Source organism: Myxocyprinus asiaticus, chromosome 32, assembly GCF_019703515.2.
Source record: "Myxocyprinus asiaticus isolate MX2 ecotype Aquarium Trade chromosome 32, UBuf_Myxa_2, whole genome shotgun sequence".
Taxonomy (NCBI): domain Eukaryota; kingdom Metazoa; phylum Chordata; class Actinopteri; order Cypriniformes; family Catostomidae; genus Myxocyprinus; species Myxocyprinus asiaticus.
The window spans coordinates 20,937,619-21,157,133 of record NC_059375.1 but is presented as its reverse complement, the minus strand read 5'-3'; the positions used below and the strand labels follow the sequence as shown (position 1 = coordinate 21,157,133).

Here is a 219,515-nt window from a genome sequence, read left to right as displayed (position 1 = left end):
AAGTGGTCACACCAAATATTGATTTAGCTTTTTTATGTTTACTGGACTTTGTATGACATTAAGCGATAAATGAAAACTATTTATGTCATTATTTTTTAAGACATCCTCACTATGCAACATTTTTCAAAAGTGCCTCAAACTTTTGTACAGTACTGTATATATATATATATATATATATATATATATATATATATATATATATATATATCATGAATGGGGCATTCTGAATAGAAAATGAACTTCAGATTTCACAAAATAAGAATGTACCAAACCTAACAACCAAATCAACAATAAAAGCGGTGTAAATGAACTTGCAAACAGTGAAACTATGCAAGCTTGTTCATTATTCAAGCCTGGAACACTAGCTTCAAAAAGTTAAGTAAAATGTACTTATTTGTTTTCCTGTGAAATTTACTCAAATTAGCAAATAAATATGACAAGATTTCCTGCTTTAGAATTGGTACATGATAATGCGTGTAAAGATAACAAACAATAATAAATATTTTCAAATATTTCATTTTTACATGTTTGAATTGAGTACAAATGTAGAATTTACTAATTATATTTCCAAGTTCACGCTAAAACTAACGTATTCAGTGTAAAAAATACTTAATTTTTTCTGCTTTATTTACTTAATTATAAAATATTTTTTTCAGTGTAGTTATGATAATCAAAATAACATTATTTACAGCAGCGAGGCATTTATATTTATTTAACGAAGAACAAAAAATTCCAACAGACAAAAACTGTTTTCCATCAAAGGACTTTTCCATGGAAATGTATTAGAAGGTACGATTTAGTTTTGTACTCTATGTTCGTCTGTCACAAGCGTCATAGACGGGTTTACATCTCAGATTGTTTATAGATAAAAACAGATATAAAATGTACTTGCAAAGTATAGTACATTTTTAATTGAAATTAAAAAATGAATAAAATCACACCTTTGACAGCTGTAAAAGATCTATCAAATCTCGAGACAGACCCGCGCGCGCATACAAGTGTCACTCAGCGCGAGATCAGTGGAGTAGATTTTTCCAGCGGTCCTTCGGGTTTAAACGTGAGGTAAAAGGTAATTTATATTCATTTATTTTTGTCAACAAGCGTTATTGAACACCCTTATAACGAGAAACACTAGACTAACTGTTAATTTGATTGGAAGTAAAGATTCGTACAGCCAGTTAACAGGTACCTGGTTAAATTGTAAAAAATAATAATCTAGATACTTACTGACTGATTCAGTTAACTAGCCATCGAAACAATATATATTATTGTAAGCATTCTTTTAACCCATTCATAGTATGAAGGGTGTGATGGACCAAGCTTTGGAGGATGAGGCGGGCTTTCAGGGTGATGAGGTAATTCACATTCATGTTTATATAATACAACCTCTTTTAAAATGAATTTAACCATGTAACTTTATTTTGCAGCTTATTTGCCTTTTACTTGTTTCTGTATAAAATGATGATTTTGTTCTTATAAAAATGCCCACAGGAATCCTTTTTTCAAGACATAGAGCTCTTACAGAAGCAAGTCATTGTAAGTAAAGTGACTTGGGTAGTTAAATAATGTAGTTGTTATGGAAAAATATGAACATTTAATATTGATTCATGTCCCTCTCCATTAAGAACATGGCTGACATTAAGAAGCTGAAGTCCGTGGGGATTTGTACTGAGAAAGGAATCCAGATGACCACACGCCGTGCTCTCTGTAATGTAAATGGACTATCTGAGGCCAAAGTGGACAAAATAAAAGTAGCGGCTGGAAAGTTGCTGGTAATTTGATGTGACCTCATTAAATGTATTAGCGTAATAATTGTCTTTGTGTACCTAATTTGATTATTTTGTCTTTAAAATTCCATGCAGTTTTGTGGATTTCAAACAGCTTCCGAATACAGTGTGAAAAGGAAAGAAGTATTCCACATCTCAACTGGCAGTTTGGAATTTGAGTAAGAAAAAAACCAACCCTTTTATTGCTCTAAAACCAACAAGCAGTCCACATGACACCTGTATTTTCATGCAAGTTTTAAAAAACATGTATCTGAAAAAAATCTTATACCTGCTGCATATGAAAGGAGAATGCCTTTTCATTTAATTTCTTGATTAGTAAACTCCTTGGAGGAGGTGTAGAGAGTATGGCCATTACTGAATCTTTTGGCGGTAGGGTGCTTTTTGATGCTCTGTTATCTTTCATATTCACTTGCATTGTTTAGGAGGCCTGAAATGAAATCCTAAAAGTCTTAAATTCTGTTTTGATGAAGAAAGAAACTCAGATACATCTTGGATGGCCTAAGGGTGAGTAAATTATCAGCAAATTTTCATTTTTGGGTGAACTATCCCTTTAAAACTTTTACAAAGATGTACAAAAGCTTTTTCAGTGTTTTAACAATAAATCATTTTCATTGAACACTAGATCTGTTGAACACAGGACAGTCCAAAATTTTAAAGAGAGCCACAGGGAAAGATACAAGATAAAAAGATATTAAAAAATGACTAAATATGATAACATGATGATTGATATGAAAAAAAAATGTTATGTTGCACTTCTAAAACATTTTTGCACTTCTGTTTTTAAAGTTTAGTAATCGCACAAAGCCATATTGCAATTTCAATCTTAATTCAATCAATCATGCAGCATTAATGGATATCATACCGATATCTCAGAAGTCAAAGTCTGCTGGTTTCAAAGCATTTTGGATGATTTCCCTCATCATGTAGCCTATAGGTAAGATCCGCTTTCACAACGGCCACGTCCATTTATTATGTTTTTTCCATATTAGTGTGAGAACGAGACAGAATAAAAATTAAATATTACATGTTTTTAGGAGTGCCAACCCTTATTGTGCCTATTTATTATTTCTGGATTGTGCATTTGGAATCACAGAGTTTTTACAAAGTGTCTTACTAATTAATTATACATAAACCATTGGTTTTACATATCAGCAATTTCATGTTTATTACCGATATGCCGATGGTTTTAATTTGGTCAAAAACTGGCCGATAAATATCGACAGCCGATATATCTGCGCATCCCTAATTTTTAAATGTAATTTTACTTTTGAGTATAGCAGGCTAGCTGATGAAGTGCCATAGAGTGTTTTGATCTGTCTGTCACCAAATGGAATTATTAGACTTTGTTGCAGCCAAGTTTCATGAGGAGGGAGGTGTCTTCAAGCTACTGGTAAATCCGAGACACTTAATCCTATCAATATAAACTTGCCAAAGTGTTCTCCTGTGTACAATATATATATATATTTACATAATCTTGTGGCCATCAACAATTGGTTTTCCACAGATAATAGACTCAATCATGGCTCTTTTCTGGGTGGACTTCCCTGGAAGAGGTGAGCTGGCTGAGAGAGAGCAGAAGCTTGCACAAATGCTCTCTAGAGTGCAGAAGATCTCTGAAGGTCTGTTTTTCTTTGCAAAAGATATTCACTGCCATTCACACTTACTCCTGACATTGAACTTGATAATGGTCTGTTTTATCGACCGTGAATTAAGCTTATTGTCTTAAAGGAATAGTTCACCCAGAAATGAAAATTCTCTCATCATTTACTCACCCTTATGCCATCCCAGATATGTATGACTTTCTTTCTTCTGCAGAACACAAATGAAGATTTTTAGAAGAATATCTCAGCTCTGTAGGTTCATACAATGCAAGTGAATGGTGACCAAAATTCTGAAGCTCCAAAAAGCACATAAAGACAGCATAAAAGTAATCCAAATGATTCCAGTGGTTAAATCCATATATTCAGAAGAGATAAGATAATTGTGGGTGAGAAACAGATCAATATTTAAGTCCTTTTTTACTATAAATTCTCCTCCCTTCCCAGTAGGTGGTGATATCCACAAAAAATGTGAATCACCAAAAACAAAAGATGAAAGTGAAAGTGGGTATTGATCGTAAAAAAGGACTTAAATATTTATCTGTTTCTCGCCCACACCTATCATATAGCTTCTGAAGATATTTAACCACTGGAGTCATATTAATTATTTTTATGCTGTCTTTATGTGCCTTTTGGACCCTCAAATATCTGGCCACCATTCACTTGCATTGTATGGACCTACAGAGCTGAAATATTGTTGTAAAAATCTTCGTTTGTGTTCAGCATAAGAAAGAAACTCATACATGTCTGGGATGGCACGAGGGTCAGTATATTATGAGAAAATTTTCATTTTCGGGTGAACTATCCCTTTAACTTGTTCGACTGACTACCGCTTGTGCAATAAAATCTGTCATTTGTGGAATATAGAGTACAACGTTGCAGTGTTTGTTACCAATTAAATGACTGCAGATCCAGGAGCTGGAATGACGTAAGTATAGAAACACTGCGGTTACGTACGTAACCTTGGTTCCCTGAGACGAAGGTAACGAGACATTGCGTTTATTAACACATATGGGAGTGCCTTCTTACACGTCCTAGTTGAAACCTCTCTACATTAACGCCAGTATTCTAATATTGGCTATGGTGTTTGAGCCCTACCTGTTTTGGCGTGAAACTGTCCGCTATAAAAACAGGTACACAAACACCATTTCCTCAGAATTTCTGACTGAGAACAGGGAGTGCATCACTCGTGCCTCAAGAACTCTGAGTCTTGTAGTGCGGCTCGCTTTCACAATGTCTTGTTCCCTTCGTCTCAGGGAACCGAGGTAATGTACATAACTGAGACGTTCCCTTAAGACTCAGTACACTTGACATTGCATTTATTAACGCATATGGGGAACTGAATCCCATCACGCTGCACTACACGACATAACCTCCCAGAAAGGAAGCATGATGCCACAGTCTGGTGGGATGGCGACCGACATGAGTATGCTGCAGTGAGTGACCCTCGTGTTGGGCCTGAAGGTGAACCACCTGCGCTCTGAAGGGGCATGGTTAGGACCTTAGGCACATAGCATTTTCTGGGTTTGACAGTGGTTTTTGAAAGACCAGGGCCAAACTCCAGACATGAATTATCAATTGATAGCGCATGCAGGTCACCGACCTGCTTTACTGAGGCCAGAGCCAGCAGTAGTGCAGACTTAATGGAGAGCATGCGCAAATCAACAGAGTCCAAAGGCTTGAAGGGGGGCCCTGCGAGAGCATTTAGGACTAAAGTTAAGTCCCAAGTCGGGACTTAGCCGGGCGAGGTGGGTTTAATTGTCTTGCTCCTTTAAGGAACTTTATGATTAAATCATGCTTGCCTATAGAGGCGCTGGCTTCATGTGCGTGATACGCAGATATAGTTGCCACATACACTTTGAGCATTGCGGCGGGATATAGTGATGCGCATGCGCATGCGCTCTTGGCGCCAAGCATGTCGTGGCACATGGTGCTTCAGCCAGCACTGAAGAGGTCTCATGTGTAAGAGACCTAATGGAATGACGGCAGATGCCGCTGCCATAAATCCCAATGCTTAATGAAACAGCTTCAGTGGAAGTGTTCTCCCCAGTTTGAACTGAGACAGACACTGTTGAATGGCCTGAATGTGCTCGCTCGTGTGGTGCGGGCGCCCGCTCGTGGAGTCGAGGTGGCTGGGGGAGAGCGTGCTCTTCGCCCAGTTCACATTGAGGCCCAAGCTATTTTGGTTTGTTTACCGTATGATATAATGCGTCGCTCACTATAGGGAAGTGGTTGCGCATAATGTGTGTGCTTTGAAGAGGAAAAGGGCTCTTTATTGAGAATGTGTGAGCATTTCGTGCATTTGCAATGAATGCTGTATTCTTTTTTTTGCATTTTATTGCATTTATTTGAGTGCAAGACACAAGAACAACATTTTGAACAACATTATGAACAACAATATTCCTTTCCTGACAAACAGTAGTGGGGAGATGGGGAACAGTGTTTTGTGTCTCCAATCGAGCCTTTTTTGGAGCAGACCCGGAGGGAACCACGGCTCTGCTTTCCGCTTCAAAGGTTGTGCCCATCAGGAGCACTTTTGCTGCGTGTGCTGATACGCAGGTGCTGGTGTGGCAGTAGGTATGGGGCTTTTATTCGGGCACTGGCTTGAAACAGAGCGAGGGCGAACCGGCTGTGATATACTCCGCTTGGGCATAATGTATCTCATCCTGTGACTGCTGCTGAGTCACGCTCAGCAAACTTATTCACAGAGCCGCCAAAGAGGCCGGCTGGAGACACTGGAGCATCCAACAGAGTGGCTTTTTCCTTATCACTCATTTCTGTCAGCCATATATGTCGATCCAGAACTGCCAGGTTGCCCATGGACTTGCCGATGGCCTGCACAGTGACTTTCGTGGCATGCAGCACTAAGTCTGTAGTGGTACGGAGATCTTCTAATTGTCTCTGGATCGAAGCCATGCTTGTCCATTTGCTTGATGAGCTTGGCTTGAAATACCTGGAACACTGCCATTGTGTGGAGTCCTGATCCAGTTTGTCCTGCCGCTGAGTAAGCTTTTCCCACCAGTGTGGACGTTTATCGACACAGTTTGGAAGGATGTATGGGGCGTGATTTCCACGGCCTGTTACTCGTTAGGCAGAGGTGTGCTGCTACCGCCTCCTCCACAGGGGGTAGTTTGGCACAACTGTTTTCTTCCCCATGAACTACATTAAAGAGGATGGCATCACTGCACGAGCACGCCGAGAAGGGCGCGCGCCAGGACAGTTCTTTATGAACTTCGGGGAAGAATGGGGCAGATCTGTGGGACGCTGCCTTTTGACGTCGTTTGGACTGCAGGAATCATTCATCCATTCAGGCGAGACTGTTCAGGTTCCTCTGGGGTAGACCACTCAAGGTGAAGCTCTTCGATCGCCCTTGTAAGGACGTGGAGCATTTCCCTGTTAGTGGCGCGTGCATGTTCCTCGCCCTCGCTGGGGGGAGGGGTGGCAGCATCATCTACTGACCACTCACCTGATGCAGCGAGAGACATAACATCATCATTATTATCCCCAGCGTCAGAACCGCTGAACGAGATGAGGCCACCCGCTCTTTCAGAAGGCCGGAGCTCGTCTTGCACATAGCGTATTGGAAAACATGCGTGTAGCGTGGAGGAGGGCGGGGCCGAGCCGGAATGACACACGCCCGGACCCCAATCAGCCTGATGAGGCGAGCGAGGGATAAAGGCGACTGAAGATGGTCATTCGAGAGAGAGAGAGAGAACTATAGGCAGCTGCCCTGTATGAGTTTATGTTTGTGTGTTTTTGTTTAAGTTTATCATTAAACTTTATTCATATTGTCAAGCCGGTTCTCGCCTCCTCCTTTCCCTTATAACTCCTTTACATTGGTGCCGAAACTGGGAGGGAGGAGGGAAGACCGCCGTCCGCGAGGGGAGGAGGGAATCGACTCCCCGACCGCCTGGGGGTCGGAGGTTTGACTCCGGTCTGCCCGGGGAGGAGCGGCTGTCGTCCGCCTGAGAGGGTGGAGGAGCGATCGAGGACCATGCAACGGCGCATCAGAGAACTGGTTAGTGAGTTTCTTTTTCTCTCTCTCCTCCTTCCTGGGTTTCGGCACCAATGTAAAGGAGTTATAAGGGAAAGGAGGAGACGAGAACCGGCTTGACAATATAAATAAAGTTTAATGATAAACTTAAACAAAAACACACAAACATAAACACATACAGGGCAGCTGCCTGTAGTTCTCTCTCTCTCTCTCGAACGGCCATCTCCGGTCACCTTTATCCCTGCTCGCCTCATCGGGCTGATTGGGGTCCAGACGTGCGTCATTCTGGCCCGGCCCCGCCATCCTCCGCACTACAATGCGCTTCATAGAGTTTGAGGGGCTCGCAGGGCTTGTGCTACCACGAGGACCACCTCAAAGTCATCCTGCTCGACCTCGCAGCCCCGCCGTGCCTCCTTGCGTGAATCCTCGGGTATCACAGAAGAGGCGGGTGGGAGGGCGCATGAGGCTGAATCGTCCCTCAGAACGAGGGTGATTCACGAGCGAAGCGTCTTGAGACTCATGCCCTCACAGTGAGGACAGTCTGTCTCCATGAGAGCTGTCTCTGCATGGGCACGGCCCAGACAGTAAACGCAGATCTCGTGCTGATCTGACGGTGGGTTGTGCCTCTCACACAAGGAACATGTACGGAACGACATCTTAAGAAAGACGTGAACACGTAAGTGACTCTTTTAGATATATACATATATAAATAAATATATATTTATATTTATATCACACAATATACATACAATTGCTTTGTAAGGATACACAAACCCTGCCGAAGCGCTGCGGGGAATCAGGATGCTGAGGCCCGTTCAACAGCGAAGCATTAAGCGGCGAGGCGGTGTGATGTTCGCCGGAGCACTGCAGGGGAGCGGAAAGTCTTCCCGTGAAGATTCCGCCCGCTGACTCGTGTATATCGACGGTGAAGGTAGAGGGTTTCTAGACAAGAGATGATCGCTGTCTTGAAGGAAGAAATTCTGAGGAAATGGTGTTTGTGCACCTGTTTTTATAGTGGACAGTTTTGCGCCAAAACAGGCGGGGCACAAACACCATGGCCAATATTAGTGTATTGGTGTTATTGTAGAGAGGTTTCAACTAGGTCATGTAAGAAGGCACTCCCCATATGCGTTAATAAATGCAATGTCAAGTGTACTGAGTCGTAAGGGAACAATAATTAAAGATAGGAACACGAAACAAGTGCTACACATCCATGAAAAGGGATTAATGGAAAATTTTAAACAGCCTCACTGCTAATCAACCTAACTGGAAAAAATTAACTCTTAGATTTCAAGCAGATCCCAAAAAGCCTATCGGAGGACACATACTGGCGCATGCCTCCACCACGCGTATCAGCTTGAGAAAAGGATGAACTGAATTGAGAATTGCCAAGATATTTGATAGGTAATAAACTTCTCATTTGTTTAATTTGCTCAATTAAGATAAAGAGAACATGATAAGCATAACATAATCTTTTCAAATGATGTCATTTACTGGTGTTTTATAAAATATTTATTCAATATTAATATTTACAGTTAGTAATAATTATAATATTACACATATATGAACATATTTGATTGTTATAATTCAAGCTATTTGGTTAAAATGCTTGCAGCTTAAAACTTCTTGTTTTTTACAGCCCAGACATGCCAGAAAATGAAGCTACCTTTGCCATTACTCCTGGAGGAATGGTATGAAGGTATTTTTGGAGCAAATCAACTGAGCGCCTGTGACAGTGGAATTTGTAGTTGTAGAGATTAGCCATCTACAGACGCACAAATCACTTTTGCTCCATATTTTACACAGATATGTGGTGCAAAAGGGAGAGCGCACGAAACTTGTCATTTGCAAGCGAAAAACAGTGTTTGAGACTCGTAGTATAGTAGATAAATACTAATATAGAATAGCTTTGTGTGTGACTCAGGAGAGGGCATATGAGTTTACTAGAAGTGTGGACTTTGTGTGACCCAGGAGAGGACATATGAGGACTAAAAGTGCTGATGTTACAAGAAACGCTCAGTGCACTAAGCTGTAGCAGAAATGCTGCAAGAAATACTCTTGTGTCCTCAGCTGTAAGCACAGAACAATGGTACTGAGTCATGAGAAAGCTCTGGGAAAGTACAGCAAAGTCAAAAAATTAACACAACCAATAATTAAAGTAACTGAATGTATATTTTCATGATAAATTAATTTAAAATGTTATTTTTGAATTTAAAGCCAGGTTCCCACCACTGAAAAGAGGTTAGAGGCTCTGTGAAATAATGGTGGGAAACAGAATCCATTGGATACAAAAGATATTAAGATGGCGTAGGCATGAGGTAATGCTAGATTACAAACTGTACAAGAACCAAGAGTTTTGACAGAGAGAGTCAGATCTCAGCTGACATCTCGGGTTTGTTGGTATGTTCAATAAACTCTTAACATTTGACACCTGGAACTCCTGACTTTGAGAGTTTTCTTACAGAGAGGGGAAGAAACGTTTTCCACTCTCCACAACAGTAGCAGCAGATTCAAGCAGTTGTAGTTATGTACTTATGTTTGTGCTAGAAAAATATCCAAGAAAAAAATAATTGTGAGAAAATATTCTACAAGTGTGCAACTCTCGTTGGATGATTTCACATACTGATTTGCGGATGAGCAAAAATGTATCCGTGACTTCACGTTTTTTGATGCGGGTGTGTGAATGTGTTTTGCACCATATTCACTGCAGCAACTGTAGAAAAAATGTGAGCATATGAGTTTCTTAATTTGTCATTCATAGAATAGGATTTGTGCACCTGCAATGAAGAATTTGAGAAGGTGTAACTGTTGTGTGTGTTTGTGGGAGAGAGAAAAAAAGCTACAAGTTTGCAACTTAAAACATTTTTCTCTGTGACTTCAAATTTACTGGTACACATGTGTGGCTAATCTCTACAACTACAAATTCCACTGTCACAGGCGCTCAGTTGATTTGCTAAAAAAATACCTTCATAGAATAGCAGATGCCAAAAACTAAAAATCTCCACAGAAAATCAAATGTTACATAAATGTCTGGAATTTTTCAAGATCATACATGATGTAATTGGTTCAGGTTAAAACATAAAACAGTTTTATTTATTTATTTCTGTGTTGAGTTTGTTTATTATGTATTCATAAATTTGGTCCACACTATTTGAAAATGTAATTTTGAAAATTAAAGTATTTTAATTCTAAATAAATATAAATAAAAAATTACGTTAAATAAAAACTGTTATATAAAAAGACTCCCGTCTGTAAGCGAGTCATATACTTTATTATGAATTTTGTTGCTCTACCAAAACAGCCTTAATTTGAAAAACGTTGATGTGTAGCCATAATGGAAAGTCATCATTACACATGGTCGCCGCTTTCACATTCCTCGTTTTTGCTCTGTGTGCGCAATGAAGATCCAGGATCAGCTAGCTAGCTACACGTCGATGGTGTCGCATGAAGACTAGGCATCCCATGCACCATTTTAGCGCATTTACGAGTTTTCCGACCCCTTAATTTACCTGGAATAGATACCGAAAACAGCAGATTTGGTTTCGATAACAACTACGTCGTAGGTTATAGCGCAAGCCGCTAGAAACATCAACTATTCGCGTTAAAGCCACTATGGACTCGGGAGACACAGCCCCTGATTCGTGGGAACAGGAGGACGATGTTGAGGCCACGGCGGATACCGAACTTCAGTCCGCCTTCACCGGGCTTAACGTGAATGCTCCAGAATTCGTACCATCCTTTCTTTCACGGGGTCCACCGGAAAACACCACGTCCGACGGTAAAGTGACAGCGACAATAAACGGGCTGACAGCTTTGATACTGGCCGACCATAAAAGGCTCTTAGCTGAAATGTTTATAGCAAGTTATCCGAAGAGGTGCCAGCGTTTCGTTGAATGTTGTGTTTACGTATCCAGCTAGGTGCTACTTTATAAGATGTGGCTTCAAATCACTGATACACATTTCTTTTTCTGTATAGTTCACGTGAACTCAAACCTGGTTAGTCTTGCGTGGCCGGGTTAGCCGCCGACTTCACACCAAGACGTTTATCTGAACAGTTTCCCCCTCATTCATTTTATGTCAAGTTTATACATGATAGTCTGACATATTCAAAATGCGTACGGTTCATAACACATTGTACAAGAACTGGCAATCTGGTAGAAGGCATTAGGCCAGAGTGGACACTCACATATGTAAAAACAACACAAGTTCTGTAAAGCCCAACTCTGTCACATACTGTATTTATCCTTTAAATGCATGGGAATTTCACCAAACACTTTTACATATTTGGGTCTTTAGAGACACGGCACTTATTTCTATCACAAATTAATCTACAAAATGCTTAGTGTCAAATTTTAAAAATATTTGTAAGACAATTGGAATAAAATACAATAGTAAAATTCAACAGATCAGGACAAAACTAAACTAAAACAGAATTCATTACTTTAACACTGAAATTTCATGAGACACAACTGGCTGTTCAAAAACACATATTAAGATACACATAACACATGATCTACACATAAGGATTTACTCAGGCACTGAGTCTAGATGCACAACTTACATCATTTCAGTAGTATTTGTTGTACTTGCTATAGTTTACTTCCATGTTATTTCTTCATCAAATAGCAATGTCATATGTAAATCAAGTTAGTCACTAACACATCAGTGCCACCTTGAGTAAGAAATAGCATGTATAATATGTATGCAGACACGCATGTGGGATACTGATAATTCAGCATTGTCGCCCAGAAAATCAATGTGATATAATATTTATTTTTACGAATATAGTACAAATTTATCTTGTAATGAACAAAGAAATAGATATCCTGTGAAGATATGAAATAATCATAAAAAATATAATTTATGGAGGTGTGAAAAAACAGCAATACACTCTTACATACCTGGTCTCTTAATGGCACTATACACTTTTGGTACTTAAGCCATTGTAAAGTGTTATTTATTTATTTAGCCTTTTGTGTGTGTGTGTTACACTATTTATGAGAGCCTGAGGAATACTAAAGAGGGGTGGGCATAACTCCAAAAAATGGATGAGGTACAGGGGGTGGAATGAGGTCCCGGGTCACTAAAGACACAAGGTATGCGTTTAAGGGTTAATAGATTCATGACCTGCTAATCTGTCTATATAAATAAGTAATAAAAGAGGTCATATCTGACATCTGTCTTTTTCAGGTTGTTTAGTTGTACACAGGGACATAGATTCCAGGGGTGACATGTCCACCCCAACTTTAAGAAAAGCTTCAAACTATCCATATTAAAGTTAAAAAATATTTATTTTAGAATATATCTCTTCCAGTAATTACAGTAGTTTAACAACTACAACACACAAATGCAAATACTCAAATGCAGTGAGCTGAACAGCCCATGTAAGATTATAGGTAACATAATTGTTTAAACACACTAGCTTTATAACAGTATAATATGATGGTATTCAGTCATTACACCTGTTTCTCTCCACAGGCAGTGATGTAGTGGCCAGCATGGAAATCTCAGAACCAGTGGGTATGTCAGTGTTTTTTTGGATAGCTGTGGCTCAAACTCTGCTTAGGTTTTGTGCTCTGATATAGTGTCGAACTGCCGCTGAGGGCAACTTTGGCTTCTTACATCAGCACACATGTGCTCATATTACAGGCCTTATTTATCCCTTTGCTTACACCTCTTGTTAGAGCAACTGACACAGAGAAGCAGTTAACAGACTTTCCCTGAATGTGCTGATTGATTTAGCCCTGATTCCAGCTGTACAGCTTATATATGATAGGACATGGTATTTTGTATGCAAACTGAGTATATTTGTATTCCCATGAAACATATCAGAGATTTAATTCCAATGTAAGAAACCAGTTGGAAATTCCAATGTGTTCATTTACAAACATAGACATTAAAGGGGTCATGCCATGAGGATTTCCCTGATCTTTTGACATATAAGAGGTATTTGTACTATAAAAACATACTGTAAGTTTCAGAACTCAAAACTTTCTCCTCACTGCAAAAAGAGCATTTGTTGAAACCAAGCTGCCAAAATGACTCGTTCTCTACTTCCTCCACATTGCGATGCCACACTGTGGTAGACATTTGCATCTGACACATCAATGCCTACTTGACCTTTAATCACTTCCGCAGCCCGCCCAGTAGCAGTGAGCAATGAGATGGCAAGTAGAGAGAGCAAGTCAGTCAAGAGAGCCAATCATAATAGTGGGCGTTTACTGTCAAGTCTTAAAGGAGAAGCAGCACCAAAACCTAGTGTTTCTAACAGAGGGTCAGAATGAGGGTGGGAAATAATAATGTTTTAGAAATATAGGACTAGTAATATACTTATTAAAATAATAACAAAGGATTGTTATGACTCCTTTAATTTATTTACCTATCGTTTCATGAGGTCAGTTGTTACCTTGATTCTTCTCCCAAGAAAGGACTGCACTGTATATATTCAGTGAAGTGCCTTGGTGAACAAAGGGACTTGCAGTGGTTCCATGAACTGTTAGTTGGTATAATATTTGTAATAGCATAGAAATCAGTTAATTGAAATTCCTTTTCCTTAATTTGATTACATTTTCCCTTTTTGTGCTCTTTGATTTGTGTTGAGTCCTCAGGAGTTCTTTGTTTTATAAATATTTTATAAATAGTATCACTATCCAAATGTAAATCTGATATTTAAAAATACAAAATATTTAAATTTCTTTATTTACTGAGATGTAGCTAAATGCTTTTCCTGCATGACACAGGAATTTGATTGAAAAGTAATGTTAGATACTGCATAATTTTAAGAAGCGTCTTTCCATATTTTCCAAGAATAGGTGTTTAGGTAAGTTGTCTTAAATTTGCACCTTATGTACTGCATATGTGCAGGAAAGTACTAAAACATTGTGACTGTCCCCACAGCTGCAGTGGAGAATGGAGAGACAGATGCCAGCACAGTGGAAACGTGGGAGCAGAAGGGCGAGCCGGATGTGGAGGAACCAAGGCGTGGAACCCTGGCAGAGATTGGATGCTGTGGGGATGAGGCACAGGATGAAATGATGGAGGAAGATGAGGAGATGCCCACCCCCAAACTGCCTCCTCCCCCACCGGATGCCCCTAAAAAAGAACATGTTAATGTTGTGTTCATTGGACATGTGGGTATGTTTGTTTGGACTATTATGACTCCCACATTGCAGTCCATTTCCTCTGTTTAACATTTTGTAATGATATTGTTATATTGTATTAGGGTTAAGAAAGACAGCACAGTATACTGTATATAAATGATCTTCCTTTGTAACAATGCATGTCAGAATTAACTTGGATGATCTTGCATAAGTATCATTGATTGATATGTTTTTTTACTGGATTTATTTTGTTTTGTACAGATGCAGGCAAGTCAACAATTGGTGGACAGATCATGTGAGTGAGCCATCAGTCTTTATAACAAAGTCATAAACTTTGTAATACATGCAACACTTGTTATAAGAACTGGCAAAATGCTTATTTACTGTTCCATTAAGGTATCTAACTGGTATGGTGGACAAACGAACGCTGGATAAATATGAACGGGAGGCGAAAGAGAAGAACAGAGAGACTTGGTGGGCAGGCTGTGTCATTAATGCTTTCCTTTGCCTTTTCTCATAGTATATTTCACTTTTCAAACATGGGTTTTGGTTAAGTTGTAGAAGTCTGTCTGATATTTTCACATTTTTATCACTAAATAAAAAATGTGTTTAAGTGTAATGTTTGTTCACATAATGCAGTTCAGGTTGACATGTCATCAATCTTACCTGCAGGTATCTTTCCTGGGCTTTAGACACAAACCAAGAGGAAAGAGACAAGGGGAAAACAGTAGAAGTTGGAAGAGCCTACTTTGAAACAGAGAAAAAGCACTTTACTATTCTTGACGCTCCAGGCCATAAAAGCTTTGTACCCAACATGATCGGAGGGGCATCCCAAGCTGATTTGGCAGTGCTGGTGAGACCTTCCTGAAGCGTCTTCTTTGTTTTCTAAACTGTGCCAATGTCATTTTGTAAGCATGGCTTGCTGGATTGAGAGTACTATGTCAGAAAAGTAAAAAGTGTTTGATAATAATTCAGAAGTTGTCAGCTTTAGCATTTCAGAGTAATGCTGTACATTTCACTGTAAAATATTTATAATAGTTCTTGATTTTATTATGCCTAGATTTATTGACAGACATGTTTAGTAAAAAACACTCCATTCTTTTTGTCTTCAGGTCATCTCTGCTAGAAAGGGCGAGTTTGAGACCGGTTTTGAAAAGGGAGGCCAGACAAGGGAGCATGCCATGCTGGCCAAAACAGCTGGAGTCAAACATCTGATAGTCCTCATCAACAAAATGGATGATCCCACTGTGAACTGGAGCTTGGATAGGTACATTCAATTCAATAAAAATTTTTATCTTTGTAATGCAATCTTGTTTTTCTTTGACCGGTTACTACACATTTTCCCCGCAGATATGAGGAATGTAAAGAGAAGTTAGTGCCATTTCTGAAGAAGGTTGGCTTTAATCCAAAGAAAGATATTCACTTCATGCCCTGCTCTGGACTGACAGGAGCTAACTTGAAAGAGCCTTCCGAGTTGTGCCCCTGGTATACGTAAGTGATTATATTCACTGGCTGTGTAACTCAAAATTTGTTAAGCATAATTTTACTGGCTATTATGAACACATATGTTGAGGTAGACTGATATATCAGTTTTACCGATTAATTGGTACCGATAGTTGCTTTTTGGAACGGTTATTGACAAAAAAATGTGTGCAGACGGTTGCCGATTTAATTTTTTTTTTATTATTCTCGATTAACAATCACGTGGGGATTTGCTGTATCTAAATCTTTCATCATTGACTATATTCATCCATATTTTTATCCTGACTTCAGTGCATATTTTGTTATATTGATTAGATAATCAAGTGTTCTAAATTGAAGCAAGGGTATGCAAAGAAAAATTTAACTATATGAAAACGTGCCCCATCAGCACATACATCACGTGTCCAACTACATATCTTCTGAATAATAATTAACCTTATTCCACATTAAACCTCATCTGGTAAAATATCTATAAATACACAAAACTCTTCATCTGGTGAATATATAGGCAATAAAAAGCTTAATTTGGTAAATACTTAAATATAGAGCATTGTAATGGAGCCAAGTCTCCATCATTTTAAAATAATAGTCCCTTGGGTGTTTTGGGATTGTTTATTGTTAAAAGTCCCACTTTATGCACTAAATCTTCGTTTCTTTCTTGTTATTATTTAGTTATTATATAGGTTTCTGGTTATTATAAAGGATTTTGGTTGAACAATAAACTGTATCTGCAAAATACACTATCGGTCGATCTCTACACATATGTTGTGTTGGGTAAAATCAGTGATTCTAATGCATGCTGCAAAGCCACACTGTCTGTGTTTGATCATTTACTCATACCTGCAACTTTTTGTAGGGGATTACCTTTCATTCCACATCTGGACAGCCTTGCAAACTACAACAGATCAAGTGATGGTCCTATCAGATTGCCTATTGTAGACAAATACAAGGTAAAATTGTATTAATATCTTAAAATCTAATGTATAGTTTAATGACTAATGTATAGTTTAATATGGTGTTCATAGATGATCTACTGTATATTCCAGTTTTGCCTGTGTTTAGTCCTACCAAGGACATTTGCATAAGTAGCATGTTCCTCAAAGCAGCATCAATTCAGATTAAATGTTATGCTTAGATGTGAATTTCTATCACGAGTATTTTACTGCTCCAAATACTGCTATTATTTCAGTTTATAATGATGATTCCCAGTTATTTAAATACCGCCATGTGGGTGAGTATTTTGGCAGGAACAAAATCTGTAGTATAATGAAACGAGGAAATTAAGTTCTCAGTGGTTCTTTTCCCAGTGAAACTGAATGAGCCAGGTATTATGAAACCAAGAAGCAAAACTTGGTCCTGTGATCAGCTCATGTAATGGGATTAAGTTCAAGTTAATTCAATTCTTGATTGGTTTTTCAAGAGAGCTGGCACTTACCACCAGATTAATTCAGAAAGTATCCATAACTAATATATATATATATATATAAACATCTTCAAATAAACTTCACAACCAAAACATTTAGTAACCAAAGAAGACAAAATTGATTCCATAATGCATTTTTGTCACCTTTTTTAATCACCTGTGTAGGACATGGGCACCGTGGTGCTTGGGAAGCTGGAGTCGGGAAGTATCGGCAAAGCACAACAACTTATTATGATGCCAAATAGGGTAAGTATGGTGGCTGAGGGGTGCGGAACACAAAATTAGGGTACAAAATTAGCAAAGCAAATAAAAAACAGCAAACACAATTTAAAAACAGCCACAAAATGAAGCCATAACACAACGGAAATAAGGCACAACACAACGATATTAAGCCATAACACAATGGAAAAGCTACAGCACAATGGAAATAAGGTACAACACAATGAAATTAAGCCACAACTTGACAAAACTAATAAGATACAACACAACAGAATTATCCCAAAAAACAAAAAAAAGTTAATAACACATTATTTATTTGTCCTTAAGTGCTCTGGCCAGTACCTGGTTGGGTTTCTTCCAGAACTCTTAATGCACATAACTTACTTCAAATCCTTAACGGGCAGTGATGTGAAAATTATGTCACAGTACCTGCAGCTAGTCTTGCGTACCAGCAGTTCTTATAAGGTGTCCTGCTCCCGCAAAAATGGGCTTTAGTACAGTGCTTAAAAATATTTCACTGTGCTGTGGCTTAATTTAATTGTGTTGTGGCTTATTTCCGATGTGTTTTCAGCTTTTATTTGCTTTGCTAATTTAGTTGTGTGCACTGCTTGGCTACCATAGGTAAGACTGTAATAACCAACATTAAGCACAAGAAAATATGCTTTCCCCTTTAGTTGCAAATACAATATGCTGTTATGGCATTGCTATGCAAGAATGTTTCAGAGAGTAAGCATTAAAAGTGTATCTAAAGCAACTGGTATGAATGCAATGCATTATAATATCATCTTGAATAATCACTGAGAACATCTGAGACATTGCGTTTTCTCTTATTTCCCAGCATACAGTGGAGGTGTTGAGTCTGCTCTCTGATGATGTAGAGACAGATTTTGCCGGACCTGGTGAAAACCTGAAGCTCCGGCTCAAAGGCATTGAGGAGGAAGAGATTCTCCCAGGCTTTATTCTGTGCAATGCTGAGAACCTCTGCCACTCAGGGCGCACTTTTGATGCCCAGGTAATAATTTTAGCATCATTATGATTATTTTCTCTTTTTTTTTTTGCAGTCTAATGCCTTTTTTCTCTGTTCTTGTTCACAGATTGTCATTATTGAACACAAATCTATTATATGCCCTGGTTACAGTGCAGTACTACACATCCATACCTGCATAGAAGAAGTGCAGATAACAGTAAGTTATGGTGTGCGGTTTACAAAAGCACTCACATGTAGTCTAAAACATTCATTCAAAACTCCACAATGGCCCCCATGTTAATGCTTATTCTTCAAAAACCTCCCTAAATAGGCCTTAATCTGTCTGGTGGACAAGAAGACAGGAGAAAAGAGCAAGACTCGCCCGCGCTTTGTCAAACAAGACCAAGTATGCATCGCCCGTCTTAGAGCTGCAGGAACTATCTGCTTAGAGACTTTTAAAGACTTCCCTCAGATGGGGCGGTTCACCCTGAGAGATGAGGGTAAGCGAATAGGACAAATCAGACATCATCCATGTGGGTACACCTGTAGTTTGAAGATTATATTTTTAATGTATTAACAGATATATTGCCTAAAAAGAGGAAAAATGTTATTTGTTTATAGGTAAGACAATCGCAATTGGCAAGGTGCTGAAGTTGGTACCTGAGAAGGACTAAATTTGGACAGAAGTACTGCTCTGGTGCACTCTGGGACTCATGAGGATACAGTGGTGTGCCTGCCAGATGTCCTTCAAACTGTTCCATCTCCCCACTGTGGATCAGTCTAGAAGAAAATTACTTTGGACAAAAGGACCTTTATCAATTTTAGGAAGAACATTAATATAGAAAGACAAGCTCAGTGTGACAGCTTTCTCATATTGAGAGCTCAACTATGCCACTCATGTAGCCCAATTCTTGCCAGTTTCTGGTACACATTTAATCTAAAAATGGATGCAGTTTTCTTTTAAGGCATTGGCTTTTAAATTTTATGTTGAAAATACAGATGTCAGAAGGAGTCTTAGTGTCATCTCATTAAAAGGTTAATGCCATACCTGTGTGCACCTCCCAGCTTTGAAATCATTTACCCTCCAAAAGAATGTAGGGTTTCTGATTGCATATCACTTTGAATTACAGCATTATTGGGGCAGTTAGAGATATTTGACTGTTCATTGTAGTGTGAAATAAGGTCCAACAGGGTCTATGCTTGCCAGTAACCTTGCTCTTTTACCTGGCAAGTCCTGCAAGAGTGGTAATGGTCAAGTTCATATTGTGGGCAGGTCACATCAGAGAGATACCATGACACTTATGGTAGAGATGTAATTATGCACAAGATGACCAGATTAATTTGTTTACAGTAATGTCATTATATAACAAAAGACAAATGCACTAAAGTGGTTAAAAAATAACTCGTCACATCAGCTGGTGTAAATTCTGTACACTCTTGTTGGCGGATGTAAACATCAAACATAAAAAAAATAATAATTAAATTAAACGAAATATGGATAATTTCTCTTAGTTTTTGTCCATATTCTATTCATATTCCTGGAAATCACAACGCAGCTCAGGAATTCCATATTGAAAGAGACTATTTAGTCCAGAGACAGAACACTGGTATTAAAATGAATGGGAGAAATTGGAACGCCTAACGGATGTGGAAAAGGAAGTCCCGCCTTTCAGGCAAAAGAGCCAATCGCCTTTTATATACAGACATCACCTGTCAATCAACTTGAGAACGCGCATGAGCTTTAGCTGAACCAACCTGAAAAATAGCGTTTTTTATAGCGTGATCTGAGATAAAGAATCACAATTTATGATACCATTATTGTATACTTATACTGCTGATTTTACATATATTCTTTATTCGTAATTTTGACCAACCGTTTTGGAGATTTCGGTCTTTGTCCATTTACATAGACAGGAGCAATACTTTTATGCCGTTGCCCACCCTGCATGGGAGCGTTTCAAAGATGGCCTCCGAGAGAACTGACTTGCCTTGAAAATGGACTCTGCTAATGGAAGTTCAGTAGAGCGCAACAGTGACCGCCCACTGGGTTCCGGAAGTATATTTTCCCTATTCATTTCTTCCATAGACTTTTAATAAAAGAGTTGTGAGCCATGAACCAAACCAACCAGCTCTAGAGCGCAACAGTCTGGTTCCGGAGGTAAAAATCCCATTCATTTATTCCATAGACGAATTGATTTTTAAAGATAACTTATAAACCTTTAAAGACAGACCTACCATGAGATCCGAAGTTGTTCATCGATGTTATATGCTTCCGCTTAAGCCATCCGTCTGCGTTATCTCAACTTCATTGTTTAAAAATCGTGTTTGATATCTGAATTCATGGTAAACAACTACATTGCCCATGATACAGCGGAGAAAGATCCACCAATCAGAGAACCGCGTCCAACGAAACCCGCGAAACGTGATTCGGAGCGACCGCGCGCCCACCCCATGACGCACTGTGAATGACGTAATCGAGTCGGTTTCCCTTCACCCTTAAACTACCTAAATATTTGTACATATCGGGATATTTTGCATTAAACGTAAAATATACTGTTTATTTATAATCAGCAAATCAATAGTTTTTTATATATTCCCATCGTTTTTTTATTCAATGACATCATTCGCAATGCTTCATGGGATTGTGCCCTCGTGAAACACGATAAGTACACAACCTTAAAAAGTATTGCCTTAAAACAAAGTTCGTGATGTTGTGATTCACTTCGGAGCTGGTTGGTTTTGTTCATGAATCACAACTCTTTTTATGGAGGTTTTTATAAGTCTATGGAATAAATTAATGGGGAAAATACTTCTTGAACCCAGACGGCTGAAAAAGTGGACGGTCACTGTTGCACTCTATTGAGGCCGGAGGGCGCTAGAGAACGCTAAATAGGCACAACTAAGAACCCCACCCCACCCCCAAAGAGAAAAAAAATGCACCAATGTTTGATTAATTATAGTATTTTATTCCTTGTATTAAGTTACCATCACTTATGTTTAGACAAAAACTGATAATTGCCACGATGATCAGCCGAAAAATACATCCCGGGCATCTGCTCTGAACACATGGCATAATTGTAAACGTATTCAAGAAATCAAAAACGAGGCGAATCTGTTCCCTGACAATAACATTTTATTTAAATACTTATCAGTTTCTGATAAAAGTCCACAACGCTTTCAATTTATTTAAATAAAGAACTAGATTAAAAATAAAATCATATGACGTGTATCAAAATGGTCAAGCTAAAATCTTTTTCAAAATAAAAGTCCTTTGACGGTACATCGGATATGCGCATGCGCTGTCTGCTTTCTTTAAACACGTGCAGCACAATGGAGTCCACACGAGATGAATTGGGTCTCGACCGCTCTCAGGTAAACGAGCAATATTTAATCATGTCCTCCCAAATTTGTCATATTATCTGGGTCTGCATATGTAAGATTGAGCGAGTAACTTGTTTGTTACTTTAAATTTATAAGGCTGCATGTTGGTAAACTGCTTTGCTGGCATAATGCGACTCGGAGAGTAGCATAGACATTAAAAACGTGTATTATGTTTTTGTTTTTTTAATCTCATGTTTATATCCATGACTGATGCAATTGCAGTTCTGCCTCAAATCGCTCATGACTGATTGCTTTGGAAACGCTGTTATTAACGCAGTATTGTGTTAACGCGTATTACAGGTGAAAAAGGCTGTACATGCATTACAGGCCTATTTAAAGAGTACCGCCTCGTCCCAAAAACTATTTATGAATGAGGGTCAGCCCATCTCTCTTCTTTTCACTCTATGGAAAATCCCAAAAAAGGAGCAAACCGTTCGCATGTAAGTTTGTTTTATGGTATCTAAATTTAAAAGTCGTTGATTTTAGGAAATGTCATGATTAAATGTTAAATGTGTTACAACTTTCAACAAGTGTGTTTTGTCCCATAGACCGTTACCCAATGGACTGAGGACCGAGTCAGGAGAGGTCTGTCTCTTCACCAGAGATGAGCCCAATATGACTTCAGAGCAGACAGAGAAGTTCTACAAGAAGTTACTCTCAGAGAGAGCGGTCAAAAATGTTACAGAGGTGTGGAATGCTTTCAGTTAATGCCTTTATTATCACAGTTTCTTGTGTAAAAGATTTACATGCACTTCAGCAAACCCTAACTTTCTGTCTCAGTGCTGGTCATGGGTTAAAAAGTGCTAAAGTAACTCAGAGTGTATCCAGATGAGTCTCTTCCTCTATTGGAGCTTGTCTCTACAAACTTTGAAACAACACTGGCTTTCCAAGCAGGTCTGTTTGATCTGACAAGGGCTTTGTTCATACTGCACACAAATCTGATCTTTAGTACTGACTAGGGCTGCCCCCGACCAAAGATTTTCCTAGTTGACTAGCAGGCGTTAGTTTAAGCCATTAATCGACTAGTTTTCGCACGTTTATGATATTTAATTACTTAAATATATATATTTTGGGGGGCATCAGAAAATGGTTTGAGTTCCGGGGCTCAGAATGTTATAAGTAACATTGCTAACACTGTTCTACATTACAGAGAAATACTAAACTGTAATAATGAGCCTTTAAAATATAAATTTTATAAGCGCACATGAAGCGAGCCGCAGCGACACCGGCAAAAACGGTTATGATTCTGAATGTGTTGGAAAAACCAGCAAGGAGACTGTCTGAACATTTTGTTAATTTAGAGAGAGAAATGCACATTAGGGTTGTGCCGACAGATGATGATCTCGGGGATCGACGATGGTCAGAGTGATCGCCAATAGCTGATGCCTTTGAGATGTCAAGACGATATTTGGCTTGTTTTCCCATTAATGTATTAAATTATTATTATTAGGTTATTATTATTATCAAACTAATTACAAATAATTTGCCCGTAGAGAGACAGACACACACTTGAAGAAACACCTTATTAAGAACAGATGACAGAAAAGCCGCCTATGCGCATGTATGACACGCTGTTTGTACGGAGGCGTGCAGTCTCGTGGCACGTAAAAGGTTCTCACTCTTTGTTTCTGTCTTCTGAATTTTTTTTTTTTGCAAGAACAGTATCATCTATGAGTGCTGCAAATGACTTCAGACATCTCAGCTCAGGAGGTGTCTGAGGAGTTCAGTTCGCTTTATTTCCAAAGAGCAGTTCATTGTGACCACAACTCTATAGCCTACATCTGTGATTAAAACATAAAATAATACAAAAACACATTCACCTCGAACCATGAGTTATATTTCAGTGATTATCATCATTGTAATTATTATTTGTACATTTATAATTGTTTTTATGTCTTCATTTGTGCAAATTTATTCACACACATGATGTATTTTTCCAGATAACGAAATACCTGACCGGTAGAGAATGCACAGATGAAGTAGGTTCTTTGCCAAAGAGATGTTGCCCTTCATAACTTTTGTAAAGCCATCTTTCAAAAAATTGAACAGCACAGATTTTAATTGCACTTAATTCTTTTCCAGTTTCATTAGAATTTTTAGTTAAAATAAATAAAAATTGCTTTATTGTGTAGGCTTAACCTAACCCTGCTTAATGAAAATTACCCCATAATACCACCTAGTGTCCAACCTTTGTAATACCGGTGTTCGTTGGTTTCCAGTGGAGTTTTTTTTTTCTGCGAACAACCGACCAATCAAAACTTGATCGACCAAGACTCTTCTCATCAACTAACATTTGGCTGACTATTAGGGGGCAGCCCTAGACCGTTCACACTGTAATTTTGTAAGTGTCAAGTCATTGGCCAGAAAACTGGAAATTTTGCTTCTGCTCATGTCCATGATGATGAACTCATGAGACATATGAGAGAACATAAACGACAGAGATTTTACCCATTTATGCATATACTGTGTCCAAAACATTTCACAATTCATCACTACATAGTGAATGTCACATAGATCGGTATGTGTGGAAATAGTGAGAAAAAAAGTGTGTTCAGATAAGTGTTCTTTTTATTACATTACAACCACGTTGTGTCCTGTATGAGTAAAAAAAACTACTTGAAATCTAGGGATGTCCCGATACCGGAATTGGTTCCAAAACTACGCTAGTACTCGTGCTCGAAAAAATGCATACGAATGTCATTGCATAAACATTCAGCGCACATCACGCTATGTCCTAGTGGGATTATTTAACTGCAAAAGCTGCGATTTAATGAGATAAATGTATAAAGTAACAGTCCTGTTTCTTTTCCTTTTGTAACTTTCTAGATGAGAACTCGTACGAGGAACGGAACATCCGAGGAGAATTTTCCCCCGTTATATTCGCATTCACGTAGTTACCACCGTAGTGACTTCATCTAGTATCAACCAGTTTTCTTCTGATGTGGTTGGAACGTGCGATTCAATAGCAACAACAGCATTTTCCTGTTTTCGGACGTAGTCTGTGTCTTCCGGTCACAGTTTAACACTGGGAGTGAGTTGTGCGTGTGGAGCTCCATGCTGCTGAAGCCGGAGTGAGAGATAAGCGGTCAGACGAGCACACTGAACTCAGCTGACAACATTTTGAAAATGCACTATAAACCTATTTATCAACATGATCTTTTACAATAAATGCTTTTATGACTCAACATAAATTACTGTGCTGAAATACTCGCTCATTGACTTCAAAAATACGTCTTGATGCAAATTATCATACAGTAACAGGCACACAATACTCCGCTCATGTAAACTAGATTTCATGACGGTTTAGTGTATAATAGAGTTCAATTACCCACTCTCGATAAACATCTTTCATTATTTATAACAGTCATCCCAGGAAAAATTTTATGTAGTAATCCAGAAATCACTTTATTTTGTTTAGTCACACATTACAAACAGTACAAATGTGATGTGTAAAAACTCAAAGCGTGTCTCCCGATGAAGTTACACACACACACAAATGCACACATGTGAAACGGGAGATCCTCTTTGGATACTTTGGTTTTATTTTATTTCTGTTGAGGGAATTGTAAAATCCTCTGAGTAGCATACCAGCAGCTAGTTGTTTACAATGTGGACTCCTCTCCTTTCTCAATGCTTTGTGCATCATAGGTTTTTGACCAATCACAGGCTGCAGCACTTCCCACAGTCTCTCACAGTCCCTATACGCCCCCAAAGTACCTACTCCAGAGGAGGAGCTAAAAATTCCCCCTAAAACGATTCAGAGGAACTATAGTTCCTTAGGTGTGAATGTGAAAAAGTACTAGTCCCGGGGAAAAGTACCTAAAATGGGCTTTAGTACCTGCAATGGGAAAGGGCCTATAGTTTGCATATGCTGCGCATTTTCAAGTAAATAGATCTTGTTTTAAGAATGTATGAATGTAAATGTGAAGACAGCTGCTCATACCAAGGAGCTCTAAAACACAATTATGAGCATCGCACGCTCCGTTTCTAGAAGATGACAGCGAGCTGTGGGCTAATTTACTTTGTATTTATTTCATTTAATAGCATCCTTTTGCAGTTTAATGATGATTGAATTGGTGGGTTTTTGTTAAATGTGAGCCAAAATCATCACAATTAAAAGAACCAAAGACTTAAACTACTTCAGTCTGTGTGCACTGAATTTATTTAATACACGAGTTTAACAATTTGAGTTGAATTACTGAAATAAATGAACTTTTCCACGACATTCTAATTTATTGAGATGCACCTGTATGTATCACTACTGTATGGTTAGTTATATTAATACTACTTTTAATAGTACTATTAATAATAATAAATCAATATTAATTGTATTATATTTAAGCAATATCTCACATCTGTGATGCTCTGTGCAGCTCATTATTCGACAAAAATAACTCCAATGTTGTATTGTGGATTGTGCTGTGAGGTTCTGTATAAAAGCACTTAATTTAATAAAAATAATGCAATATGTTAAATGTTCTATTTTCATTTGATTACAGTTTTAATGAATTTATTTAGACCCCATTTTGATGAGACTGTTGAATATGGAATTCGGGGGCGGCGGGGGGATGGTTATTGGGAAGTATCGGAAAGGGAATATCATTACTCGTACTAGTTCTCCAAACAAAATGGTATCAGGACATCCCTATTGAAATCAGTGCTGACTTATTAGTCTCATTAAAAATGTTTTTAATCTGATTAAATTTAATCGGATGCCAAAATATTAGATTTGTCCTGCCTGTCTGAACAAAGCCCAAATATAGTGAAATATACCTATCTTGAAAAACAATTTTACATTTAGATTTCTCTTTTTAGGTTATTCCCTTCAAAGTGTTGAGGACTGAGTACAAACCGTTTGAAGCCAAGAGGAGACTGCTTGCCAACTTTGATTTATTTCTGGCAGATGCACGAATCCGTCGCAGGCTACCCTCCCACATTGGCAAACACTTCTACGAAAGGAAAAAGTAAGAGAATAGCATTTCTAACTTCAAATACACTTTTGACATGGCACGGTGCAACATATACGTATGACTTTTCACAATTATTGTGAATGACATATTCATAGCCATTCTTTCTGTCTTAGGAGTCCTCTGTCTGTGGATTTAGAGAGTAAACACTTGGCCAGAGACATGGAACGCCTCATTCAGGGCACCACCCTCTGTGTCTCAAAGAAAGGATCCTGCTGGTATGTTTATTCCTTGTTTATTTGCTATGATGCAAAAAGCACTTCAGCAAACCCTTTCAGTCTCCATCACAACTAGAAGTGGTTTAAAATGTGCTAATAGGAACTCATAGTGTATCCAGACGAGTCTCTTCATCTATTGGAACTTGTCTCTACAAACTATGACACATGAGCTTAACATATACAAAAAAATTTTAATTAATTAATTTCAGTTGCCCTGATTATGTGTTTGTTTGATGCAGCATGGCACGCGTAGCACATTCAGGCATGACAGCAGATGAGATAGTTGAGAATGTGGTGACAGCAGTTTCCACCATCTCCACCAAGTTAGAAACGGTGAGTAGATTGGGGCAGTACATGTGTGTAAGTAGTCTTTTTTTCATTAGAATATATTAATAATGAAAAATATATTTATTATTTGATAGGATTTTCATGTTTGTGTTTTTCCCAGAAAGGAAAAAACATAAAAATCATCCATTTGAAAAGTCCGACATCGGTTGCTCTACCCATCTACACCTCTGATCTGAGTCATCTCGCACTGATTGAGGAGGCCCAGAAGAAAGCCAATTTATCAAAGGTTTCGTTGCCCTCAAGGCAAAATATTAATTTTACTGCCAATTATTGTTTGTTTTTTGTAAAATGAAAATTACTGCTGCTTTGCAAAGTCACTGGATTTACCCCTACATTTTCAGCAAGCACAGAAGAGGAAGGTAGAAAATGTGAAAAAAGTAGTATCAGAGAAGATCCCCAAAGAGATGGAGGCAGAGAATAATAGTGAAGAGGAAATTCCACAGCTGGTGCCTATCGAGATGCCAACCAAAAAGCCAAAACAGGAGGTCAGTAGTGAATGCCCATCTCACAAAGGACAATGTCAAACCAGTATTTTATAAACACTTCAAAGGTGTGTTAAACCCAGTTATTTGTGATTTCTGGGCATAAATGATGCAATTATCCTGCATGCATTTTATTTACTAATAGGCAATTTACTTTGGAAATTATAGAAAAATATTAAATTTTTCAGGAGATACCCAGAAAAGGACTACAAGTACCCAAGCCTGCTGCTGGTAAAGTAAAGAAAATTGGAAAAGAAAAGAAAATGGCAAAGAAAACGAAGGTCACAGCACTTGGGATGAAAAGAAAAGCTAAAAACAAATAAATAAAATAAATGTACAATCATAACAAATTATGCACAGCCTCTCCCTCTCAAGTGTTTTCATATGTTGGACATATGTAGAATTGCATGTAAAAAAAAAAAAAAAGTACCATACATGTTTATGTTCCTGAAACTCGTGCCATTTGTTCTGTAAAAGATCAACTCTGAATTAAAGAATTCCTAATCTGATGATTTCTGTAAATGTTTACTTGTTCAAGAATTCAATGTTAAGGGAAAGGCAAACTCTGGGGTTTGTCGTTATTATGGAGTTATTATATTACAAGCCTTTTGTAGAAGCAGACAACACGCCCAACGATGTGTTGGATCAGCTGCTGTTCTTTTTGTGATGACGTTCCTGCTCACACTCTGGTTTAGGTCTATGGGGATTGGATTGAGTTTTTACATGAGGGTCAGTAAAGCTCATCTAGTTACTAGAGAGAAATTGCATGTTTTGGCAAGCAACCCTCTCTGGATTTTGAAAAAGTTGGAAATTTTGAAAGGCCATCTATTATCAAAAGTGTATCTGTAAGCATTGTCTTTTTAGACTTTATTAGGCTTTATTTTCTCACTTACTGTAAATGAGTATGCTTCTTGGAGGTACTTCTTAGGCTGATCACAGCACAAGGAATGGATTATCCTTAGAAACTGAACGGAAAAGGCAAGTAAAAGTCTTTTAAAATGTAATTTATGTATCTCCATTTGCTTTTGATGCAACCAATAAGTCTCAAGGACAAAGTATAACTGCATGCTGTTTCATTTATATGCGGTTTACCCACTTCATGGGTTTAGATTGTTGGTGTAGGCCTACTTCTCGGCAATTAGGATGCTCTCCATGGCTCAAGGTGACTTCAGTGAAGACAAGACTGTGCAGACTGCTTTAACTCCTGTTCAGGACCCTGTACCCAAAGATCCTACTTGTTGGACTTACTACTACAGATCCATATTCATCTTAATCGTTGGTGGAATTGCATTAGGTGCTGGTTTTGTGGTAATCCTCCTTAGTTCTAGTGAGTTATTGACTAGGGAAAACATATCTATGACCAATGCTGGACAAGAAATCGGTCCATTGAGTTTGTCAGTTGGTCTAATGTTTGTTGTGCTTAGTGTGGTCTGGATTTCGATCATAAAAGAAAGACTGAAGTGTAAAAAACGGAGGTTTCCTTTAAGAACTAGAATGGGATGAATAGATTGATAACCAGTGGAATCTTAACTGGTTTTCATGTGAAGTTTGTAAACATTGATGACATAAAATCTGCAAATTTCACATTTATTGTACAGTGTTCAAAGGGATAGATAAAGGGATAGTTCACCCAAAAATGAAAATTCTCATTTACTCACCCTCATGCCATCCCAAATGTGTATGAAGATGCTGAACACAAATGAAGATTTTTAGAAGAATATCTAATTTCTGTAGGTACATACAATGCAAGTAAATGGTGACCAGGCATTTGAAGCTCCAAAAAGCAGATAAAGTCAGCATAAACATAATCCCTAGTGGTTCTCAACACTACACATTTTGTAGAACAACCTTTTCTGACACACCCAGTTCAGGTCTTGGAGTCTCCACTAAAGAGCTGATGAGTTGAATCAGGTGTGTTTGATTAGGGAGATAACCAAAATGTGTAGTGTTGAAGGGGCTCCAGGAACAGAGTTGAGAACCACTGATCCATATGACTCCAGTGGTTTAATCCAGTGGTTCTCAAACCGGTCCTGGAGGCCCCCCAGCACTGTACATTTTGCATGTTGCTCTTTTTTGACACACCCAATTCAGGTCTTGGAGTCTCCACGAAAGAGCTGATGAGTTGAATCAAGTGTGTTTGAGGAGACATCCAAAATGTGTAGTGTTGAGGGGCCTCTGGGACAGGTTTGAGAAACAATGTCTTCTGAAGTGATACAGTTGGGTTTGGGTGAGAACAGACCAAAATGCAACTCCTTTTTCACTGCACATCTTCACAGCAGTCTCCTTGGCAATCATGATTTCAAGCTCGATTGCACTTCCTATAGCGCAATCTAGCACTCTGTACATGCATCAAACTTTAGGAAGTGTAATTGATCTTGAAATCATGATTGTGCCTTGACTGAAATAACAAGATGTACAGTGAAAAAGGAGTTCTATTTTGGTCTGTTCTCACCCAAAACCAACTGGATCGCTTCTGAAGACAATGATTAAATCACTGGAGTAGTATCGTTTTTTTGGAGCTTCAAAGGCCTGATCACCACTTGCATGCATTTTATGGAAAGTCGCACACATTTGGGATGACATGAGGCTGAGTAAATGATTGGAGAAATTTCATTTTTGGGTGAACTATCCCTTTAAATAAAAAATGAAACTGTTGTTACTCAACACTCATGTTGTTCCAAACCTGTTTGACTTCCCTAAAAAAGATGTTGATGACAGCCTCAGTCACCAATCACTTTCATTGAATGGAAAATAGATGCAATGAATGTGAATGGTGACTGAGATTAATATACTGCCTAACATTTCCTTTTGTGTTCCACAGAAGAAGGAAAGCGATACAAATTTGGAGCGACATGATGGTGTGCAAATTTTCATTTTGTGTCAACTATCTCTAAGTATAGATATTTGTAATTTTTACTTGCATATTGCTCACATTGTTATGCTTATCTGCTGTCAGAGCTTTCTGATATGGTATCAGTCAATATAAAAGCAGAATCTCACAGGGCTTATTCACTGCTCTGTACTTTGAACATCTTTACAGATTTATGTCATAATTCTACAACAGCAGCCACTCTTGTTTGTAACTCAGTGCACTTTTACCACTGTAGTCTTCTGATGATGTCCGTGTATTTGTTTAAATAGGCTGGGGGTGGGGGGGGGGACGGAAAAAAAAAAAATTAAGCTTGTCGCTATGGAGAAAAAACATCCAGTTGGTTTGCTGTTTTTCATGGCATCTTTGGACTTTTAATCCTCCTGACTGGGGTGTTTTGGAAAAAAGTTTCCCATGATTTTTTTATTTATGCTGGAGCTGTGTGATCTGGTGGGTATTTTGGTACACTGGTAACATTGAAGTGGCTCCAGAGGAGCTGGACGATGACATTGCTCAGTATAAATGCACAAAGGGAATTTCTGGTGTTAGGGGAAAATCTCCAGCCGTCTCTCCAATGGACTGAGAAATTCATTCAGGAGAAATGGAAGAATCAGTACTCAGGCTGATGACTCTCAGGGAAACTGCACTGCCAGGGCAGACCAACCTGTTGCTATTGCCATGAGTCTTTAGCAGAATGCACAACCACCTGCACTAACTTCATGAACAGAAAACCTCTGCTCAAATAACATACAGGTAACATAAAACGTTCTTTAAAACGGATTAAAAATGATAGAATTAGAGAGTGTGACAATACAGCTGAAATAAGTTCTTTTCCATTTTGTCATTGTAATCTGAGAATTATACTTTTTCTTTTTTATGATCATGCAACATGTAGCCTTGTTTATCATTTATAGAATCTTAAGTCATAACAAGGAATCCAATTGGCCAGGACAGAGAATCAAATAAGACTTGTCACCAAACTTAGCTGGACACTGAGTGTCGGGCTCTGATTTGCCCTGTTGTAATAGGCACCACTATTATTCCCACAGTGCACTGTGAGAGACCCTATTTTTGCCTCAAGAACGTGCCTGTATAAACGTAAGTGTTCTTCAACTACATTTATGTATAACCATATCCATGTTTCAAAATAACATTTTTATAATGTAATCATTTTATACGAATATTCTTAGTATTTTGTAATTATTTCATAATACAAATATTAAAATTGATATTTTAATCAAATTAACGTAAATGTTTTTACTTAATTTGCTGGTTGTGTATTTGTGATGTTTTTACTTATTTGTTGATGCACTACAACTTATAAGATGTTTACTCTTCTATGTTATACATCAAGGAAACATTATTTGTTTATGTAAACAAACAGATTGTCACTATTAAAACAATTTTAGATTAAAAATGAGATTTTTTAGTCTGTTTTTGTTTTATTTGAAATGTAAAATGAATGGTCACTATTCATGCATAAATAGTAATTTGAGAAAATCCTCAATATACATGCATGAAGCAAGCTGTGAAAAGAAGATGGAAATTTGGTTCATCAGGGAAGTCCAATTTTTGGTCATTAGCACATGTGACTAAAATTTAAACTTATCCCAGTGTGAAAAAGAAAAGTGTTGATAGCTCAGGGACATCCCCTTTTTAAAACATATTTACATACTGGGCTTATAAAATGTTGCCATATATGTAAGTTCAGTGAACCCCCAACATGCTTCTGTACATATGGCTGCTGCTTCACATTGTTTTCCATGTTGAGGGAAAATGTGCAAAAAATTATTATTACGATGGACTTCTTGAGGAGTGCCAACCTTGTTCCATTAGGTGCAACTCCCCACCAAATATTTGCTCAGCATATTGTACCTCAAGTAAGTACTGCTTTTTATTTTCTGATTAAAAACTATGTTGTTCCCTTGACTATAACAGTTGAAAAAGGACATTGCATTTACACATTTTACAGATAGCTAAATGTAAGTTATCATGAAGTCCACAATGTATGTGTCTTTCTTATGATTACAATGTCTTATCCAGTCCCTTATTGTGTCATTTTCAGTACCAGTAAATGAAGCTGAAAAGAACCAAAATATAAGTTTCATTTTGATAGTGTTTTTTGTGATCCTGGGAGCTTTCACAGCGCTAACCATAATGCTACAAGTTATACGCAGAAAAACCTGTAAGCCCATCATCATGAACAAAGGTATATTACTGAAGGAATTCATTTTTAGTATTTAAGAATTAGTGGTAACACTTTACAGTAAGGTTCCGTTTGTTACCATTAGTTAATGCATTAAGTATCATGAACATACGATGAACTATCTAATTTTTTACAGCATTTATTCATCTTAGTAAATGTTAGTTAATAAAATACAATTGTTCATTGTTAGTTCATAGTGCATTAACTAATGTAAACATATACAACTTTTGATTTAAAATATGTATTACTATATGTTGAAATTGACATTAACCAAGATGAATAAATGCTATAAAAGTATTGATTATTGTTAGTTCATGTTAAATAATGTTGTTAACTTATGTTTACATATGGAGCCTTATTGTAAAGTGTTACAAATTAAAATAGGGAATGCATTTGCACTTAGTTTACTTGGTTTAATGTATTTATGACATTGTAAAATTTTTAAAACATTTAACATAAAGATGCATTTGTAAATAATTTGGAAATTATTTATACAATGGGGTACAAATGTTTCTGAATCATCTAGTAAAAATGCTTCTATTTTGCACTCTTATAATTTAGTACAAAGAATCATTACAAATTATTTTATCAGGAAACAATCGAAGTAAAAGGTTGACAATATTAGAAACTCTGAAATTCACACAAATGTTTTCATCTTTTATTCAAATTGTTATGCTGATAAAATTACTTGTAATGAGAATATTTTAAATGATTTTTAAAAGAGTTTCAAAATAGAAACCTTTTCTTTAGAGGACTCAGATATTAGCGCCCTACTGTATAACTATTAACCTAAAAAATAATTAAAAAAAATTACAAGTTAAGCTCAACCAACAGCATTGAGTACCACAAAAATGATTTTCGACACTTTAAAAACAAAATCTGGGTTACAGTGAGGCACTTACAATGGAAGTGAATGGGGACCATTTTTGGAGGGTTTAGATACAGAAATGTGAAGCTTATAATTTTATAAAAGCTCTTACATTAATTCTTCTGTTAAAACTCATGTATTATTTGAGCTGTAAAATTGTACAGTGGTTTTAGGGTTTGTTGACATTACATCATCATGGCAAAGAAGTTGTAAAATTGGCTATAACTTTACACAGAAAAGGTTAGCAAGTGATTTAATCACACTACGGATTGGCCCCATTCACTTCCGTTGTAAGTGGCTCACTGCAAACGAGATTTTTTTTTTCTTAAAGAAAAGGAGGGAGGAGTCAAAATTAATTTTTGTGGCAATCAATATAATACCACAAATGCTGTCGATTGAGCATAACTTGTATTGAACCTGAAATATTATTTTAAAATTAATTGTGTGGCAACCAAATCCTCATGAGGTCAATGAAATATCACACACTAATAGGTCAAGAACATAAGACATCTGATTGTGAGAGAGGCTTGGATGTCTCAGAGCAAACTGAAGATGCAGATGAAGCCATGAGTGACCCAAGACCACCTGAGACACAAGATGGATTCAATCAACATCACTACAACTCCAGCCTGCCTCTCCCTTCCACTGAGGAAGGCACCACATTGCTGGTTACCACAAAGACAGTGCAAGCTTTCCACTGCACACCTGTTATGGGAAGAAATCACATATAGGCCCCTAGGGGACTATGGAGAAGTGGCACTGTGTTTTAAGCAGTGTGTAACAGTATTACTCGACACAGACTGCACATTTTATAATCTGTTGAATGGTAATGGTGAGCATCATTTCTAAGAAATCAGTAAAAAATTTGAAATGGATTTCTGGATTCAGTATTATAATGGACACATTTTTGTTGTCTTATTGAACTTGAACACAAGAAGAGAGTGTTTGAATATGAACTGTGAACATCTGCATGATATTTAGATGTATGTGATATTATATGAGTGATATTTGAAGTGTTTGAAACCATTGCCAACAAACTTCACTTTTGTATCTACGCAAATTCAAGAGAAATGCATGATACAAATGTTGACAGAAGTTTATAATTAAAACATGTTACACGTATTGTATATCTATACGTTTAAAACCTTGTGTAAAAACGTATGCAATAAATGTTTTATATAGACTGGACTTTCTAATTTAATTCAACATGATTGAGCCATCCACTGACGTAGCCTACATTTGGTCTCCAACGTTCACTCACTATTTGAGAACACTTGTATTTTAATATAATAACTCAATGTGAATTGTGAATTGTTTGTATTGTCCCCATGTGACACGGTTACTGTCACGTGACACCCGTGAATGTCATGTGACCGAGCGCTTTGCAGTGGCATTAGCGAGCTGTCGTTAGCACATTAATACACTGTAGTAGAAGTCGTCAGAAACAGTTCACTCATGCTGGACAGTAAGCCCTCACGATTGCCAAATTATGATTACCTTATTATAAAGCGACTTCACATTTGTAATGCGTTAATTTTCTTTATAAAAGTGCTAGGCCTCGGTTGTACTGTGACGTCTGACTGGTCTGTCTTAGCAAATGAAAACTATGGAGAGCAACTCAAAATGTAAACAATCTTGTTAAACATCTCCTGGAACTTACTTGAAACTTTTCTGGGGACAGACACAACTGGAATTCATGCCGAATGCTAATTTGCCCTTCCCCTTTTTGTCTGGATTTTCAGAATGAACGGTGAGTTGCAGATCTGACATGATGGTTTCGTGCTGGTATATTATTCATTTGATTTATGTCTCACGCTTGACTCTGTTGTTTGAAAACGTTCATTGTATGGAAGCCAATAGTTTCAAAACATTCAGTCAGTGTCACTGCAATGTGAATATTCAGACCCTTAAAATATTTCACACTTCGTTAAACAACTAAATGATAGTGTGCATTTAAAATGGGAAGAGAGAGAGACTGGCGGCCATAAGTTTGGAATAATGTACAGATTTTGATGTTTCAGAAGGAAATTGGTACTTCAATTCACCAAAGTGGCATTAAACTGATCACAAAGTATAGTCAGGACATTACTGATGTTAAAAACAGCACCATCACTATTTGAAAAAAGTCATTGTTGATCAAATCTAGACAGGCCCCATTTCCAGCAGCCATCACTCTAACACTTTATCCTTGAGTAATCATGCTAAACTGCTCATTTGGTACTTGAAAATCACTTGCCATTATAACAAACACAGTTGAAAGCTATTTGGTTCATTAAATGAAGCTATTTGTTTCATTAAATGAAGCTTAACATTGTCTTTGTGTTTGTTTTTGAGTTGCCACCATGTGCAATAGACTGGCATATCTTAAGGTCAATATTAGGTCAAAAATGGCAAAAAAGAAACAACTTTCTCTAGAAACTCGTCAGTCAATCATTATTTTGAGGAATGAAGGCTATACAATGCTTGAAATTGCCAAAAACAGAAGATTTCACACAAAGGTGTACACTACAGTCTTCAAAGACAAAGGACAACTGACTCTAACAAGGACAGAAAGAGACGTGGAAGGCCAGATGTACAACTAAACAAGAGGATAAGTACATCAGAGTCTCTAGTTTGAGAAAAAGACGCCTCACATGTCCTCAGCTGACAGCTTCATTGAATTCTACCCGCTCAACACCAGTTTCATGTACAACAGTAAAGAGGAGACTCAGGGGTGCAGGCCTTATGGGAAGAATTGCAAAGAAAAAGCCACTTTTGAAACAGAAAAACAAAAAGAAAAGTTTAGAGTGGGCAAAGAAACACAGACATTGGACAACAGATAACTGTAAAAGAGTGTTATGGATCTTAACCCCATTGAGCTTTTGTGGGATCAGCTAGACTGTAAGGTGTGTGAGAATTGCCCGACAAGACAGACACATCTATGGCAAGTGCTACAGGAAGCGTGGGGTGAAATGTCACCTGAGTATCTGAACAAACTAACAGCTAGAATGCCAAGGATCTGCAAAGCTGTCATTGCTGCACGTAGAGGATTTTTTGATGAGAACTCTTTGAAGTAGTTTAAGAAGTTCTGAACATTTTTTTCAAATTTTAATAGTAATTTTTCATGTTATTAATGTCCTGACTATACATTGTGATCAGTTGAATTCCACTTTGGTGAATAAAAGTACCAATTTCTTTCCATAAGAGCAAAATCTGTTCATTATTCCAAACTTTTGGCCACCAGTGTGTGTATATATATATATATATATATATATATATATATATATATATATATGACATTTAAGTGGACTTTATAAGTAAAAAGTGTATATAGTTTGTTTACTGTAGTCTGGCATACATCACTTAGAGTAATCTGTCTTTATGTGCTATTCTTGTGCAGTCAATGTTTTACTACAATGTTAATCATTGGCATTCATTTCATGCAATTAGATTTATTTAAAGATTTATTTATGTGTTTATTTTAAGTGTGTACAGGTAAATTATCCAGTAATATATATCAGGACATTGTACCTTACAGGCACGCAGCAAAATGACCTCAAAAGACAAAATCTGTTAGAGAGACTTCTTGATGCGGTTAAACAGGTAAGGTGACTGTGTTGTTTGATTGATATAACATAATTAATTTGTTTCCATTGTTAACACAAAGCACTCTTAGAGGATGCTGGCTTTGAGCAACAAGTAAAGAAGTAGTGAACGAGTGATGGGGATTTTTCAGTGGCCGATGCTGAAACTGATATCTAGAGATCAGGGTGGCCGATAGCGATATAATGCCTATATATATTCAATATGATCTACCGACAGCAATGGTAATGTACACAATTACAGAAATGAAATGAACATACTTTTCACCATATTTGCTTAAAAAAAAAAAACTTCTATTTTATCAATTGACAAGGCTGTAGGTAGATTTTGAAATTGACACAAGGGGAAGGTAATACTTCTGTTAATCGGCCAAGTGGCAATATATATCCAAATGTCCTCCAATTAATCAACCAATATATATGGCTGCCACTAAAAGGAAATAAAACAGGGTTCCCGTGGATCTTTAAAATGTCTTAAATTCAGTTTTCCAAAATTTAAGGTCCTAAAAAGTCTTAAATATCTTAAACAATACAACAAAATTCTTAATTATCATTTAAAGAGGTCTTACATTTTGGGGTGGAAAGACCTAATGTGATTATCAAACTTCAAAAGAATACGATTTAATTATATAAATGCATGCACTGCGTCCTTTTCTTCAAGCACACAGGGGATTGTGAGTGTTTCCAGCTGTTGCAGTGCAGTTCGCAATCATTAGGACATATTGGAAATTTATGACAAACTATCACTAAAGATCAACTGTTGATGATATAGTGTTGATGAAATATGACAATGTTTATTTTTAATTGTTTATATTGTAATATGTTGTAGATTATTGTTGGAGTGCACATTTTATATCCCATATTTGTTTGAATGAGCAGCTGGAAGCAGTGAAGCGCAAATGTTTCAAAATAAGAGTCCCCGGTGTATTTCAAAGTTTAAGTGCCTTTAAAGTAAAAAATTCAGCGCTATAAATCAAACCTCGCCCCATATTATCGGATCAGCAAAATCCAATATCGTTCGACCTATCGAATATGGTATTTATTTATATAATGGTACATAAACCCATTTTAATGTGATATACGTGGAAAATATGCCTTGAGTATTTTAAATTTGCATATATCCTACCCTGTTTCACTGATAAGCAATGTTAAGGCCATGCTGAGTATGTGCCCCTGCCTGTTTAAGTAAGAGTCAGTGATACATGATTTATTTTGAGATTGTGTTGGTTTGTTTTGGTATGGGGATACGGTATTAATTTTATTAATTTGTTCAGGTCTTAAAAAGTCTTAAATTTCATTTGAAAAACTCTGTATAAACCCTGTATAAAATCATAATGATGGTTTTTTTACTTTAAAATAAAGTATGTGTCACTATGCTTTTCAGTACAACATAATGCCCTGCTGAGCCATGTGCCATTTTATTTTGAGTGTAGAAAATTGTGTATCTTCCTTGCTTTCACCATCTGTTTTATTTAGTTTGATAATGATGGTAGGTAACAACTGGATGCTAAAAGTTAATCTCTTAAGTGATTGTTTATCCCTTTAGTGCCAAATTCGCTTTGGCGGCAGGAAGGAGATTGCCTCAGATTCTGATAGCAGGTGAGAAGAATATACCTAATTACTCATACCGAAATATTACCTTTTTGTTTTATAAATATGAAAATAGTTTGGTCGAATTTTATCCATTATGAAATTGAAGGTAAAGCATTTTCTGAAAATTGTTGGGCCTTATTAAAAATCATTAATCATCGTCAATTACTTGACGCCATTTGTTTATCTGGTTCTATTAGGTTAAATTGAAATATTATGAAATGTTTTTTCAGATTCTGAGTTTAAAGTCATTTTGACATTATTTCTGGGGATTACAGTCAGAAATGTTTAAGTGGTGTAACCATCCGGAGGCAGTAAAAATGAGTAAAGGAATAGCTGAAATTCTTGAAAAAAGAAATGCTGGCATAAGTAGTTTTGAATAATCTTTTTTTATTAATATTTTTTAAAAATGAATTTGTACGGTATCCGCAAACAGTGATTTATTGTCGTAACATCTTAGCGACCTATGGTCAGAATGAGGGTGGAAAATTATCATGTTTTACAAATATTTTTTGTTGAAAAATCTTAAGAAATATTAGAAGTGAACCTTAAGAAACATTTTAAAATAATTAAAAAAGGCATGTCATGACCCCTTTAAGTCATTTTTGTAGAAAATGTTTTTAAATGTAAAAGTTTTTCTTGATACACTTTATATGTGTTTTAAACTAAATTTTTAAAAGATTTCTCATTTTTATCATCTCTGACAACCTTATTGTCAACAACCCTAATACAGCTTAAGGCAAACACTCTAAATATGAATGCATTTTGCTGAGATTGTTGATCAACGATTTGTCTTTTTTGCTTATTTTCTGTGTTCCCATAGGATCATATGCCTGTGTGCCCAGTTTGAAACAGTTCTTCAACACGGCTTGAGGAAAAGTCGAGGGTTAGCCCTCACAGCAGCTGCTATAAAACAAGCTGCTGGACTTAGCAGTAAAACTGAAGCAGGTACTCTTACTGATTCTACCAAATAATGGACATCCAGACCTTATTTTCTGTCATTCAACTTTGGTCAGTTGCCAGCCATGTTACTGATGTGTCATTCTTGGACAGAAGAAGCTGAAAAAGAGGCTGTTTTCTAAACGTTTATCTCAGTGAACTCTTTGCTCTACTTAATGAGTTTGTCTTAGCTGTTCCCCCTGAGACATTGCTTCAGAGATTTCCCTAGTAACAAAGAACGCATGTTGTGTTCTGGGTTGTCCATTGAGGAAACAGATGCTTGTGAGTGCTCATAGAGGAAAACCAGGTGATGATACTGTTTATGAAACCAGATGGTTATGCAACTAGCCCTGTAAAATTGGCAAAAAAGAGAAACATGGCTTTTCTGAGGTCAGTCCCTGCACCTGCTGTGGTTTTGAGTTGTTTAAAATTAACAGCAGGACTAAGAATGATACTATGAATCAGTGCAGAGTAAGTTTTTGTAGAGTAAAAGGTTAGATGATGTCCTCATTTGATTGCCATCCAGAAGGTAGTGGGGTTTTTGAGTGATCTTCATTTACCTTGAGTTTGTCTTTGTAAAAAATGTATTTAATGAACTCTACCCGAAACACCAGTCTTTGACAAACATAAGAGATTTCCACTTTAAATCCTGTTTTATTATGCAGATGTTTTCCCTTCCTTCTATTGTTTGAAGTTTCACAATGTTTTTGATGTCCTGTTTTTTCTCTTGTTTATGAATTTGTATAGATGCTATACTGGAGTGCTGGGCGATTAATCAAATTTTATTTTCAAATACAATTTTGGCTTCCAACGATTATGAAAACAAGATAATCGAGAGAAAACGATTATTGTGCAGCATTCCGTTTCGCAATGAAACACCGGGGTGTCAAAATAATGCGTTATATCTTTGAAGCAGCCTTTATTAAAGTTCAAATAATAAGGAAGCGGGTTATGAAAATAAACTCAGAAACTGGCATTTCTCTGTGCGGTCAGTGCCTCGTCTATGGGTTGCTTGAAGTGACCGGGTAAGTGATTGAATCTTCTCCTAGCTGATGCACTCTCTGGCGCGGGGATGCTCGTCACTTGTGCATATTTGCTGCTGTTAGATTATAACGTGATGGCTCGTGATGTAGTGAATCATAATATATGTGTCACGTTAACTGTGTGTATCTTATCATTAAGAAAATCAGCGATACGCAGCTCTATTAAGTAGAGAGTTTGTTTTTTGTGAGTTAAAGATGGATCGAAGTGAACGTAAATGTGAGAGAGTGTAGTCTTAGCCCATTATACACTGGAACAAAATAAGTTTTTGATTAGTCTTTTTGGCTTGTTTTCCAAAATTATATCTAAAACTCATTTAAAACAATGTACATTTACTTTAGGAGCTATACTGCATAAGAAAAAGTTGTTATCGGAGAATGTTGAATACAATATTTAATCAGGGCTCGACATTAACGCTTGCCCGGGACAAGTGGATTTTTGAAGGGGCAAGTGCAAGAGAATTTTACTTACCCGACTGGACAAGCAGACTGATTAAATGTCATTAACAAAAAATAACCGGATATATTTGTGAAAGTCTAGGCCTGTGTCATTTATTAGAAAGTTAATATTCTTATTCTGCTGTTGAAAATAATACAGAGCACGTAATTTTATAATTCGCGAGCGATCTTGTAACAGCTGCGCCCTGTTTGATTGACAGGCAGCGTATGTGTGTGTGCTGAAAATGCACGCGTGTTCCGAAAATATTCACGCTAATGCGCACCTGAATGGTCAAATACATTTAAAAATTCCGCCAAAATGCCCATCTTGGTGAGGTATTCATGTAAATACAGAGAGTGATGTCTAAAGTGAACGTAAACAGTGGAGAAAAAAAGCAGATTTGTAATAAAATGTTGGACTTGTAAGTATAAATGTAAACTAATAGACCTGCTGCTGTCTAGTGTGTCATTATAATAATCAAACAACCATAACAAGAAAACAAGAAAACACTCACTGCTCTTGACGGAATAACTTTAGTTGCTTTAAAAAGTATTAATATATTACAATCATACAGTAAAGACCAGTAGTAGTTTTATGTTGCATTTCATTCTGAATGTTTACTTGAATACTTGATACTGCTGTTAAAATCTTTTAAAGCTGTTAAAAAAGCACTGAATTTTCTTCATTTGGTTCTATTAGTTTTAATCAATTTCTATGCATTGCTGTTTTTTATTATTATTTTATTACTGAATGTTTATTAGTCTTGAATAATTACTTAAGAACTTGAAACATTTCTTCCATAATTAACATATTAGTTAGTGTTATTATTTGTTGTGGTTTTAAAGCTGGTATTGAGAATTGTCAAATTTCAATACCGACTACTAACATTTTGGTATTGTGATAATGTATAGCCTTTATTGTACATGGTATATCTTGCTGCAATAACATGATGAAAACGTAGATCTCATTCCATAGATGTGTGTGCATCCCTGCTGTAAATGGTGGCAATGGAGGCTTTTCTTTATTTGACTACCATACATAACATAAAATAATTATCATATGACAGTAGCCTCATCCCCTACCCAGTGCAGTTTACATTTCAAGTTCAAGGAAATCCACTGTTAAAAAGACAAAAAACAAAAACAAAACAAAAAGTTCAATAAATGCATGATGTTTCCAAAGTCAATGAGTAATCATGTTATATAATCGTGATCTCAGTATTGACCAAAATAATTGTGATTATGATTTATGCCATAATCGATCAGCCCTACTATACTGTATATAGATTTGAGGATAGCTGGCTTGCAATGCTGTGGATAGAGGTATAGAGATTAGGCTTAAGCTATTTTTACCCATTCTTTTCATTTTTGCAGTGGTGTTTGATTGGCAAATTTTGGGCTTGAGAGCCTTTCTCAAGGACACAATGATAATAGAGTTGTTTATCGAGTCTGAACTCACAGCCTTCTGGTTACAAGCCCATGATCTTTAACCACCCATTTGCCATTAACCCAGACATACATGACTGCTCAATTCTTGAGCAACCACAGTTGGAAAAAGTATTAAAAACAGATGGACAAGGTCTGCGAAAGGCCAGTAAAAAGGACGTTTGTTTCAATCCAATCCGAGAAGAGTAAATGCAGAAACCAGCAACAGACAAAATCCAAGTTGATTCCAATCTGAAATGTCCAGATCAAGAATTTAAAGACAGGAGAAAAAAAAAAAAAAACTTTCTTTATGGACCGTGTTGAGGGTAGATGCCATAATTTTACACAAATGAAAACAAGGTGTTTGGAAAGCTGTACAGTCCATCCAATCCTCTCTAAGAGGTTTTAAAAGGCATAATCTTTTGCCTATTTCTCTCTTACTTTCTGAAGATTAAATATTACTGACCTTTGCTGAAACTCAATAATTACTGTAGTCCACAATTACCTCATTGTGGAAGTTCTGTGATGTTTATAACAACAGGTGCATTATGGGGAACTGAGAACTTTTCCATTTATGTAGTGTTCAAGAGTTGGTTCAAATACACAATTCTTGTGTGTTGCAGAGCTGACGTTCTGGTTTTATGTGAAGGAGCACCTCAACCGTCATGAGTTGCAGCGCTTCTACTCTCTGCGGAATATCACGTCTGAGCTGGGCCGGGGCAGAGCATGGCTTCGCTGTGCCCTGAACGAGCACTCTCTAGAGCGATATCTTCACATGCTGCTGGCTGACCGAGCCCGCCTTAGGTGCATGTTGTCCTTCACTCTTCAATCTTTCAGCACTCTGTTGAGTGTGCTGTTATTTTCCACTTCATGCAAGTGAATGCATGGGCTCTCCTAATGCATGTGAAATTACTTAACGTTCATATTTCATATGCATTCTATAGTGCCTTCTATGAAGACTGGGCTTTTGTCCTTGATGAAGAGAGAGCAAGTATGCTGCCCACAATGGCTGCAGGTGAGTGTGTGTGTGGCATCAGCACTTTCTTTTTTTTTTGTCTAGGGTGTGAATTGAAGGCCACCTGTTGTTATTCTTCTCCATGTAGATCCATCTCCAGTACCATCCAGTATATGTGCAATGTTCATTGTGTGAACGTTGCCATACAATGAAACACTGGTAGCTGAACAGCAATATGTCTGTGGGTTTGGGGGACAACATTAACAATGTCTGTGGCATCAGTTCAGTGCCAAAATATATTCTGTTCTGAGAGTGAGCATATGGAGTGGGTTGTCACTGAAGTAGTGTTAGGTACAATGATTAATTTGGCAAATACACTCACTGAACACTTTATTAGGAACACTATGGTCCTAATAAAGTGCCTGACATGGTCTTCTGCTGTTGTAGCCCATCCGCCTCAAGGTTTTAAGTGTTGTGCATTCTGAGATGCTATTCTGCTCACTACAATTGTAGTTGTTGTCTGAGTTACCGTAGCCTTTCTGTCAGCTCAAACCAGTCTGGCTATTCTCCGTTGACCTCTCTCATCAATAAGGTGTTTCTGTCCGCAGAACTGCCACTCGCTGGGTGTTTTTTGTTTTTGTCACCATTCTGAGTAAACTCTAGAGACTGTTGTGTGTGAAAATCCCAGGAGATCAGCAGTTACAGAAATACTCAAACCAGCCCATCTGGCACCAACAATCATGCCACAGTCGAAATAAATGAGATCACGTTTTTTTTTCCCATTCAGATAGTTGATGTGACCATTAACCGAAGCTTCTGAGCCATATCTGCACGATTTTATGCTTTCCACTGCTGCCACATGATTTGCTGATTAGATAATCGCATGATTAAGTAGGTGTACAGGTGTTCCTAATAAAGTGCTCAGTGAGTTTATGTTCGTTCAGACAGTTCATGAGATGAACTCAATGGCATGTTTTTTTAGTGTATAAAATGACTTAAAAAAAAAAAAAATAAATAAAAATAAAGAATGTGTTGTTTTAACTCATGATGCTTTTTGTCTATGTGTAAACAGGGCTCAATTCCATCCTGTTTGCCATCACAATTGACAACACGGACCTAAACGGGCAGACCCGCAGGGGGTCGTCTGTGTCCGACCTGCTTAAGGAGTCCACACATGGCATGAGCAATCTGTGGAAGGAGTCTGCTCAGGGTGTCAGCACGCTGCTGCGGGAAATTGGTACTGCTACTGCTGTGGTTCCTGGTTTCATCCCACGCTCGGATGCTCTATCAGACCCACTGCCTGTCCTGCCCCGAAGCACTTCTGCAGGTATGGTGGTGCTTTAGTTATAGAAGCATGCAGTAACACAGTGTTTCCTAACCCTTTTTGTCTTCGATCCCCCCACAGCCCAATCAGTAAGGCTCGAGTAACCTTTCATCGACACCAAACCTTTAGCATTAGCGTTAATATTACTAAAGGTGCATCCTAAATCGCACACTTCTGCACTTATCTATGCCATTTTGTAGTGTAAGTAGTGCGAGTAGACCTAAAATGCATCAAAAAGAAGTGTACTACAAATACCCAGATGATGCACTTCAACCGAAATAACAGAGCGTGGAATGTTTGACACTTCATGCACTCAACGGTTGTGGCTTGCCCAGCATTGCAGAAGGGGCGGAGTTACCCGGCTGTGATGCTGGCCTGATAAAACAATCGTAATAAATGGTAAATGTGGCAATTAGTGAAACCTCTGTGAAGACAGCACCTTACAAATTTGAGTTGAATGCTTTACAATCAACCCACGGTGTATGAATATGCTCATTATTTGAGATATCAGTGTTAAACTGAGTTTGGCTAACTGATTAAAGCTAGCCGCAACACATCACATTTGAATCATCACTTCTGCCAGCTGAAAAACGGCGAATGCTTCTTTGTAGTGAAAAACCGTTAGTGTTCCATTTGGGGCACAGCTTAAAATGGCCATTATTGTGATGATTCACTTTAAACTAAAAACAATCTACAGTATGATGTGGTTGAAAAAAAGTCTCAAATCATATCTTCTTTCTGCTCTCCCCTTGACACCTGAGCTTGTCTTTCACAAGTTTTGACAGTTCTTGGGGTAATAATTCAAGAGCACTTTTGTAGAAATGATCTATGTCTGGTTTATTCCTGTATATGCTTACAACACAAACTACCGAACCAAAAACATGCACGTTTTTTGTTTTTTTTTCCTCAAAAAAGGAACTGAAAAAAAAAAAAACTTGAAATCAATTGATTACATTTTTAATCTTAACAGCCCTAATACTATTAAGTCATAATTTCTGTTTTATAGGTTTAACAAAGTACCCTTGGTTGGGAATCACTGTTGTAACAAATAAAAGCCCTCATGTTTTACTTTCTATTGATGCTGCTGTGTCGAGGAGGAGGGCGTGGCCAGCGCTGGCCATGCTCCATCACGGCCCGGCCATGCCCTCCTCCTCATCACACTCCTCCCCCTGATTCAGGCCTTGGTGCCACCGGTCTGACTAACTCTCCCCCTGGTCCAGCCCGGCCACGCCCTCCTCCTGTGAACCTGGGGGAGAGACGAGGGGAGGGAAAGGGCGAGCGGAGACACACAGAGAGAGAGAGAGAGGAGAGAGAGAGAGAGAGAGAGAGAGAGAAGAACTTGCTCACTGGCTTCCGGACACGCTGTCGCCTGGTCCTCAACCGCTCCTCTGCCCTCTGGCGGATGCCAGCTTGCTCCTCCCCCGGCCGACGGCAGCGAGTCCTCCGGCCCCTGGCGGACGGAACCGCTCCTCCCCTTTCCAGCAGACGGCTGGCAGCGACCCCTCTGTCCCCAGGCAGACGGCCGCGGCTGCTCCCCTGGCGGATGGCACATCCCTCCTCTCTCCCGGGTTTCGGCACCACTGTAACAGGTAAAGGACGGACAAGGAGGAGGCGGGAACCGGCTGAACAATCAACTTAAACTTTTAATGCATAAATTAACTTAAACAGACACAGACACACATGCAGCGTGGCCGCATACGTCTCTCTCTCTCTCTCAAACCGGCATCTCCGGCCGCCCCTTATCTCGCTCTCCCACTGATCAGCTGACCGTGCTCCATCACAGCCCGGCCACACCCTCCTCCTCATCACAGCTACTAATGAATATTGTCATATTGTTGTTATATTAGATTCAGTTATGATTAATTTAGCACTTTGTGTTTTAGATTCTGGTTTGAGAAAGGAGCGCAGACGTAAAAAGAAGATTACAAACATCATCTCCTTTGACGATGACTTCGACGTAGGTGCGGAAGATGAGGACGAAGCAGGTGAGGATGTCGTTAGGACTCATAGGAAGAGTGCGGTGGGCCATGTGAATTCTGAAGAGGCTCTAGACCCTCCAAACTCGACCTCTCCCACTCAGAATGGGCTGATCGAGCCAGGGATTGTGGGCTGGGCTGAAACGCCACCACAGAATGGAGTCCTGCATAATAGCAAGAGCATTGATAATGAAGAGGAGGAAGAGGATGATAGTTATGGAAAGAGCAGGCCTGAGCCCCAAGAGGATCATGGGAGTGGAGAGCCGTAAGTTATCTTTGATAAGCTGAACTATGTTACATTAATCTTTTCGACCAGGATGAAGTGGATATAAAGGCAACTAAGATGTACAGACTCGGGCCTTTTTCACGGCGCAATTGTAAGCAATGCATATTTATTTTAGTGGCCATATTAAGCAATGTAACTGCAAGTAAAGGTTCAGCACTCAGCCTATTTGTTTTTGCTGAACTCAGCAGATAATGTATTTAAAATCCACTGTAAACTTATTTGTCAATACAATCTTTTGCAATATAAACTTTTTATGAAGCAATTTAAAATAATGGAGTGAACAACTCACTCGTTTTCTGTGTCAGTTTGGGTACTCTTCTGTGTAGCTTAATTAACAGGCCTAACAAGCTAACAAATAAGAACTCAAGCATTTTGTTAGTGACAATAACTTGTAACATTCTGCTTTTCATAGGATGGTTGTGAGAAGCTTGTCCAGTGTTTCCACTTGGAGCCCAAGGCAGATCATCACTGACAACGACAATGACAACTCACATATTCTCATACCTCTGGCCCCTTCTGAGCCCTTCACCCAACAAGGTCAGACCTTCAGCCACTCATCCAAGAACTTCCTATTAAAATTTTCATGGTCCTGTCAAAAGAGATTGGCAGCTTGTGTTGTCAGACAGGGCCAAATGTATATTTGAAAGCACTTTTATGCATCTTTTTTTTTTCAACACAGACTCTTCAAGTGCTAGAACATACCTGAGTATATTATGTTCGATTTCTGTTGTAGCAAAGAGAAATGTGCTTTATTTAATTTTTATTTTTTTTTGCCATTTCAGCTTGTAGTTCAGTTGAGAATGTAGAGTTTCATGGTCAGAAGGAGAGCTCTAGCCCACCAACTGACAGTGAAAAAGCAAGAAGCCAGCTGCAGTTTAGGTAGGTACCTTTCGAAAGAGACCACATTTTTGTAAGATTACTGTTATTACTCTTTGTGTGAAGGCTGATGCTTATTTTCTGTAATCTATGCTGTATCAGCATGGAGCCCAGCTCACCACCACAGATTGCTCCTGTGTCCAGTGTTCTGCTGACCCCTGGCCTTCCTGAGTCCATGAACATTGGTGAGTTGACTTTACACATCTCGTAATCAGGCGTGACACAAAAAAGTGACAAGCGATAAAATTGTTTCCTTGTAAATCGGAGGTTTTGTCCTAACGAGCCACAAACGTGACAAGTGAGGAACGACACAAAATTTTGCTAATAACAGTGTTGCACTGGGTTACCTCATCCACTGTGAAATCTCATTGATCCAATCTCATGTTCCACATAACTGTTCATTAAACATCAAATATGTTTTGACCGATATATTGGCAAGGCCGATAAATCAGCCGATATTTGGTATTTTTAAATTATCGACATCGGCCGATTAATTTTTCAGGATGGCTAATTAGTTTCTCAAGCCGCCACGGCGAATCACCTGCTAGCATATGAAGGAGCCGTCTGAGATATGTAAATGACCAATCACAGTTCGTTTTGTTGTTGCGCGCCATCGTGTTACAACGGTAATAGACTGGTGTGCAGCACAGTCTCATTTAAATGGACCCGCACATCAGAGCAACAACAGAAGTCTATTAGCTCTTGATGTATAAAGTGCTCACACGTTTCCTTCTCCATCCATAAAATTTCTATCATACTGTATATCATCTGCAAATATGCAGATATCACATTTAAACATTTAATTCACAAACCTCAAAAAACTTGTGCAAATCCATAATTTTCTTCCTGTGGAGTGCTCATATATCTTCCTCTGAAGTGCGTATTATAATGCCTGAAATAAAACTGTCCCTCATGAATGTTGTGCAACAGTCAGTCTGTGACACTTCAAGCAGGCGATCCGGGCCGAGTAAGTTGGAAACAGTCAGGAGATTGCTGTTCTTGCTAGATCCGCATGAGACGATAGAGCAACTTCAAAGTAAAAGTGCTTCACGTGCGCCATAAGTAAATGTCATATTCACTGTGCATGGTATGTGCAATTAGTTTAATTTTAGTTTTATACCACATTTAACTAAATATTTGTGTACCTGAGCATCCTCAAAAGCATGCATGCCCTTTGAGGATTTTTAACGTGGACAGATGGCATCTGTGAGGTAATTTGCTTTGACTACAGCTCTGTCGTCTAGTGAATTGGAGCAGATGTGAGGCAGACATAATTTAAATATTGGCAGTGTGACTTTCCCTTTAAAAAAGGAAATTAAGATAAACACATTAGCACTATTCACAATTGTTTAGCTGTTGAAAATGAGAACTCTACACTTATAGGGACATTTGGTATCATTTAGAACTGCTCCATGGATTCATCCTTTTTCCAGTTGAGGGCACTGTTGGTTCAATGTGAAACACTCATCTTTTTCCTCTTTCTCAACACTCATGGCCTCTCTTTTTCTCCTACACACTGTCTTCTCTTTCTATCTCGCTGTCTCTCTCGTTCTCTCACTCTGCCTTTTGTCTGGACAAAACACAACTTTGAGATGGGGCTGGAGGTGACTGATCTAGTTTTACTTTGGCTTTCAAAACTAAAAAGGAGAGAAGATGAAAAGAGAGAAAATGTTCCATGCTGAGTGCCAAAATCTGCTTGTGCCCACAGAAATGAAATGAGTAAAATTCAATTTCAGATAAAAAGTGTCTTACTCGGTGTGCTTTAATAACCTAATAATTGCTATTTAATTATGGATACAACGAATATTACCTTTGGGTCTTGAAAATAAAATTACAAAATACAATTAAAAATGTGAGGTAGTTTAGTCTTTTATGCACCTCATGGTAGACAGCTTTTTGACTGTAGGTAATCATATTTATGGGCATTACATATGGGCATTTATTCAGTTATTCATGAGTTAAAGAGTTGAGATTTTTATTAACGTAATAATTCAGGACACTTAACCCTTAAGCCTATACTAAATGTGAACTAATGGCCGGCATTTTGCTTTTTTATAGATATTTAAAAAATTTGATGTAAAATTTGATGTATTCAGTTATCGTTTCTTCTGTATCGGGTCTAGAGATAATTTCCTCCATTTGCTGGGTCTCTAAAGAATTGCATTCAGCCATGCCCACGTTTACATGCACTTAAGAAAACGGTTTATTCCAGGGTTTTAGCAGTAAGCGGCGGAGTGATTGATTACAGCAGCGGCCAATCGCATGCTTGGCTACAGCAGCGCGTGCACATCAGTTCTGCATCTGACAGGAGCATGGAAGGCTCTGAGTCTGAAGAAGTGGCACTCATGAAACTTCTCATTTTAAAAATAAGCCACTTTTCAACGGCAAAAGGATGTTATTGATACTCGTAATAATTGTTATTAAGCTATTGTTGTCTTTTCTGATAAAATTCATGCTAAACTGTGTAAATATTGTAGAAAAATTATTGATCTGCAATGTTCTTATAATGCTTAAGCATTCTTTTGAAGTCAGTAGATTTGTAGACATGCAAATTTTAATAAAGCAGAAGGTAAGGACATTATTGAAACTCATTATTGTTATTATTATTAGACTATAATTGTTGTCTTTTTGGATGAGAAGTCATGCTCAGCAGTTTACAAAATGGGGGAAATTATAGATCTGCTTTGTTCTTATAATGCTTAAACACTATAAAATCTCTTGGTAGATTTTGGTCATGAATAACTCAAAATGATGCTTTTAGCTTAAAAAATATCCCCGGAAAACATGTTCATGGACCAGTGATTGTCTCACATTTTTAGCTTCATGAGTTTGCCTTCCTGATTTACACAAGTGTTGCAGGAAAATTACGTTGCTGTGGAGAAAGCAGCTTACTGACCGCATGTACAGTGCATCCGGAAAGTATTCACAGCGCTTCACTTTTTCCACATTTTGTTATGTTACAGCCTTATTCCAAAATTGATTAAATTCATTATTTTCCTCAAAATTCTACAAACAATACCCCATAATGACAACGTGAAAGAAGTTTGTTTGAAATCTTTGCAAATTTATAAAAAAAATAAATAAATAAAAAAAATCACATGTACATAAGTATTCACAGCCTTTGTTCAATACTTTGTTGAAGTACCTTTGGCACCAATTACAGCCTCAAGTCTTTTTTGAGTATGATGCTACAAGCTAGGCACACCTATTTTTGGGCAGTTTCTCCCATTCTTCTTTGCAGGACCTCTCAAGCTCCATCAGGTTGGATGGGGAGCGTCGGTGCACAGCCATTTTCAGATCTCTCCAGAGATGTTCAATCGGGTTCAAGTCTGGGCTTTGGCTGGGCCACTCAAGGACATTCACAGAGTTGTCCCGTAGCCACTCCTTTGTTATATTGGCTGTGTGCTTAGGGTCGTTGTCCTGTTGAAAGATGAACCTTCACCCCAGTCTGAGGTCCAGAGCGCTCTGGAGCAGGTTTTCATCAAGGATGTCTCTGTACATTGCTGCATTAATCTTTACCTCGATCCTGACTAGTCTCCCAGTTCCTGCCGCTGAAAAACATCCCCGCAGCATGATGCTGCCACCACCATGCTTCACTGTAGGGATGGTATTGGCTAGGTGATGAGCGGTGCCTGGTTTCCTCCAGACATGACGCTTGCCATTCAGGCCAAAGAGTTCAATCTTTGTTTCATCAGACCAGAGAATTTTGTTTCTCATGGTCTGAGAATCCTTCAGGTGCCTTTTGGCAAACTCCAGGTGGGCTGTCATGTGCCTTTTACTGAGGAATGGCTTCCATCTGGCCACTCTACCATACAGGCCTGATTGGTGGAGTGCTGCAGAGATGGTTGTTCTTCTGGAAGGTTCTCCTCTCTCCACAGAGATACGCTGGAGCTCTGTCAAATGCTGGAGAACTCTGTCAAGAACCATTGGGTTCTTGGTCACCTCCCTGACTAAGGCCCTTTTCCCCCGATCGCTCAGTTTGACCGGGCGGCCAGCTCTAGGAAGAGTCCTGGTGGTTCCAAACTTCTTCCATTTACGGATGATGGAGGCCACTGTGCTCATTGGGACCTTCAATACTGTAGAAATTTTTCTGTCCCCTTCCCCAGATCTGTGCTTCGATACAATCCTGTCTTGGAGGTCTACAGACAATTCCTTGGACTTCATGGCTTGGTTTGTGCTCTGACATGCACTGTTAACTGTGGGACCTTATATAGACAGGTGTGTGCCTTTCCAAATCATGTCCAATCAACTGAATTTACCACAGGTGGACTCCAATCAAGTTGTAGAAACATCTCAAGGATGATCAGTGGAAACAGGATGCATCTGAGCTCAATTTTGAGTGTCATGGCAAAGGCTGTGAATACTTATGTACATGTGATTTTTGTTTTGTTTTTTATTTTTAATATATTTGCAAATATTTCAAACAAACTTCTTTCACGTTGTCATTATGGGGTATTGTTTGTAGAATTTTGAGGAAAATAAATAATTTAATTCATTTTGGAATAAGGCTGTAACATAACAAAATGTGGAAAAAGTGAAGCGCTGTGAATACTTTCCGGATGTACTGTATATGGGAGTAAAGAGTACGCCACTTACACAGTGCATGTAAATGGGAATGCTGCTTTCTCACAATAAGCTGCTTTCTTGCAGTAAGACTCTTTCTGGTGTTCATGTTAACGTTGTCAATGTCATTAAACTTCTGTGCATTCAACAGGAAAAAACAGTATTCACTATCTTTGCAATTTTTTGTGCAAGAGCAATTCATTCTCAAGTGACATGGCCCAAAATAAAGCCGAAAATACATTTGCAACGAATTAGATCTCAAAACAACATGGCATAAATGTAATGGCATTAACAATAATAGTAATGACAACAACAACAATAGTAACAATAAATGTTCATAATGAATATTATCAAATGAATAGTTCAGACATAAAATTTAATTGGACAAGCCGCGTTCGAAGCTGTTGTAAAATGTCTGTATACCCACACCTGTGACCATATCTTCAATGTTAATGTGCCAAGTTGCTATGTTGCTTAGCAACTGCAAACAGCCTACAGTTACACTAATACATTCTTTCACTTGGCGGAAGAGTTTTCGTTACTTATTAAAAAACTTGCATCGTGCTGAAGAACACCGCTTACCTGTGGTTTTATACCTGTGGCATAGCCTCTCGTTGCTTATTGCTTTAAAATGTTTTATTGTTGTCTGGTGGTTATTAATTATTGTGTCAAATAGTAGAATAAATCGGTTATGTATTTCCGTTACCAGACACTTAAACATAAAAATAATTTGCATCAGTCTGTGGTATCTGTTGTAAGAAATAACGGGCGATCTCTAATCTCAGACTTGTCTCTGAAGCTTACATTCTGGGAAGGAAATCAATGCTTCACCTCCTGTACTTGCTTCTGCCTGCTTCCCTTCAGGATTACAAACATACTTGGACCACCTTACCCTGCTGTGTTGCTTCTCCTCCAGATGAAGGGCTCAGGGAGAGGAAGCAGGCTCTTCAGTTAGAGTTCTCCTCCAAACTGCTCTCCAGCATACACACACACACACCTCCAATGCCCTAATTTAGGATAACCATGCACAGCAAAATAACTCCATAAAACAAGTACTGACCTTTGTAATATCTGTGAACATTTTCTGCCAAATTGATCTCTGGTGGTCTGATAAGCTTTGTACACAGAGAGAGAAAGAGCAATTGAGCCGTATTGCTCTTCAAAGACACAAACGTTGTAGCTCCTCAAGAAAATAACACAGACTTGTAAGGCTTTCTTGTAGCTAAGGTACTTTAAGCTTGCTAAATGTGGATCAGGGCAGCCAGGTATATATAGATGGCTCTGTCCAAGCTCCTCTGAGATTCATTAATTGATAATGGACTGATAGGAATGTTCAGGCTTTGTCTTCAGGAGCTGTGTTGTGAGGGTTATCTGGGTTATCCAGAGCCAGTTATTTAGCTTTGGGAGTGCAAACAAAACAAAGAAGCTGCCTCCCTTCTCTCTGTAAGCCATGAAAGTCTGGATTTTTATAGTCTGCCAAGTGTTTTTCCCTAGTGTCTTGGGATAGCTCTTTGAACCCAGTGCTGTTTCCAGTTTGAAAAGTTGTTTTTTGTATACATACATTTTTGTATGATTTTAAAGATTCTATCAGACCAGTAATGTATTTAAGTGTTAATAAATTGTATTGTGCAAGTTAAAGGGATAGTTCACCCAACAATGGAAATTCTCTCAATATTTACTCACCCTCATGCCTTCCCAGATGTGTATGACTTTCTGTCTTCTACAGAACACAAAGTAACATTTTTAGAAGAATATGTTAGTCGGTCCATACAATGCAACTGAATGGGTGCCAAAATTTTGATGCTCCAAAATGAATGCAAAGGCAGCAAAAAGTAATCCATATGACTCCAGTGGTTAAATCCATATCTTCAGAATGGTTAAATGAGTGGTGTAGGTGAGAAACAGATCAATATTTAAGTCTCCCTGCCCAGTAGGGGGCGTATGCATGAAGATTGTGAATCACAAAAAACACAAGAAGAAGAATGACTGAGCAGGGAGGAGAATTTATAGTAAAAATGTACTAAAATATTTATCTGTTTCTCTCCCACTCCTATCAAATCGCTTCTGAAGACATTGACTTAACCACTGGAGTCATATGATTTACTTTAATGCTGACTGTGGCAGACACGCCTCTTGTTCATTGGAAAGGAGGAAGCGGGAACTGGGTTATCAATCATAAAGACTTTTAATAAACAAAACACAGGCATAAAACTGCTTTTCAGCATATACAAAAACACGTGCGCACACACAAACACTGCTGCGTGCGTTTCTCTGTCTCTCCCTTGCATCTCCGGCTCCTCCTTATCTCTCTCCCGCTGATTGTGGCAACTCAGAGCCAAGCGTGCATCCTCACGGCCACTCCCTCCTCCTTGTCACATACCCACAACGCCCGATTCAGGCTGGGGAACCAACCGGCCTTACCTACTCAACTTACTAAAAGGCTTATGATAAAGAAAAATGAAAAAACTAGAAAATGTCTATATTAATACAAAGTGAAGTTGGCATCAGCTATTCTATATTAAACCATTTTATTAGGATATTATTATTATCAAATTAATATTACAAATAATTTGCCCGTAGAGACACAGACACGTGCTTGAAGAAACACCTTATTATATTATTAAGAACAGATGACAAAAAAGCCGTCTACGCACATGTATGACACGCTGTTTGTACGGAGAGTCTCGTGGCACACACGCACTTAAAAGGTTCTCACTCTTTGTTTCTGTCTTCTGAATTTTTATTTGCAAGAACAGTATCATCTGTGAGTGCTGCAAATGACCTCAGACATCTCAGCTCAGGAGGTGCTTGTGAAGGAGGGAACAAAACAAATTTATTTAGACACATGGTGTATTTTCCCAGACAGCGAAATACCTGACCTGTAGAGAATGCACGGATGAAGTAGGTTCTTTGCCAGAGAGATGTTTCCCTTCACAACTGTTGTAAAGCCATCTTTCAAAAACTTTTAATTGCACCTAATGTTTTTCCAGACTAATTTGAATTTTTTGTTAAAATAAATGAAAAATAAAGTTCAAAGTTTGAAATCAAGGTATCTTGCTTTATTGTGTAGGCTTAACCCTAAACCTGCCTAACGAAAATTACCCCATAGTACCACCTAGCGTCCAACCAGCGGTAATACCGGTGTTCGTCGGTTTCCTGTAGAGTTTTTTTTTTTTTCTGTGACCAACCGACCAATCAAAACTTGGTCAACCAAGACTCTTCTCATCCACTAAAGTTTGGTCGACTATCAGGAGGCAGCCCTATAGAAATGAATTTCGGGCTGGTATTTTAAGTCTTGCATAGTTTTTTTTTTTTATTAGTTCTGTGGTGCCACACAAATTAAAATGTCATCAGTATAAAACAATAACTCTTATTGAAAGAATGAAGACTGGGTTGGATGGGACATCAAATCCCATTGAGAAATTGAATTTTGTTGTTCATAAATTGTGTTTTCTTTTTCTTTTTTCAGGTGAGGACAAAAGCCCTTGTTCATTTTGAGAAGGGTTTGATACCTTTGTAACATTTGATTTTTTTTTTTTGTCCATAGCTGAACTACGGCAAGCCATTGTGGCCATGATGAACAGGAAGGATGAGGTCATGGAGCAGAACACGTAAGAAAAGCCTTTACTGGTTGCTGTGGTCATTAATGAAACAAGAACATTACACATTTTTGCAGAAATATTTTGTAAAATAGTGATGCAATGAAATAAAAATTCTTGGCTAAAACCAAATGTGCTGGACACAATGGGACGAAAACCAAAACCCATAAATGCTCGTTTTAAATAAGTCTTTGTTTGTAATAACTAAATAAATTCTATTAATATTATAATATTTTTTTCTAAGTGTTTTGACTAGTTCTTCCTTTATTTAGCATTACTACAATATCATCCATGCTCCAATTACTTTAAAATATTGTATCAAAATGTGAAAATATGGACCCACTTTATATTAGGGGTCATTAAATATGTACTTAAACATTTCATACAATGTATTTATTATGTACGTACTGTATGTGTTATTGCATTGTACCTGCATTTAATTACATCTGTAGTGCACTGTTACCCTTACCCCCAGTGCTGGGTAGTAACGGATTACATGTAATAAGGATTACATAATCAGATTACAAAAATCAAGTACTTGTAATTGGAATAAATTACATTTTAAAATACTCATAATCAGACTACAGTTACTTTTTTATAGATTACATATTAACAAGGTAATGGCTGTAAATTGTTAATAATTTATTGATCATTTTCATATCGATATCATCATATTCTTACCCCGAAGCACAATATTATCACAGATTAACATTTTGAGCATGTGCTCCTTTTACGTTACAACAATAAGATATACACCTCAGCTAAGGAATAGGTGTTGGACTATTACTAAGTAATAAAGGTTAAAAGTAAGTGTGTCAGAGTTTTGAGCTGTTAGCTGTGGCCTATTGCTGTTGATTTCAGGTTTATTACTGTTTGTTCATGTGATGTTTCTATTGTTTTATGCACTTAAAATGAACTACATTTTTTTTATTTATTTTTTTTATTTCTTAATACCTCACCAATGGTGTGAAGCTCACACATTGAACTTAATTGCTTCAAAGAATCTAGTGGATGCTATCTCTAAGTGTCCTGCCCGCAGGGTACACAATAGTTCAAAGAATGGAATACATTTTCTTCTTCTTTGTACTTTTATGTTAAAATGATTATGCTACTCAAATGCATGTGACATAAAATAAAATAGAATTAGGTTGAAAATAATCCAAAAGTAATCAGATTAGATTACCCCAAAATGTAATCTATTAGATTACGTTACCGATTTAATATTTATCATTCAATTTGTAATCAGTTCTTGTAATCCACCCAGCACTGCTTACCCCTAAACCTAAACCTACCCCAACCCTAATCTAAACCCTAATTTATCCCCTAGCCCTAACCCTACCTAGCCCTAACCCTACCTAACCCTAAACCTAGCCATTCCTCAGTAGCAGCAAATGTGAATCTTGTGAGAATTTTGCAGAATAACAGGAGATATACAGTAAGTACATTGTATTGTATGTATTTACATTTTAGTACATAGTAGTTAAAGACACCTAATATAAAGTGGGACCAAAAATATTGTACTACTTTGGACATTACACAATTACACAACAGTGTAATTACGGGTGTGTTGTTCAATGCAATATTTACTTTACAAACTCTTTTCTGAACAGAATAAATGTTGCTGTTTTGACACATGCCATTATGATGTGCAGAATACAGAATACTAGCAATGATCTCAAAATAAATCTGAAAGTGACTTGGCTAATATATGCACAATTGTACCCGACAACAACAAAGTTCTTAAAATACACAACAAAGGACAAATGCATATTTTCCATGTCTAAAGGAAACATGACAGGTTCTTTAGTAACAGAAGCTCCTCTGCCTTTTCACCTTCTCCTCATGTATTACAAGAAATGTTGCACTGAAAAGCCTCATTGTCAGTGCATGAATCTTAACATTTATTATGTCAGAGCCGTAGCCTTGTGGGCAGTGCTCCGACCTATGAATATGTGCAGTAGCATGACAGGCGACTCAAGTTCATGTCCCAACAATATATATATATATATATATAAAAAATAATTTTTTGTTGTCAGAAATTTGGTGCATCCCTTTTGTAAACTAAATTTATGTAATAACTTTTGTAATAATGGTTTTTACAAACAATTTAACACATAAATTAATTTTACTCTTGTTTCATGAATGAGAACCATTTTGTCTGTAGTCATAATGTGCACAATTATTAATGTGCAGCCAGGTAATTATCATGGGCATTGGTAGTAATTAAAGAAAGGTAAAGAAAAGTGGGTCAGGTGTGTGTGTGTGTGTGTGTGTGTGTGTGTGTGTGTGTCTTACTGTTTAAAAAACATTTGGTACAGGTCTCTGCGCAGTCTCTTGGATGGGGAGATGGAGCACTCTGCTGGGCTCAGGCAGGAGGTGGACAGCTTGAAGAAGAAACTGGCTGAGCTAGAGGAGAGACATGCTGCCAAATTACAGGCCCTCATGAGGTAAAGTCATGCAAATCTGATGAATGCAAAGAGTATTCTCACATAAACAGGTATAAAACCTGGTCCACATTACACAGCAATCTGCCTGAAAACAGCCCACTTAGACATGAAGAAACTGTCTGACTGCACTGTAGTTTTTATAGCGGTGAGAAATTTGGAAATTGATGATGCCACAATTATAGACTGCTGTGCAACAAATGGTTGCTACCTCCAACAAAAATCTGAATGTCTTTCAAACATTTAATGCCATAAACCAAACAAACTTTGGCAAATCCAACAAAGGTATATTCTTCTGTAGAAAATCTAAGCCATTGTAACTTGATTAAAAAAAGAAGAAGAAGAAGAAAAAAAGAATGTTTAATAGCGGAATTCCAGAACTACTGCACTTCCTGTGATCCTGAAGAGAGATCCACCAATCAGTTAAGTTTTCGTTACAATGGAAACAGGAATTGCAACATAGAGAGTTGAGAGTTTTTGGAAGATAGCTAGGTACTACTGAATATTAGTTCATATGGGATGTTGTAGCTTTAGAACATAATAGACAGCAGTGGTATTTTCAGAAAACACATTAAAATAACCAAGAATAATTTAATTACGTAATTTGTGGTCTTTGATTGGATGAGTAGTTAATTCAGTCCCTCATATAAGTACACAGCCTTTCAAAATACCTTTTCATGCTCAGATCAAATGTTCATTCACAGAGCTTGTTGGTTTGGTTCAAGGCGTTTATATATTTTTTTATTTTTTTAAGAATTTTCTGAAATGTCTATGGTGAAAATGAATGGAAAAAATTATTCAGAAAAGTGAGCAGTCAGTGTTGCACTCTGTAAGCCTCAGATGCCATCTTAGGTTGAGACTAACCAACCTCAGACAGTGAGTGACATAAGTTTACATGTTTTATTATCAACAATAAAATCATTAAGTGTTTCAAATATCAGTTAACTTTAAGTATGAGCAACCTGAAATACGCTATCTCTCATAGATCTCCACTGCTTTAGTAAGGCATGTTTTTCTAAGTCTTTCCTCTTGCTTCCTGTCTCAGAGTCTTGCAAACTGAAAGGTTGAGGGTCCAGTTAGTTTGTCTAACTCAAATCTAATCTGTTCCAGTCGATAGGACTAAAAATATAGTGTGGAAATTCTCCTTATGGCTGTGTACTCGGTGGCAGCACCTGTGAGCCGTGCTCATAGGCTTAGCTCCATTGATTCAGCCTGGCTCTGTGGGCAGTATTTAAAAAGTGGGATCCATACAGCAAGGGGCCAAACACTCTCACACTCCTGCCAACACAAAGCTCTCCCACTTAAACAGATACACTAAATAGAACTAAAAAATTAGAATACAAACTAATTTATTAATGAGCCAAAAACATAGTAATGAACAGCAGCATTTTACTAAATCTGTACAAACCGGTTCACTAGAATGAAGGACTTTCCAATTCTATATACGAGAGAGAGAGAGAGAGGATGGTTTAGGATGAACTGATTTACTAGAATTACAGACTTTACAACACAACACTAGGATAGCCAAATAAATGAGCTTATCAACTTTTAAAGTGGAGAAATATTTTCTTTTTGGCCTTTTTTTGGTTTGTTGCTGATGTCAAAGGCTGTGCTTCCAACTTCCATATTTTCTGTTTTTTTTTTTTTTGCAAATTCATCTGTCACTTGTTAGAACTGGCTAAATTAGGTAGATGCCAAAACGACAAAATGTTGTGTGACATCCCCTCATCCTCAAAACCATTAACAAAACTATGCAAGGTTAAAAAAAAAAAACTACAAAAATATGACCCAGACTATATACAAGGTCACTTGTAATGAGAATAAAGATAAAAAGTGCCGACCACAGTGTGTTTTGTGCTGTGAGTTATTAGCACCTTTCACACATACAGCCTTTTCCAGAAAATCTACTGAAATATTCAGGTTAGAGGTCATGTGTGAACACGACCCTTTTGAAAATACTGGTAAATTTTGCTCTGGCAGTTTCCCTGAATGAGGAGTTGTATCATTACCTATACAGTAAATTTCCATATTGAAGGTATGTGTGAACGGAGCCATAAGATAACCGGTTTCAGTTCGTGCAAGGTCAGGACGTGCTGACGTAAGAAAGTTCTGATAGAGATGACAAATTTTACTTCGCGCCATAACATCAGTGAATCGGAAGTAAGAAAAATTTAAACAAATTGGTCAGATAGTGAGACAAAAGCGCTTCTCTTCATCCGCTGACAGGAACAGTAAGTGACTCCATTATATACAATTAAATCACCAGCCTCCTTCGGGAATGCGCAGACCTCTTTGTAGCGATATATGTACACATTACTGTGCTTTTCAAACACTGATAGCATCTCCACCTTCGGATGCTTGCGACAGCATTTTGTTCTCTGTAGTTTAACATCCAGTTTAACAGCTGTGTCCAGAAACCAAACCAGTTGAGAACAACTGGTGTTGTTAATCTGACAGACACACTACTTTACCGAACGCTCCAGTACTGGCGGTGTCTTCCTGAAGTGGTGGTGGATTATTAGGAGAGACATCTTGCTTTTGTGAGCATTTCATCAGCTCTAATGTAGTGGTTCCTCAGGGGAATAATGAGGGGAGTGAATGAACAAATTAATTTAGCTCAGTAGGAGGACAGCAGCTGAGAGCAGGAGGCAGGCTTGTCAGGATGATGCTGTGTCAAAAAGAGGATTATGGGGGAGAAAACCACACTCGGTATCATGCTGTTGACATCTGCACCATGCCTGAATGGTGCATCCCTCCACTTACTCTTCATCAGCCCGTTTAGGCTAACTGACAACGAGCTGACTCGTTTAAAAGTCACTTCAAATACGTGTCTGAAAGTCCTGCCAGCTATTGCGATTTATCCTGACCCTTTTTTGTATTATTGTGTGAGCATTTAATCAAAATGTCACCTGGAGACCGGGCTGTTCTGATTCATATTAAAATGTATTTGACCTCAGATCTGTTCAGAGGTGGCACAGTAATGTTCACCTTGGGGCCCCATTTACACCTTGCATTAACATGCGTTTTCGGGGGTCGGATCACTGTCAGATTGCACTTGACCACATTAAATTCCAGTTGTAAATGCGCCCAAAATGCATTGTGATCGGATCGTTACACTTGGTCTTGTCATGATTGGATAGCAGTCCGATCGGTAAAAATGGATGAAGTGACCAAGTGTTAATATCTCCGTAAAACCCCCTAATTTATTATGTGATGACGATGCGCTATAGTCATTTCATGTTAAAGCTCTGTGTTTTGGATTCTTGCATTTTTTCTGTTTATTCTGCCATTGCAGTGTGTAGAACAACAGACACTGCTGTCTTGAAATCTTGTCACCCAAACAATGAGCAATATCCTATGAATTAATCTATTGGAAAACACTTGGAATATCTCGTCTCTCTCCTGAAATCCCCACTTGCTCGTGTCTCTCTCCTGTTTTCTAATTTTGCGTGGAACTCGCGTGAAATCAGACTTCCTATACGCTTTTCAGATGAGAAGCGCATTTACCACTTACAAAGCTCCAAACGCATGATGAATATCATTAGATTTGCCTTTGCAATTCGGAATTTTGCTTTGGTGGCCTCCAAAAAAATGTTCAGTGAAGGCAAAATCCTGACTGTCAGTTGGTGATACAAAGCATTTGAATTATCCATCAATGTTTTTAAAAATTGCTAAAATAATTTTCATTTACCACAGCCTCTGATGTCAGGGAAGTTTCTGGGGGGGAAAGGGGAGCATATGGGGGCCCTAAGCAAAATCCTACTTGGAGAATCATACATGCATAGTCATGTCTAGGACCAGATGGGCCTAGAATCTGCAAACCTTTTCCAAATTTTCTGTATGGATTTTTGGGAAATTCTGCAGAATGTACTTTACCATGAGAGCTGAGAGTACTACACTGTTATTGGCAGCTGAAAGGATAATCAAATAGCCAAAATATTAAATAAACATGTAGGGGGCAGGGATTTACTGAATTTTATGACCGATGGCATTACAATTCTAGGGAAATCGGTGAGATTTTCTGCACAGTTTTGTGTGCACAAGAGCTGCCAAGTCTACGGTTTCCCAGTAGAATTGGGCTCGTTTTATTCTGGGTTTTAAGGGTTTTACATATCATAATAATTAGATTTGAAAGTAAGTATTTTTGACCAACCAACAACCAATCTTCTACCAGTCAAAACAGGTAATACTATTTTACAAATGGGTACTATTTTGTTTACAATACAGTGAATTTATAGAAATCAGGTAACTATACTGTAGGCAATAGGCCTACAAAGGAAAAAAAAACAAACAAAAAAAACAGTACATGGTACTTTATGTATTTATCATATCCAAGAAACACCTATAACCTGTATAGCCTCAGTTGAAATGCATTGCATTTTGTTACTTTGTAAATAATACAGTACCAATTTCAATAATGATGTTGACTTTGTCAGGGTCGGTTTTTGTCTATGGTTGTGAACTTGACATTTTCTTAAATGTTTAATGCTTCTACTTGCATTATAAAGTAGGCCTACAAATGAAAGAAAATCTGTGTGTATATTAGGAACTCCATAATCTGTGGCATATTTAGAGTTGTGCTATTGGGATGGTTATTGGGCTAGCTTTTTGGTCATTGGGCTGGTTTTGGGATAGTTTTTGTGACTGGTAATTTGATTGTTACTCAGTCCTGCCAACCCTGATGGGCACCCAATCATGTCCATGTATTTTTCTTAACATGTGATCATTTAAATGTGTGGATTCTATATTGTATTCTGAGAACGCATTACATTTGAACTCTTCTCCTGTGGTTAAAGGAATAGTTCACCCAAAAATGAAAATTCTCTCATTATTCACTTTCCCTGATGCCATCCCATATGTGTATGACTGTCTTTCTTCAGCAGAACACAAATGAAGATTTTTAGAAGAATACAGAGCTCTGTCAGGTCCTGATAATTGAAGTACACAATTTGCTTCAGAAGACATTCATTGATCGACTGGAGTTGCATGGACTAATTTTATGCTGCCTAAATTTGAATTTTGGACCGTCAAAGTGCTGGCACCCGTGTACTTCCAGCCTATTGTGGACAGTGTGAGCACTGATGGAGGGATTGTGTGTCCCTGGTGTAACTCGGGCAGTTGTCGTTGCCATCCTGTACCTGTCCTGCAGATGATATTCGGGTGTACCGATCCTGTGCAGGTGTTGTTACACGTGGTCTGCCACTGCGAGCATAATCAGCTTTCCTTCCTGTCTCCCTGTAGCACTGTCTTAGGTGTCTCACAGTACGGACATTGCAATTTATTGCCCTGGCCACATCTGCAGTCTTCATGTCTTCATGCCTCCATGCAGCATGCCTAAGGCACGTTCACGCAGATGAGCAGGGACCCTGGGCATCTTTCTTTTGGTGTTTTTTAGAGTCAATAGAAAGGTCTCTTTAGTGTCCTAAGTTTTTATAACTGTGACCTTAATTGCCTACCCTCTGTAAGCTTTTAGTGTCTTAACTACTGTTCCACAGGTGCATGTTCATTAATTGTTTATGGTTCATTGAACAAGCATGGAAAACATTGTTTTTATAATAAAGATCTGTAAAGTTATTTGGATTTTTACAAAATTATTTTTAAAATACTGTGTCCTCAAAAAGGGACATTTCTTTTTTTGCTGAGTTTATATGTAGGTAAATATTGCTTTTTTACCTGTTGAAAAAATGCATACTAGATTTTTATTTCATTAAACATTTTGAATGTACTTTGCTACAATGGCTGATTGGATGAATTTAAAATTATGATTTAAAATCAATTTGATGTAATTTGTTAAGCAAAAATTTTCAAAATGGGCCCCGGGTTAGTCGGTTGCTTGGGACCTCCGAAACCGTAAACCCGCCCCTGAAGACAATATCTGTCTAGTTGTACTGTGTAGGGTTGCACGCAAGTACAGTACAGTATAACACATGGTTGTTATTCATGTTAGAAATGGCAGGCTTTATCTGCATGTGATCTCAGGCAACTTGAAGCAACAAAGTAAAATGGATAACTTCATATGTACTGAAACTCATATTTTAGATGATAGAATATGTCACTAGGGTGTTCAGTTAAAGGAATAGTTCACCCACCAATGAAAATTCGGACATTATTTACTCATGTTATTCCAAACCTCTATGCTGTTATTTTTTTCTGTGGAACAAGAAGAATTTGAAGAATTTTCACACAGCTATTTTCCATATAATGTAGGGCTGGGTATGGCCTGCCACCTCATGATATGATACATATTGCAATACATCATGATGTCATAATTTGATTCAATTAAGAATCAATTCCAATTTCAATTCCAATTAATTTCGGTATATTTCAGTTATCTGATGAAGAGTATGTAGCTTGAAACATCACGTTTTTGTCTCTTGGTGAGCTCATTAAATTGATTTGTAGGTAACTGTGTGAACTTTGTTGTGTGTTTACATGATATGAATACACATAGTTTAATATACACTACAGGTCAAAAGTTTTGAAACACTTGACTGAAATGTTTCTCATGATCTTAAAAATCTTTTGATCTGAAGGCTTATGCTTAAATGTTTGAAATTAGATTTGTAGACAAAAATATAATTGTGCCACCATATTAATTTATTTCATTATAAAACTAAAATGTAATTAAGAAAAAAGGTTTTGAAATTGATGACTTGGACCAAATAATAAACAAAAGCAGCCAATAAGTGCCCAACATAGATGAGAACTCCTTCAATACTGTTTAAAAAGCATCCCAGGGTGATATTTCAAGAAGTTGGTTGAGAAAATGTCAAGAGTACATTTCTGCAAATTCTAGGCAAAGGGTGACTACTTTGAAGATGCTAAAATATAACACAGTTTTGATTTATTATGGATTTTGTTTAGTCACAACATAATTCCCATAGCTCCTTTTATGTTATTCCATAGTTTTGATGACTTTACTATTATTCTAAAATGTGGAAAAAAAAATTATAATAAAGAATGAGTAAGTGTTTCAAAACTTTTGACCGGTAGTGTAAATATCGATACATGAATCTAAAGTATCAGTACCATATCATGAGAAAAATTATTGCCAAGTCTCTTTGTGTTGGTACAACAAGGCGACGTTCCTTAGCCGACCGCAGGTTTCTAGTGGGCACGTAGCTCTGCAGAAATGATTTTAGGTATGCTGGAGCAGACCCAGTGACTGTTCTGTATGCCAACATCAGAGCCTTGAACTTGATACGTGCATCAGCCGGCAGCCAGTGAAGAGAGACAAGTGGTGTAACATGCGCTCTTTTTGGTTGATTAAAGACCAGATGTGATGCTGCATTCTGGATCATTTGCAGGGGTCTAATTGCACATGCAGGTAGGCCTGCAATGAGAGCGTCCAGTCTAGTTATGACAAGTGACTGAACAAGAAGTTGTGTGGCATGTTCAGAGAGGAAGGCTCTTATCTTCCTGATATTGTAGAGTGTAAATCTACATGATCTTGCAGTCTTTGAGATGTGGTCTGTGAAATTTAGTTTGTTATTGATGATTACCCTTAGATTTATGACCGTTTTGGAAGGTGTTACTGTAGTTGCACCCAGCTGCATGGTGATGTTGTGTTCAACAGCAGGTTGGCTGGAAAGACAAGAGGTTCGGTCTTGGCTGGGTTAAGTTGCAGGTGGTGTTCCTTCATCCAGGCCGAGATGTCTGCCAGGCAGGCAGAGATTCGAGCAGTCACTGTGGTTTCGTTGGTGCTGGAAAGACGAGTAGAGTTGTGTGTCATCAGCATAGCAGTGGTAAGAGAAACCATGTGCCTGAATGATTGGTCCCAGTGATGTTGTGTATATAGAGAAGAGAAGTGGCCCAAGCACTGAACCCTGAGGTACCCCAGTAAGTAGCTGATGTGGCTTGGACACCACCTCTCCAGGCTACCTTGAAGGATCTACCTGAGAGATAGGAATTAAACCAGTTCCTGTGATGCCCAGCAAAGAGAGGGTGGAGAGTAAGATCTGATGGTTGACTGTGTCGAAGGCTGAAGAAAGGTCCAGCAGAATCAGGATGGATGATCTGGATTCAGCTTTCGCCTGTCTCAGTGACACAGTGACAGACAGCAGGGTAGTCTCGGTGGAGTGTCCACTTTTGAAGCCTGACTGATTCACTGACTGACTGCTTGTTCTGTGAGAGATAGTCAGAGATTTGATTGAAAACTGCCCTTTCAAGTGTTTTTGCCATGAATGGGATGAGAGAGACTGGTCTGTAGTGTTCTATTTGTGTGGGGTTAGGTGCGGGTTTCTTCTGCAGTGGGGTTAATGGAGCCTGCTTAAATGTAGTGGGACATTTTATGCATGCACATTCATTCTAGAGTCAAGTGACTATTTAATGTTACTTGGGAGAGAATGATATTACTGTTTGTCCAAGGTGGCACTCATTAAGAAGACCCATTTAAGTCTCAGCCATTTACATCACTACGTGACCCATAAGCCTTCAGAGGAGCACCAGCACTCCCCTTCTTGTGCTGGATGTTGCTATTCAAATATGAATATACTGGCATGTGTGAGCACTGAGGAGTGCTCTGCTGGAGCAGTGGAAAAGATAAATTTGGCACACCTGACTTGCCGAGTCCTCCCCACAGAGAAGCTGTCACTTATTAACTTTAATTAAATCGCTGCGGAATTGTGCACAGCTCGCCGGTGCGAGTAACGACCGAGTCCCCTCCTTTAAGAATCTGCCAAATGCATTTGGATCTCCTTCATTCTCTTTGTCTACTGAAGGGTATGAAATGGGCAGTGATAAGCCAGTTACAAAAGGTGTACTGGAGGAATAGGAAGGGATGTTTTTCACAGTAACACAACCTGGATTGATTCTGATTGATTTTCCCGAACCAGCAGTAACCAGCCACACATACTTCTCATTCCCTAGAAGAGCCTTATTAAACTTAAAGTCTAAAAGAGTTCTTGGAATTGAATTCAGTGGGGTAGGGGGGGTGGGGGTGCTGTGGAAGGCTCACCATGTTCTGCCTTATCATACTGCATGTACATCTCGACTTTGAATGTCAGGATAGTGTCAGATTCTTCTTATGCCTACTAAAGCATTTTTTTAAACTTTTATCTCTTTCACAAAATAAACAAAAAGATTTGTTCATTGGTGCTAATTCTGTTTTGTTATACTTCTGGAATTTAGATGAATTCAGTAATTTTGTAATTAAAAACTAGTTTTGTAATTATAACATATTTGAAAAAAAAACAAAACATACTCAATTTGATTAAATCTCAAATAGTTCTGTATTGTCACTTCTAAAACAAATCAACCATGGTTTAAATTGTTTTACCTTAGTATTTATTAATTTATTTTCCAACCTTTTTGAATATCTAAAGTTGAGCATTACATTGTTGGTCTGTTTTTCAGAGAGAATGAAGTTCTGAAGGTCCAGCTGAAGAAGTATGTTGGTGCTGTCCAAATGCTGAAACGGGAAAGCAGCCAAGGCAATGATGGTAAGCCATTGTTCTTGTGCTGTAGCATAGTGGGAATTGTGATGAGATGTGCCTCTCTTTTGAACTAGTAACATTTTCTTGAACCTTGAAACTTTGTAGCATTTTTAAATGCGTTGAAAGGGAGTGGGAAGTCTTATAGCTCATCGGATATAGCATGGCGCCAAGGTCAAGGGTTCCTTTTCCAGGGAACAAGCACACTGATAAAAGTTTTGCATGTATAAAAACGTGCAAAGTTGATGGCATGCACTAAAAATATCTGAGATGATCTACTAATATAGTGTTCTGAGGATTGTGTCTTTCAGATGTGCGAAATAGCACATCTCATCAATTTTTGCTGACAAACTCAAAAATGTCCAAATGATATATTATTTTACTGTTTTAATTAAAGATTGCTTTTAACTGGAGATTCTCTTCTTCAGCGTCTCTTTCGCATGCATCTCTCCCTCAGAGCGCGCTGCATTCTGCATTGGTATTGAACAGTTTGAAATTCAGATTTCTCTTTGGTATACAGCTTTGGTGAAAATTGCTTAAAGCTGATGTATGTAATTTCTGCGCCACTAGCGCCACCAAACAGAATTGCAAAAATAAACTTTGTTTTCAAAACAGCCCCCAACTCACGCCATTGGTTGAGTAATGTTGTTGGGGCAGGTCTAAGCGGGTCGCTCAAAACAATCAGAGCAATTTTCATAGTGCCACAGAAACGCAATGTTTACAGTTTTCGAGAAAATTAACCAATGAATGGCTTACTAATAGTTGTCTATGCATATTAAGCTAGGATTGGAAAAAGTATTTTAACACAGAGAAAGTTACATTAGCTTTAACATGATGATTGTTAAATCAGGTGATTTTGTGCTCTGCTCCACAATCGTTGAAAAATTACAGTTATTTTGGCTTACTTGCCAATATATAACTTTATGTATGATGATATCATATTATTATATCAATAATATAAGCCTTAGCCTATTCAATAAAAAAATAAAATACATTTTCAACAATTATCACATGCAAAGCCTCCAACATATCTGCATGTGTTGTTATTTGTGCAGTTCTTCCTAGTAAATCAGTGACAATAATCTCACAAAGTGCACACACAATTTAGTAGATTGTACATACAAATTATTACCCTTTACTTGGAATCGTAGTAAATCAAGGACAAAATATATAGCTTGAATGTACAGGAAAAAGTGCCTGCCAAATGCATAAATGTAAACGTAGTTAAAAATGATTTGTATTTTTTCTATAGTAATTCAAACTTTAGACTTTCATTTTAAGTCTCCTAAACTAAGAGGTACCTACTGTTCAACTGGTGCACAGATATCAAAGCCAGACTACTTTAACCTGAAAGATTTTGCAGAGAAAAAGACTGTTCATTATAATTAGTGTAAAAAAGGCAGTTATCTGTGCAGTGATGCGTTGGATCCGCCGACATCCCCAACCCCAAGAGGGTTTAGAAGAGGGCAAGAATTATTTCTGATAAAAAAAAAAGTCCGTTATTGATATTTTGCATTGCATTTGTTCCTTCCTTTTGCAGACTATTAGGATGTGTGTGATGAATGACATGACGTCCCTCTGTGGGATACCGTCATATGTTTGAACAGCCCGTGTCTATAATTTCACACAGATTTCCTGCGATATGGTGGGAATTTCAATCATCTCTACATCGTTTCATCAACAGATTTCTGGAGAAGAGCATTGTAAAATGCTCCTGTGCAAGTTCAATGTGGATGCACGACTCTTATATGCAAGCTAAAAGTGTGTTGTGGTGGCAACTGAAATGCAAAGCATTTATCAAAATTCCTATGTGGGTTTTTTGCGTCTCAACCCTCTGATATATCTGGCTAACTAGGTGATGCAAACCCAGCAACAATTGATTGCAGAGCTTTACAATCGTGCTTTGCATCTCTTTAATGTATTTGACAAACATGAGCATTTCCACAGATCAGCAGTTGCAGCCCTCTCCGGCTCCTCATCATGTTTCAGGATTACAGCATCAGTCAGATCTGTTCATAAAAGTGTGGTCCCACAGGAGACCGAGCCTCAGTGAAACCCCAAACGGATGCCTAATAAAGAGTTTTATGCGGCCCCATCATGCTGTGTATGTCGGGTCTATTATGGCTCCCTGTTGGATGCGGCAGGCGGCTCTTACACAGAGCAGCAGTATTGATGCAAATTTCTCCATTTGCCTTCTTGTTGCCTTTTTCTCCTCATTGATTAAAAAAACTGGAACAATGGAGGCCACCACATCTGAGTCTAAATGATTCCTCTCTCCTTCATGTTTTCTGTGCTAATGATGTGGTGTACTGTACTCTGATGTGGAAAAGCAACTGAAATGCATGGTTGGGACACATCAAATTGACATACAAGTGCACAATACAAGCCTTTCTCGTGTCCTGTCAGACTGTGCGCACATAAGATGAGCTCTTTTGAAAGTTTTTCTTTGATGATAGTGTGCTCCCCATGTGATCTCATGCGGACCCACGCATCTAAGATCGTGGTACATATTGAAAATTCCTTGTGTCTCCCCGAAGTCGGACTACTATCGCGTATTTGCAAGTGTTGGATTAGAGCATGCAATTAGGTAAATGCCTCGCTTTGCCAAAATGGGAAAGTGAAGAACCTCTTTCATTCCCATATCAAATATCCTTTTATTAGGCATTGGAAATATGCAGGAAATGAGGGAGAGTAAGTGTCTCGTCACTTGCAGAGGCAGGAGAACAGGAGCAGCTGGGGTTGGCGTTTTTCTCTCTCTCTTCCTTTCTTTGGATATGTGGGTCAGAGGGAGAGCCATCAGTTGTGTAATAACCCAAGCTGAGAGAACCCTACATTTGCCTCGAAGGATGGATGGTTGTTCTGCAGCCCGTTATAAATCTGTTTCTGTGTGGTGTGAACTGAGAACCTGCTTGATGCATCTCACTACTTCATTTCTTTACTTCCTGAAAAGTATTTGGACACTTAAAGGAATAGTTCACCCAAAAATTAAAATTTGCTGATAATTTTGCTCAACCTCAGGCCATCCAAGATGTTTCTGAGTTTCTTTCTTCATCAAAACAGAATTTAAGATTTTTAGGATTTCATTTCAGGCCTCCTCCTCTAAACAATGCATGTGAATGTCCTCCATTTTGTGACGGTCCAAAATGTATATTTAGGGTGTATCAAAATAATCCACATGACTCCAGTCGACAAATAAAGTTATTCTGAACCCAAACGATTGATTATTTTTAGAAACAAAACAATACTTATATACTTTTTAACTACAAATGTTCGCTTCTGTACATCTCTGTGACGCGTGCTCATGAGAGAGATGACGTAAGCTCGTTGGTAAGGTCACGCATCACGTGGAGGAGGAGGCAGGAAGCGCGTCATTGTTTACAAGAGAAACTTGCACAGACCACAGACCAAGCGCCGTTCACAAACCAAAACAGTCCAAACAATATCAAAACAATATAAAATAATAAAAAATGTTTTTCCAAATAATAATAAAAAACATTACTGCAGTAAATAACCATCCTTTATTTCGGAGCAATGCCGTTGCGTTATCTACTTGTGCTTTTTCTTTAGCAGAAATATATAGGCTATATGACTGTCAGGAATTCAAGCCACACAAGTTGTAGTTAGTGAAACCAAGTGTGAGAGCGTTTACTGAGATTCACAGGATTTACAGGGTTTACACAATGAGATCAATGGTACAGGTGATATCACACAGAAGAGAAGCTTCACAAACTGAAGAAGAGGTAACAGGCGAAACAGCAGGGTAAGCACTAAACCGATATCGACGAAGATAAAGAGCAAACACAGACAGGTTAATAAACACTGCGAGGCCTTTGTGTGAGACTTGACAGTGAAGTGGCGTGAAGGTGAGTTATTTATGCAGGTAGTGATGAGCAAGTGAATTGATTGCAGGTGCGGTGAATTAGAAATCGGGTGATGAGGAGCGGAGTGCTGAGGGAGGTGCAGAGCCCGAGGGAGGCGTGACAGTGACAAAGTTTTCACATATACCTGAGTTCGCTGGAAAAACAGCACGGGCACAGCCGATGAATTCAGATATCGACCTTTTGTTTCTTTCGATGGTCTGAAATCCTCAGGGGTAAAATGTTCACTGCACACCCTCCAATATTTGAGAGAATGTAGGGGTGTACTGAGATCCAGGTTCAGCGTGATAAGCCAGAGCTTCAGTCGCTTCAGTCGCTCATGATCATGTATAGGTAATCGATTAATATAAAAAGTTAATATTTTTCCTGGCGTGCATTTTCATTTGGGGTTTCTGAAGGTTGTTGCATCCAGGATACACACACCAAATGACCATTTTGAACAATACAGCAAAGACAATTAAACTTTTGTACAGCGCTGCTCCTCTTGTAAACAATGACGCTCTTCCTGCCTCCTCCTCCACGTGACCTTACCAACGATCTTACGTAATCCCTCTCATGAGCGTGCACCACAGATACGTACAGAAGCAAACATTTGTAGTTAAAAAGTATATAAGTATTGTTTTGTTTCTAAAAATAATCAATCGTTTGGGTTCAGAAGAACTTTATTTGTCGACTGGAGTCGTGTGGATTATTTTGATGCACCCTAAATATGCATTTTGGACAGTCAAAAAATGGAGTACATGCCTGAAATGAAATCCTAAAAATCTTAAATTATGTTTTGATAAAGAAAGAAATTCAGATATATCTTGGATGGCCTGAGGGTGAGTAAATTATCAGCAAATTTTCATTTTTGTGTGAACTATTTCTTTAAGCCACACTTAAAAATTCATGAATGTTTTTGCATTATATAACAAAATTTCAAACCAAGTGGCATTTATTTTAATTATAGCTCAAACACTCTTTTTAAGCAAAACATTTCACAAAAAGAAGGTAGATACTGTAGGTACAGCCTCTCTAGTCAATGTCTATCATGCTACAAGGTTTCTGAATTGTTCATCTTGTTAAGGATTCATCACCTAATCAGCCATCCTTGACTTGTAATGCATACATTTTCTTTTTTAGCGTCAGACGGGCAAAATGAGTCTTAGTTCAGGAAATGGATCCAGGTGCTATTTAAAAATGAATAAACGTGCCCTGGTTTCACCTCTCTGATGACAGCCATAGTTAATGACTCAATGAAGACCATTTTTCACTAGCGCCATCAGAAAACCGTTAATAATTTCATGTTTCAAATTCATTACATGGTGGATTGTATTTACCCGTCCCTGTCAGGCTCTGGAAGTGAAGCCGTTTTGTTATTCTTGCCTCCAATTTGGTCGAGAGGTGTGGATGAGTGTGCAGCCGTGTGTGGGTAATATGAGTTATTGTGTTTACTTTGACAAATGCAGATCCCTGCCGCGTGTGAGAGAGCTTGGTCTTTATTAAACAGAGGGGGTTTGTTCTCTGCAGAGAGGAGACGAGGCCGCGTAGGTGGGCCAGGTGGTCTCCGGCAAGGGGGATGATATACCTGATCACCTGTTAATCAACAGTGTTAATGAACATTTTAATCATTGCCTGCGGGTTAAACATGGACCTCATAACTCCCTCTCCGGCTGAAGTGGTGTCAGTTATTGCACAGCCGTTCTGCCTGAAGATGGAGAGGGCGGGCAGGTGTACACCAGATACCACAGGGGGAGCACCTGTACAGTGATGCCTTCCATTGCCTGTGGTTATTTTTCATTTACTGTCAAACCATCCTCCAACAGTTCCACAGATGCTACCCTACGGCCACAGAGTGCTCTAGTTTTTGGCTACGATGAACCTCAAGATCTCCACTGACAGTCAGAGTGTGACAGTGGCACTAATTTGTGATTCAGGTCCTGTTGTGGCACCAGAGAAAGAGAGAGAGAAACTGACAGCAGAGTAATAAGGACAGAGGATGGATTACATTTGCCCATCATTACTCAGGGCACTTTGCACCTAGTTCTCTAAATCATGATGCACCAAATGGTGGAATCTCAAATACAAAGCAAAACATCAGCCAGGTAAATGAAGAGATCAAAAAGAAAACTCGTTGCCTGGCAGTAGTGCACATGCTCACAAAACATTGGGTCTCATACACAAACCCTGCATATTTGTGTTTAAAATGTGTGTGGGAACGTTTTCACATATTAATGATGATTCATACGTAAGTTTGCACTTAAATTTTATCTAAATTTAGGATCAATTTAAAACCATTTCAAACCACACGCACGTAAACATCATTGACTCCTGGTGACCTTTGAAACATGGAATAGTTTCTTTATGCATAGTCCACAGGGTAGTTAACCCAAAAATGATAATTTTCTCATCATTTACTCACCCTTGCACCATTCTAAACCCATTTTCTGACTTTCTTCTGTGGATCTCAGATGAAGATTTTTTTTTTTTTTTAAATTAAGAATGTCAGGGCTTGTTTTTTAAGAATTTTTTTTATTTTTTTTAGAAAATTAATTCAGTGGTGATTTTTCTGATTAACATATTTTGATTCATACAGAAGACAAAGAAAAGCTAAACATATATACACAGAATCAATATTTAACCAATCCCCAACCCCACCCTGACCCTCAACAAACATCCCTGTGGTCATTTATAAGTATATATACACACACACAAAATTATAATAATCACACACATTTAAAACTATGCTTCTCTCTCCACTGCCCCTCCCCGAGAGCCCGCCAAAAACGCCAAATAGCTGCCCCATTTCCCATCAAATTAATCCCAGATCCCCAGCATTCTACATGACACCTCCTCGAAAGCCACCACCCTCCCCATCTCCACGCACCACTCCCGAAACGAGGACACTCCAGCCGACTTCCAACCCCTTAAAACAATCTCTCTGCCGATCATAACACTGGGCAGGACCCAATTTTTTATGTGTTTATCCCCTATATTGATGACCGCCCCATCACCTAATATACAGAGTCTGGGGCAAAATGAAATTTGAGTGCCCAATATGTCACACATAATACTATGAACCTTCAACCAAAATTCTTGGATCTTAACACACCACCAAAATACATGAATTGTGTCTCCATCTTCTGATTGGCATCGCCAGCAGGTGGGTGTGTCTTTAAGACCAAGCCTATACAATCTAGAGGGGGTCCAATAGAATATGTTTAAAATCCTGAATTGCATAAGGCGCACCCTTGCATCTCTAGATACAGACTTGGCATTTTTTAGAATCCTAGCCCACACTCCCTCCTCCAATACCAAGTTTAAATCTTTCTCCCATAATCTCTTGATAGAAGTTAAAGCTCCATCCCCCAGACTCTGAATTAGCAGGGAGTAATACACTGATGCCTCATGACCTTTTCCAAAAGCAGTAATCACCACTCCCAGAGGATCTGCCGCTTTAGGGGGGTGTATGCTACTCCCAAAAATAGTACAGAGCAGGTGGCGCAGCTGTAAATACCTAAAGAACTGAGATCTGGGAATCCTAAAATGTTGAACCAAATTTTCAAAGGATCTCAACACTCCACTCTCATATAGTTCACAGAGTGTATTAACCTCCCTCACAATCCACTCTGACCAGCAGAAAGGAGACTTATTAACACATAATTTTGGGTTCAGCCATATGCTCGAGGCAACATTTAAATAAATGTCAGAATTAAACACTCTGGACACTTTTGTCCATACCGAGTGCAAATGTGAGATATCGGGGTGTAACTTAACTTCTCCGAATAGTTTGATAGGCTTTGCAATGGCGAAATAGGGGCAAGAACTTCCTGTTCAATACAGAACCAGGGAGGGGCTCTCTCAGGTGGAAGTGACCAATGAGCCAAATGTCTGAGACCGAATGCATAATAATAAAACAAAATCTTGGGTAGGCCTAGCCCACCTTTGTCAATCGGCCTATGCAACTTACTGAAATGTAATCTGGGACGGTTACCATTCCAAATGAAGGACTTCGCTATGCTATCAAATTGCTTGAAATAAGAGAGGGGAACATCTATAGGGAGAGATTGTAGCAGGTAGTTGAATTTTGGAATACAACTCATTTTAATAACATTAACCTTCCCAATCATAGATAAATGTAATGAAGCCCACCTGCCCACATCGCTCGAAAACCTTTTTATTAAAGGGTCAAAATTAACTCTAACTAAATCACTCAGATTTGCTGGGAATAAAATACCCAAATACTTAATGCCCTGTTTGGGCCACTGGAAGGAGCCCGGCTGAAAAGCCGTTACCGGGCAGTACGCTGTCAGAGCCAAAGCTTCGGATTTAGACCAATTAACTCTGTATCCCGAGAATTTAGAAAAGGAATTAATAATTCTGTGGAGGCAAGGCATAGATCTAGTAGGGTCGGACACAAATAATAAAATATCATCTGTGTAAAGCAAAAGTTTATGCGCCGTGCCACGCCTCCTGCCACCACCCCTGGAAAATCCTCCTCCTTTCGGCTGCTAATTGTTCCAGGGCAAGACAGAACAATAATGGGGAAAGAGGGCAACCCTACCGGGTGTCTATAAAGTAACTTAATCCAACCAATAAAAGTATTCCCGAACCTGTATATTTTCAAAATCTTAAAAAGATAATCCCATTCTACCATATCAAATGCATTTTCGGCGTCAAGTGAGATGGCAGCGACCGGAGTCTGATCATTCGCCACTGACCACATGATATTGATGAAACACCTAATGTTATCAGAAGAGCTACGGCCCCGAATAAACCCCACCTGATCTATATGTATAAGAGATGTCATAACTTTACTTAATCGGTTAGCCAAAACTTTTGACAATATTTTAACGTCTAGCTGGATCAGGGAAATTGGACAGTAACACTTACACTCGCTTGGACTTTTGTCCTTTTTAAGAATCAGTCTGATCCGGGCTAGCGTCATGGTTGGCAGAAGTTTTCCATTCTTTAATGATTCCGTATAATCTTCTAGCAAATGTGGAGCCAATTCTGTAGCATAAGATTTAAAAAAAACTCAGCGGCACAGCCATCTGGCCCCAGAGCCTTGCCTGTAGGCAAGTCCTTAATTACCTTACCAAACTCCCTAATTACCTTACCAAATCTCAGAATCAAGAGAATTATTTTGCTCAGCCGTCACTTTGGTTCCACAAAATTTCTAATATCCTCATCAGTAGACGAAGACGTGGAACTATAAAGATCAAGATAGAATTCTTTAAAAGCATTATTAATATCAATGGCTGAGGTAAATATTTCACCACCAGCAGATTTCAATGAGGGAATGGTAGAAAAAGACTGTCTCTGTTTTATATATCTAGCCAGAAGTTTTCCTGCCTTGTCCCCCGACTCAAAGTATGACTATCTTGCCCTGAATAGCCAAAACTCCACCTTCCGCTACAAAATGGTGTTATATCTGTATTTCAATCGGGTCAATTCTCTGAGGCCATCAGACGACATTTGGCACATCAGCTCTGCCTCAGCACTTTTAATATTCCCTTCCAACTCCACGAGTTCTCGTGCTTTGGATTTTTTGGTGAATGAGGCATACTGTATGATCCGACCCCTAAGAACTGCCTTAAGTGCCTCCCAAGCCATGCCCACAGAGGATACTGAGGACCAGTTGGTCTCCATATAAACATAGATTTCAGCCTTTAACATTTGTTGGAATTCAAGATTTTGCAAAAGGGATACATTAAAGCACCAACTATATGATTTCCTTTTCTCCATATGTGGTAACACCTCTAAACTCACCAGGGTGTGATCTGAGACTAAAATGTTTCCAATTGAGTAATCAACAACAGATGAAATGAGGGACTTAAAAAAATCTATTCTAGAATAAATCTTATGGACTGATGAAAAAAAAAAATTATAGTCCCAACCAGATGGGTTCAAAAGTCTCCAAATATCTGTAAGACCAAGATTTTTACACATCCTGTGAAGCGTCAATGTTGCTCTAGGAGGCTTGCACACTTTTGCTTTACTATGATCAAGGACTGAGTCCATCAAATGATTAAAGTCTCCTCCCAATATTATATCACGAGGGGTGCCAGTGGCTTGTAACATCTCTTCAAGATCTATAAAAAAAGCCCTGATCATCAGCATTAGGTGCGTAAATATTAGCCAAAATCAACCTTTGCCCCTGTATTTCTGCTAAAACTATAATGACTCTTCCTAATTTATCTTTAATCTGTTTGAGACATTTGAATTGTAGATGCTTACTTATCAGTGTAATGACTCCCCTGCTCTTACTTGAGCCAGCACTAAAAAAACCTGTCCACCCCATATCTTCCCAAATTTTTCAGCTTCCTACATGAAAAGATGCGTTTCTTGAAGAAACACTATATCATATTTCTTAAGTTTAAGAAAAGAAATAACCTTCCTTCTTTTTATGGGGTGCCCCAACCCATTCACATTCCACGTGGAAAGAGACAATCCGCCACTCATATTAACACCTTGACATTTTGACATATGAGAAAAAATTAATTGTGTGTCAAAAACAAAATTATAAAGACCACATTACAACATTAGTGCAACAATCAAACCCCGAACTTCCCCCAGAAGCAAACAAACAGAAAAAAGAAAAACTTTTGCATTAACCCCACGCACAACAGTGCCAGCTGGCGTCCATCCCTCTAAACTGAAACAGCCCATGTACGCTTACGAGAGCCCCTGCGACAACTTTGCCGTCGGATTGCTCAAGTCCAGTGGTTGTATACACATTTTGTGAGACAGAGTTACACAACAAGATAATCTATAAAACAAATTCCAGCCAATAGGAGGAATAAACACAAAGAATGTGTAGATTCATCCACATAACTGTCCTGAAGGTGTGCTATTCTACAAAACAAACTTCAGCCGCTAGGCAGAACCAGCACAAAAAGAAAGGAAAAAAAAAAGGGCGCTCAGTTTCCTAAAACAGTCAAACGAATGATCATTGAGCCGGCCCGTTTGGCTGCTACATGAGTGCAACAAATGACCTAATCACTCCAATGTCTTGCAAGAAATACTCCGCAAAACAAACTCCAGCCAATAGGAGGCATATCATGTTCTGTGAGTCGGTCCATTCGGTTATAACATGAGTACCACAAAATAACTTACTCCATTGACTTTATGAAGGACATTGCTTGCTGGGGACATGTGAATGTTTTACGGCCATCCTTAGCATCTATTCTCAATTTGGCTGGGAACATCAGTGCAAAAGCAACCTTCCATTGATGTAAGAGTTTCTTGCATTCCTTGAATCGATCACGTTTCTCTCTTGTCGAATTCGCAAAGTCTGGGAACAAGAAAATGCTGTGGTTCTTCCAAAAAAGCCTTCCTTTACTCCTTGCCTCGCATAACACCAGATCTTTATCAGATGATCTCAGAAATTTTTCGAGAATTGGTTAGGGCCTGTCTCCCTCAGCGGATCGCTGAGCCAGAACCCTGTGAGCTCGCTCGATTTCCAGCTTATGGCATGTTATGTCAAGCAGATTTGGAAAGAGCCCTTCCAGGAATTTCACCATATTCTGACCCTCTTCGGCTTCAGGAATTCCGATGATTCGGATGTTATTCTGCCAGCTACGGTTCTACAAGTCCTCCAACTTCTCCCAGACATGCTCCAAATCCACCTTGGTCACTAGCGGATTAGCAGCTAATTCCCTCTCCGATGACTCCAGACAATCGATCCGTTTCTCGACATCCCCCACTTTTGTAACCAGCTCAGAGAACTTCGTCTCCATGGCAGCGATCGATCGACATATTACAGCAAGATCCTCCAAGTCAGCAACGACCTTCATCAGCGTTGCCGACATGCTCAGCATTTCTCACCAAATTTCCCTCATTTTTCTGACCAAATTGGCTCCCGGGCTCGGGGCCTTCTCAGAGGTATCAGCTTGAGCACATAAGTGTCTTTTAATGTCTCCAGAGCCTGAGGATTTTGAATTCTTTGACATATTGTCCTGCTAGAACAGTTATGGAACAGAGTGTATCGAATCTTACTGAATGTCATTAATAGTGTTAAAACTAGCAAAGTGCGCTCGCCGTTCATACGTCCGGACCTCGCATGGCGTCACGTGACTCCGCATTCAATGGTGATTAAAATTTTTAAGCTCCAAAATGTACATAAAGGTAGCATAAAAGTAACGGTTCTAATAAAAAGTAACGACTTGAGTGGTATTTTCCAAGTCTTCTGAAGAAATTCAATAGGTTTAGATGAGAAAGAGACCAAACTTTAAGTCCTTTTTCACTAAAAATCTTGACAGTCTCCCTAGCGGATAATAATAATAATAATAATAATAATAATAATAATAATAATAATAATAATACCTTACATTTATATAGCGCTTATCTAGGCACTCAAAGCACTTAAATGGGATGAAAGGTTGATCACTCAATTTTGGGTAAACTATTTCTTTGAAATGTATTTAATATATAATTATTAATAATATATTAGTATGATTATTTTTATTATTATTATTATTATTATTATTAGAAATTGAATAACTAATTGACCCTATAATATATAGTACATATTTCAGAGCAACAAAAATAATGCATTTATAGCTTAATTTGGGATAGGGCTATATAAAAGGTGTTTATTGTGTTTTGATTGGTTTTCGAGAGTGGCACACTTGACTTTACTTTGAAATATTGCTACGTCTTCTCTCAGGTGAGAGAACATCTTTAGAGATTGCAAGGATACGTGTGCAGAGAGTCACGAATGGCTTTACAGGAGAGGTTGTTTTGGGCGTGTATTATACTAATCACTCACTTAGAGCATGAGCTTCTTCATTTGAATGGTGAATAAGGCCCAAGGTATCTTTGAGTTTGAGTCCTGCCTACGTCATGTGCTGATACCATGGCCCTTCCCTAATTATTTCCTGCCATCTTATCTAATTTAAACAAGCCCAAATAGCCTTGTTTATGGCTGTCACCCCCTTTGGACCTTTGTCCACCCCCCCCCCATATGATCACTGACCTTGTGTTGTTCTTGCACAACGCAAGCTATAGAATTGAGGTGAAGGTGAGGGCAACAGATTGTATAGGCAGTCCAAGGAACCAATGCAACAAGTGCATTCTGGTGATTACCAGCTGCTTATCTGACGTTATTCAGATGAAACTAGACTTTAGAGACCTGCACCATGCTGAGGCCCTCCAGGAACGCACTGTGCTTCAACAGACCTGCGCTCATCAGAGAAGCAGCCGAGCGCTTATCAAAGCAAGGCCAGCCGCTTTGCCTGTCCCCAGGCCCAGCTTCAAAAAACCAGGAATAGATGAAGAGTAAACGCAGCCACTGCTCTTACCTGGCCAATGCTAATGTGCCTCTCAGCATGGTGACTTAAGCTCTTCAACGGGCATGATGGGTTATCATGGTTTGAGCAGTTTCTTGTTGACCTAGCAACCAGACTGAAGAGGTGAGGGCTGCTGGTGAATTTTTGCATTTGATAAGGTTTTGTGAGCCACAGCTTCTGTGTTTGTTTTTCTTGTTTCGCTTAGCTAAATATATAGTAATAAGCATGACAGATATGTTGCATTCTAGCCATGTCAAACTACATACTTCAAGCAGTTTAAAATAGTCTAAAATGTGCTTTTTGGGTCACCATAACCTGAATTGGAATTTGTTCATTTTATTGAATATAGAATCATCTAAAAACGCTTTGTAGGTCACCATAGCCTGAATTTGAATGTTCATTGTAATGAATATAAAACCATTTAAAAAAGTTCTTTTTGGATCACTATTGCTTGAGTTTTAATTTGTTAATTTTTAAAGGAAAAGTTCACCCAAAAATGAAAATTCTCTCATCATTTACTCACCCTCATTCCATCCCAGATGTGTATGACTTTCTTTCTTCTTCTGAACACAAACAAAGATTTTTAAAAGAAAATCTCTGCTCTGTAGGTCCATACAAACAAGGTCCATACAACTTTGAAGGTCCAAAAAGCACATAAAGGCAACAAAAAAGTATTCCATACAACTCCAGTGGTTAAATCCATGTATTCAGAAGCAACATGATAGGTGTGGGTGAGTAAAGTCCTTTCTTTACTATCAATCCTCACTTTCACTATCACATTCTTTTCTTTTAGGCAATTCGCATTGTTCTCGCATATCGCCACCTACTGTTCACGGACTAATATTTATAGTAAAAAAAGACTTAAATATTGATCTGTTTCTCATCCACACCAATCATTTCGCTTCTGAAGACATGGGTTTAACCACTGGAGTCTTGTGGATAACTATGCTGCCACCATTCACTTGCATTTTATGGACCTAAAGAGCTGAGATATTTTTCTAAAATTCTTCATTTGTGTTCAGCAGAAGAAAGAAAGTCATACACATCTGGAATGGCATGAGGGTGAGTAAATGATGAGAGAGTTTTCATTTTTTGTTGAACTATTCCTTTAATTTGATCAGTTCCATCTTTTTCTCATTATTGTTAATTTAAAAAGAGCAAATGTTCAATGCACTTTTCATGAGTGTAATATTTTGTAACAAAATAATTGCAACTGTAACTTCGTAACTATACTTTTTCAATTCACCACTTCGTAATATTTGTTTTAACACACTTTAACATTCAGGCCATGATTTCATGAGAAATGCTCAATATTGCCAGCCTGTCAATTTAGTGTCCTGCTGGGGCAAGAGAAATCCGACTTTTTTTTATTTTTTTTAATAAAGAGTTTTCATATCTGTGATGAGAATAGTTTGTGTATTTATTTCTAAAGGTGATGTTTAATAAGTTGAATGCAAGATCTGCGTGTCTGTAATATTTACTATACACCGTAAAGAAAGAGATCATGTTTTCTGACAAGAAAGGAGAGAGTGTGTATATTATTTTGCCAAGATGAAACAAGATGCAGTTTTGGTGCAATGAAAGTGGAAGAAGAAATAAAAGTGCACGCTAAGTCTCTTGGTTGTGTAAAGTTTGTGGTAGCTGTGACAGACAGAGCAGAGGACTGTCCGTTTCATCTCTCATTTATTGATAGTTCCCACGGTCTAGCTGTCGTCTGCCTTTGCAACAGTGATGAAATGATGGCAAAGTGTGATAAACAGTAAAACTCCAAAAAAATATGTTTATGAAAATAATAATATGATGACGTATATTGCCAGCCTGCAATATAAAGCTGCATAATTAAGTTTTTATATCGCTAACTGGCTTATACCAGAAGCGGTGCACATTCAAGGTTGAAAAAATGCTGTGCCCTAGTTACTTTGAAAAAAAAAAAAGTAGATACCGTTAATGCGAAAAAATCTTTATAGACTACTTTAAAGGAGCCTGGGTAGCTCAGTGGTAAAGACGCTGGTTACCACCCCTGGAGTTCGCTAGTTCGAATCCCAGGGCGTGCTGAGTGACTCTAGCCGGGTCTCTTAAGCAACCAAATTGGCCCAGTTGCTAGGGAGGGTAGAGTCACACGGGGTAACCTCCTCGTGGTCGCTATAATGTGGTTCGCTCTTGGTGGGGCGCGTGGGGAGTTGTGCGTGGATGCTGCAGAGGGTGGTGTGAAGCCTCCGCGGTAACGCGCTCAACAAGCCACGTGATAAGATGCGCTGATTGACGGTCTCAGATGCAGAGGCAGCTGAGATTCGTCCTCTGCCACTCGGATTGAGGCGAGTCACTGCGCCACCATTAGGACTTAGAGAGGGCATTGGGAATTGGGCATTCCAAATTGGGAGAAAAAAAAAATAAAACATAAATAAATATATATATATATATATATATATATATATATATATATATATATATATATATATATATATACTTTAAATGCATCTGTTTCCGCACCAGTAATGTTGTATTTCTGTATTTTGTATTAGTATTTCTCTATGAAATACATCAAACTCATGTTGGATAACATAACAGAGATAATATTTATTGGGTGGAAATATTTAAATGGGTGGAACTTGATTGAGCCTCTTGTACCCAGAAAATAACATGGTTAAAGGAAGATTTCCTATATTTCCTTCAAACACCAAATATCAAAATCTCACTGATTTAAAAGGACTTTGTTGCATACTTGGTGCAGAGAGATTCTTGGTACATTTTAAAACTGCACTGTTTCTCACCTTGAAGATATAAACAAGAAAGATCAGTGAACTCCTCTTTACTATACTAAAACAAAGGGGTTTGTGCTTGCTTCTAAAAATGCAGTATGGTTCCCCTGCCTTGGGGTTATATAACCTTCCATTTTCAAAGAACTCCTCTTACCCATAACCATAGTGTAGAGCAATGCATACCCTCATATTTTAGGCTCCATAATGGTGTCTATGCATTAATTATGCAAACAGACACTTTAACAATGTTTTTCTATTGACCCCCTGACCTTTAAGCCTTTCAGGATTTTAATGGTCATTTTCTGCTGACACTTTCTGCTTTGACATCTTTTATGCAGTAGATGGCAAGAAGGTAAAATGTTTTCCCTCTTTTTCATCCAGCAAACTGTTTGAACTGATTTACATGATTCCTTGCATCTCTGAGTTCATCAGTGTGACATCCGACATAAATTTAGCCGAAACCAGGATCTATTGGAGCATCTGTTTTTCTCCAGCTGAGCTCGCCTCATAAATGTCTCAAACAACAGCTGCCAACACTATTACTGAGAAAAGGAATTCTTCCAGCATCATTAGACCTCCAGGCTCTTTGAATAGGACTATATTATTTCTGGTTCATACTATTCTCTTTGTGCTCATCTTTTTTATTTATTTTTTGGTCTGTAATGAGTTTTCAAGGGAAACTTTCATGGACTTGCCAAATCAGATCAAAATGTTAGACAGCTTTTGTTGATACTGTGATGCATTGAAATGCATGAGATTAGTTGTGCTCAGGCTCATCACGTATTGGCGTGGTGCTTTTGATGACTAATCATCCAGAGCTCATGTTATACTAATGTACAGATTTATCAGAAATACCATATGACTTTGTGGGAACAGCGATCTAAATTTTGCATCACAATGCTCAATTTATTAACACTTTGCCACTGGTGACTTAATATCTAATGGCAGTTTAATCTGAACAGTAATTAGGTGCCTGGCTGGTTAAATTGGATATCCATGTTGAAGCTTATTTGTGTATTTGCATGCATGCCAGGGGAGGAGACTGCCTAATTTCCTCCAAGAGAATGTCCTACCTTAGCCTTGAAGAGTTTCTAGAAAGTCTGGTGTCCTTCACCATTACAATACTTCATTGTGGAGGTGGCCTTAAAACGTATTTGGACAAGTTGTAACACAAGTTGACACACTTATGTATTTATGAAAGGTATGAATTTCATTGCAATAGAAACTGTGACATCTGCAAACAAATGATGCTAGAACTTTTCTCAGAACTAACTTCGCTTTTCTAAGTCAGGTTTTCAGTGACTTAAAGCTATTGGTTAAATTTTGAAAATGTCTTTTTGTGAAATGTTTTGCTTGAAAAATTTGTTTGTGCTACCTTTAAATGAATGCCACTGTGTTTGATATTTTGTAATACAACGCAATGACATTCAGACATTTTTAAGAGTGTCTTAGGTCTTCAAATCCTTTTTGGGGCCACTGTTTTTAGAGAACTGGAAATGGTATTTGTCAGCCTCTTTGTTCAATAAAAGTTTATTGTTTTGTATTGCAGACATAGCTTTTAGTTGGCAGTGACAGATTCTTACCAGTGACATCAAAGATGCGAACATGGCATATGGAGTAATGATGTCACAGGCCCAGGCCTCGTAATTACTAGGGCCATAGACTTCCCCTAGATGACATTTTCAGATTAGCTGTTCAGTACGGAGGCCCTCTGGATATGGAAATGTATCGCATGAAGATGTTCTGAGAGATGAGCAGCTATGCGTTCACTGCTCATCGTAGTGTGGATGGACCATAATCTGCCCACAGGAGAAGAGGAAATTGCACAGATAAAAATTTTCTCAGGGGTTTCTTTGTGATAACCTTGCAGTTGGTTATTCATAATGATGTTAAGATGTTTCTATAATCTCTCAAGAAATAGTGGATAGTGGAAGATCTATTCTCATTTGTTGGCAATATTTTTCAATGATAGAAGACAGAATGTTTGGTTGACATTAGGGCAGGAGGATATAACTAAAGAAAACTGTCCCTGAATTTTTGAGCCTTTTGACAATTCAATGTGTATCTCAATGTTTATGTATTTTCTATGAAATGGCTAATTTATTATTTTTTTTTAAATCAGAGGAACCATCATTTCAATCAAACAGTCATTGTAGCTAATTGGATGCAAAATGTGTAGTAAAATACAGTTAAAATTTAGTTTTCTATATTGTATCAAGACACTGTTTTCCACACTGTTTTTCACTAAATAAACACAAGGAAGACTGATTTTTATGAGCATTTTTATTTAAATGCTTGCACCAATTTAACAGTACATGGTAATGTTTACTTACAATTTTGAGTGATGTTGCAAACTAATAATTGAATCAGTTATCAATAGGAATATCATAAAATATTGATTACTGATCATTTTATCAATATATTTAAATTAGCCGACATTTAAATTAGAAACCTAATTTGCGTGTTTTCCAGTACACTCAGTTGGCCTCTGTTTAACAGTCTGGTGTAATAGCATTGGGAGACCACAATATACCATTTAATAAAGCACACACACACACACACACACGCACGCACGCACGCACGCACGCACAGGAAGAGTTGAAGTGGCACAGGAGATGGTAGTCCAAAGTTATGAAAGTTTTGGTACTTCTTCAAGAATGAACAATGCGACATTGATGAGTTTTCAGGTTAGTGAAACTGGTGTAACTGCGCAAACTGAACGATTAGAAATGACTATGTTTATTATGCATTTTCTCTGTATGTAGGTCTTTCATTCAAGCTGTCAAATCACAAAACAACATACTTGTAACTGAAAATAAATTTTCATGTAGGCTATATGAAAGATACATATAAACAATATAACATCCAGTGTTGGCTAGAGTAATTAATCTTTGTCCTTTGATAATGATTTGGGCCTACTCTTATGGAAAACTATGCAAGTTGCTCTCCATAGCACAGAATGTTGATGCTGAGCGTTGGCAGTGTGCATACCTTGTGTAGAAAATAAATAGTTGTTTTGAATTTTAGAACGCGCCATGTTGTCCGCCAGATTCGTCCGGTGTGCAGCCCCCTTTAATTTACCCTGCCGCTCACACTTTACCAAAGTTGTCTTGAGAAATATGTCTGAAAAGTCAAATACTATTGTGCAACGAGCAGCCCTATTTACATCTGAAAAAGTCCCGATAAGTATTGATAATCATCGGGAAGATCTTCCGATTATCAATGTGTGAAAAAGGCATTGATCCCAAGCCTAGATATTAATTGAATTGAACATATGAACTAAATCGAATGGATAGTTTGAACTAGGCTTGGGATCGATGCCTTTTTCACGTATCGATAATCGGAAGATTTTTCAGATATAAATAGGGCTGCTCGCTTCTCAAGACAACTTTGGTAAAGTGTGAGCGGCAGGGTAAATTAAAGGGGGTTGCACACCGGACACATCTGCTGGACAACTTAGCTCATTCTAAAATTTGAAACAATTAATTTCAACGAAGATGCACACCGCCATTGCTCTGTGTCAAAATTCTGCAGTGCCACGGAGCACAACTTGCATAGTTTTCCATTAAATTTGACCCAAATCTTTATCAAAGGACAAAGATTATTTACTCTAGCCATCGCTGGATGATAAATTGTGTATATGCATCTTTCATGTAAACTATACAAAGTATTTTCAGTTACAATGTTGTTTTGTGGTTTGACTGTTTGAAGGAAAGACCTATTTAATGCTACATACAGATGAATTGCTTAATAAATGTCTCCATTTCTAATCGATCAATTTGCACAGTTACACCAGTTTCATAAACTAACCTGTAAACTCATTAACGTCACTTTGTTTATTATTCATGAAGTACAAAAACCTGCGTTACTTTGGACTGCCATCTGCTGTGCCGCATCAGCTCGTCCTGTGTGTGTGTGTGATATCTGTGCCTTTCATGACCTCAACCGACTTAAGCAAATGTTATATCACCCTCTTGTGGTCTCCCAACACTATTACGCCAGACTATTAAACCGAGGCCAACTGAGTGAATTGGAAAGCATGCAAATTAGGCTTCTAATTTAAATGTCAGCTTATTTGAATATATTGATGCCTCAAAATATATAGATAAAATAACATGCTGATCAATAATCAATGGCTGAGTCTCGTTTGGAAGGCTGCATCCTCCGAAGGTCGCATTTGTCGGCCGCATACGTCATCAAGGCTGTCTCATTTTAGAAAAGCGAGTAGGACACTTCGAGTGCAGCCTTCGAATGCGACCTTCTTTCATGGGAATTCAGAGGATGCATGAGGTGTATCCTTCGTGTGCACTCACAACCCACAATTCTTAACTTCAACGGAAATGTCAAAAAAAAAAATTACGGCAAATTTGCCTGTAAATATGTTCAAACGCAAGTAATATTAATTCCCAAGTTGAATTACCTCAGGGTGCAGAGTATATTATATGTATAATTATATTAATATATAATTAAAATAAAGTATTAGACTAAAAGTACAACTATACAATCTATTTTATGTTCTCTTTACATCATTATAACTCCCCTAAAATGTACCTCATACATTCCCTTCCAGAGGGACTTTGTTCTCTTCTCACTCAAAGCGCTCCCGCTTGTTAAAGAGTGGTGTGCTGTCATAGCAACCATGTTACGTTATGTTTCTGTTTGTCCTCTGAAGGCCATCCCGTTTAAACGAGTCTTGTTTAAGACCTTCAAAGGACGCGTCCTACCTAGCATGCAGCCTTCCAAACAAGACACAGCAAATATATCGATATTTTCTGACATCCCTAATTTGAACTCATTTCAGTTTCGCAGAAATTATTTGAGCTCACCAACTCTAATGCTCCATACTCACGAGCCACAAGACAAGGATGGTTCGCAGAATTAGTATATTAAAGCATATTAAAATCATGGCAAAATTCACAGTGTTGTTTAATTTATTATTACTAGCAAAATCATGGCAAATATATTTTAAATATTCAATATATCGCCCAGACCTAGTTGACATGTTTTATTAGTTAGATTGAAATTCGTACTAAAGCTGGGGAAAATAATGGCAACATAGCATTTTTTATTGAACTTGGTTGTGAAATTAAAATTCTGAGTTATTGGAAATGAGACACAAGGTGTGAGCTTGGGCAAATATGTTTTTGAGCCTAGATTCAATTAGTGAAGGTGTCATTTTTAGTATGCTGGTTTCTCAGTTCAGGCTGCACCAAGAAAACGCCCACTGGATCATATTGGATGCCTATAGGAAAGGAGAAATGCCTGTTGTTAACTCTGTCCTTGATCATGGGGTCACTTTGATTTATACAGGCCTGTTATTTAATGGCCTTCTTGATCTCTGTTTAACTCCACTAGATGTTCATGGGATTTTTCACTAAGTACACTTTAACACAGCATTGATTTTTAATCAGTGATAGATAGCCCACGTCTTAAAAGGGTTAGTTAACCCAAAAATGAAAATTCTGCTTTCATTTACTCACCCTCATTTTGTTACAAACCTATATGACCTTTATTCTGTGGCACACAAAATTAGATAAAAAGCAGAATGTTATGGAATGACATCCTCAAACACCATTTACTTTAATTGTCTGGTAAAAAGATACAGTGAAAGTGTATGGTGACTGAGGCTAACATTATGCCTTTTATGTTCCATAGAAGAAAGAATATCATACAGGTTTAGTGATTAAATAATATACTATCCCTTTAAACTCTTCAATACTTCTTAGTTCTCCTCAAGTGCTATATCCAGTCACTAAACACCATTTGGATGCTTGTGGGCTGTGATTAATCTCATAACCTGTAGCTAGCCTTCTTCATAAGCCTGGGGGCTGCACTATCGCTGTACTCTGCTCATCGGCAAGAGCCAGTGATATTGCTGTGGGTCAGAGGTGATGAACCAATAGCCTCTCCAGTGAGATTAATTTTCTGCTTTCTATCCCTGCTGATGAGTGCTGGGGTGGGAGGAGACCATTGTACCCAGTGTCAGCCTGCGAGCTCTCATAATAGAGTGTGATAGCATCAGACTAGCACTGGACCCCTCTGCCAGCAAAGATATGGCCTCCTCTGCACTCTATCCAAACCTCAAAATAGGAAATGTCTAAATTACACTTGCTAATGGAATGCAGAGATGGCGATTCCTCCTCCTCTTTTTTTTTTTTTTTTTTCTGCCATCATTTGGATTTTAATTCTCTATTGGGAATAGAGCACATCTCATTTGATATGAAATAAAAGGCTTTCTCTTATCCATTTAAAAAAAGAATAGTGTGAGGGGAGGAGTTTCGCAGGCTGGCTCTCCACAGACTCCCCACCTCTTCCTTCTGTCTTCACTGAGCATCTCATGTCTTTTTAGAAACAGTTGGGGACATCAATACTTAATCTACTCGCAGCCCTCCTTACAACTTGCCATCAGTGAATGTGAACCTGTTCTTTGGCCTTGTCAAAACACATCAACTACAGCAAGTAATTAATGTACTGATCAAATGCAAAGTTTGACTTTTCACTTCATTCTAATTCTTTGAACTTAATATGTGGAAGAAACTTTTACCAGAGTTTTCAAAAGCTTGTCTGTGTAAAAACAATGGCATTTTGTTAGCCAGTGTGTATTTTTATTGTATATAATATATAGATAGACCGATATATCGGCCAAACCAATTAATTGGCTGATATTTGGCCATTTAGACATTGTCCAAAAACCATGCGCTCTGTATTATCCGATTCACAGATATTTTGAAATATAATACACAATATTGGTCAATACATTTTGAGTAACTAAGTGTTTAGTGTAAATTCAGCAATTTTCTGTAAATCTTTGTTTGCTACTAAATTAAATTGTATCGACATAATATCGCCATCAGGCCATTGAAAATTCCATTTCTGTCAACCACTAACAATATATAAATTCCATATTCTATGGTACTCCTTATTATACAGTACTTACAGTTCTGATGACGTGAGAGATACAACTGCAGCTGTTTTCCATATTGTGGTAGCAGATTTCAGAAAGTAAATACAGTATTTCTTTGCTTGAATATTTTTTCTTAACCCTTTAAGCTGTGAGGGTGTTTTTAATAACTTTCTGTTTCAGTGGCATACTCAAAATTAAAGTCTTATAACTTGGAAAAACAAAAAAACAATAAACAAGGAGGGTCAAGTGTTTGGGATAATTTTAAGGAATATTGCTATATTGTAATTATATAGGGTATGATACATTCTGAGACTCTCAGCCTAAAACTGCTGAAAAATCACAAAAGAACTTGAGCCAAACAATTACATTTTTTCCCTTATTATTTCTGATTTTACATTTATATATCTCAGAATGTAAATAAGGTATCTCCAAAAAACTTCATTTGTTTTGTTCCCAATCATATCACCTGTAACTGAGTAAAAGTTTTTGTTGATACGACAAAGCAATCAAAAGTTATAGCATTACAAAAATAATATATCCTAGAGTCCAAAAACATCTCAAAACAAATTAAACATAATAATTATACATAAGAACTAATTACACATGCAAATACAACAATGACTAAAGTTATGCTCTCTCTCCAAAGCATGCAGGCATGAGTAACGAGATTGCGTTCAGTTCCATTCTGTGTCATTTGAGCCGTCATTGAGTCTGTTTCGTGTACTTGGCGCCATCTCCTGGTGACCATATGTAATTACATTAAACAAACCTCTCTGCCCATATTTCGATGACTTCAAATCAAATCAAATCACTTTATTGTCACACAGCCATATACACAAGTGCAATGGTGTGTGAAATTCTTGGGTGCAGTTCCGATCAACATAGCAGTCGTGACAGTGATGAGACATATACCAATTTACAATAACATCAAATTAACACAACACAATTTAAACATCTGTTATACATAATTACACTCAACTTAAAACATCACATTAACACAACACAATTTAAGCATCTGTTATACACATAATTACACTCAACTTAAAACATCAAATTAACACAACACAATTTAAACATCTGTTATACATAATTACACAACTTAAAACATCAAATTAACACAACACAATTTAAACATCTGTTATACACATAATTACACTCAACAATATACAAATAATAACATACACTGTACAGTATACAATATGCTGTTTTTTTTGTTTTTGTTTTTTACTATATAGATACTATATAGATACACATTATTCAATAAAAATTAAAAAATATATAGAAAAAGTATATATATATATATATATATATATAGAGAATGTACAGTATTGTACTGTATTGACATTCAGGCTGTCGGTTGATAGTCAGTTGTTAAGAGAGACATAATATAATAACAGTAATATAATTTATGACAGTCCGGTGTGAGATAAAAGAGTAATAAAGTGCAGGGCTGATGTATTTTGATCGTGGGAGATCAAGAGTTCAGAAGTCTGATTGCTTGGGGGAAGAAGCTGTCATGGAGTCGGTTGGTGCGGGTCCTGATGCTGCGATACCGCCTACCTGATGGTAGCAGTGAGAACAGCCCATGGCTCGGGTGGCTGGAGTCTCTGATGATCCTCCGAGCTTTTTTCACACACCGCCTTGTATATATTTCCTGGAGGGAGGGAAGCTCACCTCCGATGATGTGTTTGGCAGTTCGCACCACCCTTTGCAGTGCTTTGCGGTTGTGGGCGGTGCTATTGCCGTACCAGGCGGAGATACAGCCAGTCAGGATGCTCTCCACAGTGCAGGTGTAGAACCGTGTGAGGATGTGGCGGTTCATTCCAAACTTCCTCAGCCGTCTCAGGAAGAAGAGGCGCTGATGAGCCTTCTTCACAACGACTTCAGTGTGGACGGACCATGTGAGTTCCTCAGTGATGTGGACACCCAGGAACTTGAAGCTGCTGACTCTCTCCACTGGTGCTCCATTGATGGTGATTGGACTGTGTTCTCTGTCTTTTCTTCTGAAGTCCACCACAAGCTCCTTTGTCTTACTGACGTTGAGGGAGAGGTTGTGCTCCTGACACCAGTGTGTCAGAGTGTGCACCTCCTCTCTGTAGGCTGTTTCATCATTGTCAGTGATCAGACCTACCACCGTCGTGTCATCAGCAAACTTAATGATGGCATTGGAGCTATGTGTTGCCACACAGTCATGTGTGTACAGGGAATACAGTAGTGGGCTGAGAACACAGCCCTGTGGGGCTCCAGTGTTGAGGGTCAGTGATGAGGAGATGTTGCTGCCTATTCTAACCACCTGGCGTCTGCTTGACAGGAAGTCCAGGATCCAGCTGCACAGCGAGCTGTTTAAGCCCAGAGCCCGGAGTTTCTCATCTAGCTTGGAGGCTTAAGACTTCCAGCTGTGGTTGCAGCGATCTGAATCCTAATACGATTGGTTTAGCATTTCATGATGCTGGACAACGTACTCCGTCATTTCCAGTGAAGTCATCTGATCCAGGAAAGTGAACTTGTTTTTAGCCAGATAGCACATTATGCTTTGTGTGAATTATCTAATAATCTCTGCATCCGATTACGTTGTGTGTGGACTCGTTTTTAAGATAATCGCCACCTCTAAGTCAAGGGTATTCAACAGGGGCCGTGACCCTCAGGGGCTCCGCGGTGGTACCGCAGGGGGTCCGCAAATTATTGTTCGATCCACCATCGGTGATAATCACTCAAACACGAGCGATAGCTAGAGATAAGTGTATTTTAATCCATCGACATGTTGAAGTTCCTTGCACCTGCATGCCAAAACTTCCTCTTTCTTCTTAAGCCTTGCTCATATTTAAACATCCTGTTGTATTTAGTTATGAACTGATTGAAACGATAAACATTTGTGACGAAACTAAGCTACTAGGCAGAAGCACGCAGCACGGACAAACCATTCACACAACCATTCACACAGCCATGCTCATCACGAGCCACTCAAAGCGCAACACATCAGGTTCAGCAGTGCGTCTGCTTTGCGTTGGTCACGTTGTGTGATTGAGCAGATGACAGCCTACAGTTTCTTTTATTATTAGTTGTGTTTTGCTTTCAGAACAGTAGCCTACTTGCCTGATGTAAATAGTTACCGCTAAGATTATCAAGCTGTTATACACGGTCCTGACACACACACACACACACACAAGATGGACTCTCAAATCAACATAATTAAAGGTGCACTCAGTCATTGTTTTCCTCATAGCAAAGTTTTACTCCAAATGAAATTTTATTTCAAATATATGTATAAAATTGATCACTCACATGAGATGAAGTCTCCTTATAAAAGTAAACATATAAAAAAAAAAATTATTCTGCATGGACAGGTTCTGTCTGTCTGTCTGTGTCTGTCTTTCTGTCTGTCTGTCAATCTGTCTTTATTTTTATTAAGGAGGGGGTATGGAACAGTGATTAACAAGGAAATTGTCACCATGTCAGAAAAGATGCAGACACCATTTAAATCAAAATGCATGCTTAATGTATATAATTTGATTCCGTATTTTCTGTTATGTTTATTTATTTGTGAATGTAATCAATAAAAACTATTAATAATAATAAAAAAAAGCTTTACAAATAAACATCATAAAGTATGTACATACAATAATATGTGGTAAAATAATGGTAAAAATATTAAACATAAAAATAAACAAAAATAATACCAAAAATTTTTATAGGCATAAAACGCAACATAAAACGCTCCATCTCTCTACCCACCAAGGAGTCCTTGGTCCAAAAATTGAAGATCCCTGCTCTAAGTAATGGTATGTGATATTTTATGTTATGATATTTTTTTGAAGTTATAAGTGAAAACGTGGCATATAAGCAACACCTGTTTACATTTAACAAAGACATAAACTTAGCTATTACTCACTTTATTTTTGTCTGTGAGTAAAACAAATAGGCTTTTTGTGTTCTACTCTATAAAAGCTTTCCAACAACATATGACTCATCGCTATTTGATCATTTTAATTTTTTTTAACAATTACAATAAATGTGAAGTGCAAAATTATTAAAAAATTGTCAAAACAGAACACTTCTGATTTTTCTGCAAATTTCAAAGCACTTGTTCACTTTTCAGACATATTTTCAGCCTACATGTATTGTAAAGTACAGCTTCTTAGCTTAAAAACTATACCTATTTTGTGTTGGTCAAGACTGTAGTTATTAATATTTTGATAATTCTTCTTTTTGTTTTCTCAGTGGGCCCATCCGAGCTTAAAGAGTAAACCAGAGAATATTCTAAATGTAATTTTTTGTATATGGTGCCATTATCACTATAAGAGTCAGACTATGATGGGAGCATATTTTGTTTATTTCTCCTGGAAGAATGAAAGCATCTTTCTACATTCTCTCTATGTCATGAGTCTTTAAGGTTGATGGGCTTAGACTAGCTGTCCAGGCAAGAAACCATGATTAGAATTCATGTGTAGAACTCCCCTACCAGATAGAAACTCTAGCCTAATGTTGCCTTGTGAGACTGATGAATGCTGTTTCTGTTTTTTGTTTTTTTTAATGTTTTTGTGTCTGATTAAAATAATTGATTTGACCTACTTTAACATTTGTCATTAGTCATCTGCAAGTTTATCTGCCACGGTGCATTTAATTATGGCAGGGAGGCAAATTAATCATCTGTAGTCCCTGGTCCCTCTCATTGGGAGGGGCATCTCCATTTACCGCTGTCAAGACTATTAACACAATAACGAAAAGCAATTAGATTGACTTTTAGAAATCACAGTCAATTACACTGAAAGGAACTAGTGTGTTGTTTCAGATAAAGTATAGCCCTTCACTTATAACAAGCTCCTACCCCACGCACTTAGAGGATAAGCTAAATAAATAACAAAAAAGCACTGGTTTGGGGGTACTCTGTCCACCTTGAGATGTCTTTAAAGGTAAGGCAACCCTGATCTGACCATTAATATTTGTGATATTCATGGGTTATCAAGGTCACTTAAGGTTAGTTGAAAATGATTTGAATCTTTAATTTGTTTACTTCTAGCCTGTTCCAGTCTTCTGCTGGGATGGTTTCACAATTAATGAGCTACAACAACACTGGTTCCATGTTTTCAGTGCAGATGACATTTTCAGGTCGTATTCTTAAGCTAATGGTTTTAATCCTAATGTGAATAATGAGGAATTAATTTCCAATACACACAGGCACAAACAAAAGGGATACTGTTTAAATGTACTGTAAATAACTGTACAAGTTCACTGTAGAGTGAAGTGAGAAATCGGGTACAGTTTTATCCAGTCTTCTTCGTTTTAGAAGATGTCTACTCAGACTGGACACTGCAGGATGCCAAAGTGGAATGTAAAAAATATAGTCTTGATATGGTTCTTTTCAATGTATGTAACCATTATAAAGGCGTATATGAGATGTATAAATTAAATGGATTTGCAAAACACAGTGCCTTTTCAAATAGGTTTCCTGAACACTTCCCCTGTCTACCATTTGTTTGTCCTCACACACACTCACACAATTCATTAAGCCAATGCTGCTGTGTTAGGCTGGTTGGGCTTACTTATTCTCCTGAGACCCGAGCGTGGCTGCTGTGTGCATTTTCCATTACTCTTTTTGATTTGTAACCAGTAGCATCTAATAAACATGCAAAAATAATTATAATAATTTCTAGAGCAAATAGTTTTCCTAAAAGTTAATGGCAACATATGTGTACAGTTGGACTAAGTTGTGAAATTTTAAATAACACCAAGCTATAGAAAGTCAGATTTTTACAATTAAATTGTTTATTGTGTTTATTGGAGTGTTGGTTATTCATGTTTTGAGACATTACAGACATTACATCAGAAATTAGTATAATTCATTCTGATTCAAAGTAATGGTCAGCATCATTCAATCACTGCCAACCATGTTAAAATAAATTATACATTATAAATTCTGAATCTATGTACTGATTACCATTGTCCCATGTCTGCCAAACATGTTGAGTGGTCCAAACATCATCTGCAGCCTGAAACTAAACTTTTGGTTGAATTTTAGGAGTGAATGCATTTAGCTGCATAGGAAAGCTATAGGATGCTCCCTTGATCCCTTGCTCCCTGTTTAGTGAATGACTTAACCTCCAGTGTGCTGTCTGCACTGGTCTCAGAACAGTTCAAAATGCACCTTATTTTCATTCTAACTCCATATAAAGCCTCTTAATGCAAAAATTTTCAGCTTTTGGATGAACCCATTGATTCTCAGTGTAATCATGCACAGTAAATATAGGAATTCTAAAGGAAAAATGTGCTATTAGTGTACATTTGTGTTTAGCATTGTGGCGTTTCATGATAAATCACTCAAATCTTAAAAATGGCACATCGGATGAAACTAGAGACTCTAATCTTTTGACTCAAACAGGTTTCAATGTAAAAACGTAATTAGGTTTCTTACCAGATGTAGTTTTGTTGGCATTTCTGCCAAAGGCAAACTTCGCTGTGAGCGGCAGCATGTTGTTTTGTCACATGACTCCATCCATTGAAAGTTTAACCCTTTACTGACAGCCCAGAGTCTCCTGAACTGAGATCAGTTGGTTTAAATTAATTGAAATTATGCGTTGCGTATAGTGAAGCCAAAATACAACATCCACTCATGTGTATGTGGGGTCGCACGAGGTTAAAGGATTCTCTGCATATTAACATGGAATAGGAGAAGGTATTTAAAAAATCAGAGGGTGAGGTATACAGTATATCCGCTATAGCCTCAGCATCACCAGGTGCCAGAGAGCCATCTTTGTCCTCTTTCCCATTACTTTTGCTTTATCGCTTCCTGTAAGACATGTGACATTACCATTATCATTGTTTAATCATTCATTGATACATGTTCTTATTTCTGATGTCTCCTCTTTTATTCAAGTACCTGATTACATAACAGATGCCCTTTCTTTGATGCAAGAAAAACCAGCTGGTGATAAAACTGGTTATTTGCTACATTTGTAGATTAAAGGGAAATTGCCCCAAGCATTTAGTTTTTCCTTCTGATGTCGCAGGATGTGATAGAAAAATAGAAAAAGAAAAAGAAGCATGACAAACTCAAAGTTTAACCGGAAAAGATTTACCTAGTGCAGCAATTTGAGTAGTACCTCAACTGAAAAGTGAAGTACACAGGATGAGTTTGCCCATTATTGAGGTCCCTACATCAAAGAGAAAAGTAGAACACCTCAATCTGTGACCGTACTGTTTTTTTGAGTCACCCATTTTTGCTCTCTTCTTGCTTTTTTTGTTGTTGTCTAATCTCTCCCAAGTCAGATTGAGGTCAGATCATGATGATGTTGGCATGGGTTGGTCAAATTTGTAAGTTGGAGCATTATATGCATTGTAAACCCTCAACGGTTATTCCTGAAAACCCACTCTATGTTTCCCCTCTCCACAGTGTATCTCCACAGTATGCAATTTGATACGCGTCAAATTGACTACATCCTGTACTTAGTAGAGATCGTTCACTGATGGAATAATACGCTGTTGTTATCTCTAACGGTCTCGCAGGAAGCGACTGCTGCATGATGGGAAAAGATTACTTTGATCAACACTCTTATTAAGTCCCGCAGTTTTTTCTTTCCTTTTTTTTTTATTCAGCACATCAACAGAGACTAATTTTGCATCTGTCTGTCAATGCTGTGTACATTCACTCCCACAGATGTATTGAGGGTGTGTTTCAATATGTGGCTTGTCTTTATGTATGCATTCATGTCTTTATATGATGTGTATACAGCACCGTCTGCCAAGCTTTTTTTTAATTCCACCTGTCCTATAGCATATTATCATTAACATGATATCATGAATAATCTTGAGATTATAAATGAAACCAAATGCCAGTCCATATTTTCTCTGTTTAATTCAAAATGGTTTATTATCTGGTTCATATTGACATTTTTTTTAAATTCCTTTTTGTATGTTCTCATAACAAAGATCTATAATGCTCAGCAGGATCCTAATTTTCTTCTAATTTCTTCAGATACAAGTTCTCTGAGAACTTCTCTTCTTGACAGAATTCATATATATATATATATATATATATATATATATATATATATATATATATATATATATATATATATATATATATAACAGAGACCCAGCTGATACCTTCTGAACTTCATAACTGAAAATATTAAAATGTAATGATATCCTACACCACAGATCGACTCTCAAGGCTGTCCAGACCAAAGTGATCCATATTTTAATTTGGGGAGCTGTTTTATCTTTAAAGCCATAAAAACTTAATGTTACAGTCATTAAAACTCTCACGGCCAAAAACAAATACATTTTCCCATCATGCACCAATCAATATGAAGGAACAGAAATGAGATCCACTGTTATTAGGTGCCCTCCTGGATGACATTACCATTGTATTTCATTTCTTCTGGCACATATAATACACTTAGATACACACACTGTAAGAAAACCGTAGAATATTAATGTTAAATTTGTAAAAACTATTCAGAATATTCCTGCACACAAAACTAAAACATGCTCGTTCTTGTCCCGCTATTCTTTTCTGGAAAAACTAGAGAGCGAGCTCTTGCCATGTGTTCCAGTGCATTTAGCTAATTCTACACATGTAATTTAACTAAATGATGATGTCCTCTACATTAAAATATGTGTGCACAAAATCAGCCCGAGTATATCATAAAACTTCCTGATAGACTTATGGGGCTTTCACCTATTTGTAGACTATAATTATTATAATTAATTCTCATTTCTTTTAATGTATCTTTTGATATTTAATATTAGCTGCATATTAAATAAAATATTAGTGTGCTTGACATTTCATAATTGCTCGACACCTCATGCCTCCAGAATAATGTTTCCATATATGCACAGATGAAAAACAAAATCGAACATAAACGAAAGTTCTGTTTTAGCAGATATTAATGTCAGGAGAAACCACAGTTAACAACATATTCCACAGTTAATGTAGCCTACATATTCAGCTTCATCTGGTAAGAAAAAAAAATAAATAAAACAATAATATATTTAAATAATAAAAGCCTATTTTTTTTGTCATTAACAATTTTTATTGATTCCACACTCAAAGCAACACAAACAGCACATGAAAACACAGAATCAACTTTCAACAAATATTCCTCCCTCCCTCCCCTCCACCCAACACACATCCCAGTGGTCATACACCGAATAATAACAGACACACATACAAGCAGACAGTCCAGAGAAAATACTCAAACATAAAAAATAAAAAAAAAAAACACAAAAAATTCCCAACAAAAAAGAAAAAGAAAAAGGGTTCCACACATCATTTAATTACATACACACCATTTATACTGTCCCTCTCCACTGTTCCTCCCTCGCAATACTCCAAGAAGGCCAAATAAGTGCCCCACTTCTTCTCAAAGGCACCCAAGCTGTCCAGCTGTCTATGCGACATCTTTTCAAAGGCCGCCACTCTGCCCAATTCGGTGCACCACTCATGAAATGTGGGCGCACCAGCTGACTTCCATCCCCCAAGGATCATTTTCCTGCTGATCATCACACTGGTAAGGACCCAGTTTTTAATGTGTGTATTCCCTAAGTTAACCCCCGCCCCATCACCCAAAATACAACGTCTGGGGCAGAATGAAATCTGAGTGCTCAGGATCTCACAGACATAACTCTGAACCACGACCAAAACTCTTGAATCTTAATACAATACAAAAAACGTGGGCTATGTCCCCATCCTCTGACTGGCATCGCCAACAGGTGGGTGTATCTTTAAGACCAAGCCTATGCAATCTAGAGGGAGTCCAATAAAAACGATGCAGAATCTTAAATTGAATAATGCGCATCCTTGCATCTCTAGACATAGACTTGACTTTTTTTAAATCCTACCCCATTCTTCATCCTCCAATACTAAATTCAAGTCTTTCTCCCATAACTTCTTGAGAGATGTCAAAACCCCATCCCCTAGACTCTGAATTAGCCAGGAATAGTACACTGAAGCCTTGTGACCCTTTTCAAAAGCCGCTAGTACCATCTCAAGAGTGTCTGCAGCTTTAGGGGGCTGTGTACTACACCCAGAGGTGGTACAAAGGAGATGGCGCAGCTGTAAGTACCTGAAGAATTGAGATCTGGGAATCCCAAACCGCTGTATAATATTTTCAAAGGATCTCAACACTCCATTTTCATTCAGGTAAACCAGCGTAGCAACTCCCTTCTCAATCCATTCTGTCCAGCAAAAAGGGGACTTGTTAATACACAATTTAGGGTTTAACCAAATACTTGTGGCAACGTTCAGGTAAATGTCCGAACTGAGCTCGCGGGAAACTTTTGTCCACACTAACTGCATGTATGAGATAATGGGATTTGTCTTTACTTCTCCAGGCAGCTTGGTAGGAAGACATTGCAATGGCAAGATAGGGGCAATGACCTCCTGTTCGATAAAAAGCCAGGGAGGAGCACTTTCAGGTGGAAGCGACCAATGCGCCAAATGTCTGAGACCAAAAGCATAATAGTAAAGCAATATCTTGGGGAGACCTAACCCACCTATATCAATTGGCCTGTGTAACATGTTAGAATGCATTCGAGGATGTTTACCATTCCAGATAAAAGATTTAGCAATACTATCAAATTGTTTAAAATAAAAGAGGGGAACTTCAATGGGGGAGAGACTGTAATAGGTAGTTACATTTTGGAATACAATTCATTTTTATAACATTAACCTTCCCAATCATAGATAATTGTAATGAAGCCCACCTTTCCACATCACTCGAAAACTTTTTTATTAAAGGGTCAAAATTAACTCTGACAAAGTCACATAAATTTGCTGGGAATAAAATACCCAAATACTTAATGCCCTGTTTGGGCCACTGAAAGGCGCCCGGCTGAAAAGCCGTTACCAGGCAGAAAGCAACATCTCTAAACACACCAGGGTGTGATCTGAGACTAAGATGTTTCCAATTGAGCAATCAACAACAGATGAAATGAGAGACTTAGATATAAAAAAAAAAAATCTGTTCTAGAATAAATCTTATGAACTTATGAAAAAAATGTATGGTTCCTACCAGATGGGTTCAAAAGTCTCCAAATATCTGTAAGACCAAGATATTTACACATCTTGTGAAGCATCAGTGTTGCTCTAGGGGGCTTATACACTTTTGCTTCTCTATGATCAAGGACTGAATCCATCAATAAATTAACGTCTCCACCCAATATTATATCATGAGGGGTGCCAGCGGCTTGCAACATCCCCTCAAGATCTATAAAAAAGCCCTGATCATCAGCGTTGGGTGCGTAAATATTTGCCAAAATCAACCTTTGCCCCTGAATGTCTGCTAAAAACAATAATGACTCTTCCTACTTTATCTTTAATCTGTTTGAGAAATTTGAATTGTAGATGTTTATTTATCAGTATAATGACTCCTCTACTCTTACTTAAACCAGCACTAAAGAAAACATGTCCACCCCATATCTTCCCAAATTTTTCAGCTTCCTGCAGGGAAAGATGCGTTTCTTGAAGAAACACTGTATCATATTTCTTATGCTTAAGAAAAGAAATAATCTTCCTTCTTTTTATGGGGTGCCCCAACCCATTCACGTTCCACGTGGAGAGTGATAATCCACTCATATTGACATTTGAAATATTGATATAATGAAAAAAATAAATTGTGTGTCAAAAGCAAGATTATACACACCACATTCCCCATTAATGCAACAATCAAACCCCGAACAAAACAAACAGAAAAAAGAAAAACGTACGCATTAACCCCGCTCATGACAGCACCAACCGGCGTCAATCCCTCTAATCTCAAAGAGTCCACGTACGCATGCGAGAACCCCCGCGACAACTTTGCCATCGGATTGCTCAAGTCCGGTGCTTCTATAAAAATTTTGTGAGGCAAAATTGCATAACAGAGAATACTTTGTAAAACATACCCCAGCCAACAGGCAAAATAAACACAAAGAACATATAGATTCATTCACAGAACTGTCTTGAAGGTGTGTACCTCCACAAAATAAACTCCAGCTGATATAAAGCTGTTCAGTTTCCTTGGGCAGACAAACAAGTATTTCAATTGTTCAGAGAGCCGGCTGTTATGAGTGCAGCAGATGACGTAATCATTCCAATGTCCCGCAAAAATACTGCACATAACAAACTCCAGCCAACAGGAGGCGTTAGCACAAAGAGGAACAGATTCATCCACAACTGATCCGAAGGAGTGTTATTCAACAAAACAAGCTCCAGCCATTTTTTCTTTTTAACTTTATGCAAATTTGAGGAAATATTGCATAAAATACATGTTTGTTTAACTTTAGAAGTTTTGTGTACATTTGATTTGCTGTTGTTAAATTGTATTTTGTTTATCAGCATTTATATCGGCCATCAGCTATCCTGCTCTCTACATATATGTATCGGCCTTGGCCACTGAAAAACCCATATCGGTTGACATTTTAGTAGACTTATTTAGAGGCACTTTCGGTTTAAGCCCCACCCACACCCTGTTCTATCTGAATACACATACAGAAAATTTTGCTGTAGCAACAGATACAGATATTGGCTTAGATGAATTTCGATAAACAGCCAATTTCAGTAGCAGAACTTTCAACCTACTGTCGCCGAATTCACAGTGTGTTAAGTCTGTAAAATCAATGGATTCTCAGTGTTCTCTGATGCATTGTAAACTCTAGTGTGTAGGCACCCTGTTTCCCACAGTGTGAGAAACTTCACACACAAACAAAGCTACATAAGTGCATTTATTATTAATGCTGTCAGGCATGGTGGACTGAAATCAAGGTTGAGCAGCACATTGGCAGTAATTCGAGTCCAGTCGGAGCTCTTGCTGACAGTAGTGGTGTGTGTGTGTGTATGAGTTAGTGGGATGTTTAGACCATTGGCAAAGCACAGATAAGACTCAGCGCTGAAAATAACGTGCAGCTGTGTGCGGGTGATGTGATAATGTTCAGAATTGTTGACTTGCACTCCATAGACTTATTCACTGCTTTACGACAAACTTTTCAGCTAAGCGCCACCTCCTCGTCTTCATCATTTTCCCAGCAGATCTGTGCCCTATTGACTCTTTGTATGCATACAGTATCTTCACCGTGCTGACGATCGTCTTTATTCGGCCACCCCTTGTCAGCCGGTCACTGGTACACTGGCATTTAACAGCCTGGCCTGTCTAATCCACCAATCAATCTCTCCCTCTCCACTTTTGGAAATACGTAGATTTTCTTTCTGTCTTGGGACATAAGAAATGAGAGAGTCTAACAGCTGTTCTGCTGAAAGTCAGCCAGGTCTGGTGGTTGCTTATTGCTTTCTTTGTTTCTGTTGTCCTGTGGTGCCTCAAGCAACATTTGTGTTGTGAAAGTAGCACATTTTAATTGAGTTTTCAATTGGTGAAAGATTCCTTCCTGCTTCTCATGAACCCAGTGGATCTCAGCAGTGACAGGCGGCTCCATCGAAACTAGATTACGCCACATTTAAAGGCTACAGCATGGCAGCATTGTAAGGAGTCCAGAAGTTTGTTGGTGTGAACGACCAGCATGTCAGAGAGATTGAATGTTTTCTCTCATATTATCTTTTACAAGACATAATAATTTAAAGGAAATTACTCAAACTTTGCAGCTAGTCTTAAAGGTGAAGTGTGTAATTTTTGTGTCACTAGTGGCACCAAACTAGGCCTGTTTTGCATTGTTTTCTGTTTCCTAATGCCAGTTAAATTTTGTTCTCTGTTCCACAGCATTAGCTATTCAGAGGAATTGTGATTATCCCCCTCCAGTCCCCCAAAACAGATCTGTGACTGATATAGAGGAACTGGCTGCCAACTATGAGCGTAAACTCATTGAGGTGGGTACTGTCTGTATCTTCTTTAGCCAACTGCACTCAAACTGTTCAGCTGTAACCTCAGCGTTATGATAAACCAACCCCTAGCACTCAAACATTCAGCACTGCATTAAAATAATTTTAATAATGTCAGTGGTGAATATGTAATGACTTTAATATTGGCTCAGTTGTCTTGCAGCATCATGTGTGATGTTCTTTTTATGAAAGCGGAAGCATATAGATTTAAAATGACAATATAGATGTGGTCTAGGTTAATTTTGAAAATGACCATGATTTGAAAAAGGTCTTTTAATAGCGTAAATGTTTGGTGAGCTCACCTTGGCTTTCGAGAGAACATCTACAGAACTGTCTGGACAATAGATTGCAGAGGCTGTTTGAATAATTCATAAACGGCCCTATACATTTGTAATGACTTCAAATTCTGCTTATATTTCATGGGAGTATTCTTTAACTTATTTATGTATTTATTATGTATTTTTGAGCATGTAATTTATTCATGTGCTCATTTGCTTAGTTGTCTCTCTCGATAGGGTTTTCCAAACAATGTACACTACTGGTCTGGTAAAAGTTTTGAAACACTTACTCATTCTTTATTATAATTTTTTTTCACATTTTAGAATAATAGTAAAGTCATCAAAACTAAGGAATAACATAAATGGAACTATGGGAATTATGTTGTGACTAAAAATCCAAAATAATTCATAACTGTGTTATATTTTAGCATCTTCAAAATAGTCTTTGCCTAGAATTTGCAGACATGTACTCTTGACATTTTCTCAACCAACTTCTTGAGGTATCAACCTGAGATGCTTTTTAAACAGTATTAAAGGAGTTCCCATCTATGTTGGGCACTTATTGGTTGCTTTTCTTTATTATTTTGTCCAAGTCATCAATTTCAAAAACTTTTTTTTTTAATTACATTTTAGTTTTATAATGAAATAAATTAATATGGTGGCACAATTATATTTTTGTCTACAAAAATAATTTCAAACATTTAAGCATATGCCTTCAGATCAAAAGATTTTTAAGATCATGAGAAACATTTCAGTCAAGTGTTTCAAAACTTTTGACTGGTAGTGTACGTGAGGGCTGCCTGCTTGTAGTTTTTAAAGTAATATTTCAAGCTCTAAAAGCTTTATTTCATTTTGGTTGGTGAGCGGGCATCACTCTTTTCTCCTGCCTGGATATGTAAAAGACTGTTAACTTGTGATTTGTCTCTGGTGACAAATATAGTATTTTTTCCCACATTTGCACAAGAACAGCAATAAATATGGACTAATTTTAATTTGTATCACATTTGCGGTATATTTATACAGCTTAACTAATTTTTTAAAGCTCTGCTGCTTTAAACCTAAGAACAATGATGGCTCCACATTTGTTGTTGTTTATGGTTTGAAATTATATAAAAGTCTGTATATCTATAAATCTGATTAAATTATTGTTTTAAATATTCTATTCTATTAAATACACAACAAACATTCTGAAGAGTCTGTTTTAAGAAGGGCTTTTCTGGTAAGTTTTTAAGATTAAAATTTTTATTGATTTATGACAAAGAAAAACAAAACATATATACAATGAATCAACATTTAACTCCCACTACTAACCCTCCCCCTCCCCAATCAACAACCCCACCCCGATCCCGACCCCCAAGGAACATTCCCATGGTCTCACATAAATACAAACATACACACACACACAAAAAATAAAAAAATAAATACAATAAAATATATAATTATCAAACACATCTAAAACTATGCCTCTCCACATTCCCTCCCCGAGAGTCCCCCAGAAACGTCAAATAACTGCCCCATTTCCCATCAAATGAATCCCAGATCCCCAGCCTTCTACACAACACTTCCTTGAAGGCTGTCACCCTCCCCATCTCCTTGCACCACTTCCGAATTGAGGGCATTCCAACCAACTTCCATCCCCTTAAAACAATCTGCCTGCCTTTCATAACACTGGTCAGAACCAAATTTTTTATGTATTTATCTCCTATATCGATGACCGCCCCATTGCCCAAAACACAGAGTCTGGGGCAAAACGAAACCCGAGTGCCCAACACGTCACACACAAAACTCTGAACCTTCAACCAAAATTCCTGGATCTTAGCACACCACCAAAAAACATGGGCCGTGTCTCCATCCTCCGATTGGCATCACCAGCAGGTGGGTGTGTCTTTAAGACCAAGCCTATACAATCTAGAGGGGGTCCAGTAGAATCTATGTAAAATCTTGAATTGCATAAGGCGCACCCTTGCATCTCTAGATACAGACTTGACGTTTTTTAGAATCCTAGCCCACACTCCCTCCTCCAATACCAAGTTTAAATCTTTCTCCCATAATCTCTTGATAGAAGTTAAAGCTCCATCCCCCAGACTCTGAATTAGCAGGGAGTAATACACTGATGCCTCATAACCTTTTCCAAAAGCAGTAATCACCACTCCCAGAGTGTCTGCCGCTTTAGGGGGGTGTATGCTACTCCCACAAATAGTACAGAGCAGGTGGCGCAGCTGTAAATACCTAAAAAAACTGAAATCTGGGAATCCCAAAATTTTGAACCAAATTTTCAAAGGATCTCAACACTCCACTCTCATATAGGTCACCGAGTGTAGCAATCCCCCTCACAATCCACTCTGACCAGCAGAAAGGGGACTTATTAATACATAATTTTGGGTTCAGCCATATGCTCGAGGCAGCATTTAAATAAATGTCCGAAATTAAACACTCTGGACACTTTTGTCCATACCGAGTGCAAATGTGGGATAAAGGGGTGTAACTTAACTTCTCCGGTTAGTTTGATAGAAAGGCTTTGCAATGGCAAAATAGGGGCAAGAACTTCCTGTTCAATAAAAAACCAGGGAAAAACCAGGCTCTCTCAGGTGGAATTGACCAATGAGCCAAATATCTGAGACCGAATGCATAATAATAAAACAAAATCTTGGGTAGGCCTAGCCCACCTTTGTCAATTGGCCTATGTAACTTATTGAAATGTATTCTGGGATGCTTACCATTCCAAATGAAGGACTTCGCTATACTATAAAATTGCTTGAAATAAGAGAGGGGGACATCTACAGGGAGAGAGTGTAGCAGGTAGTTGAATTTTGGAATACAATTCATTTTAATAACATTAAACTTCCCAATTATAGATAAATGTAATGAAGTCCAACTTCCCACATCACTCAAAAACCTTTTTATTAAGGGGTCAAAATTAACTCTAAATAAATCACACAAATTTGCTGGGAATAAAATGCCCAAATACTTAATGCCCTGTTTAGGCCACTGGAAGACACCCGGCTGAAAAGCCGTCACTGGGCAGTACGCCGTCAGAGCCAAAGCTTTGGATTTAGACCAACTGACTCTGTATCCTGAGAACTTAGAAAAGGAATGAATAAATCTGTGGAGGCAAGGCATAGATCTAGTGGGGTTGGAGACAAATAATAAAATATCATCTGCATAAAGCAAAAGCTTACGCACCATACCTCCTGCCACCACCCCTGGAAAATCATCTTCCTTTCTTATCGCAGCTGCTAATGGTTCCAGGGCAAGACAGAACATTAATGGGGAAAGAGGGCAACCCTGACGGGTGCCCCTATCCAGAGTAAAATAATCTGAAATTAATCCATTTGTTTGTACCGCCACTACCAGGTGTCTATAAAGTAACTTAATCCATCCAATATAAATATTCCCAAACCCGTATATTTCCAAAATCTTAAAAAGATAATCCCATCTACCATATCAAATGCCTTTTCGGCGTCAAGTGAGATGGCAGTGACCGGAGTCTGATCATTCGTCACTGACCACATAATATTGATGAAACGCCTAATGTTATCAGAAGAGCTGCGGCCCCGAATAAACCCCACCTGATCTATATGTATAAGAGATATCATAACTTTACTTAATCGGTTAGCCAAAATTTTTGACAATATTTTTTACATCTAGCTTGATCAGGGAAATTGGATGATAACTCTTACACTCGCTTGGATCTTTGTCCTTTTAAAGAATCAGACTGATCCGGGCTTGTGTCATGGTTGGTGGAAGCTTTCCATTCTTTAATGATTCCATATAAACTTCTAACAAAAGTGGAGCCAATTCTGTAGCATAAGATCTAAAAAATTTAGTGGCAAAGCCATCTGGCCCCAGACCCTTGCCTGTAGGCAAGGCCTTAATTACCTCGCCAAGCTCCTCCAAGGTTATCTCAGAATCAATATAATTGTTTTGCTCAGTCTTTAGTTTAGGGAGTTCTAATGGTTCCACAAAATTTATAATATCTTCATCAGTAGATGAAGATGTGGAGCTACAGATATCAAGATAGAATTCTTTAAAAGCATTATTAATATCAATGGCTGAGGTAAATAATTCACCACCAGCAGATTTCACTGAGGGAATAGTAGAAAAAGACTCTCTCTGCTTTATATATCTAGCCAGAGTTTTCCTGCTTTGTCCCCTGACTCAAAGTATGACTGTCTTGCCCTGAATAGCCAAAACTCCACCTTTCATGACAAAATGGTGTTATATCTGTATTTCAATCGGGTCAATTCTCTGAGGCCATCACACGACATTTGGCGCTTCGGCTCTGCCTCGGCACTTTTAATATTCCCTTCCAACTCCACGAGTTCTCGTGCTTTGGATTTTTTGATGAATGAGGCATACTCTATGATCCGACCCCTAAGAACCGCCTTCAGTGCCTCCCAAGCCACGCCCACAGAGGATACTGAGAAGCAGTTGGTCTCCATATAAACATTGATTTCAGCCTTTAACATTTGTTGAAATTCAGGATTTTGCAAAAGGGATACATTAAAGCGCCAACCGTATGATTTCTTTTTCTCCGTATGTGACAACACCTCTCACCAGGGTGTGATCTGAGACTAAGATGTTTCCAATTGAGCAATCAACAACAGATGAAAAGATGGACTTAGATAAAAAAAAAAATTATTCTAGAATAAATCTTATGGACTGATGAAAAAAATGTATAGTCCCTACCAAATGGGTTAAAAAAGTCTCCAAATATCTGTAAGACCAAGATTTTTACACATCCTTTGAAGCGTCACTGTTGCTCTAGGGGGCTTACACACTTGTGCTTCACTATGATCAAGGACTGAGTCCATCAAAAGATTAAAGTCTCCTCCCAATATTATATCATGAGGGGTGCCAGCAGCTTGCAACATCCCTTCAAGATCTATAAAAAAGCCCTGATTATCAGCGTTAGGTGCGTAAATATTAGCCAAAATCAACCTTTGCCCCTGAATTTCTGCTAAAACAATAATGACTCTTCCTAATTGATCTTTAATCTGTTTGAGACATTTGAATTATAGAGGCTTACTTATCAATGTAATGACTCCCCTGCTCTTACTTGAGCCAGCACTAAAGAAAACATGTCCACCCCATATCTTCCCAAATTTTTCAGCTTCCTGCAATGAAAGATGCGTTTCTTGAAGAAACACTATATCATATTTCTTACGTTTAAGAAAAGAAATAACCTTCCTTCTTTTTATGGGGTGCCCCAACCCATTCACATTCCCCGTGGAGAGAGACAGTCCATTCATATTAACATTTGACATTTTGACATATTATAAAAAATAGATTGTGTCAAAAATAAAATTGTAACGACCACATTCCAAAATTAGTGCAACAATCAAACCCCGAACATCCCTCAGAAAAAAAAAAGAAAAAAAACAGAAAAAGAAAAACGTGCACATTAACCTTTTCACGACAACGCCAACTAGCGTCCATCCCTTTAAACTCAAACAGTCCATGTATGCCTATGAGAGCCCCCGCGACAACTCTGCCGTTGGATTGCTCAAGTCTGGTGCTTCTATACAAATTCTGTGAGACAGAATTACACAACAGAAAATAATCTATAAAACAAATTCCAGCCAATATGAGGCATAAGCACAAAGAGCATGTCGATTTCATCCACATAACTGTCCCGAAGGTGCGTTCCTCCACAAAACAAGCTCCAGCCGCTAGCGGAACCAGCACAAAAAAAAAAAAAAAGGCACTCAGGTTTCCTCGGACAGTCAAGTGAATGTTCAGTGAGTCAGCTCATTCGGCTGTTACATGAGTGCAGCATATGATTTAATCACTCCAATGTCCTGCAAGAAATATTCCACAAAACAAACTCCAGCCAATATGAGGCATAAGCACAAAGAACGTGCAGATTCATCCACAAACTGTCCTGAAGGAGTGTTATTCCACAAAACAAACTCCAGCCGCTAGGCGGAACCAGCACAAAAAAAAAAAAGAAAGGCACTCAGGTTTCCTCGGACAGTCAAGTGAATGTTCAGTGAGTCAGGCTCACTCGGCTGCAACATGAGAACCACAAAATAACTTACTCTTAATGAAGGACATTGCTTGCAGTGGGCGTGTAAATATTTTGCGGCCATCCTTAGTATCTGTTCTCAATTTGGCCGGGAACATCAGTGCAAAAGCGACCTTCCGTTAATGTAAGAGTTTCTTGCATTCCTTGAATCGATGACGTTTCTCTCTTGTTGAATTCGCAAAGTCTAGGAACAAGAAAATGCTGTGGTTCTTCCAAGAAAGCCTTCCATTACTCCTTGCCTTGCGTAACACGAGATCTTTATCAGATGATCTCAGAAATTTGGCCAGAATTGATCGGGGCCTGTCTCCCTCCGCGAATCTCCGAGCCAGAACTCTGTGAGCTCACTCAATTTCCAGCTTATGACCTGTTATGTCGAGCAGACTCGGGAAGAGCCCGTCTAGGGTGTATCGAATCTCACCCGTTTATGACACAAAAAGTATTAAAACTAGCAAAGTGCGCAGAGCTCACCGTCCACACGTCCAAACCTCGCATGGCTCCACACGACTCCTTTCTGGTATGTTTCACATGTGTGGAAGCATGATAAATGTGTACTTGCATAATTTTAAATACATTTAATATATCTCATGTATCTCTCTCTCTCTCTCTTTGCAACCCACACACTTCCTCTTCCAGTCTACTTTCAAATGGTAACTCTTCTTCTGTCTTGGAAGCTGCCTTAAAGGAATACCAAAAATGAAAATTCTCTCATTATTCAGCTACCCTGATGCCATCCCAGATGTGTATGACTGTCTTTCTTCAGCAGAACACAAACAAATATTTTTAGTCAAGTCCTTATAATGCAAGTAAACAGGTGGCAGCACTTCGACAGTCTAAAAGTCAAATTTAGGCAGCATAAGACTCCAGTCGATCAATGAATGTCTTCTGAAGCAAATCGATACATTTGTGTAAGAAATAAATATATAATTAAAACGTTATTAACTTTTAAAAAGCACTTCCTGCCAGCAGTTGACGCATCACGTAGCTGTCGCGTGATGTTAGTGCGTCGGCGAGTTCACACGAGAATTCGGAAGTGGCGCTTATTTACAACAGAAGAACGAACGTCACGTGAGAGTTTGGCCATTTCAAACAGCATCAGAGCCCTGGACGGTAGGGCCGATTTAAAGTTAAAAACATTTTAATTATCGACTTGTTTCTTACATAAACCTATCAATTTGCTTGAAGACATTCATTGATTCTCTGGAGTCATGCAGATTACTTTTATGCTGCCTAAATGTGCCTTTTGGATTGTCAAAGTGCTGGCACCCGTGTATTTGCATTATAAGGACCTGACAGAGCCCTATCTTCATCCAAAAATCTTTGTTTGTGTTCTGCTGAAAAAAGTCATACACATCTGGGATGACATCAGGGTAAGTGAATAATGAGAGAATTTTCATTTTTTGGTGAACTATTCCTTTAACATTATCCTACCAGTTAATGGCCCTGTAATATTATTGGCCCAGACAGAAGTGTTCAGACTGGCTGTGCAGAGCTGGATTTAGAGGGCTGTGGGACATTCATACTAGGCATCAAACTACATCAAATTGACCAGGATAAATCAATATTTATATAGAAAAGGACCAAACAAAGAGTAAAATTTGCAGACCTAATGCTTTCTGTGGAAAAACAAGCAAAGCTGACCTTATATCCTGTATTTGGTGATGTCCAAGATCAGGCATAAGAATCGGTGTCAAGTCAAAGACAACCAGACTCTCAGGTCAGAAACTGCACTCTAAGTAAAGAAAGCTGCAGTACTGCAGTCAAAACAGCACCAAAAGAGGTGGATGCTGACAAATTGCAACAGAAAAAATTATCATCCATTTAAACAGATGAACAACACATGTGCTTTTTGAAAATCCTGTTTTTTATGGTGATTGCATTGAGTTCAGTTCTACAATACTATGAGACAGGGATGGACAGGCCATAGGAGCACTGGGCTATTTGACATGTGGGCTGTCTGTCGAAACCAAGTATATGTACAACATAAATATACAAAGAAATAAAGTTAAAAAAAAAAGTCTGACATTTGTCAAGCGGAACTGTTTAAACTGCAGTGTAGAATTCTGGTTCGCACTCCACTACTCCCTAGTGTAATCATCACGGTTTCATGGCCGAAGTTCCAGCCACCACTCTCATTAAAAATAAATTGTGTCCTAGCAGGTCACTTGTTCCAATCGGCTTCCTTTGCTTTTCTTTCATCCCTGCCACTGGCCTCCACTTCATCATCTTCTTCCACTGAACATGAGTTTCCTCATCTGCTTCAAGCCAAATGTAGTGTATCCATCCATCCAAATCCCTCATTGATGACCTCAAGTCTTCATTAATGATACGGTGTATGTTTACTCAAACTCCAGTCTTTAGTACTCAGACCTGAGTGTGTTTCTTAAAGCATTATATTTCTATCTTAATGACTTTTTCACCTGGAGGCTGCAGTGTATTGTTCAACATGTTAAAAAAGGCAGTATTTTATGTAAGCATCATAGGCAACATTCGTAGCAGTATTGTAACAGTAAACATACAAGGCAAGGCTGCCCCTCAGAACACTAGAGCAGGGGGGCATTGCCATTTATCAAGCGCTGAAATTTGCTTGGTGCAGAACAATCTGGAATAATGTTAAACAATGTTACAGTCACCTCTTTGCAACCTGAACTTGTTCAGAACGTTAAATGTTTGTGACACCTGTGCTAAAAATGATCAAAATGCAGCACAACGAATGAAACAGAACCCAGGTGTCTTGACATGCGTTTTTGTGACCTGAAGTTATTTTTAACTTAACAGTGTATCTAAAAATATGCCAGTCCTACGTGAGACACTAAAGAAATAGCGAGACGCAGTGCAGCAGTCAAGGAAGTTTATCCAGTGCGTTTACAAAGGAAAACAATGAAAAAACAGAGCAGACGCACGCAAAAACACATTCGGTGTGAACGGCCCCTGACACATCCGTTCACGAGTATGTGAGTGAGAGCGCGTGGGCGAAACAAGTTCGGAAGGACTGTATATTTTTCATAAATTACAAACCCGAACACAAAATCCTACTTGAAACCCCGGCGGACTTCTAACGTGAACTGCTCTGAGAGCGCTGACAACAGCGTATTCGTGCCGCACGTGTACCCAAAACAACATGTCTCAAGCGGTTTTTAATGAGATTTCCTACCGATGTCCGGGGCCCTACGCAATTGTGTGGCGTGTGTGTGGTGGTTAAAACCGCTACTGTATGATATAATCATGATCCTGCTTGTGAATTTTCACAGAGCATCTTTAAGTGCTTTAATGAAAGAAAACCTGTCCTTTTGTACAAAATGAGTTAACACAGTTAATGTCACAACTTTGCTTATTTGATTACTGATAACGAAATCGTGTGGAATCTTAAATATTTCTTATATTATGTCATTGTAATTATGTAATCACTAGCACACGAGAGAGGAGCAGGAGCAGGCTATTTTATTTATATGAAGTTTTTATCACCTGCATTCCAATCTACATCTTGATGTAATCCTTCCTCAGGATCACACAGCGTGTTTTCATCAGCTGAATGGGAGGACAAACACTATTAAAGTGTGACGAGACTAGCGCTGCACGTGCAAGCCATTCGTGCATCATGAGCTGATCAACTATTTAGCCCTTTTCGGTGAATCGCACAGGCAAAATCTTAAAACATTCTTTCCAGGTTTAATTTACTAGACCCATGCAGTGTTCACTGTTCTTTACCAAGAAATTCTGTACAAAACAACTAATGCAGAACAGTTCAATTCTTTATTAGGCTATTTGTCACATTTTGGGTTTGTTTTTTTTGTTTTTGAAAAATTGTCCAGATCAAGAGAAAAATAAGTTGTAATCTCTAGAAAATAGGAAAGAAACATAATGATTACAGTGTCTTTTGGCTTCTGTTTTTTTGTTATTCTGTTTTGCACTGTACTGTAGTGAATTAATCAGCGCTGCATATTTCCACACAAGATTTCACAGCTTTAGTTCCATAGTGAAAATCTATGGAAATAAAGGGTTCTTTGTTATTATTAAATGGATGAGCAGACAGTGAGTGACCAGCATGCAGGGAAGCTTTTTTAATACTGTTTAAAAAGCATCTCATATGTATATGCTATCACATGACTTTGGCTGATAAAATGCCCAGAGAGTGCAGAGCTGCAATCTAGGGCTAGGCAAAGGCTGGCTACTTGAAGTAGCTAAAATGTAAGGTATTTTTCATTTGTTTAACATTTTCTGTCACTACATATTTACTAAATACCATTTGGGTTATTTCATAGTGTCAGTGACTCCACTATTCCACTACTATCTCAAATATGTAATGTTTTATTTAATATGTTGTATGTAATAAATTAATAATAAGGAATGAAAAGGTGTGTCCAAACTGGAAATCTACCGCCATTTCACAATAACTATGTAGCCTATAAAATGGGGTTGATAATCATATATTATACTAATATAAAGCTAGACTTGAGATTCTGGCTTGGTTTGATGTGTTTGTGTAATGAACACCAAAAACAAACTAATCACATGATGATAATGTACCCTATTTTACATAACCGTGTTTGGAACACTGAAACTGTAGCAGGGAAAACTTCTATAGTGGTGAATAAGAGACAACATCGAATATTATTTTTACATTCCCACAACCTTCCAAAATAGGAAAAATAAAGTGTGGTGGATTACTACAGTCAGAAGAGCAAAAGATGCCAAATTTACTGTCACTCCCTCAGCAGCTGTATTAGAAACCCCATGGCAGCTAAGGTAACTATGTTTTTTAATGCCAGGGTAATATAAGACAAAGTAGTAATGTAAATATACATTAAATAATAAATAAAAAAATTAATACGTTTGCAGGGTTTTCCCTGCTAAATTAAGGAGAAAATGCGTGCATGAACATTCTCTGCACTGTCCACAGCAGCAGCATACTTCATTGAGTGTGTTCGGACAGCTCACAATCTTACATACTCGCTATTTTTTTTTTTGGTTTTTTTTTTTTTTTTTTACTCTGCTGATGTCCCTATTGATTTTTTATTTTCCTTTTATCCTGCTGCATTTTTATCCATCAGTTAGGATCTTCTTTGCTAGGCCAAACACTCCTGTCAGTGTTTGCTTGGGGAAGAAAGTGATACCAGCACATTCACTGTCACACTTTCCATCCCTCCTCCATCTCTACCCCCTTTCCTCTTCGCTCTGCCTCTCTGACACTTCAAGTCTGTTTGTGTTTGCTAAGCCTGTCTTCTAAGCTCACTTCTCAAACTTGTTTCACATCCAATTATGGGCATTAGAGCTGCAACGGGCCACGCTCCCCCCCTTCTGCATTGGCCATGTCTTTTTCATTGAGGACACCTAGCTCAGCATGTGTTCCCGTGCACTGACAGCCAAGCAGACTAGCTGTCAGCAGCACCTGCAGCTCAGAGCAGCCGTGCTACAAAATGCTATCAATAGCTTTACCCCAGAAGCCCAAAATACTGTAATAAAACCTGGTCTTAGTTGGATTGTAAGCATTATTTTGATTAACAGGAAACCCCTGGACCACTGACTGGCAAAGCCCCTTGCACACCAAGCAGTGAATGAAAATGTTTAGTACTGTAAGACATCTGTATACCATTATGGGTTGGTTGGTTGGTGGCTTAATGTAATAGTTCACACAAAAATGAATATTTTGTCATCAACCTCAGATTGTTCTGACCACATATTATTTTCTTTTAACTGTGAAATGCAAAACGAGGCAGAATGTTCAAGCTATTCTTTTCAATACAATGAAAGTGAATAGTGATTTATGCTGCTAAGCTCCAAAAAGAGCAAAGAGGCACCATAAAAGTAGTCCATACAGCTTAGGCGCTGTAATCAAAGACTTCTGAAGACATACGACAGCTTTGTCTGAGAAACAGACCAAAATTTTAGCTGTTATGCACTGATAATCTTCACTGAGATATAATATTGTAATATATAAAATATTATATTCACTGAAATCATTTGCGCTTGTCTTGAAAAATGGCCACATCAAACCATATATGAGTGCCATATACACCATTCATTTTATGTCATGTGACAATCGCGATGTGACAAGTTCAAAAAACGCAACCCCAAAATAAATTTGAGAGCTACAGCAGAGAATATTATCAGTGAACAATTAAAAGAATTTTGGTCTGTTCCTTTAAAAAAAAACAATCATATGGCTTCAGGAAACTTGGAGTATAGTGCACCGATCATATGGACTACTTTTATGATACTTTCATGGTGTTTTTTTGTCCTTTATGGAGCTTTGCTGTATAAATCACCATCCACTTCCATTGTATGGAAAAGAACAGCTGAGACACACTGCATTCTGATTAGCTTCACGTAAAAAAGTAGTACGGGATCGTGAGTAAATGATGACAATTAAAATAATGAACAATTGCTTTAAATATATTATAAAAGCTGTTTTTAATCAGTTGGAGTTCATTTTCATTCAAAGGCAGTTCACAAGCTGAAAATCACAAAAACACAGCAGCTAGGAAACTCATAGTTGCAAAATATAATCACTCTGTATCTACAAATCCTTTTGGCATATAGACTGGGAAGAAATAATGAACTATTGAATCCACTCAATTCATAATGCTTCTCTCATTAAACTGCTCCCATCTACTTGTGCTTATTGCATAGTTATGAGCACATTATGAAAATGCACATGCTCTTTTCAGCCTTCTTGACATTTATATGACTTCACCTCAGCTCTGATTTATTTCCGAGATGCTTTGCTTGTGTTTTTTAGGTTTCAACACAATTGTTTTTCTTTATTCATGGAAATAATGACTAGGGCTAATTGTGGAATACGGTGTTCTTGATATCTGCGTCGGAGCACCGGAGCGGCCCATATTTACAATGGGCGAATACAGATACAGGCACACACAGGATTCCTGCCCAATAATGAGATTTGATTTGTCATCTGAAGTGCATGAACCTCGCACCTGTTTAGATGCATTTAAAGTGCTGAAAATTCGCCCAGCAAGCTGGAATGAGCTTATTGCTTACTGAACAACAAACTGATTATCTTGCTTCCTTGTGGAGAATTAATTGGGTTCTTTGACGCTTAAAATTAATTTCCATTTTTTAATGTCCTGTTTCAAAGTTGGGGCACAGATAAATAAATGTGATGAATGAGAATACAACGAGCAGTATGTTAGTGTGTGTGTGCCATGCAGGGCCTCTGTGACTGCTGGAGATGAATGAACCTTGCACACACACTACTCATGAGCCTGTGATCACAGATGAGCTCTGGGTGTGTATCGATCAGCCTGAAATATGGAAGAACTGCCGTGATTTCCCTGTTTCTATCCAGCTTCATTGTTAATTGCTCTTTTGTCACGATGCAGTTGGGTCTGTGTGTATTTTTTTCATTCTTTTAGACAGGTTAGTGTGGTATGTGTTTGTGTTTCACACAGTACTTGCAATCCCTTTAGTTCATGAAAGAAATGTAAATTCAGAATGATTTTGGCCGAACTGCTGATGTAAAATCTGTATTTTGAAGCTAGACACTTATTCTTAATGTTGAAAGGGTCACTATATTTAAAGTTTATTTTGTCACACAAGCTACTGAATAAAGACTGGCAGAAATAAATTTAATACTGTGAAAAAAGCTATTTGTAGTACAATGCATCTAGTAGTGAAGTAGCTAGAAAAAGAAAGCTTTCATTTCATTATTATATATATATATATATATATATATATATATATACAGGTTCTGTTAGGTGGACTCAATTTGTAAAGCATTAATTCTAGGGTACACTTCGGTTTTCCATGTGCCGTTAAGTCAGGCACACGGGCCAAGCACTCTAGCCTTTTTTGGATACTCTTTTGACCGCGAGCCAATATGGACGCATTTGCCGCATGCTGCAACTACATCTGCTTTGTGATACTGTTTTAGTACAGTCAAAGGCAGACACATGTGCAAGCTCATTTGCCGCATGTCTAGAAAAATGCACACGGACAGTATGCACGTACTGTACTGATGACGAAATTGTAGTGGCACGTGGCAAACCGAAGTATACTTTGGCTCTTACATTTTACAAAAAATCTAAAGTCCTGGCAAACTAGCTGCAAACTTGCCACAAATTTGCCACTAATTATTTTCACATGCAAATGAGCTTGTGATTCACCGCAAATGTTTGCCAGAAGTATGCAGCTCTTTACCGGTAGTAGTGAACCTGCAGCAAACCTTTGGCAAGTTTGCTGCAAAGCTCATTTGCATGTGAAAATAGTCAGTGGCAAATTTGCCACGAACTCTAGATTTTTGTAAGGGTAGGGGGCCACAGATCCTGCCCCTTTTGATTTAAAAAAGCTAGATATGAATGTAGGTGTCTCGAGATGTCGACAGCAGTGCTTGTGCGGAAGATGATGAAAAACTATATGCGGTGCGCAACAGCCAAAGATAGTAGTCTTGCCACAATATCAGAATTTTCACACAGGTGTGTTCACGTTCAAACCGACTAACACCGGTATTACCGCTGGTTGGACGCTAAGTGGTACAATGGGGTAATTTTCGTTAAGCAATAACCTACACATAAACGCAAGGCAGCTTGATTTTAAACTTTGAACTTTATTTTTTAATTAATAAATTAAAACAAATAATTGCAATTAAATTGTGTTGTTACATTTTTTAAAGATGGCTTTTCAACAGTTGTGAAGGGCAACTGAATCTCTTTGGCAACAAACCTACTTCATCCGTGCATTCTCTCCATCATGGGCTTCACTTATTTTGGGTTGTTGCATGTTTAATGTTGGTGTTTTATTACCTTTCACCCCAGGACCCAGTTTAGCTGCTTTGGAAGGGTAATGACTTTGAATGTGTGTGAATAAATTAGTTTTGTTCCCTCCTGGGGCTGGGCGATATGCAAGAAATAGGTTTACAATATTTACACTACCGTTCAAAAGTTTAGGGTCACTTACTCACTCTTTATTTATTTATTTATTTATTTATTTTTCTCACATTTTAGAATAATAGTGAAGTCATCACAACTATGGAATAATAGAAATGGAAATATGGGAATTATGTTGTGACTAAAAAAAATCCAAAATAAATCAAAACTATATTTAATATTTTAGCATCTTCAAAGTAGTCACCCTTTGCCTAGATTTTGCAGAAATGTACTCTTGACATTTTCTCAACCAACTTCTTGAGGTATCACCCTGAGATGCTTTTTAAACAGTATTGAAGGAGTTCTCATCTATGTTGGGCACTTATTTGCTGCTTTTCTTAATTATTTGGTCCAAGTCATCCATTTCAAAAACTTTTTTTTTAAATAAAATTTTAGTTTTGTAATTAAATTAATATGTTGGCACAATTATATTTTTTGTCTACAAAAATAATTTCAAACATTTGAGCATACGCCTTCAGATCAAATGGTTTTTAAGATCACGAGGAACTTTTCAGGCAAGTGATCCCAAACTTTTGAACGGTATTGTATATATATACATTTGCAATTGAAATTATTCAACCCCCATGACCAGCAATACATTCTGGTGATGTGAATTAAAACACATCAACTAAAACCTCAGTAAACAGTCAAAGTAAGTTTTTAATACACATTTGAGTGATTTTGAGAACAAAGAGTTCAGTTAACCCAAATTTTAAAATAACAAATAACTAATTCTCTGCACAAATGTCATGTCAAAAATATTCAACCCCCAAAGTCAATCATTTGTGGAGCATCCTTTATCCTTAATAACAGCAAATAAATGTTTCAGGTAAGTGTTCTCAGGCTTCAGACACGTCTCTATTAGAATTTTTACACATTTCTCATGAGCAAAATCTTCCAGCTCATTGACATACTTTGGTTCATGTGCTGCCACTGCTTCCTTGAAATCTCAACAAAGGTTTGCAATGGGATTTTAATGATGGTCTGAAAAAGCCATTTAAGGATGTAGGGCTTTACTGGTTGTTTAGATCAGTGTTACTATCAGAAATAATGATTAATTATTTCTGTAGTTATTAATCAATATTTAAATTAATTAATTGTATCTAACTCCTTAAAACCTCATATGGGACTCCAGTAAATGTAGTGTGCTACGTTTAGGAGCAAGTTTGGTTATTAGCAATAATTAATAATTATCAAAGATAATTATTAATTATTAAAATCAATAGAACATTGATGAGAATCAATGTTAGCTTTTTTAAATCCAATTATCAAAGATAATCGTTAATTGTTAACATCGATGAAACATTAATTAAAATTAACACTAGCTTATTGATCATTCAAATTCAATCAAAGATAATTATCAATTATCAAAAATCAATAGAATATTAATAAGGATTAACATTGACGGGGCACCACCCTGAAATCAGGGACTAATAACCGAATATTAAAACAGTCTCAATATTAGATTGTTTTCTTAGGAAAATCGACATCCGAAAAATATCGATTTTCGGGAAAAAAACAATGAATGAAGGTTTGAATCCGAGCACTGACATCCCGTCAGCATGACACAGGTGTATGCAAAACAAACCAGAACACTTCTCTTTGTAAAATAATCAAAGTTTATTTATGCAGTAATATCAATTAATAATTAATACAATGCAGTCAATAAACTTCAGACTTACAACTACAAACTAAACAGTGATATGATTAGATATGGAAATAAAAATAATTCTATAACACATAAGGTGTGTGTGTGACAGTGTGTGTGTGTGTGTCAGTGTGGTTAGTGAGAGAGAGAGAGAGAGAGATGATTAAGTGACAGCCCGAAAGCTGATTTCGCGATAGCTGGAGATAAAGCAGCCGTGTTCATCACTCAGAGACGCGGTTTTACGAGCGGGGCTCGTAAAAGTCCCTTGTTATTTGACTCTTTAATGGATGAACTCAGTTGCTGTCTCACCCGCGATTGCGAAAATGCACAACAGTCCAATTTGGTTGGACCACAATACAGCAAAACAAATTCGTGATAATTAATACCCTGAGTATTAATAATGAGCGGACATGGTGGTCCGTAAACTGTACAAGCAAAAAACCTTGAAACACAAGAATAACACACTATAATATTCTATCTCTGCCCAGACGTAACCTCTTACTTGAATCGCATGAGGACACAGGTAGAATGTGTTTTCCTCCGTCCTTTAACTCTGACCCGGTTTCTTGAGGCTCGTGTGATGACGAGAGCCGTTTCCTCGCGCTGTCGGCGGCCGGTACGGCTGTTGATTCTCGGCGGGCTGGCGGAGAACTCAGAAATGTCGACTTGATTGAAGATGGAAGAGAAATCTTTAATCTCTTCACTTCTGTAGGCCAACGGATGAAGATGCGAATTGCTCGGCGGTCTCCTTTGGATCCGTTAGAGTGTTCGGTTGAACACCGAGTAATCTCAACTCGTCCAGCGAGATGGAGATTGTATGGCTACAGTTTCAAGTCGGACATTACTTCCTTATGCCACGAGGTTGCACCGGAGAGCAGCAAAAAGCTACGTCCGTATTCGGTGAACGAAGTCGCCGGAAGCCACTTTGGAAGCATTTCAGAATTATTTGAAGTCCTGATGATGTCATGTTTGAGGGACGTTCTGTGGTGTGCCTCATCCAATAGGAGTTGAGAGCTCGATCCTTTAGAGGGCAAGGCTTCATGGATCTGTAGTCTGTTTTGGACTCCCTTTGTTTGATTTTGGCGCGATTTTTATCAGTACAACATCTGACTTAGAAGGAGGGGCTTGAGGAATGTTTTTTTTTTATGACTGTTAGGCCTGCCTTTGTCTTCTATCTGAATACATGAGGCCCAACAAGGACATTCCACGACCTATCCCTGAACCAGATTTTGGACAACTTGGATGTATCCTTGGTGTTATTTTCTTGCTGGAAAGTCCAGTGATCACTGAGCTTCAATTTACACACTGAAGGCATCACATTGTTCATGCCAAAATGGCCTGATACCTGAAAGAATCCATGTTGTCAGTCACATAGTCAGGATAGCTGTTTCCTGCAGCCGCAAAACACCCCCATAACAGGACTGACCCACCTCCATGCTTGACTGTGGGGATGGTGTCGTTCTTGTCATCACCTTGTCATCTTACTCCAGATGTACTGCTGACCCATGGGTCTAAAACTCATTTTCAGTTTAGTGTCATACATTTATAAAACCTTCTTCCAGGACTCCACAGGTCTTTCCTAATTACTTCTTGAATATTCAAGTCAACATTTCCCTTGGTGAAGTTATGCTTTCTTCCACACCCCAAGAAGTTTGCTGTTGTACCATATTTAAAAAATGTATGAATGGTGCTGCCAACTTTGTCTATTGGAAATTGACGTGCCTTGGAAATATACTTTTAGCCATGACCTTTCTTGTGTAATGAAGTAATCTCCTCTATTAGCTTTTGAGACAGCTTATTTTTAATTTCTTTTTTTGCATAGAAATACATTTTTGCTTACAACGCTAAACTTAAATTTTAAAACTTAAATAAGTGCCATTGCAGGTTGACTTAATTTTGTTTTAAAACAATTACTTGTGTAGCCTTACATATTTAAGAAACAGCTACATGCAATAGGGGTTGAATAATTATGACATGGCTGTATTTAAAAAAAAAATCCTGCTATTTAGAAATATTAGGTTATATATTCACACTATGATTTTGAATGTGTCACTCAACTGATATAGATGTAAAGTTTAAAAATTCTGGGTCATCAGAAAAGCTTACCTTTGTAAATCCTTACTGTCTTGGGGGGTTGAATAATTTTGATTGCAACTGTATGCATGTGTGTGTGTGTGTGTGTATATATATATATATATAAAAATCACAATATCCAATTACATCGTCAACCCCACGGCTGAGGGATCGGTGATATTCTTGCTTTAGTGATTTTGCATTGAAAAACTTAAACCAAAGACATTTCTAAATTCAAATTGCACTTCAAACGAAAAGAAAAAGCAAATAAAATAACGAAGTGGTAAAAAAAAAAAATGATAATAATAATTGTGTGTGTATATATATATATATATATATATATATTTATCATCACGCAAGTATCCATCTATGCTAACAGGTGGAAAATTACTAATTCAAATTAAGATCTAAAAACAATTATAAATGTAAACATATTAATTATAATGATGATAATAATCACTGAAATATAAATCATGGTTCGAGGTGAACGTGTTTTTGTATTATTTTCTGATTTAATCACAGATGTATAGGCTATATACAGTATAAAAGGACCCTGCAGAGTTATGGTCACAATGATCTGCTCTTTGGAAATAAAGCGAACGGAACTCAGAGCACCTCCTGAGCTGAGATGGTCTGAAGTCATTTGCAGCATTTTTATAGACAATACTATTCTTGCAAAACATTTTCACTGACTGAAACAAAGAAAGAGTGAGAACACTTTACATATGCATGTTCCACGAGACTGCATGCCTCCGAACAAACAGTGCATCAGACATGCACATAAACAGCTTTTCTGTCATCTGTTCTTAAAAATATAATAAAGTGTATGTTTTCAAGCGCGTGTCTGTGTGTCTAACAGCATTTCTTGTGTCATTCCGAATCTGAGACATCTTACATTTACCCACCATGCGCATTATATTCGCTACCTGCCATTAAACGTCTTCTGTCAGTGTGTGTACTTTGCTGCCTGTGTAATTTAATACGTTGGTCAAGAACATCTGGCTTTCAATGCGTTATTTAGGTTTATATATCATGGGTCGCAATTGCAACTCTTCATTTGGCAACTATTCTTTATTTAAGGCTATTCTATTCGTTAGGCTATTGTATTGATATTGGAAATTCCATTCACAATGTTTCCCCTTTTACCCGGTATAAAATTTCACACCGTGGTTGTCCCTTGTACCGAGTAAAACTGGTAACACCGTATACCACGGCAAACCTACTGTGTGGCGCATATTTAAATAGAAAAACAATTTTTGAAAAAACAGATGCAAAAACATTTTCTGTGTGAATGACCCCTAACACCATGTCCGAACCAGACACAAAACAAAACGTTTCCAGCATCAAGTAATGTGTCTGTCCACACTAAAAGCAAAAATGCTAATATTAAGCGATGTGGAGCAGGATTTTGGACCAGTGAATCTGTGGGGTCTACTCAGTGCGACTCCACAGACACAGAAACCAAATGACCGTCCAAAATTGTCCTGTTGTTTGTCACAGTGGGAGCAAGTTATCACAAAAACTCAGATTTAAATTAAGGATGCACCGATCTAAAATGTTTGTGCTGATATCAATATCTGATTATTTAGAACAGCATCTGCCAATACCGAAAGTTCAGGGGTTCTGCATTTTTTTATGCTCTATCTTGTTTCAAATAACTGATAATTAATTCCACAACTTCAAAAGAAATTTAAATAATTGATTTTCTCTATGTCTCTTCATGTATTCCATCTTTCAGAGTAACTGATCTCAATTATACACAAAAAACAAAAAGCACATTATTCCCCTCTTCAGCTCTGGAGCATTTTGGGGCTGCTGCCTGCAATTTTTCACACTCAAATTTATAAGCTCTCCATTTACAAATACTGTGGACTATTTTTTCTGGAACCCCTCCAAAAAAAAAACAAAAAAAAAAAAGAGAGAGAGAAATTATTCATATTCTATATGTTTGCAATCTTATGATGAATAGAATAAAACAAATTGTTGTCCTAACTTTGTACTCATGTTATTCTGGTTCTGTTCACTCCATCTCCCTCCAAAAAGTCTTGTTTTATTCCACTAGATGGCAGCAAGTACTAGAAAAAAAATGTTGCTCTATCACCTTCCTTCATAAAATGCAGATCTGGAATATAGGTGGTGCACTAACACATTTTATCCCTTACAGATGTGCTTGTCCATAGACATTCAGTCTAATTTTCAGTTTCTGCTCTACCCCCATTGTTTTATCAAATATCTCAGCCTCTGAGTGGACTAGAAGCTTAATCTAGGTGTCATTAGAAAATTCTGAATGATGAAGCTTGTCTCTTTTCAGTTGAAGCAGCTTCCGCTTTAGCTTAGACAAACTCATCATATTCCTTGCTGTGTCGAGCTTTAAGGTGAGTAATTAAATGAGTCGTGTTAAAAGTTCAAACAGTAATTCCACCTCGTGAAATAGCAGTGCAAAGCTTACAAATTGCAACTCTTCAAATCAATAGCAAATCACTTTTATTGTCACACAACCATATACACAAGTGCAACAGTGGGTGAAAGTCTTGGGTGCAGTTCCGAGCAACATAGCAGTCATGACAGTGATGAGACATATACCAATTTACAATAAACATCAGATTACACAACACAATTTACATATCTAATATACACATAATTAAACAACACAATAATAATATACAATGTACAGTATACAGTACACACAATATAGAATACACATAATATAGAATACACAGTATACAATAAAAATATTATATATAAAATATACAGTAGGTTGTATTGTACTGTATTGACATTCAGGCTGTCGGTTGATAGTCAGTTGCCAGTGTGTTGTTAAGAGAATATAATTTATGACAGTCCAGTGTGAGATAATAAGATTAATAAAGTGCAGTGCTGATGTATATTGATCGTGAGATCAATATATTTTGAGATCAACCTGTTATTTGTCACCGAATTCAAAGTATTTCCACACAAGAGGCATTTTCTTACAAACACAGCACAAGCTGTAGGCTATTTTTTTTCACTTTTTATCCGCCTCCTTTTGACAGGAAATAATCAACCCAGATCATCGGCTGTTTTTAAACAATTGGCTGAAGTCCTACAGTGCAGATTATTGCTTTTACTGGCCAATATAGATGCTTGACCGATACATCAGTGCATCTTTAATTTAAATGAAAGAGCTTTTATCTCTTGTTGCTTTAACGTGTCACATCTTGTTAGGACACTGTGTTACAGTTTAATTCAAAAGTTCAATATAATTTTAGGTAAGCATTCTGCATGCATCATTATATGGAAATACAGTGCACTAAAATACTATATTTATTTATTTACAACCTTATTGCATTCATTTTAATTCTTAAGATCCCCATCTGGATTTGTATTACTCTTTTTTTTTTTTTTTTTTTTTACTCATTCATGTCTGTTTGTCTGGCCAGGTGGGGCCCAGCAACCAGGACAAACATGTCAAAAAGTGTCATGATGCATCTGTCAGGCAGACACAGCTAACCTAAATATGCCTTGACATATGATTTCCATAATCAAATGAATGCAACTTCTGTATGGCAGGCAGGAACCTGCTTCCACGTCTGTGTCACTTACTTTATATGACAGCTGATGAGTCACCTGGCAGGTGTGGGACTGGCTTTAACGAGCAGCTTAGTGCTCGTCAGCCGAACACTCCCACACCTGAGATTCAAAACCCAGCAAACTCACATTCAGCAGGCCTTAAAGAAATGTCACTTACTACAACCCATTTTAAGACAGCTGCCTAGCGAAAGGGTTTTTAAAGCAGGCTATCTCAGTGTGAGTTTGGTGCTAGTTTGTCGTTTGTGTGTGTTTTTTCAGGTGGCTGAGATGCACGGGGAGCTGATAGAGTTTAATGAGAGGCTGTACCGCTCTCTCATAGCTAAAGACAACCTGATCGGACAGATGAGACAGGAGCTTATTGACTTGCGTGGCCCAGTAAGTACATGCACGCATACACACACACACACACACACACACACACACACACACACACACACGCACACGCGTTTGTTTTTCTATCACATTGAAGACTTTTCATTTACTTCTTTTGTTTTTATAATGAGCTTCTAAACTTAACCCTCACAGAAACCTTTTTACATTTTTAGCAAAACCTGACCAACACACACGTCCCTGTATGGAGCACCTTTCTGGGTGTGTGTAACTATACCTTCATTGAGTGTCTGTTCTTTCCTCTCTATCTCTGCTGAACAGGCACTCTGGGCAAATCACTGACTGCTTCCATTGGTCTGCCTCCTCTTCCATCATTTACGATCTATCTGTGCCAATACACCATCACCCAGCCATGTCACACACACATAACCATACACTTACCTAACTAGATAAATGCGTACATAACATAGCTGTATTTGAAAAGAAAAATAAATATAAGAAAACATTCAGCATTTTAGAAAAAATAAATAAAAATCACATATATAAACCATATGAGTTTTTGTAAGATTTCTGTGGATATTCTTTTTTTTTTGCTGTTTTGTCCTTAAAGGGATAGTTCACCCAAAAAGGAAAATGATTTCATCATTTACTCACCCTCATGGCATCCCAGATGTGTATGACTGTCTTTCTTCAGCAGAACACAAACAAAGATTTTTAGAAGAATGTTTTCGCTCTGTACAGAATGCAAGTTAATGGTAATTATAACTTTGAAGCTCCAACAAAACACAAAGGTAGTATAAAAGTAATTCATATGAATCCAATGGTTTAATCCATATCTTTAGAAGTGATATGATAGGTGTGGGTGAGAAACAGATGTATATTTTGGTCCATTTTTACTGTCAATCTCCACTTTTACTTTCATGTTCTGTGAAAAAAGGATAATGTATGGCCAAATACACACACTTATAATGCTGCTTATTGGAAGTTGACTCAAAAATGAAAATTCTTTCATCGGTTACTTACCCACGTGTTGTTTCAAACCTGTATGCTGTTATTCTTTCAGAAAAACATAAAAGGAGAATTTTTAAAGAATTATCAGACAGCTCTTTTTCATAGTACCACAGTTAATCGTGATCACAGTTGTCAAGCTTCATAAAAGGCCAACAAACATTTTACAAATATATTCCAAGTCTTCCGAAGTCATTTTTAAGATAGGCCTGAATGAGATTTTTCAGTGCATAATGACTTAAATTTCAGTCAGTACCTCACACAAAGCTATCGTATGGACCATTTTTATGGTGTTCATTTATTTATTTATTTATTTGGAGCTTGACAGCTATAAACTTTTTATGGAAAAGAGCTGTGTAAAGATTCTTAAAATTATTTTCTTGTGTTTTGTTTACAGGTTTGGACACAGTTTACAGGTTTGGAAAGCCATGAGATTGAGTAAATTAAGAAAAAAAAAAAAATTATTTTAATTTACTTTTGCCACAGTGTGTTTCCCTCCTGGTTTCCATTTTTCTCTCTCTTTCCTTTTGACTGCTTATCTGTTGGCCTTTGATTACATTTAGATACATCTCACTGCAGTAGCTTTGAACCATGGCCTTCTGTAATTGTGGTAAATGTGCTTAACTGTATACAGTGGATGGTTTATCTAAACTCCATGGCTCATATTTCTGTTCCTCTCTGGTGCCACTATCTGCCAAGATGCAGCAGCCTGTAACCTCTGTAAATGCTAACATTTCCACACTTTCACCAAGAGATAAGATGCACACTCAGGATTAGAGCATCATTGCTGGTTGGGCTTGAGTGTTTTCAGGAATGAGGGATTCATTTGTAGTTATTGGTATACATTTGGAAATGGGGGATTCTTCAGTTAAAGAACTAGACTTTTTTATGTGAAGATAATTTTGAGGAAAAAAGAACTATTATTCTAAAAACTAATCATTCTAGCTTAAAGGATACATTATACAAGCTTTAAACTTTGTTATAGTATTTCTTTAATTAGTTTTTCCTAATTTGTAAAAGTGTTAATATTTCAAAATACTATTTTGGGCCTGTCCTCTACTCAGACTTTTTTTTAACTTCCCCTCTATAATATATTTATTAAAAGTGTTAATAAGGAAAATTCAGTTCAGCAATTTTTGCCCAAAGTATGCAAACCGTATTTATGTGCACAATTTGTCATTGCCATCACACCAATTATGTAGAGAGCGATTGAGTTTTTCCAAAAAGGTTTCTATTTGTTAATCAAATGAGAATTACATATCTGCCAGGGCAGCAGAGTGACAGTTTGAAGTTCAGAAATGTAAATAATTTTAAAATAATTTTAAAATCTTAAATCATGATCTGAGAGTATCTTTTTTATATATCATTACCAAACAGATTAGAATTTGAGAATTTTAATTCAGAAACAATCAAATGCTAGCTAACTTGTGTAAGCAAGTCCAAGGCTTAGCCTACTTTCCTCCAAAAAGTGAAAAATGACATTACCATCATAGCACTGGCGGCCAAAATTTTGGAATAATGTACAGATTTTGCTGTTTCGGAAGGAAATTGGTATTTCAATTCACCAAAGTGGCATTCAACTGATCACAAAGTATAGTCAGGACATTACTGATGCAAAAAACAGCACCATCACTGTTTGAAAAAAGTCATTTTTGATAAAATCTAGACAGGCCCCATTTCCAGCAGCCATCACTCCAACACCTTATCCTTGAGTAATCATGCAAAATTGCTAATTTGGTACTAGAAAATCACTTGCCATTATATTAAACACAGTTTAAAGCTATTATGTTCGTTAAATGAAGCTTAACATTGTCTTTGTATTTGTTTTTGAGTTGCCACCGTGTGCAATAGACTGGCATGTCTTAAGGTCAATATTAGGTCAAAAATGGCAAAAAAGAAACCGCTTTCTCTAGAAACTCGTCAGTCTATCATTGTTTTGAGGAATGAAGGCTATACAATACTTGAAATTGCCAAAAAACTGAAGATTTCATACAAAGGTATACAGGTGCATCTCAATAAATTAGAATGTTGTGGAAAAGTTCATTTATTTCAGTAATTCAACTCAAATTGTGAAACTCGTGTATTAAATAAATTCAATGCACACAGACTGAAGTAGTTTAAGTCTTTGGTTCTTTTAATTGTGATGATTTTGGCTCACATTTAACAAAAACCCACCAATTCACTATCTCAAAAAATTAGAATATGGTGACATGCCAATCAGCTAATCAACTCAAAACACCTGCAAAGGTTTCCCGAGCCTTCAAAATGGTCTCTCAGTTTGGTTCGCTAGGCTACACAATCATGGGGAAGACTGCTGATCTGACAGTTGTCCAGAAGACAATCATTGACACCCTTCACAAGGAGGGTAAGCCACAAACATTCATTGCCAAAGAAGCTGGCTGTTCACAGAGTGCTGTATCCAAGCATGTAAACAGAAAGTTGAGTGGAAGGAAAAAGTGTGGAAGAAAAAGATGCACAACCAACCAAGAGAACCGCAGCCTTATGAGGATTGTCAAGAAAAATCGATTCAAGAATTTGGGTGAACTTCACAAGGAATGGACTGAGGCTGGGGTCAAGGCATCAAGAGCCACCACACACAGGCGTGTCAAGGAATTTGGCTACAGTTGTCGTATTCCTCTTGTTAAGCCACTCCTGAACCACAGACAATGTCAGAGGCGTCTTACCTGGGCTAAGGAGAAGAAGAACTGGACTGTTGCCCAGTGTTCCAAAGTCCTCTTTTCAGATGAGAGCAAGTTTTGTATTTCATTTGGAAACCAAGGTCCTAGAGTCTGGAGGAAGGGTGGAGAAGCTCATAGCCCAAGTTGCTTGAAGTCCAGTGTTAAGTTTCCACAGTCTGTGATGATTTGGGGTGCAATGTCATCTGTTGGTGTTGGTCCATTGTGTTTTTTGAAAACCAAAGTCACTGCACCCGTTTACCAAGAAATTTTGGAGCACTTCATGCTTCCTTCTGCTGACCAGCTTTTTAAAGATGCTGATTTCATTTTCCAGCAGGATTTGGCACCTGCCCACACTGCCAAAAGCACCAAAAGTTGGTTAAATGACACCAATGGTGTTGGTGTGCTTGACTGGCCAGCAAACTCACCAGACCTGAACCCCATAGAGAATCTATGGGGTATTGTCAAGAGGAAAATGAGAAACAAGAGACCAAAAAATGCAGATGAGCTGAAGGCCACTGTCAAAGAAACCTGGGCTTCCATACCACCTCAGCAGTGCCACAAACTGATCACCTCCATGCCACGCCGAATTGAGGCAGTAATTAAAGCAAAAGGAGCCCCTACTAAGTATTGAGTACATATACAGTAAATGAACATACTTTCCAGAAGGCCAACAATTCACTAAAAATGTTTTTTTTATTGGTCTTATGATGTATTCTAATTTTTTGAGATAGTGAATTGGTAGGTTTTTGTTGAATGTGAGCCAAAATCATCACAATTAACTTTTCCATGACATTCTAATTTATTGAGATGCACCTGTACACTACAGTCTTCAAAGACAAAGGACAACTGGCTCTAACAAGGACAGAAAGAGATGTGGAAGGCCAGATGTACAACTAAACAAGAGGATAAGTACATCAGAGTCTCTAGTTTGAGAAATAGACGCCTCACATGTCCTCAGCTGACAGCTTCATTGAATTCTACCTGCTCAACACCAGTTTCAAGTATAACAGTAAAGAGAAGACTCAGGGGTGCAGGTCTTATGGGGAAGAATTGCAAAGAAAAAGCCACTTTTGAAACAGAAAAACAAAAAGAAATGTTTAGAGTGGGCAAAGAAACACAGACATTAAACAACAGATAATTGTAAAAGAGTGTAATGGATCTTAACCCCATTGAGCTTTTGTGGGATCAGCTAGACTGTAAGGTGCGTGAAAAGTGCCCGACAAGACAGCAACATCTATGGCAAGTGCTACAGGAAGTGTGGGGTGAAATGTCACCTGAGTATCTGGACAAACTGACAGCTAGAATGCCAAGGATCTGCAAAGCTGTCAATGCTGCATGTGGAAGATTTTTGATGAGAACTCTTTGAAGTAGTTTAAGAAGTTCTGAACATTTTTTTCAAATTGTAATAGTAATTTTTCATTTTATTAATGTCCTAACTATACATTGTGTTCAGTTGAATACCACTTTGGTGAATAAAAGTACCAATTTCTTTCCATAAGAGCAAAATCTGTACATTATTCTAAACTTTTGGCCACCAGTGTATATAATATGAAGCATCTACATCACAGTAATTTTCTATTAACAAACCAACATTACAGTACAATACTGGACCTTCAAGCTCTTTAGCTCATAGGAAAGTAAGCCTCACAATGTGTCTGGTTTAAAAGTTTCTAAAAGCATACTGTGCTAATCAGCATACTCAGCTGGAGACAAAGTAAATGCTCACCATGGCCTCCTGCGCTCTGCTTTTGGACAGGTGCCAGGAGACCTGAGCCAGACCTCTGACGATCCCAGCCTATCTGACTTTGAGACGTAAGTGGCCTCCTACTCGCTGTTCTTTTTTTATATATTTGTATGTACTGTATGTGTGTTGGAGGTGGTGTACAGCAGGCCTCTTTTGAGATTCAGATACATGGTATGGAATTGAAGAATGCTCTTAAAATAGAGAGGCTGAATGCAGTTTCTGTTTTTGCATTGGAAGCGCTCACGCACCTTTTTCACACAACAGTAACGTTTGTACATAAGAGGATGTCAGTCATTAAAAACAGTTGAAGGAAATGCATACGATGTTAAACCCATGTGTCGTGTAAAGAGCTGTAGCCTCTTCCGTTGGTTTCACTGATGAAAAGTGGCGTAAATATTTGTCATTTTTCCCTCTGGATATCAAAGAGCTGCTGCCTTTTCAAAACCCTGGGCTGAGAATATGACTGTAGACTACACTGATCTATTGCTAAATGCCTTTTCTGTTGAGGTTATTTTAATTAGATTGTCCCTGTGTGTTTGTCCTTTCCTGTCTCTATAAGAACTCAACGTGCTCTTGTCAACGTGTGGATCCCTTCTGTGTTTCTTCAAGGCCGGGCTGCCAATGCCTATCATGTATATCAGGTAGCTCTTTATACAGAATTCTTACTCTAACATGCAGTCAACAAAAGTACATCTTCTTGTAACCACCCTCTTTAACCCTTCACAGTATATCTATCTTATTGAAATGCTTTCACACAAGAGTTTTTGGTGTGGATCCGAGTCTGACATCAGAGTTCAGAATTAATCCCAATGTATTCTGCACAATAGGCACATTGACATGATGAGTATATGGTTGATATAACGATGTCACCTTTATCTATTTTAGATATCATAATGAGTCACACACGTTCTATAAAAGCATAGATTTTCAAGAGGCCGTACTAAGTAGCAATAGTGCCCCCACATAGTTGATTTTGCTGAGTGAATTTGTTTTGACAGTGTTTTTCGATTTTCTCTTGAGTATTCCCTTGAGTTTGGCCTTGAAATGGATCCCTGTGGGGAAAAAAAAAATTCAAAGCATAACTGATGGATAATACTTTCCATTATTTTAAATTTAACATGTATATCAGGGATTCACATTCCTCGTATGATTGATGACTCCATGCAGTGTGCCTCCCACATGCACACTAATGTCATTGGCATGTTTGTACAGTAAGTATTGGAATATACCTGCATCCATCTCAGCGTTCATGGAAAAAGATGTCCACAAGCAGCTACACACAGCAAACCTGGGTAATATTTGAGAGCCAATCATTATTTTTCTTACTGGCCTGTGAGCATTGTTCAAGAAATCCCCAATTAAAGGGATAGTTCACCCGAAAATTTAAATGATCTTATCATTTACTCTCTCATGCCATTCCAGATGTGTATGACTTTCTTTCTTCTGCTGAACACAAAGATTTTTTGAAAATTATTTCAGCTCTGTAGGTCCATACAATGTGGTATGTGAAAATGGTAATGTGAATGGTGGCCAGAACTTTGAAGGTTCAAAAAGGACATAAAGGCACCATAAAAGTAATCCATATGACTCCAGTGGTTAATTCCATATCTTCAGAAGCGATATAATTGGTGTGGGTGAGAAACAGATCAATATTTAAATCCTTTTTTACTATAAATCTCCACTTTCACTTTCACATTCTTTTGTTGATTTGCATTCTTTGTGCATATCGCCACCTACTGGGCAGGGAGGAGAATTTAGAGTAAAAAAGGACTTTCTAACCCACACCTATCATTTTGCTTCTGAAGATATGGATTAAACCACTGGATGGATTACTTTTACGCTGCCTTTATGTTCTTTTTAGTGCCTACAGTAAATCAATCTTTAGGAAACATTTAGTGCACCGCTAAGAAGTGTATATCTTTTGCATTGTCCTCGCTTGAATCAACAACGAACAAAGCATGTCCTGTGTTGTCTCATTCGTGAACAAGAACCTTTGTGAGCCACTGAACTGCGATTCATGTTCGGTTATGTCCAACTCCAGAACTGTTCCTGTGATGTGTACTTTAGGTTTGTGAGACTTAAATCAGTTTAAAACTGACTCGTTATTGACAACATGCAGTTAAATGCACACATTCACAACAATTTTGCTGTAATAAATAGTATTATAATTAAAAAGCATTCCAATACATTACAAAAATAGTATTGATTATTGTTTAGCATTGGGTAATGTTAGAACTACAATCAAAGCAACAATGTCTGACAATGTCAATCTATGTTCAAACCAGCAGAAATACTCTCACATACATTAATGTGATTAATGTAATTGGTGGTAGTACTGCAGCACAAATACAACCAAGATTACTATAGGGAGATCAAATTTCAAATTTGAACAAATTTATACCAAATACAACTAGAAAACATCCTAGTTTAAATAATTGACAAGAATAAAAGTGATAAAGGACAGTATTTCACTTAATTTTGATGTCACTACAAATACAACATTTACTGTATTGCTTGGTCAGACATTTGGGAAGACTTTTGAGTGTTAACACAAATGATGGGTGTGTCCCTTAATCACAACCTATAGCAGTGACTGTTGCTAAAAAGGAAGAAAATTAAGAAGCAATGAACTCAATGAACTGAGGTGCATATTATGTTCTTATGTATGCACTAGTACTACACTATACACTGATGAGCCAAAACATTATGACCACTCACAAGATAAGCGAATAACGTTGATCATCTCCTAACAACGCCACATGTCAAGGTCTTGGTAGATTAGATGGTAAGCGAACAATCAGTTATCGTAGTCAACATGTTGACTGCAGGAGAAATGGGCAGGAGTAAAGACCTGAGCGACTTTGACAAGGGCCAAATTGTTATGGACAGACGACTGAGTCAGAGCATCTCTGAAACAGCAAGGCTTGTGTGGTGCTCACGGTCAGCAGTGGTGAGTACCTACTGACAGTGGTCCGAGGATGGACAAACCACAAACCTGCGACAGGGTGTTGGGAGCCCAAGGCTCATCGATGTGCTATCACGTCTGGTCTGAACCGACAGAAGGTCTACTGTGGCACAAGTCACAGAAAATTTAAATGATGGTAACGGGAGGAATGTGTCACAACACACAAAGCATTGCACCCTGCTGATTATGGGGCTGCATAGCTGCAGACTGGTCAGAGTGTCCATGATGACCACTGTCCACCGTCAAAAGGGCCTACAATGGGCACTTGAACGTCAGAACTGGACCTTGGAGCAGTGGAAGAAGGTCGCCTGGTCCGATGAGTCCCGTTTTCTTTTACATTACGTGGACGGCCATGTACATATGCGCCGTTTACATGAGGAAGTGATGGCACCAGGACGCACAGTGGGAAGACGACAAGCCGGTGGAGTGAGTGTGATGCTCTGGGCAATGTTCTGTTAGGAAATCCTGGGTCCGACCATTCATGTGGACATCAATTTGACATGTGCCACCTACCTAAACATCAATGCAGACCAGGTACATCCCTTCATGGCAATGGTATTCCCTGATTGCAGTGGTCTCTTTCAGCAGGATAATGCGCCCTGCCACACTGCACACATCATTCGGGAATGGTTTGAGGAACATGTTGAAGAGTTCAAGGTGTTTCCCTGGCCTCCAAATTACCCAGATCTCATTCCGATTGAGCTTCTGATCCTATGCGGCTCCACCTCACAACTTAAAGGACTTGAAGGTTCGGAGGTCACATGACACCATGCAAGGTTCGGACATGTGAACGGCGAGCTTGGCGCACTTTGCTAGTTTTAACACTTTTTATGACAAACCGGTGAGATTCAATACACTCTGTTCCATAACTGTTCTAGGAGGACAATATGTCAAAGAATTCAAAAACCTTGGTCTCTGGAGACATTAAAAGACACTTACGTGCTCATGCTGACACCCCTCTGGAGGCCTCGAGCCAGGGAGCCATGGATCGATTATCTGGAGTCATCGGAGAGGGAACTAGCTGCTAATCCGCTAGCGACCAAGGTGGATTTGGAGTGCGTCTGGGAGAACTGTAACCAGTGGAATAACGTCCAAATCGTCGGAATTCCTGAAGACAAAGAGGGTCAGGATATGGTGAAATTCCTGGACGGGCTTTTTCCAAATCTGCTTGACATAACAGGCCATAAGCTGGAAATCGAGCGAGCTCACAGGGTTCCAGCTTGGCGATCCGCTGAGGGAGACAGGCCCCGATCAATTTTGGCCAAATTTCTGAGATCATCCGATAAAGATCTTGTGTTGCGTGAGGCGAGGAGTAAAGGAAGGCTTTCTTGGAAGAACCACAACATTTTCTTGTTCCCAGACTTTGCAAATTCGACAAGAGAGAAACATGATCGATTCAAGGAATGCAACAAACTCTTACATCAACGGAAGGTTGCTTTTGCACTGATGTTCCCGGCCAAATTCAGAATAGATGCTAAGGATGGCCACAAAACAATTACATGCTCACAGCAAGCGATGTCCTTCATAAAGTCAATGGAGTGAGCAAGTTAACTTGCGGTACTCACGTTGCAGCCGAGTGGACCAACTCACTGAACATTCACTTGACTGTTCGAGGAACTGAGCGCCTTTTTTGTTTCTTTTTGTGCTAGCAGCTGGAGTTTGTTTTATGAAGTAACACTCCTTTGGGACTGTTGAGTGGATGAATCTGCACATTCTTTGTGCTTATGCCTCCTATTGGCTGGAGTTTGTTTTGTGGATTATTTCTTGCAAGACATTGGAGTGATTAGGTCATTTGTTGTACACATGTAGCAGCCGAATGTGCCAGTTCACTGAACATTAATTTGAATTAAATTTAAAACTGAGCGCCCCTTTTGTGTGTGTGTTTTTTTTTTTTTTTTTTTTTTTTTTTTTTTGGTGCTGGTTCCGCCTAGTGGCTGGAGTTTGTTTTGTGGAATAGTACACCTTCGGGACAGTTATGTGGATGAATCTACATGTTCTTTTTTTTGGTGCTGGTTCCGCCTAGTGGCTGGAGTTTGTTTTGTGGAATAGTACACCTTCGGGACAGTTATGTGGATGAATCTACATGTTCTTTGTGTTTATTCCACCTATTGGCTTGAGTTTGTTTTATAGATTATCTGTTATTGAGTAACTGTCTCACAACATTTTTATAGAAACACTGTACTTGAGCAATCCGACGGCTGTTGTCACAGGGGCTCTCATAGGCGTGCATGGACTGTTTGAGTTTAGAGGGATGGATGCAAGTTGGCGCTTTCATGCGCGGGGTTAATGCACACGTTTTTCTTTTTTCTGTTTGTTTGCTTCTGGGGGAGGTTCGGGGTTTGATTGTTGCACTAATGTTGGAATGTGGTTTTTATAATTTTGTTTTTGTCACACAATCTGTTTTTTTCTCATATGTCAAAATGTCAAATGTTAATATGAGTGGATTGTCTCTCTGCATGTGGAATGTAAAGGGGTTGGGGCACCCCATAAAAAGAAGGAAGGTTATTTCTTTTCTAAGCGTAAGAAATATGATATAGTGTTTCTTCAAGAAATGCATCTTTCCCCGCAGAAAGCTGAAAAATTTGGGAAGATATGGGGTGGACATTTTTTCTTTAGTGCTGGCTCAAGTAAGAGCAGGGGAGTCATTACACTGATAAGTAAGCATCAACAATTCAAATTTCTGAAACAGATTAAAGATATATTTGGAAGAATCATTATTGTTTTAGCAGAAATCCAGGGGAAAAGTCTTATTTTGGCTAATATAATATCACCTGACGTTGATGATCAGGGCATTTTTATAGATCTTGAAGGGATGTTGCATGCTGCTGGCACCCCTCATGATATAAGATTGGGAGGAGACTTTAATCTTTTGATGGACTCAGTCCTTAATCATAGTGAAGCAAAAGTGTGTAAGCCCCCTAGAGCAACATTGACGCTTCACAGGATGTGTAAAATCTTGGTCTTACAGATATTTGGAGACTTTTGAACCCATGTTGTAGGGACTATACGTTTTCTTCATCAGTACATAAGATTTACTCTAGAATAGATTTATATATATATATATATATATATATATATATATATATATATATATATATATATATATATATATGTCCATCATTTCATCTGTTGTTGATTGCTCAATTGGAAACATTTTAGTCTCAGATCACACCCTGGTGAATTTAGAGGTGTTGCCACATATGGAGAAAATGAAATCATATAGTTGGTGCCTTAATGTATCCTTTTTGCAAAATCCTGAATTCCAACAAATGTTAAAGGTTGAAATCAATGTTTATATGGAGACAAACTGATCCTCAGTGTCCTCTGTGGGCGTGGCTTGGGAGGTACTTAAGGTGGTTCTTAGGGGCCGGATCATACAGTATGCCTCATTCACCAAAAAATCCAAAGCACGAGAACTCGTGGAGTTGGAAGGGAATACTAAAAATGCTGAGACAGAGCTGAAGCGCCGAATGTCATCTGATGGCCTCAGAGAATTGACCCGATTGAAATACAGATATAATACTATTTTGTCGTGGAAGGTGGAGTTTTGGCTATTCAGGGCAAGACAGTCATACTTTGAGTCAGGGGACAAGGCAGGAAAACTTCTGGCTAGATATATAAAACAGAGAGAGTCTTTTTCTACCATTCCCTCAGTGAAATCTGCTGGTGGTGAATTATTTACCTCAGCCACTGATATTAATAATGCTTTTAAAGAATTTATCTCTATCTTGATCTCTATAGTTCCACATATTTGTCTACTGATAAGGATATTAGAAAATTTGTGGAACCATTAGAACTTCCTAAACTGATGGCTGAGCAAAACAATTCTTTTGATTCTGAGATAACCTTGGAGGAGCTTGGCGAGGTAATTAAGGCCTTGCCTAAAGGTAAGGCTCCGGGGCCAGATGGCTTTGCCGCTGAGTTTTTTAGATCTTATGCTACAGAATTGGCTCCACTTTTGATAGAAATTTGTACGGAATCATTAAAGAATGGAAAAAGATCCAAGCGAATGTAAGAGTTACCATCCAATTTCCCTGATCCAGCTAGACATTAAAATATTTTCAAAAATTTTGGCTAACCGATTAAGTTATGACATCTCTTATACATATAGATCAGATGGGGTTTATTCAGGGCCATAGCTCTTCTGATAACATTAGGCATTTCATCAATATCATGTGGTCAGTGGCGAATGATCAGACTCCGGTCGCTGCCATCTCACTTGATGCCGAAAAGGCATTTGATATAGTAGAGTGGGATTATCTTTTTAAGATTTTGGAAATGTTCTGGTTCGGGAATACTTTTATTGGTTGGATTAAGTTACTTTATAGATACCTGGTAGTGGCAGTACAAACAAATTGATTAATTTCAGATTATTTTACTCTGGATAGGGGCACCCGTCAGGGTTGCCCTCTTTCCCCATTATTGTTCTGTCTTGCCTTGGAACCATTAGCAGCCACGATAAGAAAGGATGATGATTTTCCAGGGGTGATGGCGGGAGGTGTGGCGCATAAGCTTTTGCATTATGCAGATGATATTTTATTATTTGTGTCCAACCCTACTAGATCTATGCCTTGCTGCCACAGAATTATTCATTCCTTTTCTAAGTTCTCAAGATACAGAGTTAATTGGTCTAAATCCAAAGCTTTGCTCTGACATCGTACTTGCCTGGTAACGGCTTTTCAGCCGGGCGCCTTCCAGTGGCCCAAACAGGGCATTAAGTATTTGGGTATTTTGTTCCCAGCAAATTTGTGTTAATTTTGACCCTTTAATAAAAATGTTTTCGAGCGATGTGGGCAGGTGGGCTTCATTACATTTATCTATGATTGTGAAGGTTAATGCTATTAAAATGAATTTTATTCCAAAATTCAGCTACTTGCTACAGTCTCTCCCTATATGTCCCCCTCTCTTATTTCAAGCAATTTGATAGCATAGTGAAGTCCTTCATTTGGAATGGTAAACGTCTCAGATTACATTTCAGTAAATTGCATAGGCCAATTGACAAAGGTCAATTTTTAATTTTTAAATTATTATTAAGCATACGGTCTCAGACATTTGACTCATTGGTCACTTCCACCTGAGAGAGCCCCTGCCTGGTTTTGTATTAAACAGGAAGTTCTTGCCCCTGTTTCGCCATTGCAAAGCCTTTCTATCAAACTAATTGGAGAAGTTAAGTTACACTCCGTTTTCTCGCATTTGCACTCGGTATGGACAAAAGTGTCTAGAGTGTTTAATTCGGACATTTATTTAAATGTTGCCTGGAGCATATGGCTGAACCCAAAATTATGTATTAATATGTCCCCTTCTGCTGGTCAGAGTGGATTGCGAGGGAGGTTAATACACTCGGTGACCTATATGAGAGTGGAGTGTTGAGATCCTTTGAAAATTTGGTTCAACATTTTGCGATTCCCAGATCTCAGTTCTTTAGGTATTTACAGCTGCACTACCTGCTCTGTACTATTTTTGGGAGTAGCATACACCCCCCTTAAGTGGCAGATATTCTGGGAGTGGTGATTACTGCTTTTGGAAAAGGTCTTGAGGCATCAGTGTATTACTCCCTGCTAATTCAGAGTCTGGGGGACTGAGCTTCAACTTCTCTGAAGAGATTATGGGAGAAAGATTTAAACTTGGCATTGGAGGAGGGAGTGTGGGCTAGGATTCTAAAAAATGTCAAGTTTGCATCTAGAGATGCAAGGGTGCGCCTTATGCAATTCAAGATTTTACATCGATTCTATTGGACTCCCTATAGATTGTACAGGCTTGGTCTTAAAGACACACCCACCTGCTGGCGATGCCAATCAGAAGACACAATGTATATTTTTTGGTGGTTTGTTAAAATCCAAGAATTTTGGGCACTCAGATTTCATTTTGCCCCAGACTCTGTATTTTAGGCGATGGGGCGGTCATCAATATTGGGAATAAACGCATAAAAAATTGGGTTCTAATCAGTGTTATGATCACCAGACAAGTCGTTTTAAGGGGATGGAAGTCAGCTGGAGTGCCCTCATTTCAGGAGTGGTACATGGAGATGGGGATGGTGGTGGCTTTCGAGGAAGCATCATCTAGAAGTCTGGGGAACTTGGGAACTTGGGATGCATTTGTTGGGAAATGGGGCAGCTATTTAGCGTTCTTGGAGGGTTCTCGGGGAGGAGCAGTGGAGAGAGAGGTATAGTTATAAATGTGTGTGATTTTATATATATAAGACCACAGGATTGTTTGTTGGGGGTCAGGGTGGGTTCGGGGATTGGGAGGGGTGGGGTTTAAATATTGATTCTGTGTATATATGTTTTGCTTTTCTTTGTTTATTGTATAAATCAATAGAAATGTTAATCACAAAAAAAAAAAAAAAGGACTTGAAGGATCTGCTGCTAATGTCCTGGTGTCATGATACCACAGGACACCTTCAGGGGTCTTGTAGAGTCCATGCCTCGGCGGATTGATGCTGTTTTGGCGGCATGCTGAGGAGCAACAACATATTAGGCAGGTGATCATAATGTTTTGGCTCAACGGTGTATACTAAACAATCTTCTGCAATCGCTCTACACATTAGCTTAACTTATAACAATGGCAAAGCATTACACAGAGTTTGATATATCTCCATGTGAATCTTCAAACTTTGCGATAGACCCTCATAGTTCATCCACAAAACTGAAAATGAGCATGGACAACAGTGTTTCTGAATTGCATCTCAAGATCTACAGTGCCTTTTACAAATTTTCATAACAAATTGTATTATCAGCATAACAATTTGAATGGGAAGTTGAATTAAAACTTAAACATGAATTTCGAAGTATATTGAAAAACCTGATTATGTTATCCCAACATGATTTGAGATTACTTCAAAGAGCATCTTGTGTGCTGCAGTGGAAGTTTGGGAGGCAATGAAATTTTGAATAAAGGAGTTAACATGGACAGTCAACAATTTACTTGTTTGATTAGTGACCTAGAATCAGTGCAGAATCTTAAATGTTTCTTATTAATATCAAATAACGTTTCATTGTTAAAAAAAATTTCAGAGTACTAAATGTTTATTTCCAGGTTTAAACTTTTGTTTTTAATGTGGACATATTGAGCGATTCTGTAATTTGGCAACAAAAAAACAAGTCATTTGGCTCCTAAATATTTCTTTTCATGAGCTGGTGGCTCCCGAGTCAGTTTAGTCTGATGTCCTGTGCAAGCCATCTCCTGGAAGCAGATTATGGGACATTACCACTACCACCCAAAATTGCAGCTACTCCATTCCCCACTTTCATGTTTCTGCCTCTCCTCTGTGCTACGAAATTACCCTCTATAAAATAAATCAGGGTGCCACTGAAATCCAAAGAAAAAATGCAATTGATCTTCACTAATATTACCAGCGCTTTGTTTTGCTGTGAAGAATTCTACCTCCACCATTTCATGTCACATAATGAAAAAATATAACAGCTCTCTAAAACAACTATTTACACTTACACAATTTTGCTGAAAAAGTGTTATTAAAAAGAGAGTGTAATGACCCTATGAAAAGAAATATACATTATAATGTGGCTTTGCAGATGCTGTTTTTCTGCTGTTTTCTTGGTGATATCTCGCAGAAATGGCCCGTGTTCTGTGCACAGCACTGTGCCCGTTGATGTATGTGTGAGCCACGGCCTCATTCTCAAGTGATAATGGTGCTGCTCTGCCTTTTGTAAATGTCCCCTGTAAATCAGAGTTGCTGCACTGATGAGCAGTGTCAAATTAAGGGGTTTTCTACGGTACCAGGCAGGAATCGCAACTCTTATCAGGGGTCATTAGGGGCAGCCTAGAGAATACACCTTTCCCCTCTTCGTTCTTTTCTCCTTACATCAAAGACATCAGAAGTGAATGCAACCTTATATCCCTCTGTGCATATCATAGACCTGTCAGTGTTACATACTCTGATATACCCTGCAGAGCAGTGCTTTTGCCTTTTACACTTTGTTCAGACTTTCAGCAAACATTACCGCAAAATCCGATGTGTACAAACCCGATCCAGACCACATCTATATGTGATTTGAAATTGATCAAATTAAAAATGTACCGTATGTAATGTCTTACAACATTCATGTTACAGTAAATGTGTGAATAGGGAATGAGTAAAGGGATCAGAGGTTTTGGACAAAGTATATGCATGAAGACACAAAATGCCCTTGTCACTTACTGTATGTTTCCTTAGGCACCTCTTAAGATTTTTTACCAGCCTGTCCTCAATGACAGCTACAGTTTTATTTCTCTTGCCATTGCCTTGATGCTAATTATTATGGAAACCGATGTAGATGCACACAGTATTGACAATGCTATCTGAATAAACATACCAGATTTCATCACTTTCAAAATGATAAAAGCGGTAAAGCCGAAACACAACCTCATACGAAGACACATTCATATTTATTAATTTTGATATATCATTTATTCAAAACAGAAGCCCTAGAGCGTGACATCATATCCTTCATTGCAGGATCTAAAATAATTTAGAATACTCGTAAGTTTAGTGAGACCACAAGTTAAAGGAATACTGTAGTTAACCCAAAAATAAAATTCTGTCATCCTTAACTCATCCTTATGTCGTTCCAAACCCGTATGACTTTCTTTCTTATGCGGAACAAAAAATAAGTTGTTTTAATGAATACTTCTGCCCCTCTTTTCACTAGAATTGTCATAAAAGTAGTCAATGTGACTCATGCTTAATAATGCAAATCTTCTTAAAGGGATAGTTCACCCAAAAATGAAAATTCTCTCATTTACTTACCTTCATGCCATCCCAGATGTGTATGACCTTCTTTCTTCTACTGAACACAAAAGAAGATTTTCAGCTCTGTAGGTCCATACAATGCAAGTGAATCGTGACCAAAACTCCAAAAGCTCCAGACTGTAAACTCGAATAAGTTAGCAGAGCATGTTGATTTTTTTGTTAACTTGAAATATTGAATAACTATAAACTCATGCATTTTAATGGTACTTAACTTTAAATATAACTCTTTGGCTGAACTTAAAATCACCATGTGGGCTCAATTTTAATTTGTCAAGTAGAGGGAACCTAGCTAGCTAGTACTAGCTAAAACAAGTTCTAGTACAGTGAATGTTAGCATGCTGAATGCATGCTACTTGGATAAACCATGCTTTGATTAGAATAGCAATTGCTCAACAAGTATATCAATATACCGTAGAACGATTTAATACTGTACCTGTCCTCAAGCTAATCTCAAGCTCCATTATTCACCATAACGGTAACCCCCCCAAAAACTTTAACATGACAGAAACTCTTCAAAACAACACCACAAAACATTAAACACTAACAGGTATCTCCCTTTACATTCATCTTGCACGAAGACACACTATATAACACTTAATTTTAATATTTACTCTCCCTGTCGAGTGCCATGTAAAGCATGCTGGGAAATAAAAATCCCCTTCCAAGTTTCAGAGAAAAGAGAATTAAAGTTAATTAAACTCAAAACATTAAACAATTCAGGTTACTTAAAAGGTGTAAGTTTTGTGAACTCATAAGAAAGAGAAAGTTCTAAATACTCATCGAGGTTAATTTATTTGAACTAATTTGTATGATTAAATTTTTCCCTACTCAAAACAATTAATTATTTTGAGCATTAGGGATTGTTTATGTTGACTTTATCTCCTTTTTGGAGCTTTTGGAGTTCTGTTCACCATTCACTTGCATTGTATGGACCTACAGAGCTGCGATATTTAGCGATATGTGTTAAGCAGAGTGTAGCAAAGGTTTGTATTTGGATCAAAGGAGGAAGCGGGAGCCGGGTTAACAATCCAAATTAAGTCACTTTTAATCGCAACACTTTTCATTGTACACAAACTTTGCTTTTCAGCAGAATAATATAAACACACAAAGATATGCTTTTCAGGGGGCCTGGGCAGCTCAGCAAGTATTGACGCTGACTACCACACCTGTAGTCACGAGTTCGAATCCAGGGTGTGCTGAGTGACTCAGCCAGATCTTCTAAGCAACCAAATTGGCCCAGTAGCTAGGGATGGTAGAGTCACATGGAGTAACCTTCTCGTGGTTGCGATTAGTGGTTCTCGCTCTCAGTGGGGCGTGTGGTAAGTTGTACGTGGATCGCAGAGAATAGCATGAGCCTCCACGTGCTGGGAGTCTCCGCGGTGTCATGCACAACGAGCTACGTGATAAGATGCGCAGATTGACTGTCTCAGAAGCGGAGGCAACTGAGACTTTTCCTCAGCCACCCGGATTGAGGTGAGTAACTGCGCCACCATAAGGACCTACTAAGTAGTGGGAATTTGGCATTCCAAAATTGGGAGAAAAGGTAATAATAAAAAAAAAAGATTTGCTTTTCAGCAGTCACTTTCCCACAGACTCGGCTTCATCCTCCCTATCTGGACTGGGGATGTCTTTTATGTCACCCGACTCTTACTGTGAATATAGAAATGGTAATTAGTCACAATTCATCTCAGGTGGATGTCCTTACTGCTTTCTCTCTCCCCAGACGGGCACACAACCACGCCCTCATCTCCACCTCCACATGCCCCCACCGCCCAACTCAGGCCTTTTCTGGAGAGGAAATCCGTGACAGCCATCTGTGCCCCTGGTCTGTGGACCACCTCGAACTTAAATGGCTGGAGTACCAGATACCAACGGGTGATCCAGGCATTGGCATCCTTCATGTGATGGAGCCATTGGAGCGGGGCGTGGTCCAAACAGAGAATGAATGCTCGTCCCAACAAATAAAAGCGGAGAATGAGGACCGGCTTATTTAGGTACAATAATGAGGTACAAAACTTCGATAATAGCCAGCCAGCCCCAAGAACTGTCTCACCTCTTTTTTGGTCTTAGGACTCGAGTAGGTCACAATTGCTGCGGTTTTATCAATTTGGGGTCGCACCTGCCCATGCCCCAAGTGGAACCCCAGATACTGTACCTCCACCCATCCAATTGCACACTTCTTCGGGTTTGCCGTGAGTCCCGCTCGTCGCAGCGACCTTAGAACGGCCCCCAGATGCTGCACGTGACGCAGTCAATCATTACTGTAAATAATGATATCATCCAAATAAGCAGCGGCATACGCAGCATGCAGCCTGAGGACTCTGTCCATAAGACGCTGAAACGTAGCTGGGGCCCCAAACAAACCAAACGGAAGAGTCACAAATTGTTGTAATCCAAACGTTGTGGAGAAGGCCGTTTTCTCATGGGACATCGCCGTTAAGGGGATCTGCCAATAACCCTTTGTTAAATCTAGTGTCAAGTAAAAGCGAGCCGTGTCCAACCAATCAAGCAGTTTGTCAATATGAGGCATTGGATTTGCATCAAATTTCGACACTGCGTTGACTTTTCTATAATCCACACAGAATCGGACTGAGCCATCACTCTTAGGTACCAGGACCACCGGGCTGGCCCAATCACTGTGGGATTCTTCTGTTACTCCCATATTGAGCATGGCCTTTAATTCTTCCCGTACTACCTGTTTCTTGTGTTCGGGTAAGCGGTAGGGCTGACTACATACCACAACCCCGGGGGCTGTCTCGATGTGCAACCTCTGTACATTGTGATGGCGAGAGGTGGTCTCCACAAGGATCGGGAGTGAACTGATTGGCTTTTAGACTCACCTCCGGACTGAGCTCCTCCCTCTCTGGAACTACTGTCGCCAGGGATACGGGGACCACCTCTCTCCATGGTTTTAGTAGGTTGAGGTGGCAAATTTGACGAGCCCTGCTCCTATCCATACGCCCTACCTCATAGTCAACTTCTCCAACTCACTGTGTTACCTCAAAGGGCCCTTGCCACTTTGCAAGTAATTTCGAGCTCAATGTGGGCAGCAATACAAGTACTTTATCTCCCTGTGCAAACTCCTGTAGCGGAGCTCCCCTCTTATACATCCGGGACTGACGTTCTTGAGCCTGTCGCAAATTCTCCTGTGATAGACGCCCCAGTGTGTGTAGTTTTGCTCTCAGGTCAAGAACGTATTGAATTTCATTTTTGCTTTGTGAAGGGCCCTCCTCCCAGTTTTCCTTCATGACATTTTACATGCCACGGGGCTTACGTCTATCTAATAATTCAAATGGGGAAAATCCTGTAGAGGCTTGCGGGACCTCTTGCACTGCAAATAACAGGGGTTCGAGCCACTTATCCCAATTCCGAGCATCTTCGTGCATGAACTTACGAATCATATTTTTCAAGTTTTTTTTTAATTGTTCGACCAAGCTGTCTGTTTGTGGATGGTACACACTTGTCCGAATCAATTTAATACCTAATAATTCATACAGCTTTCTTAGTGTACGTGACATGGAAGTAGTTACCTGATCAGTGAGGATTTCTTTTGGAATCCCCACTCAGAAGATGATTCTGAAAAGTGCCTCCGCAACACTGCATGCTGAGATGCTGCGAAGAGGCACTGCTTCTGGGTATTGTGTTGCGTAGTCCACCAGAACCAACGCAAGGCGTTGCCTGTGTCCTGACCGTTCTAATGGCACTTTTGGAGTAACTGGCGGATTCGCCAGCTGACATTCGCGGCATTTCGCACACCACCGGCTAACATCCCCGTGAATGCCTGGCCAATAGAAATGGGCCATGAGATGGTTTAGTGTTTTCCAATGTCCCAAATGACCCGCTATTGGACTGATGAGCCACCTGGAACAACATTTCCCGACGGCTCCTTGGTACTAACAGCTGGGTTGTATCTTCTTTTGTCTGAGCATCCTGCGTCACTCGATACAACCGATCGCTTATAATTGAGAAATACGGATATGTGAGTGCAATGCGCGGCTGAAGGCGTTGACCATCAGTTACATTCACTTGGTCAAACACGTGCTTAAGAGTCTCGTCTCGCGTCTGCTCCAGAAAAAAATCCCCAGCAGAAATTCCCCTAAGGGCTGGGGAAGTCGAGGCTTCCCCCTCTCTTACGTCATCCTGATGCAGAGCTGATGTAGATGGCCCCGTCTCCGCCTTCCCCATCAGCACATTGCACACCCCACACCATCCCACTGTATTACAGGTGAGGCGGGAACTAACCACAGCCTCAATGTTATACTTTTGACCCTGAAATAGAGTAGTTATGGTCACTGCAGGATAATCGTAAATATCCCCATGCACACACTTCACCTTCACCCGGTTATTTGTATGCAGTGCTCCATTTTGAACTAAGCATTGATGAATAGATGTTTGGTTACAACCTGAATCCACCAGTGGATTGATATGTCGGAAGGAAGGGGAGGGGGAGGGATCACAGAGAGAGAGAGAGAGCGGGTCCCTGGGTCCACCAACTGAACTGCTTCATCCAGCAACGCTGGCCGGTGGCACCAGACCCACTCCGCTGATCCTTTCGGTAGTCAGGAGATGAATTGCTCCAGCACCATGAGATCGATGACACGCTCAATGTCGCTGAGCTCCTCAGCCAGCACCCACCGCCGACAGGTGATCGAAGGCAAACGGGCAGCCGACTTCACTCAGCGTCAGGGATCCTCTGCACTGCGGCTGACCCGCTGCAGGATGGCTTTCTTCAGCTCTGGGTACCTCAGGATGTTGTCGACCGGGAGCTGTTGGGCCATGAGTTGGGCCTCCCTGGTCAGCAGCGGTAAGAGGTGGACTGCCCATTGCGCCCATGGCCATTCCAGAGCTTGGCCGTGAGCTCGAAGAGCTCCAGAAAGGCCTCCGGATTGTCTTGCGCCCCGATCTTTGAAAGCAACACATAGGAGTTCGCTGCTGCCGGGGTCGTGGCGTGCGCCCCCTCCCGAGGCACCAAGATCCGCAACGCCCGCTGGTCCTCCTCTTGGCCTTGAAGGAGCGCCTCAAAGCACTGTTGTTGCTCTGCCCGCAGATCCATGAAGGCCTGGTGTTGAGCCTGGTGGATGCTGGCGAGGGATCGGAACACTTCCTCCAGTGGCAAAGATGACTCCATAGCAGCGTACTCTTCCTGCTTGTCCTGGGTTTCGGCACCAGTGTAGCAAAGGTTTGTATTTGGATCAAAGGAGGAAGCAGGAGCAGGGTGAACAATTTCACGTCACATTTAATTGCAACACTTTTCAGTGTACACAAACATTGCTTTTCAGCATAATAAAATAAACACACAAAGATATGCTTTTCAGCAGTCACTTTAAAGATTTGCTTTTCAGCAGTCACTTTCCCACGGACTCCGCTTCATCCTCTCTCTCTGGACTGGGCCGTCTTTTATCTCCCCCGACTCTCACTGTGAACATAGAAATGGTAATTAGTCACAGTTTATCTCAGGTGGATGTCCTTACCGCTTTCTCTCTCCCCAGACAGGCGCTTGACCACGCCCTCACCTCTACACAGAGGCACTATCCAGGACTGACCGGACTGAGATATCATGAAATGCTCTTTTTTTTAAATAGTTTTATTATGTTCCTTGAGGTCCACTGATACTTTGAGTAAAGTTTGGTTTTTTTTTGCATTAAAAAAGTCATAATTTAGGAATAAATGATCATTTTCCACCCTGTTTTTGGCCATCGGTCTGAAATGCTCTGTTTTGGCATAAGCGACTCAAAACTTCAATGTAAACTCCCACTGTTATGTTTGGCTAACATTGTGCAGCCCCTCAAATAGAGCCATTTTTGAAACTCAATCGGAAGAGAATGAACCAGCTTAACAACATTATAAAACTAAATGTCAGGGTTTACACATAATGCACATCCAATACATTGCATCTGAATATATTAAACTGTTCATCTCCAGCACAACAGTTAACACTCACACTCTGTCTGCACCGGACGCGAGAGTTGCGTCAAAAGCAATAGAACCCATTATAATCAATGATGCTCTCTTCCATGGAAGCGTCCGTTGCGACGTGTCACATTGCGACAGTAAACAGATGTCTCGTTCCATTTTGCGCTGCATTCGGTGGTGCTAATAATGCCAACAACACAAATAAATGGTTTAAAAAGTTTGTGTCGATGTGCCCGGTGTAGACAGCCCCTCAAGCCGTTGTCGCATCAATGGACTCGCCCAGTGTAAACAGGATGTCAGTACTATAAATTATCACACAGTCATGACATATGAAATATTCATGAATTAAACTGTTTACTCATGGTTTTTGTGATTGCATCCAAGTGTTTTAACTGCCCCATCCTTCAATAACAGTTCCTTTGCAAAGATTGAATCATATTGGTATGAGCCAAACATGAAGACCACACCCAGTTTCCAGTATCATTCCTTCATGTTTTCATACACCAGCAACTAAAAATAGTGCAGTTGGTCAAAAGAACACATCCATGACAGCGAGCTTCTCCTCTTCAGAGTTGTAACTTGACACTGCGTCTTTTAAAAGTGGCCTGAGATATGTATCAAGTGGTCAAAGACATCTGTCTGTGCATGTTTATGTAGAAAAACATTTAAATCCAGACAGGCACATGAAGGTGTCCTGTGTAAGTCAATTTAGGATGAATCTCCCATGACAGGCCCCATCTTAACTGTGTGACTGACTGTGAACCAGTGGGTGGGGCCAAAGGTACAATGACGGAAAAATAGGCGTTGCATATGCAGATGTATTTGGTCCTTGTGACGTCACAAGTTCCATGAATTCCAAACGAGCCATTTTTGCAGCTTGGTTTAAATACTGTAAATGCTCTTTTCCTATTAAGGAGAAAGTTTTTAGTTCTGAAACTTACAATATGTATTTATAGACCTCTTATATGTCAAAATATCAAGGAAAATTTGATTCCTCATGTCATGACCCCTTTAAAAAAATCTCCTTTTGTGTTCTGCGTAAAACAAAGTCATACGGTTTTGGAATGACATAAGTGTGAGTAAATTAAGACAGAATGTTAATTTTTTGGTGAATTGTTCCTTTAAGGAAGGAGGTTGTGAAGTGACTGTAGAGGCAGCCTGGCTTTCCCTGGTGCTGCTGAACTGATTCCTCTTCCAGTACTCGGGGTTTGCTTGTAGCGTTCTGAAGTGAATATATATAGAAGCACTGAACTACTCCATCAGAATTCAGAGTAATGAGTTATTCCCTTTCATCAGCAAAACTAGCTGAGCCCTGTGCCTCCCAACTCTGCAAAGTTCTTATTTTTATGAGCTAATTAGAATTGATAACTCTTGTTTTTTTTTTTTGCTCCTTCACCCCATTTATTTAAATTCTGAATATTTTCTATAGCTAATGAATAGGATGGGAAGGCAACCGAACAAGCTTCTAACATGAATGCGCATCTCTGTTGGGTGGAGGAAGTGGATGAGTGCAAAACTATGATGCTCTAACACGGATTTGGAACATAGACATTATTTAAGTTTATCTTTAATGACTTAGTGTAGTGACTGTAATGATCTAATCGAAAATGTGCATATGAAGGACTTCTAATTAATTAGTAAAACCTGTATGAAAGTGGACATCTCCATAATTTGTCATCGTCTCCCCAGAGAGGATTCTGCAGGATGTAGCGAAGCCTGTAATATCAGTATCATAGCCTCCAGTCGCCTGCCCATTAAAAGAGTCTCATTTAAACTGAATTTTGCTTGGCTTAGTGCACAAAAAGGAAAATGACAGATGCTGCATGCAAGCCGAACCATGCATATGTATTTTGAAGGGTATTATGCTGATTATAGTGTAATGATGATCAGCATGGTGAAGCCGGTGATTATGATTATAATGAGAATCATGATGACGGTTAGTTAGATAATGATTCTCATTGCAGTCAAATTATTGCCGGGCTGTTATTAATTGCAAAGCACTTTGCACATCAACATAAAAAAGTTCCTGCCGCTATTGTGCCGCTCCATTTGATTGAAATCTGGCAGTGAGGGTACTCCTGAGTAATGGATCATTGCACATTTTCCTTGCTCGTATCATCTTGTTAGACATCTAAATTTAGTTTCTTAGACATTATGAAAAGTTTGATCAGCATCCAGCCATTCTGACTCTTGTTTGTTTTATAAAACAGTTCATCAATCATACATAGGGGTTTCCTGGAATTTGTCATGGGTTATGGCAGGTCATTCCTTGCCTTGATATTTGCACTTGTCTGAATAGTTGATTATTAGGTTAACACTTAGAGAAGGATGAAGCTGTGAGTGTGTATGTTTAACCTTTAGAACGGTGCCTGTTACACAGCAGAACTGATCTCATACTCATCCTCATTATGGTGGCTGTGGAACCTGAACTCATGACTAATTCATAGGTAGGAGACCACTGGAGCTCATCAGGGCCAAAACCTTACTGAACGCTGTGTAGACTCAATGACTTTATCATAGATGTCTGAGGAGAAAAGATGGCTGGCCCTTTGTTTCCTAAAGCTCCCTTTTCTCTGATTTCCCTGCTTCTTCCTTTTTTACTCTTTGCTGTCAGGCAGTTTCAAATCTTTAATATATTAAATTTTGGTAATATTGTGGCCATCAATTTTTCATGATGATACTTGATTTCGTCCCTGAGCAATATGTATCATGTTTTTTTAAATTTATTTACAAAATAGAGACACAGTTTTTTAAATTCTTTTTTAAACAGACTGTATTTTATTGTTTTATACTTTCTCCAAGAGTTGCATGCACCTGTTTATGAATCTTTTTAAATGTCTGGTTTTATTTAAAGGTGAACTGTAATTTCTGTGTCACTAATAGCACCAAACTGAATTAAAAATATATTATAGAATGACTGTTTTCTTGAACACTTCCCCTGTTTGTCATAGTTCAAACAAAAAGACAGTCCCACCTCAAACTGACAAGCAGTCGGGATGCTCAAACAAACAGAAAAGGCAATGTTTTGATAACAGCACAGAGCCATGGTTTTTACACTTTTCAGGAAAATGAACATTCAGATGGTTTACTTATAGTTGTCTCTGCATATTAACACATTGTTTATGTCTTGTGGCTCTACTTTTGAAATAGTGAGTATTTTAACGTTTACGGATTGACCCCATTCACTTCCATTGTAAGTGCCTCACTGTAACCCAGATTTTTGATTATTTTTTTATTTTTTTAAAGAAAAGGAGGTACAAGCCAAAGTTAATTTTTGTGATAATCAACATTATTACACAAATGTTGTCGACTGAGCTTAACTTGTATTGAACCCAGAATATTCCTTTAAGCTGGAATAAGAAAAAATGTCACACACACACACAAAAAAACTATACATTTCACTTTTAATTTTCTATAAATCTTGGAAGTATTTACACCTCAAGTAAATCATGTCAATAGGTGCAAGCACTGTCCATCAGACCTGTGGCGCCCTGTAGATCTGGGGATTTAAGAGGATATTTTGCCAAAGTTAAATGGACAAGAATCTAAATGTTTGTTTGTGCTGTACTTGAGTAGAGTTTGATAGTTCAGACTCAGGTGGGCCTGAGCCCCTCCTAGTTCTGATTGCAGCTTTATGGCTAGCACATACTATTAATCATCCAAGACAATGTTAGGCAAAATTGCCTATAAACTGGATGGGGCTTGGGAAATTGAGAGATCTATATGAGACGTATAGTAAAGTATAAGGAGCAAACTAATTAAGGTAATCATAAAAAGCAATATCTACAGGTGAAATGGCCTGTCTGCATTTCTTCAGTGGATTACTGATGAATCTGGGTTTGCTCAGTGCTGGTCCAGATCTTTGACAGCGGTAAAATGTTCAGCTGTTATGTACTGTTAATGTAACCCTGTCCTTTATTTCACCTCATCTCTCAACCTATATTTTTCCTATTGAGGCCTTTTTCATCTCCCTCTAAATTCAGCTGCCATCAGCTGCAGTCACACCTCTGATAAACATCTTATTGGAGCCCAAGCACTAATTGCGCTCCTAACATGCCGCCATGTGCTTGCACAATCTCAGACTAACAGTATTTATGGGTCCATCTGCTGCAGTCTCCTCACCCCTGCCTGCATCGTTCCTTCACTCCCACACTGGCTCTCTGCATTGTTTGACTTGACCCACTGTGGTCAAAACTTTAGAGGGCATCAGACTTCAAGTCTAACAGCAAATGAGATCGATGCTTGTTGGACAGAATCGTCAGGCTGAGTGTGGCTCACCAACTACATGGCTGGATTATTTTTTTGTCTTTTTTATTCTGTTATTTTAGCAGCTTTCACTGTCATTGATTGTTGCTGCTATTTTGTTTGGTTAAATTCAACCTGGTCTCAGAGAATCACATTACTTCACCTACATTTTTGCAAAATGATTTTTACGTGGCTTGTACGTATCATGGCAGGTTTTTTTTTTTTGTTGTTGAAATGAACACTAGAGGCCCTACAACAAAAATGACTTTTATTCACTTTCAAAAAAATAAGTAAAAGGGCAGATTATCAGTTCATAAACACATACTTTTCACCCTGTTCCTCACGCAATGATATTTGAAGACATCTAAACACTTTAACTACAGTACATTTTAACAGGCATTGTAACCAACTGCTTTTACTAGCTTGTTCAAACTGTGCAATAGCTCAACTGACCGGACAAAACCCGGAATACAAGTACTGAAGAGCATGTGAGTCGATGCGTGAGCCGAAATTGTCATAGAAGAACTACAAAATTACATGGTTGCTTCAGCAATTGTGTTTTTCATCTCACATTTGCTTCTATGGTGTTATCGGTTAGGTTTAGGGTAGGGAGGTAAATATTGTTGATTTGAAATTTTATAGAGCATTAAGCTTAAACACCTCATCTGTTTTTCATCTCACATTTGCTTTTCATGACACAATTGGTTAGGATTAAGGTTTAGGTTAAATTGCATTTAGCACAGCGCTTGTGTCTGTAAATGCAGCTGGGCACGTGAACAGACAAATGTGCTTCTTGGTCACGTAATATTATGGTATACACAAACGTTAATGTAAAGTATTGTGAAAGTGTAAACAGATGGGACAAAATCTGTCATCGATGCGATATTAATGTTAACACAACTGTTAATGTACTACGTAATACAGACAGGACAAAAATCTAACCTCAAAATATATGATCTGTGCTTTGAGTAAATGCAGCCTAATAGACCTTAATTTTATTCAAATAGCAATATTGACAAGAAAAAGAGAAAAGAACTAACTGTCCTTGGCTGGATAACTTTTGTAGCTGTAAACCCAACAAATTTTAATGACAGGTCTACTTCTCAGTCAAACTCTAACTGCATTGAATCAGAATTAATGTATATCTAATAATCACACTGTAAAGATTGTTAATAATTTAATTTGTTTTATTTTGCATTAGATTACTTTTTTAATGTTTTATATTACAGTTTTTTTTTAAATGTTTAATTGCTGCTGTTACTAAAAAACCTGAAGTGCACTGTTTGCTCCGTTCTCTGTTTTATTACTGGCTCTTGAATAATTACATTAAAAGCTTGAAGAAATGTTTGCTTAAGAAACACTTCAAGGCTACATTGTTTGTATATAATTTGTTAATATTAATATTATTATTTTTAAAATAAAGGAGTGTTTTCAATGGCATATTTGTTTATTTTTTAGTGGTTGGGTTGCCATGGGGGGAAAGACATAATAAAGTGGTACCTTAGTTTATACATTATTATCCAGAGAAAGCACACTGTTAAAAACAAGCAACTTAAAAAACATAATGAAAACATGATGCCTTTCTTGACAGCAGTTTATTAAAAAAATCTGTAACACCAAGGTCATGTGTTTGATTCTCAGGGAAAAGACATACTAATAAAATATGCAGTATAGTTAGATGAACTGTAAGTCACTTTGGATAAAATTATCTATCAAATGCATAAATGTAAAAAAATCAGACAGACTATAAGATATTTCTGGTCGCTAATATCGCTTTATAAAAATAGTGGATACCAAACAAGTTAAACTGTTGCTATCAGTATTTCTTGTTTACAGCCATAAGACAGCAAATTATTGCTATGGTTATCACCATGTAAACCATCACAATTTTGGGAGAGACTTTTTGTTGAATTGAGCTTTCCTATCATTTGTCTATGTGGTTGTGTATTTTCAGATTCGTTAAAAGCAAGAGGTTAGTAGAGGGAATGAATGTCATCTGGAAGGATACTGGTTAACCTTTGAACATGACACGCACACCTGCTCCACTCTGCACACAGGTGACAGATGTTGCAGCTGAATGTTTCAAATGAAATACTCTCTTCTCACTCCTACTTATTGCTCCCTCTCCTCCTTTCCTTCCTCTCTTCACTTCTCTCTCTGGCTCTGTCACTCTCTTACACCATGACTCTGGCACAGCAATCTTCCAAATGGATTCTATTTTCTGCCTAATTTGGCAAATGTTTTGTCTCGGTAGAGCTGGAGAGGAGAAAGTGAACTTGGGTGGGTGTCAAATTGTAAGGTTGTGAACTATGATGACTGTGTTTCCCAAAGTCAGTACTCAAAACTGTATGATTAGATTTTTGCTAGTGAGTGGAGTTATTTAAGATGCACTGCTTAGTGTAACCTTATCCATTTTGGACATGCAAAATCAGCCTTATCAGTTAGATGGAATATTTAGGGGTGTTATATTAGTTAGGGGTGCTTTGTAAGGCAAGCATTACTGTTATATTTGATCAAACTTTGGGTTAGGGATTTGAACAAACCCATAAAGGAAATTTAATTCTCTTCTGTCCTTTCTTAATTTGAATTTTTCTAATTTTGTTATTTGGTCTTGCATTTTACTTTCTTTTATTTATTTTTTTGTATATTATTTTTAGCCTGTAGATTTTGTTGTTTTTTGTATCTCCATACAAAAGTGACATACACTCACCGACCAATTTATTAGGTACACCTGTACATGTTTTTTTTTTTTTTGGCACCATTCTGAGTAAACTCTAGAGCAGGGGTCGGCACTCTATGGCATGCGTGCCAGCATTGGCACATGGAGGGGTAATCACTGGCACGAGAGAGGAGTAGACTGTTTTATTTATATCAATTTGCACCTGCATTCCAATCTACATCTTGATGTAATCCTTTCTCACGATCAGGCAGTGTGTTTTCATGAGCTGAATGGGAGACTAAACAAAAAGTTAAAATGTGGCGAGTCTGCAGTATACCCAACAGAATCGTGCAGTGCGTGCAAGCCATTCGCGCATCACGAGCCGGCAGAGCTTCACTTTCGGTTAATCGTGCGAGTAAACGTGCTGCTTTGATTCGGTCAGTCTGCGCGGATGACAGCCTGTATTCCGTGTTTCATTTGTTTGTTTTTTTGCTTTCAGAACAGCACGTGATGTAATAAGGAAAACACCACTATTAATCCTTGAGATTTCCAACCCAGCATACAGGTACACTCTCCTTAAACCATAGTCACACTTAAAATGACATTCAACGATTAAAAGAGAAAACATAAACCCACATTGTGTGGTTCAAAAAACACACTTGGCAAAATCTAAATTATTCCAAATATAAATTAAACCTGGAAAGAATGTTTTAAGATTTTGCCTGTGCGATTCACCGAAAAGGGCTAAATAGCTGATAAGCTCATGATGCACGAATGGCTTGCACATGCAGCGCTAGTCTCATCACACTTTAATAGTGTTTGTCCTCCCATTCAGCTGATGAAAACACACTGCGTGATCATGAGGAAGGATTACATCAAGATGTAGATTGGAATGCAGGTGCGAAAAACGTAATATAAATAAAATAGCCTGCTCCTCTCTCGCTGTTGCTTGCGTGCTATGATTACACCTCTGTGTGATTTTGAAAAATATACATTCATAATATAAGAAATATTTAAGATTCCACACAGTTTCGTGATCAGTAATCAAATAAGAATATTTGTGACATTAACTGTGTTAACTCATTTTGTACAAAAGGACAGGTTTTCTTTCATTAAAGAACTTTGAAAAGATGCTTTGTGAAAATTCACATGCAGGATCATGATTATATCATAATCATCAGGTTTTGCACAAATTTTCACTTAAACTGTTATGCTGATAATATCATTTGAAATGAAAAATAAACGATTAAATTAGAAAAATGCTAAATAGAAAATTTTCACAAGGGTGGGGCATTGGCACAGCCATTGACCAGGAAAAATGGCACTCAGTGTCAAAAAGGTTGCCGACCCCTACTCTAGAGACCGTTCAGCAGTTACAGAAATACTCAAACCAGCCCGTTTGGCACCAACATTCATGCCATGGTTGAAATCACTGAGATCAAATTGTTTCCCCATTCTGACCTGTATCTGCATGATTTTATGCATTGCACTGCTGCCACACCATTGGCTGTTTAGATAATTGCATGAATAAGTAGGTGTACAGGTGTTCTTAATAAAGTGGTCGGATGTGTATGTATGTAAATCATTATGTACATACGGTATATATGTTTTCTGTCAAGCACTTTGTAAACACTGTTTTTAAAGGTGCTACTGTATATACTCTAAATATAGTTTTACATACTTTTCTCAGCGATAAGGTTGAATGGAGTTCAGATATGCTACTTAGGGTAACTTGGTCTGGTTGTGATAGACAGACTATTGGATTTATTTTCAGCAGTATCAATTAGTTGTGGAGTCCAGTTAGATGAGCATGAGAGACAGTAAAATTGAAGGTTGTTGACGTGAATGAGTGAAATGAACTCTGTGGGAGTCTGTGCAAACAAAATATCACTCACTGGGCAAATTGGAATAATGCGCATAATTAATAAATAGGATTGACTGAATGGGAAATCTCTCCAGGGAGCTCTCAGTAGTAAGAGACCTCGGCACGCTGGCAGACAGTGATTTCTTACTGACAGCAATATTTAAGTTGAATGATTCAGTAGAGAGTATGTGAGGAGTAGGGTTGCTCCGATACCAAAATTTTGGCTTTGGTACGATACCATCCCTGGTACCTCGGTATCAGTACTAACTCGATACTTAGGCAACAAATTAAAAAACCTCAGATTTTTTATGAAATTACACAGAAAATTATTGACAAAAAGAACTGCATAAAGTCTTATAGATAAAAATTATGCCTTTTCTGTTAAAATTTTTCTGGATTCCATGTTAAATGTTTAAATTAAATGTTATGATCAAATTGTGTTTAATCAAATACATACTGTACAGCTTTGATCAAATTAAAATATAATAATTTATAAATCATTATTTCTGGTAAAAAAAAAAGAGCTACAGTATTAATGAAAACCTTAAATGAAAACAATCTGATTACCTGAGGCTGCCATGGCTGAATCACAACATGCTGATATTCAGTACTGGTATTCAGCTTTTGTGATATTGCTTACAGATAATAATACTAATAATATAACCATTAAATATTATATTATTGTTATTATGAGTATTATTTCTGCTACTTTGAATATTATACTTTTATACAGTAGTAATATTTTTGTCGTAATGTCAATAGATAAAAATAATATTTTTGTCGTAATGTCTTCAATTTCACGCATCCAGTTAAATAAAGCTCTCATTTCAGCAGGACTTTTATTTTGAAAGAACTTTGTTCTTCCTATTTCTGAAGGGTTTATTATATCAAACTTCCCGTGACTCGCGAGCTGAAATCTCCAGTGAAAAAGGTCATTTGAGAGTTCACAGCCGATTTGACACTAAACACTGCTCTGCGGCTCTGCAGATGGATAGTGTTGGACACACTGCATGAAAATCGAGCAGTAGTTGCGTGTGTGTACGTGTGTGTTCGTGTGCATGCCTGTGTGTGTGTGAAGGAGATGACAGAGCAGAGTGGAGCATCTCATTCATTCTGTGGCATGCATGTGACTGTATATTATTTAATTAAATTACCTTCTTCTGCTGTTTAATGATCACACTTGGACATATTGAGACTTTATTATTATTATTTTCAAATAGGTTTTGATTTAATCTCAAAACTCTCACATTACATTACATTTTGCTAATGGCAGCATACTTTAATATGATATTGAAATGAACAACAAGATGATATTGTACCATTTAAAAATTTTAAGTATCGTGATATTTCGTTAGAACCGGTATACTGCACTACCCTAGTGTGGAGTCGGTAGGTAGAAAGAGGGTGCCGTTCCCTCTGTGAGATGAGGAGGAGGCCTCCCATATGATTTCACCGGAAATGGACGGCGTTTTACCACAGCTGGGCACCTCCAATTAGACATGCTGCCAAACTGACATTAACGCCCTGCATTTCATCTGCAGACAGTTATAACTCTGACAATTGTAGTGTAGGTTTTCTGAGCTGGAAAAAAGGGCAGGTGTTTATGCGTGTGTGTGTGTATGTGTGTGAGAGTGGTAAATCTCTGCAAAATGTCGTTTTGCCGCATCTCATGATATCTTTGTAAGGAACACTTTCTCTCTCAATATGGATATAATGAGATCGTAAATGCCTTCATAGCTGGGCAAAATATTAGCATCCTCCTCCAGGCTGACATTTGCTTTTAGTATGAATCATACACTGGCTGCTCTTTTATTTCTTCTATCATTGTTTCTCAAAAAATATTAATGGCTTTTCCTCAATATTGTCTATAGTGGAACAAATATAAGTCTGCAAATGTACAATCAAAAGTCATTCGCACTTTTCCTCCATATTACAGTAATGCCACACTGCTATTACAGTACTGTATTAATTATACCAGATTAATCTTGTCATATTTTTCAAATTTTTCATTTTCTTGCTATTTATTTGAGTCAAGTAAAAAGCAAACTAAAAGGCAAAGGATAAAAATACCTAATGTATATCAGGTTTTTTTTTTTTTTGACTGTTGTAAACAATAGCAAAATTAGGAACAAACCTCTAACCCCAAGTATTAACCTGGGTGCAAAACTTGTCCAGCACTATTTTGTACTATGGTTATGAAGGCTACCTCAAATTGTGCGGCTTTTTGAAGAGAGGTGTGCTGTCACATTTCTAAGCAATCAGACTCATTATTTTTTGAAAAATCTTACAAGACTTACAAGGAAGGTCCTGAGCCATATCTAGAGATCAGAATATCATATGTGTATTTTTATGCAAATTGTAGGATATCGCATAAAAATTGCTGGATGGAAACACGAGATGTAAATAAAGTTTCCAGAATGCGCATAAAAACTTAAACGCTCATTAAAGGTGCTGTAAGTGAATTTTTTCATGGAAAAGTATGCAAAAAATTTTTGTTACTCCCTGAAAGATATCACTGAAATAAGTGTCACCAGTCTCTGGTAAACAGCAAACAATATTGTGTCCGTTGGCCGCTGTCTCTGACGCTTTCTGCCTGTCAATAATTTTGCACGTTCTCATAATGTTGTCGTTGCAGCGAATTATTGAGGCTTAATGCCATATTCCGATTTATAATTTGCCAGTTGAGGGCACTATTTCAGTTCTGTTGTGTTGTCTGCTTTGTGTTGGTTTCAAAGACATCGGTGAGTTTTGGAAAGAGATGGCGTGGCTAAATCAACGGCTCAGTCTCGTGGAAGTTAGAACTAGGGGTGGGCACAAGTACTCGGACGTGGCAGCATTGATTGATCATGAAAACGATGATCGATGGTGATCATGCATGATGTGACTTCACTTAATTCTAAATTCAGTGACAATTACCTGACAACTAAACACAAACGTGTCAAAAAGGGAGCTTATTGTTCATTTTGAGTTTGATTACGTTGTGGTTTTGATGGGTACATTGATTGTCAGAGACGTCTCATAACAACCAAACTGATATGTGATGCTGCAATGCTGTCGTTATGATAATTAAAAGAGAGTGTAATTAACCGTGTTTTGAACACCTGTCTCTGCAAAAAGTTTGCTAAACATGTTTTATTATCATTTACTATAAGAACTTTGACTCGTTAATGGATATTATTTAATAAAAGTTAATGTTTGTCACTGACTGTAAACCTCCCTGCCCTGGGTGCTGAAATGTTTGCACGACGTAACACACACCTGCATCTCGACAGAATGGGAGTTGAAGATTTCCGCATGAGATTCCAAGTTAGAAGTCCTACATAATGTGGCATTCCGTTGCACTTTCCCCAGTTGAAAGGTGGAAATTCCGACTCTCCAAGTTGAATAGAACGCTTCATGAATGATCGCAGCAATAACAATATGGAGCATTGCGGCTTTCCCCACTGGAGCGAACACTTGGTGAGACACACACACGCACACACACAAGGCGGGTGGCAGTGGATTCAACAAATATACAGCAAGCGAGTGTTTTAACAGCTAGATAGAGTGCAGCTAAATGGAACAGAATGCAGTGTCTTCAAAACTGAACTTCAACTTAACACGCATATTAAAAACATGATGGTTATGGTGTTTCCTGTTAAGCCAATCGCAATTTGAAAATAGATAGTTCAGACAGTCACTAAAAAAGCTGGTGCGCGATTACTAAGATTACTACGATAACCTGAAGGAAGAACAGACAGACGAGCATTGTGCACATTCTTTCATTGAGTTGGGCAGCGAATCTTCACATAATGACAAAATATTATACATTATATTTTGATAATGCAATCTTTTGTACATTTTGTAACAGATTATTTATAACAACCTATAATAATGAATAGACGATACACTGGAACAACAAGACACAATGCAGCATCCAAAGACTTTTGTCAGACATGTTAATATATATACAGTTATGTACATGTCATTGCCCCTCAAGTACTCGTCGAGTATTAGTCCGAGTACTCGAGTAGACAAAATGACCAAAATGCCCATCTCTAGTTAGAACGGCTAAATCGCTTATGGCACCTTTAAGGTGGATACATTTTTTATTCGGGAACAAGACATGGGCATAAATTGTGATGGAAACACATTTACCAAATATATCCCAATAGAATTTATATAGGAATATAGCTGTGAATCAAAATGTCATGTGACTGCCTCAACAAGCCATGTGAATACAAAATTCACTCAGAAATTATCAGCAATATCATCACATAGCATCTCAAATGTTCCTCTGGTATTTCTGAAATACTGCCAGCAAAGCTTTTCATCAAAATGATTGGCTACAATTACTTCCCAAAACTGTTCGTCATGCTTTCAATCCCAGACATATGGCATCTGCCGCTGAACACTAACAAACATAAAGTTTATCAGAGCATTTTGTCTACATGCTCTAAACTGCAAGTAATTTGTTACATATGATAAAAGAGCCACTGTGGCTTTAACTTCCATTTTCATTACTATTTCGTACCAATTTCCCCAGAACTGACAACTTTGTTCTCTGAACCACATGGGTTGGAAACACTACTTTATTCACAGATTGTTTTTGCGACATTCTGATTTTTTTGCAAAAACAAAAACAAACATCCCGAGTTGGATGGACTTTGGGGTAGGTGCTTTTCACATAGGTCAGTAAGTAACAACCCAGAACATCCTAGCAACCACCCTGCAATTGCAAGTGATATGAACCACAATGTGCTAAAAACACCTGACTTACATTTAAAGAGGGACCCAAGCCATATTTAGTGTACAGAACATCATAGACACATGGGGATGGGCTATTTTGACTTATGCCAATAATCAACCATTTAGCAACCACCCAGAATTTTGCATTGGCAAGCACCACTTATATTTTCATCACGAAATGTAAAAATCTAGTAATTGTTGGATAAGTATCAGCTGTTGAGAGTGAACTGATGGAGTTCCACAACGCTTGCCACTTTTTTGAGGATGTTGCTCGTTTGTTTTGCTTGACAATGCTAATTCCAAAATTCCATGTCATGTTGCCATGAGCTTTTATTTTACTTGAGAAAGGTTTTATTTTTGTCAACAAAGAGATGGTTTTCATTGGCACAGTTAGAGCTGGATATCCTCAAACACTTTCCGTAGAATTAAATTGTGATTATTGAGGGGGAAGTGATTGCTCTTTAGAGAATGATTTGTTGCCATAAATATGTATGCTAATGTGACCGCCTCTATGGGATTATGATAGCTTTAATACACCGCCAGTTTGTCATTTTGATTTCCTTTAGTTAAGGCAATAAAATCTCTCGTGTGTGTGGTTTAGTGTGTATGTTCCTCATTTTGTGTGTCTGAATATGGTTGTGGCGGCTTCTTTAAAATATCCCTCTGATTAATATGTTTAGAGAATTTCAAGGTTTAATCATAAATAAGATTTGCATAAAGCAGCTGCTATAAAGCTAATTTGTGAAGAGAATTTCATTAAACATTTTAAAGCATCAATATCATATATTCATGATAGCACCAATCCAGGCTGAACTGAAATCGAGCATAAGCTATTAAAGATAATGGTTATGAGTAAATCTAATAGCCTGCTGGTTGTGACTAAGCCCTATTTGGTATTCTGATCCCTCTCATCTTTGGCCTTGCTTGTGCCAAAACAAGCACATTGATCAGAGACCATGTCAAGCGTTGGCTCCAGTTTGATTGAACATGATTCTCATTGTTAGTGGGATTTTGTTGTTGAATATTTTTATGTAGATTATGTGTGATTTTTACAGACAATCCTGTTTCCACATGTCTGTTCTCCCAGTGCACTTTGGGAAAAAGCTTTCATGTGTCCTTTAGTTATTGATATAGATTATAGATCTGAGAGATGTTTTACATCAGCCTCTTTGATCACTTTGCGCCTTGACGAAATATTTATTTAATGTGATTTAATGTAGTGTCAAATTATCGGATCAGTGTAGTAAGACTTGCAATGTAAAGGAGGGGCCGTTCAGACCTTATGCGTTCTTGTGCTAAAAAAGCTAGACACTGGAAAGTTGGACCATCTTTATCTTTAATTACGGCATGCATTCATCGTGGCATTGTTTCAACAACCTTATGCAACGTCACAACATATATTTCCGTCCAGTGTTGCATTAATTTTCAGTGTTGGGCAAGCTACTCAAAAAATTTAGCAAGCTAAGCTACAAACAACTCAACAGAAAAAATTTGTTAAGCTAAGCTAAAAGCTACATTTCAGAGAAAGTAGCAAGATACAAGCTACATGCCAAAAGTAGCTTGTTACATTTAAGCTACTTCATATTTTTTTTTCAATCACAGATGCATGGAGCATACCGTCATAGACAAAGCATCTAAAAGACTTATTCGCATGATGTTTATCAAAAAGTATATTACAGTTTAGTGCAATAAACTATACAGTATGTTGCTATATGTGCATGTAAAAAAAAAAAAAAGTAAATTCATATTTAGACATGCTACTTATACAAACCCATGTGTTCAGCATTTAAATTCACTAATTTTACATTTTACATTCTACAATCCCATACCCATTTTAACATAATTTCATTTGTGTATAAAATTTCTGTATAAAAACTCTGCATATATACAGTATACTGTTCATCTACAGTTGAAGTCAGAAGTTTACATTCACTTAGGTTGAAGTCATTAAAACTCATTTTTTAACCACTCCACAAATTTCATATTAGCAAACTATAGTTTTGGCAAGTCGTTTAGGACATCTACTTTGTGCATGACATGAGTAATTTTTGCAACAATTGTTTACAGACAGATTTTTTCACTTTTAATTGATTATATCACAATTCCAGTAGGTCAGAAGTTTACATACACTAAGTTAACTGTGCCTTTAAGCAGCTTGGAAAATTCCAGAAAATTATGTCAAGCCTAATTTAGCTTCTGATATGCTACTTGGAGTCAATTGGAGGTGTACCTGTGGATGTATTTTAAGGCCTACCTTCAAACTCAGTGCCTCTTTGCTTGACATCATGGGAAAATCAAAAGAAATCAGCCAAGACCTCAGAAAAAAAAAATTGTGGACCTCCACATGTCTAGTTCATCCTTGGGAGCAATTTCCAAACACCTGAATGTACCACGTTCATCTGTACAAACAATAGTACGCAAGTATAAACACCATGTGACCACACAGCCATCATACCACTCAGGAAGGAGACACATTCTGTCTCCTAGAAATGAACGTCCCAGAACAGCAGCAAAGGAACTTGTGAAGATGCTGGAGGAAACAGGTAGACAAGTATCTATATCCACAGTAAAACGAGTCCTATATCGACATTACCTGAAAGGCTGCTCAGCAAAGAAGAAGCCACTGCTCCAAATCCGCCGTAAAAAAGCCAGACTACAGTTTGCAAGTGCACATGGTGACAAAGATCTTACTCTTTGTAGAAAAGTCCTCTGGTCTGTTAAAACAAAAATCGAACTGTTTGGCCATAATGACCATCGTTATGTTTGGTGGAAAAAGGGTGAGGCTTGCAATCCAAAGAACAACATCCCAACCATGAAGCATGGGGGTGGCAGCATCATGTTGTGGGGGTGCTTTGCTGCAGGAGGGACTGGTGCACTTCACAAAATGGATGGCATCATGAGGAAGGAAAATTATGTGGATATATTGAAGCAACATCTCAAGACATCAGCCAGAAAGTTAAAGCTCAGTCGCAAATGGGTCTTCCAAATGGACAATGACCCCAATCATACCTCCAAAGTTGTGGCAAAATGGCTTAAGGACAACAAACTCAAGGTACTGGAGTGGCCATCACAAAGCCCTGACCTCAATACGATAAAACATTTGTGGGCAGAACTGAAAAAGTGTGTGCAAGCAAGGAGGCCAACAAACCTGACTCAGTTACACCAGTTCTGTCTGGAGCAAAATTCCAGCAACTTATTGTGAGAAGCTTGTGGAAGGCTGCCCAAAACATTTGACCCAAGTTACACAATTTAAAGGCAATGCTACCAAATACTAACAAAGTGTATGTAAACTTCTGATCCACTGGGAATGTGATGAAAGAAATAAAAGATGAAATAAATAATTCTCTCTACTATTATTCTGACATTTCACATTCTTAAAATAAAGTAGTGATCCTAACTGACCTAAGACAGGGAATGTTTTCTATAATTAAATGTCAAGAATTCTGAAAAACTGAGTTTAAATGTATTTGGCTAAGGTATATGTAAACTTCTGACTTCAACTGTATATATTCATCAATACAATACAGAAATACAGCAGCTAGACACAGAGTTACAGGATATATCATCAGAGGCCAAATTCCGTGAGAGTGTGTGTATGTGTGTGTGTGTGTGTGTGTGTGTGAGAGAGAGCACATCTGGGCAATAACAATGTGATTTCTGATGTATCAGATGATAATACCATGGTACTTTGATATACAATTATCATATTTATGTACCATTCAGTATTTGCATGTTGCTTCAAAGAATACCATGTTACTACCATGGTAAATTGATATATGATTACCATATTCATATACTATTGTATTTACAAGGTGCTTCAAGGTAATTAAAAAAAACACTTCGCTATATGAGTACCATATTCATATAGCCTTCCATTGTATTAACGTAGTGTGTCCAGGTAATGGTACATGTCCAAAAAACATGGTAATGCCATGGCACTTTTTTATGTGTTTTCTTGTAGGCTAATACTTGTTTTGATACTCTTTTCGTTGGAAAATGTATTTACCTGCAGAAGTCGTTTACAAGCTGCAAACGTGTTGAACTTTATAAAGACCTTTTATAAACAATAGGGAAACAATAGGACACATTTGCAGGTTTCATTTCCATTGATTGTAGATCCACTGCAACCAGCGTTATCTTTATTTTCTGTGTTATAAAATACTCCGTGAGCTTATTGGCAAGTGAGAGCGCGCACAAATGATTCAGCAGCACTCGCGCAAGCTTTCTGAGGCATTCAGATTGAATCGCGAATCGATTCAGACTGCTTTCCTATCACGTGTGACCAATTCATTGTAAAGAACTGACTCAAATGAGCAATTAATTTGTGATCGGACATCTTTAGTTTTGATTCAAAACTGGCATTAGTAAACACCGGGTACAAGGCATGATGTAGCGGTGTAGCTTTTCTCAAAGCTACGCGTAACCTAGTCAAAAATATAGATTCGTTACTGAAAAGGTACTTGATTTAAAAACTAGCAAAGCTACCACCTCGCAACTCAGAAATGTAGTTAAGCTAATAGCTTCGCTATTTATAGCGAGCTACTGCCCATCACTGTTAATTTTTGTATTGATGACGGGAGAGTCGAACCACTCCATAAAGTCTTCTCCAGCACATCCCAAAGACTTTCAGTGGGGTTAAGGTCAGGATTCTGTGGTGGCCAATTCATGTGTGAAAATGATTCCTCATGCTCCCTGAACCACTCTTTCACAATTTGAGCCCGATGAATCTTGGCATTGTCGTCCTGGAATATGCCTGTGCCGTCAGGGAAGAAAAAATCCATTAATGCGATAACCTGGTCATTCAGTACATTCAGGTAGTCAGCTGACTTCATTTTATTGCTGCATAACGTTGCTCAGCCTAGACCTGACCAATTGAAGCAACCCCAGATCATAATACTGCCTCCAGAGGCTTGTACAGTGGGCACTATGCATGATGGGTGCATCACTTCATGTGCTTCCCTTGTAACCCTGATGCGCCCATGGCTTTGGAATAGGGTAAATCTGGACTCAGACCACATGACCTTTCTCCATTGCTCTACAGTCCAATCTTTATGCTCTCTAGCAAATTGAAGTCGTGAATACGATGTGACCACCAAGCATTTTAGTGATCACAATCATTCAAGATTTTCTTCCATGAAGCTGACAGTTCACCACTATCCTTCCAGGTTTTAATGATGCTTTGGACAGTTCTTAACCCAATTCAAGTGATTTCAGCAATCTCTTTAGTTGTTTTCTTTGCTTGATGCAGGCCAATAAGTTTCCCCTTCTGAAACACAGTAACATCTTTTCCACGACCACGGGATACGTCTTCCGGCATGGTTGTTTAAGAAATGAGAGGCTACACACTGCATCAGTTAGGGTTTAAAGAATTGTTGCCAGCTGAAACATATTAATCACTGCAATAATGTTCCAGTCATAGGCTCTTAAGTATGTGCTTATTTAAATACAAATGGCCAGGCAGTGTATCTATATTAATATTTAAGTAAGAGTAAAGTCATGTTTTCAATAGTATATTTATTTTTGCTTTGGTATCAAAATTGGTGTTTACATAGAAATGCAATTAATAAAACAACGCAGATGGGCGCAAAAACGCATTCGGTGTTACAGCCCCTAATAGACAATCCGCTGTATAGTATGTCATTAATATTAATCAAACAACAATACTGACAAGTTTAAGAGAAAACCACACACTGTTCTTAATTCATTTCTTTGTTCTTAATATCATTAATGAGTGTTTACTTAAATATTAAAATGAAAAACTTGCAGTGTTTAATTAAGAAATACTTGATAGCTACTTGTCATTGTTTTAATATAATTTGTTAATATTTATAATAAACATAAAACATATTCTCTGTTTTTTGTGTTGACTTTTATGTTGAAATTCTTTAGTTCCCACGTTTCTGTTTCCTGTTAGTTTGTAGTCCTTTTGTAGTTTCATTTTATGAATGGTTTTCCCCTGATTGTTTCCACAGATGTTCCTCGTTCCCTTGTTTGCCCCTGTGTATTTAAGCCCTTGTTTTCCCTGTTTCCTTTGTCAGTCTTTTCGTGTATTACTCTGTACGTTTGTTCCCTTTGTTTTGTTTTAGTTACCTGGTTTACTTTTGTTTTATTAAAGACGATGCATTTAGATCCTCCATTATCTCCTGACTCATTACAATAAAATTTAACTTTGAATGAAGTAATGTTTTCAATAGCATATTAGTTTTTGCTTTGGTGTTGAAAAATTGGTATCGACTACTGATATTTTTTTATCGTGAAAACCTGATCGTTAACAATAAAGTAAAACTTTTTAAGGCTGTTTGAGTTATTTTGGTGCCAGTTTAAGTTTGCATGCATGAATTTTCAGATGGTGATTGCACTGACGCTCTGACACTAGAAGTCTCAGAACAGCCTGTGTTTTACACTGTCAGCCTAGCTTCACAGGTGCCAACATGCTGTCAAGAGTCTAACCTATCAAGAGATTTTTACTAAAGCCAGACACAGACACACATACACACACTGCTCTGCATCCCCGGTGGACTCACTGCTGCCTGTTCCTGTTCAAGACACTAAGTGTGCTGCTTCTCTGTGATCAGAGGTTTTGCTTGGTTAATTTGAGCCAGGCTCCTCTGTCTTGCTCTTGGGTATGAAGGAGAAAGTGATGCATGAAAAAAGCATCCCTCTCTCCCTCCTCTTTATGTAATTGTCCCTGTAATGCACTTTTTTACAGTCTCTTGTGGCTGTCTCACTGTAGCACTATGGGAAACCAGGTTTAACCTCAGATATATCACATGCAAATCATAGGGGACCTAACGAGAGCAAAAATGACCTGTCTCAGATGCACATCCTTCCTATCAGTGACATTTCATGCTTTTTGTTGTTTCAGGTGTACATTAGAATCCTGGACAATGAGTGGAATGTGTACCGGCGCTACACTGAGTTCAGGGCCCTGCACAATTACCTGCGCTCGCAATTCCCACAGGTCGACACCTTCAGTTTCCCACCTAAAAAAGCCATTGGCAACAAGGTATGTTCAGCTGTTTCTCTCTATAATGGCTGGGTTCTGTTTCTCCAGCTAATGCCTCATGCTTCTGTTGCCATGGCTCACCTCACTTACAGGATACTAACAGGATAAAAATTCATTTTGATTGCACAGTCATACACAGAAAGCAACATTTAAACAAATAAAATGTTCAGTCATGATACATTGTTTTCTGCTACTGTTATTCCAGAATACACGTATTGATGCTGCATTGACGTCTGGTTAAATGTGCCTTTTTTAATTATTTATTTATTTATTTATTTATTTCATATAGGGTACTATTTACTCCATGTCCTTCAGATGTATGCTGCCTTTGTATAAGTGGCAGAAGTGCCCAGAGGACATGGGTTCATATCATGTGTTTAAGAATTTGTGCCTGTTAAAGGCACAAAATCGGTTAATACACCTATTATTGCTCATTTTAAAAGTTTTTCAACTTTAAAAAAGTCATTTGTTTTGTAAAATTGCTTTGTAAAGAAATATTGTTTCATTAAAATATATACACACTGGCGGCCAAAAGTTTGGAATCATTTACAGATTTTGCTGGTTCCGAAGGAAATTGGTACTTTCATTTGCCAAAGTGGCATTCAGCTGATCACAAAGTATAGTCAGGACATTACTGATGTTAAAAACAGCACCATCACTATTTGAAAAAAGTCATTTTTGATCAAATCTAGACAGGCCCCATTTCCAGCAGCCATCACTCCAACACCTTATCCTTGAGTAAACATGCTAAATTGATAATTTGTTACTAGAAAATCACTTGCCATTATATTAAAACACAGTTTAAAGCTGTTTGGTTCGTTAAATGAAGCTTAACATTGTCTTTGTGTTTGTTTTTGAGTTGCCACCGTGTGCAATAGACTGGCATGTCTTAAGGTCAATATTAGGTCAAGAATCATTTCAATGCTTGAAATTGCCAAAAAACTGAAGATTTCATACAAAGGTGTACACTACAGTCTTCAAAGACAAAGGACAACTGGCTCTAACAAGGACAGAAAGAGATGTGGAAGACCAGATGTACAACTAAATGAGAGGATAAGTTCATCAGAGTCTCTGGTTTGAGAAATAGACGCCTCACATGTCCTCAGCTGACAGCTTCATTGAATTCTACCCGCTCAACACCAGTTTCATGTACAACAGTAAAGAGAAGACTCAGGGGTGCAGGCCTTATGGGAAGAATTGCAAAGAAAAGGTTAGAGTGGGCAAAGAAACACAGACATTGGACAACAGATAACTGTAAAAGAGTGTTATTGATCTTAACCCCATTGAGCTTTTGTGGGATCAGCTAGCCTGTAAGGTGTGTGAGAAGTGCCCGACAAGACAGCCACATCTATGGTAAGTGCTACAGGAAGTGTGGGGTGAAATGTCAACTGAGTATCTGGACAAACTAACAGCTAGAATGCCAAGGATCTGCAAAGCTGTCAATGCTGCATGTGGAGGATTTTTTGATGAGAACTCTTTGAAGTCGTTTAAGAAGTTCTGTAAAAAAAATAAAAATCAAATTGTAATAGTAATTTTTCACGTTATTAATGTCCTGACTATACATTGTGATCAGTTGAATGCCACTTTGGTGAATAAAAGTTCCAATTTCTTTCCATAAGAGCAAAATCTGTACATTATTCCAAACTTTTGGCTGCCAGTATATATTTCTACAGGGCTCAATGCTAAGGATTTTCTCTACTTGCCCTTCCAAACTTTTCACTAGCTAGTTTTTACCATCATGACTTTAAAAAATGTGTCTGAAGCTAAATATTTTTTATATATAAATATTAAATTTTTAAGACAATTTCCCTCAATATTGTATCACATTTATAATTTGCAAGATAGCTGTAAATTACAGCTTTATGCCTCATGTAACCCCATATAAGGGCTTAACAGATATAAATTTATAAATACATGATATTAACCTCAACCATCCTGCCGCTTACACATGTTTTTCAGCGAACAGTTCAGTGGAGCAGATGACAAGTTAGTCAGTCACCCGTTTAACTTTTGGGCAATATGTAGTGTTTACACAAGCAGGATCATATATTTAGTCACTGAGTTAAAGATTTGATTGTTTGCTGAATGTAATATGAATTCCTGAGAGAGGAGACCATGATACTAAATCGGTTGTGACATGTAATATACAGTAGGTAGATATTAGGCCTAATCAGTGAATTAAGAATGTGGATTAAAAATAAGAAATTAGAAAACCCAAATAAAACCAACACTGACATACACAAAGCACATAAAGAAAATACCTGTACAGTTCAGAAATGATAAATTAATCTCTAAAGGCAAAAAAGTAGCTTTTTTTTAATGTAAGAACAATACTTGCACTCTGTCCCTTTGCAAGTGCGCACGCACGCTAAACAGCATCTACGCTGCACGGAGAGAGATAATGAGAGAGATGCAAGGAGAGAGATGGATTTACAGTCCAATAGAAATAAACTATTGATTTCTTGTGTTCCTATGTGTGGATTAGAAAACTGTGTTTGCTTCTTGTAATTTTTGTGCTCTCTTGCTTGTCTGCTTGCAGTAACGTTATAAATGCGGCACTGGCCAGATCAGCCAAGTAAAAGTTCTAGAAAGTGGCCCAAATCTCTCTCAAACTGGCCCCTGGCCATTGGACAGTCCTTATTGTCGAGTCCTGTTCTAGTTGTAAATATGAATGAAAATGCTCCTGACACTTAATTTAAAAATATGTTGCTAAAAAATGGCCTACTGGTCCAGCTGGGGAAAAAAAAAAATATCACTATCATCACTTTACTGTAACTTGTCTGTTTATTTTCATGTTCATTTCCATTCATTTTCAGTGTATATTATTTTTATGTGTTTTTGCCTGTAGTTATTTTATTTTTATTTCATTATGCCTTGAAGTCATGCACACTGCCGTATGGGACACCCCCATGTAGGGCCCCCTCACAGTGTTATAAGCCAATGAAATATGCAGTATAAACTGTATACCACGACTAAGTGCATTTACACAGACTTTTTAATTATGACATAAAATTATTTACAACGGAATCATAATTCAGGAATCTCAATCACGCATAGCAATATATCACATGCTGGAAATTATTGATTCTAATGCAAAGCCAGCAGAAAACATGGCAAGTTCATATTGACAATGGCAGCAGAGCACAAAAAGGCAAAATACATCAATGCCACTCAGCCATCACTACACACTTGTATGCATGCCATTACTGCTTATGGACAGGGCTATTTTCAGATTGATTATGTCATGTTTTTCGGCATTACCTTGTGGTCCCAGGTGAGTTCTTCCTTTCAAACTGCTAGACAGGGTTCAGCTGAATGGAACAGAACCCAAGCTTCAAAACTATTCATAGCTTATTTCCACAGCGTATTAAAAACGTGGTTTTGGCATCTCTGGTCAAGCCAACTGCAAATCCGTGCAAATACACGGTTCAGCCAAGAGTCCTGCACATGTGGGTACCCAATGGGTGAACTGCTAATATTTTATGTAACAGGTGGAAAAATATTTACATTGTCATTTACGGTGCGGGTCGGGAATCAATAGGCATGGGCGAACTGTGGGTCATATAGCCATATATTTTTTTTTTTTTATGTCAAATAATGTTCATCTTTCTCATCTTTTTTCTGTTAATTGTCACCTCAACGTTAGGCTACGTGTCTATTTTTCTTAAATGCTCCAACTGAGAGTGCCTAATGTTAGTGTGATTGCTTGTGTGACTTGAGAAAATAAAAAAAAATGTGTCTGCCTGATGTAGTAGATTTATTTTTATGCGGGTTCGGATCGGTTAAACGGGTCGGGTCGGGTACGGTATTAAATTAGTGGTGCTGTCAGATAACGGGTCTGTTAAGTATTGTGGGTGTAGGGTTGCAACGGTATGAGATTTTCACATTACGATAATCGTCTCGGAAAATATCACGTTTTCACGGTATACAGTATTACACAATTATTATTATCAGTTACAATGACCCTTAAAGGAGTGAAAACAGAAGGGTTTTTTTATTTTAGATATTTTTTTTGGTTGAACAAACGCTTTATTATAATTGAAACTTGAAAGTATGTGTAAAAAAGTCTCCCTTTTGAAAATAAATACAATAAATAGAATAAATAAGAAAGCTAACAGAATTATAATAATAAACCAATTTATAAACATGATTAAAAAAATAGCATGTAACTACAACATGTTATATATCTAAAGCATGTTAGTTTACATGTTAGCATTGCATGTTAAATTAACTACTAAATGAAAAATAACATCAGCTGTGTGAGCTTTTAAAGTAATGTCCTATGATTATTAATAATTAACATATACTGTAGGTGTGCGAGAGCGCAGCCAGACTGCTCCTGTCTGTACCTTTAACTCAGTGGTTCTCAACTAGTTTTGCTTCAGGACCCAAAGTTTACATTAGAAATCAAGTGGCGACCCACCATAGTAAAAACATAACCTGTATTTAATGTATCCTGGGTCACATTTCCTTTTATGTTGCATAGTTTTGTTCATGGTTTTCAAGTACAAGGATATGCATCAAGTGACATTATTTTTGTTGTTGACGTCAATAACAAAAGCGACTGGAAGTTTTCTCTCTCCCCTTTTAAAAACTGAAGAGCATATTTACTTATATGAGCCCATTATTATCCCATTTGTTTCCTAATTTCAAACATAATTCAAACAGAGCATACTGTACATATTACACAGGAGGAAAGGCTCCTCATTACCATGGTTAGGTCAGTGTAGCTAGTCTTAAATAATAGTAATAATAATAACAAATTATAGTATTTATGAAAAAATAAGTACTAGATGAAACACATCTTGAAACTTTAACTACAACTGCCACTGTTGATATAAAATGAGGTCTAACAGATTCTACCTTTAGATTATTTCATATGAATCTATACATTTTTTTCAAAATATAACGGTTACTTTTACTCATGTAAAATCATGAAACAATTTTGTAAAGATAATAATAATAATAATTAGCACATAGCACAGTGTTGCTCTTTTCCTCAGTGCTCTTTGGCATGTCAGGGCTGCCTACTGTTTGAGAGGTTCGACTTGACTTCCTCCTAAACCCTTTAAACTAGAAAAGTCTCACTAGAATTGAAATTGGTCACATCAGTTTTGAGGTCTGCACTCCGCAATATCGAGGGAAGCCCGGTTGTTGCACGCGTGCGACAGAGAGAAGAGCAGATTATGATCGCGAGCTGGTTCCGTTACACTCGTGCGAAAGTGCAGATGAGAAGCCTTTAGCTGATTGCGAGATTATCATTAAATCTGCCTTGGCGGGGTCACGTGACACCATGCAAGGGGCAGACGTGTGAGTGACGAGCTCTGCGCACTTTGCTAAATTTTTAATTATTTTCATGTTATAATCTGGTGAATTTTGATACACCCAGTTACACATTTGCTCTTTGATGCAAAACATGGCAAAGAAGTCAAAATCCTCGGGCTCTGGAGACATTAAAAGACACTTACGTGTTCAGGATGAAAGCCCCGACAGGCCTACAGACCGGGGACTCGATTTGGACGGCGCGGCGGGAGAGGAGATCCAGCGTCAGTTGTCCAACATGTCGGTGATGTTGATGAAGATTCTTGCTGACTTGGTGGATCTCGCTGTAATACGTCGATCAATTACGGCGATGGAAATAAAATTCTCTAAGCTAGTTACAAGAGTGACTGATGTTGAGAGACGAATCGATTTTTTGGAATCTTCGGAGAGGGAATTAACCGCTAATCCACCCGCAACCAAATTTGATTCTCCTTGAAAAGCTTGAAGATCTTGAGAATAGAAGCCGCAGGAATAACGTTCGAATTGTTGGAATTCCTGAGCATGAGGAGGGCAGAGATATGGTGAAATTCCTAGACGAGTTTTTCCCGAGTCTGCTCGACATAACATGCCACAAGCTGGAAAATCGAGCGAGCTCACAGAGTCCCAGCTCACAGATTTGCTGAGGGAGACAGGCCCTGATCGATTCTGGCCAGATTTCTGAGATCATCCGATAAAGATCTTGTGTTGCGCCAGGCAAGGAGCAAAGGGAAGCTTTCTTGGAAGAACCATAATATTTTCTTGTTACCGGACTTTGCGAACTCGACGAGAGAAACGCGATCAGTTCAAGGAATGTAAGAAACTCTTACATCGGCGAAAAATCACTTTTGCTCTGATGTTTCCGGCCAAACTGAGAATAGAAACGAAGGACGGTCGCAAAGTATTTACATGTCACAATCAGGCAAAGTCTTTTATTGAATCAATGGGTGAGTAAACCATTGAGTGTTTCTCATGTGAGTGGGCCTGACTCGCTGTACTTACTCTTGAGGAAGCTGGGTGACATTTTGTTTTCTTTTTTCTTTTTGTGTTGGCTCCACCTTGTGGCTGGAGCTTGTTTTGTGAATAACACTTTTCCTTAAAGAAACTTTTGCATTGACGAAAGATTACTTTTGCATTGAAGTTCCCGGCCAGTTTGAGAGTGGACACTACGGATTACCGCAAAATATCCACATGCTCACACAAAGGATGTCTTTTATAAAGTTGACGGATTGTGTAAGTCATGGTATATACTTTTATGCGGCCTCCTAGTGAATTGACTTGACCACCCGGTGAACCGGGATGCCGGTTTTGTGAGGCAAAATTGTGCAATCCGATGGCAAAGTTGTCGTGGGTCTCATTGACCTCATTGAACAGGGATTGGCGCTTTCGTGCGTGGTGTTAATGCGCACGTTTTTTTTTTTTTTTTTTCTGTTTGTTTTGTTCGGGGGGAAGTTCGGGGTTTGATTGTTTCACTAATGGGGAATGTGGTCTGTATAATTTTGTTTTTGACACAATTTATTTTTTCTACTATATCAAAATGTCAAATGTTAATATGAGTGTACTATCTCCACATGGAATGTGAATGGGTTGGGGCACCCCATAAAAAGAAGGAAGGTTATTACTTTTCTTAAACGTAAGAAATATGATATAGTGTTTCTTCAAGAAACATATCTGCCCGCAGGAAGCTGAAAAATTTGGGAAGATATGGGATGGACATGTTGTTTTTAGTGCTGGCTCAAGTAAGAGCAAGGGAGTCATTATATTGATTAATAAACATCTACAATTCAAATGTCTCAACAGATTAAAGATAAATTAGGAAGAGTCATTATTGTTTTAGCTGAAATTCAAGGGCAAAGGTTGATTTCGGCTAATATTTACGCACCTAACGCTGATGATCAGGGCTTTTTTATAGATCTTGAAGGGAAGTTGCAAACCGATGACACCCCTCATGATATAATATTGGGAGGAGACTTCAGTCTTTTGATGGACTCAGTCCTTGATCATAGTGAAGCAAAAGTGCGTAAGCTCCCTAGAGCAACATTGACGCTTCACAGGATGTGTAAAAATCTTGGTCTTACGGATATTTGGAGACTTTTGAACCCATCTGGTAGGGACTATACATTTTTTTTCATCAGTCCATAAGATTTATTCTAGAATAGATTTTTTTTTTAATATCCAAATCCCTCATTTCCTCTGTTGTGGATTGCTCAATTGGAAACATTTTAGTCTCAGATCACACCCTGGTGAATTTAGAGGTGATGCCACATATAGAGAAAAAGAAATCATATAGTTGGCACCTTAATGTATCCCTTTTGCAAAATCCTGATTTCCAACAAATGTTAAAGACTGAAATCAATGTTTATATGGAGACCAACTGGTCCTCAGTATCCTCTGTGGGCGTGGCTTGGGAGGCACTTAAAGCGGTTCTTAGGGGCCGGATACAGTATGCCTCATTCATCAAAAAATCCAAAGCACGAGAACTCGTGGAGTTGGAAGGAAATATTAAAAGTGCAGAGGCAGAGCTGAAGTGCTGTATGTCAGCTGATGGCCTCAGAGAATTGACCCGATTGAAATATAGATATAATACTATTTTGTCACGGAAAGTGGAGTTTTGGTTATTCACGGCAAGTCGGGTGACAAAGCAGGGAAGCTTTTGGCTAAATATATAAAGCAGAGAGAGTCTCTTTCTATCATCCCCTCAGTGAAATCTGCTGGTGGTGAAATTTTTACCTCAGCCATTGATATTAATAATGCCTTTAAAGTATTCTATATTGATCTTTATAGTTCCACGTCTTCGTCTACTGATGAAGATATTAGAAACTTTGTGGAACCATTAGATCTTCCTAAACTGACGTTTGAGCAAAAAAACTCTCTTGATTCTGAGATAACCTTGGAGGAGCTTGACAAGGTAATTAAATCCCTACCTATTGGCAAGGCTCCGGGGACAGATGGTTTTGTCGCAGAATTGTTTAGATCTTATGCTCCACTTTTGTTAGAAGTTTATACTGAATCATTAAAGAATGGAAAGCTTCCTCCAACTATGACACAAACTCGGATCAGTCTGATTCTTAAAAAGGACAAAGATCCAAGCGAGTGTAAAAGTTACTGTCCAATTTCCCTGATCTAGCTAGAAGTAAAAATATTGTCAAAAATTTTGGCTAACCGATTAAGTAAGGTTATGACATCTCTTATACATATAGATCAGGTGGGATTTATTCGGGGCAGTAACTCTTCTGATAACATAAGGCATTTCATCAATATCATGCGGTCAGTAGCGAATGATCAATCTCCGATCGCTGCCATCTCACTTGATGCCGAAAAGGCGTTTGATATGGTAGAATAGGATTATCTTTTTAAGATTTTGGAAATGTATGGGTTCAGGAGTACATTTATTGGTTGGAATAAGTTACTTTATAGACACCCTGTAGCAGCGGTTAAAACAAATGGATTAATTTTAGATTATTTTACTCTGAATAGGGACACTCGGCAGGGCCGCCCTCTTTCCCCATTATTGTTCTGTCTTGCCATGGAACCATTAGCAGCCGCGATAAGAAAGGAGGATGATTTTCCAGGGGTGGTTGCGGGAGGTGTGGTGCATAAGCTTCTGCTTTACGCAGATGATATTTTATTATTTGTCTCTGAACCTACTAGATCTATGTCTTGCCTCCACAGAATTATTAATTCTCAAGATACAAAGTCAGTTGGTCTAAATCCGAAGCTTTGGCTCTGACAGCGTACTGTCCAGTAACGGCTTTCCAGCCGGGCGCCTTCCATCAAACTAATTGGAAAAGATAAGTTACACCCCATTATTTCGCATTTACACTCGGTATGGACTAAAGTGTCCAGATTGTTTAAATTGGACACTTATTTAAATGTTGCCTCGAGCATATGGCAGAACCCAAGATTGTGTATTGGCAAGTCCCCTTTCTGCTGGCCAGAGTGGATTGTGAGAGGGGTTGCTACACTCGGTGACCTATATGAAAGTGGTGTGTTGAGATCGTTTGAAAACTTGGTCCAACATTTTGGGATCCACAGACCTCAGTTTTATAGGTATTTACAACTGCGCCACCTGCTTTGTACTATTTTTGGGAGTAGCACACACCCCCCTAAGGAGGCAGATGCTTTGGGAGAGGTGATTGTGGCTTTTGGAAAAGGTCATGAGGCATCAGTGTACTACTCCCTGTTAATTCAGAGTCTGGGGGACAGAGCCTTAACTTCTCTCGAGAGTATGGGAGAAAGATTTCAACTTGGCATTGGAGGAAGGAGTGTGGGCTAAGATTCTTAATAACATTAAGTCTGCATCTAGAGATGCAAGGGTGCATCTTATACAATTCAAAATTTTGCATAGATTTTATTGGACCCCCTTTAGGCTGTATAGGCTTGGTCTTAAAGACACACCCACCTGCTGGAGATGTCAGTCGGAGGATGGAGACATGGCCCATGTTTTTTGGTGGTGTGTCGAGATCCAGAAATTCTGGTCGAAGGTTTGGAATTTTGTGTGCGACATGATGGGCACTCGGGTTTCGTTTTGCCCCAGACTTTGTGTTCTGGGTGATGGGGCGGTCATCGATGTGGGGGATGGCCATATAGAGAACTGGGTTCTGACCTGTGTGATGATTGCCAGGCAGGTTATTTTGAGGGGTTGGAGGTCAGCTGGTGTGCTCCCATATCCGGAGTGGTGCACGGAGATGGGGAGGGTGGCAGCTTATGAGGAGGTGTCATCGGGAAGATGGGGTGGTTTGGATACGTTTATACGGTAATGGGGCATGTATTTTGAGTTTTTGGAGGGCTCTTGGGTGGGGTGTGGAGAGAGTAGTGTAATATAGTTAGTATGATTATTATGTGTGTGTATGTATGCATGTATGTGTATATATATATATGTGTATGTATTTATGTTTGTATATGTATGTATGTGTGTGTATATATATATATATATATATATATATATATATATATATATATATCTGTATATGTGTATATATATACATATATATATATATATATATATATATATATATATATATATATATATGTATATATGTATATTTTTTTATATCTGTATATATGTGTGTCTGTTTGATTTTTATTTCTATATATTTACTTATGTTTGACCACAGGGTTGTTTTTTGGGGGTGCGGGGTCGGGGAGGGGGTTTGTGGGGTTTAAATGTTGATTTTTATATATATATATATATATATATATATATATATATATATATATATATGTTTACATTTCATTGTTATTGTATGATTTAATAAAAAAATGTAATTACAAATCTGCCTTTGGCAGTCCTAAATAGGCTATCACTTGGGCGGCCGCCCAAATATCTTCAATGGGAGAACCATGGCATTGTTCTTTCCCTGCTGTCCGCGACCCAGTCCGAATAGACCTGCGTCCCACCAGTTGAGAAACACTGCTTTAACTCACACACACACTCACTTATGTCAGACCTCCTCGCCTCGCTTCTCTCTGACATTTTCTCTGCTGAATGTGTGTGTGTGGTGCAAGTTGACGAGTCTGATAGACAGTCGAGGAGGAAAGGAGATGTGCACGCGCAGTTGAGATTCTCTGTCCGGTTGCATTTTTTTTCTCAATACTATAGATAAGCAAATGTACATGGTATGATAACCATCAATTTTCATACCGCGGTATACCACTGAAACCCTATGTGGGTACTGTAAAAGATATTTACAGCAACCTGGAGGAAGAGCAGAGAGACGTGTTTTCTTAGCATTTTTTCATTGAGTTGGCTAGCGTGTCTTCATGTAACAAAATCTGAGAAATGTAATATTTGTGTGCTTTTTGGAACAGACTACATTATAACAACCTACGGCCTGTAATGAAGGTGCGAGGGACTGGAACAACGAGATGCCATGCAGCACCCAAAGACGTCCGTCTGACATATATGTGCACAGATGTGCAAATGTCTATATACATGCCTTTGTGCACAGAACATACAGGAGAATCTACATTCCTGTTCTTTGACTGACATAACTCCACCACAAGATTACGCAATATTAATATTACATTTTGGCAGCCACTTTTTTATCTAAAGTCCAATACACCACATCACCATCAATCTTGCCATTTGGCAGTGTTGACAAATTTCCTAGCACTCATCTGTAAATCTGCTGTGCTGTCTGATTGCTGAGTGTTGTGAGGAAGGGCTAGATTGCTCTTACTGTGGTACTATTTCATGTGGTCTTGCCCTCTGCTCCAGTGCCTATCAACATCATCAGCAGGGCAGCTCTTTATGCGCTAATGATGATGGGCCACTCTGAAAGGAACCTGGTACTTTCTCATCCTTTCATTTTCCTCCTTGTTTTTGCTTCTGTTTACCCAGTGCCAGGTAATTAGCCTGTGGTACTGCATCCTCTCACTGCCTGTGATTTTGGGAGAATGCCAGGCAGAGCCAGTGGAATCAGCGTAGCCCTTCAAAAGTAGACTTTTTAGAGCGTGAAAGTCAGACCGAGACCCAGACAGGCACTGCCAGCTTGCCTCCCGCTTCAAGGAAAGCCAATCAAAAGAGTTCATCAACCCCAGGGCTGGTGTGAAGTCAGAATGCTTTGTACCTGCTCTGTGCACATTAGTTTTGCAGTTTTGCACTACCAACAGTCAATGTGTTTCATTCAAGCTGTCAAACCATAAAAAGACATACTTGTAACTGAAAATACATTGTGTAGGGTATATGAAAGGTACATATACACAGTATATCATCTAATGATGGCTAGAGTAAACTTTATCCTTTGTTAATAAGCTATGCGAGTTGAGCTCCTTGATGCTTCAGAATTTTGAGTGTAAGCGCCGATGCGTACATTCCTTCATATAAAATAATTGTTTCGAATTTTAGAACTTACCATGTCATCCGTCAGACACGTCCGGTGTGTTACTCCCTTTAAGATACCCTATTGATCACGCTTTACCAAAGATGTGTTGAGAAATATGCTTGAAGAGACGAAGACCATTTTGCAACAAGCTGCCCTATTTATATCTGGAAAAAATGCTGATATATATCGATAATCCTCTGGAAAATTTTCGGATTATTAATGCGTGGAAAAGACCCCAAGCCTAGTTGCCAGAACTGTTGTCCTGTTCTGAGTACAGTTAGCTTAATCATGCTGAGAAATCCATACCAGTAATGGTTTTTCATCATACCACACTGAACCATGCTCAAGTGGAAATGTACTGGAACTTCTACTCACCGTGCTCAGAAGCGCTTAAAGATATGCTGTCATACATTCGATATAATATTCATAGTCATTTCTTTTGGATTTAATACACAATATAAAAGCCAATCATTTAATTTTCCAAACAAAATGTTCACACTTAAAATCACACTCGCTCAGTATAAATTATTTTTTATATATGAAAATATATAGCTGCCTTGATATTTTAGGAATGGAGTCCCTCTGTGGGGGTTCATAATTTTTTGGGGTCCTTGGCACCGAAAAGTTTGAAAACCCCTGAATTAAGAGATGACACTATGGACAGTAAAGCTACTGTGTCTGTCCCAGAGTAACTCACTACACTCCATGAAGAGAAGTTCCTGACCTCTCAGGAAAGTGCATGATCCAGATACTGTTTTTGCTTTGCTGATGTGCTGTAGCCATGCACCTACCCAGAGCACAACATTCAGAAATTATCTGTTCTCATTTTTTCAGAGCCGAAAGCTGTTCACTGCTTTCCATTAAAGTTTTAGCAGGAGCTTTGACATGCAAATTCAACTTGAGTGTGGAAGCCCTGAGGGCTCCATTAGAACAAGAAAGCTGTGAAAAAAGGATGTGCGAAGAGCAGGCTTTTTAAGTGAAATGGCAGCAGTTGTAGAGGTTTGATGACGACTGGGCTTTTGTTGGTAATCATCAGGCCATTGAGATTAGCTGTCATGTAGTCGTTAATTCAGTTATTATTTTGCGAGAGCTCTGTGGCGGTTTGTAAAAATGGGGCTCAGCTCTCTTCCCTCAGTACACACCATTATGCACAAAAGCTTTCTGACGCTATCTGATCCCCCTCAGTCCATAACGAGTTTTGAGCAAAGTCTTTGAGTGTACTCAGACAGTTAGAATCATTCCGTTTGGAGCCATTTGTGTGGATGAATGAAAGGTTATCTGGCTACTTTAGATTTGTTGAGTGGCTTTTTCATACACAGCTTTTGTGATGATGTACTGTTGGTCAGATTCACACAATATAGGTGCAGAATATGTTTTATTCCAAATTCATATGTGCATTTGTACTGAGAATTTCACTGAATGGAAAAGCACTCCATTGATAAAAGAAGTAGCAATTATTTATTTTATTTTATTTTTTTCAAAAAGAGCATACATTAGCTTTAGTATATTGCACAGCATATTCAGTTTCTGGCTCAAATGTTCCCTCCTTGTTTTGATTAAACCATGTTTCTTGATGTCTCTTGTTGGTGATAGTCCATCCTGTAATTATGCCTGAACCAAAAGCTGTGTAAAAGAACTCTGTTCTCTCTAGGCCTAACTCTGTGGCACAGGAAATGCAATTAGTGCCTTGGTTGGGAAAACCCTTCTGTACCCTTTGAAAATGTGTCCTCCTGATCATCTGTACTTGGGAGGATAAAAATGGAGGACTTGCTTTGTGTAATCTGCATCTAAATGTCTCTTGTAGCTTGTCATATCATTCTGCTTGAAACAGCAGCTTCTGTAATTACCCTTCTCCAGGCCTCTCATGTGTCTGTCTGAAACCATTACAACACCAGGCCTGTATCTGCATCTGCTCTGACATTGCAGAAGCTGTGCAGGATAAGTGAAACGGCAAAGATTAGTAGTTTGGTTAGGGCTTTGTCAAAAAAAATAACAAATTAAACAATAATAAATGCCTTTGTACCACTAACAGTAACAAAGCCAGAATTGTTGTTGTTTTAGTCACTCATTCACATTAGTAACATTCTATAATAACATTGTTGTATGTTCGGTTCTTTTGGGGCTATGGAGGAGTCAGGAGACAACAAAGCAGTGCAGGCAAGTCTTTTATTTTCTGCATTCAGCATCTTGTATTTTTAATGCATTCAATTCACATAGATTCTTCACAACACTCAATAAGATAACACATTTTTAATACACTCAATACACGTCGAGATCGTGCTCTCGGGTCACTCTCTCTCTCCCCAAACTGATGCGCTGGTGCGGCTTTTAAGTCTCCCTCTGCCATCACTATAACAAGAGACAGGCGTTAGAGATAATTACAACACAGGTGACGAGCCTTACTACTCTCTCCCGCCGACAGACACACGACCACGCCCCCATCACCACAAACAGATAATAAGGAATAATTGATGACGGACTGTTGAATTATTGAAAAATAATGCACACCCGAGGTGGTAATGCAGTCATGACGCGAACCTCGGGTGTGCATTATTTTTCAATAATTCAATGGGAAAACGTCATTTTAGAACTAGAAACAGAGGATTGCGATGCTTGCACTGCTTTAATGGAGCACTTACTGGAGTAACAAAGTAGAGTGTGTGTGTGTGTGGGTGGGTTTGGGTGGTTTACGAAGAAATTTTTGTAGGTTACAAACTGGTATTATGCTATAAATGTGGTAGACATTTCTAGTGTCCCCATAATTCAAATCGCTTAAACATACTAAATGATATTTTTTTGAAAATGTAAAAATGCAGAAAGTTTTTTGTGAGGGTTAGGTTTAGGGGTAGGGTTAGGGGATAGAATCTATAGTTTGTACAGTATAAAAAGCACAGGGCTGAATACAATGAAACACTTGCACATACTAAAAGTTATTTTGGATAATTTAGAAACTGTTGTATTGATCAAGTCGCGGAGTTGCGGCTCTGTTTGTTGGTCGCGACTCAAGTCTCTGTGCGTGTGTGTGTACTTTTAATAAAAACTTAAAGTATAAATTCAAAAGATATGAATTCAGTAAAAAATATTAAGTAAAAAATATAAATTAAAAAGATTTCTCAGTGTTCCACACATTACATTGTTATGCAGGTGTACTGTATACATTATCCTACGGTGTCTGAGACAATAACGTGTATTTGCCTATATTATTGTAGCATTATCTTGTGTTTTGGGATCTTGGAATATGACTTGTCTTGTTGTTGGCTGTGTCCATGACTCCATGTGCTTGGGCGATGTCAGACCCTTGGTGCTCAGCCAGCTTGACAGCTCCTAAACAGCTGATCTGTCAGAGGCTCGCAGGGCAAACACTAAACGTTCCCCAGCCTGCCCATCAAATGTGCCCTGAATACCAAGCAGAGGTACGCTGAACTGAGCCAGCCACAGAAAGAATGATGACTTCAAAGAGTGGCGACTGTCAGCACTCCTGTCAAACCGTCACCGCATAAGCTCCTCAGCTGTGTTTTTATTTTTTATAGCTGCAGATTTTTTTTTTTTTTTTTATCGGGATCAAATTTACAGGCTCCATTTTTCCATTTTCCATTTCCCATTTGCATTTTCTTGTTGTCACTTCAAGATTTTAAAGGGGAATAAATCTTAAGGGTGCTGATCATTGAAACTAGCCAGTGTTATCCTGTTAAAAACACTGGGTTTTAGTCTTCCTGTCTGTGCATTTTTGTTTGGTTTCATATTGTCCTTTTCACTTTTTCGAGTGTTTTTCCAAAGGTGCATCCAAAATCGCATGTCTCTGCACTATTCTACGGCATTTTTTAGTGTGAGTAGTAAGGTCAAACTGGAATGCTTTTTTTCACGTGCCGTTCTGTCTCACGGACAGTCAAGCACTTAACCTTTCAAACTATTCTCTTTTGACTGTGAAATATTATGGAAGCATTTGAGGCATGCACACTGCAACTGCTTTGTAATACTCTTTTAACACAGTCAACGGCAGGCACGTGTGACTATGCACGGACACGGACTGTCCGTGTATCTAGAAAAACTAGACTGTACACGTACAGTCTGGGCAGACTGTGCTGATAATAAAATTTGTGTCACGTGTACTATGCAGTACGTGGATAACGAAGTATACTTTGGCCTTAAGGCAGCATCTTAAACATGATAGGACCTTATAAGTGACTGATTTCACTTTACAAAGGCTGTAACTCCACATACCACACAAATAGAGCTTCACACAGAGATTGGACTCGCAACAGATTCCAAAAGAGTTTGACATTAGCATGTTGCTTGGTAATGATGCAATATTCTAATAAGCATAAAACATACAAATATTGGGCTATGTAGTTAGTTTTTAATCAGATTGAACATTTGATTCATTAATTCAATGCCAGGTTTGCCAACTGACTCTAATTAGCTTTTGTTGACATCATTAGCCTAGGGGTTCACGTATTTTTTTTTTTTTTCAACCAATACTGTGAATGTTTGATGTATTCAATATGCACAAGAACAATACAATAATTTATTTGTTATCAGTTAAAACAGATTTTGTTTGTTCATTATTGTAACTTAGATGATCACACCAGATTTTAAAACAAATACATAAATGCAGGTAATTCCAAAGGGTTCAGCTACTTTTTCTTGCCACTGTATATGAGTAATTGATTGATATATTAAGATTTTTTATTAGATAGCTAGCGTAATCACCTCCCTGGCGAAAAAAGGCTTTAGAAAAATAATGTACTATACTAGTTAAACCATAAAATCATAAAATGACACTAAACATACACTAATTTTTATGAACTTTTTATTAACTTCACCCAAATATTAACAAACTTGGCCAGCTACCTAGAAACAACTGAGTTACCTTAGCATATTGTAGAAAGCGATGTGCTGAAATGTTTACTCCTGTTGGTCTGGCTTTTAATTCACTTGAACTTTGCACTTTTTCACCATGCCAATGTAAAAGTTAATAAATAATGTATTTTTGCTAGACCTTTTTCCTAGTCTGTTTCAGTGTGCGGACAGCAATTTTTTTATTTTTTACCTTGGTGTTGGTAAATTGACAATCATGAGTGGCAACATACTAAAGCCCTTCCACCAGCGCGGTTTAGCACAGTTTGCTAACTGTGATGAGAAATCCAGGCCAAGAATGGTTTGTAATCGTACTGTGCTGAACCATGCTCGAGAGAATGCTACTAGAACCCTTTCTCACCATTCTCAGAACCATTCAGCCCAATGGTGGAAAAGTGCTTTTGGATTAATTTTCTTTTCATTGAGCTCGACAAAATACATTCTGGAATTGCCTTCTCCACAAATTATACATCTGATGCTGACTTAAGATTTGGCCAAAATGCTGCCTACTTTTTGGAACAGCCTTAACGTCAGTATTGTGCATTTGATGAGGCAGCTCACTAGGTTTTATAACAGAGTGCAAGTATTTGTGCCTTTTTATGTGCATGTATGTTTGTGCAGTAGGTTTATTTCCTCCACTTATAGGTTGAGTGGCTGATGGAGGTATTTTGTGAGTTAAGAGTGCAAAAATGGTCCAATGAGGTCAGGGGACTGGCTGTGTTGAGGGTGTCAGCACAGATTGGATGTGCATTCCCTCCCCAGGCGCTGGGCTCACTGTCCCTGTTCTCAGCTGATAGCCTCACTGCGAAATAGGACAGTGGCAATGTGTAATACCTGCACAATGCCCAGCACCCACATATATAAACAGATAAGTGTATGCACTTCTGCCTGGGTGTTTCCAAGTAAGGGGATTTGATTATGTTGTGTATCTTTGTAATAATATACTTTCTTGACACAGTTTTACCTAGCTTTGTGTATTAGGAACACAGTGCTGGAGACTGTATAATTGCTGAATCATTCATTTATTAAACATTTATGACTCATTGGTATTTAAGACACCTTGTCAGAAAGTGGCAGAGGTGATTTCTACAACAGTGGTAAGTAGTCATTAAGCTGACACTTTTATCCAAAGTGATTTACACTACACATTTGTTATAAGGACAGTTATTATGTATAAAGCAGCTTGCTCAAGGGCACAATGGTGTTAGTTGTTGGATTGCCTCTTTCTGGATTCCAGTTTACTGCCCAGATCTATAACCACTACACCACATCAACCCCCCAGTGGTCCAAAATCAGTTGTCAAGGTGGTTTGATTCATTCCTAACAGGCTCTGATTAATGTCTAAACTATGACCATCATAATACTTTAGGTAACTCATTATAGGGTTTAAGACCACTGTGATTTACTGAGCTGCACCATAGTAGCACAGCAGTTTACTGTAAATTGTTTATTTGGGCCAAAAAACCTTCACTGCCCATCCATGCCCTCTTCCACATCACACAGAGTTTTTGTCCTAAGCAGCTGTGAGGAGCGACAGGACATTCTGTAGATTGCTTGGTTTCTATATTTGGCATCGCGCCGGTTAACCCTGTCCACTATGAACTTGCACCAGTCCAAAATCATTCTGACAACATTATATCGAAGCCAGCATCTCACTTGCCGGTTAAAACTACTTGATTTTGGCAGAGAATGTTACACCTACCGACTGTTTTCGCGGACGTCTCTTCAGGCGGAGGTGTGACACACACACACACACACACACACACACACACAAACACATAGGTTCAGAATAGAAAAGGGGTGACAGACATTCCCGCTCCCACCGCCTTTCTCTCTGGTTCTCCTATTTCACTTTCGGTAAGCGAAACCTCCCAAGAACTGCGGTTTCCTGTACTCTGATTGTAGAATCTGGGCGTATGTAGCTACCTTCAGCCTCCTCCTCCATCTCTCTGCTTGATTAAAGATTTCGGTTCAAACAAATAAGGCTGGGCATAGAAATGCATCTATTTTTTGACTACAAACGCTTCAGACATGTTTTGTGAGTTCTGTTCTCTGGTTTGTGTGCAGCTATGTTGTGTTTTCTGATGTTAATATCGCTGGTGGTCCTGTTAAAGCGAAACAAAACCAGATTTCGCGTGAACACCCCACCTCGTGAGCAGCAGCGTAACTACTGTTGCTCTCATGCAAGGAGCTCTATAGCTCGCATGCAGTCTGTCTCATGAATGCACACAGGAGGACAATGGTCGGTCAAGAGTTTCACTTAATAATACATTAGATTTCAGTTGTTTCTCACCTAACTTTATTGTATCCCTTCAGAACAAGACTTGAGTCTTATGGAATAATTTATTAGACTTCTGAATTATACTTTTGCGTCCTTTTGAAGCTTGAAGAGGTGGTCACGATAAACCGCCATTGTATGACATCACTGAGCACAACATTGTCTCACAATTTCTCTCTTTGTGTTAAGAAAAAGAAAGAAAGTCATATGGTGTTAGAACAACACAGGGGTGAGTAATCAATGACTGAATTTTCATTTTTGGGAGAACTATCCCTTTAATGAGGCCCCTGGTGTTTAAACTTCATATATTATCTAGATCTTACAAAAAAAATAATCCACACTCATTTTTTTATCATATTGTTCATCACATTTCTTTTCTCCAGGGGGAACAATCACTGACCATCTTCATGACCCACATTCACAGAGAATTTATTACAATGGTTAAAACGAGCAAATGTTCATGTTTTTCATGCTTTAGAGCACTTGGTATAGGATCCTCACAGCAGCTGGGATTCACAGATGTAGAGAGAGATGATACTGTACTACATTGCCACAGGCCTGAATCTGAGTAGAGAATCTGAGGTACTTTGAGAGAATACTTAGACGTGGAACAGTGTTAAGGTGACAGGGAGACTTTGACTGATGCTTTGCTGCTGGTGCTCGTTTAGGGACAAAAGTCTTCATAAATTGTTCCTCATCACGTCTTGTGCTTTTAATAATTTGACTCTCCTCATCTGAATTTGAGCACTTCCCTGCTGCACAGTATATAAAAAGCAGTATGTCAGATGAGTGGGATGCCCAAAAACCCAGAAGTAATGATACATAAGGCAAACAATACGTAAATGACATACTACATCTGTCGAGATTCGGAAGTGTGCAAAAAGTGGACACTTTGTTATCCCATAAGACCATGGGAGCTGAGGAGCTGCCAGATTAGAAAAGTTGAAATATAAAAAAAATGGCAGACACCTTAATTTGAGTGGAACTAGGGTTGTCACGTTTATTAAATTTGGCTGACAATAAATTGTCAAACAAATAATTGCGATTTTCACGATTAATTGTCTGTTTCAGGGCTCTCGCAATAATGACGATTATGATGATTAAATGTCCATTTTAGGGCTTTAATGATTATGATGCTCGTTATGTAAATAACTAGAAGGATAATATTATCAGAATTTAGTGATATGGGCTTACTTGATGTTCAGCATAATAATGTCCTAATGTCGGGTAATTTTCTAACGTCAGCATTTATAGTAAAAAGCAAATCATTCACTTGTTGCTGTGTGTTGTATCGATCAGACGATAATAATACCTGCTTTTTATTTTACCGAGATCGTGACAGTGCAGTATTTCTTGTCTCCATGTAAACCTCCATTCACATGTACCTGCATAACCTCAGATAACCTTTATTTATTTATTTATTTCCAAAGGCAATGTTTCAGAAGCCATACTGAATGCATATCTGCGTGTCTGTTTACTATGCACTGCTAAGAAAAGAGAATGCTCTCTGACAAGAATGGAGAGAATAATGCGTTTATTATTTTGTCAAGATGAAACAAGAAGCAGTTTTGGTGGAAAGAAAGTTAAAGCAGCATTTTACCAGCGGCTTTCTGTTCTCTTCTGGTTGTGTAAAGTTTGCGGAGGCATGTCAGACAGCGTGGAGGACTGTCCTGTCAGTGCCTGATTTCATTCATTCTGTGTGTGATGAAACAACGGCAAAATGTGATAAACGGTAAAACTATACGCACTCCGAACCAATGTGTTTTTGAAAATAGTAATTCATGATAATAATATGACGACATATATTGCCAGCCTGTAATATGAAGCAGCATAATCTAGTATTTTTGTATCACTAAAATAGCTGGAAGTGGCTGATATCGAAAGTGGTCCACATTCAAAGTTGTAATGGCGGCGCCCTAGTTACGCTGAAAAATAAGGTGTATTATATTATATTATATTATGCAGTAGTGAAATATTTCTATTCAAAAAATTTTACTTTCACACGTTACTTTAAGAGTCTCCGATTAAACCACAAGCCCTTTTTTACATAAAGAAAGACCTTTTAGATTCTGTGTTTCTTCAGTCTATCATCTCGGCCTTTCTATCAACCCACAATGACAAATAACATTTGCCATTCTACAATTGTTAAATTTAAGTGAAACCACGCTTTGCATTCACTAAAATCCTTGTTTATATTTTCGCTCGAGTTTAGCACGAACCTCCGCAGGCGGCGCATGCATCACAGCGCTTCAAGTCCGGTTCTTAAGCAGTTAATCTATTATTTGATAATTGCGACAGGCCTAAGTGGAACATTTCTTTTCAAGTGTAAGTGCTATAGGTACCAAGAAAATTGTTCATGTTTAATTGTACTTGTTTAACCCTGTAAAGCCTGACTTATGAAACAATAGTGTGAAAACACACTTGGTACTGTTTATTAAACCTTTACACAAATACAAAATTAAAAATAATCTGCAAATGTTTGTTTTTTAACCACATTTAATACATCAGCCTTTTGTAGTAATTTATTAATCATATATATATCTTAGTAAATTACTATTATTTTGTGTTGTTTAATTTATTTAATTGAATTAAATTAATTGAATGATCCAAACTCTGTATTTTTGTTGTGGTGGGCATAATACGTGGTGAAATGCAATACAATGATGTATAAAATGTGCAAAATATTAAGCAAGCATAAGCTCTAATTAATATTCATTTTGAAATATCAGTAACAATAAATGTTATTCTGGTCTATTACAAACAGCTGTTTTATTTAAGCAAATTATTGATCATTTTGATGATGTAGAGGCTTTAGAAATTCATATATCTATGTATATATATGATCAGTATTTGTAAAATAGGTCAAAGAACATTTGGGTCCAAGGACAATGCCAACGTGCAATAACCATACAGTCATACTGTACATACTATGAAAATATGGGAATTCGGATGCAGTCTTTGATTCTAGCACAAGACTTTAAGTGGAGGTTGAGACTGCCACTTTTGACCAGCTGCTTGCTGTGTACTGAATTATTCACAGAGCCTCTGCAGGTCGGCATACATTTACTGACCCTTTTGTTCTCTACCATTGGCCTTTTCAACACCTGGTTTGAGACATTAGTAACCATATTTTCTTGTGTGCAAAAGTCTGGAAGTTCTTTATGGTTCACATTGCATGGTCATTATAGTACTGGCTACCTGCATCATACATTATTGATTCTCCACCATTTGACTTAAACAAAAGGTTGAGGGAGGCACAGAAATAGAAAACAGTCTGTTGTCTCTTCAGGCTTCTTGTGCTCAGCTTTAATTGAACTCCGCATTATCTTTGCATTAAAGATGACAGCCCCAGGAGGATCTGCCTTGTTCTTATTAATGCAGTGTTTGCCATTTCTGCTTTCAAAAGTCAAAGTGAATAAATTAATACTCCTGGATTTTGTATGCATATGCAACATGCCTGGTGTGTGTATGCATGTTTTTTTTCTTGTGCAGACAGCAGGAGAAATGTGCAAGAAAACATGTATGAAATATGTTTGATCTCTCATGCTTTGCTTGGCAGGTGGTTCCTGCTGACTGATGAAAATGTATTATTAAGATTATAAGTTTATAATCTTGCAATTGTTTAAGTGTCTTGTAGTGTTAGCCCAACTTTGCCTTTGAGTATATGACTGTATTGATGTGTTTTTGGTATGGCTGTCAATGTGTGTGTTCAAAGCAGTGATCAGTTAAATATGTTTAACACCATATTATAACACTGGTAACACATTTCTATTATATTATTTATGTCATTTGACATAACTGCTTTATTCTGTCTGTGTGGTTACTAAAAACTGATCAAAAATTTGAAGCTGATTGGTCCTGATCAGAGCCACAGCGCAGGTGTCACACATAAAGACACACACACACACACACACACACACACAATGCATGTATTTTGCACAAGTAAGAGTACAGACGTAAAGAGTGGGAATGTTGTTTTATTGTTGAAATATATTGCATTTCCATGTTTTCATTTCCCTGCATTTTTGCTTAAACTCCTGAGACCTGAGCGTGACTGCTGTGTTCATTTTCCATTTCTCTTTTTGATTTGTAACTAGTAGCACCTAATAAACATGCAAAAAACAAACAAAAAAAAAAAAAAAAGAAAAATGTAAAAACATTTGTTTGAGAGCAAATACTTTTCCTAAAAATGGATGTCCACATATGTGGAAAGCGGGACTAAGTTATAAAATCTTAAATAATACCAAGCTATAGAAAGTCTGATTTTTTTCTTAACAAATTGTTTATAATGTTTCCAGGAGTGCTGGCTATTCATGTTTTTGAGATGTTACAGACATCACAGCTGATTTTCTGTAAAGCTGCTTTGGAACAATGTGTAATGGGAAAAGCACAAATAAAAAACTATACAAATGAAAAATATCTGACTTGATTTGAATTTTTTACAGTATTTTTTCTGTTTTGGCAACAAAATCTCAATGTTCTCTCTTTGCACTGTCAAACAAACAAGTGATAGCCAGTGCTGAAGCATTTTACCACTGTAATCAAATCTCCGCCAGAGCATGTGAGCGAAGCGGTGTGACACTCCGCTCAATAACCCGCTCCATGCGTGTGTGCTCCACTCAACAGCTCACAGCCCAAGCGGACGCTCTGCTCAAGTGCCGCTCACGCTCACCGGTAAAAAAGCACTCACTCAAATCCCGCTCCAACATAAAATTTCTCTATAGTATACTTGGTTCCAAGCACACACACAGGGGGTAGCTACAGTGGCCCGAGCAACTGCCCCTTTGCCCACATGGGCTGAGGTGCCCCTCTGGGTGAAATATAGACTATAGGCCGACATTTATTAAATTATCAAATGATTAGTAATGTACGCATCTGAAATTATGTGATTGAATTGTGTTTTTGTATATAAAATCTCGCTGTTTATTTTGGACTGGTTTACAACTGCTGTTAGATAATCGGGTCTACCAGACCTTCCTTATCATTTGTAATCAGTCAAATATTTCTCTGTTTGCACGTCATTGAACATCTTCAAATAAAGCCTTAAATTTCTGTTCTAAATTACCTTTATTTACTTTAAACAAGTCATCAAACATGCCTCTAAAAGTGATAAAACGTGCGGTGGTGCAGAACTCTCATAGGCGCAAATTTGTGCTTTTCAGTTTAAACTGGACCTGAGTGATACAACCGACCCAGACATCCACAATCTTTTCAACTTTAAAGTTTGTTTGAGTCATTTGTGGCAATAATGAAAACATGGACTGGTACCAGGAAAAATATTGCAGGTAAAAGTGAAATTCATAATTGTTTTTCACTTGTCTTCACGAAATGATTATACTGTAGATTTGATACATTAATATGTTTCTGATTTAATGCTATCAGACTTTGGGTTTGTAAATTAAAATGAGCAATTTCTCATCCTAAATTTGTGTTCAGTTTTAAAGGGTGTATTAATTTATCCAGAAAAGAGCAGTGAATGTTTTTCTCTTTTTCAGTGTTGTTGCTTTATTAATATTCCCTACAATTTTAAATGTACGAATCATATGCAATCTAAAGGATTGTGGTTATTTATATAATTATTATATTAGTAGATACCATGTGCCCCCTTTGTTTTTCCTTGATATTTTAAAGCATTATAAAGTGAATCTGGACATTATATGCATCAAAAGATCATGTCTTGTGCATGTGCTCTTTATATGTACAGCAAGGTTTAACCATGGATTTAACAAATAAAAAATATTTGTCCTGCATAAAGTGAGATTTTGTATAATATATATATTAGATTAAATCATGTTTAATGATCCTAAAACAAATAGTTATTTAGTTCACAAATTACTCTGCGCATGAATGCAGCAAGCAATGTCGAAGATGTTATCTGCAACCACTAATCTAGAGTCATTTTTTCTTTTCATTTCACTTATTGTTAAGGTATGGATTTGGCTTTGGGAAACTGACCAGCAGCTATGTGCCACTTTATCCCGAAGCAGAAATCGAAAGCAACAGGCGGTCGATTAAGTGAAATAATTCTGCTATGAAATTCTCAACGCAAGAGCGGAAATCTTTACCAATCAAATGCTCAATTGTACAAAAAAGGCATGAAAGCAGAATGCTCCACCTGCAAATTAGGACACACTGATCTGTAAGATCATACATGTTTATTGGTTTTGATACATGTTTTTTTTTTTCAAGGAAAAATGCTTTGCCAATATACAGTATTATTAAGCTTACATATTCAATTGAGGGTGCTGTAACATTCGCAACCCTGCAGAACCGGGCCTGCATCTAGCTGGCAGCTGCACTGACATGATTGCAAAACAATAAGATACATTACTTATCTATTAATTCATTATCGAATAGTAGTGTAGCCTACTAGCTCACCTTTTGCTGTACTACCATGTTCGTGTAGCACATCCTCTTGCTTTCTGGCAATGTGACACGTACAATTCCAAAAGGAATATTTGCTAACCCTCACGGTCTCTCCACACTCCCTTTCGATTTCCTCATTCTTAACTTTGATTTATACTTTGCATTTATTTAGCCTATAAGGTTTGCAACTTCACTAAAACAATGTTAGAGCTCCATAACCTCAGGCCTATTGCTTATTTCGCAGATTCCCAAACCAGCATATCACGAAGCGCATTCTGGGTTGAGCAAGCGGCACTAAGCGGTCTGAGCGAGTGGAATCTTCAGAAAGGCGCTCACCACTCCACTCACATGCTCTGATCTCTGCCAACCATGTTAAAATAAATTATGCATTATAAATTAAGAATCTATGTACTGATTACCATTGTCCCATGTCTGCCAAGCATGTTGAGTGGTCCAAACATCATCTGCAGCCTGAAACTGAACTTTTGATAGGAAGTTTGGATTGAATGCACTTGGCTTCATAGGAAAGCTTTAGGATGCTCCCTGTTTAGTGAATGACTTTACCTCCAGTGTGCTGTCTGTCTACACTGGTCACAGAACAGTTCGAAATGCAGCATATTTTCATCACAACTCCATATAAAGCCTCTGAAAGCAAATATTTTTTTCTCTCAATATGAAAATGCACAGTAAATATAGGATGTCTAATGAAAACCTTGTGCTATTGTACACTGTGTTTAGCAGCATGACGTTTCTCAATAAATTGCTCAAATTTAAAAAAATGGCATATCGGATAAAACTAGACTCAAACAGGTTTCAATGTAAAAATTAATTTGGTTTCTTACCAGATGTAGTTTTGTTGCCGTTTCTCCCAAAGACAAACTCTGCTGTGATTGGCGCCATGTTGTTTTGTCACATGACTCCATCCATCAAAATTTTAACCCTTTACTGACAACCCAGAGATCAGTCTGTTTAAATAAAATGTAATTATGCATTAACAACCCTTAACAACCTTTAGTGCAGTGATCAGCATGATAAGTCACCTCTTGCTCTCCTCTTTCAGTCATAACCAATTCATTCTCATGAAGATTATGATGGGTTGTGTTGTGCTTCACTTTAACAGCTTGAACCACACTCATGCTTTGTCATCTTCAGACATTGTGTCCCTTTCATTTAAGTCTGCACACGTGTCCATACATGTTGCACATGTGATTCTACAAGAGAAAACACAATTCTCTGTGTACAACCAGCTGGCTAAAGCCATCTCCTTGTCCAGACAATAGCATGTGAAGATGGAGAGGCACTCCAGCAAGTGTTTTTTGGCAGTAATGGCAGCGTCTGGCAGTGATTTCTGTCTCATCGCCTGTTGCTCTCGAAGAGCGATCAGGCAGAACTTCGAGGAATTTGGCCACTGCCTGGACAAAGATAAGTCGCCGTTTTGATTTAAATGAGCAGATACTTAAGAGCCTATGATTGGATCATTATTGCAGTGATTAATGTTTCATGTTTAATGTGGTTCGACTCTCTCTTCATCAATACAAGATCTCGGCCAAAAACGAATGCAACTCTGGATGGAAATAAATGTTGTGAAGTTACATATGGTTGTCGAAACAATGCTACAACGAATGCGCACCGTAATCGAAGCTGAAGGCAGTCCACCAAAATAATATTGTATGCAACTTTTCTTTGGGCCAGGCAGTGTACTTTGTTGGTTTTGTCTCAAGTTGTGTGCGTGAATTGCAGGCAAGTGTTTGTTTTAACAACTCGTCAGAAAATCTTTATTATTTGCACTTGCAATAAGACTGTGTGTGTGTGTGTGTGTGTGTGTGTGTGTGTGTGTGTGTGTGTGTGTGTGTGTGTGTGCTTGTTTATTGAGGTGTCTGGCCCATGGTGGTCCCTCAGTGAAAAGATGTTTTAGTATCTTGTTATCCTAACAGAATCCAATTAGGAACACAGTACCATCCTCAGACTAGGAATGTGTTAGAAGTAAGCCTTTTACTAAGAAAACCAAATAGAACATGTGTTTTTTGAAACTGTCATGGTTTCTTTTTTTGTCCGTGTCACATAGCAAATCTCCTTTAGAATGGTTTTGTATCATTTTTTGCACCAATTCACATTAGGTATAGTTTAGTGCAATGGAGGGCAACAGTGCCTACCCACATTTTCAGCCATCTTGGTTCCAGAAGTATTTTTCCCATTCATTTTTCCCATTGGGATTTCATAAAGTCATTCATAAAAGAGTTCTAAGCCATGAACCAAACCAAGCAGTACTGATGTGAATCACGCCGTTACAAACTTTGATTGAAGCAATAAAATGTATTTGACCATCAAACAAAAATATAAAGGTACAAGACTGTGTACGTAACGTCTTTAATGAAAATGAACTTCAATCCCATGAAGCGTTGTGAATGATGTAATCAAATTAAAAACAGAGGAACAAATATAAAACTAAAAAATTTACATTTGTGCAGCTCCACGGAGCTTAATTTGCATAGTTTTCAGTTAAATTAGACTCAAATCTTTATCAAAGTACATACAGTTGAAGTCAGAAGTTTACATACACCTTAGCCAAATACATTTAAACTCAGTTTTTTATAATTCCTGACATTTAATCGTAGGCAAAATTCCCTGTCTTAGGTCAGTTAGGATCACTACTTTATTTTAAGAATGTGAAATGTCAGAATAATAGTAGAGAAAATTATTTATTTCAGCTTTTATTTCTTTCATCACATTCCCAGTGGGTCAGAAGTTACATACACGTTGTTAGTATTTGGTAGCATTTCCTTTAAATTGTTTAACTTGGGTCAAATGTTTTGGGCAGCCTTCCACAAGCTTCTCACAATAAGTTTCTGGTTGATACCCATACAGTAATTTTGAAATACATATTTTAACAACATGACAGCAAAAATAGAAACTAAACAACCAATAAAATGTCCTGTTGCTCATCATGGGTGTGCCTAGTTGGGATAAAAACTTTTATTGCTTGTCAATTTGGGCCTGGTTAGGTTTATGTTATATATAAAAATGTAATTCATGATGAAAATTACTTGATGTTGTTGTTAAATTCTTAGTTAAAAAAGAGCAAATATTTCTACTTGGTGTCATAATTCTCATCTCTTTCCCTTTAAAGAGGGTTTCAGAGATGACAGGGGTCCTCAGACATAGCATTAAATAAGCCTTGGCAGGCACAGCCCTCATGAGTAAGCTAATCTGACAGCAGTGATCTCCTCCGCATATCCCATATCATAATCAACTTTTATGCCTTTTCATTGGTTGGAGATGGATCACCATTAGAACTTCATGCCCTAACAACACGCTAATGCTGAAATGCAGGGTGACAGTGGTTTAGATGCCAGACCAAAACACACACATACTCCAACACACTTCCCTAACACTCTTTATTATTGCTGGGTGATTGAGCCGTTGCCCTCTGGAGTGGGTGATGCTACATTTAGACCACTGAGATTAGTCAACTTTCCCACAGCACACGTAACTGATGTCACACACACTCATAGAGGCAAGAACTGGAGCATCAAGGCCAATTAATCAGCCATCAAGGGGACATTAATAACATTTTAATCCTTCTCTCTTTCACTCACTGTCCCTTGTTCTGTCTCATCTGCTTTTGATGTCACCCCTGCCACTGCACTGACTTTGATCAGGGTATCCATCAGCTTTATATATGCTGGCTAAAATTGTGATGCTGATGTTTTGATGCTGTAAATTGTATGCAAGTCCTGATGACAGTAATGAAAATTCTGTAATCATTTACTCACTCTCATGTCATTCCAGATGACCTTTTTCTTCTGTAGAACACAAAAGAAGACATTTTAATTAAAGTACTGGCTCGCTGTTTTTCGTACAATTACAATGAATGGGGGCTACAGCTTTCAAGCTTCAAATAGGATGCAAAAGCACTGTAAAAGTATGATAAGAGTATGACAAGTGTGCTATATTCCAAGTCTACTAAAGTCATACAATTGCTTCGTGTGGTGAGCAGACCCAAATTCAAGTTATTCACTGAAAATATTGACATCCGCCCTAGTTCTCTTTGATTCGTTCATTAGAAAAGTGTCATGGTTCCGGCATGTGTGCCGGCTCTAACTGTTGTTTGTTGTTTCTCTCCCTTGTGTGTCACAGGTGGAGCCGGCACGCGTGATCAGCGTTTCCATGGGAACACTAATCGATCCCGTGGAGACGCTGATCACAGTGATGAGGTTCATGTCCGCTGCCACCTGTTTTCTCCTAATTGCACTCCCTTCTTATTCCTCGTGTTTCCTCTCCTTCTTTTCCAGTTTATTGTTCCCTGTTACTGTTGGCGTGTGTGCTGTTTACGGTGAAGTGTAACTTCTCTCTCTTGTATAGTTAGAGTGAGCTCGAATATCTGTTGGTTGCCTGTCTATTGAGGTGTGGTTACCTATCTGCTTGTATTCTTTCTAACAAGCTGTGCCCAGGATTTGTGGAGGAGGATTCCTCGGTATGTTCCTGCATCTCGCGAGATTCGTCTGAGTTTCGCTTGCTCCTCACCAGCCTTCTACGGACCTCGTTGGACAAGCTTGCGTATCATTGGCTGCTGGTCAATTAAGGTGCGGCTACCTGTCTGCTTTCACTTGATGCCCAAGATTGTGGAGGAGGATTCCTCGGTCTCTACCCGTGTCTTGGGAGGATTCGTCTGGGCTTTGTTTGCACCTCACTCTCTTCAACGGACTCTCATCGGAGTGCTGCTGACTTCCACATGCACACACTCACATCAGGAACACACTCTCCTCTAGCACGGAGCTGCTTTGCATCCCTGCCTACTGCTGTTGGCGCTGGCATGCCTAGACTTGATTGCTTGAATTAATAATTAATAAAGTTGAACTCCCTCTCTCTCTCTCTCCTTTTTGGTCCTTCATCCTCCCCACTCCCTAACTGTGACAGAATAAACTGGCCCTATGGACCCAGCGAAGGTGACAACGCTACGCTCCGCCCTTTCTCAACCTATCTGCTTCTAATCGGGCTCTAGAGGTAATGGCTTCTCAGCTCGCGGATCTGACCATGATGGTTCAGCAGCTTCAATCTCCCTCTGATCCGAGTCCAGCGCAATACACCCCTCCCCATTCCTCTGGCAGCTTCCCACGCCCCCTGACGATCAGACGCACGTGCCTTTCCTCCACTGCCATTCTCAGGTGAGGGATCTGTTAGAGCTTTCCTCTCAAGATGTTCACTTTACTTCTCTTTGCAGCCCTCCACATATTTTTCAGACTCTTTGAAGGTTGCGTTTATCATTACTCTTCTTTCCAGAAGGGCTGGAGAATGGGGAATGGCTGTGTGGGATAACCGGCATCTGTGTTGCTCCTCTTATGAAGATTTCTCCTTTGAACTTCGCCGAGTACTTGACCGGGCAGCTCAAGGTTGGGAGGCTGGGAAGATATTATCTGGACTGGCTCAGGGAAATCTTTCAGTTGCCAATTATGGCATTGAGTTCCACATCCTGGCTGCTTCCAGCGATTGGAATGGTTCCTCTATGTGGGATTTGTTCTTGCGAGAACTCTCGGACTCTATTCAAGATGAAATCTACTCTCTGGATCTTCCCCTGCGGTTCAACGATTTGTTGGACTTAGCCATCCGGGTGGATCACCGTTCGTCCCCTTCACAGACAGTTAAACCTTACTCACAGCCCACACCTACTTTCAGACGTTCCGATTCACCTCCTGATTTTGAACCCATGCAGGCATCCCTTGCCGCATAAGGAGAGGCAACGACGACTTCTAAGGGGTTTATGTTTCGTCTGTGGCCGATCGGGCCATCTTGTTGCCTCCTGTCTGTTAAAAGACAATGCTCATCAGTAGTTAAGGGGTTACTGGCGAGCACTACACCCTTGGACAAAGCCCCTGCATATCGCACACTCCTCCCGGCTAGGCTGTTGGTTGGCACGGATAGTCATGTTGTCTCGGCCCTGGTGGATTCCGGTGCTGAAGGGAATTTCATTGACTCTAAATTACCTTCCAAATGGAGGATTCCTAGGATCCCTTTGGACGAGCCCATCACCGCTCGCTCGCTTAGCGGTACCCCTCTCGCAGCCATAACCCATATAACTAAGCCAGTCACTTTGTTCTTAGGAACTCACACTGAACTGCTGTTCTTCTACATCATCCGATCCCCGTCATCCCATGCAGTGCTGGGACACCCTTGATTGGTTACACATTACCCACACATAGATTGGGCAACCAACACTGTACTTGCTTGGAGCTCTCTGCTGTCTCCCCTGTCCAGTCTTGTGTTTCGTTACAGGATGCGCCGGCTAATATGGCAGGAGTGCTGTTGGCATATCACGATCTGAGGGCGGTGTTCAGCAAGTCCTGCGCCACTACCCTCCCTCCTCATCGCCCGTACAACTGTGCGATTGAACTGCTTCCTGGCACTTCTCCTCCTCGAGGACGGTTGTATTCTCTCTTGGCTCCCGAGAGGGAGTCCATGAACAGGTACATTACTGATTCTTTAGCAGCCGGTCTCATCCGCCCTTCCTCATCGCTAGCAGGGGCGGGGTTCTTCTTCGTGGAAAAGAAAGATGGTTCGCTCAGACCATGTATGGATTATCGGGGGCTGAACGACATCACGGTAAAGAATCATCATCCTTTGCCATTGATGTCTTCAGCCTTTGAGCTCTTGCAGGGGGCATCCATCTTAATGAAGTTGGACTTACGAAATGCTTATCACCAAGTTCGTATCAGGAAGGGAGATGGTTTGAAGATGGCTTTTAACACACATAGGGGGAACTTTGAATACTTGGTAATGCCTTTCGGATTGGTCAACGCCCCTGCCGTCTTCCAGGGGCTCGTGAATGACATGCTTCGAGACATGGTCGATCATTATGTCTTTGTTTATCTTGATGACATTCTGATCTTCTCGCAGAATATGCAGGACCATGTGCAGCACATCAGGCAGGTGCTTCAACGGCTGTTAGAAAACCGGCTGTTTGTCAAGGCGGAGAAGTGCACTTTTCAGACACAGTCTGTTCTGTTCCTGGGGTTCATCGTTTCATCCGAGGGAATACGCGTGGACCCGGTGAAGAGAGAGCCATCTCCGTATGGCCAACCCCTGATTCTCGCAAGGCATTGCAGAGGTTTCTGGGGTTCGTGTTTTCTAATCTCAAAAAGCGGTTTTCCACCGCACCCATTTTATTTACCCCCTGACACTTCTAGTCAGTTCGTTGTGGAGGTGGATGCGTCCAAGGTCAGTGTTGGAGTGGTCCTGTCACAGCGCTCTCCCTCGGATGGAAGGATGCATCCGTGTGCGTTCTTTTTGCACCAGTTGACCCCCACAGAATGGAATTACGATGTCGGTAACCGGGAACTATTGGCTGTCTGGTTGGTTCTGGGCAAATGGCATCATTGGTTAGAGGGTTCAGGGACACCTTTCATGGTTTGGACTGATCACAAGAACCTAGAGTACATTCTTAGCACTAAATGTTTAAACTCTAGGCAGACTCGTTGGACCTTATTTTACACTCATTTTGATTTCACCCTCTCGTTTCGTCCGGGATCCAAGATTGTCAAGCCTGATTCTTTATCTCGATGTTTCGAAGTCAAAACCTCCACCACCCCAGAGGATACCATCCTCCTTGCTCCTCAATTGGTGGGCATGGTATCCTGGAAGGTGGAGGCTAAAGTCCGCACTGCACTATGACATACCATGTCTCCTGCTGCCTACCCAGAGGGTAAACTGTTTGTTCCGTGATCAGTTCGAACTCTCATCCTTCAGTGGGGCCATTCGTCTAGAGTTGCCTGCCACCCAGGAGGTACTCGTACTCAAATGCTCATTAGACAGTATTTCTGGTGACCATCACTTGTGTGGGATGTTTGCCAATTTGTTGCCGCTTGCTCTATTTGTGTGGCCAATAAAACTTCCTGCAACCCCCCAGCCGGGCTCCTCCAACCACTGTCGGTGCCTTCGAGATCCTGGTCACACATCTTCATGGATTTTGTAACCGGTCCCCTCCCACATGGCAACACAGTCGTTTTGACTGTAGTGGACCGGTTCTTGAAGGTGGCTCACTTAATTTCCCTTCCCAAATTACCTTCAGCGAGGGAGACAGCGGTAGCGGTCATTAATTACATCTTCCATATTCATAGCCTCCGGTTCGATGTGGTTTCTGACAGAGGCCCCCAGTTTGTGTCTCGTTTTTGGGCAGAGTTCTGCCGACAGCTGGGGGTGACAGTTAGTTTGTCATCTGGGTTTCATCCCCAGACAAATAGACATGCGGAACAAGCGAACCAAGATCTAGAGAAAACCCTGCAGTTTATGGCCTCCCATAACCTGTCGTCTTGGTGCAAGAATTTGGTTTGGGTTGAGTACGCTCATAACTCGTTGCCGTCGTCGTCTATGGTGTTGTCACCCTTCCAGTGTAGCATCGGCTACCAGCCCCCTCTGTTCCCCACTCAAGATCCCGATGCTCAGGTTCCATCCATCCATTCGTTTTTGCATGGTTGCAGGCGCACCTGTAAAGTCCCCAGAGAATCCGGTCTAGGCCCCCAGCTTATGTGTGCAGGCAGAAGGTTAGGTTGTCCTCTCAGGACATCCCACCCCGTCTCCCCTCACGTAAGCTGGGCCCCAAATTCATCGGACTGTTTCCTACCGCCAAGGTCAGTAGTCCGGTGGTGGTCCACCTCAAATTACCACCTCATCTTCGTTGCGTTCGCCCCGTTTTCGACGTATCCAAAATTAAGTCTGTTTTACGTTCCAATTTGCACCCCGTCACTCCCGCCCACTTAATTTTAATAAAGAAACATTTGTGAACCAATTTAATAATACAAATTATTGATATAGGTGAAAAACCTGTAAGACTTGCTTTGTTCCAAATCATAATGGTTTCTTTCTTCATTGGTACACAAAAGTTATTTTCCTATTAAATTCATAGTTAGGTTTAGGGTTTGGGTAAGGGGTTATACTTTGCTTAGGTTTGGGTTTAGGGGTTAAAATTAGGAACAAATCGCAATGTGGGAGTAAAATTTTTACCTTTTTGTAAGAGCTATCTCGCATTATTATTGTGAATTGTCATGAGACCAGGGTGTGTTGTCCGATTCGTATATGAATCGTTCTTCTGACTTGAATCTTTTCATTGAATTTGTAATTTTAAGTCCATGAATCGGACTGATCCATTCATTACTCAATGATTTGGTCACAACAGTTTTTGAGATGAGAGCTCATTGGAGGGTAAGATTATCAATAAAAGATTTTCAAATTTCTGTCTGTTTCTCAAAGGTATCATATGGCTTCAGAACACGAAATATAGTACATTAGTTATATGGTACAATTTTATGATTTTTGTTTTTACGCTTTAACCCTCTGGATTCAACGGAGGCGCAGACACGATCACTTGTTTTTTTTTTGTTTTTTTTATAACAACAACAACAACTTAAAATACTCCATCATTTATGGTCATACAGATAAGAGGAAGATATAAAAATATATATATATATATTTCTTTTAGTCTCCTCACATTCATTCTTTTTGTTTCCTAACAGTGGCATTCCACTTTGATAGCCCCATTAGGGGGTGGGCCATTATCAACCTAGGTGTGGAGTACATCAATATTCATGACCATTGACACCCTCGCATACAGCCTTTCTAAAACAAAAGGTGTTATACAAAAGTTAAATCAATGTAGTGTTTTATGTGAATGTATGGGCAGGATGGTTTTTACATGTTGTAACTATGACTCTGGCCTACAAAATCCAGCACTCAAAAGTCTTGTGAAAATTTTTTTAGTATGTGTTTTATGACCCTATATCAGTGTCCTTAATGTTTTTTTTTGTTTGTTTTTTTTTTACTCACTAAGTTTAAACTTGATTTTCTCAAAAATAAAATGTGTACATACATGTTGCTCACATATTACTGCAGCACAATTTGTACTGAATAAGGTGTAATGAGACTTTTGCAGTTAATATGGTGTAAGTAGCTGAAATAAACACAAATGTCAGGGCATGTCAAAACATCTCCATGATCAAAAAACACCTCAGACTCCAGAAGGTTAAAGCATCGGTTCTTATTTAGTGTAACTGCATAGAAATAATTGACCTGCAAATTATTCCAAAATTGACTGCATAAAGAAAGTCATTTAAGTTTGGAATGACATGAGGTGTGAGTTAATAGTGACTCAATTTTCTTCTCTCTCTCTTTTTTTTTTTTTTATTGGTGGTAGTCTATTAATTTAAGACATTGTATGTGTATGTGTGCATTTCCAGGATGCCAAGTTTGTGGAGGAGAGGAGGAAACAGCTGCAGTCGTACCTGCGTATGGTGATGAATAAACTGATCCAGACACTGCCTGAATTCACTGCCCAGCCCACCAAGGAGACCTTACTGCAGTTACTGCCTTTCTGCCAGTGAGCAAACACACAAAATACCCCACATGCATTAACCATCAACTGTAGACAAGGAACATGCAATTTAACTCCAAGCACTCTTTGTGACTCTGTATTTCAGTGCCTCAATGTAAAATACATGCCAATGTAGATTGTCACTCAAATATGCCAAGCCAATCTAAATTTCAGATGCCACAAATACCTTATGTTCGGAGCCTTTTTGTAACAGGAAATTCAATTAACCCTACAGGACCAGTCACTTCCTGCATTTTACTGGCTAATTGTCTATTCCATTTGTTTCATCGATCCATCAGCTCAGACTTCCTTTTACACGCTGCATCTCATTAGTTTATTGCTAGATCTGGGTCTATTGTTGAGTGCGGGGTCTGACTCAGTTACAAACAGGAGATTAATAAAAAGCTTATTTTGCCCCTATATCAAATCTGATTTGATTAAAAGAGAACACTTGGCACATCGTGAGAAGATAATGGCTGTTCGATTGGCCATGACTGGTGATAATTTGTGTGCTATGGACAGATGAGTCCAGTCTTTAGATGGTGAGAGAGCTGGATGTGATGTATGATTAGACAAGGATTTTTGAAAGCATCACATTTTGTCACAAAAGCTTTCCTGCTGGGAAATGACTCACAAAGTCCTTTGAGTCCATTCTCTATGTGCATTGAATTACTTTTGTTGTGTATTTACAATATGCTGTTTTCCAGTTGATCTAGGAACCATGTTTCTTCTCGATACATTTCTGTTTGTCTGCTGGATCAGTTTGCCAGAATGACTTTTGTGATTAACAATGCTTTGCTATCTGTTCTTGCGCTCTAGAAGCATTTCTCAGACTTGGAGCTGCTGCTGACTGCCATTTAAATACGTTGGTGATTATGTGCCCAAGCCAATAAAGCCGCCTCCTGGCAAACAGACAGAGCAGAAAGCTGTCACACAGCGGTTATAGTGAGCGTGCGCTGCCAACGAGGGAATCCTTTCATGTTAAAGGATTTCTTGTGATTCTTGGCATCTCCTCACTGTCACTGTTGATTTTGAGCGGGTCGGCGAAGGTCTTTTAGAGGTCTTTTAGAGTCTTTGTGAAGAGGTTTCACAAGCGTTTTCAGACTTTAATACTTTGCTTTGAAATGGAAGACACTTGGGCCCTCCACATCTTGACGGTGCAGGACTGCTTCAAAGAGCTTCAGGCAGACGTCTGTTTGTCTGTTGGAAGTTTATTTCGTAACCCGATGTTCTCCCAAGTGACAGGGGTCACATCCAGTAATCCTTAATTTGGTTTCAGTGTGCAGAGCCATTTCGAAATTTGCTTTATAGATATTAACTGCCTAAAACCACAACAAGAAGCCTCTCCAGCGGGGGTGCAGGGGATAGACGGATAAGGATGTCTTGTTCCAGGGATGAATAAGAGCTGAATCTCTGTTCTTAGAGGTTATGTAATGCAAGGAGGCTCTTTTAGGTTTCTGTTTAGACTGCAGATCAGCCTCCTGCCTCATGGACCGATTGAATAGTGTCGTCTGAGTATGTGCGTGTGCTCGTTTGTGAGGAGTATGGATGGATGGATGGATAGATTTACTGATGGGGGGCATCGCAACACCCCACTTACCTGCTTCTAACTTCTATCCCGCTGCTCAAGCTTGATTAAAAGCTGCTCAGCACTTCATTCTTTCTGTTTTTCTTTGGCTCTCTCCCTCGCTTTTTCCTCCTGCCCAACCCACTTCCCTTTTCTTGCTCAGCCCTGTGCCAATCTGACAGCAGCAGTAAAGCAGAGGAGAAGCCGATCATGGTGTATTGTGGGTTGCATAACCACATTTCTGAATTACTGTTAAAATTTAATTTCCTTTGAAAGCTTTTCGCCATTATTAGCTGTATGTAATAAGTACAAGCTAGATTAGCATGCTCTCCACACCAGCGGCTCCATAAACGGCTGTCCCTTCATGCCTTCTCATTGGTGCTGTCACTCTTTGTTACCTCTTAGGGCACCGTCCCCACCAGGGGCATCATGCACTTTTTTTATATTTTATTTTTTGTATTTTTTTGAGGGGGTTCCAGAGGCAGACCTGGCTCATTTGCTGCCCTAGGCAAGATAAGACATGATCAGAGGTGAAAAAAAAAAAAAAACACTTTTGAACAACTTGGTTGTTCTTTGTATACTTGTAAAACGTGTACATCTTAAGGCCAAGGAATACTTCGTTTTTGTGCATTCCAGATCAGATTGTGCCCAGTCGACCACGTTGCCTTTCAAAATATACTCTTCTGATTGCAAGCGAATTTGAACGCGTTCGACACATGCTCACTATGACTGCTTTGTGATACTCTTTTAGGACAGTCAGTGGCAGGCGCATGCGCCGATAATGCGCACGGACGATGACTGTGTCCGTGTGTCGAGAAAATCTGTGCTATGACGAAATTTGTGTTACGCATACTGTGCGCGGAGCGATCAGCATTGCAGACAACTGAAGTATACTTTGGTTTAATTTAAAAAATTTATAACGACACCCTTTGGTAAATTGAACTCAAGAACTTTGTAACTTACTGTAAGAATATTTGTTATGTATTGTTAAATGTAATTGAGCTGGATTGACCAAGCTAACATACTGTTATTCTACAGACATGGTTTAGGGTATTTCCAAAATCCCATAACAAAGATCAAAACTATCAGTTATAACTCCTCCTAGAGATTTCTAGCTACATCCCCCAAACTTAGCACAGACCTACAAACTGTTCTGACTTGGTGTGCTATGTTTTTTCTAACTGATCGGACTTAAAGTTTTCCTGTAGCAGACAGACAATTGAAAATCCCAAAAATCCCATAGACTTACATTAACAGAATGTTCAAACAGGCCAAGGCTGTCATGTAATGTTCGTGATTTCAACTGTCAAAACTCTCTCACACACACATTCGTCCACCCTTCCAACAACACTTCCAACTAGCTTAAAGACCATAGCAGAAAAGCAGCCAAAACACCCTAGCAATGCCAATCAACAAGCCAGAACACCATATTAACACCTAGAAACCACCCTGAAGACCATAGCAATGGCCTAGCAACAACACATTCAACATTAGCAACCACTAATGTTGTGTTGGGTGTGTCCGATTAGGGATGTCCTGATACCGCGCTCCTGTACTTGTACTCGTGCTCGTAAAAATGCTCCGATACCAAAAAAAAAAAAAAAAAACGATACTGTCTGACGTATGAATGTTGTTACGTAAACATTTGGCACACAAATTAAAATCATGTCATGTCCTAGTGAGATTATTTAACAGCAAAAGCTGCTATTTAATGAGATAAAAATATATATTTTCCATGTGCAGCGCTTTAAATATGAGTGCTTGTGAATATGTGGAGCCGGTGTTGTCCAGACATAAAGACCTTTACACCTTTTAGAGCTCCTTGACTCATTCACAAAAAACACCATCATGGGCATCACACGCTCTTTTGAAGCAGATGACAGTGAGCATAGTGCTAATCCACTTTTTAGCATGAGGCACATACACACTACACAGTTATTGAAATAGCAGCCTTTTGTGGTTTAATAATCACTTTAAATCACGTAGCGACTGGCTTTTCCAGAAGGAAGCTAGCGTCATAACGTCAGAGCTCCTCGGTCATAACAGCACAGAAACACTTCAAAATTAAAGCTCAATTAAGGGAAAAAAAGTACGACAGAAATAGATTACTACTGTGTAGTTATTTAATATTCACTCTAATACAACAAATAATAATAATTTCAAGCAATATCTCACATCTGTGATGCTCTGTCATGCAGCACTTTATTTCACAGAAATAACTCCAGTGTTGTATTTTGGGTAGTGCAGTGAGGTTCTGTATAAAATCACTTAATTTTATAAAAATAATACAATATCATGTTGAAAATGTGTTGTTATACTTTCATTTGATTAAAATGTTAATTAATTGATTTAAACACCATTTTGATGATAACATTGAAATAAATTGTTGATATGATTAAAAAAATCTCCCCAAAAATCTCCTTTTCTCCCCAATTTGGAATGCCCATTTCTCAATGCACTCTAAGTCCTCGTGGTGGTACAGTGACTCACCTCAATCCGGATGGCGGAGGACGAATCTCAGTTGGCTCCGCATCTGAGACTGTCAATCTGTGCATCTTATCACGTGGCTTGTTGAGCTCGTTACCGCGGAGACGTAGCGCGTGTTAAGGCTTCATGCTATTTTCCACGGCATCCACACACAACTCACCACGCTCCCCACCGAGAGCGAGAACCACATTATAGCGACCACGAGGAGGTTACCCCATGTGACTCTACCCTCCCTAGCAACCAGGCCAATTTGGTTCCTTAGGAGACCTGGCTGGAATCACTCAACACGCCTTGGATTCGAACTCGTGACTCCAGGGGTGGAAACCTTTTTTAACATTTAAAATTAGTTTACATTTTTAGACAAGACATTGTCAAGCCAACAACAGAGTTTGTCTTGACAAACTTTACCTATTGTATCTAGTTATTTATTTATATTTCTGTTAAATTGAGGAGGGCACCAAGTGACCAAGGACTGCTACTGGGTCAATGGCTCCCCCAGCTCATGAGCGGCATAGTTGTCATGGTAGCCAGCATGTAAGCCAGGGCTGGAGTTGTCTTATGGTGAGCCGCAGCTGTGTGTGTATAGAGGCTGACCCTCAAATGCAGCTGATGTCTGTACAGCCCTCACTCAAGACTCACACACACCATCTCTGATGTACACACTGGGGCTTTCCACTCTGCACTCAACTTATGGAGATATTTGAGTTTTTTAGTCTTGAATTAAAAATGATGTCATTGTGTCTCTGTGCAGCCTATGAGAATGGAAGGAAATCGTTTGTTGCAAAGAGCTTGCTTCATTGTTTATTTACTTACAGCAGGGACTCTGACATGTAATGTAGTGATTGTCAATGCAAAGAGAACATCTGTGAGCCGTTATTTCCGCTGCTTCATTTAAGCCTGTTGGTGCCTGGTGGAAACTGTTTTACAAAGGTATTACAACACAAATTGCACACCTGAAAACCCCCGAACCCCCTACCTGCAGGCAGAGGAGCAACCGAAAAGCAATATTATTGTTAACGAAAACTAAAACAAAAATTAAATGAAATCATTTTTGCTAAAGTAAATAAAAACAGAATTTGGAACAAAAAAAAAAATCAAAATTAAACAACTTTTTATTACTCTAAAACTAACTAAAATAAAACTCAAAATAGCACAAAATAATTCTTTTTATTTTTTGATACAAAGAATATACAATTTTAAATATTTCTTTTCAAACTGCCTTCATTAAAAAAATGGCACTAGATTGTGAAAACACTAGAAGGCCTAGACAAATGTAAAACTTGTAAACCTATTTAAAGGATATCATTAAATGCATTAACTTTTGTAATGCCCTACAAAATAAACTAAAATAAAACTAAATAAAATCAAAAACTAAAACTAAACTGAAATTAAGAAACATGACATTGATGTGATCAATGTAAATCTATCTAAAACCACCTGTTACAGAGTGAAAACTAAACTAACTTGAAAGGACAAATTGAAAATAAAATATATTTTATTTATTATAATATTTATTTTTATAGAAATAAAAAACAAATAAATTCCAAACCACTGTACCCCTGCAGCAAAGAGCTGAGGAAGCTTACTGATCTTTGCATTTATTCTCTCACAGGGACACCCCAGCGGCCAAAGAGAGTGGAACCAAAACTGCCCGATCTAAAGCTTCTAGCAGGTTCCCCAAGCTGGGTCGCAGCTCGGGTAGGGAAGCCCGCAACCCTGAACCACAAAGTGGTGACCTTTAACTTCTGAGTCACAGGTCTGATGATGCAAAAACTTCTGCTGACTTCTAGAATCTGAATTGTTAACTTAAGTGTCTGAGGCAGTTGTACGAGGTGTGAGGTGTACCAAGACTTCCCTCAATTCTCAGAACTCATCTGTATGACTTGACGGAATCCAGGATCTTCTCTTCTATAATGGATGTACATACAGCCACAGTTGAAGACTAGTTGGGCCAAGAACCGACAAGCAGAATCAGCAAGATTGCCGGATGGAATTTTTGGCAAATACATATGGAATATCTCAGTTTAGTGGTGAAACGTTCAGTTAGTATTGTGCCTAGTGTTTTATAACAGATGTTGTTTTTGGGGAAAGCCAGGATGTACTGCAGTGAGATGAAACTTTTATGAGACTGCAATGGGAATTGTGGTATCATCTGGAAATAACTTGCACATCATCATGATTTTAACTTGACTGTGACACATGGGACTCACAGTATGAGGCACAATAATGTTGGATGTAATTCTATTATGAATGCATTATAATACAGTAGATGTACCAAACAATCACTCTCCACTGTTACCAGTATGTAGAAGTTCACAAATCAGTAGTACAGAAATCAGGAACCTTTATATTTTAGATGAATGTCTGTTGATGGTCAAAACTTGATAATAAAGCTTATAAATTGTTAGATAGAGGTCTAGGAAGAGCCCTCGTCCTCCTGTCCCTGAGAGACTTCCATTGGAAATTTCCTTTGCTGCCATTATCCTATATGACCTAGAGTGTACTGTTACATAGAAACTAGTGCAGTCAGTGCATATTGTATTGTGTGGACTGAACAGAAGAGATTTTTTTTAGCAGGGGAATCTCCGATGAACGAACGAGCAAATAATTATGCCGTATTTTAACTCCAAGCACAATGGTGATTGGCCAAATTCAAGATAAAATAGTTTTATTATTTCTGACAAGTGACAGTGCTTACTGTTATGTAAATGGGGATCATGACATGTTTTGAATATCAAATTGAATATGATTCAGAATGCCATCAGTTTAAGATTCTGTTCACCTGTAAGCATTGATGGCTGAAGATTAGCAGATCTATTGTTTGCTTTACATATATGTCTGTCAGCAACCTTTTACACAGCTGTATATGATGGTTTTTATCAAACAGAGAAGCTTTCTGTCACAAGTTGGTGTGACGAGAAGCAGATATTTTTGCAGTGGCACTGCAGCCCGCCTTAGAGTGCAAGAGCTTCATGAATACATTAATAAATGCAAATTGAAACACATAAAAAATTTGTATCGAATGCACAGTTTTTGCTATAGGCTATGCATAATTTAAATTCATCTGACTGATCTCAGTTCAGGAGAATCTAGGCTGTCATTAAAGGGTTACACTTTTGACACACCGAGTCATGTGACAAAACAAGATGGTGCCTATCTCAGCTGTGTTTGTCTTTGGGAGAAATGGCAACAAAACTACATCTGGTAAGAAACATAATTACGTTTTTACATTGAAACATGTTCACTAGTTTCATCCAATATACCATTTAAAAAATGTCATCGATTTATCACGAAATGGCACGCTGTTAAACCCACTGACCACATATGTGGACTGTAGGCTAATTTTCCTTAAAATATCCTGTATTCATTGTAAGTGTAGTTCTAGCTGGAAGATTTGCAGCTGTACATCATCATCACACCATTATCTAGGTAGCTCCTAGACATATTTCCGCCCTTGCTTACAAGTCTGCTTACAATCTATCACAATGCTGTTTCAGTGTACCAACACGGCAAACTCCAACTCCCCACTGCCACCAGTTGAGTCCTGTCCTGCACAGGGGTAGACTTCTCGCCCCCTGCCTTCTATCCGGTAAGATTTGACAGTTCGAGTAGCAATTTCATCAGACTGCCAGACAGGGCTTATGCCAAAAAGAGACATTACATTCCTGTTTCATTTTTATTCATCAAATAAATTCATGCCAGCTTTACTTAAGTCTGCGAGTCTTTCTGATAGAACTGTGCATTATCACATTAAGAATCAATGGGTTCACCCAAAAGCTGGATAATGTTGCTTTCAGAGGCTGTATACAGAGTTAGGATGAAAATAAGATGCATTTCAAACTGTTCTGAGACCAGTGCAGACAGACAGCACATTGGAGGTTAAGTCATTCACTAAACAGGGAGCAATGGAGCATCCTATACCTGCATTCACATCTAACATTCGGTCAAAAGTTCAGTTTCAGGCTGCAGATAATGTTTGGAACACTCAACATGTTTGGCAGACATGGGACAATGGTAATCAATACATAGATTCAGAATTTTTCATGCAAAATATTATTTTAACATGGTTGGCAGTGATTGGATGATGCTGGCCATTACTTTGAATCAGATTTATTTATGCTTATTTCTGATGTAATGTCTGTAACGTCTCAAAAACATGAATAACCAACACTCCAATAAACATAATAAACAATTTGATGAAAAAAAATCTGACTTTCTATAGCTTGGTATTATTTAAAATTTCTCAACTTAGTCTCACTGTCCACATATGTGGACATACATTTTAGGAAAACTTTTTGGTCTGAAAATTTGGTCTTTTTTTTATTTATTTATTTTTTTTTAAATTTTTTTTGCATTTTTCTTATGGGTAAATAGTTACAAATCAATAAGGGGAATGGAAAATGCACACAGCAGCCATGCTCAGGTCTTAGGAGGTTAAGTTATGTTTTCAGAGATAGACAGTTCTTCAAATGGTCAATAATGTGAGCCGTGTTGTCTCACTCTGCCATACTGTAGGTAGCAGAATTTTTTATGTTAATTTTGAAGGTGAAATGTGTAGTTTTGACCAATGGCAGATGGGTAGTGTTCAGGAACCACAACATGATCGCACAGAAAATCGACGTGCTACTTCCAAAAGTTCATGTACTGTACCCTGAAATCGAACCCATTCTGCTGAATAACTGATGAGCACCATCCCCGTCAGACATTTTTGCATCAATTCAAATGTGATCACCTTTCCCTTTAGTGCTACCTCTGAGCAACCTCTGAGACATGGGTTCTGGTCCTGCAGGAACCAGTAAGTAATTGTGTTCACATAAACAAATGTGAGCACCACTTATTACTTTCAGAGGTTGCATTTTTGCTTTAAAATTAAATTTTTACATTGACAGTTAGGTTCAGTATTGGGGTTTGGGTTAGGCGGTATAAAATATGCATTCCTTTTTACTGTATTACATCATTTACAACTTGAAATACCACTCGCTTTAGCTACTCTGGACATTTCACCTTGAATGTGAACCTCACATGTGCCCATACGTTTAACAGCACTTTCGGATTTGGCCACTGGGGTGCAGTGATTCGAATTTCGGTAAGCACAGACCGATTTTAGCAGCAGAACTTTCAAACTTCTGTCAACGAAGTCACAGTTGATCAGTCTAGGAAAGCTGTTTGAAAACAGTGATAAGTTTTAAATGACATTTGGTGCATGCGTCACTTTTAATTGCTATGAGATGATTAGTAAAATGTTTTGTTTGGCAAAGTGAGCGACAACAAAAAGAGGTGAATTTTACATAAAACTTCCAGGCTGCTACAATTCCAGTATTAGAAAGAAATTTATGTTTTTTCTCTCCAATTGTTGATCCTGTCTGTCTCCTAAGCCTTAAGTGATACAAAGTATCTGTCAGATAATTATATAAAGAAGTAATGAAAAAGCTATCTTTGCATATGCAAAACCCTCAAGCAGTCTCATTAAGTGGGTTTTGCTCCTGAGACCTGCTATCATTTGAAAAAAAAAAAAAAAATGAAACAAAATCAGCTGAACATCTAAAAGTCTCAGCGAAACACCTATTGAAGATGTTATTGGGCAAAATTTAGGCCACCTAAATACTGTGGTAAATTGTTCTTGCAAGTTCTGCCATGTATCTTCTTTTGACTGGCTTCTTTTAGATCTATTTCCTCTCCGAATGATTCCATACAGATTCAATTCAAGTCACAGGACAGGCTCTTAACTTTCACTCAGTCCTCACTCATAAGCACTTTCTGCTATTGTAATTTCTTTATGGACTGTGCATACTGTAATCTCTTCTGTGCTGCTTTTTACAGTAGATCAATCATGTCCCGTATGACCACTATTTATAAGACTTCCTGTTATAGTGGATTTTTAAGTTTCAGAAATAACACAAAGGCAGCATAAAAGTAATCCATATGACTCCAGTGGTTTAATCCATATCTTTAGATGTGATGCAATCACTTTGAGTGAGAAACAGATCAGTATTCCAATTCTTTTTTACTATAAATCTCAACTTCAGAATGTTTATTATTGTTTATTCTAATGTGGTATAGTATTTTTACCTTTAAATATTAAAGGTAATAACTAATAAAGATAATAATGGTAATCATATTTTTTTTGAGTGACCTAAGGCTTTTGCACCAATATTGTATACAGTATTTAGCCAGTTATTAGAGTAGATCACTGTTTATTGCCATCTAACACAGGCCAGACAATCTGTGCACTTCCACTTGGATAAACATTCAGATGATGTTACTTGTGCTTCTGGTCACAGCTTAGCAACATTCAAAAAAGAAAAACACAGATAATTTATTTTTGCATTGATAGGACTAGAAGTACTATAAATGTTCCTGTCAAATTTAACATTATTAGAATGCACTTGGGTACTGTGCACTGTGGGTATTCAAGTACTTATCTTTAGCACTGTGTATAAATTCTCTTAAGTTTAAACATGTTGTTTTATTCATGTGATACATCCCTAACATTTATTGTGCAGTTGAATATGATTTTCATGAATTTCTCCACAGAGAACCGTGACCTTAGTTAAGTCAAGGCTGTTGTATAAACAGTTCAGAGTATTTTAGTGGAAATATGAAAACAACAGTCTCTTTTCTTATTTTTAGCCCTCTTTTCTCTGTGGCTTTATGTAATTTATTTGCATCTCAAAACTCTGGCCATGACTGTGTAAAAAGAATGATAAAGTCCAGATGTATAAAGAAGTATCATTCTGTTTGTTCTATAGCTTCACACAAATACCTTTTTGGACAGGATGTAGTTGTTGCTCTTATTTTATACACAAAGATTTTTTTAAAGTTTTTTTTAATGGCTTCATTCATTTGAGCAATTTTCTGATTCCTTCTTGTCCGTTCAATGTGAATATTTACGTCTGTATACTTTCACCTTGAAGCTGAAGGAGATTCACTGTGTCAAAATGACAAAGAGCCACGATTATTACAGTCCATAAACACCAGAAGGAGCGTGCTGTCAGTTGCTAACAACCTGTAAAATTCACACCCGATTCCAAATCGAATGTATAATTAGGAGGAGCAGCCGACAGGTTTGTAAATAGTACGTGTCGCTTGCATAAACAGTTGAGGCTGGAAGACAAGCCAGATTTAGATGGTAATTCAGCTTTGTTTGGGGATCATCTGTTGCTGTTGATGTTTGCTTTCATGAAAAAAGCTGGGAGGAGACACATCTGGAAGATGTATGAGGGAGAGGCTCTAGTCATAGTATATTTAAGCAATATGACATGAGTAAGAGTACTGTTGAACGGAATATCCAGTCTAATCTCATGAAAATAATGTGAGTGTGTTCAAATCATAAAACGAGGTTCATAACACATATCACAGCAGTTTCGAGGTGAAATGTCCCGTGTGTGGTGCTAAAACAAGTTAAATGTTCTCCCAAACAGATGAGGTTATTAAGGTTAATGCGATCTCAAGTTTTAAACCAACAAAATCTTCCTACTTAACTGATAGTGTCATTAAAGCAAATGTGAGATAATAAAACGTAAAAATTGAAGTCGGAAGCCGCCCCAAACCGCCCACCCCCATCCGCTCTGGCAGTGGGGAGTGGCAATGACTCGGCCGCCATGCTAATTCACCGCTGCGTCCAACAATCTCAATCTCACCTAGGGTGCCAGAAAGGTCAGAAACGGCCTGTATTTTAGGATAATAAGACTGTTTGACTGTGTTTTTGTTACATAAACGAAAACACGGTTATGATCTGGGCTCGGAATAGGTGTCAAACGGGTGATGTGTGCCAGTGCCTGATTTGTCTAAGGCTTACATTGATAAAGGCACCTTTCTATGTGTCATGGTCAAAAGCAGACCTTACTGTGCAAGCTGAAAAGCCCCAGCCACCACCTAAACAATTAGCATTTTTAGAGAAAACTCACAGCATGCTGCAGTGATACCGGCTTAATTGCAAACTGAGCAAATTTAAATGTTAGGCAACAAGACAGTTTGCAAGTTGGTTGGCTAACCCTATTACACATCAATGGAATTATCGGCTTGCAACATGTGAGCTTATTGGCTTGACATATCCCATGTGAGCGAGCTGATTTGTTGACAGATAACAAGTTCAAAGAACCTTAACAGCTTGCACC

The 219,515-nt window shown here is 38.4% G+C and overlaps 4 protein-coding genes, 1 non-coding gene and 1 pseudogene across 12 annotated transcripts; all 6 read left to right on the top strand.

Moving 5' to 3' along the window:
• Positions 1-1,027: 1,027 nt before the first annotated feature.
• Positions 1,028-9,076, top strand: LOC127423199 (meiotic recombination protein DMC1/LIM15 homolog; annotated as a pseudogene).
• Positions 9,077-10,725: 1,649 nt separating this feature from the next.
• LOC127423455 (eukaryotic peptide chain release factor GTP-binding subunit ERF3A-like) lies at positions 10,726-20,074 on the top strand. Of its 2 annotated transcripts, none has more exons than XM_051667766.1 (14): positions 10,726-11,157; positions 12,858-12,899; positions 14,277-14,513; positions 14,741-14,774; positions 14,876-14,953; positions 15,152-15,332; positions 15,592-15,746; positions 15,830-15,970; positions 16,818-16,911; positions 17,550-17,630; positions 18,442-18,615; positions 18,698-18,787; positions 18,902-19,070; positions 19,192-20,074. In XM_051667766.1, exons 1-14 carry the CDS (start codon positions 10,992-10,994, stop codon positions 19,242-19,244), a joined length of 1,695 nt encoding a protein of 564 aa, XP_051523726.1. In that variant the 5' UTR covers positions 10,726-10,991; the 3' UTR covers positions 19,245-20,074. The 2 variants fall into 2 exon arrangements, with proteins under 2 accessions (XP_051523726.1, XP_051523727.1); XM_051667767.1 differs by lacking the exon at positions 10,726-11,157 and adding an exon at positions 11,193-12,475.
• A 1,716-nt stretch (positions 20,075-21,790) lies between these two features.
• LOC127423459 (ribosomal L1 domain-containing protein 1-like) lies at positions 21,791-28,475 on the top strand. Its single transcript, XM_051667775.1, has 9 exons — positions 21,791-21,942; positions 22,252-22,391; positions 22,500-22,638; positions 26,767-26,915; positions 27,035-27,136; positions 27,376-27,469; positions 27,585-27,710; positions 27,826-27,969; positions 28,155-28,475. The coding sequence occupies exons 1-9, from the start codon at positions 21,859-21,861 to the stop codon at positions 28,287-28,289; spliced, it is 1,113 nt and encodes a 370-aa protein (XP_051523735.1). The 5' UTR covers positions 21,791-21,858; the 3' UTR covers positions 28,290-28,475.
• LOC127423680 (small nucleolar RNA SNORA55) lies at positions 22,700-22,829 on the top strand. The gene has a single exon (XR_007894365.1). It is a non-coding gene; the product is annotated as a small nucleolar RNA SNORA55 (small nucleolar RNA).
• A 4,052-nt stretch (positions 28,476-32,527) lies between the features above and the next one.
• On the top strand, positions 32,528-35,092 carry LOC127423462 (tumor necrosis factor receptor superfamily member 17). 2 transcript variants are annotated; one of them, XM_051667779.1, is made up of 3 exons: positions 32,528-32,715; positions 32,952-33,044; positions 34,402-35,092. In XM_051667779.1, the coding sequence occupies exons 1-3, from the start codon at positions 32,559-32,561 to the stop codon at positions 34,638-34,640; spliced, it is 489 nt and encodes a 162-aa protein (XP_051523739.1). In that variant the 5' UTR covers positions 32,528-32,558; the 3' UTR covers positions 34,641-35,092. The 2 variants fall into 2 exon arrangements, with proteins under 2 accessions (XP_051523739.1, XP_051523738.1); XM_051667778.1 differs by having other exon boundaries at positions 32,901-33,044.
• Positions 35,093-35,256: 164 nt separating this feature from the next.
• LOC127423453 (sorting nexin-29-like) lies at positions 35,257-215,592 on the top strand. Of its 6 annotated transcripts, none has more exons than XM_051667759.1 (22): positions 35,257-35,659; positions 37,427-37,491; positions 39,037-39,089; positions 39,904-40,028; positions 43,546-43,726; positions 43,867-43,937; positions 44,950-45,204; positions 47,085-47,442; positions 47,876-48,000; positions 48,246-48,342; positions 48,442-48,524; positions 56,450-56,513; positions 58,820-58,948; positions 68,300-68,385; positions 104,878-104,984; positions 127,731-127,847; positions 133,245-133,300; positions 133,792-133,873; positions 171,221-171,361; positions 207,211-207,350; positions 213,011-213,176; positions 213,218-215,592. In XM_051667759.1, exons 1-21 carry the CDS (start codon positions 35,653-35,655, stop codon positions 213,138-213,140), a joined length of 2,472 nt encoding a protein of 823 aa, XP_051523719.1. In that variant the 5' UTR covers positions 35,257-35,652; the 3' UTR covers positions 213,141-213,176; positions 213,218-215,592. The 6 variants fall into 6 exon arrangements, 5 of the variants coding, with proteins under 5 accessions (XP_051523719.1, XP_051523723.1, XP_051523722.1 ...); XM_051667761.1 differs by having other exon boundaries at positions 35,273-35,374; positions 35,459-35,659; positions 213,011-215,592; XR_007894320.1 differs by lacking the exon at positions 133,792-133,873 and having other exon boundaries at positions 213,011-215,592.
• The last annotated feature ends 3,923 nt before the right edge of the window (positions 215,593-219,515 follow it).

Bases quoted from the DNA above. Each gene is read 5' to 3' on its own strand.
- LOC127423459 (XM_051667775.1), top strand. From the start codon at position 21,859: ATGCGCATGCGCTGTCTGCTTTCTTTAAACACGTGCAGCACAATGGAG. The intron at 26,916-27,034 runs GTAAGAGAATAG...TTTCTGTCTTAG, and splicing joins CACTTCTACGAAAGGAAAAA to GAGTCCTCTGTCTGTGGATT. The intron at 27,137-27,375 runs GTATGTTTATTC...TGTTTGATGCAG, and splicing joins TCAAAGAAAGGATCCTGCTG to CATGGCACGCGTAGCACATT.
- LOC127423455 (XM_051667766.1), top strand. From the start codon at position 10,992: ATGGACTCGGGAGACACAGCCCCTGATTCGTGGGAACAGGAGGACGAT. The intron at 11,158-12,857 runs GTAAAGTGACAG...TTCTCTCCACAG, and splicing joins GGAAAACACCACGTCCGACG to GCAGTGATGTAGTGGCCAGC. The intron at 15,333-15,591 runs GTGAGACCTTCC...TTTTGTCTTCAG, and splicing joins AAGCTGATTTGGCAGTGCTG to GTCATCTCTGCTAGAAAGGG.
- LOC127423453 (XM_051667759.1), top strand. The intron at 133,874-171,220 runs GTAGCTCTTTAT...TTGTTGTTTCAG, and splicing joins ATGCCTATCATGTATATCAG to GTGTACATTAGAATCCTGGA. The intron at 207,351-213,010 runs GTGAGCAAACAC...ATTCTCTCACAG, and splicing joins CAGTTACTGCCTTTCTGCCA to GGACACCCCAGCGGCCAAAG.
- LOC127423462 (XM_051667778.1), top strand. From the start codon at position 32,559: ATGCTTCTGTACATATGGCTGCTGCTTCACATTGTTTTCCATGTTGAG. The intron at 32,716-32,900 runs GTAAGTACTGCT...TGTCATTTTCAG, and splicing joins CTCAGCATATTGTACCTCAA to TACCAGTAAATGAAGCTGAA. The intron at 33,045-34,401 runs GTATATTACTGA...ACACACTAATAG, and splicing joins GCCCATCATCATGAACAAAG to GTCAAGAACATAAGACATCT.